The sequence below is a fragment of the Bos indicus x Bos taurus genome, chromosome 9, assembly GCF_003369695.1.
Source record: "Bos indicus x Bos taurus breed Angus x Brahman F1 hybrid chromosome 9, Bos_hybrid_MaternalHap_v2.0, whole genome shotgun sequence".
Lineage (NCBI taxonomy): Eukaryota > Metazoa > Chordata > Mammalia > Artiodactyla > Bovidae > Bos > Bos indicus x Bos taurus.
The window spans coordinates 28,567,439-28,837,620 of NC_040084.1; the positions used below are offsets into that span (position 1 = coordinate 28,567,439).

General features: G+C 39.7%; 3 protein-coding genes, 2 long non-coding RNA genes and 1 pseudogene across 8 annotated transcripts; 3 read left to right on the forward strand and 3 right to left on the reverse strand.

Moving 5' to 3' along the window:
* Positions 1-2,249: 2,249 nt before the first annotated feature.
* On the reverse strand, positions 2,250-21,942 carry SMPDL3A (sphingomyelin phosphodiesterase acid like 3A). 2 transcript variants are annotated; one of them, XM_027551089.1, is made up of 8 exons: positions 19,483-21,942; positions 13,588-13,801; positions 12,551-12,695; positions 7,682-7,778; positions 6,810-6,979; positions 6,033-6,213; positions 4,294-4,418; positions 2,250-3,110 (listed from the first exon to the last, which is right to left on the reverse strand). In XM_027551089.1, exons 1-8 carry the CDS (start codon positions 19,583-19,585, stop codon positions 2,793-2,795), a joined length of 1,353 nt encoding a protein of 450 aa, XP_027406890.1. In that variant the 5' UTR covers positions 19,586-21,942; the 3' UTR covers positions 2,250-2,792. The 2 variants fall into 2 exon arrangements, with proteins under 2 accessions (XP_027406890.1, XP_027406891.1); XM_027551090.1 differs by having other exon boundaries at positions 19,771-19,845.
* A 2,826-nt stretch (positions 21,943-24,768) lies between these two features.
* FABP7 (fatty acid binding protein 7) lies at positions 24,769-28,834 on the reverse strand. The gene is made up of 4 exons (XM_027551091.1): positions 28,388-28,834; positions 27,757-27,929; positions 27,010-27,111; positions 24,769-25,140 (listed from the first exon to the last, which is right to left on the reverse strand). Exons 1-4 carry the CDS (start codon positions 28,458-28,460, stop codon positions 25,090-25,092), a joined length of 399 nt encoding a protein of 132 aa, XP_027406892.1. The 5' UTR covers positions 28,461-28,834; the 3' UTR covers positions 24,769-25,089.
* Positions 28,835-31,380: 2,546 nt separating this feature from the next.
* On the forward strand, positions 31,381-46,601 carry LOC113898169. The gene is made up of 3 exons (XR_003512552.1): positions 31,381-31,656; positions 44,075-44,190; positions 46,436-46,601. It is a non-coding gene; the product is annotated as an uncharacterized LOC113898169 (long non-coding RNA).
* A 24,199-nt stretch (positions 46,602-70,800) lies between these two features.
* Positions 70,801-191,261, reverse strand: PKIB (cAMP-dependent protein kinase inhibitor beta). Of its 3 annotated transcripts, XM_027551092.1 has the most exons (5): positions 191,123-191,250; positions 163,584-163,682; positions 119,464-119,533; positions 80,204-80,383; positions 70,801-72,045 (listed from the first exon to the last, which is right to left on the reverse strand). In XM_027551092.1, the coding sequence occupies exons 4-5, from the start codon at positions 80,373-80,375 to the stop codon at positions 71,978-71,980; spliced, it is 240 nt and encodes a 79-aa protein (XP_027406893.1). In that variant the 5' UTR covers positions 80,376-80,383; positions 119,464-119,533; positions 163,584-163,682; positions 191,123-191,250; the 3' UTR covers positions 70,801-71,977. The 3 variants fall into 3 exon arrangements, with proteins under 3 accessions (XP_027406893.1, XP_027406894.1, XP_027406895.1); XM_027551093.1 differs by lacking the exon at positions 119,464-119,533 and having other exon boundaries at positions 191,123-191,261; XM_027551094.1 differs by lacking the exon at positions 163,584-163,682 and having other exon boundaries at positions 191,123-191,202.
* A 9,165-nt stretch (positions 191,262-200,426) lies between these two features.
* Positions 200,427-203,488, forward strand: LOC113898170 (annotated as a pseudogene).
* A 49,947-nt stretch (positions 203,489-253,435) lies between these two features.
* LOC113898173 lies at positions 253,436-261,959 on the forward strand. Its single transcript, XR_003512553.1, has 3 exons — positions 253,436-253,906; positions 260,779-260,839; positions 261,310-261,959. It is a non-coding gene; the product is annotated as an uncharacterized LOC113898173 (long non-coding RNA).
* The last annotated feature ends 8,223 nt before the right edge of the window (positions 261,960-270,182 follow it).

Below are 270,182 nucleotides of genomic sequence, written 5' to 3' on the forward strand. Positions count from 1 at the left end.
GGAAAACAACAGAATGGGAAAGACTAGAGATCTCTTCAAGAAAATTAGAGATACCAAGGGAACATTTCATGCAAAGATGGGCTCGATAAAGGACAGAAATGGTATGGACCTAACAGAAGCAGAAGATATCAAGAAGAGGTGGCAAGAATACACAGAAGAACTGTACAGAAAGATCTTCACGACCCAGATAATCACGATGGTGTGATCAATGACCTAGAGCCAGACATCCTGGAATGTGAAGTCAAGTGGGTCTTAGAAAGCATCACTACGAACAAAGCTAGTAGAGGTGATGGAATTCCAGTGGAGCTATTTCAAATCCTGAAAGATGATGCTGTGGAAGTGCTGCACTCAATATGCCAACAGATTTGGAAAACTCAGCAGTGGCCACGGGACTGGAAAAGGTCAGTTTTCATTCCAATCGCAAAGAAAGGCAATGCCAAAGAATGCTCAAGCTACCACACAATTGCACTCATCTCACACGCTAGTAAAGTAATGCTCAAAATTCTCCAAGCCAGGCTTCAAGAGTACGTGAACCATGAACTTCCAGATGTTCAAGCTGGATTTTGAAAAGGCAGGAACCGGAGATCAAATTGCCAACATCTGTTGGATCATCAAAAAAGCAAGAGAGTTCCAGAAAAACATCTATTTCTTCTTTATTGACTATGCCAAAGCCTTTGACTGTGTGGATCACAATAAACTGTGGAAAATTCTTCAAGAGATGGGAATACCAGACCACCTGACTTGCCTCTTGAGAAACCTGTATGCAGGTCAGGAAGCAACAGTTAGAACTGGACATAGAACAACAGACTGGTTCCAAATAGGAAAAGGAGTACGTCAAGGCTGTATATTGTCACCATGCTTATTTAACTTACATGCAGAGTACATCATGAGAAACACTGGGCTGGAAGAAGCACAAGCTGGAATCAAGATTGCCAGGAGAAATATCAATAACCTCAGATGTGCAGATGACACCACCCTTATGGCAGAAATCGAAGAACTAAAGAGCCTCTTGATGAAAGTGAAAGAGGAGAGTGAAAAAGTTGGCTTAACACTCAGCATTCAGAAAACTAAGATCATGGCATCTGGTCCCATCACTTCATGGCAATTAGATGGGGAAACAATGGAAACAGTGGCAGACTTTATTTTTTGGGGCTCCAAAATCACTGCAGATGGTGATTGTAGCCATGAAATTAAAAGATGCTGACTCCTTGGAAGGAAAGTTATGACCAACCTAGACAGCATATTAAAAAGCAGAGACATTACTTTGCCAACAAAGGTCCGTCTAGTCAAAAGTTATGGTTTTTCCAGTAGTCATGTATTGATGTGAGAGTTGGACAATAAAGAAGGCTGAGTGCTGAAGAATTGATGCTTTTGAATTGTGGTGTTGGAAAAGACTCTTGAGAGTCCCTTGGACTGCAAGATCAAACCAGTCCATCCTAAAGGAAATCAGTCCTGAATAGTCATCAGAAGGACTGATGCTTAACCTGAAACTCCAATACTTTGGTTACCTGATGTGAAGAACTGACTCATTGGAAAAGACCCTGATGCTGGGAAGGACTGAAGGCAGGAGGAGAAGGGAATGAAAGAGGATGAGATGGTTGGATGACATCACTGACTCAATAGATATGAGTTTGAGTAAACTCCAGGAGTTGATGATGGACAGGGAGGCCTGGCGTGCAGCAGTCCATGCTATCACAGAGTCTGACATGACTGAGCAACTGAACTGAACTGAAGAAAAATATAGAGCGAACATCAACATAGCCACTGATTGAATTAGGAAATAAAACTTTCCCAATGCATTTAAGTCCTCTTATATATCTCTCCCCAATCAACTTTCCCATTCATTAACCTCCAACATTCTTGTATTTGATTTACCAACGTACCTCTTTTGGGGGGATCTGTTACATATATCTCCAAGCAATCTATACTATTAATATCTCTGCCCTTTTTAAAGTTTGATAAAATATTCTGTTTAGCCATTCTCCTGCGACATTCTCTTCCTTAAAACCTAGCAGTACTAAAAAGGGCTCTCCTTCACTCACAGAGTGAAGACAGGTAATGAAGTCCTGTCCTGTGATGTCTCATAGAATCAGAGACAGCTCTAATGTGAACTTGGTGTTTTCTCAAGAGCACAGACAATGCAAAAACAGGGTTAACCTCATGATACTTAAAACAGTTTGAACCTGAGTTTACACATGAAGTTTCCAAGAGAGTGAATTAAAAACTGAAAATGACCATGTTAAAAATAATTCATTCTTCTTAAGGAAAAATAATTTGTTTTATTGTATAAATGACAATTTCAACAAGAGTATAAATTAGGTACAATTATGTAAACTGGAAGATAGGGTGCGTGCGTGTTCAGTTGTATCCCACTCTTTCGAACCCCATGGACTGTAGCCCACCAAGCTCCTCTGTCCATGGAATTTTCAAGCAAGAATACTGGAGCAGGTTGCCATTTCCTACTCCAGGAGAACTTCCTGACCCAAGGATTGAACCTGCATTTCCTGAGTCTCCTGCCTTGGCATTGGCAGACAGGTTCTTTACCACTGAGCCACCTAGGAAGTCCTGGAAGATAGGGTGTTTACATTCAAACATCATTCTAGTGATGGGCAATTTAAATACATTCGATATAATAAAAATTGAGAGTGCTACATTTTTGCATCATAAAAAAGCAAAGACAGGAATTATTCCTGTCCACTCAGTAACTCACAAAGATTTGCATAACAGTTTCCACAAACTGATCTCAGAAGCAGAGCATCGTTTCATTATCAAAGAGAACAAACTGTGAAATATTACAATCTGTGCTTCATATGATATTGTCTGAAGCAATCTGTATAAGAAATAACATCAAGATTCATAATTGCACAAATCTGAAAGATCTTACATTTTCCCTGACAAATTACACTGCTGTCGTAACTCACAAAGAAGTATTTGTAGTATTTTATGAACTGTTTACTCTCTTGGATTGCAAATTGTTTAGCTAACTTATACAAACTTTTTGGCTGCAAATCTTGAATGTCATAGGCCTGGGTCAGGTTATACTCCAGCTTCCAATTGGATTCTCCCTTTAGATTAGCATCTGTCAGGTTCAAGTAATACTGCAGCATATCCTATAGTTAAAAAATAGTTAAAAAGAGTAATAAAGCCTGGTTCATATTTTGGCATATAACATACTGCATAGCAAGTAGAGTTCTTATTAGCATTTATGTTATCTTCTTAATTTTAAAGTGTAGTCAATTTAAAAACTGAGAATCGTTTTTAAGGAAAAAGAGTCCCAATAGAAAAATCTATATTGTTTTGTTCATGTAAAATAGAATGAAAGAATATAATAGAAAATAATCCAATAGAAAATAATCCAACTATACAGAAAGATATACAGAATAAAAAGCCTTCAGTTTATACACCTCAGAAGTAACCACTGCTAACAACTGTCTATAAATCAGTTATATGCAGCAGGTGGCTTGTACAAGCCCACAAATGCTGTCAAATTTTCAGGAAACTCCAAGCTAGTTTATATCATTACCGCAGCTTGAAATTGGCCATTTGGGGAGTATTTATGCCATGGAAATTGGCAAACACTACAAAACAAAGCACCTTCCACCCCCCAGTGAGCCAGCTATTAAACGTTTACCAGCACTCCAGTGTATGCGTGCTGTTCCAGACTGTATGTACAAAAGAAATACAGGTATTTGATTTCTTTTTAGTATCTTTTTCATTTTTTCATAAAATGAAATCACACTATACAAACTATTTTGCACTTTAAAAAATGACATAGTGTTATAGCAGGTACATCTTTCTATGTCAGTGTATACACATACACATGAGTTTCAGATCTAAGAACAGGCAACTAATAGCTGTAAAACATTTCTTTTGGACTATTCTTATCAGTCAATTGTTGTATTATCTTTCTTAATTTAAAGTTGATGGATTAAAACCAGATTTCTCCTGCACTATTGTTTTTTGTAAAAACATGCTCCAGGGAATAATAGAACTGTTGCTTACTAAATTTACCTAGAAGAAAAATGCAGTTCCATCAGTAGAGACTTTACCTGAGAAATTCTTTTCAAATTACATATTTGTTGAAAGGTACAGTATTCATAAACTAAATGCCTAGCCTTTTGAAGGTGAATTGATATAAAGCTGACATTCAAAACACAAAAAAAGAAGACATCTTGAGATTTCAACATAAAGTACAACTTACAGTAGCTGTGTTGAAAACATTCAACTAAACTGATGAAAACTACATAGACATGCAAAACTATGAAGTCAATTCTAAAAGTTACACCAACTTACCAATAATTTATAATCACGAGGATCATACTGAAATAGTCTGACACCAGGATTGTTGGTCAGTCTCTCTAAAACACTTCTCACTGGAGTAACAGCAGGAGCCACAAACAAAGAATTTACTGGCTTTCCTAGACAAAACATATGTACATAAATGTATGTGTTTTTAACAATTGAGCTTAATAATATTAAAAAGTTTCAGATTAAACAGTCAAATAATGCATGATGCTTGATGGATCCTGATTTAAAACAACAGTAAAGAGACACTTTTGAGAAAACAGGGAAAGTTTTATTAGGAAGGAGATTAAAAGAATTATTGTTGGTTCTGTTAGTTAAGTTAATGGAATTATGATTATGTTGTTATCCAAATATTTTACCAATGTGTGATTCATGTAGTGTTGAAATACATTTAATGTTTGACATTTACTTTCAAATACCTCAAAAAAAAAAGAATCATGGGTAAAACAAATCTTGATAGATATTTGAATATCTCTGCTTTTATATATATTTGAAATTTTTCATGATAAAAAATCCAACTTATTACAAATATACACACATGAAAAATACAAGGCTAGTTTTTTTGTACTCCACCTATGACAATATTCCAATAATTACATAATAAGAATTTGATTAAAGTGTCACCATGTTTTATGTCTATTATAGGACTAAATTTCTTTCTGAGTAAAAAAGCTATCAAAGGCTGAAAAATGGTCATTTTTTACCAAGTCCAGTCATCCTAGATGAAAAAGGCAAAACATTTCAAAAATGTTCTCCAATTACTGAAATATATATATATATATATATTGATTTTTATCCTGGCTGACTACTAAAAAATCAAAACTTTTATTTTGTTAACTCTCAGTTTTCTGCCTTCATTCAGAAGTTATCTTTAAGAATAGATAATCATTGTCTTATTTAACGCAAGTGCTCCTTCTGTTTTTTTTCTTTTAATGCTGAGTAGATGACCATGTTGGTAAGCACTTTAAAGTTAAGAGCTTAATATATTTTACTTTAAACCACAGTAAACTGTGCTTTGCTCTTTAAATTCTAAGTAAAACTAGTCATAGCAAAAGAAACTCGAGGACTTCCCTGGTGGTCCAGCGGTTAAGAATCCATCCACCTACAGATGCAGGGGACACAGGTTTGGTCCCTGGTCCAGGAAGAGTCCACATGCTGAGGGACAACTAAGCCTGTGTGCCATAACTACTGAAGCCCGCACACCCTAGGGCCTGTACTCCCCAGCAAGAGAAGCCACAGCAATGAGAAGCATGCACCCCACAACTAGAGAAGCCCGCACGCAGCAGCAAAGACCCAGCGCAGTCAAAAATAAATACATTTTTTTTAAAGTATGGCAAAACCCACCACAATATTATAATTAGCCTCCAATTAAAAATAAATGAATAAAAAAAAAGAAAGAAAGAATCTTGAGTCTCACAAGTAAAACAAAAACAGTGCTTCTCTAAGCTTTCAGACCTAAAAGAACATTGGAGTGAGCTGAAGGTTTCAGAGGCTTTTGGGTCAACAGCGATCAGATGGTGATGGCTTTGGGAAGTTAATAAGAAGTCCAGCAATTGGACTAGATATAGTCTTACACGCTATAGGACTATATATATACTCATTGAAGGTAAGTGAGAACAAGCTAGTGCTGGCAAGTAGATTTAATAAACTTTAAATTTATTGGATCAGTAAAAGTTAATATTCACTATTTTGTGTAGCAAATGGATACAAATAGAACATTCTATTACCTTTTTTATCTGAAAGAACCATAATACTATCTCTGTGAGTATGTCCATAAAATTGTCCTGCAATGATGTCACTGTATTTTCTAAAAATGTCTATCAATTTCTCATTATGGTATTTTCTCATTGCTGAGATGCCCCTTGCATAAGGCAGATACCCCACTGGAACATGAGCTATGATGTACACCTGGGGAGAGAAACACAAAGAGGACTGATGGGATTCTTTCTGCACATTTATCATAACAAAAAGACATTTAGATACCCAAGATTGAAAGTACACTAATTAAACTTTAGAAAACAAATACACCATCTCTCCTACTCATTTATCAAAAAAGGAGAAATTATGAAACTATTAATGGTCTTAAATTTATACTTGTCTATTTAAACTGCATGGTTTATGATATAATAGTCTTCCCAGGTGGCGCTAGTGGTAAAGAACCCGCCTACCAATGCAGGAGACATGAGAGACGTGGGTTTGATCCCTGGGTTGGGAAGATCCCCTGGACATTATGATATTAGGTAACTGTGACCATGCTGCAGTCCATGGGATCGAAAAGAGAAGGACATGACTGAGCGACTGAACTGAACTGAACTGAACTGATCAAGCCTTAGAGCAAAATAAAACAAAACTGGCATCAACAAAAGAGCAAATCATGAACTGTTTCATGCAAGAACATCTTTAAATTTTAATACTTTTATTAATACCTGACCTCTTGCAAGTGTAATAAATTCACAAGTATAACCGTCTGTTTATCCCCAGTGATGTTGGTCTATGGCATCTACCTTCTCTTTATTTTGCTGAGAGATGTTCAGTGTATTTTCTAGCCATTCAAATTGATTTGCTGGATCAGTCTGATTTAGGGTCACGGAATTTGGGCCATAGTATAAGTTTGTGTTGAGACTGATGATCCGAAGTTTCGGATTATTTGAAACTTTCTGTGTATAAAAGCCACCTATAAAAACAAATTTTAAACATATTCTATTACTAAAATAATACACAGATACATAGACACTGTGAAAGCAAAAATCTTAATTAAGGTTTACAATCCTTTCAGGAAGGTTATACTTATTTCTCATTGCCTCGTTTGCACTTAAATAGGCTTATCATCGGATAAGAATCAGATTTAACAAACACTGAAAACCTTCTCTGTGTCAATTCCAGAGCTGCCACTTCCACATACTGAGGTCACAACAGTTGTATTTAACATTCTTATGAAAAGATAACTAGGCAATGAGGTACTGATTTTTATCAAGGAACGATTAACAAATCAACTTCTACCTTTGTATATTTGGGGAATTAAGATAAGAGATACAATGAAATCTAAAATCTAAAGAATGAGAACACTGAAGATACAATAGCAGATAAATCAAAGCTGCTAGACTCTCAGGTGAGATGGGGCTTAAATGCATAGCTGTGAACCAGTGAGCCAGTGACAGAACACTGCTGTCATGGCGCTTTCAGAGTTAGTGGACCTTGGCCCACTCACCATCCATGCCTCTCCTTGGCTTTCAAACATGGTAAGGCCTCTCGGAAAACTGGGCACAGAGACTCTTCAGAATTGGCACACCCAAGCAAACACTAAACATCTAAGTCCAAACGATATTAACTGGACAAAAACAGAGACAAAATAAGGCTGAGTAAATCTTTCACTTACCTTTCCTTAAAGTAGTAATAGCGTCTTCAGTCAGCCATGGTTTCCAGAGGTTTGCTACTGCATTGTACACTTTGCTGTTGACTACAGGCAGTTGATCCTGGCCACAAACAATATAATCCAACATTGAAACTCTGAAGATACATGGATGAATTAATTTAAACATGACTTGAGAGATTACTACCATAGGAGGCATCTGGAGATGCTGGAATACTAGATATACTTAATTTTTCAAGGAATTTATGGCTTTGTTGGGGAGATGGAGAACAAAATGCAAGCAGCCATCTATAAGACAGTATGCTAGGAACCATTGCAAGGATCTTGTGAGTGGAGAAACAAGAATAATCAAGGCTGCCCTAGAGAGTCAGCAGGGAGAGTGAGAAGAGCATTTGAACCAGACCTTGAAGAATGATTTCATCAAGTTGATAGGAAAGGGAATCAAAGTAAAAACAATGGCCCAGACACCAACATGGTGCCGTATACAGAAAAAAGCCCTTGTTTTGGCATAACTGAAGTACAAAATGGATGTGGGAGTGTGCTCATTAGACACTGAAGGCTACTTTGCCCCTGAAAATTTAAGTTCTGGTGTAGCATTCCTAGGAAGTGGAGAAAACGTCATGATTTCAGAATTAAACAAAGTCCTCTGAAATGTTAACACTAGTATAAAGCATTTTAACTTCTTGAAAGAAGACTTATAACCACATGTTTTTGATTTGAAGTCTCTTTATGTCAACCCTGAATATTCATTGGAAAGACTGATGCTGAAGCCGAAGTTCTAATACTTTGGCCACCTGATGCAAAGAGCCGACTCACTGGAAAAGACCCTGATGCTGGGAAAGACTGAAGCCAAAAGGAGAAGAGGGTGGCAGAGGATGAGATAGATAGCATCACCGACTCAATGGAATGAATTTGAGCTAACTCTGGGAGATAGTGAAGGACAGGGAAGCCTGGCGTGCTGCAGTCCATGGGGTCGCAAAGAGACACGACTCACTGACTAAACAACAACTCTTCATGTTAGCCTAAATCATATCATTTTGATTTTCTAAATATTATATGTATAATATATTAGACAGTATTTTTATCATCCTACTTTATCATATCATTATTAAAGAACCCTTATGGTGACATAAGCTCTAGACAAGAAAAATAAAGCTTCAAGAAAATAGATACTGAATAAAAACTCAGAAATCATTTGTGAAATTGAGTGATTATTTCTATTTTCTTTTCAAAAAATTATACTAAAAAACTGAAGCCATTTTCTTCACTTTCTTCATTTCCCTCTGTATATTGGTGACCCAGACCTATTTCTTCAAGGAGTTTCACTGACATCATTAATTAAAATGCTTTACCTTTTTAAAAATGACATTCAAGTCACATTAGTTCCTAATACATATGCCTAATACTGAACTGAATACATGATTAAAATATAACTATATTCAGGGAAAGTTGTAAGCAAATGACTTCTTTTAACTGAAGGTAAGTATTCAAAGTATATTTTCAGTTTGTGTCAGAGATCGGAGTGATCTGTCTGAAAGCTACACAGTGGCTTTGCCCAATCTAAATCCTAATCAAACATTGGTAAGCATCATCATCATAAAAAAACCTAACATTTTAGCCATTTGTTTACTTCAGGATGGATGCCAAGATACTGGTATAGTCATGTAGAGTCAAAATTATATAAACATTACCCTAGACTTTTCTCTCTACTTTAAACATGAGAAATATGAGCAACAGAGTTACGTGATTTATTCAGGGAGAGCTTGTCAGTTCCAGTTCAGTTCAGTCGCTCAGTTGTGTCCGACTCTTTGTGACCCCATGAATCGCAGCACACCAGGCCTCCCTGTCCATCACCAACTCCTGGAGTTCACTCAGACTCACGTCCATCAAGTCAGTGATGCCATCCAGCCATCTCATCCTCTGTCGTGCCCTTCTCCTCCTGCCCCCAATCCCTGCCAGCATCAGAGTCTTTTCCAATGAGTCAACTCTTCACATGACGTGGCCAAAGTACTGGACTTTCAGCTTTAGCATCATTCCTTCCAAAGAAATCCAAGGGCTGATCTCCTTTAGAATGGACTGGTTGGATCTCCTTGCAGTCCAAGGGACTCTCAAGAGTCTTCTCCAACACCACAGTTCAAAACCATCAATTCTTCGGTGCTGAGCTTTCTTCACAGCCCAACTCTCACATCCATACATGACCACTGGAAAAACCATAGCCTTGGCTAGATGGACCTTTGTTGGCAAAGTAATGTCTCTGCTTTTGAATATGCTATCTAGGTTGGTCATAACTTTCCTTCCAAGGAGTAAGCATCAGTTCCAGAGCTAGATATAAATTCCACATCTTTCTACCATCACTTTTATATCCAATTATCCATTGCACAATGGGAAGTGGTACCATCCACAGTTAGGCGGCACCAGCTTTGCCAGTGTAGGAGTATATAAGGATGCTGGTCTGGGCTGCTTCCTTGAGTAGTAATGGGAAGAAATCCTTGGGCTGTCCATATGAATATCTACTTCTGACATAATGGGTGGGAACTTGTGTCTGTATGTTTATGTAGCTATGTTTATATACACGTTGATGGGAGAAATAACACATCCAATTTATTTATTACTAATATTCACCAGAATTTTATCTCAGATATGAGTAGCCTCTAGGTGAATTTGTTGTGGGGCTTTCATGTTACATTTGACATTCCTGAAACTGGGATGGAAGGAAAGATGGCAAAATAGTAGAAAGAAGATTTTCAGATACAAGATCACAAGCCAGAAAGAGGAAAAAATTAGCTGTTTAAGGTAAAAGGCTGCCCAATTTATCCTAGTTATACGTGTAATAGGATATATTTTAGACTTCGATAGTACCTATATCTTTGAATTATTATATGATTTGGCTTCACAAAAAGAAGGCAAAGAAAAAAGTAAAATGAAACCAATCCTCAGAGGAGTTAGGAAACACGTGTCCCGTGTCCCTGCTTCATGCTACCACCACTCCACTGACTGAGGGCTTATAATGTGCCAGGTAGGAAACTATGCCCTTTCCACCGAGCATCACTCAGATCAGATCAGATCAGATCAGTCAGTCGTGTCCGACTCTTTGCGACCCCAGGAATCGCAGCACACCAGGCCTCCCTGTCCATCACCAACTCCCGGAGTTCACTGAGACTCACATCCATTGAGTCAGTGATGCCATCCAGCCATCTCATCCTCTGTCGTCCCCTTCTCCTCTTGTCCTCAATCCCTCCCAGCATCAGAGTGTTTTCCAATGAGTCAACTCTTCGCATGAGCATCACTAATTCTCCCCAAAACTTTGCAAGGTTAAGTATTACTGCTCTTGTTTACAAATGATCAGGGATAATTACATGCATTACTCAAGTTGCTCAGCTATTAGAAGCAGGACAGGTTTTTAAATTCTAATGAATGTGACACTAAACCCCACAGGTTTCCATTACAGCAGTCTGTCTGTCACCTAAAGCTTATAAAAACAATGTGTGTAACCTCTGGTTCCTGGAGACTGTCCACCTCCAGCCCTCTGCTCTGTGTGGTCTCATGTTTCAACAGTAACAAAAGCTGATCACTATGTTAAGAGGCTGACTGTCACCAAGACTCACATATTATTCATCTCAAGACTAGAGGCCAGACCCAGGAAGTCACTTAAACTTAAGCTTGTCCTAAAGTGCAACTTTCAAAGTCACAGTATTTAGATTAATTAACTAATATAATCAAGACCCTTATTAAGCAGTCTTTTGACATGAGATGGAAAAGATATTCTAAACACAGAGCAAACGCAGACAAAGAAAGGCATGAAAGTAAACACCATGTTCAGGAAATGCTGATACGTTAGTCTGGCAAGAGCAAAGGACCTGTGAAAGGATGTTTGTTCAGCTGAACACAAAAGATACAGGATGTGGGCTCTGCCACTGAGTGACTGAGCAGTTAAAGGAGCACAGTTCTGGGCCTCAGTTTCCTCATTTATAAACTGAAGAGTTAATCTAGACCAAGGGTCAGCAAACTGTTTCTATACGGGGTCATATAATCAATATGGTAACTATTCTCTGCTGTCACAGTACACAATCAACCACAGGTAAAACAGAAAGAACAGCCATGACTCTATTCCAATAAAACTTTTATTTACAAAATCAACTGTCAGGCCATATCCTGACCACAGGCCCTGGTTTGTCAAGCCCTGCAATAATCTCTAAGATCTCTTGAATCTGAACAAATGTAAGATTCTACACTGCTACAGCAGATCCCTGTTACTGGAACTGCTATCCGACTGTTATGCACAGGCAGTTTAATAAAACAGCCACTCTAATAAAGGTTGAAGCCTAAGTTGTATCAGACATTAAAAATATTCTGAACATACTCTCTGCCTTGAATTATATTTTGAACATGGACTTCCCTTCCCTTCTTCCCTTCCCATAGAAGGGAAGATAATTCTCTATGCTTTGTTTTTAATCACAATCCAGCTTAGATCAGAGCATGAGTAGCTTAGTATGTCTAATAGAAATTCTAAAGTATGTAAACATTTGTCAATATTAACCTTTTTATGCTAGCCTGAACATGAAAATTAAAATGAACAAAATAATTAAAAAAAAAAAACTGAGGAAGAATAAGAAGGAAATCACAAATTAATAACCCATCAACTAATAATCTGCTTCCAAAACCCCACTATGGACATAACTTTTTTGAACTATTAAGAGTCAGTTTTAAGTCCCCAAACCATGTGTCTTGCCATCCTTGATGGTTAGTGTTAAGAGCACACTCTACTTCCACAAGCCCTGATCCCATGCTCTGTTATCAACCAGTTAGTTGCAAAACTTTGACACTACTGATGGGGAAAATCCTTCAAGCATTTCCAGAAGTTGTGGTCAAATTTACCTGTGGCCAGTAGTCATGATTACCCAATGCAGGGAAAACCTGGAGATTTGGAAAGAGACGCTGGATAGTGGTCGTGATATTAGCAATCACATTTATGACTTTGTCTGTTGAGAGTTCAAGCACTGGAACATGAGGTGGGCTATCCCTGCAAAGAAGACAGAATCATAGAAAACAAAATCGTCTTCTATAAAAAGTCACTAGACTCTTGTGTAAAGCTTTGCTGAAGTGTCATTGTCGAAGTCAACCATAAATCAACAGATGATAAAGAGCTGATAAACTACTCTGCACTTACTTTTGTTCCACTGAGAACCCTAAAGAAAAAGAAAACCTATGAAATACAAAAGATAAACTGAAAATGTCAGCCTATTTCATTGCCTGACTGAAGATTTATAAGAGGCAAAAATGCTTAGTAATTAAAAGCACAGACTCCAGCTGTGCTTATAGCTTATAGCTTATAGCTGTGAGCACTTGGACAAGCTACTTAGATGCTCAGGGCCTTAATGTCCTTATCTGTAAAATGGGAAGAATAATAACAATTTCTATTGCGGAGATTGAACGAATTACAACGTATAAGTTAAAATAAGGCCATGATCATTATTGCGGGTACAGGAAATACAGAACTCTTCACTCTGTCGTGATGAATAGAATTAGTTAACTACACCACCAGAAGATGATGTTTGTAAAATCGCTATCACAGGTTAATTCCCATTGCTGACTTTTGTTTTTTGATTATTTAACCAAGACTTATTATCACATTAATAAACATCTCAAGATAATGACACAAAAAGCTATTTATAAACTCATCTCTTAGTTAATATGGACATATTTCTAGAGGATATATTCTAAACAAATAAAACTGGGATTTTGAAAGTTTTTCTTATGCCTAATAATGCTGACTTATTTGATCTAGTATTTGTTAAGCACCAATAATTCTTAACATGTAAATTAAGTTTCTGATGAAATTCAACATCTTAATGAAGCTTAGGACACTGTAGATATATACTCAGTAACTATATGATATTTATGTAATCACTCACCCTGTCCATATCATAAAAGATACTTTTTGTCCTGAATTTTTAATAAAATCAAGTGCTGAAAAAATGAGACGATATGGAGAATCACACATTACATCTCCAAAAGGACCAGGATCTGAGGCTTCTGCACCTTTGGAGGAAGCGCACACTTTCGTGTGGTCACCTGTGATGTGGTAAGTAGGATCTAAGTGGAAGTCCGTCACGTGCCAAAACTGTCCTGTTGATGAGAAAACAAGTGGTGTTAAACCTACTTCTCTTTTGGAATTGCCATACAAATATTTACAGTAAGACGAAACAGGAGTTCCATTCTGTGTTAGAGGAAAGCCTTAGCAATTTAAATATCCATGTGCTGAGTAGCTCAGTAGTCCTGTCCAACTTTTTGTGAACCCAGGGACTGTAGCCCTCCTGGCTCATCTGTCCATGACATTTCCCAGGAAAGAATACTGGAATGGATTTACACTTCCTTCTCCAGAGGATCTTCCCACCCCAGGGATCAAACCCACGTCACTTGCATCTCCTACATTGGCAGGTGGATTCTTTACTGCTAGTGCCACCGGGGAAGCCCAAATATCCATATGCCCTGAAATTAAGCACAGTCTTTCCCTGTGAGAAATACTGACTCTAAAGATAGTACGAAGATTTTACCAGAATTCACTACTTGCACACAACAAAATTGATGAAATCAGTGACAGCGTGACTACTTAACAATGACCTGATAACAAACATAAGTTTTCATAGTGATATACATGGAAACCCCTTTCTGGGAAGTCCATAATAATCCCATATATTGTATCTTAATATGCTTATTAAGGAAGAAGCTTAATATGCTTAAGGAAGAAGCATATCTTCTTCCTTATAGAACTTAATGTTTTAGAAATTATTTTCTTCTTGTAGAAAAATGGACATAAAAATATGATGTGTTTTGTTAGGGTTACACAGTGAAGAGATTGCAGATGTTTGTATGTATGTTAGTCGTTCAGTCACGTCTGACTCTTTGCCACCGCATGGACTGTAGCCAGCCAGGCTCCTGTGTTCATGGAATTCTCCAGGCAAGAATATGGAAATGGGTAGCCATTGCCTTCTCTAGGGGATCTTCCCAACCCACGTATCCGCATCACAGGCAGATTCTTTACTGTCTGAGCCACGAGGAAAGAGATTTCAGAACTTATAACTAAAAAATCTTGCTCCTAATTTCGTGTAAAACCTTGCCTCTCAACATTAATGGAAAATGAGTCTTTAGCTTTCAGCCAAAAATAGCCATTGCTAGAGGTTCTCAAAAGCTATTTAATAGAGGAACATCTTCTATTATACACAGTCTAAAATGTTAATAATAACATTAAGGGAAGCATTTGTTAAAGAAGATGCTTCCATTTGGGTTTTCAGGGAGAAGCCCAGGAACCATTTGATAGCACCCTTGCTTGGAAATCATCTTGACAAAGATTCTTTCATTGAAGGAAACACTAGTACTAATAAGCATAGTAGCAGCCCTCTTTATTAAGTATTCACCATATGCCAGACATTGTGGAAACAACTGAAATATACTACGCAATTTCATTCTCAAAACTACTTCTTAAGCAGGAATCCCTGTTCCTATTTTAGAGTTGAGAAATTAATAATGGGTCAATTATAACATTTGCTCTAGTATATACAGCTTTAGAAACAGGAGAGCCAAAATCTGAACCCCCATTTTGAAAGGCTCTCAAGTTTGCCCTCAAGTTTGATTTACATATATCTTCATGAGACTTTTTCACGCTTTGAATTTTGAGCTTAATCTGCTAATGACTAATTTACAATAGGAAACACATCAGAAGTGACAGAGTAGCAACATACCACACCAAAAGCATGGAAAAAATGAGCAGAATACAAAGTTTTATCTATACAAATAATAAAAAGCTAAGTTTGCACCTGAGAAAATACTTGAATAAAACCCAAAGCTGGATAATAAAGTAGAAAATTGAAAGCAGTTGATTTAAGGTGGAAAAGGCATATTATATATATTTGGGATGTTGTTTCTCCACGATGTTGTTACAATAGCACATTTTAAGCCCATAGCTAAGAAGTGGTAGATAAAAAAATCCAGAACAAAGTAGTCCTCAAATAGTCTTCATGGTCAATTACTTGGTATTCAGTCCTCATTTGAAAACTTTTGCCATGAATAATTTATTTTATTCCATAATGCAGAAAGTACTCCAACTTTTTCCCAGCTTGGACCTACTTTACTCAGCACGTAAAGTGGATTGGCAGATAACTCAGAATTATCCTGGAGACAGCTCTTTCTTGGGGTATAAATATACACTGCATCTCAGTTTTATGTAAATATGTATATTATTCAAAGAATGTTAAGGTGTGTAGTGAACTTACAAGCAGAAAAGCATAGTGTTATGGTTAAGAATGGGGGCTCCACAGACTTCCCTGGCAGTCCAGTGGTTAAGACTATGTGCTCCCAAAGCTGGGGACATGGGTTCAAGTCCTGGTTAGGGAACAAAAGTCCCACATGCCCCGCCACATAGCAAAATAAATAAATAATTTTAAAAATAAAAATTAAAAATGAATAGGGGCTCCAGAGTTAGACTGCCTGACTTCAAACCCAAGCTCTTCTTCCCAATCTAGTTGTATGATCTTGGCCTGTTTCATCTGTAAAATGGAAATAATATTATTGTCTACTGAATAAGAGTTAAGTGACTTAGTAGAAATAAAGGCCTGGTACTTGGTAAGCTCAGCATTAGTTATATTATTCTTCATTTGTAATGTCAAGTTTGCATTTGACACTGAATTTCCTCATTTCCAAGTAGTGGAAATGTATTGAGTGCTTACTTTAATACTGTTTCTTATGCTTTGCATGTATTTACTGACCACTATTTTCATTTTACAGATAAGTCCAAATCACATACGTCATATGCAACAGAACTAAGACAGCAATTCCAGAAATCTGATTCCAGAGTTGATACTGTTCTGAACAACTGCACACAGTGCCTCAGCGTGTTAGTTCACATGCAAAAGTCCTTTCAGAATAACAGTCCTTCCACCTCACTTGCCTCATGCAAAATAGGTAACACACCTACAGGAAATACTGCGTCAAGTAAGGGACAGGAAATTACTAATATATTACATTTTTCTAAACAAAACTTTTGTAAAACAAAGCTGGAAACACATTGAAGACACTCGTCTGATGTAACCTGTTACGTGGATTTATACATCCCCAGCATCTAGAAAATGTCTGATCTATGGTAGGTTCCCAATAAACATTCTTTAATTTAGGCACAGGAAGATTCAGGATTTCCTCAAGATCACATGGTGACTCGGTAATGAAAGCTGAAATGCAACCAGTCTCTCCAGATTTTCAGTCTAGCACTCTTTCCACTACCATTGCACTGCTGAACATGTCAGTAGGGGGTAATTATTTAGATACACTGAAGGGTGTCTTTAAGGAGAAGCCAAGAACGGAGCCCTGATAGGTTCTTAACCCGGGATTTATCAATAATAAACATCTAGAGACCTCACCTCCTGCCTCTAATGAAATGTATACAAAATCCTGTTTGTGTGTGTGTGTCCAAGGCTATAGACCTGGCCTGTGGCAGAGCCCACACTTCAACCCAGATTCTCTGGTTCACAGTCCAACATGCTTTTCACTACTCAATTATCACATCTTGTTTGGCAAATAGGGAAATCTCATGTGTCTCAGTGGTAAAGAATCCACCTGCAATGCAGGTGACACAGGTTCGATTCCTGGGTCAGGAAGATCCCTGGAGAAGGAAATAGCAACCCATTCCAGTATTCTTGCCTGAAAAATCCCCTGGACAGAGAGGAGCCTGGCGGACTACACACAGTCCATGAGGTCTCAAAGAGTCAAACATGGCTTAGTGACTAAATCTTTTAGAAGATTCTCACAAATGTATATTGGGTGTTTGAACCCTGTCCCCCCTCTCCCCGTCTCTTCCTCAGGCAACAACTCTGAGTAGCTTCCTTACAGAAACAAGGAGCTGTGGAGATTCACCAGACCACAGAAATCTGTCATGGAGGCCTTCAGCAACCAGACCCTTAAAACCAAAAGGTGAATTTGCCAAGGGCTGGCCTCCTGCAATCTAGGACATTTTATCTCAGAATCCTAAACAGCCACATAATTGAAGAAAGACAGCTTTAATGAAAGCAGAAATCAGCATACATAAGTATTTGGGGACAATTTTTTGTTACGACCGACAGTTGGGAAACCAGACTGACAGTTCTAGCTTTCAAATGAGTCATGAGCAGCTGAGTCATGAGGACTTGGCTCTTGGACAAATAGGCGTGTGAGAAAGTAAAGTGATAAAGATAAGCAGTCTCAGCAGTCAGCACTGCGCTGTTTCAGAGACAGCTATGCCCAAACCACAAAACATAAAAATAACTCCACCTTGCCCATTTCCCCCTCCTCTAGATAACAGAGCCACCACCAGCACTTGTGTGCGGAGTCTGTGTCCAACTCTTTGTGACCCTATGAATTGCAGCCCATAGGATTCTCCAGGCAAGAATACTGGTGTGGGTTGCCATGCTCTCCTCCAGGGGATCTTCCCAACCCAAGGTTGAACTCATGTCTCCTACACTGGAAAGCTGTTTTTTTTTTTTTTTTTTTTTTTTTTTTTACCACTGAGTCCCCTGGGAAGCCCAGATAACTGAGCAATTCTATTTGAAAATGAGTCAGGGAGGTGGGGATATCCTGACACTGAAGGCTCATATGGCATCATAACATCTCCCATCCAACGTTTATCTATTCAGGACCAGTGGTTCTCAAACTCCAGCATCTACCAGAATCAGCTGAAGGGTTTGTTACACGGATGGTTGGGGTTTCGGATTTAGTAAGACTTCAGTTCAGTTCAGTCTCTCAGTCGTGTCCGACTCTTTGCGACCCCATGAATCGCAGCACGCCAGGCCTCCCTGTCCATCACCAACTCCCGGAGTTTACTCAAACTCATGTCCATCGAGTCGGTGATGCCATCCAGCTATCCCATCCTCTGTCGTCCCCTTCTCCTCCTGCCCCCAATCCCTCCCAGCATCAGGGTCTTTTCCAATGAGTCAACTCTTTGCATGAGGTGGCCAAAGTATTGGAGTTTCAGCTTTAGCATCAGTCCTTCCAATGAACACCCAGGACTGATCTCCTTTAGAATGAACTGGTTGGATCTCCTTGCAGTCCAAGGGACTTGGGGGTGACTAAAAACTTGCACTTTTAACCCGTTTAGGTGATGCTGGGGCTCTTGGTCCCAGACTTCACTTTGAGAATCACTTCCGTCCAGGTAGGCGTTGGGAATGAATAAAACTGACTCTGCCCTCAGAGAACCCAAGGGCGTCCAGGTAAAGTGAAATGAAGGCCCCGAGCGTTCTAACGTAGCCTAACGAGTAGGGAGCGCGGTGCCTGCGGCCGTGCTGTGGTTGGTGAAGTAGGACGAAAAGGTCACCAAACTTGGCGAGCAAGATGGAATAAACTCCGAGTCGCACTGAAATGTACACTGCTGAGCGATTGAAACCCGGCAGCTCCCCCGCCCTACAAGGGCAGATTCGGGGCCCCTGGGAATGCGGGACATCCAGCCCCCAGCTTCTTTTTTCCCTCGAGACACCCAATGTTTCCTTCCTTTTGCCCGGGAGCAAAACACATATGGAGACACAAAGTGAAAACAACTGCACGAGAAGAGCAGCGCCCCTGCAGTGCCCCCACTGTTGTCAGCCAGTCCCGATCTCCCCGCCGAGCCGAGCGGCACTCTGGTGCCTCCGTCACCTCGCCCTCCCCGCGTCCCGCAACGGGGCCACAGTCCCGGATCCCGGGCCCTTGGCGCAGGCGCCCCGCTGCCCACTCGCTGTGCTCGCTTCGCGCATGCGCTGTGGCCGCGGCTCTCGGGCAGCTCCAGGGACGGAAAGGATACAACGACTCACCCACCGCGGGACCAGTGCCAGCGGGAGCCAGAGGCAGTCCGAGGCCGGGGCGGCAGTGCCAGGCGGCTAGCAGGCAACAGACAAGCGCCCCCAGCCGCGCCATCGCGAGTTGCAGCCACGGATCTGGGAGACTCTTGCTGTAAGCAGACTCCCCTGGACCGTGGGACCTGGGGAATCCGGGAGGAGGTAGAAGACCTCTGCGGTTGTTAACGCCCAGCGGTCACGTGCTAGATTCCTATTCCTCAACGAGTACGTTCTCTTGACCTTCAGCAGCTGTCTGGCGATTACCTGGTTTATTGTTGTTTCTAAATCGGCGACAGGTCCCGGAAGGAATGTGCTTGAGGCAACCCCGCGCAGATTGGGTCCCCTAAGTGCCACTTAACCCTAAGTGTATGGGTCTCCTCCTCAGAAGTGATGCAGAGAACCTCCAAGTGTCTTGATTTGAGCCAGGTCAGCAGAGATTTCGAATACAGTGGATCTGAGTGTGGTCCCTGGAACAGCAGCCTCAGCACTATCTGGGAAGTTGAGTTAGAAGTGAAAATTTCCCAATAGACTTGCCCCAAAGCTGTTGAGCCACAAACAGGACCTGAAGCCTAGTCCTTTGTGTGTCCAAGTCCTCCACAAGATGCTAAAGTTGTGGTGACGTTTGAGAACCACTACTCAGAAACACTGCACTTCCCAGGGGCACTAGTGGTAAAGAACTCGCCTGCCAATGCAGGAGATAAAGGAGAGGTCAGTTTGATCCCTGGGTGGAAAAGATCCCTTGGAGGAAGGCATGGCAACTTACTCCAGTATTCTTGCCTGGAGAATCCCATGGACAGAAAAGCCTGGCAGGCTAGGGTCCACGGGGTCCCGAAATACCAGACACGACTTGAGTGACTTAGCACTCACACTAGGTTTCAGTTTTTGTTTATCTGGGGTTTTTCTTTGCTTGCTTGGTTATTTTTGCAGTTGAGTTAGAGCAGTGTCTCAGAACTGTGTTGTATGCATTCCAGAGATAATGGAAATATTTATGGAAATCTATATATGGAAATCATATATACAACTGGTGGGTTTTATTCTTCAAGGAATTTTTGAAGATAATCTGACAAAGGAGCCAAGATTCCCAATCTTCCTTGGGTTCTGTGTTCCTTGTGATATCACTTATGAGGATTCTGATCCCTTCAAGATAAAGGAGCATATAATTTAAATTTATAGGATATGGAATTCCTTTGAAGAAGAAAAAAACCTTCCAGAATTACTAACCTCATAAAAAATGTTACCAAGTGTATTTGTTTCCCAACAGAGAAATTCTTATTTTGTATGCTGTGTAATTTAATGGGAAAGTGTCTCATAAAAAAGGCTTTGAAATGGGAATCAAGGTGCCTCCATTTTCTGTTTCGTGTCTTGCCAGGGAACTTCCCAGGTGGCAGAGTTGGTAAAGAATTCTCCTCCCAGTGCAGGAGATGCAGGTTTGATCCCTAGGTCGGGAAGATCCCCTGGAAAAGGAAATGCAACGCACTCCAGTATTCTTGCCTGGGAAATCCCATGGACAGAGGAGCCTGGTGGGCTACAGTCCACAGGCTGGCAAAGAGGCAGACAGGACTGAGCTATTGAGCATACAGGCATGTCCTGCCAGGGCTGTTCAAGTTCTGCCATGGCTTTAGGATGATTCAAAAGCCTTTGGACAACCAAAATGCTTTCTAATTGTGGAAAAAATGGTCCTTGGAAAACAACCTTAAGGACAGTAAAAATAACTTGCATGTTTCTAGGACAAACATTTTGAAAGACAGAAAAAAACTTTTAAAATTCATAAAAATAGAGATTCTCACTTTTTCTTTTGCCAGTTTTCTTGTGTGTGTGTGTGTTTATGAGAAAAGAATTGAATTTTTATTTCACATCACATGCAAAGTTCCGAAAAAGATCAAGAGAGAAAAATAAAACTTAAAACATGAGCATATCTTTAACTTACAGGCTAAAAAAGAATTTCTTACATTAAAAGCACATCAAGGGGCTTCCCTGGTGGTCCAGGGGCTGAGACCTCACACTCCTAATGCAAGGTGCCCAGGTTCAAACCCTGGTCAGGGAACTGTATCCCACATGCCGTCTTTTACTGATGTTCAGTCAGTTTTACTGAAAGTAAACTGATTGTGAAATAATTCTTCAGTCAGTAAGCATGAAATATGGCATACACATTTTGAAACTTAAGCAATGCTTCCATTTTTAAAAGGTGCTATGTTAAAAAAAAAAAAAGGTACTATATTGAGTTAATGGGTAGAAACATTATCTTCCCTTCAACTCTCTCCCCTCTGTTTTGTTTTCCTTTATACCTTGTCTCTAAGGCGCACAAAGCTACAATGCCTTAACATCTCTGGGTGTATAGCTCACGCCTCACATGTATTTGTAGGTCCCCATGTTCTAAAGGTCTGTCTAGTCAAAGCTATGGTTTTTCCAGTAGTCATGTATGGGTGTGAGAGTTGGACTATAAAGAAAACTAAGCGCAGAAGAATTGATGCTTTTGAACTGTGGTGTTGGAGAAGACTCTTGAGAGTTGCTTGGACAGCAAGGAGATCCAACCAGTCCATCCTAAAGGAAATCAGTCCTGAATATTCATTGGAAGGACTGATGCTGAAGATGAAACTCCAATACTTTGGCAAGGTATTGATGCAAATACCTGATGCAAAGAACTGATTCATTTGAAAAGACCCTGATGCTGAAAGGATTGAAGGCAGGAGGAGAAGGGAAAGACAGAGGATGAGATGGTTGGATGGCATCACCGATTCAATGGACATGAGTTTGAGTAAACTCTGGGAGTTGGTGATGGACAGGGAGGCCTGGCATGCTGCAGTCCATGGGGTCACATAGAGTCTGACGTGACTAAGCAACTGAACTGAACTGAACTGATGTTCTCATGTGGGGCTTCCCTGGTGACTCAGATGGTAAAGAATCTGCCTGCAGTGCAAGAGACCCAGGTCAATCCCTAGGTCAGGAAGACCCCCTGGAGAAGTTGGCAACCCACTCCAGTATTCTTGCCTGAAGAATTCCATGAACAGAGGAGCCTGGCAGTCTACAGTCCATGGGGTCACAAAAGAGTTGAGTACAACTGAAGTGAGTAACACTTTCATTTTCACATTCTGGTGTAGGTATAATTTGTTGTGAGGGTGTATAGGTTAATACACTAGGTGTATTAACCCAGTGTAGCTTTGCTTCCCATCAGGCCATCCCAAAACCTTCCCCTTCTTCAGAGAGTTGTTATGGAAATGAATGCCGGGATGTTATTTGACCTAATTCTCTGGAGAAGGAAATGGCAACCCACTCCAGTAGTCTTGCCTGGAAAATCCCGTGGACAGAGGAGCCTGGCAGGCTACAGTCCCTGGAGTTGCAAAGAGTTGGACATAACTGAGCAACTAAACAACAACAATAATGAGGTGAAACTAAATCCCTATTCTTGCCCTTTTCTTGTGTCTTGAAGAATGGAGAGGCCAGAAGCCATGCTTCTATTAGAGCATAAGCTGAACACCAAGAGAAAGCTGTATTCATCCAGATGCAGAAGTGAAGGTGTTCAGAGCAATTGGAGCAAATGCCCTCTCTGTTCCATGCTTTCAAAGACAAAGCTTACTAGTTTTAGTAATGATAATCTGGGCCAATCTTATCTTGACATTCAGTAATAATTGCACATTCACATGTTAAATTCTACAGCTGCACTTTAGATTTTACTACTCTTTCTTATAGTAATTATAGTAAAGTAATAAAATAGCCAGGTTATAGTATCATTGTGTAAGTTAAAGAAAGTTTCCTCATACTTATATCTGAAAGTTCACTGGACCTTGAATTAACTTGTAGAACCTTACTGAACATATTGCTTTGATTAAAAATGAATACTGAATGTTCTGAAAAACACTTACATTTTTTTCGGCTTCACCCCCTACCCTTCACAGAGGCTAACAGAAGAAAGTTTTCCTAAGAAGTGATTCAGGGAAAATAAAAATCTTACATTTTGTTTCAGAAGAAAATTTAGCTGAATATTAATTTTTAAGAGGAATATTATTATTTTCAGTATTATTCACTAGTTAGATGGCACTAGTGGTTAAAAAAACAAAACAAAACAAAAAAAACCCTGCCTGCCAGTGCAGGAGACAAAAGAGAGCCAGGTTCAATCCTTGGGTTGTGAAGATCCCCTGGAGAAGGGCATGGCAACCCACTCTAGTATTTTTTGCCTGGAGAATCCTATGGACAGAGGAACCTGACAGGCTACAGTTCATGGGGTCACAAAGAGTCAGACACGACTGAAGCAATTTAGCATTCACAAGAGAACGTGGACACATTAATCTAATCTTCAGTTTCCTCATCGGTAAAGTAAAGGTAGTACCTTCTTACCTGCTTCACACTGTGGGTTTGAGAAAATGTACAAAAATCATCTTGTAAACAATAAACTACAAAATAACATTTGTAGTTTACAAATGCAAATCTTAACCAGTCATAAACAGGTATTTACTTTCCTTTGGTCAACTCAATTCCACCAACCTCCCCCACCTCCCTGCTTCCCTACTACCACACACACACACAAAGGAATTCAGATGCCCTTTGCACACTCCATTTTATCCATTATAGCACTTCTCAACTTAGTTCAGCTCAATGTACTTGCCTGGAGACACATCTTTATGGTCTGGGATAAAATTCATTGCCTGTTTCTATTTACCTTTCAATAAGAAACTTGAATTACATGACATTTTGATTATATGAGACTTTGATTATATTTACTTTTTAATAAGGCATTTTCATGTATATCAGCTTGCTTCTTCAGACTACCTGTTTTTAGTATCAAGAGGTCATTTGTGCAGCTTAGCTTACCATAACAAATCTCCTTTGGATCCTAGCCAAACTGTCTATGGAAGTTCCAACCCAAACATTTTGTACATTTCCCTAGGCTTCTGATCTTTTTTTTCAATTGGAGGCTAATTATTTTACAATGTTGTGTTGGTTTCTGCTGTACAACAACTGCAATCAGTCATAACTATATATATATTTCCTGTCCCTCTTGAGCCTCCCTCCCACCCTCTCCTACCCCACCCTTTTGGGCCAGCACAGAGTACCAGGCTGAGCTCCCTGTGTCATATAGCCACTTCCCACTAGCTATCTACTTTACATGTTGCTTATATTTTAAATTAGTATTTTAAGCAAAGTGCTAACTTCCCCAGCCTAATGTTATACCAGAAGAAAAAAAAAAAAGGCTATTTTACTTAAAACTTTCTAATATACAACTCCCAGCCAGATTAGTGAGTGATATTAAAAACAGCAACACATTTCTCACGGGTGTAAGATTTTTTTATTCCAATTTGATTTGCATTCCAATGGAAATTATAGTACGTATTCCTTTCTTGATTTTAAAAACAGTAGCTTAAAAACTTAATGTGAATTATAAAATGTGATAAATTTGCATATCAAAGATGGCTTTGATTGCTTGCAGCAACAAGTTTTTAAAACAAGGTTTAAAGTCATCATTTTCCACCTCCACACCAAGATAACCTTCTAATTAGTGATCAGCCGCACTGTAATAGCAGTTTAACACTGAGACTTGAGTAAACAGAAATATTGTAGAGCTTCTCCAGCCCCAGGTCAGGATGTTTTCTATGCCTTCTCATAATGGCGAACAGCAACCACATCGCCAAAAGTAAGAGTCTGAAAGATTCCAAAGATAACCAAATCTTCTTACACAGGTACATCAGTGGTTGTACCTACTGATTATCATATTAGTTTAAATATTATCATATTATTATCTTAAAGATTGTCATATATATGATTTAAGTATTATACAAAAGAATAATGGCATTTACAAACATTAAACGTTGTATGCTCAGTCATGTCCAACTCTTTGCAACTCTATGGACTGTAGCCCACCAGGCTCCTCTGTCCATGGGATTTTCCCAGGCAAGAGTACTGGAGTGAGTTGCCATTTCCTCCTCCAGGGGATCTTTTCAATCCAAGAATCAAACCCACGTCTCCTGCATCTCCTACGTTACAGGCAGAATACCTACTGCTGAGCCACTGGGGAAGCCCTAAATGTTGTATAAAAACATTTTCATTTTTCTTCTACATCTTCATTTTCTAAAAAGAAACCCTTATATTTATTGAGTGAGTGACATGTATACATAGTTCATATCTCTGAAAGAAATATGAAAAAAAAACTTAGATTAACTATCTAGATTCAGGTCAAAAGAATTCCTTTTGCCTTAAATTATCAGGGTAATTGGAGCATTTTAGCTCTTTCTTTTAAAAGTGCATAAAATTTATAGTAGGTTCTCATAATAGTTTACAATTCATGACCTAGATAAATTTTGAAGTTTTTAGACAAATGGTATTTGCAATGACTTGGTCCAAACGCAGGAAAAGGCAAACGTCCAAATGTTCTCACTGCTTTGACTGTCGTGCTTTAGGCTGTGTGAACCTTGGTGGTAATGTAGCTATAATGTGCACCGTGGGCTCTTGTGTCAAATCCAACTCGAAGAATTGCTATAAATCCTCTTTACAAAATGTAGTGTTTTTTAGTGTTCATCATTTTCATGGAGTCCTATGATTTTCGAGAGGATACCATGCCCTTGTCACCCATTACTTTCATTTCCTTTTTTCAACTCAGTCATGCCTGATCACAGTCATACATACCAAAGCTGAACTATCTACTTTTTTGTATTCAGGAAAAAAATAAAGAAAAAAAGCATAAAGGAGAACTGGAGAACTTCCAGTTGAATCTTTTATAAATGAATCGCTCTATCTCTCTCTCTTTTTGGTGATGATGATCACTGCAGAAAAATGTGGCCAAATATTTGTCAACGTGAAAGGAAAACTGTCCCTCTGCTCCCCACTTCCACCCAGGAAAGAAATGTGAATATGTAAGTCCTCTATCTGAACCTAGAACAGCTGGTAGTCAAGGGAAGGAGAAGAAAACTAGTCAATAGTCTTAAGTAACAAAAACGAAAAACCCATCCTGCTATTATCTCAGAAGGAATATGTAAAGCAACTCCCATCCAAGAAAAAAATCCAAAATGATGTATTGACTTCTTCAATGTCATCTATTACTCAACTCACCCAAAAAAGTGTCTAGGGTGCTAGATGAGGATAAAACATTTTCCCCAGTTTATGATGCTACTCCACTATTAGATACATTATTTTTCAACTATTTTCTATTTTATAATTTTTACAAGACTATCTAGTATTGAATAGACATGTTTTAAAGGCATCTTATAAAATTAAAAAGGGCTGAAGGGAAGCAATATCAAAATAGTTCTCTCTGAGGGGGCAGTAGAAGGGAATTTTATATTTTTGTTACATTTTCCTGTTATATTCTAAATTATCTGTCCTGAACTTGTAAAACTTTTATAAGCTAAAATATAAAAATTTCACATGATTAAATACCCTTGCTAGTGACTTAATGTTATTAAAAAAAGGAAAGATGGGAGAAAAGGAGGGAAGGAGGGACAAGGAAGGAGATGGGAAATTTGAGGGGCGGTGGGGGTAGGAGGAGAAGCCGGAATCGGGAATTGCTCTACTTACCATGATCATTTTGCCGTCCTTAATCTCTCTTACAAAATTTGTTTCTTTGCCATCCCATTTCTGTACATGAACAAGTTTGTCTCCATCCAGGCTAACAACAGACTGAGACCACCAACAAAATGCAGAACATAGCAATAGGTACAGATCAGATTTCTGATATGGAAGTCAAACAAATTGATTTTTCAAAGAGTAATAGTTGAATGAATAGTGATCAATTATCACAATAGTACCATTTCCTCTGTTGCTTCCAGGGTTAAAACTCTGAGAAAACTCTAAGAAATCATAATTCGATTGAAATGTGTTCATTTAGATGCAAAAATTATCAGGCACATAAATTATCAGAAATAAAAATCCTAAACTAGTGCTTTCTGAAGAATCATCCTACTCCTTTAAACAGGGTCTTAGAATGAAGTAAACTATTGATGAAGCCAACTTGAGGCAAAAGAGAGATTAAACAAAGTACAATCTTTCTTTTAAATGAACACGATGAAATACTTTCTGAAATACAGATTTGATGCAAAATGAGAGAAAGACGTGGTAAAGAAACAGATTGGAGCTTTGAGCTATGGTAGTTGCCCATTATTCAGAACATAAGCTATGGGACACTAGAATGCAAAATTAACCCTGGGTCTTTCTCTCTGAAGTGAAATACTGAGAACATTTTCCACTTCCCATCATCTAGGGAAAAAAAAAAAACAGTTATTCTCTCCTCTCCTCCCCACCCCAGAGGAAGGAGCGGCTCCTTACCTTACAGTTTCTGTCGTCTGCAGTGGTTTCATCAAACTCTTCTCCCAGATGGAAACTAATCTCTGTGTTCTTGAATGTGCTTTGAGTCCTGATCACCACTCTGTCCCCCTCCTGACTGATGATCACTGTTGGCTTAGTCACATTGCCCACCTGCCTAGTGGCAAAGCCCACACCTAAAATAGCAAAAAGAAGCAATACAGTTGGTGGCAACTTCCAAAATAGCTCATGAAGTAGGAATCCACTTTCCTATTCTGGAATCCAGGTCGTAAAGTGTAAGTCTCATTAAAGTACGTTTAGCCCATCAGTTATGCTAGACGACTACTGAGCCTTTGTCATATGTGGATTGCCAATTTGGAAGCATAAATAATAGGATGCTGGAAAAAAAAAAGCTGAAAAGGCACAGAAACTTCACATTCTTCACAGAATACTTGGCCCTAGGCAAGAAAGCGGACAAATGCCAGATTTAAAAAGCCCTTCCGTGGAAAATGGTTTTTTAAAATCAGCACAGCACGTGATTATGACAATGGGATCTGCTTTTGTCTCTTGCTAATCGGATGGGTGAAAAAAGGAATCTGCGAGTATCTGAAGCTGCAAGTTTAAGAAGAGATCAGCACATCTTAGTTTTACCTACCAAGCGCCTTCATGTACTCATCAAAGTTCTGACTCTCCGTCAGCTTCCAGGTAGCACAGAAAGCCTCCACCATCCTTGCTCTTTCCCCGTTTGCTTCGGAAGCAGATAAAAGCGGCGGATAAGGGTATCTCCGGATGTCAGGGCCACTGCAATTCCAAAGACCCCTTTGCCCCTCACCGCAGCTCCTGCCTTTTATTTAGAAAAGAGGCTGGCAGAAAGCCAAGGATTTGAATTGCAAACACATCCCAAACACATCCCTCCGGCGTCCCTCTTTCCCGGAGGTTGTTGAAGGGGCAGGGGATGGGAAGGGAGAGGGGCGGGAGGCTCGGGAGGTTCCAATCCTCTTTGTGATTGGCTCAGGCCACTGGGTTAGCGGAGTAGGTCGCGTTCCTCTCAGTCCTCGCAGCGCAGCCCTTCTTCAGCCTGAGAAATCTCTGCAAAGGTTCAATGAGGCTGGAGGCAGGGAGTGGAAAATGAGAGGGTCTTTCAGATTCAGCTTGAAAACTTGGCAAAGGCCATTTCAGGCTGTGAGAAAAGAAAAAAAAAAAAGCACAATAGGACATTCAGATTGATTTCCGTTCATGGCAAAGCTGGTTACAAATGAGGACCCCCCACCCCCACCCCCACTTCAAGAAAACCACTGAAATGCCAAACTTTTCAAAAGAAGATGAATAGTGTCTTTTATTTTTCTCTCATATTAATAGGAAGAGCAAAACACGAGCTAGAATATGCCAAGCCAGGGAAAGACGAGAAGGAGGAGACATAAATGCCTCTCCTAGACTGTGCTGCTGAAAGACTCCTCCAGCGGAGTACTAATGGGACCCTGATTTTGGCCTCTTCCCAACATGAACTGAGTGAATTTAAAGATCCCGTTTTTCTTTCTAAGGAGATGAGAACCAGACTGAGATGGAAAAGGGACCTAAGGGAGAGTATGGTTAGGATTCACTAATGAGCTATAGAAATAAAGCAGAACCCACTCTTTCCCGCACTCCTTCACATAAACTGGACAGAAGTTCATCCAATAAGATTTTGAATGACCTGCACGCTAGAACCTTTTGATTTCCCGAGGTCACATCTACATCTGTTTGCTGGTTGTGTTAGCAGTAGAGTGAGGGGAAGAATTAGAGCAGCAGTGGGAATCAGAAGAGTCTGGCTTTGGTACGGGAGTCCAGGGGCTTCCCTGATAGCTCAGCTGGTAAGGAATCCGCCTGCAATGCAGGAGACCCCGGTTCGATCCCTGGGTTGGGAAGATCTCCTGGAGAAGGGATAGGCCACCCACTCTAGCATTCTTCGGCTTCTCTTGTGGCTCAGCTGGGAAAGAATCCGCCCGCAATGCAGGAGACTCCATCCCCGGGTTGGGAAGATCCCCTGGAGTAAGGGAAAGGCTACCCACTCCAGTATTCTGGCCTGGAGAATTTCATGGACTGTACAGTCCATGGGGTCTCAAAGAGTCGGACACAACTGAGCATCTTTCACTTTCATTTTCTGGAGCTCAAACCTTCCAGTCAATGACTATCTATAGTCCCCTAAACTTGCCATGGGCACTAGACAGGACTTGCTGTTGTGCTGACAGGAACCTGAAGTTACCAGAGGCTACAGTAAAAAGTCTGAAAATCTGAAATGAAATAAGCCCAGAGGGAGCAAAGCTTGCAATAACATCAGACACATCTGACATCATTTCAGCCTTTTTAAACCAACTCCCTGAAGATAGCCCCACCTAGGAAATGTTCATACATTCTTTTTTTTTTTTCTAAATCTAAGCCACTAATTTATCCATTTACACAAACCATCTTTATGGTAGAAGTTCTCAAACCAATTTATTTTGTTACATCAAAATGCTCTTCTATGTTCCACTTAATAAAACATATTTAAGCTGGTGGAATAGTTAATTATTATCCTAAAATGTAATAGATCATTTCTTTTTCATAGTCCAGAAATATAAGATCAAGATTGTTGAGAGAAGGGACCAGGTCTAAGACATACTCATCATTGCTCCTTACTGATTGTGATGCTGAAATATTTGTTTACCTAATTTATGTCTTCCATTCTTTAGATAAGTAGCTTTTGATATACTTATTCTAACTTAAAGCGTATATTTCTGTAATGCAATTTTTCTACACCTTATATAAAACATGAAAGTCCAGCAACTTAGAGATAAATTTTTTGGAATAATGTATTAATTTAGTAATAAGCAGAAGAGAATATTGCTATGCAGATGTTTATAACAAAAATTTTAGGAAAAGCCACTTGACTATTTTGTAATTTCCTAACCTAAACTGACACATTTAATCTTACTATTTTTAATTGTTCAAGATACCATAGATTTACAACCAAGAATAATTGCTTTCAAATAATAGGTAACTTGCTCTGTTTATTGAGGATTTTATTAAAAGAGATAGTAAAAGAATAGAGAAAAGATTGTGTTCTGCTAAGGAGGATTCAAGTATTAATAATAGATTGTTTTTCAATTTTTCTAAACCTAGGAGTAATTTATGATCCTGCTATGGCTTTTATATTATAAGTACATCCACAGATTTAAACAAGGAAAGAATCTGACAGAATGACCCTTCTCTCAGGACTATTACCATTATATAGTTAATATGGACTCTAAAGAATCTATTTATAAAGACTATTTTTAATAGTGAAATAAAAGAAACAAAGAAAGTTGCTTTGGGAGATCTTGACAAAATCTCCACATGAGGCTGAATCTCCAGGCACCTGCTTTATGAAATTTTTTCTTTCTTAAGGTAACAGAAGGTTTTAATAAAATTTTAACACTGTTCTTGAGCCAAGTAAGCCAGCCAAGGTCTCGGAACTATTTCCTATAAAATATCCAAGTATCTTCACCAAAAGAGATTAAATAACATTCAAAGTGCTTGCCTGAGTTTCTTTTCTTTTTTTTTTTTTAATATAAATGTATTTATTTTAACTGGAGGCTAATTACTTTACAATATTGTAGTGGTTTTGAGTTTCTTTTTGTTACCAAATAACACAAAAGAAAATGCTAATAGATTATCTTTCTAGTTGGACATGATATGTGGTTACACCATGAAGGCACTATTTATTGACCCACAGTTAATGAATGACTCGTGATAGCCAATATCCTCAGCCAACACCTTTTGCTGCAACTGTGGTCTGTCTAGTGCACCACGGTCTCTCCCCTCAAGCAACCAACCAGCAAAACCAACTCTAGGCTTCAGAAATGGTTAAGACTCCGACCTTCAAGCCGGAGTGAACGCGATATGGATGATGGAATTCAACAGGAGGAGGTGTGTAGAAAAAGACCTGTGACTTGTCTGTGCCTTGTTGTTGTGAAATTTTTATATTGTTATGTTTTTTAAAATGTGGACTAGACCAGAGAGGAGATACACCTGCAGGTGTGGCACAATCTTGAAAAGAAGTGCTGTTTCATCCTCTTCTACTGAAGTGTGGAAACCTAATAAAGACAAGCTTTGTTTACCTCCCTTTGTCCTAGTATTCCACTCTCCATATTTTCTTGGGCATAAAATGCAGAAGTCCTTTACCTGCTTCTAGATCTAACAAAGAGACTTGGGAGAGAAATTTGTTCCAAGTTAGTTTAGGAAAGAGTTATGGACCTTCCCTCTCTTCAGGCTGTCTATATTGCCACAACTCTGCTGAGAAAATGCTCCTCTCAAGTCCCCTGGTTACTTTCCAACTGTCTTTTAGAGGTTAACTCAAATATTCACTCTGAGAAGACGATCAGAACCCCAATTATGTCACCTATGGTTTTGTTTATATCTTTTTAAATGTGTCATAAATGTAATTAAATGCTTGTGTAGCTAATTGTTGAATATCATTCTCTCTCATTAGAACATGAGTTCCCTGGAGCATCTATTTTAGCATCTATGTCTTTTATTATCCATTGTGCTCTATCCTTATCTTCTGTTACAGTATCAAGTTCATAGTGTTTGTTCTACAATGTTAAAGGTACGAACAAATATAGAGTGTGGACATAGAGAATCAGAGAACTTCAAAAAATAAGAATGAAAGCAATTGTATAAATGGTCTTTTCCAAGTTTCTATTCAAACTTTTCCTCTCTTTGCAACCTATATAATCCTTCCTGTCCTGTATGATGGGCTTCCCTGGTGGCTCAGATGGTAAAGAATCTGCCTGTAATGCAGGAGACCCAGGTTTGATCCCTGGGTCAGGAAGATCCCCTGGAGAAGGGAGTGGCAATCCAGGATATAGTCCTGTTTGATAAGGATACCTAAAAACTCTTCCTCATACTGTCCATGGAATTCTCCAAGCAAGAATACTGGGTTGCTATTTCCTTCTCCAGAGGACCATGTTTTGTCAGAACTCTTCTCTATCACCCATTCATCTTGAGTGACTCTGCAGTCATGGATCATAGCTTCATTGAGTTATGCAAGCTATTTCACCACAAGACTGCAATTCGTAAAGAGATCCAGTAGTCATATACGAAGGTGAGAGCTGGACCATAAAGAAGGCTGAGCACTGAAGAATTGATGCTTTTGAACTGTGGTGCTGGAGAAGACTCTTGAGAGTCCCTTGTACTGCAAGGAAATGAAACCAGTCAAAGAAAATCAACTCTGAATATTTGCTGGAAGGACTGTTTCTGAAGCCGAAGCTCCAATACTTTGGCCACCTGATGTGGAGAGCTGACCCACTGAAAAAGACTCTGATGCTGAGAAAGATTGAAGGCAAAAGCAGAGTATGAGATGGTTAGATAGACTGAGCTGAGCTTTGAGTAATACTCCCAGAACACACCACTGCATCATAGAAACTGGCCTCCTAAGGAAAGGGTTTTCTCTACTAAAATCAGAAGTCTGGGGAATCAGGAAGCTGCTTCCCCACCTGCTGGTGGGAGAAATCTCTCGCCTTAGCTGTCATTCAGGAACAGAGGAGCATCTCCCAGAAACAGTGATTCCAGAGGCATGTCACATGGGCCAGATCTCAGGAGCAAAGTAGATGTCTGGGGTGCATTTTCTCTCAGTTAAATCTGAGTTTTGAATTCAAGTCTTACCCAAGCATGCACGCTAGGCAGGGCTGAATGGAGAACTCCATGGACAGAGGAGTCTGGTGGGCTACAGTCCATGGGGTCACAAAGAGTCAGACACGACTGACTAATCACAGGCATACATACCAGAGAGGAGATTGGGAAATGTTGTTTTGCTCTCTGCTGCCTCCGCAGAGCAGAGAAAACCACAGAAGGCAGTGGGATCAAAGGTCAACCTATCCACAAACTAGAGATAACTGGATATGCTTTTAAAATGTTTGTTTAAAAAGTTAAGTTTAGGGTTATAAAGAAAAGATAGAGATCCTGCTGCTGCTGCTGCTGCTGCTAAGTCACGTCAGTCGTGTCCGACTCTGTGTGACTCCATAGACGGCAGCCCACCAGGCTCCTCAGTCCCTAGGATTCTCCAGGCAAGAGTACTGGAGTGGGTCGCCAGTGCCTTCTCCGATAGAGATCCTAGATGGCTGGAAATATCTTAAAGTAGGTAATCATTAGAGTCACTTGGAGAGACTGATAATAATGCAGACTCTAAAGTCACCCAGGGGCTTCCCTGATAGCTCAGTTGGTAAAGAATCCACCTGCAATGCAGCAGATCCCAGTTCAATTCTTGGGTGGAGAAGATCCCCTGGAGAAGGGATAGGCTACCCACTCCAGTATTCTTGGGTTTCCCTTGTGGCTCAGCTGGTAAAGAATCTACCTGTAATTCAGGAGACCTGGGAACCCTGGGTTGGGAAGATCCTTGGAGAAGGGAGAGGCTACCCACTCCAGTATTCTGGCCTGGAAAATTCCATGGACTACTTATACATGGGATCACAAAGAGTCGGACATGACTGAGCAACTTTCATTTCACTTTCACCTTCGAAGTTATCCAGAGAGATTTTTAAATAGGTAGTCTGGGATAATGCTGAACTTTGTACTGAAAAACAAAATTTTAAGTTGAAATTCTGCATATGCTAATTACATTTAATGCCTTATAAAATAAATAGTATAGTCTGTCAGAATCACATTAATTTGGATTCTCATACTTCTTCAATGCAAAATACAAGAAAAGACTAAGGGAACAGTGATACTATTATTGCCCTATCATTTCAGAAATGGTGTGTAACTTATACCAAGGATAGCTTCACATTTAAAATTATGTGTATTACACAATACACTTATACCATGGTATAAATCAATTATATCTCAAACTGGAAAGAAAAATATTTTTAAATAAAAAATAATGTGCCATGAGATACCAGCAAGGAAGAAACATGATCCAACTATCCTAAGAATGAAACATTAATTAAACCAATGCTAACAAGTAAAATTCTGTGTAGTAATGGAGAATATAATCTATCAGAGTGCAAATTATCAAGATTTATAAAATTAAGCCACTCAATTAATTTAAATGGAGACACTTCTGAAGACACTGAGAAGTCTTGTTGCAGAAAGTATCTGGTCTACCTGGGCCTCTTGTGAATAAGATATTTTCATGCTTGTTTTCTAGAAGAAAAGGAATCCTTGAATAATATGTTCCATCTAAAATTTAAGTCTCTGCAACATGTAATTTTCAAGACAATTTATTGGAACAGCTCTTGATATAGTTTGATCAGTAACATCATTAAAAATTATAAATGGGCCATTGAGATTCATGGTATTTTTTACCCAATAACTAATTGGAAAGCATAGGAATATTAGGTTTGTGCAAAAGTAATTTGCATTGTTGAACTTTTCTGTTTGATGTTGGAATACATTCTTAAATAAACGTGGTTTTTTAAACATCACTTTTATGCATATTTCTTGCTTTTTTTTTTTGCTAATGACATTACTTGCTACTTATTTTATATTTATTTTAGGCTAGGTAAGTGATGTTAGACAAAGAGCAAATTCAAGCAATTTTCTTAATTGAGTTCAAAATGGGTCGTAAAGCAGTGGAGACAACTCACAACATCAACAACACACTTGGCCCAGGAACTACTAACAAGCATACAATGCAGTGGTAGTTCAAGAAGTTTTGCAGAGACAAGCGCCTTGAAGATGAGGAGCACAGTGGCCGGCTATCGGAAGTTGACAGCGAACAACTGAGAGGATCATCGAAACTGATCATCTTACAACTATAGGAGAAATTACCCAAGAACTCAACATCGTCCATTCTATAGTCATTTGGCATTTGAAGCAAATTGGAAAGATGAAAAATTTGGATAAGTGGTGCCTCATGAACTAAATGCAAATCAAAAAAGCCATCTTGTTGGCTTTTCTTGTCACTTCTTATTCTATGCAACAACAACAAAACCATTTCTCAATCGGATTGTGACTTGTGATGAAAAGTGGATTTTATATGACAACCAGCAATGGCCAGCTCAGTGGTTGGAATGAGAAGGAGTTCCAAAGCACTTCTCAGAGTCAAACTTGCACTCAAAAAAGGTCATGGTCACTGTTTGGTGGTCTGCTGCCAGTCTGGTCCACTACAGCTTTCTGAAAACTGGTAAAACCGTTACATCTGAGAGGTGTACTCAGCAAATTGATGAGATGCCCTGAAAACTGCCAGTATTGCAGAAATGCAACTGCAGGTTGCATTAGTCAACAGAAAGGGCCCAGTTCTCCATGACAATGCCTGACCACGCATTGCAGAACCAACGCTCCAAAAGCTGAACAAACTGAGCTATGAAATTTTGCCTCATCTACCATATTTACCTGACCTCTTGCCACCAAACTACCACTTCTTCAAGCATCTCAACAACTTTTTGCAGGGAAAGCTCTTCCACAACTAGCCAGAAGCAGAAAATGCTTTCCAAAAGTTTGTTGAATCCCAAAGCACAAATTTTTATGCGGCAAGAACAAACAAACTTATTTCTTATTGGTAAACATGTGTTGATTGTAATGGTTCCTAATTTGATTAATAAAGATGTCTTTGAGCCTAGTCATAATGATTTAAAATTCACGGTCTGAAGCTGCATTTACTTTTCCTCAACCTAGTCTAAACATTATCTTTGAATGTTAGTGATATAAAATTAAAATAAAATAGGATATTAATTAATTTATTGCTTATTTCCAAAACAACTTGTTAAAACCATTATTATGATTACATTATTTTTGTTAAGTCATAGGAATGACTTAACAAATGCTAGCACCCATTGATTTATTGAAGAGTAAGCCTACATTTGAAATTGTTAAGAAAATGCCAGAATGTCACAAATTTTCTGCTCCTCATATTAATTTACCATTTGGAAATAGCTAATATCCTGCGGTGGAGATAGTAATATTAATACATAGCATAATATTGTTTGAAGAGAATTTCTAGAATATTGAGAGATATAGTGAATGATCAAAGTGAAAATAATAGACATAAAGAGAAGGAGAATACACCCTAATTATAGATATTACTAATAAAGACATCTAAACAATTGGGTTTCCCTGTGGTTCAGCTGGTAAAGAATCCTCCTGCAATGCAGGAGACCTGGGTTCCATCTCTGGATTGGGAAGATCCCCTTGAGAAGGGAAATGCTACCCACTCCAGTATTCTGGCCTGGAGAATTCCATGGGCTGTCCATGGGATTGCTAAGAGTCAGATACGACTGAGTGACTTTCACTTCCCAAACAATTGGAATCAGATATGTAATGAACTAAATGACAATTGAGAAAAACTTTCTGTATGCTAAAAAATCATGCATGTTCAGTTGCTCAGTCGTGTCTGACTCTTTGCGACGCCTTGGACCGTAGCCCGCCAGGCTCCCTCTGTCCATGGGATTTTTCAGGCAAGAGTACTGGAATGGGTTTCCACTTCCTGCACCAGGAAGTCTCCCTAACCCAGGGTTCAAACCCGTGTAGTTAAAAAATAGGTACCAATATATAGATCAAAATGCCTCATTATTTGACATAATTAGTGAAAGTAGAACACAAGCTCTCTAATTCTAGCAATATTTTTGAATCAAATATAATTCAAATAAGAATACATAAATATAAGGGGAAATCCAATATTCAATCAGATATTCATAAATCATTAGAAGAAATATGGCTGACCATAGTTTTTCATTGGAGCCTTTAGAAACCAAATAAATATAGAGCTGCTGCTGCTAAGTCGCTTCAGTCGTGTCCTACTCTGTGCGACCCCATAGATGGCAGCCAACCAGGCTCCTGCGTCCCTGGGATTCTCCAGGCAAGAACACTGGAGTGGGTTGCCATTTCCTGCTCCAATGCGTGAAAGTGAAAAGTGAAAGTCAAGTTGCTTGGTCATGTCAGACTCTTTGCGACCCCATGGACTGCAGCCCACCAGGCTCCTCCGCCCATGGGATTTTCCAGGCAAGAGTACTGGAGTGGGGTTGATACAGAAACTTTTTTTAAGTGGTGGCTCAATTTTTTTCATCATATTGTGAACATAGAAGAGATTTTCTCTTTGAAAATTAGTAAGCACTCATTTTCATTATACCATCCTCATGTGCTACTTGTCTGTAGGAAGAGAATATATTAGACATTGGATTTGAGAACTCAATTTACTCTACACTTAAATTTCTCCTGCAAAGCCATAAAATCTGATTGCATATATCAGTCATGATAGCCTAGCTGACTTGTGTCTGCCGAGAGACAAGATCAAGGTCTGCTGTCAAACTGTTTCCAAATCCCCATCATCAGAGTCTGGTTTCTGAATAATAACCAGCACTTTTCTGTTTTGTTGGTGAAAGCTAGTTGATGTACAGTATTATGTTAGTTTCTGGCGTGCCACATAGTGATTTGGCACTCACATAAATTATGAAATGATCACACAATAACTTCAAACAAAACGTTATTTTTGATCCATAAAAAGTTACTAAAATAATATCCTTATGCTGTGTATTACATCCTCATGGCTTCTCTTTTTTATAAGTGGAGATTTTTACCTCTTAATCCACTTCACCTGTTTCTCCCCTCCCACTACCCTCTGGCAACCACTGTTTGTTCTCCGTACCAACAAGTCTGTTTTCACATCGTTTTGTCAGCTGGTTTGTTTTGTATTTTAGATTCCACATATAAGTGAGATCACATGGTGTCTGCCTTTGTCTGACTTATTTACCATAATGTCTTCTAGATCCATCTGTCTTGTCACAATGGCAAGGTTTCATTTTTTATGACTAATATTCCAACCCATAGGAAAGATACATACACACACACACACACACACACACACACACACACACACACACGCACACGTCCCTTCCTTGAGGCTGAGGATCCTGAATGTTGAAAGAGACAATGTGTTCAGTTTAAGAAACTATGTTCAAAATTGCATTGTTTTGACTTAAAAATCAAGGGAAGGCATGCAATTTTTATCAAAAAGGAGATAGGTCATAAAATACTGAAGTAATTCTTCAGTTTGGGATCTTCAGCATCCTTCAGGAGAGAATAATCCTTCTGTCTCTTTAAACATCTTTTCAAAATGTTAACAGGTCAGAATTGAGTTAAAATTTATAAATTTTTCAGAAAGGATTGAATCACAGTTACATGCAGTCTTTCCATTTAGAAACCATAGGTTTTAGCTCCATTTATTAAAAACTGTGGTACTTCTTTCAGCAATGTGTTTGTCTTCCATGTATAAGTTTACACTCCCAGTCTCTTCAAGATAGTCTTTGGCTGTAAAAATAATTAAAAACAAAATGAAGCAAAACTCCATAACCTAGGGATTGTCACCTTTAATCTTATATCTGTTCACAACCAGCATTTAGATAAATTAATAAAATAATCTTCTGCTGCCCTACATGAAAAACCTATTAAGAGAAGATTTTCTTGTTTTGACTACTGTCTAGGTTCAAAACACAGGATTTCTTATACTAGCTATCTATATATCTATCCTTAGGTAAATTATGTAACCCCTTTAACATTTGTATCTTTGTCTGGAAATGATGCTGTTATACTGGGTCATCAATTTAGGTTTCTTCTTTCTCTAATGCCCTAGAATTCTTCAGTACTTCTACATTATGTTAGTCCATTTTCAAGTTCAGCTTTATGGAAACTCTATCTGAGAAGTTAAGAGAACTTTGACCTACTTATGTTATCAGTCACCTTGTAGGAGCCTCATATGTCATATCTTATGCACTCACCCAGATGCACCCAGTCAGTATTTAGCAACACCCAGAGGCATTCAGGATTCTAATTCAGAGAAAATAAAACAATTCTATTGATGCAAAATTTTTTAAAAGTCTTTATTGAATTTGTTACAATACTGCCTCTGTTTTATGTTTTGGCTTTTTGTTCAAGAGGTATGTGGGATCTTGGCCCCCTGACCAGGGATCAAACCCACACCCCGTACATTGAAAGGCGAAGTCTCAACCACTGGACCACTAGGGAAGTCCCTGATGTAAAAATTTGAGATTAAAAACATAATCTTTTTAGGAAGATGGAGTTGGGGAAAAGAGAAAGAACTAAATAGCTATGTTTGAATTTGTCAAGTAAACAATTCTAAGTTTAACCTGGAAATCTCATAAAATTCTCTTCAACATGAGTTTTACTAAAAATTTGATTGTTTACTTAATGAGGAGCTGTATACTAGTCATTGGCAAAAGCTTTCATTTTAAATTGTTGTAGTGATACATGTCGGAGAGGGCAATGGCACCCCACTCCAGTACTCTTGCCTGGAAAATCGCATGGATGGAGGAGCCTGGTGGGCTGCAGTCCATGGGGTTGCTAAGAGTTGGACACGACTGAGCGACTTCACTTTCACTTTTCACTTTCATGCATTGGAGAAGGAAATGGCAACCCACTCCAGTGTTCTTGCCTGGAGAATCCCAGGGACGGGGGAGCCTGATGGGCTGCCGTCTATGGGTCGCACAGAGTCGGACACGACTGAAGCGACTTAGCAGCAGCAGCAGCAGTGATACATGTGCTGTTTTCTTTCAGGTATTTATGGCTGATAAAATAGCCCTAGTCAACATAAAAGGAAATGCTCAGCAAAGACTCGTTTTAATTGTACAAATCAATTTTGAAACAAGGAGTACATTGCAGAAGCCACACTTACAGATTTATCTCTCAAATTTTTTCATTTTTTCATTTCTAGCATTTTGTAGCTTTATTATATCCATTTTGGTCAGTATAGCAATATACTTCAATCAGTTCAGTTCAGTCACTCAGTCGTGTACAACCCTTTGCAACTCCATGGACGGCAGCACACCAGACTTCCTTGTCCATCACCAACTCCCGGAGCTTACTCAAACTCATGTCCATCGAATCGGTGATGCCATCCAACCATCTCATCCTCTGTCATCCCCTTCTCCTCCTGTCTTCAATCTTTTGCAGTATCAGGGTCTTTTCCAATAAGTCAATTCTTTGGATCAGATGGCCAAAGCATCAGAGTTTCAGCTTCAGCATCAGTCCTTCCAATGAATATTCAGGACTGATCTCCTTTAGGATGGACTGGTTGGATCTCCTTGCAGGCCAAGCGACTCTCAAGAGTCTTCTCCAACACCACAGTTCAAAAGCACCAATTCTTCAGTGCTCAGCTTTCTTTATAGTCCACTTCCCACAATCATAGGTGACTACTGGAAAAACCATAGCTTTGACTAGACAGACCTTTGTTAGCAAAGCAATGTCTCATTTTAATATGCTGTCTAGGTTTCTCATAGCTTTTCTTCCAAGGAGCAAGCTTCTTTTAATTTCATGGCTGCAGTCACCATCTGCAGTGATTTTGGAGCCCAAGAAACAAAAGTTTGTCACTGTTTCCATTGTTTCCCCATCTGTTTGCCATGAAGTGATGGGACTTGATGCCATGATCATAGTTTTCTGAATGTTGAGTTTTAAGCCAGCTTTTCACTCTCCTCTTTCACTTTCCTCAAGAGGCCCTTTTGTTCCTCCTCACTTTCTGCCATAAGGGTGGTATCATCTGCGTATCTGAAGTTACTGATATTTCTCCCGGCAATCTTGATCCCAGTTTGTGCTTCATCCAGTCTGGCATTTTGCATGATATACTCTGCATAAAAGTTAAATAAGCAGGGTGACAATATACAGCCTTGACATACTCCTTTCCTAATTTGGAACCAGTGTATTGTTCCATATCCAATTCTAACCATTGCTTCTTGACTTGCATACAGATTTTTCAGGAGGCAAGTAAGGTGGTCTGGTATTCCCATCTCTTTAAGAATTTTCCACAGTTTATTGTGATCCACATAAAGGCTTTGGTGTAATCAATAAAACAGAAGTAGATGTTTTTCTGGAACTCTTTTTCTTTTTTGATGATCCAGTGGATGTTGGCAATCTGATCTCTGGTTCCTCTGCCTTTTCTAAATCCAGCTTGAACATCAGGAAGTTTACGGTTCACGTATTGTTGAAGCCTGGCTTGGAGAATTTTGAGCATTACTTTACTAGCATGTGAGATGAGTGCAATTGCGCGGTAGTTTGAGCATTCTTTGGCATTGCCTTTTTTTGGGACTGGAATGAAAACTGACCTTTTCCAGTCCTGTGGCCACTGCTGAGTTTTCCAAATTTGCTGGCATATTGAGTGCAGCATCATCTTTTAGGATTTGAAATAGATCAACTGGACTCCCATCACCTCCACTATCTTTGTTCATAGTGATACTACAATAAAGTAATTTTATTTAATTTAAACAACCAGACAAAGAAGCCCAGAACAAAGAAACTTGCTAGGAATAAAGAGGGACATTTTATAAACAAGAAAAAGCAATTACTCAACTACTGTTTCTTGCAAAAAGGCATAAGTGAACATTTTAGAGAAAGAAAAATATTCTCCATGTTGATTGGTTTGTTGGATACTTGGATGTGTATGTTTATCAAAACTATCGAACCATACACTTCAAATGGACACATTTGCTGCATGTAAACTATAGGTCATGAGTGCATGCTTAGCCACTAAGTTGTGTCTGACTTTTTGTGACCCCATGGACTGTAACCCACCAGCCTCCTCTGTCCATGGGATTTTCCAGGCAAGAATACTGGAGTGGGTTGTCATTTCCTTCTCCAGGGGATATTCCTGACCCAGGGATTGAATCTGCATCTCCTGCATTGGCAGGTGGATTCTTTACCATTGAGTCATCTGGGAATAAAATTAAAAGAGAAAAAAAACAACATTTGCCAAATGAACCATAAGTAGTCTAGAGTTGTATTATAGCATAGTGATTTAGGATATTTGCTCTTTGGCCAGACTGCTAGGGGCTAAATACTGCCTCTACTCCTTACCATATGTAAAATTAAAGGGAACTTTTCTGCACCTCAGTTCATCTTTAAAACTCTCATTGTCATAGTTAAATCATGGTTGTGAGGATTAAATGAGTGAATACAAATTAAATGCTTAGAATAGTGTCACACTGAGAACTCAATAGCTATTGCCGGATGTGTATCCTTTGCTTAACCTGATTAACAGTAGATGCTTCTGACAATTTATAACATGACTTTAATATATCAAAAGGAGATAGCTAAAAGGAGGAGGAGAAGAAATTAGTAATAGCACTTTATTGCAAATCAGTTTTTAAACTAGGAATTAATTAGAATTGGTTTGCTTGTCTAGATTTTTAGTTTGAGCAGTGACAAATGCCTTTCTGTAATTGATTTGCATAGTTGGCATACACCCTGCGGGGAAAGAAGGCAGCCAAATACAATTGAGAATTGTTGCCAAGAACGCTTGTAACTTGATTTGGAAATTCTTAGGAGGAACCTCTGGGCTTTCTTTACACACAGGAGGTACTTAATGAGTACATTTGAATAAATTAATGAATGAGAGAGCGTGGGACTCGTTTTGAGTTTGTGACACTAGTGATCCTGCTTTATAACTCTTCAAAAGAAAAACTCAAGAAGAGAACAAAATATATGTTGGTCACAAAGGGCCTTGTTTCTTTAAGAAATTTCTTGAAGTACTGTGTAGCTCTACTATTTCCACTATAAGATTTAGAAGTAGCCCTGCTAATTGCTGTCCTAATGAGCAATGATCTCTAAATAATTTTTATCTTGCATCTCATCGATAAAATGTTTATCCACCTCATATTTGTGCATTTATTTATTCATAACTTATATACATTTAACTACCATGGTAACATAGCATGCATAACTCATATAAAATATAAACTGAAGAGAATGAGATGAAGACAAAATAAATAATATTTTTATATATGATATTGCTAATTGTAAATGACTCCATATTACTGTTAACTACTATTTCAAGGCCAAATATACACTTAGGTTTGAGTATTACTTTCAATAATAATGGCCATAAATGCACATTTCAAGTGGTCTTCTTGTAATTGTGAACTTTCTTTTCATTTTTTGTTAAAACTGTTTATATGCTCCCAGTTTATACCCTAGAATGTGACTGATAAGAACTTCCACTAGGAGTCAGGAAACACATACCAGCACTCACTTTTTGCTGTTAAATTGTATGCTGTTAGCATTGTTTTAAATCTTCATTTTCTTAGACATATTTTCAATCTTTTTGCCTCATTTCATAATGCTTAGTTTAAATAAAACTGGATAACATGATTTATGAATTCTCTTGGTTGGGTCCATGTACAATACAGTATATCATGGAACTGAAATGGGATGAAAAATGAGGGACTCGCTGTCAAGCAGTCTTCCTCGGGACGTGGCATGACAAGTGACTGATACGTGCCTCAGTAAAGGACTAATGCCAATCTATCTATCTATTCATATATGTCTAGTAAAGATTAATTTAGATCTAATTTTACATAAAATTAAATACGAATGAGGGCATTAATATTTTCTTCTGGCTCCTTTATAGATCACCTTGCTGACTCACTGGGATTCCTGTAGCCTCCTTGAGCAACCTGTCCGGAAAGAAGAGAAACCTCAGGGGTACTGGGTATGAATTTGCAGCCCAGACCTGTATGTAATAATGTATGTCTTTGTTCTTCTGTAACTGAACTTGACTAATAACTTACTTCCCATTTTGACCTAAAAGAAGAAAACTTTATGTGCTCACTTTTTTGCAAACTTAGTAAAATTTGTGATTATTGAGACATTTTAGATTTTTCTCCAGATCAGTTCAAAGATCCCCTCCTCCTTCTCCATGAAGTTTCATCTAAGATCCAAAGACAGATGAAAGGACAAAGCGCCAGGGCCCAGGAAGGAAGTGGCTGTCATGATGGTACCACAGGACCCAGTCCTCAGTCATCTTCTTTGGACAATGGTGACACTCACCCTGCTGAGATTTCCTGTCCTGTCTCACATGAGAGAAAGGGCAGCATCAAGAAAGATTACAAGATTCTGACTGGAGCAACTTATTGAATTGTAATTCCATTTAGTGCATTTTAAAAATCTAGGGGAAAAGTGGTTTATAAGGGGTAAATCAGCATTTCTCATTGGAAATGATAAGTGTAAGATGTCTATTATGTATCCAAGGCAGATACCAAGCAGACTTTTGAATATGGCATTCTAGAGCTCAGAAGAGAGATTTTTCCAATAAAATGTACATTTTGGAGCCACCAAAAGCACATAATTGATCTTTAAAGTCATGGGACTGGATTAGGTCATCAAACTCTTAAGTTTCAAGGAGTGAATGTGGACAGCACAGAGAAGCAATTCAATGACTGAGCCTTAAGGACTTTCTGTTAATAAATCAGGAAAAGTAGAAGATTCCAGACAAGGAAGCTTAAAACAAAGTGGCTAGTGAGGTGGGAGGCAAACAAGGATAGTTTTATGTATCAGAAGGCAAAGGAAGAAGAATTTCAAGGGGAGTGACTGATTAATTTTGTCAAATATAAATGAGAAATTGGGAGAGATGAAGACAGAGCTGATCTTCAGATTGGGTCACATGGAGGCCATTGATATTTCTGATAGGAGTGATGAGAATGGGTTCCAGAAAAGCTAAGAGAAGAACTGGAAGAGTGAGTATAGAGAAGCCTTTTGAAAAGTTTTTCAAGAAGAACTCATAATTTGGGGAAGTGGCTGGAAGTTTATGTCAAGTCATGCAAACTTTATTTTCTGACTGCACCAAGCAGCATGCAGGATCTTAATTCCCAGACCAGGGAATAAACCTGTATTCCCTGCAGTGGAAACATACAGAGTCCGACCACGGGACCACCAGGGAATTTCTCAGTTTTTTTGGATAATGACAGGTATTACAGCATGTTGGTATGCTAGTGTTACTGGAGGAGGGCATGGCAACCCACTCCAGTATTCTTGCCTGGAGAATCCCCATGGACAGAGGAGCCTGGCGGGCTGCAGTCCATGGGGTCGCAAGGAGTCCGACAGGACTGAAGCGGCTGACACACATGCACGCTAATGAAAATAGTGCAGTACATAGGGAATGATGACCAGAGAGGCTTGTACATCAGGGACAGTAAGGCTATACTAATGATTGTCCCTTGAGGCAGTCAGTGGCTACCCTCATTACAGCCTTCACGGAGAAGGTGCCATTACCTGTGATAGTCAAACGTGGGAGTGGCGGGGAGCAGCAGTGGTCTCGAGGCTCTGCAGCCTGCCAGAGAGCCTGCCAGGGGCAAAGTCAAAGTTTGACATTGTACAAAGCACAAAACTTTGTACAAAGTGACATTACACACCAAAGTGCAATAGGGTAATATATTTTGTACTGTTTAGCCATGGTGTTTTTCACCCTGGTCATGCTCTTTTATCCCATTATTCTTTCCAACCAGACTTCGAGGCACCTCTTATTACCACTGAAGAACAGGGAAGGAGACAGGCGAAAAGCAAGTTTTGAAAGCTAACACTTTTGAGTTGAAAGAGTCTGACCTTATGAATTATTTGAAGTTCTCGTGTAAAACTAAGAAAAAGGGTATACTTTCAAGAGATAAATCCGTGAGGAGGTAGAAGGGTCTGAGAACTACAGGGCAGTGAAGGAGTTGCCTTAAGAGTAGCGATATTTCTTCCAATGAAACGAAGTGCAAGGCGGGATGGTCAGCATGTGGGCGCTGGACGCAGAAAACTTGTAGATCTGATTTGAGAAAAAGAGGAAATACTGGCCTGGTAGTCTTCTATGAAATACAATACATTCATCAGCCGAGAAGTTTAAATGAGATGAAATTATCTAGAATTGACAGATTAGGTAAAAATCACTTTGTGGAACTTCTATTTGAAACCAAATTTGACTATAAAAAATAAAATTGCATTTCTTATGCAACAGGGTCTTGTGGAATAAAATGCTACCTACTATAGAAGAAGCCTGTCTATAATAAATGCAAATCACCACGGAACCATATCATCTTGAGGTGACAGATGGGAGAGAACTGGCAGACTCCGAAGTCAACGCCAATTTCAGATAAACTGCTGGACAGTGATGCAACTGAGTGTGAGCAGACTACTGAATGCTTTGCATTTTCTGGGTAGATGCAGGAGAAGCTATATCAGGAAGGAAACAGATGTCAACAGAGCCTTCTAAACTGCCACAGAGATTCAATTCTCTGAATCCCTGGAGAACACCTAGGAAGGAGTGAAAATTTTAGTTAGAGCCCATTCTTTAGGCTCTGAATTTCTTTTCAAAGCTGTGTACAAACACCTAGCAAGTCACCTTGCAGAGCTGTCATCAAGTAGCAGCCAGGCCACAGATCGTACTTTGGAAGAAGGCTTTAGACTCTCTGGTAAAATCAGAGACAACCACTTATTCCTGTAGAGAGATTATTTCAGATAGCTGTTAAACGTGACATCTGAAGAAAGCGTTTTTCTCTTTCTTTGCCTTTGTGAAAATAGCATTTTGTTCTTAGCCAAGACCCCTAAAAAGAGACCATGGCTAAAACAACAGGGACCGTGCAGGCTTAGGTGGACTCAACAAATATAGAGAGGCCCCTGACTCTGTGCAGCCAAAGTTTAGCCTATGTTTTCTCGAACTGTTGATGGCAAAAGACTAGGCCATCACCATGAGGGGGGAATAGATATGGCTAGGGCTTTGTTTGTTGTCGGTAAACTCTAAGAGCCATGAAGTTTGGTCTGTTGGGCAAAACTATTCCAATTCATGCCTTCTGTCCTGGCATAATTGTTAATAGTGTGCCCTTTCAAAGGTGTCAGAAGCTTAGACAAAGGATACAAGGCACCAGGTCTCTAAGCAAAGCCAACTCTTTACCTTTTATGCAAGAGCTTTCACCAGAGCTTATTCTATGTGTGTGTGTGTATATATACATATATATATATATATATATTTGGCTATGCCATGGCCTCCCTGATAGCTCAGTTGGTAAAGAATCTGCCTGCATTACAGGAGACCCTGGTTCAATTCCTGGGTCAGGAAGATCCCCTGGAGAAGGGATAGGCTACCCACTCCAGTATTCTTGGGCTTCCTTTGTGGCTCAGCTGGTTAAGAATCCACCTGCAATGCAGGAGACCTGGGTTCGATCCCTGGGTTGGGAAGATCCCCTGGAGAAGGAAAAGGCTACCCACTCCAGTATTCAGGCCTGGAGAATTCCATGGACTATATAGGCCATGGGGTCGCAAAGAGTCGGACAAGCCTGAGCAACTTTCATATCTTCATTGCAGCTTGTGGAATCTTTTTTTGTGGCATGCAAACTCTTAGTTGCCGCATGTGCAATCTAGTTCCCTGACCAGGGGTCGAACCTGTGCTCCCTGCATTGGGAGGGGGCAGTGTTAGCCACTGGACCATCAACGAAGTCCCCGGAGCTTATTTTTGAAGAACAGCTTCAACCTGTATTATGGCCAATGTCCCCGGAGAAGAGCAAGAAAGGATGGCAGAAGTTTAGGCCAGCACTTGAAAGAGGAAAAGTCCTTTAAAATGCCTGACAATTCTACTCAAGGGTGTTGCCTGTGATTCTCACTTACTTAGGCTTAACCCTGGAGTTAGGGGAGGAAATGTCGCCCAGAGAAGCACAGGCTGTATTGTGTGATGAAGAAGTTACTGTTCTTGTGAAATAGATTCTCTATAGGAAACTGGTCCTCGCTCTTTTGGAGACTGCCAGCAAGGACAATCGTACCTCCAGGAAAAGTCAGGTTTTTCCCAGAACACAAAGACTTATACAGACAAGATATATTTTGCAATGTAAATCATTGATTCTTTGTTTTTGGTCCTTAGCCTTCTAGAATCACATTATTAAATTACTTTGCTAGTCAGCTAAGCCTCTGGGGAGGAGCTGTGCCCACAGAGAAAAGGAGGGGGAGGATATCAGGGTGGCAAACTGGGGAGGGGCAGTGGATTTTCAGATACAGAAGTCAGAACATTTGGGTACAGGGACCCAAGGGCATTACAACGGGTCTCGAGGAAAGCCTGATGAAATAAGAGCCAGCCCTCCAGCTCAGATCTCAGAAGGTCCAAAGGAAGTTAAGACTACCTGGGCTGGGGAAAAGGATGGGAGAAGAGAAAGAAGGAAGATGATCAGGAAATACCTGGGCTGGGGAAAAGGCTGGGAGAAGAGAAAGAAGGAAGACGAGCAGGAAACCAGAGAGCTTGGGAGCTTGCGAGTCCCTGCTAAGGCCCAGAGTCCTCCACCGCCTTTCTTTCCCGAGCTGAGTTCTGAGATGGAACACAGGACAGAAATCTTCGACTATATGGTTGGAGGGACCTGAGAGATGAAGAGTCTGTGCCTTGATTCTTAGATGGAGTGAGAGGAGGCAGAAGCTTTGTTGAGTTCCCTTCTTACCTTCCAGCATCCCTGAGCATTAAATAAAAGTGGCCGTTTGCATTATCTAACACATGTCTGATACAGAACCTTCCTGAGCTAAATGTGCTGAAAAGAGGTGCAAAAAAATAGCTAAGTGTGAAGGGAAACCAGAAAAGCCTGTAGACAGGATGGGGCAGTAACCTGAGTAACTTTAAAGGAACAAGACTTCTCAGCAAAGATGCCAGCAAGCAAGCACAGATGGTGAAAACCAAGGACAAAATGCATGGCCACCTCCCTTGTCCCCTATGACCCGTCACCACTTGGGATCAACAGCAAGGATGAGGGCAGAGGTAGTAATAATAGTAGCAAGCTATTATTATTATAGTTTTCTATTGTATTAATAGTTATTTTTACTATAGGGCTTTCTATAGGCCAAGCACTATTTGATGTAGTTTACCTATATTAACACATCTACATGAAGTAGGTAGCCATTCCCTTCTCCCGGGGATCTTCCCAACCCAGGAATTGAACCCAGCTCTCCTGCATTGCAGGCAGATTCTTTACCGACTGAGCTACCAGAGAGGCCCCAGCTTACATATATTAACGTATTTAATTCTCACAACAACCCTATGATGTAGGTGCTGCTATAAAACCTGTTTTACAGACACACAGAGTTTAAGAATAAAAATCCTGAATTAATTTAGATTAAGTAGAAATTACTGACATCAGTTTCATGATCTCTTCTAGTCTATGATCAAAGAAAATATTTAAGGACATATATATTCATGTGCGTTTATGTGTGTATAAATATAACTAAATTTTCACACCAAGAGTTTTAAAAATATTTTTATTGGTTTATTTGGCTGTGCCAGGCCTTTGTTTCTGTGTGTGGAATCTTCTAGTAATAGCATGCAAGTTCTTAGACGTGACATGCAGGATCTAGCTTCCCTATCAGAGATCGAACCCAGGGTCCCTGCGTCGGGAGTTCAGTCTTAGCCACTGGACCAGCAGAGACGTCCCCACACAAAGATTTAAACTCACTACATGGATGCCCAGTGTGAACTTTTAATGAGATGATGTGTATAACAGATAACTGAGCAACAAAGTAACAGCATATTTAGCACTAAAACGCAGAAAAACTCAGAGTAATTTAAGCAATCCTGAAGGACAGGAAAAACTCCACAGCATAAACCTAGTCTTTCAACTTCTCCTCATTATCTCATTTATCAGCTACCTCCTGACTTCATGTTTCTCTTTTCATGGGCCTTCTGTCATTCCAATGCTGCTCTTAACAACACCTTAAATTCTTTTTATGACATCCAGGTTTAGACCAAGTTTCTTGTCTTCTCTGTCCATCCTGACTTTAACATTACTGGATCCCAGAGGAAGAGGAAAGATGGAGGCTCCCATGCACTAAATATAGGTCCTGTCTCCCTGCCTTGACAGATACATCTTCACAATGACTCCCTGCCCTGACAAGTATACCTTCATAATCCAAAGACATATGTTACTATATGAGTTCATAAGGATGAAAATTAGCAAAATAATGAAGACAAAAGAATTTTTGTTACTGCACATCTGATTGCACTGTTAATGAGCTATCTCAATGGATGGATGACTAATAATGAAAAGCAAAATTCATAAATTATACAATTATTCAAAATGAATTGTCTTATCTTCATTTAAACAAAATAACTGTATTGCAATTAACAAGATTTTTCACTTATTTTATGTTCTATTGGCAGCAGTTATTCTAGATGATTAAAAGACAGTGTGTACTTATATTCAAAGTGTACAAAGATAGAATATACTTTTTTAAAAGTAAAGCAAAATTACATAAAAACAAGGTCCTACTGTATAGCAAAGGGAAGTATATTCAATAGTCTATGAAAAATTACCATGGAAAATAATATGAAAAAGAATTTACATGTGTAACTGAATCACTTTGCTGTATAGCAGAAATTAAGACAATATGATAAGTTGACTATACTTCAATAAAATTTAAAAAAAAATTTTTTTAAGATACCACCATGTTTCTGTAGATTCCAGTAGTTCTAACACCCTAATTTCATAGAACTCTATTGGATTGCAAACATATCCAAGGCAAAAAAAAAAAAGGAAATTAAAATCAATGCAAAAAAATAAAATTAAAAGTATTTCTATGTTTTCAAAGAACTTTCCTTCTGAAACATCCAATATAACCTATTAAAATTATAAAGCAAATAAAATTTAAAATTAATGAATATTAAACTTATTAAAATTAATGAATACTAATATCATTTGGACTTCCCATTTGGTGCTAGTGGTAAAGAACTTGCTTGCCAATGCAGGAGATGTAAGAGACCCAGGTTCCATCCCTGGATTGGGAAGCTCTCCCCTGGAGAAGGAAATGGCAACCCATTCCAATATTCTTGGCCTGGAGACTCCCATGGACAGCTGGTGGGCTATAGTCCATAGGGTCGCATAGAGTCAGACACAAGTGAAGTGACTTAACATGCATGCATGCAATTTTATTTAATTATTAAAATTTATATAATTCTCATGATATATGTTAATACATTTAAAACCACTCATAATTCTAGCATTCAAGTTTTATCTAGTTGAACTGGTTTCGCAATTTGCATGACATCTACAAGTAATATAAATCACTTAATACTCTAAAATGTTCCTCTGCCATCATGTGCAACTGCTGTGAATGCTATAATTGATGATTAATACTGAAAACTCAAATTGAAATATGAAAAGAAGCAAGAATCAAAATGTCTGGTATTATGGAAAATTGTAATTCAAGACTCCACTGCATTCTTATTGCTTGTGAGAAAGGATGCAAGTTAATTATGTCTTTTATCTTAGCTCAGTGATTTTCCTGCTTTAATCTTCACTGTACTCAAACCATTATTTGACCATAACAAGGAAATAGCCCACAAACATTCATGGCAATTAAGCATAGTTGACTTTAGTTTCAAGATTATGGGCTAGAAGAAAGGATGTATAAGGAGGTTGTATGATGTTAGTCATGTGAGCTAATATTGAAGGTTACAAGTCATGTTACTCCATGAGAGGAAATATGTAGGGTGACAAGTCATACTACCCCATCTGGGAGCACCAGATCCCCAGAAACAGAGATGTATTTCTTTTCCCTAACTAACACAAAAATGTTCACACATACACAGATGTAGAGAAAAAATTAACCATCATTTACCTTCGACTTTATCACCATGGTTATATGTTCTTTAACAAATGTGAGCAGTATCATAAATTATTTTTAAAATTTAAGAAAATAAGGTATTTGCCTTTTTGTTGATTTGCTCCCCAGTGTAGGTACCAAATTATTCTTCAGTTGAATTTTGCAGAGTTCAGATGGGGCTGACCCTCTCTTCCTTGCCACAGTGGAGAAAACAAGAGTCAGTCATGGCCAGTCCAAGTACCCTCTCTCTATAGCTAAAAGGTTCAGTATGGAACATGTCTCAGGTCGGATGGACCAAAGTATCCCAGAAATTATTCACTGGACCTGTTGAGAAACAGCAGTCTCTTTCCCCTGAGGAATGTTTAAGCTAGGAGTCAGGAGTGTGGGATCATCAATGGCCATCTTACCAGTCACATGTCTGGTCCTAGAATGGAAAATCAGTCAGCCAAAAGCAAGTAACACCTAAAGAGAGGGTCAGAGCCCTTTGACTTGCTTGAGCTCCTAGCTACAACTGAGAATAAACCAAACACACACAGAGAGCCAGAAGTGTAGTCAGAGCCCAACAGCATTACTGAAGGCTCTGGACCCACATTTTAACAGGTTGGCTACACTTCTGGACTCACAGTTATATGAATCAATAAGTTATTTTTGCTTAAATTCAGACTGTCTGCATCTTGCAGACACTGATGAATACTTTGTTAATCTTAATCTTAATCCTTCGTTAATCTTATTAAATCACAGTTAAGATGATTAAGTATGGGTCATATAACAGGTGAGTCTAGATACTACCTAGACACGGCAAACAGCAGGTGGAGGAGGTCTGTCCTCAGGGGTGGTATGAGTGATGCAAATCGCAACATCATAAAAAGTGTGCATGACAGACACTCTCCCAGCTAGTTAGTAGTAGTGAGTTACCTGTGAAGCAAAGGTTAATTGGTTTAGTATCCTCAAATAATAGACATTTAAGAGTTCATTAGAGGTTTGAAAATAGTGAAGGTACAAGGGATGAATGACATCGCATGACATGAAGAAGAAAGTCACCATTTCACTTTTTTCTTTTTGGCTGTACTACAGGTTTGTAGATCTTAGTTCCTCAGCCAGGGATTGAACTCATGCCCCCACACTACAAGCAGAGAGTCCTAACCACTTAACCATCAGGGAATTTCCAAAAGTCACCATTTCAGAACCTATATCTCTGCTGCCAGCACCTTCTTATTGGTTCACACTTTCCAGAGAACTCAAAATCCTGAACTTGTGAGACAAGTAGCAGTATTCCAATTATCTTATTTTAAGAAATATAGTAGATATTTAAAGAAATAGCAATCTTCATGAAAAATAATCTTTATGAAAAATTAAAAAATGGAATACTTGGGAAAATCCATTTTAATTTACCAATCTCTGTGAGCATTAGCCCATATATAAGAAATATTACAATTGATTAAGATTTTGATTAAGTATTTTATTTTAATTATTAGGTATTTTAATTTAAATATTAATTAAATTTAATTAAGTATTAAAATTGATATAAGATTGAATACAGCTTTTTTCCTTTAAATTTTGAAATGTGCTTGACTACAAACAAACAAATTTAGAATAATGCATCATTAAATTTTAAAATCTTGATAATCATTGCCTAACCAATGACATAATACCAACAATAAAGTTGATTTAGTTCATTACTGAAGAGAAACTGAAAAATAGTAATGTGATTACATTAAAATGTCTTTTGACAGTATATTAGACATCAAGATTTAAGTCTTTTCACTGCTTTAAAGGAAATAAGGATTTCTAGAAGAAAAAGGGGGCTTCCCAGGTGGCGCTAGTGGTAAAGAATCCACCTGCCAATGCAGGAGACATGAGGCTTGGGTTCAATACCTGGGTGGGGAAAATCCCCTGGAGAAGGAAATGGCAACCCATTCCAGTATTCTTGCCTGGAGAATCCCATGGACAGAGGAGCCTGGCGGGCTACAGTCCACGGGGTCGCAAAGTCGGACATGACCGAGAGACTGAGAACACAAGACTTACTGATAATTAAAATGTGTGGCTATCCTGCTCAACTAAAACAAAATGACCTTTAAAAAGTATATATACACAAACATAGGCACTGTGTTCAAATGTTATAAAATATGCAGAGATGTTATATATATAATCTGATTTTCCCTCTCATTTTCTGTTTTCTACCTGGATCCAGGAAAACAAATACCATTAAAGCAAAAAGCTACCATGATTTTCTTGGCTTTCTCTCCCTCATTTCTATTTTAGAAAAATCTTGACTTTGATCCAAGGCTTCCCTGCTAGCTCAGATGGTAGAGAATCTGCCTGCAATGTGGGAGACCCAGGCTCAATCCCTGGGTCAGGAAGATCCCCTGGAGGAGGACATGACAACCTACTCCAGTATCCTTGCCTGGAGAATCCCATGGACAGAGGAGCCTGGTGTGCTACACTCCATGGGGGCACAGACGGTCAGACACAACTAAACGACTACTTTCACTTTCACTTTCATTTGATCCAACTAGGTGACCAAAGTTTGAGTATTACATCTGCTTTGTTTCTAGTCCTGCTGTGAACTTCTTAGATTTACTTTTTTCCATGCTACACGAAAGTAAGGAGGAATAAATAATTGACAAAATGAATTCTGAGGAGGAAATCCAGACATTTGCCAAAAGCAATAGGTAATTTTTTTTTTTTGCTTTATGCTAAACTTTTCCAATTTGTTGTCTATAAGCATAAATATTTATGACAAACCTAGACAGCATTTTAAAAAGCAGAGACATTACTTTGCTGACAAAGATCCATCTAGTCAAATCTATGGTTTTTCCAGTAGTCATGTATGCATGTTGGACCATAAAGAAAGCTGAGCACGAAAGAATTGATGCTTTTGAACTGTGGTGTCGGAGAAGACTGCAAGGATATCAAACCAATCAATCCTAAAGAAAATCAGTCCTAAATATTCATTGGAAGGATTGATGCTAAAGCTCCAACACTTTGGCCACCTGATGCAAAGAGCTGACTCATTGGAAGAGACCCTGATGCTGGGAAAGATTGAAGGCAAGAGGAGAAGGGGACAACAGACGGTGAGATGGTTGGATGGCATCACCAACTCGATGGACATCAATTTGAGCAAGCTCTGGGAGTTGGTGACAGATAGGGAAGCCTGGTGTGCTGCAGTCCATGGGTCACAAAGAGTCGGACATGACTGAGCGACTGAACTGAACTGAAGCATAAATATTTATGATTTAGAATTCATTCTATCCCATACAATAGGTTGTGATTTTGGAAGTTTCCCTTATAGATAACTTGTATTCATGTGAAGGAAAAAGATGACACAACCAAGTTGTATTTCCAAACAATAACAAAAATTCTTACACTCTTGAGTCCTGTTTTTGTTAAGCAAAAAGAGATGGCCTGAGTCATCATGAAAGACAATCCCTATCACTCCTTTTGCCCCCGTCCCTTCCCACAGTACTCCACACACACACACACACACACACACACACACACACCACATATACACACACCCCACACATATACAAAACCAAGTATTCAGCCCCCAAAATACATGAGGACAGCTTTGCAGAAAGGGGTTTACATTATATAACAATGCAATATTAATATTTTCTGGAAAATAGGGTAAGCTATAGGAAAGACAAATTCACACAGGAGCAGTAAAGCACTGTGTAATGTTTGCTCTTTATGCCAGTGATAGTAGAAGCTGCAGGTTAATGGAAGATGAAACATGGCTTCGCAATGTGATTTATTTTAATCGCTAGACTAGAAGTCTTCAAGTGCACCAAGCTCTTTACATGGAAAAATGCTTTTCAGCAGCATACTTGGCAAACTGTAAAGATGACCTCACATGGCCACATGGGCTCTGCGCTGCTTCCTAATTTACTTTTTGCACGGTTTGTTACTTGATGTCACACATACTAATGTGCCGTCCTGGACTAATCTGTTTTCTCAAATATTTCACCATGCCTGTGTTTTGATCTCACTGCTCTTCTATTATCTTCCAAAATTGTTGAAATCAACCATTTCTGTCTGGAGAAAAGCATAATATAGAAAAGATGGTGCTCATGACTAAAACGCCTGAAATGTGTTTGCTTTCCATTTGATACGGGTAGAGCCAAAAGACTCTAAATTCACTATGTCCTTCAATAATTACTCAGTAGAGAGAGAACCATTCTTAAGTCTCCTAGGCAACCATGTGGTGAACAATCTGCAGTAACATATCTTTTCTAATTTTCTATTTTTCTAGAGCTGCTTAGTTTGTTCCCCTTATTTTCCAATATCCATTTCTCCTCACATTTCTCTTTATTCATTATTTTTAGTATTTCTTCTCCTCTGGCTTTTCTCTTATCTCTTTTCTTCTATTAATTAGCTAACTTTCTCTCCCTTAGGAAAGAGTTCAAAACAAATACTTGCCTTTAAAGTCGGCCTATTAACTAAATACCATCTGGTTACTGTTTTGTTCCTCTTTAGAAAATCCACATAGGCCTTTCGTGAAGCTAGAAATTCTACTCACTTTTGCTGCCAGAGCATGGCTGTCTCCCCAACTAATTAAAATGCAGACTTAGTAACATAGACAACAGTGATTCAGACTCTAATTTCCACATCCGCCTGCTTTCTCTGAAGACTGAGGGCATTTGAAATGAAATTTCTTAATACCGAAAAAACAAAGAGAAAGGGGAAAGAGGAGAAATTGCTTTTTCTGTTAGCAAGTTACCAGCTAAGATAAATTAGATATGCAAGAAACGCATCACCAGCACTGGGAGGGGAGGTGTGAAGGCTGAAATGGCCTTGCTATGGACTGAACTTTCTTGCAGCATCTAGATTTGTTCTCTGACATGGAGTTTTTTGGACCAAGTTGGCTAGTTTGGGTTAGTTGTCACCCATTTCCCGTTTGGCTTCCCAGGTGGCTCAGTGGTAAAGAATCTGCCTGCGATGCAGGAGACGTGAGTTCCATCCCTGGTGGGGAAGATCCCCTGGAGGAAGGCGTGGCAACCCACTCCAGTATTCTTGCCTGAAAAATTCCATGCACAGAGGAGCCTAGGGGTCTACAGTCCATGGAGTTGCAAAAGAATGGGACACAATTTAGTGACTAAACAACAACAAAGTAACTATTTTTCCTGGGCCTACAACCTCTGATGGAATAATTTGCCCTCCTCACACCCCTCCCCACACCATCTCCTGGCCAAACACCTAAGCATCCATTCTGCAGGGAAGCAGGCATTCTCACAAGAAGAAGGGGATCATTCATTTAATTACCAGTAGGGGCTTCCCTTGGAGAAGGTAATGGCACCCCACTCCAGTACTCTTGCCTGGAAAATCCCATGGACGGAGGAGCCTGGTAGGCTGCAGTCCATGGGGTCGCTAAGAGTCAGACACCACTGAGCGACTTCACTTTCACTTTTCACTTTCATGCATTGGAGAAGGAAATGGCAACCCACTCCAGTGTTCTTGCCTGGAGAATCCCAGGGACAGGGGAGCCTGGTGAGCTGCCGTCTATGGGATCACACAGAGTTGGACACGACTGAATCGACTTAGCAGCAGCAGGGGCTTCCCTGGTGGCTCAGCAGTAAAGAATCCATCTGCAATGCAGGAGACACAGGTTCAATCCCTGGGTGGGGAAGATCCCTTGGAGAAGGAAATGGCAACCCACTCCTGGATTCTTGCCTGGGAAATGCCATGGACAGAGGAGCCTTGTGGGCTATGTCCAAGGTGTGGCAAAAGAGTCGGACAGGACTTAGCAACTAAACAAGTCTTTAATGTATATTCCGTGTTAGCTGTTTTTGCAGTATCTTTCCCTCTGCACCCCTTACACCATCACTGAGTGGGAAACTTTGTGTCCAGTGAAAGCACTCCAGAGGCATCGAAAAGCTCTGTGTTAAGCCTCTTACCTCAGCAGGTTCCTTGTCAAGACATTTGACTAGCATCTTCTTTGTGTACCCAACTTTCCCACACAACATAAAGCAGGATTTGTGGAGGAAGCTCCCCCTATTTCCCTCCCTGCCCTTGGAAGACCAGGAATAATCACTTGGTTAACTCTCATTCGGTTTTCATGAGACCCACTTTTCTCCTAAGTGGAGGGGGAAGTTGTTAAGTGATAAAAGATATCTCGAATTAAATCAAGAATGAAACCACACATTCATATACCATTTACCGCCAGAAGCTTTTCAAAGTCACGACTGAAAACAATGCTTTTAACTCAAAAAAAAAAAAGGTCCATTTTTAATCTAAGATTGTAGAGAACTGAGAACTGGTTTTAATTTTATTGTAATGAATAAAGCATTTGTGCATAGCTATCGTAGATTTCAAAAAGAAAGAAATCCAGTCAACCCTGTTAGACAGAAAGAATTTTTTTGTTGTATAAAAGAAAAAGCTGTGACTTTTTTATTCCTAAGAAGCGCATTCTTAAAATATATTAGAGCACCCTCTTTTGGTATCTAAGAGCATTTGTTGTTCAGTGGCTTAGTTGTGTCCGATTCTTTGGGACCCCATGGACTGCAGCAGGCCAGGCTTCGCTGTCCTTCACTATCTCCCAGAGTTTGCCCAAATTCATGTCCCTTGAGTCGGTGATGCCATCCAACTATCTCATCCTCTGTCCTCCCGTTCTCCTCCTGCCTCCAATCTAAACAATCAGACATTAGCACACTTATGATTTCCAATCTAAATTCTCAGGAAAAAATCGTGCTTAAAATACTGTGGGTTTTGCTTGCTGCTGTTGTTTTGTTTTTGCAATATTCCTGACCAATGTAAGTAGCAGAATTGGTAAAAACAAAACAACAAACCGGAAACCTGATTAAATCGGACTTTTAAAAAAAAGTGAGAAATGTGATGCTGGCTCCACCTAGTGTCGATTTTGAGTAATTTCCCAAAATGAAAATCAGTTCAGGTCAGGTCAGGCTTCCCTGGTAGCTTAGCGGTTAAAGCGTCTGCCTTCAATGCGGGAGAAGCAGGTTCGATCCCTGGGTTGGGAAGATCCCCTGGAGAAGGAAATGGCAACCCACTCCACTATTCTTGCCTGGAAAATCCCATGGACGGAGGATCCTGGTGGGCTACAGTCCACGGGATCGCAAAGAGTCGGACACAACTGAGCGAGTTCACTTTCACCTTCATGTCCATGGAGTCAGCGATGCCATCCAACCATCTCATCCTCTGCCATCCCCTTCTCCTCCTGCCTTCAATCTTTCCCAGCATCAGGAACTTTTCAAATGAGTCAGTTCTTCCCATCAGGTGGCCAAAGTATTGGAGTTTCAGCTTCAGCATCAGTCCTTCCAATAAGTATTCATTCAGGACTGATTTCCTTTAGGATTGACAGGTTGGATCTCCTTGCAGTCCAACCGACTCTCAAGGGTCTTCTCCAACACCACAGTTCAAAGGCATTAATTCTTTCTTTATAGTCCAACTCTCACATCCATACATGACTACTGGAAAAACCATAGATTTGACTAGATGGATCTTTGTCAGCAAAGTAATGTCTCTGCTTTCTAATATGCTGTCTAGGTTGGTCATAACTTTTCTTCCAAGGAGCAAGAGTCTTTTAATTTCATGGCTGCAGTCACCATTGCAGTGATTTTGGAGCCCCCCAAAATAAAGTCTGCCACTGTTTCCATTGTTTCCCATCTATTTGCCATGAAGTGTTGGGACAAGATGCCATGATCTTCGTTTTCTGAATGTTGAGTTTAAAGCCAACCTTTTTACTCTCCTCTTTCACTTTCATCAAGAGGCTCTTTAGTTCTTCGCTTTCTGCCCTAAAGGTGGTGTCATCTACATATCTGAGGTTATTGATATTTCCCCCGGCAATTGTGACTCCAGCTTGTGCTTCATCCAGCCCAGCATTTCTCATGATGTACTCTGCATAAAAGTTAAATAAACAGGGTGATAATATACAGCCTTGACGTACTCCATTTCCTATTTGGAACCAGTCTGTTGTTTCATGTTCAGTTCTAACTGTTGCTTCCTGACCTGCATACAAATTCCTCAAGAGGCAGGTCAGGTGGTCTGGTATTCCCATCTCTCGAAGAATTTTCCACAGGTTATTGTGATCCACACAGTCAAAGGTTTTGGCATAGTCAATAAAGCAAAAATAGATGTTTTTCTGAAACTGTCTTGCTTTTCGATGATACAACGGATGTTGGCAATTTGATCTCTGGTTCCTCTGTCTTTTCTAAATCCAGTTTGAACATCTGGAAGTTCACGGTTCACATATGTTAAAGCCTGGCTTGGAGAATTTTGACGTTACTTTACTAGTGTGTGAGATGATTGCAATTCTGCAGTAGTTTGAGCGTTCTTCGGCATTGCCTTTCTTTGAGATTGGAATGAAAACCGACCTTTTCCAGTCCTGTGAACACTGCTGAGTTTTCCAAATTTGCTGGCATATTGAATGCAGCACTTTCACAGCATCATCTTTTACGATTTGAAATAGCTCAACTGGAATTCCATCACCTCCACTAGCTTTGTTCATAGTGATGCTTCCTAAGGCCCACTTGACTTTGCATTCCAGGATGTCTGGCTCCAGGTTGTTGATCACACCATTGTGATTATCTGGGTCTTGAAGATCTTTTTTTTATAGTTCTTCTGTGTGTTCTTACCACCTCTTCTGCTTCTTTAGGTCTTCTTCTGCTTCTGTCAGGTCCCTACCATTTCTGTCCTTTATCGAGCCCATCTTTGCATGAACTGTTCCCTTGGTATCTCTAATTTTCTTGAAGAGATCTCTAGTGTTTCCCATTCTGTTGTTTCCCTCTATTTCTTTGTACTGATCACTGAGGAAGGCTTTCTTATCTCTCCTTGCTACTCTTTGGAACTCTGCATTCAAATGGGTATATCTTTCCTTTTCTCTTTTGCTTTTCACTTCTCTTCTTTTCACAGCTATTTGTAAGGCCTCCTCAGACAGCCATTTTGCTTTTTTGCATTTCTTTTCCATGGGGATAGTCTTGATCCATCTCCTGTACAATGTCACGAATCTCCATCCAGAGTACATCAGGCACACTTGTCTATCAGATCTAGTCCCTTCAATCTATTTCTCACTTCCACTGTATAATCATAAGGGATTGGATTTAGGTCATACCTAAATGGTCTAGTGGTTTTCCCTACTTTCTTCAATTTAAGTCTGAATTTGGCAAAAAGGAGTTCATGATCTGAGCCCCAGTCAGCTCACAGTCTTCTTTTTGCTGACTGTTAAAATTCTTCAAGCCAGGCTTCAGCAATATGTGAACCGTGAACTTCCTGATGTTCAAGCTGGTTTTAGAAAAGGCAGAGGAACCAGAGATCAAATTGCCAACATCTGCTGGATCATCAAAAAAGCAAGAGAGTTCCAGAAACACATCTATTTCTGCTTTATTGACTATGCCAAAGCCTTTGACTGTGTGGATCACAATAAACTGTGGAAAATTCTGAAAGAGATAGGAATACCAGACCACCTGACCTGCCTCTTGAGAAACCTGTATGCAGGTCAGGAAACAACAGTTAGAACTGGACATGGAACAACAGACTGGTTCCAAATAGGAAAAAGAGTACGTCAAGGCTGTATATTATCACCCTGTTTATTTAACTTATATGCAGAGTACATCATGAGAAACGCTGGACTGGAAGAAGCACAAGCTGGAATCAAGATTGCAGGGAGAAATATCAATCACCTCAGATACGCAGATGACACCACCCTTATGGCAGAAAGTGAAGAGGAACTCAAAAGCCTCTTGATGAAGGTGAAAGAGGAGAGTGAAAAAGTTGGCTGAAAGCTCAACATTCAGAAAACGAAGATCATGGCATCCGGTCCCATGACTTCATGGGAAATAGATGGGGAAACCGTGGAAACAGTGTCAAACTTTATTTTCTGGGCTCCAAAATCACTGCAGATGGTGACTGCAGCCATGAAATTAAAAGACTCTTACTCCTTGGAAGGAAAGTTATGACCAACCTAGATAGCATATTCAAAAGCAGAGACATTACTTTGCCAACAAAGGTTCGTGTAGTCAAGGCTATGGTTTTTCCTGTGGTCATGTATGGATGTGAGAGTTGGACTGTGAAGAAGGCTGAGCGCTGAAGAATTGATGCTTTTGAACTGTGATGTTGAAGAAGACTCTTGAGAGTCCCTTGGACTGCAAGGAGATCCAACCAGTCCATTCTAAAGGAGATCAGCCCTTGGATTTCTTTGGAAGGAATGATGCTAAAGCTGAAACTCCAATACTTTGGCCACCTCATGCAAAGAGTTGACTCATTGGAAAAGACTCTGATGCTGGGAGGGATTAGGGGCAGGAGGAGAAGGGGACGACAGAGGATGAGATGGCTGGATGGCATCACTGACTCGATGGACATGAGTCTGTGTGAACTCCGGGAGTTGGTGATGGACAGGGAGGCCTAGTGTGCTGCGATTCGTGGGATCACAAAGAGTCGGACACGACTGAGGGACTGATCTGATCTGATAGAGCTTCTCCATTTTGGGCTGAAAAGAATATAATCAATCTGATTTCGGTGTTGACCATCTGGTGGTGTCCATGTTTAGAGTCTTCTCTTGTGTTGTTGGAAGAGGGTGTTTGCTATGACCAGTGAGTTCTCTTGGCAAAACTCTATTAGCCTTTGCCCTGCTTCATTCTGTACTCCAAGGCCAAATTTGCCTGTTACTCCAGGTGTTTCTTGACATTCTTGTCCCCTGTAATGAAAAGGACATTTTTTGGGGTGTTAGTTCTAGAAGGTCTTGTAGGTCTTCATAGAACTGTTCAGCTTCTTCAGCATTAGTGGTCGGGGCATAGACTTGGATTACTGTGATGAATGGTTTGCCTTGGAGAAGAACAGAGATCATTCTGTCATTTTAGAGATTCCATCCAAGTACTTCATTTCGGGCTCTTTTGTTGACTAGGATGGCTACTCCATTTCTTCTCAGGAATTCTTGCCCACAGTAGTAGATATAATGGTCATCTGAGTTAAATTCACCTACTTGAGTCCATTTTAGTTCGCTGATTCCTAGAATGTCGACGTTCACTCTTGCCATCTCCTGTTTGACCACTTCCAATTTGCCTTGATTCGTGGACCTGACATTCCAGGTTCCTATGCAATATTGCTCTTTACAGCATCGAACCTTGCTTCTATCACCAGTCACATCCACAGCTAGGTATTGTTTTTGCTTTGGCTCCATCCCTTCATTCTTTCTGGAGTTATTTCTCCGCTGATCTCCAGTAGCATATTGGGCACCTACTGACCTGGGGAGTTCCTCTTTCAGTATCCTATCATTTTGCCGTTTCATACTATTCATGGGGTTCTCAAGGCAAGAATACTGAAGTGGTTTGCCATTCCCTTCTCCAGTGGACCACATGCTGTCAGACCTCTCCACCATGACCCACCCATTTTGGGTTGCCCCACACGGCATGACTTAGTTTCATTGAGTTAGACAAGGCTGTGGTCCGTGTGATTAGATTGACTAGTTTTCTGTGATTATGGTTTCAGTGTGTGGGCCCTCTGATGCCCTCTCGCAACACCTACCATCTTACTTGGGTTTCTCTTACCTTGGGCGTGGGGTATCTCTTCACGGCTTCTCCAGCAAAGCAGAGCCGCTGCTCCTTACCTTGGCCAAGGGGTATCTATCTCCTCACCGCCGCCCCTCTGACCTTGAACATGGAGTAGCTCCTCTAGGCCCTCCTGCACCCGCACAGCCACTGCTCCTTGGATGTGGGGTTGCTCCTCCCAGCTGCCACCCTGGCCTCGGGCGTGGGGTAGCTCCTCTCCGCAACTTCTGCGCCATCGCAGCCTGGCACTCTTGGCCACCGCCCCTGACCTGGGACATGGGGTAGCTCCTATCAGAGCGCTTATGCCATGGGGCCAAACTATGGTGGAGGTAATGGAGATAACGGTGACCTCCTTCAAAAGATCCCAAGCACGCACTGCTACATTCAGTGCCCCCCAACCCTGCAGCAGGCCACTGCCGACCCACACCTCCACCAGAGACTCCTGGACACTCACAGGCAAGTCTGGGTCAGTCTCTTGTGGGGTCACGGCTCCTTTCTCCTGTGTCCTGTTTGCACAAGGTTCTGTTGGTGCCATCCAGTAGTCTATTTCCCAGTCCTGTGTAATGGTGGGTTAGTGGCAACCTCCTCCAAGAGCACTTACGCCATACCCAAGTCTGCAGCACCCAGAGCCCCTGCCCCTGTGGCAGTCCACCGCTGACCCGTACCTCCACAGGAGATGCTCAGACACAGTTCTGTCTCTGTCTCTGTGGGGTCCCTGGGTTCTGGTTGTGCACAAGGTTTGTTTGAGCCCTCTGAGATCTCTGGGGGGGAAGGGGGTTTGATTCTAACCATGAATTCGCTGCTCCTACCGTCTTGCTTGGGCTTCTCCTTTGCCCTTGGGCGTGGGGTAGCTCCTCTTGGCCGCTCCAGCGCCATGCCTCTCAGACCTCTCAGGGTCTCATATAAGGTTAATGGGAAAATAAACGCAGACTTTGCCCTCTAGCAGGTCCCCAGCATCCAGTTCAGAGCAGGCTACAGCAGTGGCTCCCAACTGGGCTGCGATTGGGTCAGGCATCGGACATTTATTTAATTCTCTGGGTCAATGTGCAGCTGGAGGTGAGAAGCTCTGAAATCCTAGGGAGAAGATGCCGGGGTGGGGGGCACGGGGAAGGCTGACCTCACTAGTAGAATAATGAGGCTCTAAGAAGAGGTTTGAAACTGCCAGTCTGGCACAGGCTCTCTTGTGGGTGGGCTTCCCTTGTGGCTCAGTTCGTGAAGAATCTGCCTGCAATGTGGGAGACCTGGGTTTGATCCCTAGGTTGGGGAGATACCCTGGAAAAGGGAGAGACTACCCACTCCAGTATTCTGGCCTGGAGAATTCCATGGACTCTATAGTAGTAAAACGAAAACAGTAGTGGAAAATTATTTACCTAAGGCGTACAGTCAACTCAGGCTAAATTTAAGACAAAATTCTGAAATCAAACCCACATTTATTGCCTGATATCCCTCTGTGTTTTTCTACTGCTCTTGACAGTATTATAATATCAAGGAAAGATTTAAAAAGTAAACCCCTTCTACAAATAGAAAACCAATTTAGGTGAAACTTTTATTACAGACCAGGAATTTTGAATATCTAATATACCTAAAGCACTGTGAGAGCCTTCACAGAGCTGCTGAAGTCAATTCCATACACTCTGAGTTGGTGCAAAAGCTTTTTCCTAGCTTGTTGCTCTGAGAATGGTTGCCCAGACCTCTGTAGCCATCCCCACCCCCATCCAGCACATCAGGCGCTTCTCTGCATTCAGTGCTGCCGAACATCATTCAGACTCTGAACTACACCTGCATGGAGCCAGGGAGATCATTTCATTTGCCTTTGTGGCCCTATTTTTAAGATATTTATATATCCTGCCATGTTATTTTTGTGTGTCCCACAGAATGTGAGTATGCCCTTTCCGTAACTGTGACCAGACCCAGGACAAACCTGAAATGAGTAGAGTGTGGGCGTGGTGCCTCTTGTTTTCAGTTTAGCTTTATCCCCTTCGCTTCACTTCTGGGCACTACTTCCCACCCCACAGAGCCACAGGCTCCTCACCAATTTTCCGTTCCTTCAGGGTCACAAAAGTTAATGGCAAATTAAATGGCAAGTGAGTTTGCCCTATCTTTCCTGGAATAAGGTAAAATATACATTAATGAAGGAGTGAATGAATGAATAAATGGAAAACAAATAAAATTGTTCCTATGCCCATGTACAACTTTTCAGTTTTCTTAGGAATCCTGAGTGGAATTCAGACCAATCTTTTTTTTTTTGGGGGGGGGGTGTGGGGAGGATAATTGCTTTACAATGTTGTGGTCATTTCTGCCATTCAACAACATGAATCAGTCATAATTATATATGGCCCTCTTGAGTCTCCCTCCTGCCTCTCATGCCACCCCTCTAGGTCTTCACAGAGCCCCAGGCTGGGCTCCTTGTGTTATAAAGCAGCTCCTCACTATTATCTATTTTATTTTACCCACGCTAGTGTATATGTCAATGCTACTTTCTCAGTTGGTCCTACCCTGTCCTTCCCCTGCTGTGTCAAGTCCATTTTCTATGTTTGCATCTTCCCTGTAGATAGGTTCATCAGTACTATTTTTTTCTAGATTCCATTTATATGTTACTACACAATGTTTTTCTCTTTCTGACTTTACTTTGTACAACAAGCTCTGTATAACAGGTTCATCCACTTCACTACAACTGACTCAAACTCATTCCTTTTATGGCTGAGTAATATTCCATTGTATATATGTACCAACATCTAGGTTGCCTCCATATCCTGGCTATTGTAAATAGTGTTTCAATGAATACTGGAGTAAAGACCATATATGACAAACCCAGAACAAACATTTTTCTCAATGGTGAAAAACTGAAAGCATTTTCCTCTAAGATCAGGAACAAGACAAGGGTGCCCAATCTTAACCACTATAATTCAATATAGTTTTGGTAGTCTTGGTCACAGCAATCAGAGAAGAAAAGGAAATAAAAGGAATCCAGATTGGAAAAGAAGTAAAACTCCCACTGTTTGCAGATGACATGATACTATACACAGATAACCCTAAAGATACCACCAGAAAACTGCTAGAGTTAATCAATGAAATTAGAAAAGTTGAAGGATATAAAATTAAAACACAGAAATCCCTTGCATTCCTATACACTAACAATGAACACTTATTTAACTTATATGCAGAGTAGATGATGTGAAATGCTGGGCTGGATGAAGCAAAAGCTGGAATCAAGATTGCCAGGAAAAACACCAACAACCTCAGATATGCATATGACACCACCCTATGGCAGAAAGCGAAGAGGAACTAAAGAGCCTCTTGATGAAGGTGAAAGAGCAGAATAAAAAAGTTGGCTTAAACATTGAAAAAACTCAACATTCAAAAAACTAAGATCATGGCATCTGGTCCCAAACTCTGGGAGAGAGTAAAAGACAGGGAAGCCTGGCATCCTGCAGTCCATAAGGTCACAAAGAATCAGACATGACTGAGTGACTGAATAACAACAATGAGAAATCAGAAAGAGAAATTAAGGAAATAATCCCAACCATCAGTGCAACAAAAAGAATAAGATACCTAGGAATAAGCCTACCTAAACCATGGGTCACAAAGAGTTGGACACAACTTTAGCAACTGAACAATAACAACAGGGACCAAGGACTTGTATGCAGAAAACTTTAAGTCACTGATGAAAGAGATCAAAGATGGCACAAACAGATGGAGAGATACCCCATGTTCTTGGATTAGAAGAATCAATACTGTGAAAATGACTCTACGGCCCAAATCAATCGACAGATTCTTTGCGATCCCTATCAAACTATCAATGACATTTTCCACAAATTTAATGAAACTTGTGTACGCGATGGTTTGAGGCAAAGGGGCCATTGAGAGCAGTATAGGAAAAGCATATGCTGGTCCTGAGAGCCCTATCCAACAAGGTCACAGTTGTCATTTTCTTACTTGAGTGAATTCCTGAAGGCCCTCTTGAATCCATTTTCTTCATCTGAATATGAGAAACATCATGAACCATTTTTGTATGACCATTATTATGAAGCTTCAAAAGGGTCGGCAAGGGTGCTTAGTAATCACCAGTCACTCAAAGGATGGCCATAATGATAATTTTTCCTATCACCGTGTGTTCAACGAGAAATCTGTTCTAGGCTTTTAACAGTAACAATACATTCTCTAGCTCTTTGTTTGAGTCAAAGCTTCCATTTTTAATAAGCTGCGGATTTTGATGTTCTGTGAGTTATCATTAGTAAGTCTGGAAAAAAAATGGAGTGCATTCTAGTTATCAGTCCTAGGTTTAGCTAACGAGGTACTGCTGGTGGACAGAAAAGAGAGTGAAGGATTAGCAGAAAAATCTACTTTGGTAAACAACAAAGAAAGAACCAATAAGACCTAGGGCATTTACCTTGAAGTCTCCATCACCCTTTATGCTCATGCAATTAATAACAGCAATTAAGAATAAGCTTTGGTATGTGTCAGGCATTTTCCTTAGCAGTTTACCACTTAAATCTCATAATAATTTGCCATTTTATACAGTTAGGAAGTTGAAAGACAGAGAGGAAAATAACTAAAGTCATGAGCACACGTGGAAGAGCTGTAATTTGAACTAGAGGTGTCAGATTCCACAGATGAGGCAACGAGCCAGTGTGCGTCAGTAATTCTTCTCTCCTCTCTCTCCATCATCTACCCAAGCCACCACAGCTAGTAACACTGAAAGTTAATGCTGTGTTGCCTTTCGCAAATAAGATACCTCCCCTTGTAGTCACTCTCATTCTGAGAAGGTTCAAACCTTTCCAGTCCAGATCACACACACACACGCACAAAATCTCTGGGCACATGACGCAGAATGGTTTTTGTTCTTTCTCCTCCTATGTACAGAGTCAAGTTTCCAGATAGTCTCTTTCTAGCTTTATTATCCCCTTTTGTCTTGGTTTCTCTGACAGTATTAATTAAGACTTTATACAGTTATTGACTAGAGCAAGTGGCTTGTAAAGAGACAATAGCAAAAATGAGCACGGAGACTTTCTTGAATGAGCCCCAACTAGGGGCTTTGTTTAAAGTGACTTTGCTATGACAAAATACTATAGCCTCCCAGAAATAGTTTGATTTTTTTTTTAAAGTTGGTTGGTAAATTCAATTTTGTCTTTAAATTACCACTGACCTCTCATTCTTCTTTATCTGGATTCCTTCTCAGCCAAAAAACCCTTTCATTGGCAAATATTCAACAAGCTTGATACCTCATCTAAGATAAAATATTATATGCATAAAATGAGAGATTTGTATGTGTTTTGTAATGAAAAAGTGATTTAGGACATACGTGACTAAGAATATGTGTCATTACTAATAACAATGAGGAGGGACATGGCTTCATTTCTGTCTTCTAAATGAGAAAAAAATATCTTCTAAATGAGAGATAAATACTCTGACTCAAGATCTGTTCCTTTTTCTCTTGTACATTTTCATGGAACACTTACTCATTTAAATACTGACTCAAAACTCTGTTTTGTGTCAGTAACTGTCATAAAACACTAGGGAGGTGACTCATTGTTAAAGGGTAATACTCATCACTTGTCAATGGTTCATTAGCATGACTGAATAGGCACTAATGTGGTAATTATCATGAATTGTCAATTTCCATCAGAGTGTCTTCTCCCAGTTCTAAGATTGAGAATGCTTGTGAAATCATAGGGGAAAGCAGAGGATAGCCAAGTTAACAAATCCACCTCCAATACCGGAAAATAATGGCAAAAACATCTAGAATAAAAATGATGATGGTGATAGCTAATATTTGCTGCTGGTGCTGCTGCTGCTAAGTCACTTCAGTCATGTCTGACTCTGTGCGACCCCATAAACGGCAGCCACCAGGCTCCCCCGTCCCTGGGATTCTCCAGGCAAGAACACTGGAGTGGGTTGCCATTTCCTTCTCCTATGCATGAAAGTGAAAAGTGAAAGTGAAGTCGCTCAGTTGTGTGCAACCGTCAGTGACCCCATGGACTGCAGCCTACCAGGCTCCTCCTGCCATGGGATTCTCCAGGCAAGAGTACTGGAGTGGGTTGCCAGTGCCTTCTCTGAACTAATATGTATTGAATAATTATTCTTTGCCAGGCATTAGCCAAGTGCCCCACATACTTTATTGCTTCCATTCACCCTATAAGGGGCTTCCCAGGTGGTGCTAGTGGTAAAGAATCTGCCTGCCAATGCAGGAGATATAGGAGACACAGATTCCATCCCTGGGTTGGGATGATGCCCTGGAGAAGGAAATGGCACTCCAGTATTCTTGCCTGAAAAATCACATGGATAGAGGAGCCTGGGAGGCTGCAGTCCACAGGGTCACAAAGAGTTGGACATGACTGAAGCAACTTAGCATATATCATATATATATATATATATATATATATATATATATATATATATAGCATCCTATAAATTATATACTATTACTAATGCCATTCCAAGAAGATAAAACTTAGAGACATGATGTAAATCATGCCCAAGATCATATAGCTAGAACTCAAACCCGGGTCATCCGAATCCAAAATCCACGCACTTGACAGTTTTATTTTTCAACTTCAGTGCTACTGACACTTGTGGTCAGATAATTCTTTGCTGTGAGGGTCTGCCCTGTAGGACTGAGCAGTTTAGCAGCATCCCTGGTTCTGCCCACTAGATGCCAGCAGCACATTCTCTCCCTGCCCCTTCCCCTACAAGCAGAAGCCAGAAACACTCCAGATGTTACCAAAGGTACTCAGAAGGCCAAACTGTCACTCCCCCAACTTGAAAACTCCACCCTAACCCCCGTTTGTGTGCAGGGCTTAGTCACACAGCCATGTCCAACTCTTCAAGACCCCATGGATTCTAGCCCACCAGGCTCCTCTGTCCATGGGATTTCCCAGGCAAGAATAGTAGAGCGCATTGCCACTTCCTTCTCCAAATTCCTCTTTATACTGACAATATAATATCATGTCATTAAATAACTTCCAGAAACCTAATTTTTACAGCTCTAAAACATTTTATTGAATGTAAAATTAGCACTACATCTAAGAGATTACTTTTGATTATTTTTTAAAGAAAAATGTATGTTTAAGAACTTAAAACAACCAGATTCTTTGAAATCTACCCCTTTGTTGTATTCTCAGATTTAAAGATGAACTTTGTCAATGAAATGAGAAGTGGGAGGTGTTTTATATTGCAGACTATTCACTTCCCTCATTAAAATGTCACCATATTCCATCTGTTACACTGTAGGAGATAAAATGAAGAAGACTTGGGTCGGTAATAAGTTTCTTTAATAGTGAAAGAGTTTATTTGATTACTGTATACAGACATGGCCTAAGTCAACAATCAAATAAAATACTGCATGCAGATAGATCTGAAAATAAAAATAAATCCATTAGTCAGATTTTCTCTAAAAATTCAGAATTCTATGATTCTCCTAAAATATCTAATAAATCAAAATTTACTAAAGCTTTGGTTTTGGTTTCATTCCTCTTAAAATATATAATTAAATATATATTAAAAGCAAGTATTTTGCGATTTCTGCCTGTACGATTCACTAAACACTTAAGTGCTTATTATTATGTCAGCTAGTTTAGGAAAGATATAAAAATTAAGGTCGGCATTCCTGAGGAAATTATTTAAGAAACAAGTCATATACACAAAAGCCCTGAAAATAAGAAAATACAGTACAAAGCAACTAGTAAAGTGTTCTGTGTAATTCACATTAAAGAAAAATATACACACACACATATGCGCACTGAAATTAAGGAAGATAGTGAGATTCATTTAATAGGCATATTTCATATAAACTATTCATCACAGATTTTCCATTTTAAGAGTCCACATGAAAAATCACAGTATGCTTAGACTAGAAGCAAAATACATCAGACAAAAATTTTCTAGAGATGTTTGAGCTGTCAAACTTCTACTATTTTTCCAAATCTGTTTAAGGTTTGGGGGGGAAAGGTTCATTTTTGGATAAAAACATACTTTTATCTATCCTTCTTTGAATAATCCATCACTTTTCTCACCAAAATACACAATTTCTTACAAACCCCATACAGTTTTAAATTAATAGTGTTTGGTTTATATTTACCAAGAAATGATTTTCCTGTTACCATAAAAATGGAATTTAAAATATATCTGGCTTAAGAAATCCAAAAGAGAACAGTGGATTTAGCTAGGTTTATAGATAAAAGATATGTATTTAAATGATCATACATCCTTAACCTCTCTCTTGGGTGCAGTTTGGAAGTAATCTGCCTTTTAATAACCTACATTGGACATCATGGTTGTAATCCAAGTGAGTAGCATCACAACAAAATTATCCAATACACACACGTTGCTTAGGGCTGCAATGTTACCATAGTTACTACCAGATCAAACATCTCAGGAAAGCAGGGCCACTAAGTCTCTGACTGTGCAGAAACTCAGCACTTTTGATAGGTAATGAGCCTTCATTTTCCTTCATCTTTGGGCTTTTCCAATTGATCTTGTGCTGTTTCTTCATCTTTCTTTTTCACATCTGAAAAACAGATAAATTTTCATCACACAGAGAATATATTGAAATCTACTTTGTACTATATTGGGGAAAAAAACAGTCAGTTTTTCCTTTATGCATCCTAGTCATTTTCTACTTGATTAGGACATACTTCTTTGCCGTCCATGTAGACGTAGAGAATACACAAAGAAAAGATGTATGGGTCTGCCTCCTAGTTACTTTTCTCTCTTATTCTCCAGAATATTATGTGCCAGGCAACCTTCAAAGGTATTATTACAATCTCCATTTATAGACCATTCTCTTGAAGCATAAGCAGGTTAAGTGACTTGCCTAAAGTCACTGAGCTAGTGAGTGACAAAGCCACAGTTGGGATGCAGACTGATCTTGCCCTTCCCCATCTCCTGATGCTGGATCACACTCTCTCAGCTTCCTCATACTTTCCACCTCCTCTGCTGCCAAGAGTTAATCTCATTTTCTTTTCTACTTCACAGGGAAAAAAAAAAAAATCAAAACCATCAGATCAGACAAGCTCAACTTTCTGCCACCAAACCTGTAAAATTACCCCTGCAGTCTAGATGTTTTCCTTTTACCCATACGACCATGGAAGACGTGGTCCTCAGGACTGGCTATGGCTGTTAGAGCCCTGTGCAAATTGAAAATACAGCACTGGGCGCAGAAGAGCCAAGAGGAGCTACTCCACGTTCAAGGTCAGGAGGGGTGGCTGTGAGGAGATAACCCTCGTCCAAGGTAAGGAGCAACAGCTGCGCTTTGCTGGAGCAGCCATGAAGAGATACTCCAAAGTAAGAGAAACCCAAGTAAGACGGTATGGGTTGCAAGAGGCATCAGAGGGCAGACACACAAACCATATTCACAGAAAACTAGTCAATCTAATCACACAGACCACAGCCTTGTCTAGCTCAGTGAAACTAAGCCATGCCATGTGGGGCCACCCAAGAGAGGTGGGTCATGGTGGAGAGGTCTGACATAATGTGGTTCACTGGAGAAGGGAATGCAAACCACTTCAGTATTCTTGCCTTGAGAACCCCATGAATAGTATGAAACGGCAAAATGATAGGATACTGAAAGAGGAACTCCCCAGGTCGGTAGGTGCCCAATATGCTATTGGAGATCAGTGGAGAAATAACTCCAGAAAGAATGAAGGGATGGAGTCAAAGCAAAAACAATACCTAGTTGTGGATGTGACTGGTGATAAGAAGCAAGGTCCAATGCTGTAAAGAGCAATGTTGCATAGGAACCTGGAATGTTAGGTCCATGAATCAAGGCAAATTGGAAGTGGTCAAACAGGAGATGGCAAGAGTGAACATCGACATTCTAGGAATCAGCGAACTAAAATGGACTGGAATGGGTGAATTTAACTCAGATGACCATTATATCAACTACTTTGGGCAGGAATCCCTTAGAAGAAATAGAGTAGCCATCATGGCCAACAAGAGAGTCCAAAATGCAAAACTTGGATGCAATCTCAAAAACGACAGAATGATCTCTGTTCATTTCCAAGGCAAACCATTCAGTATCACAGTAATCCAAGTCTATGCCCCAACCAGTAATGCTGCAGAAGCTGAAGTTGAATGGGTCTAGGAAGATCTCCAAGACCTTTTAGAACTAACACCCAAAAAAGATGTCCTTTTCACTATAGGGGATAGGAATTCAAAAGTAGGAAGTCAAGAAACACCTAGGGTAACAGGCAAATTTGGCCTTGGAATATGGAATGAAGCAGGGCAAAGGCTAATAGAGTTTTGCCAAGAGAACACACTGGTCATAGCAAACACCCTCTTCCAACAACACAAGAAAAGTCTCTACACATGGACATCACCAGATGGTCAACACTGAAATCAGATTGATTATATTCTTTGCAGCCAAAGATGGAGAAGCTCTATACAGGTAGCAAAAATAAGACCGGGAGATGACTGTGGCTTAGATCATGAACTCCTTATTGCCAAATTCAGACTTAAATTGAAGAAAGTAGGGAAAACCACTAGACCATTCAGGTATGACCTAAATCAAATTCCTTATGATTATACAGTGGAAGTGAGAAATAGATTTAAGGGACTAGATCTGATAGACAGAGTGCCTGATGAACTATGGAATGAGGTTCGTGACACTGTACACGAGACAGGGATCAAGACCATCCCCATGGAAAAGAAATGCAAAAAAGCAAAATGGTTGTCTGGGGAGGCCTTACAAACAGCTGTGAAAAGAAGAGAAGTGAAAAGCAAAGGAGAAAAGGAAAAATATACCCATTTGAATGCAGATTTCCAAAGAGTAGCAAGGAGAGATAAGAAAGCCTTCCTGAGCGATCAATGCAAAAAAATAGAGGAAAACAACAGAATGGGAAAGACTAGAGGTCTCTTCAAGAAAATTAGAGATACCAAGGGAACAGTTCATGCAAAGATGGGCTCAATAAAGGACAGAAATGGTAGGGACCTAACAGAAGCAGAAGATATTAAGAAGAGGTGGCAAGAATACACAGAAGAACTGTACAAAAAAGATCTTCACGACCCAGATAATCACGATGGTGTGATCACTCACCTAGAGCCAGACATCCTGGAATGTGAAGTCAAGTGGGCCTTAGAAAGCATCACTATGAACAAAGCTAGTGGAGGTGATGGAATTCCGGTGGAGCTATTTCAAATCCTGAAAGATGATGCTGTGAAAGTGCTGCACTCAATATGCCAGCAAATTTGGAAAACTCAGCAGTGGCCACAGGACTGGAAAAGGTCAGTTTTCATTCCAATACCAAATAAAGGCAATTCCAAAGAATGCTCAAACTACCGCACAATTGCACTCATCTCACACGTGAGTAAAGTAATGCTCAAAATTCTCCAAGCCAGGCTTCAGCAATATGTGAACCATGAACTTCCAGATGTTCAAGCTGGTTTTAGAAAAGGCAGAGGAACCAGAGATCAAATTGCCAACATCTGCTGGATCATCGAAAAAGCAACAGAGTTCCAGAAAATCATCTATTTCTGCTTTACTGACTATGCCAAAGCCTTTGACTGTGTGGGTCACAATAAACTGTGGAAAATTCTGAAAGAGATGGGAATACCAGACCACCTGATCTGCCTCTTGAGAAATCTGTATGCAGGTCAGGAAGCAACAGTTAGAACTGGACATGGAACAAGAGACTGGTTGCAAATAGGAAAAGGAGTATGTCAAGGCTGTATACTGTCACCCTGCTTATTTAACTTCTATGCAGAGTACATCATGAGAAACGCTGGACTGGAAGAAGCACAAGATGGAATCAAGATTGCAGGGAGAAATATTAATCACCTCAGATATGCAGATGACACCACCCTTATGGCAGAAAGTGAAGAGGAACTCAAAAGCCTCTTGATGAAAGTGAAAGAGGAGAGTGAAAAAGTTGGCTTAAAGCTCAACATTCAGAGAACGAAGATCATGGCATCTGGTCCCATCACTTCATGGGAAATAGATGTGGAAACAGTGGAAACAGTGTCAGACTTTATTTTTCTGGGCTCCAAAATCACTGCAGATGGTGATTGCAGCCATGAAATTAAAAGACGCTTACTCCTTGGAAGAAAAGTTATGACCAACCTAGATAGCATATTCAAAAGCAGAGACATTACTTTGCCAACAAAGGTCCGTCTAGTCAAGGCTATGGTTTTTCCAGTGGTCATGTATGGATGTGAGAGTTGGACTGTGAAGAAAGCAGAGCACCAAAGAATTGATGCTTTTGAACTGTGGTGTTGGAGAAGACTCTTGAGAGTCCCTTGGACTGGAAGGAGATCCGACCGGTCCATTCTAAAGATCAGCCCTGGGATTTCTTTGGAAGGAATGATGCTAAAGCTGAAACTCCAGTACTTTGGCCACCTCATGCGAAGAGTTGACTCATTGGAAAAGACTCTGATGCTGGGAGGGATTGGGGGCAGGAGGAGAAGGGGACGACAGAGGATGAGATGGCTGGATGGTATCACTGACTCGATGGATATGAGTTTGGGTGAACTCCGGGAGTTGGTGATGGACAGGGATGCCTGGCGTGCTGCGATTCATGGGGTCGCAAAGAGTCGGACACGACTGAGTGACTGAGCTGAACTGAACTATTCAAAACATATGAAAAGATTTCAAGATGACAACTATAGAACAAAACCAAGGGTATGCCTCCCCTGAGCCCAGAGAGGGCCCTGAGCAGCTGCCAGGCCAGCTCACCCTTGGAGCCGGTGCTGCTTCCACTGATCAGGTCTACTTTCTTCATAATCCAGGATCCTATCTATTTGTGCCTCAACAGCACTCTTGTGATCATCTCTAAGCTCCTCATTTCATCTGACTTTCACTCTTTCTCCTGGCTCCTTCATTTCCTCAAGTCACTGCGATCTTCAAACTGACAATGGCCTCCACTTACTGTTTTTTTTTTTTTTTTTACCCTTCAAAATATATCTTTGGCTGTCATCATTTTAAAATAAGACTACTGTTTCTACTACTTCTCCTAAATGGGTCCTATCAAAATCATCAGGGGCATCTTTGAAATGAAAAAGGAAATGGCAACCCACTCCAGTATTCTTGCCTGGAGAATCCCAGGGACAGAGTAGACTGGTGGGCTGCCGTGTATGGGGTCACACAGAGTTGGGCACGACTGAAGCGGCTTAGCAGCAGCAGCAGACTATTCTGTTCTCCAAACTACATTTATCAAATATTTATTAAGCACATGCTACTTCCCTGGTGGCTCAGATGGTAAAGAATCCACCTGCAAAGCAGGAGACCCAGGTTCAATCAATGGGTTGGGAAGATCCCCTGGAAAAGGGAATGGGTTACCCACTCTAGTATTCTGGCCTGGAGAATTTCACGGACAGAGGAGCCAGGCAGGCTACAGTCCATGGGGTCACAGTCAGACATGACTGAGTAATGAACACATGTACCAAGCAGTGAAGAAAAAACTACATTCCAACCTCAAGGAAATCTTCATGAGAAATATGGACAATAACTAAAATGAGTAAAATGTGTGGCATGTGGAAGTTTACAAGAGCTACCGAGGAAATTAAAGAACAGAAATCGTCAAGAAGTCTTGGGGGCTGGGTTGGCTGGGAATGTCTCACTGAGAAGGGGCCGTGTGAGTCCAGACCTGAGGAGGTGAGGAAGTTAGCTAGGTGGGTAGCAGGGAGAAGAGCATTCCAAGCAGAGAAAACATCAAGGTCAAAGGCAGAAATGTGCTGGAAAGAACTGCCATGGGGACTGTGCAGAGAAAGGACAGAAAATGGGGTCACAGGGATAACAAGAGACTAGACCTCTGAGGGAGAAAATGGCAGATTTCTGAACCAATTTTGAAAGTACAGCTGACAGCACTTGGATGTCTCATAGGCATCTCAATGGAGGAAGCAGAAATCACTCCTCTAACCCTTAAAACTGCTTTTCTTCCATGTTGGCTCTTCTCAGTATATGGCATCACCATCTACCCTGTTGCTCCAGGAATTATCCTCTATTTCTCTTCTTCATTACTCGTAGTTATTTCTACCACATCAGTTCATCATCAAGTCCTATGAATTGTGCCTATAAAACATATCCCAAACCCACCCAATTCCATCCATCTTCACAACATATTCAAAGCCATCATCTTTCACTAGATTTCTGCAACTGTTCCATGGGTAAATGCTTAACAAACCCTTTCTCCTTCTCTAAGGGCAAATTTTACTTGAGATTAATTTTCTAGCTCTGTTACCCTGGAAACCAGATTATGTTGGAATGTCAGCATGGTTAGTAAGTGTATGGTAGAAATGACCCAAATGGTAAAATACACCTGTACTTAGAGAAACTATATGCTAACTGGTAGGGAACCATAGTACTGGGATTCCATAAAGGTCATGACTCTTGTAACTGAGCTTGTCTCTTGCAGTGTCCATGGACTTAACTGCAAAGTATTAACTCTCTGGGACATGAGGCTTCTAACCCACCATTGCTCCCATTGGTGCAGATCTTGTCACCTTGCACCTGAGTTCTCAGTGAGTGTTGGGGTAGGGATTCATAGAGACTAGCCCCCATGACTCCTTATATGGACTTCTGCAAGGACCCACAAAGAAGGAGATGATGTCATGTGGCTCTTCTGGCCCACTGGGTTTCTAAACCTGTATACTTTTGAGCAGACTGGCACCAAATGTGGTCTTATGAGTCTGAATGCTTAATTTGGCCCCCAAAGATTTCCTAATGGGGAGTGCACTTCCTAACTCCACTATATCTGTTATTTCTCTCCTACAATCCATTCTTCACGTAACAAAGTGGATATTCAAATATTCAACCATGAATATCATCTCCCTCACATTTAGAAGAAAATCCTCTTTACTCACCCAGGTTTCTAAAGCCCTAAGAGAGGTATTCCTTGCTTACTCTCCAATGTCATCTCTACTCTCCCTTCTCACCTGCTGTCCTCCAGTTGCAGGGGCCAGATTTAATGCTTCTTGACATGTCCATCTCATTCCACTCTAAGAGCTTTTACAAGCTGATCCTCCTGCAAAGAATGTCCTTCCCTCTTACTTTCCTGCCAGGATAGGGTAGAAGTACGGAGCCTTCCAGCTCTCTCTTGCCTTACTGCCACTAGAAATAAACATCTACACACAAACTGGAGTCCACTATGAAGTCTAAAATGGCGTACAGTATTGTTATATTAATTTTCACAGAACTAAACTCAACATTCAGAAAATGAAGATCATGGCATCTGGCCCCATTACTTCATGGGAAATAGATGGGGAAACAGTGTCAGACTTTATTTTTTTGGGCTCCAAAATCACTGCAGATGGTGATTGCAGCCATGAGATTAAAAAACGCTTACTCCTTGGAAGAAAAGTTATGACCAACCTAGATAGCATATTCAAAAGCAGAGACACTACTTTGCCAACAAAGGTCTGTCTAGTCAAGGCTATGGTTTTTCCAGTGGTCATGTATGGACATGAGAAGTTGGACTGTGAAGAAGGCTGAGTGCCGAAGAATTGATGCTTTTGAACTGTGGTGTTGGAGAAGACTCTTGAGAATCCCTTGGACTGCAAGGAGATCCAACCAGTCCATTCTGAAGGAGATCAGCCCTGGGGTTTCTTTGGAAGGAATGATGCTAAAGCTGAAACTCCAGTACTTTGGCCACCTCATGCAAAGAGTTGACTCATTGGAAAAGACTCTGATGCTGGGAGGGATTGGGGGCAAGAGGAGAAGGGGATGACAGAGGATGAGATGGCTGGATGGCATCACTGACTTGATGGACGTGAGTCTAAGTGAACTCCGGGAGTTGGTGATGGACAGGGAGGCCTGGCATGCTGCGATTCATGGGGTCGCAAAGAGTCTGACATGACTGAGCGACTGAACTGAACTGAACTGAACCTCTAGAAGCTTTAAGAACTGTGTATAAGCAATGGGGTGACAGACTCAAGATTTTCCTACAGGGGTTTGATAGTTCTTGCTTTTTCTGAATCCAACTTTTCTACTGGTTAGAGAAAGATCCGGAGAAGGCAATGGCACCCCACTCCAGTACTGGAAAATCCCATGGACGGAGAAGCCTGATAGGCTTCAGTCCATGGGGTCGCTAGGAGTTGGACATGACTGAATGACTTCACTTTCACTTTTCACTTTCATGCATTGGAGAAGGAAATGGCAACCCACTCCAGTGTTCTTGCCTGGAGAATCCCAGGGACGGGGGAGCCTGGTAGGCTGCCGTCTATGGGGTCGCACAGAGTCGGACACGACTGAAGCGATTTAGCAGCAGCAGCAGCAGAGAAAGATCAACCTTTATACGAACACCCACCTTAAAGTTCTTATCTCTAATTGAAAATAAATGTATTCTTAGATATGATAAATAGAAGAGCTTGTAGAATACCACGATGGAGCAGAAGCTTCCATGGTGACTTGCCAACAGATGGCAGAAGGAAAATTATTCGAGAGCACCTCAAAAAATTTTGAAAGAAAGGATTATAATTGTCTACCTTTGTATTCCCAAACACTAGCACTGTGCATAACTATACATATTTAATGAAGAAATAAATGTTCAGTTTCCACATTTACACCAGGAGATTAAAGAGAGAAGTCCACTTTGTGAAACACTGAAAAGATCTACTTAGCTTAAAGCTGAGAGATCTTAGTAAACAAGTTTAACTCGTTAAAAGGGAGACTGTTCCCGAGGAAATGATGAGGAAGAGATAACTACCACTGACTCTAAGAGGATTTTGAGTGTTACCTTCCTTCACGGATAGGGCTTCCAGTTTGACGGGCAACTCCTCCAAGGTCCCGCCTGCAGCCGTTGAACCCTGGATGTCTGGGACAGCATTTCGGCGACCTGCCCGTGCTGATGACGCAAAATTGTTGACCACAGGCTCCACATCCGTCATTTTGGGTGAATCTGTCCTCATAGTAACATCTACAAATAGAAGGTGCACATGAAGACGAAGATGAGCCTATTCCAAGATCCACGTTCACACTAATGGTTAAAAGGCATGGCTACATCAACAACACAGAAGCCTTGAGAATCGGATCACTGACTGCACCCTGCATCAAGGTCCTGGGGCTTCTATCTGCACGTTTGTACAATCACTGAATGGAACAGGAAGGCCTCAGAGGGAGCCAGATGGCTATAAATAACTGCGGAGCCCAAAGGAGCCACTTGGATGCTTTAGCGTGCAGTAATCTCTTGCCTTTTGTTCTGCTTTTCTATGGATGGATCAGCCAAATGAGGGCTTGGAAGGAAATGCAAACCGCTTTGTTTGGCCACTCCCATGGAGACTCTGCCTGCCAGTATTTGCTTGTGGTGCTTGTTCAGGCTGAAACCAAATCACTATAATTTGTAAGGACCAAACAAAACACACTCTGTTCTTTCTCTTTAGAAATAAATTGAACTTTATCTCAAAGCCTTTTTACCCCAGTGGCAGCTGTTTGTCTATCTGCTCTAGCGTCAGGCACAATTTTCGACAGTCTCATGTTTGTGTTTGGGAGGGTAGAACCTGTGTTACCTTTTCTTGCCTTCAAGTGGACATGGCAATTACTAGTACCTTCCTAAGCATCTTTTATCTTCCTAGCAAATGCCTCTACGAAAGAATTCTCAAGAGACCATTCCCTACAGAGGGACGGAGGTGGCAGACATTGCTTATTCTAAAACGAGCCCTCTCTTTCATATGTTTTCTAATGAAAACTTTCCTAAGGCATCAACAATGAATAGTATCTCAAAAGCAGCAGCTGCAGCAGGAATTTTCTCTTTTTTTGAGAACCCATTAAATGCTAGGCTCTCAGCTGGGCCTTGAGAGTACACAGAAATGATTTTGTCTCCATTTTTAGGGGACTTGCACACTCCAAGGGGAGAAGAAAGGATATACAAGCTAGGATAGATAACATCCTAACACAGAATGGGCAGAGTATCAACCAAAGGATGAAGAAACTCATCTGTGGCACCTAATGGCCGAAATAGATGAACCTTGACCTACATGAAGCAAATCAAACCTTTCACTGTAGTTAGAAGGGAGTCTTTTCCAATCAGTTAACTGCAATTCAGAATTTGGTAAACATGAAGTGAAGAGTCATAAATTATGGTGCGTTTGATATCATAAACACACTTTTTTTGGTTCACAGCACCCCAAAAAGACACACGGAGTTTCATGTGGGCCCAGATGTTCTCATCTCTAAAGGAATCATGGTAAAGCTGAGAACAATGCTAGATTTTCAGACATTATTTTGGACTTCTGAATGTTGGGTGTTTGCCAATTGTCTGGCATTGACAACATCAAGTAACTGGACTATTAGTCAAAGAGAACACTCCATGCTAGACTCACAAAATGATATTGGTTAATTGAATTAATTTCTCTGAGTTGCAGTTCCTCACCTATATAATGAGCCTGACTGATTCAAAGGATTCTAGTGAAGAACAAATGAGATGAAGAACATGGAAATTCTTTCTAACTATAAAACCATATTCTGATTATTGGCATCATTATTCATCTCTCACTAAGTTTGATTTATACCACCACCTCTTATGTATCCCCTTTAGTCCTAACAAGAAACATCATCTTATTGAAAGACCTCTTGAGTTTTAAAAGAAGGAAACCAGAATTTATTCAATACTGCACAAACATGTTCACCTGTATTATCTCAGATAAACCTCCCAATAACCCAATGAAGTAGTGAGGAATAACTCTCACTATATGAGTGTGGAAGCTGGGGCTCAGAAAAGTGACTTATTTTAAGTTGAACAACTGCTAACCTAGCACACAAGGTTGCAAATTCAATTTCGGTTCATCCTGAAAGCAAGATGACATGGATTACTACAAAACTATCCTTCTAAACTCTGGTGATATACACAGACAGCCATACAACAGCCAATTTCGAATCTGCCCTTCATTACTTTTCAAATAGAAAAAATTATATACAGTTGACCCTTGAATGACACAGGTTTAAACTGCACAAGACCATTTATATGTGGATTTTTTTCAATTAATATGTTCTACAGTGCTACACAATCCATGGTTGGTTGAATCCTGGGGTGGAGAACTGCTGATGCAGAGAGTCGACTGTAACATTATACACAGGTTTTCAGATGAATGGCGGTCGGTGCCCCTAACCTCCATGTTGTTTAAAGGTCAACTCTATATACATTTGTGTTGAAAGAGAAAGAGATTCCCTGTTTTTGCATAGGTATTCCTTTCTGGCTTGAACTTTTGGTTATCCATGTGCCCCCACCCCACCCTTATGATAGACAAATTTCAATTAGAGATCACTTCCTACAGCTTTCGAGGAACACTTGACATTATTTAGGGAACAGACCCCATGTGCAGGCCCCCATTCTGTCCTCAGCCAATTAACATCACATGAGAAGCCATGGCCACAATCAACTGTTTATTTCTAGGAAGCATCTTCATGCTAAGTTTGGAAGAGAAGCTCCATGAATACCTTGATTCTTACTGTCCTGACAGTCCAAAATCTTAATACTAAAGATAACAATAGATATAAGAATATTAAGATATACTTTTTAAAATACTTAAATGTTATATATTTTATGATTAGTAAGATGGGATATGTCAAAGGAGTCTTGAATTAGAATTTGCATATTGAAAGAAAACTTCCAAAAGGTGGCCTGATGGATGGGTCATCAACATGAAAGAAAAAAATTCTGAGCTCCAAGATTTTTCGTTGCTATTGACTCCTATTTTGAAAGTTTTTGCTTTTGCCTCTATACTATTATTTCTACATAGGCTTTCTAAATTTGCCCTTTTTTGTTGATTGGTGTTAGAAAACAAGACCATCACAAAACTAAGTTTGTCAATGTTATACTCATTAACTACCATTTTAAGATCAAAACAAAACTGGATATGCAGAAGCTCAAACAACAGGTTACTTTACTGCAGAACTTTCCTTGGTCCATTTCTGAACTCTCACTGGGCACCATCTTCCTTTCAGAGCCTGTGACTGATGCTGAGTGACCAGGACGTTAGGCTCCACCACAAGACAATCCCAGCCCCACAGGCTTCCTATAGTGAAGTCATCTGATTTCGGTGACTTAGAGAGCACTGGGAAGAGCGTCTGAATACACAAGGTGATTCTTAACTGGGCTCTTTTAATTCCCTGGTAAGTTTGTTGCAGCCTTAGAAATAATCTGAAAGTACATCAAGAAAAGAAGGATTGAATAAATCATATCTATTATATTACTGGATATTATATGGCTCTCACAAAGAATGTGTAAGATCCAGTCAGATGTACTTATGGAGATATGTTCCTAATACAATGTGAAATAAAACAAGCTTAAATAGCAGTATTGACAGCATGGAGTGAAAGGGGAAAAAAAGTAATGAATATAATGTCATTTGAACTTAAAAAAAGAAGAAAAGTTCTAGTTAGGAATTTAAGAGAGAACAAGGAGAATATTAACCACTTTTGGTATCTCCTTACGTATTTTAACCTGTAATAAAGTATTAAAATTAAATAATATGTAAAGGAATTGAAACACATTCACCTGGAAAAATTATGAAATACACAGATACTCTAACATACCAAGGCTCTAAATGTAATACTTTGACAATTTTACCCAAAATAGTGTATCTTCAAGTGAAAGACTCTCCCTACCCCAGTTAGTCATCTTACATGTCTGTTGTTACTATCCTATGCAATACCAATTGCATATGCAATCAATGTATATATACACACGTTTTATATATATATATATATATGCGTGTGTGTGTGTGTGTGTGTGTGTGTGTGTACAGGGTGCGATCAATCACATCAGATCAGATCAGTCGCTCAGTCGTGTCCGACTCTTTGCGACCCCATGAATCGCAGCACGCCAGACATCCCTGTCCATCACCACTCCCGGAGTTCACTCAGACCCACGTCCATCGAGTCAGTGATGCCATCCAGCCATCTCATCCTCTGTCGTCCCCTTCTCCTCCTGCCCCCGATCCCTCCCAGCCTCAGAGTCTTTTCCAATGAGTCAACTCTTCTCATGAGGTGGCCAAAGTACTGGAGTTTCAGCTTTAGCATCATTCCTTCCAAAGAACACCCAGGACTGATCTCCTTTAGAATGGACTGGTTGGATCTCCTTGCAGTCCAAGGGACTCTCAAGAGTCTTCTCCAACACGACAGTTCAAAAGCATCAATTCTTCAGTGCTCAGCCTTCTTCACAGTCCAACTCTCACATCCATACATGACCACAGGAAAAACCATAGCTTTGACTAGACGGACCTTTGTTGGCAAAGTAATGTCTCTGCTTTTGAATATGCTATCTAGGTTGGTCATAACTTTCCTTCCAAGGAGTAAGTGTCTTTTAATTTCATGGCTGCAGTCACCATCTGTAGTGATTTTGGAGCCCAGAAAAATAAAGTCGGACACTGTTTCCACTGTTTCCCCATCTATTTCCCATGAAGTGATGGGACCGGATGCCATGATCTTCGTTTTCGGAATGTTGAGCTTTAAGCCAACTTTTTCACTCTCCTCTTTCACTTTCATCAAGAGGCTTTTGAGTTCCTCTTCACTTTCTGCCATAAGGGTGGTGTCATCTGCATATCTGAGGTGATTGATATTTCTCTCGGCAATCTTGATTCCAGCTTGTGTTTCTTCCAGGCCAGTGTTTCTCATGATGTACTCTGCATATAAGTTAAATAAACAGAGTGACAATATACAGCCTTGACGAACTCCTTGTCCTATTTGGAACCAGTCTGTTGTTCCATGTCCAGTTCTAACTGTTGCTTCCTGACCTGCATACAAATTTCTCAAGAGGCAGATCAGGTGGTCTGGTATTCCCATCTCTTTCAGAATTTTCCACAGTTTATTGTGACCCACACAGTCGAAGGCTTTGGCATAGTCAATAAAGCAGAAATAGATGTTTTTCTGGAACTCTCTTGCTTTTTCCATGATCCAGCGGATGTTGGCAATTTGATCTCTGGTTCCTCTGCCTTTTCTAAAACCAGCTTGAACATCAGGAAGTTCACGGTTCACATATTGCTGAAGCCTGGCTTGGAGAATTTTGAGCATTACTTTACTAGCGTGTGAGATGAGTGCAATTGTGCAGTAGTTTGAGCATTCTTTGGCATTGCCTTTCTTTGGGATTGGAATGAAAACTGACCTTTTCCAGTCCCGTGGCCACTGCTGAATTTTGCACATTTGCTGACATATTGAGTGTAGCACTTTCACAGCATCATCTTTCAGGATTTGAAATAGCTCCACCGGAATTCCATCACCTCCACTAGCTTTGTTCGTAGTGATGCTTTCTAAGGCCCACTTGACTTCACATTCCAGGATATCTGGCTCTAGGTCAGTGATCACACCATCGTGATTATCTGGGTCGTGAAGATCTTTTTTGTACAGTTCTTCTGTGTATTCTTGCCATCTCTTCTTAATATCTTCTGCTTCTGTTAGGTCCATACCATTTCTGTCCTTTACCGAGCTCATCTTTGCATGAAATGTTCCTTTGGTATCTCTGATTTTCTTGAAGAGATCCCTAGTCTTTCCCATTCTGTTGTTTTCCTCTATTTCTTTGCATTGATCACTGAAGAAGGCTTTCTTATCTCTTCTTGCTGTTCTTTGGAACTCTGCATTCAGATGTTTATATCTTTCCTTTTCTCCTTTGCTTTTCGCTTCTCTTCTTTTCACAGCTATTTGTAAGGCCTCCCCAGACAGCCATTTTGCTTATACATATGTATCTATACAGGGCTTTCCAGGTGGTGCTGTGGTAAAGAATCCACCTACCAATGCAGGAGATGCAGGTTTGATCCCTGGGTCAGGAAGATCCCCTGGAGGAGGAAATGGCAACCCATAAACAGTGTCCTTGCCTGAGAAATCCCATGAATAGAGGAGCCTGGCAACTACAGTCCATAGGGTTGCAAAGAGTTGGACACGACTTAGCAACTGAGCATACATATATTTATACTCACATATACAAAGTAGAGAGAATTGCTCTCTTCAGTGCTTTGTGACGTTTAAAAAATATATAACCCACAGAAAGATGAGGAAACACTACTGAGAAAAACAAGAGATTAACTTCCAGGTTCTTTTAATTTGCTGGGCTTAAAGCTAATTGTGTTTACACTTGCTAACCAAGGCAGCTGACTCACTAGCAACTCTTCCGCTTTTTCTTCTACAAAATTAGCAGTGGAACCTGTATGAGTTCTGCTTTGTCAACTGTGGCTGTTCACAGGAGCTGAAACCATTTGAATGTTGGGAGGTTTCACAGAAGTCCTTGCACAGCCCACCACAAGATAATGCGATTTATAAACTCCTGGGACACAATTTCTTCTCCATTGAAAATACACAATTTCCCAGATGCCTTAACAAAAGACCATTACACAAGCACATATACACAGGTCAGGATCTTTGCAATCTCCAAAATATGAAAACGCAACACACCACACAGCTGAAGAAGACAAAGACAGCCAAGCTTATAAATGGAACACTGGAAAAAAAAAAAAAACATATGTATTTATATATAAACCACTAGTCAGCTCCCAGTGAGCTCAAAATTGCCTGCTAAGGGTATGTTGCTGCTGCTGCTGCTAAGTCGCTTCAGTCGTGTCCGACTCTGTGCAACCCCATCGATGGCAGCCCACCAGGCTCCCCCGTCCCTGGGATTCTCCAGGCAAGAACACTGGAGTGGGTTGCCTTTTCTTTCTCCAATGCAGGAAAGTGAAAAGTGAAAGGGAAGTCGCTCAGTCCTGTCCAACTCTTAGCGACCCCATGGACTGCAGCCCACCAGGCTCCTTCGTCCATGGGATTTAGTATGTTATAAACATAGTGTAAATAAGTAGAAGTTTTTGCAATCTCTTTCCCTTTCAACATATGTGGTCCATTTTCTTAGCTCGCATTCATTCTTTTCTCAAGCTTCATTATTTGAAGCCAAGGCCACAAGGAGGTGGATAGCTTTTTTTTTTTTTTCTAATTTCTGCATCCATATCAGTCACCTCATCTCTTACAGTGAAACCACTGCTCATTCTGCATGTAGGACTTGGAATAAACTCCTCAACCACTAAATCAGTTCTCTGGAAGTATGAATCAGACTATCTGAAAAAACACTTAAACAGAGGAAGAACATGTATTTTGGAAAGCCGGTGCTTTTCTGGCCAAAAGACAGAAAGGGGAACACACACACACACACACACACACACACACACACACAGTGGTCTCAGCTAATAACCAAATCCCTCATGTCTCTTTCTCCTGCTTTCTATGTCTTAATACCTTATGCTAAATATTTTTTGGTTTGATTTTCTGTCTTGGAACATACTAATCTCTTCCAAACAAGGTAAAAGAACAATAACAATTGCCTCTTAATGTGGACCGATGAACACAGACAATTATTCATCCAGTCAACATTTAGCAAGCTCTTACTATATCATAAGTGCCAGTCCCTGCGCTAGGTTCACAGGATATAAAGAGGAACCCATAGTTTGGTGAGATCAAACACATTCTGACCTTTTCAGTTTACTTCTTGATTTTAAATCTTATTCTTTGGAAATTAAGTAAAAGTATCTGCCTCTAAAAAGTCCTTTAATATGTGCTGCTGTGCTGTGCTTCGTTGCTCAGTCATGTCTGACTCTCTGAAACCCCATGGGCTGTAGCCCTCCAGGCTCCTCTGTCCACGGGGATTCTCCAGGCAAGAATACTGGAGCGGGTTGCCATGCCCTTCTCCAGGAGATCTTTTCAACCCAGGGATTGAACCCAGGTCTCCAGCATGGCAGGCAGATTCTTTACCAGCTAAGCTACCAGGGAAGCCCAAACTTTAACATATCTCCTATTAAGCTAAATATCAAGACCATCTGAGGCTGAACAGAGCTTACATGGAATGTATACATGTATAAAACTTATATTTTTAACTTAGAGACCTTTCTGTCTTTGTAATTCCTCCACATATGGCATTTCCATGTCTCCAGTACATGGGAAAGGGAATTCTATCTTTTGTCTACTGACACACACATTTTTCCCCTCGTGCTTAGGTTCTTCCCAATGATAAGAACAGACTCTTCAGTATATATATTTGTAGGTGTGTGCTTAGCCGCTCAGTTGTGTCCAACTCTTTGTGACCCCATGGGCTGTAGCCCGCCAGGCTCCTCTGTCCATTTGGACTCTCCAGGCAAGAATACTGGGGTGGGTTGCCATGCCCTTCTCCAGGAGATCTTCTCAACCCAGGGATCAAACCCAGGTCTCCCGCATTGCAGGCAGATTCTTTACCATCTGAGCCACCAGGAAAGATTATATTTGTAAGTACATAGAAGCTATTCTTATCACAGAAAATTTTTGACAGCTTAAACCTACAGAATTCAAAATGCACAAACTCATTTCCCCATAATCTTGCAAGTAAAGTAGTAAACAAAACTGAGTATCTTTCCTGCATAATGACGCTTGCTATACTAAGCTAGGGCCACTTAGGATAATAATATAGACTGATGTGGATACAGGTAGAAAAGAGTAACTGCAACAAACCATGGAACTCCCTTGAGCGTGGGGGTCACAGTTAATATGGGATTTGCCACGATAAGTGAGGAGGAATTCCCCTGCCTCACCTGGAGACCTGGAAAAGTTACATGGCAGGCAGCTCCCCTATGTGCACGGAGGAGGAGTGTTTAACTCCAAAAGAGAAAAGAGGACCAGACTTCACAGGGAAAAGTCTCTGAGAAGAGCCCCAGAGACAGAGCAAGGAAGTTCCAGCAAGAGGCTGCCCTCAAACCATCCACTTCGCATCCTGACCCTTTCCAACTGCACTTGGACACAAAATGTTCTTAGATTTCAAAAGGGGCACAAAGACTCTCCAAACTCACAGAAGCCCAATTTTGCACTAGTGAGAAAATCATACAATTTTGAGATACATATGGTTTGTCTACACCCTTCCTGTCTCAGAGTGAACACAGTGGCCTGAGAAGTCGGTTCCCCTTTTAATGAGACAGTGGTTTTTAAATGTCAAGTGACTTTTGATGACGTCAGTAGAAAGGAGAGAAAAGGAAGTTGGCTCTGACCAATGTGGTCACAGTACAGATGGCTTTCTATCCCTCTGCCTGGTACATGGACTGCAACACAGATGCCCAATAAATTCACTAAATGTTGAATTAATAGCTGACACCTATACATTATGAGTAGGCAAACACAGTCAGTGAAGGTGTTTTTAATTATTAATACTATTAATAAAAGCTGAAAGTTCAATTATGAAATATTACAATGAAATTTGTTGTATTAACATTAAAATAGCTTTGGAGGTAGGCTGTGGACTATGGCAAATACAATGCCTTGCAGGTAAAAGTAATGCTGTTTGTCAAATGCAGAGTAGCAGCTAATGCACACACTCTTACAGAAGCACCCTCATCCAGGGCATCTGAGAGTTATACTCTTCAGATATCAACCTTCTAGAAAAGATCCATATACATTAAACTATGAACAGCCTTGCAGGACCATTCAACCCTGTCTGAAACATCTGTAAGACATCTGTTCTATATCAAAAGATCCTTGATATTTGTTCATATTTCATCCTTTCCAAAACATCCATGGAGACATTTACATGGTCTGTATGAAAGGTCCATATTTGGTCATGTCCAAAACCCTTTGGCATCCACCAAATATGCTCACAGATGCTTCCCAGGTGGCAAAGTGGTAAAGAATCCTCCTGCTAATACAGGAGACCTGGTGTCAATCCCTGGGTCAGGAAGATCCCCTGGAGAAGGAAATGGCAACTCACTCCAATATTCTTGCCTGGAGAATCCCATGGACAGAGAAGCCTGGTAGGCTACAGTCTATAGGGGTCACAAAGAGTCGGACATGACTGAGCACACACAGAAATTTTAAAGACCTTTAGAGGTGGACCAAATGTCTCATGGAGTTTTGGACAGGACCAAATGTCTGCTAACCATGAACAGACTTGTCAACAAAGTCAGTTACATCCAAGCCATCAGCTTTCCCTTGTACAAACGTGAAATCCTCTAATACCTTAAAAGATCAAATTCTATAGTTTTAACTTACCCAGCTAATTCTCCTTTACCGTTTTCATTCTCAACAAGAGGAAAAATAAAGCCCTTTTATCTTCTGCATTTATTTTCTTTGCCTATGATTACTATCAAGAGTGAAACAGTGATGATGAAAAAGAGGCCTATAATGACTCTTCCAATTTAAAGGTAATTTAAAGTAATAACTTAAGCATGGACACTTTCAACTGCATACTTTTATTTCAGAAAACTTCATAACATATATGTATATGCTTATTTGTCTTCCAAAGGAAAAATGCATTGTGATACAGAAAAATAGAACTCTTTTTACAAAAATGCATACATACTAACGCATATCATAGCTATCAAAGTAATTATTTTCAGAAGCTACATATTTATTCCACCTCCAAAAATATTTTTGTGACTTCATAAGTGCAACTCATTTTATATTCATAGAAAATGTAATGTAATATAGTATTTAAAATACATTATGTTTTATACTTTTAAACCATTAATATCAAGTGCATGCCCCATTTGTTCATCCATTTCTTTCACTGCACTTCAGGTTCTTTTCAAGCCTCCTTAAGTAGTTTAGATCTGCATAGATTCAGAAGAAAACTACTGTACATGAAGGTTTCAAAGCGGAGTTGTGAGCAGTGACAGCATTACTGAATGGCATTAGTACATCCTTGGAATGAGTGCCCTTAAATTAGCTCTCACGATTGTTAAGAAGTCCATATGGTGCAATGAAATGTCTGTTCACCTGAAAGTGAACAACCCTGATGCTGAATCCTGCTCTGCCTTCCAACAGACTTGTGACTTCCAACAAGGCTTCCCAGTGAATTAAGGCTCCACATTTATCTGAAGTAGGATTAAAAGTATCCAGTCTACCACCTTGAACCAAACTAATGCATATAAATGATAAACATGCCTAGTTAACAACTACCCAAATGGAATTTGTTTAGAAATCAGTCATATTAATTTATAGGCACTATAATAGATTATCATTATGAACATCAATTACCCTGTTAAACCATGGTGTGGATGTGGCTCTAGAGACAGTGTCTGATGTTGTGAGTTATAAAGACAAAAAGGAATTGACTCTGAGATACTGCCAGAAACTTGGTGTTTAAAAAAAAGAAAGAGCATTAAAAAAAAAAAAGTTATTTACAATCTCCCTTTCTCCATCTTTATTGTCCATCTCAGCCACACACACACACATACATACACACACACCTTAAAGTTGGCTACGTTTCTGCCACATCTATACCACATTAAGCCACCTGGTCAGGGAAAGTCATATCTCCCTTATTCTGTTCATTAAGACAGTTTCTCCCAGAAGGTGAACTCTCCATACACTTGAAGCAAAAAACCCTGTTTAAGTGTTTCCTTAACAGGTAATATAGGATTGAAATTCTCAATTTCTTCATGATTTCTGAAAAAGAATTCTTCACCTGAGTAATAACTTAATGACATAATATGGTAAGGAAAAAAGGATCACAGATCATATATGAGAGGGGTCTGCCTTCGCTGAGAGACTTGTCCTGACCACACCATTCAGTGGCATCTCCTCCCTGGAGCTCCTAAGCTTCCCTGCCTTGCTCTCCTTTCCCTGTGTCCTTAGTAGCTTCCAATGTATATTACCATTCATTAGGACTGTACTTGTTGTTTACTGTCTCCCTCTACTCGGATGTAAGCTCTACAAAGGCAGAGGTTTTTGTCGATTTTTTTCACTAATAAGTACACTAAAACTATGCCTGGCACTTAGTAGGTACTCCATAAAATGTGTTTATCGAGTGAAACAATTATCTTTCCACTTTTCTTTTTCAAAATGAATTATTTTCTTTTTGTATATGAAAATAATGAATGTTCATTATAGGGGGAAAATGACAATTTTGAAAAGCATCAAAGAGAGGAAATATATCGCCTTATATCCCAACTATGACAGCACTGTTAAAATTCTGGTGACTATCCTGCCAGAATTTTTTCATTGCCCATGTACACAAGCATACCATATACATATCTTATATGTATTTCAAAGAGAGATTATATTTATTTTGTACCATGTTGCTTCTATAGCTTAGAACTACAATCTTATCCAGGCCAAAATAATTCTAAATTTTTAACAAAAGTTTTGAAAAAAGAAAAATTCCTAGTAAGCTAAAATTTCAGAGTGTATACCAACTATGTAAAATATGCATAGCTGAAAGTCAAATACAATAGGAAAAGTGAGAATTAATGACAAATAATTCACAAACTTTTCCTAATGAAATTGAATAAATAATGTTAATAGATAGGCACCAAAGGAACATTTCATGCAAAGATGGGCTCGATAAAGGACAGAAATGGTATGGACCTAACAGAAGCAGAAGATATTAAGAAGAGATGGCAAGAATACACAGAAGAACTGTACAAAAAAGATCTTCACGACCCAGATAATCACGATGCTGTGATCACTGACCTAGAGCCAGACATCCTGGAATGTGAAGTCAAGTGGGCCTTAGGAAGCATCACTACGAACAAAGCTAGTGGAGGTGATGGAATTCCAGTGGAGCTATTCCAAATCCTGAAAGATGATGCTGGGAAAGTGCTGCACTCAATATGCCAGCAAATTTGGAAAACTCAGCAGTGGCCACAGGACTGGAAAAGGTCAGTTTTCATTCCAATCCCAAAGAAGGCAATGCCAAAGAATGCTCAAACTACCACACAATTGCACTCATCTCACACGCTAGTAAAGTAATGCTCAAAATTCTCCAAACCAGGCTTCAGCAATATGTGAACCGTGAACTTCCAGATGTTCAAGCTGGTTTTAGAAAAGGCAGAGGAACCAGAGATCAAATTGCCAACATCCGCTGGGTCATGGAAAAAGCAAGAGAGTTCCAGAAAAACATCTATTTCTGCTTTATTGACTACGCCAAAGCCTTTGACTGTGTGGGTCACAATAAACTGTGGAAAATTCTGAAAGAGATGGGAATACCAGACCACCTGATCTGCCTCTTGAGAAATTTGTATGCAGGTCAGGAAGCAACAGTTAGAACTGGACATGGAACAACAGACTGGTTCCAAATAGGAAAAGGAGTTCGTCAAGGCTGTATATTGTCACCCTGTTTATTTAACTTCTATGCAGAGTACATCATGAGAAACACTGGCCTGGAAGAAGCACAAGCTGGAATCAAGATTGCTGGGAGAAATATCAATAACCTCAGATATGCAGATGACACCACCCTTATGGCAGAAAGTGAAGAGGAACTCAAAAGCCTCTTGATGAAAGTGAAAGAGGAGAGTGAAAAAGTTGGCTTAAAGCTCAACATTCAGAAAATGAAGATCATGGCATCTGGTCCCATCACTTCATGGGAAATAGATGGGGAAACAGTGGAAACGGTGTCAGACTTTATTTTTCTGGGCTCCAAAATCACTACAGATGGTGAATGCAGCCATGAAATTACAAGACGCTTACTCCTTGGAAGGAAAGTTATGACCAACCTAGATAGCATATTCAAAAGCAGAGACATTACTTTGCCAACAAAGGTTCGTCTGGTCAAGGCTGTGGTTTTTCCTGTGGTCATGAATGGATGTGAGAGTTGGACTGTGAAGAAGGCTGAGCGCTGAAGAATTGATGCTTTTGAACTGTGGTGTTGGAGAAGACTCTTCAGAGTCCCTTGGACTGCAAGGAGATCCAACCAGTCCATTCTGAAGGAGATCAGCCCTGGGATTTCTTTGGAAGGAATGATGCTGAAGCTGAAAGTCCAGTACTTTGGCCACCTCATGCGAAGGGTTGACTCATTGGAAAAGACTCTGATACTGGGAGGGATTGGGGGCAAGAGGAGAAGGGGACGACAGAGGATGAGATGGCTGGATGGCATCACTGACTTGATGGACTTGAGTCTGAGTGAACTCCAGGAGTTGGTGATGGACAGGGAGGCCTGGTGTGCTGCGATTCATGGGGTTGCAAAGAGTCGGACACGACTGAGTGACTGATCTGATCTGATCTGAAGAGACTTTAAGTGTACAACTTTAAAAGTTCCAGTATGATTTTTTTCTTCTATTTCCTCAAGTCAAAGAAAAATTCTCTGGGACATCTCTTACTGTCTTTTTGAATGAGTTTAATTTTCATCCTTCTTCTTCCTTCCAACTGAGAAAAGCAAGGAAATGATTGAACCTTTTCAAGTTCTGATTTGTTCTCTCTGAGTTCTCTTCAGTATTTTATTTTTCTTTACAGGAAAAGAAATCACTGTAGTTTCATCAAGCCCAATATTCAGTCAAGATCACAGTGAGAAAAACTTTAAAATTGTTTTGAGAATTTTTCTGGGTCATATAGGCAAAAGAAATTCCCCATAAAATAGCAAGTACTTCAGAGAGAAAAATCATACCACTGAAATATTTTTTCATCAAATTATGTATATTCATATCAACCTACAATTAATAGAAGGAAAATTATTTATATGAATGCATTTAGGTTTTACAAAGAACTTTTTAAAAATAAAAAATTTTGTTATTTTTGTTATATAAGCTCAACACAAAAAAAGTCCTCATGAAAAAACTGTACTAAAATATATTCAACTGACATAACAAAAACGTCCAAAACCTATACATAAATGTGTATATATATATATATATATATATATACATACAAATTAATTTGAAAACATATGCACAGAAAAACATGGCAAGGGAAATACGCCAAAATTTTAGCAGTAGGTTCTTTCCTAGTAGTATTATTATAAATGTTTTATATTTTTTCTTTGAACTTTGTGTTTTCCAAATTTTCTGTAATGAAGATTTTCATAATATGAAAAATGGCATAAGCATATGTGGAGTACACACGCTTTCAAAGCCTTTTAATGAGAATAAGCTCATGCAGTTCTGTGCTGTGGGGAAGTCATCACTGTCTTCATTGTAAAGGAGAGGAACCTGAGCATCACGGAAGTAAAATAGTTTAGCCAAACCACTTGCAAGCAACCAGCTAGCAAGTGACAGAAGCAAGACCAGAACTCATTTTGTCTGATACCTCATCCCTTGCTCCTTCTATTACATCTCACCAAATATTTGTTGAACAAAGCCTCAGTCTTCATTCAACAAACTGTTAATATGCATCTAATATCTCCTAAACTCAGTGCAGAATTCTGGGTAAATAGTGCCAAGTAAGACTAAAGACTGTGATAATCACAGTGGGGATACACAAAAGCAGCATAATACAAGGTTCTCACTCTAGAAGAAAGAGTCTGTGACCTAATGTACAAACAAAAATCATGCATATTAAAAGAATGGGCTTCCCTGGTGGCTCAGTGGTAAAGAACCCACATGCCAATGCAGGAGACAGGGGATCGATTCCTGGGTCAGGAAGATCCCCTGGAGAAGGAAATGGCAACCCACTCCAGTATTCTTGCCTGGAAAATTCCATGGACAGAGGAACCTGGCAGGCTTCAATCCATGAGTTCACAACAGAGTCAGGAGACAACTTAGAGCCTAAACAACAACAATATTAAAAGAAATGTAAAAATAGAAGTCAATGTGTGATATATTTAAATAAGTGGTATAAATGGAAAATACTATAACAAATTTAGAAATGTTATTGAATTTGTGGGGCAATTAAGAAAGACTTCACAGAAGCCATAGAACACATACTGGGCCTTAATATTTAGGAAGATAGAAAGAAAATAAAAAGGTTTTACCAAGCCAAAGAAATAACTTTAGCTAAATCATGAAGGTGGGAGTGTAGACGGCAAGTTACAAATAAAGGAAAAGGAAACACTGGCTATAATAGAGTATTATGCCACAAAGATTTGGGAAAACAAGTTGGACCATGGTCAAAACTAGAACCCAAGTTGCGATGAATTTCATTATAAAGGAGACTGCATTTATTCCTGTGAGCCCTAGGGAACCATGAAAACTTTCAAGTCACATAATAAAGATGTGTGCAAGGTGCAATGTCTGAAAATTGAGACTGATGTGAAGGAGATTAGAAGGTTATTAAAAAGAAACATTTGTAAGGAAACCCACAATAGGAAGAATAAGTTTAAAAAAAGTGTTGCAAATCCAACAAACCAAGAATAGCTTCATATCTTAAAAGAAAAAAAGACAGCACTATCAGTCCTGAAGATTCATTACAAGGTTTGAAAACTCTTTCAGACATGAAAATTCATTATAGAGTATGAGTTATTAAAATAATGTAATATTCTTCAAGGACAGACAAATAGAAAAATATACTAAAATAGATTCCAGAAATAGACACATATACATATGGTCCCTAGATTTGTGACAAAGGATATAACTACTAATGTGGTCTCTATTAACTACTGTAAGGACTTAAACTATTGCTGATGATCTTGGAGGATTCACAGAAAGATACCATCAATATCTAGGTTTCTGTCAATCATGGAAAAAATGATTTTTAAAATAATATATGACTATATACAAATACAGTAACATTCTAGGATTAGTAAATAAATGGCTTGAAGTTATAGTGTCTTCCTGCAAATGTTGTTGAAGGAACAGGGTATAATCTTCACTTGATTTCAATAATTATTAACAGTTTGCTATATTTAATCTCTTTCTCTAAGCATATATACATATACACACAGAATATTCGTTGCTTTCTAATAACCCAACACTTATATATCTAAATATTTTAGTACATATCTCTTAAGAATTACATTTCCTCTATATTGGTGGCTGAGACTGTAAGAATCTGCCTGCAATGCTGGAGACCCAGGTTCTGTCCCCAGGTTGAGAAGATTCCCTGAAGAAGAACATGGCAACCCACTCCAGTATTCTTGCCTGAAGAATTCCATGGACAGAGGAGCCTGGTGGGCTACAGTCCATGGGGTTTCAAAGAGTTGGACACAACAGAGTGACTAACACTTTCACTTCACTTCACTTTATATATCTATCAGTTCAGTTCAGTTCAGTCCCTCCAGTCATGTCCGACTCTTTGCAACCCCATGGACTGCAGCACGCCAGGCCTCTCTGTCTATCACCAACTCCTGGAGCTTACTCAAACTCATGTCCACTGAGTTGGTGATGCCATCCAACCATCTCATCCTCTGCCGTCCCCTTCTCCTCCTGCCCTCAGACTTTCCCAGCATCAGGGTCCTTTCCAGTGAGTCAGTTCTTCGCATCAGGTGGCCAGAGTATTGGAGCTTCAGCTTCAGCATCAGTCCTTCCCATGAATATTCAAGACTAATTTCCTTTAGGACGGACTGGTTTGATCTCCTTGCAGTCCAAGGGACTCTCAAGAGTCTTCTCCAACACCACAGTTCAAAAGCATCAATTAGTACTATTATATTTCCACAATGTTCTTTTTTGCACACTGCAATTATGACACACATGTGTGCTAAGTCACTTCAGTTGTGTCCAACTGAATTATGACATAAAGTCTCCCCTTTTTCCTGGATATAATCCCGCCTTTAGGAATTTCTGCATGGGGATAGCTACTGGTTTTAGCATGTCTGAAAAAAACCTAATTTATTTTCATTCTTGCAAGGTATGCCACTCTAGGTTGAAGCTGCCTTCTACAAGCACTTCACAATACTAGCCTACTTTATTACATTTTTGCTGTTAAGAATTTTTCTGATGGTCAATTTGAAATAGTCTACAGGGTACTGAGATATTTGCTTAATCATTATTCTGGGTGTGCCTATGAGGTATTTCTGGATGAGATTAACATTTGAATCACCAGAATGAGCAAAGCAGATTGCCTGCCCCAATGTAATCTAATCTATTGAAGGCTTACTGGAACAAAAGGCTGAGTAAGAGAGAATATGCTCTTTGTGTCTGTATTCTGTTAAGGTATATATCCATGTCCCCCTACCTTCAGATTCAGACTTGACTGGAACTTAAACTATCAGCTCTCCTGCTTCTCAGGCCTTATCCTCAGAGCAGAACAACACTATCAGCTCCTGGGTCTCCAGCCTGCTGACTACAGGGGGTGGGATTTTTCAGTCTCCATAATAACATGAGTCTATTATAATAAATAGTCACAAATAACTTAAAGGGCTTCCCTCATAGATCAGTCAGTAGAGAATTTGCCTGCAATGGAGGAGACCCAGGTTCAATTCCTGGGTTGGGAAGATCCCTTGGAGAAGGAAATGGCAACCCACTCCAATATTCTTGCCTGGAGAATCCCATGGACAGAGGAGCCTGGCAGGCTACAGTTAATAGGGTTGTAAGAGTCAGACGTGACTTTAGCAACTAAACCACCACCATTATAATAAATAGATATATATTTACGTCTAATACATACATATATTAGGTCTTCATCTGTGCCTAATCTATTGTATAAGCTATATATCAAGTTTTAATTTCTAATTATTATATTTTTCATTTTATACAATGTGTTTTTCAACTCTGCTTTGTTGTATTATAGTGTCTTATTCCTTAGTCACAAATAATTTAAATATACTCACTTCTCTTCAAATATACTAAACATTTTTTTGATGCTATAAAAATAATTCCAATATCAGAATTCTTTATAGTCTGATTGTTGCTTATTGTTTATGTAGACTCTTTCTCATGGTGAATTTCCTTTCCTTGCATGTTTTACAATTTGGGATTGTGATCTCATGTCTTCTTTTTTTTTTTTTTAAAGCATTTTCCTTGAAATTACTCAGATCACAAGACCTGAGTTAAAGTATTTTTTTCTACATAGGCTCTGAATTTGCCGCCACTGGGTATCTGGGGCACTACCAAATTGGTTTGCTTTAAATTCTCAGCATGGAATTTTTCACATTATACAGACTGCTGCTGCTGCTAAGTCACTTCAGTCATGTCCAACTCTGTGCGACCCATAGATGGCAGCCCATGAGGCTCCCCTGTCCCTGGGATTCTCCAGGCAAGAACACTGGAGTGGGTTGCCATTTCTTTCTCCAATGCATGATGAAAAGACTACAGAGCTGCAAACCTGAGTGAGGTTCCACTTTTGGTTGTAAATGATGGAGATATCCTTTTTTCCCTTTGCCACCCGAGGCGAGGCCAAGACTGGCAGGTATTCTTCCTGCCTTCCTTTGAAGGTTAAGGGTTTTGATATTACCCTTTGAGCAGATTAAACCTTTATCTCAATCTGATTTCTCAACTTGAGTGGGTCCAAAGTTTCTTTCCTTTTCCCCAGATCACAGTTCTTTAGAATAGAAGCTGTGAATCACTAGGAAACCCAGGGAAGCCTCTGGGTACAGGATTAACCTGCCTCTAGACCTGTGATTTCTCATTCTTCTGGGTTCATGAAAGTATTCTCTTACTTGCCAATACAAACATTCACTTTTAAGTGAGACTTTTAAGACTTTCAAAAATATTTTATCCTACATTTTAGGGTGCTGCATCCTAAGATTTTCTTAAAGGACATTAAGCCTTCGAAAGTGTCAGTAAAGGGAGTTCTAAGTTTCATTAATTTTTGATTCCAATAATAGCAAGATATTCATTTCACTCAGTCATAAAAAAAATGTACAATAATACAACGGCATTCTTCTTTAACAGAACTTATTTTAACTTGCAGATCCCTATTCTTCCTTCATAGCAGAAAATAGTCTTGTGATTCAAAGTAAAATCATTACTTCCACATTAAAGTTTCTTCTCTCTGGTGTACATTTCCAACCAATTCACGATCATCCACAAGATTCATTTTTCCAGGAGATGTCAGGCCTAAAATTAAGCCTCAGTATTACAAGCTGACCTGTTATCTACAAAAACTAGAAGGGCTTCAAATGGCTGAATCATAAGTTTCCCTCCACACTTTGCTCCTGTGGATAATGCACCCTAGCTAAATAACCCAATCAGAGGCACCACGCACAGTTCCTGCTTATCCCTGAGTGGTGGTTTGTGGTTTCCTATCAGCCTACAGAATTATTCAAACAAGTCAATCACAGCCTCTTGTGAGAACCAGAAGGCACCACGCCCTCTTGTTACTATAAAGTCCGCCTCCCACACTCCTTGGTTTTTCACTCTGCTACTAAGTACTACTACTTAGTAAGTGCCCTTCTCCCTGGGCTGTGAATACATGTGACTAATCGTGTGCTGTTAAGTGTTGTGTGTTTAGCCATCCCCATATCCTCAAGACACTAATCTTTCCCTAATCAGAGACGTGAATAAGAGGCAATAAAATCCCTGCTGTCGACACAGAGAACAGACCTATGGACACAGGGGATAGGGGAGGAAGGAGAGGGTGGGACGTATGGAGAAAGTAACACAGGAACATATATATTACCATATGTAAAATAGATAGCCAATGGGAATTTGCTGTATGACCCAGAGAACTCAAACCAAGGCTATGTAACAACCTAGGGGTGGGATGGGGAGGGAGATGGGAAGGAGGTTTAAGAGGGAGGGGACATAGGTATATCTATGGCTGATTCATGTGATGTTTGGCAGAAAACAACACAATATTGTAAGGCAATTATCCTTCAATTAAAAAGAAATAAATTTAATTAAAAAAAAAAAAAAAACCCTCTGCTGTCATGAACCACACAACATACCCAACTGAGGACACCTAGTCATTTTTAATTATCTGTTCTCAGTCAACTTATCTGCTTCCATGATGCGATGCAGATGGCCTGAGATGGAACCAGCGGTTTCTGGCAGGTTTGAACTATGTCCTGTGTTGGCACTTGGCTGTGTTTGTCAGTCGCTGCTCTCTTTTGGCCCCTACATGCTCTGTCTCCTAGATGAGAACTGTTAGCTGCTATACCCAGCACAGACACGAATGAGTGACTGAACTGCAGTGAACTGGGCACAATGGTGCTGGCAGGTTTAGTCCGTCTTTGGCAGGTGGTCTCTGAGGCTCCCAGCTGTAAAGGCGTGAAACACAGGACCATAATCCGTTGGTTCTTCCGTCTTCTTTACCAAGGTCAGGCTAGGTCATTGAGTCTAGCCTGGTGACTGTCACTGGCTGCCTGGAGAAGCTATAACTGTGCACCTGTGAGACAGGCCCAGAGACAACCTTTTGTGAGGTTTGTGAAAAGAAAGGAGCCCGCCACCCGACACAGAATTAAGCATGGTATCCCAGTGATGCTGTTCGTCAAAGGGTAGTGACCTTGCTGGTTTCCTGTGCTGTCATGTCCCTTGCTGCAGTTGCTTGTGCTCTCCTGACCCCCAGGGTTATCGAGGTGTACGTGGTGGCTTGTGGCCCAGGGGCTGGTGAAATAAAAAAAGGGTGGGAGGGAGGAAGGAGCCCTTGGTACTCAACTGCTGTGCTTAGTTGCTCAGTGGTGTCTGACTCTTTGCAACTCCATAGGCTGCAACCCACCAGGCTCCTCTCTCCATGGGGATTCTCCAGGCAAGAATACTGGAGTGGGTTGCCATGTCCTCCTCCAGGGGATCCTCCCAACCCAGAGGTCGAACCCAAATGTCCCGCACTGCAGGTGGATTCTTTGCAGTCTGAGCCACCAGGGAAGCCCAAGAATACTGGAGTGGGTAGCCTATCCCTTCTCTAAGGGATCTTCCTGATCCAGGATTCGAACTCGGGATTTGCACTGCAGGCAGATTCCTTACCAGCTGAGCTACCAGGGAAGCCCCACTTAACTGCTCTCCTGAAGTAAAACCCATAGCCAATGCACCTAGGCTTTGCTTAGTACTGCTGCTTTCCAGAACACCAGAGAGCAGAGCTTGCAGTCAGGGGCCTTATGGCCTCCATCCAGGTCATGGATAAAATGACTCTACTTGATGTGGACCCTTACCCGAGGGATACTGACATTCCCTGGAGGAAGAGGCGCCCACTGATGAGGAAGGCCATTCGGCTCCTGAGTGTTTCCCCATAACCACCCAGAAGGTCTGTACCACCAGTGAATGTGCAGACACAAACTGAAAACTGCAACTTTACATAGCTAGAAAATCAAAATATTTCCAGGAAATTGGTACAAAGGAAAAGAGAAAAGAAAAACAAGACAGGAAGCCCACGTGCTAGGAAAGGGACCATAGCAGAGGATGGTTTGGATCCGTCATGCCTGGGTTGTAGGCCCAGCACACTTTTCCTGTACCACTCTGTTGCCTATGTCTTGCAACAAAGCTCCTGACTCTTGGGATTATAGGGGAACCCTTGTGGTATCAGAAAGAGGTTAATTCAAACCCAATCTAAGCCCAGGGTCTTAAAACCATATAAATCAACCATTTCAACTCTGGTATTACTAATTTGAAGGTCTCTGGAGGAAATAACTTAGAAATGTAATCAAGGTAGAGAGGATCATCCCTCACCCCCAAGTATATCCAGTGAGCAAAAACAATATAAAGATAAACAAAATAAGGAAAGAAAGAAACCTTGATACAAAAACAACCTAAAACAAAAGTCCACAATTTGACCCAGCTGAAAATTCAAAATTTACTGACTGAATTTACATAGCAAATGATGATAGTTCATTCATCATTCAAAGGCTCCTATGCCTTTCCAAATGGGCTTAAATTAACTCTAATATCTGCTGAAATTCACCAAGTGGCAAACCTTTATGGCTTTAACCAATACTAGGGCTAAAATTACAATTATACCTGAGAATCCCATTAATTTAAACATCTTATCTCCCATAATGGGGCATTTACTTAAGAGAGTCACTGAACGTAAAAGAGAGGACAAATAGGTATGCCTCACCTTAAACTTCAGAATTTTTTGTCTTGCTTAAATTCCCCATGGTTATAGCACTCATTGCTCTAAAATATCTCACGGGCATGGATATGGACACTGACCCAATGGAAAATAAATGAAAATCAAATTAAGGCTTTGACACTTATAAATTGGCTTGACAAAATAAGAACCCATGACTTCCCCCACACCTTCCCCAGTTAAAATAGTTAATAGGACTCAAGGTAATTTAAAACAAGGTCTATAGGGATTAAAATTTGTTGTATAAGAGGAACTGAGTGAAGGGTTGTTATCCCCACTGCTTCTCCATTTAACGGTCCTATTTGGCCTGTTCTTAAGTGTGGAACAGAAGAATGGTACCCCCCAAAGTGGATTGCTACACCAGTAAAACCATGGTCCCATCCCAATAAGGCCTCTATACCTAACAACTTGATTATTTAAGTTGCTGACTTCATCCAATCAGCAGCTGGTAAATATTTTGCTCCTATAAATTTGGCTAAGAGAATATGTTCTGTACAATGTCTAGTTCAATAGCCTCTCAGCCATGGTTTGCCTTTACCACTGAAGGAACACAATACACCATATATACCCATGCAATACTTCAGCATCCTTGCTTTGCACCCAGTCTCTACAGGCAAGATCTTAGCTATTCACCTTTCTCCAGGTATAACATAATATCAGTGACATCCTCCAAGGAGATTTGTTTGAGATGCTTACTAAGGACATACAAATGCTCACAAAAAGGGGATGAACATTTGTCCTATACACAGTGTAAGGCACTGCCACTGCCATTAAATTCCTGAAAGTTATTAGGTACATGGAAGGTTCCCAACCATAACCTCAAGTAGAGCTGCCTTCCCGTGGTTCCAACCTCAGGATATTTAGGGTCCATGCCTATTTAAACCACACTGTGTCCTTCTTGAGGTTATTTCAGTCACTACTACACCTCTCTGGGGGCCACGGAACTCCATGAAGCAGCCCTCAGCCCCATCTGCTGAAGCTTACCATTGCTTTTCTGTCTCTCTAAGGTTATAGAAGGTAAGAAACCTCTTTAAGATGCTCAGTTTCCCTGGGAATCAAGACCTAGTTCTTTCTACACTTGGATTTCCTAACCCCATTCAAATTTCTACTGCTTAATCTTCCTCTGGCTCAACTCAGGGCGTCCTGGGCACCACCCCGAGGAATGAGACAATGCTGAGAGCCTCCTCACATCTTGAACTCTTCTGCCAGACAGTCAATGATTCAATTCCCTCCCAGAAACAGGAACTCTTATGTCATCAAATGCCCTCTCCCATTCTAAGGTGTGTTCTCAGTTCTCTGGTCTCACACAACTCAAAAAAGATTTTTCTCCCCAAAAGTCAAATTATTTGCAAATAACAATTTGTTTTCATTTTTAAAAGCTAATAAAAAAGTTAGTGAACTTTTAATCTAGATAATACCACTCCTCAGGGAACAGTGTATATAGAAGGCATTAAAAGTAGTATAAAGAAGTAAAAAAAATCCTAGTTGATAATTAACATAATTATCATCCATATGCATTTAAAAGAGCTACTTTTAATAGAGTCTTTACTTAGCAAGGTAGAAAACTGCCTCATATACATTATTTTATTTAATCCTCATAACAAATGTCAGAGATACAGAGGGTGGGGATTATCTCAATGAGGTAACTGAACTTCTGTGAGAAGAGATTACAGTAGAATAGTAGGGCTTCCCAGGTGGCGCAAGTGGTCAAGAATTCGCCTGCCAATGCAGGAGACTCAGAAGATGTGGGTTCGATCCTGGGGTTGGCAAGATGCCCTGGAGAAGGAAATGGCAACCCACTCTAGTATTCTTGCCTGGGAAATTCCATGGACATTGAGAATACATGACAATAGAATAAAAGTAATTAGAGTAGTGAAGCTAGGAATCTAGAAGTCACATAAAACTCACCTACTATGCCACTTATCATACACATATTTTCTCTCCCAGAACAACATATTTTCCAGAATGTTAAACCAAACTCAAAGCAGTATTCAAGCAATTCATCTGATATAAAAACTTTAATTCAATTTTGAATCTTAAAAATGAAGATCATATGATTGAAATAATATGGATAAGTTTGAATAAAAATTGTTCTTCATACTTCTTATTAACTATTATATAATATACCTATTCAGTATAATTATATAATTTGTGAACACACACATTCAAATGCCCTTAAATCTTTCTATAGAATAAAATGGAAGCAAATTCCTATGGCACATGGTATGATTTTATCTTTAATTACTGTTATTTTTAGTTGCGTCACAACAATTAGCAGAATTCACTGAAAACAGAGGTCAGTATAAATGTTTCTTTAAATATTCCAAGATGTTTTGGTTTGATATTAGACTTTATTAATTTTTTTGCTGTACTTTGTCTTTGTTTTGGTTAAAATATGAAAATAAGTTTGTACTATGCAAAGACATTTTCTGATTACTAAGTAGAGAAGATCCCAAAGGATACAGCAAAGGAAACCTACTTCTAGATTCCCTAGGAGTAACTGACAGTTGACTGCACTGTATTCACCAGATCTTTTAGTCATTTTTATACAGCAAGACAGATAAAAATGCGTTTTACTATAGAATTCTGAACTCTCCCTTTGAAAGCTATAATTATGATTTGGTGACCTTCTCCAAGCTGTCCTAGCTATACACACATTGGCCCGAATATCCTTTTATTCAGTAATTACTAAATGATCAGGCACTTGCCTTATCCATCTGCTCTAACAGTGACCTCTTTGGAATTTTTTTTTCATGAGCTTTAGCTACTGCTTTTTATAGCCTTGCCAACATAATCATATTACATCCTGACACCAGGCAGTGTAAATTAATTCCTCTTCTTTGTTATGAGCCACTCCACAGAGAAGAACTAGATTTTTCACCTTAACACTTGATTAAATTGTGGGAAAAGAAGACCAAAAAAAAAGACACCAGGTCTCTGGGAAAACTATATCTCACCTACCCCAGCCTGGAGACTAACACAGTGAATTTAAAACAAATCAGCTCTTCTTAATATTTTTTTTAAAAAATCCTAATGAGGGAAAGCAGGAGAAATATAGAGGAAAGACCGTGGGTAAAAAGTCTATACCTAGAATTAATCTTATGCCAGATGAATTAGAGCAGTGTTTCCCAATTGCTCAGAAAACTCACATGGGAAGTTTGTTACCAATACAGACCCCCCAGTGGCCTCCTGAGAGCCTCAGATCCTGGGTGTTTGACACCATATGTATTGCAAATATCCTAGAAGATTCTTACTATTATTCAAGCCTGAGAACAACTGAACTGGAGTAACAGTTAGGTCAGAGTCTCCTCCATCTTTCTTTAATAATACACAGGAAAAAAAAAATCCATAAATGATGTTGCTTCAAAGTCTAACAGTATGTGTCACCCAAAAGAACAGACTGTTTACTGGTGGTTTTAGCAGAGTATACCAACACATATACATAGCCTTGGAGATCTACGTATCCAATTGCAGACCCTGTAAAATCATCTTGTAGTAAATTTAAAATTAAATTATAAAACTAACTTTGTCCAGACCTGCTCTATCAGGTGATGGCCCTGGTTATACAGGTCATCCTCTGGACTGGCTCTTTTATCTTTTACTCTGATAACCAACCCTAAAGTTAACCACTAAATCAGTTTAATATGGTTTTCAGTAAATGTTCTATGTTGGTGAATTGTTTTACCTTCGGAAGATCATACCTCCTGGTAGGCAGGAACAATAGGGTCTAAGTATGGACAGTGGATGGAGAAGGCAATGGCACCCCACTCCAGTACTCTTGCCTGGAAAATCCCATGGATGGAGGAACCTGGTGGGCTGCAGTCCATGGGGTCGCTAAGAGTCGGACACGACTGAGCGACTTCACTTTCACTTTTCACTTTCATGCGTTGGAGAAGGAAATGGCAACCCACTCCAGTGTTCTTGCCTGGAGAATCCCAGGGACGGGGGAGCCTGGTGGGCTGCCGTCTATGGGGTCGCACAGAGTCAGGCACGACTGAAGCGACTTAGCAGCAGCAGCAGCAGCAGCATGGTCGGTGGATAGTAAGTCTTCAATGAGTGCTTTTTGGGTGAACTTCTCATGGATCTGACCATGCAGTCCCCATCATATGCAGATCCTATCTGTGCAGATAGGATGCTCATGTTATAGAATTTGGTTAAAAAAAAAAAATCACTGTATTGGCATTTTAAGCATTGCTGCTTTAAACCCTATGCTGGCAGTGTTCCTGAGCCAAGCAAGACCTTTCAAGTCATCCTGTCACTCTGATCCATTTCACATCAGACTTTTACTGTTATCCTTTGAGATTTGATTAAAGATAATGATTAATTTTAGTATAGAAAAATTCCAATTCCACTGTAATTAAAATAACTGAAGAAAGTACTAAAGAGCTGACTTTTTCATATATTTCAGTTTGCAATAAACTGAAGAGAACTGTCATTACAGAAAATTCTCAAAGAGCCTCATTAGTAGGGAAAGGAAGCATGGATAGATATACAGGTACAATAAAAATAGCTGGAACAATTACTCACTAAAGCTTGTCGACCCTGGAGAGTCATTTTGAGAGGCCAGAAGATCCGAGATGTATTGACTAAGATATCTCTAAGTCACTCAAAGAGATTATAGAAACAATGAAATGGACTAAGAGAAAGGCAAGTTTGAAGATCTCATTTGATTCAACTCTGTAATTTGGGAGAGCATCACTTACAGACGTGCATCTCTTGAATAAAAAATATCAGAAGTAATCTTCTGAAATGTGATCAACACAAAACAGCTGTTTATAACAGGCAAATACTGAGAAAGAATGAGTGTGTGCTCAGTCACGTCTGACTCTGTGTGACCCCATGAACTGTAGCCCGCCAGGTTCCTCTGATCATGAGATTTTCCAGGCAAAATTACTGGATTGGGTTGTCATTTCCTTCTCCAGGGGATCTTCCTGACCCAGCGATAGAACTCACATCTCCTGGATCTCTTGCACTGGCAGGCAGATTCTTTACCACTGAGCCACCTGGGAAGCCCCAAGAAAGAAAGTAAAAGTGAAAGTCACTCAGTCAGGTCCGACTCTTTGCGAACTCATGGACTATATAGTCCATGGAATTCTCCAGGCCAGAATACTGGAGTGGGTAGCCTTTCCCTTCTCCAAGGATAGAGCCTTTCCCTTCTCCCTATCCCAACCCAGGGAGAGAACCCAGGTCTCCTGCCCTGCAGGCAGATTCTTTAACAGCTGAGCCACAAGGGAAGCCCAGGAATGCTGGAGTGGGTAGCCTATCCCTTCCTCAATGGATCTTCTAGACCGGGGAATCAAACCGGGGTCTCCTGTATTGCAGATGGATTCTTTACCAACTGAGCTATCAGGGAAGCCCAAAGCCCCAAGAATGAATACTTAAAGGCAGAGAGTAAGGGAGACACGGAATGAACATATTCTGGAGAACGATTTCATTACAACAGTAAGTCCAGCCTCTGGTCAACTGCAGATTCTCCCAGACCAAATGCTTTGCACCCTTCACCATCTTCCCTCATCAATTTCCTCTTGTTCTCCTCCCCAGGCCCTGCTTCTGCCATAGACCTTCCCATGCCCTCTTCGCTTTCATCCTACTCAAACTAGCGTTTGGAAAATATTTACTTAATTGATTCACAGGAATATGATCTGTGTGTGGTTCCCTACAAGGATAATGCCAGACAAAGTCTCAGACCAAAGAAGCAAATTGTTAATGGTGGCACTTCCACAAATGAGCTAATGGATAAGGAGTGGCATTTGGGAATGATGTGGAAAGATTTTTCTGAATTATCAGCATTTTACCTTCTGCCTGTTTTTGAGGTTGGTGGAGGTATTGGAGTCAAACCTGTGTTCTTGATACCACAGTTTGCATGACAGTGGCCAGATTCTTTAACCTCTTTGAAGCTTAGTTCCTCTAATCGATGCCATGCAATGTTTCTTCAATGGCTAAAGTATCCCCTTATTTTTCATTTGCAGTGTAGGCAGGAGAAACTAGATTCCTACAGTTTGATATCTAGTAATTGAGTAGCTTTCAGTTGTTACCTGTTTCACTCTTCTTACCTTACATGCTTAAGGCTACATAAATGCCCCATTCATTTATTATAAATAGCCAGGAACGAAAGGGGAAAGCAGTGGTTAAAGCATATTCTAATTCATTCATAAGTTTTTAAAAGCCAGTTTGTTTCAACTTTTAAGAACCTAGAACCTCTTATACAGAGTGAAGCAAGTCAGAAAGAGAAAAACAAATTACCGTATATTGACGTGCGTGTGTGGAAACTAGAGAGATGGCACTGATTAACCTAGACGCAGGGAAGGAATGGAGACTCAGATGCAGAGAGTGGGCTTGTGGGCACAGTGCGGGAAGGAGAGAGCGGGCGAATGGAGACAGCAGCACTGACATAAATACACTGTTGCTGCTGCTGCTAAGTGGGCCGACTTTGTGCGACTGTGCGACCCCATAGACGGCAGCCCACCAGGCTCCTCTGTCCACAGGATTCTCCAGGCAAGAGCACTGGAGTGGGTTGCCATTTCCTTCTCCAGTATATATGCTATCATGTGTAAAATAGATAGTTGGTGAGAAGCTGCTGTTATAACTCAGGGAGGAGTCCAGTCTGGCGCTCTGTGATGACCTACGGGGTGGGATGCGGGAGCGGAGGGAGGCTCAAGAGGGAGCTGATAACATGTCTCATTATGGCTGATTTGCGTTGCTGTGCAGCAGAAACCAATACAACATTGTAGAGCTATTTTCCTCCAATTAAAAAATAATTAAATACCTGTGGACAAGGTGTATTTGTTGCAACAACCTCAAAACTTGGAATTTTGTGAGCTAGATGGATAAATTTTACTAAAAACACTTCACTTGTACTGAAAAGTGTGAGCTTAAAGAAAAACCAAATCAGTATGTGTATGACAGCTCTTGTTTCATTTGAATGATGAGGACTCTGGTTCACGTTACTCTCGTGTCACCAGGCAACTGCCCCAGGTCTTGGAGATGTTGACTCAAATTCCAAGCTACCTACTCCACCTCAGAGTACTGAGGTTTCTGAAAACTTCAAAACCCTGCATGCTGGGCTCTGCAGGACAGTAACGATACATAATCACACATCAGAGGGTACAGAGAAGTGTTCTGGCATTTTCAGAAGCCTTTAACGCACATGTGAAAATGATGAAAACAATACATGTGTTCACAGGTTTGGGGATTTTTTGTTTGTTTGCTTGTTTGTTCTTTACCTATGTGTCTATGTCACTTCCCCCAGCAAAACCTCTCTGAAGCCTGCATAGAAAGCAGAAATACCTGTCTTCTATTAAGTTGAATAGTCTCCATATTTTAAAGCATTTAACTGCCAAGATTAAAATTCAAAACCAGTAAATTCTAAGTCAGAAGGCTTTCTGTAGTATGAAACACCATGTTTCCTTGATGTATTTTTCATTTAAGATAAGCTAACCCAGTCAAAGCAGAATGTTTTTGCTATTTTTCCCCCACAGGCATTTGTTCAACTGAGGCCATGCAGAATGGCCATTTTGGTGCTGTGTTCTATACATGACATAAAATGTTTTGAGCTTAAGAATGTTCTCATCCTTTTAATCCTTTCTATAACCTGACTCCAAATTTATCTGAGAAACATATGTTGAGTCACTCTCATCTCTATTTTTCATATCCACTGTAGTAATTCTAACTGTAAATAGAATTTTAAGTCTTCTCAAAACTGCATTTTTAAAATATTAGCTGCACTCTGGCAGTCTCTCCCTTTAGTTTATTCCAGTGGTAACTTCCATTTTTAAAATTAAAGGTGGTATGGAAACATATGATTCATTTCCTAATTTTATCACCATCTATAACAGGGGCAAGTGCCTAACTTCTCATAACACATTTTTAATGACCTGTGAAGTTCAGTAGCTGGGTGAAGATTAATAAGTGTTTTCTGCACTTAAAAATATATAGAAATATTTCAATAGGCCAATTTTAAAAACTGAAATGTAACATTCTGCACAAGACTCAAATGCCTATCTGTCCTTCACCCAGTCAAGTTTCTTTTTCCTATTTTACAATGTAATGGAATTGATAGAAAGTCAAATTAATCAATGCTATTAAAAACTGTCAAAAGAAACACAAACAATGACAATCTACAAGTAACTTTGAGATATCTGAGGATTTGGGGGCTAGAACTCTGGTCATTGGCAAATTAATAAATGAAAATTAAACAAACAAACAAAAAGCAACCTTGTATTCAAAGAGGAAGAAACCAGATTATTGGTATGATAGAGATCCTGTTAATTTCAGAATCAAGTCTAGATATCACATCACTGGACATCTGGGCCAGTACTTATCCCACAGTAATCATGGTTTCTAACGTTTTTCAACAATAAAAACTACTTTTAATATCAGACCACCAGTGGATATGGTGGTTGTAATTTGTAAGCAGAAAAGACCCAGCCTCTGAGGTATATGAGAGAGAGAGAGGCACCCCTTCTGTTACCCTAGTCTATGGGGGTCAGGACTTCATGTGCTTAGAGGAAAGTTTCTGATACTAAAGGCTATTAGGGAAACACGTCCATATCTTGACCTTCAGCCTTGCTTAGAAGTGATTCTTCTTCTTCTTCTTAGAAATGCGTTCTTCTAAAGCTTCATGAAAAGAAAAGCATTCACCCCTTTGATTGGAAAGTCCTCTTGCTTAGGAGTATATTGTTGGAGTGGAAGGAGGCTTATTTAAGTGAGAGTTCCACTTTGGAATGAAGAGATTCATATCCTTCCAGTTACTTACTGTTGTAACTTAAAAGTTGTATTCATTGGGGTATAAATGCCAAAAAATATCAAACATAAACTGATCTATGCATAGCGAGATTCTAGCCTAGATTCCAGAGAGGCAGAATAAGACTGAAGTAACCTTGCCTGCAGAACTTGGGCAGACACCTCAAACAAGGCAGTAGGCTGGACACTAAGGAGAGAGCCAGCCAGTAGGGGACCCCTGTGAATGGGCACAGTTAATGGACTCATGAATATCTAACTCCAGGTGTCCTTTTTCTGCATAATGATTCTCTCCTCTTACCCTCAAGTCTTTGGCAAAGTTTACTTCCCAGCTGGCACAGTTGGTAAAGATTCCACCTGCTGACACAAGAGACACAGTTCGAAACCTGGGTGGGGAAGATCCCCTGGAAAAGGAAATGGCAACCCACTCCAGTACTCTTGCCTGGAGACAACCATCTTAGTAATATCTCAGCTTTCGACAACAAAAGGAGTACCCTGAGGACAACCTAAGATGACACAGACTAGAAAGAGTTGCAGCAGCATCCAAAAGCTTCCAGAGACATCAGGAAACAGTGAAGAGGGAGACCAGAGCACCAGACCAGAAAAAGTGACTACTAGCACCCAAGACAGACTCACAGAATCTAAGGGTTCTCAGAAATGCTAGGTGTGGGGAAAACAAACAAACAAAAAAGACTGTAAATCCTGGAGTGTGGGAGCTACAAGTATGCTTACTGAGGCAAGATGACTCCTCAAGAACCTATATGTTTTAGGTATCTGTTGATTGAGAAAATATTTAACAGTTGGAAAGGTACTATGAAATAAATATTTTAAGGAAATAAACTCATTTTTGTAATAATAATCTATATACATTTGAAAATTGTAGTATATATGATTGGAGAAGGAAATGGCAACCCATTCCAGTATTCTTGCCTGGGAAATCCCATGGACAGAAGAGCATGGAGGGCTGCAGTCCATGGGGTCCCCAAAGAGTCAGACACTACTTAGCAACTGAACAACAAGTATATATGCTATGGGACGACAGTGTTTGTTTAGACACAGAGGTATGACTTTGTAGACCTTTCTACTAATTCTATAGAATTCTAAAGGACCAGAATCCCCATTCTTGGCAAACACTGCCCTGTGTCATAAATCATGGCTCTACAGGCCAGCACCCCTGTCTCCTTGTAACAACCATAACTTTAATCACTAACATGTCAGCTTTTCTCCACCTACTTTTAACTCCCCCCTTCTTCCATTTGGAATAATAAGGCTATTCGAGTTAAAAAAAAATTATTTAACACTTGTATAATCTAAGCCCCTCAGATAGCTCTGAAGAGATGGAAAAGCTAGATAACCATGATTGCCAATGTTGAGCAGACATTTCCAGGAGGTCTCAGAATATGAGCAGAATAAAATGTAACAATCTAATGAGAGATTCCTTCTCACAGTCCCATCATTTTTTCAGCCTGGACTCCTGGGAGCTTCTTCTGAGTACCTACAGCCCACCACCAGTTTCTGGCTGTGGGCTTTCACATTGATGACTTCCTTCCCAGGGCTTACCCAAGCCTCATTTGTTAGACTGTGATAGTCACATGCAGAGACTCATTCTTGAGGGGAAAAACATAAGCTATCACTTCTGAAAACACTAAATTATTTTCAGCAAGGCCAAGATGGAAAGTCTCCTTTAATTAGCAAGTGCAATAAAGATGTGACATTTAAAAACAAATTATAACACATTTCCAGCCTTCATTGGAACACTGAATGATGACATATTGTTCTTTTATAGTTGCCATTTCCAAGTTTTAATTGCCTTGGTTTAATTGGTTTAATCCAAAAAATTGTCAATTCGGTAATTACCCCTATGCTGTTGGAATTAGCTTCATTTATCGAGCAAAGGAAAACTGACTTCAGATAGGGGAAAGCAAATAAAATATAGTATCAGGGGAAATACTGCATCACTGAAGTATTAAAAAACAATATTGTATGTGACCCAAACTCAGTTTATTTTACAGGAATCCAAAATAGGTTCTTTTTCAATTCTGAACAGTAATATACCAATATAAAATCAAACATAAGTTAACTAATCCAGAATCATGTTCATTCACTTATAAATTTATTAATTCGCTTGAAAAATACCTACTGAGTGCCAATGATATGTGTGGCAAGAATTACAAAACTACCTCCATGGACTCTAATGGATGAGAAAAAAATAATCAACACAAATGTATGTATGAACACAAACTGTGGTAAATCTTAGATGAAAAATTATGAGGACCTGTGTGAGTGAATCAGGACCTGATGCACTAATAATATGAGCTGAAATATGGAGAAAAGAGCATCTGGTATGGAAGTAGAAAGAGAGTATTTCAAGCAGAAGAGAAGGGCATAGCACATTTCAGGAACTGAAATAAGGCCTGTGTGGCCCAAACGCAGAGAAGAAGGTAAGAAATATCAGGAGACAGAGTAGCTCACTTAACAGGGGCTACATCATTGCGGCATGTTAAGGATTCGGTCTACTCTTTCAGAAGTGCTGGGCAGCCACTGAAGTCTTTTAAGCAACAGTGTGGCAATCAAAGATGAACTTTAAAAAAGACCACTTTGGTTACAGAAAATGGAATAGATTGGAAAAGAAGAGTGGATTCTAGAGGTGAGTTTGGAGGCAGGTGCAGGTTTCCAAGTGAGAAATAATAAATCAGAAAGTAAAGTTTATGCCTTCAATTTAACAACCCAGAAAGTCTGAAGTTATTTGGGTTTCACGAGTGACCTATTTTCACAGAATTAAATGTGTCAGAGCTAAAAGGAAAACAGAGTGACAGAACAGAGGGTATGTGTGCTTTAGGATGAAACACACCCAGCTGAGCATCCTGGGCTGAACTTTTGCCTCTGTTCCTTATTAACAGGGACGTTATGTGAGGCGTTAAGCTCTCTGAGCCTTGGCTCCCACATCTTTTGAGTACACATAATAATACCTCCCACAGTTGAGAAGATTAAGTGGGACACTGTGTGTGATACTGTCAGCATGGAAGGCCAGTTAATGTTGAAAAGCCCAGGACACATCAGCGGGTCTCATCCCCTCCTGTTAGAGATATTCATCTTCCTTTTGAAGCTTCTTCCTCCTCCTGAGTTTTCTCTTTCAGTGAACAGCACCATAACCCACCCAGTTGTACAAGTCAGAAACCCAGCAGACACTCTTGTCCCTCACCTTCCATGATCATCAAGCCATACAAAGTCTATCCCCTAAATAGCTCTTGAACTGATGGGCCAACGGCTCTGCTCTGCCTCGTTCACTACCCCAGTTAAGGGTGCCAGCCTGTCTAGATTCGATGGATCTCTTCACTCATTATCCTGCCTCCATTCTGTTGCCCTCTAATCCATTATTTTCATACTGTTCATGGGTTCTCAAGGCAGGAATACTGAAGCGGTTTGCCATTCCCTTCTCCAGTGACATTACTTTGCCAACAAAGGTCCATCTAGTCAGGGCTATGGTTTTTCCAGTGGTCATGTATGGATGTGAGAGAGTTGGACTGTGAAGAAAGCTGAATGCCGAAGAATTGATGCTTTTGAACTGTGGTGTTGGAGAAGACTCTTGAGAGTCCCTTGGACTGCAAGGAGATCCAACCAGTCCATTCTAAAGGAGATCAGTCCTGAATGTTCATTGGAAGGACTTATGTTGAAGCTGAAACTCCAATACTTGGGCCACATGATACAAAGATCTGACTCATTTGAAAAGACCCTGATGCTGGGAGGCATTGGGGGCAGGAGGAGAAGAGGACGACAGAGGATGAGATGGTTGGATGGCATCACCAACTCAATGGATGTGAGTTTGAGTAAACTCCAGGAGTTGCTGATGGACAGGGAGGACTGGCGTGCTGCAGTCCATGGGGTCACAGAGTCGGACACGACTGAGCAACTGAACTGAACTGAGTCCATTCTTTACACTAGCCAAGCAAACATCACTATCTCAGCTCTCTGACTACTCCCCTTCAGCCAAGAAAATGTTGCCCAGTTCCTTAGCATGACTAGCCACACCCTCCCTGATCTATACTCTGCTTACTCCCCAGCCTGAGGTCTTGCCTCCCCTGACCTCAGGTAGGTATGTGAAAGGAATTGCTCCCCATCCAGGGCATATGACTCCCAGACACACTCCCTTCACCTTCACATTCAGGCCACTGGCTGGAGCATCTACTTCCAAAGTTTCTCTTGACTAGGTCAGCCTCTACTCAATACTGAGCTTCAGCTCAGGAAATACTTCAGGAGGCATTTTGGCTTCACTTGACTGCATCCCAAGTACATGGTGATGGTGGTTTAGTCACTAAGTTGTGTCCAACTCTTGCGATGCCATGGACTGTAGCTTGCCAGGCTGCTCTGTCCATGGGATTTTCCAGGCAAGAAAAACAGCCTATAACATGAATTTCATTACATGAATGAATTGAGCAAGCAGTCAAATGAAGTCTAAGGAGTCTCACTGGACTGGCCAAAGCCACAAAGGTTAGGCGTGATACCATGAGGAGAAGACCCAGGCCTTTGGCTACATGTTGCAGTGTTCCCTTCTCTCCATCATGCTGGCATTTGCCTTATTAATCTCAATTACATTTACTCTCTTCATTAACCCTTCAAAACATTCTCTTCACGTGTTTGCAGAATGTTATGCATTTATACCGAGGGTTATAGTTTTTGCCCTCAAAGCCGACCAATGTCCCCTCTTACGAAAAGGCTTCCTGGACTCCCCTAAAAAGTAGTAGCCATGGCTCCTGTGATGCTCTCGAGCACTCCTGCAGCATTTTTTATACTGCCTTCCCTCCTTGTGATCCTGTGAATTTTTCAGAAAATAGGACCATGCTGGATTAATTTGACATCTCTGATATCCAAGACTATTTTTGGGACACAGTAGTAGTACTTAATATTTGTTGACTGTAATGGCTTCCCTGGTGGCTCAGATGGTAAAGAATCTGCCTGCAGTGTGGGAGACCTGGGTTTGATCCCTGGGTTAGGAAGATCCCCTGGGGAAGGGAATGGCAACCTACTCCAGTATTCTTGCCTGGAGAATCCCATGGACAGAGGAGCCTGGAGGGCTACAGTCCATGGGGTCGCAAAGAGTGGGGCGTGACTGAGCGACTACCAAACACACACACACACACACACACAGAAAAGGGCTCTTCAGAGCTGAACAGTGTGTCCAAATAAGAGCAACTAAAGTGATGCCAAGGGAAAAAAATGATGCAAGAAGACAGACTACAATGATGATGGCTCTGTCATCTAGAGATTTGTTGGAGTTTGAAAAAAGGCACAGTTGGCTCTGCTAAGATGAAGAATCAAGAAGGCAATTGAGATGATGGTGTCACTGCTGGAACAGGCTGCCTCTCCTGGCAAGAACCTCAGTCTCCCAGTGACCTTCCTGCTTCTTTTTATTCAGGATGGAGAACTGGAGTCAGAAAAGAAAAAGCTCTCTTTCCGACAGCTGGACAGGTAAGTAGGAAAGCTCAGTCACAGAGTGCTTTCTACACTCTGGGAAGCCTACCTACAGTCAACGCTAGAAGAACTGGTTTCATAGGTGTCACAGGTTCCTGATGTGGCAGTCAGCTGATGTGATGGAAATGGAGCTGAGCTGGGGGTAGAAATCCAAGTGTTGATCCAAGACTTGCCCGTGGCCTTGGGCAAAGCTCTGGGCTTCATTTTTCTGCTCTGTGAGATGAGAGGTTTGAACTACATGGTTTCCTACAGTAGTTTCTCATGTAGAAATTCTTTAGCATAGGGAGTAAGCACTTGGATTTACTAATGCAGCTATAAAACCAAGAGGAAGAAGACTGTAAATGTGGGTAATGACTGCAAATGCAGACATCTAATCTCATCCTTTTCACTCCTGTCACTTGGTCTAGACTAGCTGAAGCACAGATCCATAATGATATTCCCTCATCCACACACAGCAAGCACAGCCAAAAGTTTTATGAATAAAAAATTAGAGATACAGTAAGGCTGCAAAGCAGCAGTTGGCAAATATCAAAATCAGTGTGGCAACTTTCGAAAAACAAGCTCTGATGCCCTGCACCAGATCTACCAAACCAGAATCTTTAAGATGGAACCCTGGGTATGTTTTTTTACAAGGCTCTCATGTGCCTTTGGTGATCAACTAATTTGGAGCTCATTTACAAAGGAAAAATAGTGTTTTTCAAAGGGTAGCCTGTAGATCATTTTCATGTAAATTATCTAAGATGCTTGGCAAAAAAAATCTAGGAAGATGGCCCCAAATCAGCATTTTAACAATTCTTTCAGTGATTTTACAAATAGCTTACATATGCTGACAAACGAAATAATCATACAGGCAAGACCTCAAAGTCTACTGAACAATATAGTGAAGACAGGAAGTTCTGACTGCGAGAGGTCCATTCATCATTATTACTTCTATCGTATTTCATCATCTCGTTTACTCCCATAAAAAACTGTGATACAAGCACTTTTATCCTCATTTTACTGACAAACTGAAGCAATAGAGAGTTCAGGTAATTTCTCCAAAACCATGAGATTCATAAATGGATACAGGAGAACTGAAAAATAATGCCACATAGCTAAAGAACAGCCTATACTGCTATAGAATTAAAGAGTTCAGCACAACCTTTTAATTAAATCATCTGCTGAGATCTTATCTGAGGAAGCAAGTTAGCAATATGCCTCAGTTCCTGTTGGCTGGCTTTATTACCTACATCACAAATGTCTACATCATTAAAAATAATCATAGATTAGCCAAGATGTAAGGACTAGTAGCTAATAAACAACAGTTTAAGGGATGCCCTCAAATCCTAAAATGATCCAAGGTAGTCATCACTTCTAGTCATCAACCTTTGAAACAAGTATTAGCTGATGAGAAGCACAGAAATATGCTGTGCAGGGTCTCGTCCACTTGGTGAGGAGCCCAGTCACCTCCAGATCTTAATTATCTGACTCTGCTTCATTAATCTATCTTTATACCATGGGCCCTAGACTGTATGCCTTTCAACATGCTAGAACAGGACTACATTAGACTCGAAATATCTTTCAGGGAATACAATATAAAATGCTATTACTACAAACACATTTTTTTAGGACAAAACTCTCTGCCCCCTTTGATTCATCTCAATTTGTCTAATAAAATATGTTTGTGAAAAGATGTGCTTGTCTTGATCTCTTGCTACACTGAAGTAGAAAGGATCTCCCAGATTCCCCATTCCTGCGTTGACAAGGACTTGGTATCGCACAACAGAAGGTATTTCATAAATATGATGAAACCAAATGGATCATAGCTATTATGAGCTCTAACTTTGATTTTTTAAAAACAATTCACTAAAATCATTAATGGAAAAGACAAAGTTGTCCAAAACCATACAATTTTTAACAGAATTCAAATCTTTCCCTTTCCTCTGTTTATATCCTACTCTTTCCCTCTTCCTTTCACATTGATGTTACAGCCTTTCTAAAATATGTGAACACACAGATACTTTCACAAAGGGGAAAAGTAATAAAAATGACATTAAGAAAGAGAAATTGCAAAAAATAACTAAACATTCAGTAGTTGTTGATAGATTTGTTGAAGGTTTTCTGACTGAGGATTTGTTTTCCTTAAGGATGACTTTTGTGTGTACTTTGCTCCCATTCAAATTTTGCATGCCAACTCAGATTGTATCACTATATCTTGTCAAATGTTTTACTGAAGGAGCCATTTCTTCCACAAAATCAGTATCTAATTTCCTAAGTAAAGAAGAAAAAAATACTTACAAATATCTGATTAAAATATGCTGCTATTTCTAAGACAGATGTAGGAAGAAACTCTGACAAACCCTTTTTCCTGTAAAAAAAAAAAAAAAAAAAAGACTATGAAAAACCAGATAAGGTGAAAATCCATTTAGATCATCAAATTTCAATCATTTTGAAAAATGATTAAAAAAAAAAAAGACTGAAAAACCAGATAAGGTGAAAATCCATTTAGATCATCAAATTTCAATCAGGACATAAAACTGGTAAACATCATGACTTGTTTGACTTTCTTGAGAAAAGCAGAATCTCCAATTCTACAACAAAATTTTCTATTAAAAGTCAAAAGGGTTCATTTCAAATAACAAGTGTTAGTACCTAGGATTGCCAGCTACAAAATGCAATTATACTACAACAGTGCAATGAGGGATTAATGCCAAGCTGAGAAAGTCATCATGTAGGCTCCCTCCGCTGTGCTCTACATCACTCTAGTCTATCTCTACTATTGAACCTATCACCTATATTGTTAATTTCTGATTAGTGCCTGCCTTCCCATCCCCCACCTCACACAAGTTTCTTAAAGCCTTTTGAGGGCACAGACTGTGATTCATTCACCTTGCCACATGGTAGGAGGGATGCAATAAATATCAGTTGAATGTCAAGGTCTGTGAGGTGCTTTTCAGACTCAGAGCTGCTTAAACGCATACTTATCACTGCGGAAGAATTTTAAAACCCACAGCAGACATCTTTCGATTGCATTCCTCTACTCAGCCTCCTATATGATTTTCTCTGTTCCTCTCACTGTGTATCTGAAACTGTTTTCCTTCAAATGAGTCCTATTTGTTCAGATGAGATAAAGGGGAACTGAGAAGAGGAAGAGAAAAATAAACGAACAAATGATCATATGGGAAGTAGTAACAAAGCAAAAATTTTACAAGCTTCAAAATTTATGTAATATAATGCAAATATGCACCCCAAAAGAGCAAGATTAAGAAAAATACTTTTGTAGTCCTAATTTTTCAAACATTTGTTTATGGCTCTCAGAAAAGATCTAGTAGAAACTTCAAATAGGAACCCAGTTTAAAATCAGGTAAAAAGCTTAACACTGTTATTCTTTAAAAAGCATAATACTGTTATGTCTTTAAATGTATATTTAATAAATCCCTATAATTTTACACTTTTTCCAGGATTAAATTTTGTTTTTATTTTATGAATTTCCACCTATCTCTTCCTATTTCACTAGAATCAAAAGAAAGAAAGACTGACAGTTTTTTCCCTCTTCACTTCTTTGCAGCTTATGCTATATTCAAATATATTCATGCAACGGACTTTAAAAATAATATCCATATGAATTTTTGATTCTTCACAGACATCAAAATTCAGATTTATGGGTGATATGCTAAACACAAATACACTAAAGATTAAGAGACTGAGAGACTCTCTACTTATCCTTTAAACTATCAATTATCAAAACTACCAACAAAAGAAAAGTAATTTCTGAAAAGGCTTTAAGAACAGTGGCATGCCTTTAACATCACCAACAAATTGTTTTGAGCACACATCTCCTATATATGAAAATTCATGTTTATAAATTATAAGTACCACTCTTCTAATGAAAAACATAATTTGTTATATTATCATTGACATGTATGTTAAATACATTAACAGAAATTTAAATCAAATAAGAATACTGTAAATATAACTTAAGTGTTCTACTAAGTTCTTCCTGAACTTCCAGGTTGGATGCAGAATTTAGAAGACCTTGCTACTATACAAGATCTAATTTCCTCTCCATTATCTCTCCTGTAACTACAGTTTAACTAGGGAAAACCTAGTTAAATATACATATATACATATAACTACTAAGAGATTCCCAAGGGAAAAAGGCCAGTGGTTTCAGCAAAGGTTATTACAAGCTCTTCAAGAGGAGCAAATCAAGATGTGGGTGGATCAGCAGAAATTCATCATATTAGTATACATGCACATGCAGGGGTGTGAATTAGCATAGATCTTGCAAATCAGCTAATTCAGTGATTTTCAAACTATTTTAAAATATTTCTTTCCCAAATGAACTCTTCAGCAGGTGGCCAATATGTTAAGACAGACACAAACAGAATGGCTCTGGCTAAAACAGCTTCAGTCTGTACCCACTCTGTCTTCTTCCACCTCAACTCTCCCTCCACAAATTTAGTTTGGAAATTACTTGACAACACTGCCATCTTAGAGATAAAGCTACCATGCTGAAGAGGGAACGAGTAGCTGTTATAAGACAATGAAATAGATAAAGCAGCTGAATGACTGACCCTGGACACTGGACTGTCTTCCTTGTAGATGTCCCTGCCTTGTTTTCATGGACTGGCTTCCCTGCACAACCCCAGCAGATCTCATTTGCAAATTTAATTTTTAAAGTATGATCTGGTAAGATTTAAGGTACTCTTTGCTTCTAGGATTTGATAAAATAATGAATACTTATCCTTTTCTTTTAAATCTATATGAACTTGAAAGTTTTCATGACTTGAGAATTCAGGCATGTCAGTATGCAAACTCTGCATAAAGAAGGATCCTGTTCACTTCAGATAGATCTAACACTGCACTTATACAGCTTGGCTTCATGTACCTCACCCTACCTAGCCCTGGACCTGATCTGACAATTTCTCCAAAAAAATGAAATACAAATATAAAGATGAGGCCTGCTTAGTTATATTAAATAAATGTCTGCCTCTATCATCGGAGAAGGCAATGGCACCCCACTCCAGTACTCTTGCCTGGAAACTCCCATGGACGGAGGAGCCTGGTGGGCTGCAGTCTATGGGGTCGCAAAGAGTCGAACACAACTGAGCAACTTCACTTTGACTTTTCACTTTCATGCATTGGAGAAGGAAATGGCAACCCACTCCAGTGTTCTTGCCTGGAGAATCCCAGGGACGGGGGAGCCTGGTGGGCTGCTGTCTATGGGGTCACACAGAGTCGGACATGACTGAAGCGACTTAGCAGCAGCAGCAGCAGCCTCTATCATACCGAGGATTGTAGGACTGAAGATGAAGTTGTTTGAGAACAAATAAGCAACTAGAGAACTCCATGAGGTAATACTTAGTCGATGGTTGCACTGAGCTGTTTTACAATTTCAATGAGCTACTAAATCCACTGATAGCTGCTTCAAGGGACATTAGTTTCTACTTTTGTTTTGTTTTTAAAGGCAAATCATAGTTCTAAAATGTATAAAGGCCTGAACATTCAAAATATCAGATGAGGGGATGGAAGGGAGGGAATATATGTATACATATAGCAAATTCACATTATTGTACAGCAGAAACTAACACAATATTATAAAGCAATTACACTCCAATTAAAATAATTTTATTAAATAAAAAAATGTATATATCAGGTGAACTTTATCTGCTTCCTAAAAAAAAAAACAAAAAAACTGACCACTTCAACTGCAAGACCCAGTTTTGAAAGGCTGTTTTCTGACGATGCAGTTAATCTCTCAAGCATTATAAAGATGAAATCAAACATCAAAAGATGAATCAATGTGACATGAGAGAGTATGGACATTCATGAGGATGTTTTCTATCCACAGAACTCAAATGAACTAGCTTAGGAAAACAAATGATTCTATATGCCTGACACAGAGTAAGCACTTGACACATGTTTACTGCATAAACAAAGAATGAATGAATGAATGAAAGTTGAAAACAGATCAGAAGCAGGTAGAATAAGGCCAGATTATCAAGAGTTCTGAAACAGACTTTATGCTATGGGCTACTAAACTGAGGTTTAACAACAAAAATGGCTCTTTAAAAGAAAAATGAGTGAGCTGATAGTAAGCAAACAGTAAATCCAGCTGTAAGACTCTAGAAGTAATCTTGGCGTTGGCAATAAAGGCCACCAAAGGGGGAGACAATAAAACTGGATTAAGGAAAGTGTAGCAGAGGCTTCTGCTTGGGTTCTCAATAGCTCTTCTGCTCTTCTTTAAAAAATACAAAGTTCAGCTGGGTACATAGCTAAGGACCCCATTACCAAGCCTCCCATGCTGGTAGATGCCACCATGTAACTGGATTTTGTCACTGAAACATGAGCTATGAGCGTAAGTGATGTATGCGTTTCTAGGTTATACCATAAAGAGAGGGGAGTGTGGCCCTTCCCTTCTCTTTTTCCTTATTTGAAAACTTGATAGTATCTGTATGGTGAGCCATCATTCACCACATGGACAAGGAAACCACCCTGGGCATGACAAAGCAACAAGATGTAAGTAGCCCGTATCCCTAACACGTCAAGCCATTACACCATGTCTGTACCATCTACCTGGGCTGTAATAAGACAGAACTAAACCTATACTACGTTTAAAGAAAGTGAAGTCGCTCAGTTGTGTCCGACTCTTTGCGACCCCATGGACTGTAGCCTACCAGGCTCCTCCATCCGTGGGATTTTCCAGGTGAGATTACTGGAGTGGGGGGCCATTTCCTTCTCCAGGGGATCTTCCCAACCCAGGGATAGAACCCAGGTCTCCCACATTGTAGGCAGACACTTTACCATCTGAGCCACACTATGTTTAATCCACTATTATTTCAGGACTTTATTATAACTGTCAAACCAATATTTTAACTAATTCAGATGAATAAAAAATATTTTGAAGTAGAAAAATCCACAGAATGTGGTGATAGGCCAAAGTGAATGAAGGAGGGCAACAAGTTGAAACAATTGCAAGGTTTTATGTTTAGGGAACCGGATCACAGAATCACTAACAAAATAACAGACGAGAAGGAGAGCTAGTAAGTTTAGATGCTGGCAATATTGCCAAGGGGACGGCAGAGTAAGTAACTGGAACTATGGGCCTGGCACTCAGACAAGAGGAGAAAATTAAAAACGGAAATTTCAGCAATTTTGTATCGTATATAGAGTTGAAAAGATGAGAACTGATAGAATCTCAGACTAAAGAGATCAGTGTGTGTGTCAATGAATAATAGTGTGTTCTCACAAGAGGCAGGAGGGAGAAGCAGTAAGCAGCAATTAATAAGAGAAGGGTAATCAAAACCACAATGAGGTACCATTTCACGCCAGTCAGAATGGCTGCAATCCAAAAGTCTACATGCAATAAATGCTGGAGAGGGTGTGGAGAAAAGGGAACCCTCTTACACTGTTGGTGGAAATGTAAACTAGTACAGCCACTATGGAGAACAGTGTGGAGAGTCCTCAAAAAACTGGAAACAGAACTGCCATATGACCCAGCAATCCTACTGCTGGGCATACACACTGAGGAAACCAGAAGTGAAAGAGACATGTGTACCCCAATGTTCGTCACAGCACTGTTTATAATAGTCAGGACCTGGAAGCAACCTACATGTCCATCAGCAGATGAATGGATAAGAAAGCTGTGGTACATATACACAATGGAGTATTACTCAGCCATTACAAAGAATACATTTGAATCAGTTCTAATGAGGTGGATGAAACTGGAGCCTATTATACAGAGTGAAGTAAGCCAGAAAGAAAAACACCAATACAGTATAATAACGCATATATATGGAAAAAGTGTGGTCAGAGCGGGCTAAGGCTGGAAGAGAGTCTGACACTAACAACAGTATAAAGCTAAGCACATGAGCTTTGGAGCCAGGCTGGCTCTAGAACATAACCATAACTGGGCCACTTTAATACAACTTTTCTTATGTATAATGTGAAAATTCTTTCTGGGGCTATTGGTAGTTCTCCTCCATTCTTCCATGGAGGAAGATAATAAAGCTGTTAATAAAGCTAGTGGATGCGATGGAATTCCAGTAGAACTATTCAAAACCCTAAAGGATGATGCCATCAAGGTGTTGCATTAAATATGTCAGCAAATCTGAAAGACCCAGTAGTGGCCACAGGACTGGAAAAGGTCAATCCTCATCCCAATTCCCAAGAAGAGTAGTACGAAAGAATGTCCTAACCATTAGAAAACTGCACTCATCTCCCACACTAGTAAGGTCAAGCTTAAAATCTTGCATGCTAAGCTTCAGCATTATGTGAACCAAGGACTTCCAGATGTCCAAGATGGTTCCAAGAGGAACCAGAGATCAAACTGCCTACATTTGCTGGATCATAGAGAAAGCTAGAGAATTCCAAAAAAACATCTACCTCTGTTTCATTGACTACACCAAAGCCTTTGACTGTGTGGATTATAATAAATACTGTGGAAAGTTGTTAAAGAGATGGGAATACCAGATCACCGTACCTGTCTCCTGAGAAACCTGTATGCAGGTCAAGAAGCAACAGTCAGAACACTGTATGGAACAACCGACTGGTTCAAGATTGAGAAAGGAGTATGGCAGGGCTGTCTGCTGTCACCCTGTTTGTCTAACTTATATGCTGAGCACATCATGAGAAATGCCGGGCTGGATGAGTTACAAGCTGGAATCAAGATAGGTGGGAGAAACATCAACAGCTTCAGATATGTGGATGATACCACTCTAATGGCAGAAAGCGAAGAAGAGCTAAATAGCCTCTTGATGAGGGTGAAGGAGGAGAGTTAAAGAGCTGGCTTAAAACTAAACATTAAAAAAACTAAGATCATGGCATTCAGCACCATTACTTTATGGCAAATAGAAGGGAAAAAAGTGGAAGTAGTGACAGATTTCCTCTTCTTGGGCTCTATAATCACTATGGTGGGTGACTGCAGTTATGAAATCAGAAGATGTTTGCTTCTTGGCAGGAAAGCTATGACAAACCTAGACAGTGTGTTGAAAAGCAGAAACATTGCTCTGCCGACAAAGGTCCATATAGTCAAGGCTAGGGTCTTCCCAGTGGTCATGTATGGTTGTGAGAGCTGGACCATAAAGAAGGCTGAGAGCTGAAGAATTGATATTTTTGAACTGTGGTGTTGGAGAAGACTCTTGAGAGTCCCTTGGACAGCAAGGAGATCAAAACCAGTTAATCTAAAGGGAAATCAACCCTCATTAAAAGGACTGATGCTAAAGCTGAAACTCTAGTGTTTTGGTCATCTGAAGCAAACAGCTGACTCACTGGAAAAGTCCATGATGCTGGGAAAGACTGAGGACAGAAGCAGAAGAGGGAGTCAGAGGATGAGATGGGTGGATGGCATCACTGATTCAATGGACATGAATTTCAGCAAACTTTGGGGGATGGTGAGAGACAGAGAGGCCTGGCGTGCTACAGTCTGTGAGGTCAGTCTGGGAGACAGAACAACAACAAATGTAAATATAGAACTTTTGCTCATAGAGTGTTCTGAAGATTAAGACAATGTCTTAGTATAAATACCTTAATAAACAATAGTCATTATTATTAGGATGTTCTTTGCAGCAAAGGAGAAAGTGCACTTTAGAAGGTTAATGAGTAGTACAAGATCACAAATCATTACTTTACTGGGGGCAAAGGAGTATAAACTCAGCTTCATCCAAAACCCAATTGTCAATTACCAACACAGAGCCAAAACAGAGCTGTGAAAATTTCAAACACACTTGGGTATTTTTTTCATTAATAAAATTGATTTATAGCCAACTTTTTTTTATCCCTTCCTTCTGACTTCCATTTCCTTTCAAAACGAACTCTGTATGAATTCCTGTGTGGTTTTGATCCCATTATTTCCTGGGCCAAAGGTTTCCCTCTTTAATCTACTTTGCCCTAATGTTCTCAATCATGGCTATTTCTTCTTCCTACCATCTAGGAAAAACACAGGTAGAAAAAAAATGTATTACAGAAATCTTATTCTAAGGCATATATCTTTATTAACTATTTGATAAGCTTCAAATTTAGGTGCTTCTACCTAAATAAAACACTGATTGTTAGTTTTAGATTTTAGAATAGCATGAAGAAAAAAATCTGAAGTAGCATTTTGAGATAAATTCATTCTTAACAGGTCTTTGGAAGAGTTATTCTTGGAAACTATCTCTAAGAATTATCTCTGAAGAGCAAACCAGCCAAGACTTCAAACTCAGTTCATCAGTAAAGAGGCTTAGGCTGAAATGTCCATCTCTGGTTTTCAAATTCCCCTTTACTAAGAGAGGCAGCCTAGCCTTGTTTCTCTTTCTCGTTGTTGTCATCACCATTTTGAGGATTTTTTTTTTAATCCAGGTATATAGGTCAACTAGAAAAACCCATTGCTTTTCTAATTCATAATCTGTCTAGAATTGGAGAGCCATTTAGAGCAGGCCATTGCATTAAACTGTACAGACCGCACTTCATGACTGCAGCCCAATACTCACAGTTGGATTTTAAAACGTTAACATCATTAAAGTACAAAAGTAGAATAAAGGAAAGTCTTAATACACTTTTCTACAAAGATGTATTCTTCCCTAGAGTGTTGCTTAGTAGACATACTAAATTCTTTACATTTAGTTCAGTTCAGTTCAGTTAAAAGGCAGAGGAACCAGAGATCAAATTGCCAACATCTGATGGATCACGGAAAAAGCAAGAGTGTTCCAGAAAAACATCTATTTCTGCTTTATTGACTATGCCAAAGCCTTTGACTGTGTGGGTCACAATAAACTGTGGAAAATTCTGAAAGAGATGGGAATACCAGACCACCTGACCTGCCTCTTGAGAAACCTATATGCAGGTCAGGAAGCAACAGTTAGAACTGGACATGGAACAACATACTGGTTCAAATAGGAAAAGGAGTATGTCAAGGCTGTATATTGTCACCCTGCTTATTTAACTTATATGCAGAGTACATCATGAGAAACACTGGGCTGGAAGAAGAACAAGCTGGAATCAAGATTGCCGGGAGAAATATCAATCACCTCAGATATGCAGATGACACCACCCTTATGGCAGAAAGTGAAGAAGAACTAAAAAGCCTCTTGATGAAAGTGAAAGAGGAGAATGAAAAAATTGGCTTAAAGCTCAACATTCAGAAAACGAAGATCGTGGCATCCAGTCCCATCACTTCATGGGAAATAGATGGGGAAACAGTGGAAACAGTGTCAGATTTTATTTTGGGGGGCTCCAAAATCACTGCAGATGGTGACTGCAGCCATGAAATTAAAAGACACTTACTCCTTGGAAGGAAAGTTATGACCAACCTAGATAGCATATTCAAAAGCAGAGACATTACTTTGCCAACAAAGGTCCGTCTAGTCAAGGCTATAGTTTTTCCAGTGGTCATGATGGATTTGAGAGTTGGACTGTGAAGAAAGCTGAGCGCCAGAGAATTGATGCTTTTGAACTGTGATGTTGGAGAAGACTCTTGAGAGTCCCATGGACTGCAAGGAGATCCAACCAGTCCATTCTAAAGGAGATCAGCCCTGGGATTTCTTTGGAGGGAATGATGTTGAAGCTGAAACTCCAACACTTTGGCCACCTCATGTGAAGAGTTGATTCATTGGAAAAGACTCTGATGCTGAGAGGGATTGGGGGCAGGAGGAGAAGGGGACGACAGAGGATGAGATGGCTGGATGGCATCGCGGACTCAATGGACGTGAGTTTGAGTGAACTCTGGGAGCTGGTGATGGACAGGGAGGCCTGGTGTGCTAAATATATTTATTATTTAAAAGATGAATTAACTTATTTAAATATGCTTCACTTTAAGACATTACATTAAAGGCAAGAAGATTATGGACAGAACAAAAAAAGAGACAAAACTCAACGAAGATATATTTAATGTCAAAGTTATCTCCTTCCTTCCCCTTCTTGGATTTTAGAATGACTACATGTCTCACACGGAGGCCAGTGACATTTACTACTAGCCGAATTTACACTTCCTCTATCAGCACCTTGTTCATGTCAGGATTTATCTGGCTCAGAGGAAAAAGGCAGCTGCAATGGTGACTCACTAAAATGGTGATTCACAATTCTCAGGGAAGCAGCTGCTGCTAAAAGCTGTGCTTCACACATCAATCATTTGCTGATTGTCACAGCTAGTTCAGGCACATTATCTGCTTGGCCCACTGATTGTGTGGTTGTTGATATGTGCATCGCATTGCAGTGTTCCTGTTGTCATACCATGCTGCACTAGTTGAAATAACATCATCCTGTGGACCTTCAAAAATGAGAAAATCCACATCATCATGAAAATACAACCATCTCACGAAGGAGCCGATGAAAAGAGCAGTCATTCTAAATGCTAAGAGACTAGCTGATTTTCAGTAGTACGAGTCTACCTACCTCTGCATTTCTCTGAGGTACTGACCTCAGTCAGTCACAGTCCAGCAGTATCCTAAGTGCCAGATTTGGGGTTATGGCTTGAGTGATGACCCCTCCTCCCCAAAGGAAATGTTGAAGTTCAAACCCCAGTACCTTAGACTGTGATCTTATTTGTAGATGTAACCAAGTTAAGATGAAGTCATACTGCTGTAGGGCAGACCCTTAATCCAATACAACCGATGACCTTAGAAAAAGAAGGAAGGAAAAGGGAGGTGGCAAGACAGGGATAAATTAGGAGCCTAGGATTAACATACACACACTTCTATGTATAAAATGGGGCTTTCCTGGTGGCTCAGATGGTAAAGAATCTGCCTGTAGTGCAGGAGACCTGGTTTTGATCCCTGGATCAGGGAAATCTCCTGGAGAAGGGAATGGCTACCCACTCCAGTATTCTTGCCTGGAGAATTCCATGGACAGAGGAGCCTGGTGGGCTATAGTCTATGGGATCACAAAGAGTCAGACATGACTGAGCAGCTAACATGTATAAAACAGATAACCAGAAAGGACCTACTGTATAGCACTGAGAACTCTACTCAGTATTTTGTAATAGCCTATATGGGAAAAGAATCTGAAACACACACACATATATATCTGAATTGCTATGCTATACACCTGAAACTTAAACAATCAGATCAGATCAGTCGCTCAGTTGTGTCTGACTCTTTGCAACCCCATGAATCACAGCACTCCAGGCCTCCCTGTCCATCACCAACTCCTGGAGTTCACTCAGACTCACGTCCATCGAGTCAGTGATGCCATCCAGCCATCTCATCCTCTGTCGTCCCCTTCTCCTCCTGCCCCCAATCCCTCTCAGCATCAGAGTCTTTTCCAATGAGTGTGAATCAACTACACTTCAGTTAAAAAAATTTTTTAATAGGGGGAAAATGTTAAGACATAGAGACACAGGAGGAATGTCATATGAAGATGGAGGCACAGACTAAAGTAATATATCTATAAGCCAAGGAATACCTGGGTCTGCCAGAGGCTGGAAGAAATCAGGAAAGATCTTCCCCTAGAGGCTTTGGAGGGAGCACAGTCCTGACAACACTGTGAAATGACAAATTACCAGTTTGTTGTATCGTGTTATGGCAGCCCTTTTCGGGCATCCATCTGGGGACAGTGAAAGAGTATCAGCAGCTCCTAGAGGGTATGGTATAAAGTGTGTTGACTTGGGAAACAACAGTGACTTTAACATATTTTTCAAGCCACATTTACTCAGACTTTTCTCAAATTAAAGCATCCCTAAGTTGTAGATAACTGAGCATAAACAACATCAGGATCAGACTAACAGATTAAAAAACATAATATTGGCTTGAGATGAACCAAATATCCCATAACAGCTTGCATGTCTAGTGCTTCCTGGTATCTCATGACCTTTTGGTATTAACAGATACAAAGCTGTCACCATCTTTACTCATGCCTAGAAGTTCCAACACATGCAAAAGAACGAACAGATGCATTAGAATCATTACAGAACCTGTTTCCATAATGTTTGCAAATCAAAAGAAGTGCATAAGAAATGTTTATAATCAAAATAAGGAAAACAAGAAATATGCTTAAGAGATTGAGCCATTAAACTAAACCTTCATAATCTTGCTTAAGCTTTTAGCTTATTGTTCAGTTGTGTACGACTCTGTGACCCCATGGACTGCAGCACACCAGGCCTTCCTGTCCTTCACTATCTCCCGGAGTTGGCCCAATTCATGTCCATTGAGTGGATGATGCTATCCAACCATCTCATCCTCTGTCCCACCCTTCTTCTCTAGCCCACAATCTTTCCCAGCATCAGGGTCTTTTCCAATCAATCAGCTTTTTGCTTCAGGTATTGGAGCTTCAGCTTAAGCATCAGTCCCTCCAATGAATATTCAGGACTGATTTCCTTTAGGATTAATGGTTTGATCTCCCTGCTGTCCAAAAGACTCTCAAGAATCTTCTTCAGTACCACAATTCGAAAGCATCAATTCTTTAGCACTCAACTTTCCTTATGGTCCAACTCTCACATCCGTACATGACTACTGGAAAAACTACAGCTTTGACTATACAGACTTTTGTTGATAAAGTGATGTCTCTGCTTTTTTAATATGCTGTCTAGGTTTGTCATAGTTTTTCTTCCAAGAAGCAAGCATCTTTTAATTTCATGGCTGCAGTCACCATCTGCAGTGATTTTGGAGCCCAAAAAAATAAAATCTATCACTGTTTCCACTTTTCCCTCATCTATTTTCCATGAAGTGATGGGACCACATACCAAGATCTTAGTTTTTATTTTGGAAGGTAGTAAAACATAGCAAACTAGACTCAGACACCTGTGAGTTATGCTACCTCCACTACTAACTAGTTCTGTTTCTGTAGGCAGGCTATATACCATCTCCAAACTTCAATTCAATCATTAGTAAATGAGCCTAATAATGTTACCAACTTTATAAAGAAACCATTCGGTAATTATCAGCAACTATTCCTAAGAGTCAGACACGACTGGGCGACTTCACTTTCACTTTTCACTTTCCTGCATTGGAGAAGGAAATGGCAACCCACTCCAGTGTTCTTGCCTGGAGAATCCCAGGGACGGGGGAGCCTGGTGGGCTGCCGTCTATGGGGTCACACAGAGTCGGACATGACTGAAGAGACTTAGCAGCCGCAGCAGCAGCATTCTTATTACCAAGGGCTTCCCAGGTGAAGAGGTAAAGGATCCACCTGCCAATGCAGGAGGAGCAAGAGACGCAGGTTCAATCCCTGCGTTGGGAAGATCCCCTAGAGGAGGAAATGGCAACCCACTTTAGTATTCTTGCCTGGAAATTTCATGGACAGAGGAGCCTGGCAGGCTATAGTCCATGGGGTCACAAAGAGTTGGATACAACTGAGCACACACATTCTTATTACTAATCTCAGTCTTAGCTAAATTTGCCACTTCACTCATGGAAGAGATATTCCTCCAGGCCTCTGCTTTCTGTTTTAAAACCAGAAAGAAACAAAGCCAGCTGCAAAATGGGTCAACTCTAAACAGTACCCATAATGCCATAGCCTCTCTTTCTACAACTAGACAGAAAGAGTAAATCCTTTGTAAATATTGTTGGTAAGAATCTTTCTAAAATGTGTTAATCCCTTTATCCCATTTGGTAAATAGAAGATACTGGACATGGCAGTATCTTTATACATCTTTCAGCCTCTTGCACTTTTTGAAGGTCCTTATTCAGAGTAGCAAATATTATTAGGATGATTTTTTATATAGTGCTTTAATATAGCAAAATAGTTTCTTGTAATTTACAAACCATGCTCATAATCCCCTTATGACATCATTTTATTTTTTTTGTTTCACTATGCTTTACTTCCATATGTGGAATTTCAGGTAGCTAAAAAGCCAGCCATCAAACCCTGTCTCATTCTTGTCAAACTAAAATAAATGTCAAAAATACAGAAATTGATATTTTCAAAACCTCTTTCAAACTGTTAAGTTTTTGAACCTAAGATAATTCAATGGGGGAACTGAATTTCTTTTCAGGAAATGGTGCCGGGACAACTAGATGCAAAAGAATGAAGTTGGATCCATACCTCATACCACACACGGATTAACTTAATGAAAGTCACTCAGTTGTGTCGACTCTGCGACCCCATGGACCGTCCATGGAATTTTCCAGGCCAGAATACTGGAGTGGGTAGCCTTTCCCTTCTCCAGGAGAGCTTCTCAACCCAGAGATCGAACCCAGATCTCCCGCGTTGCAGGAAGAATCTTTACCAGCTGAGCCACAAGGGAAGCCCTTGATTAACTTAAAATGGTCATAAATCTAAATATAAGAGCTAAAACTATAAAATTTTTTAGAAGAAAATAAGAGTAAGGCTTCATGACCTTGGTTCAGGCAACAGACACCAAACACACCAGTGACAAAACGAACACAATATTGCAAAGCAATTATCCTTCAATTAAAAATAAATATCCTTCAATTAAAATTAAAAATAAATTCCCTGGTGGCTCAGTTGGTAAAGAATTTGCCTGCAATGCAAGGGACCCAGGTTCTATCCCTGGATCTGGAAGAGCCCCTGGAGAAGGAAATGGCAACCCAACTCCAGTATTCTTGCCTGGGAAATCCCATGGACAGAGGAGCCTGGCGGGCTACAGTTCATGGGGTCCCAAGAGTCAGACACAACTTAATGACTAAACCACCACTGCTACTGCTAAGTCGCTTCAGTCGTGTCCGACTCTGTGTGACCCCATAGACGGCAGCCCACCAGGCTCCCCGTCCCTGGGATTCTCCAGGCAAGAACACTGGAGTGGGTTGCCATTCCTTCTCCAATGCATGAAAGTGAAAAGTGAAAGGGAAGTCGCTCAGTCGTGTCCAACTCTTAGCGACCCCATGGACTGCAGCCTACCGGGCTCCTCCGTACCATATATAAATTAAACTTCACCAAAATTTAAAACTTTTGTGCACCAAAAGACACCATCAAAAAGTGACAAGGTTACCCACAGAAGTGGAGAAACTATTTGTCAATCACATCTGATAAATGACTTGTATCTAAAGTATACAGGAATTATTAGAACTCAATCAATAAAAGATAACCCAATTTAGAAAATTGGCAATGGATATTAAAAGACATTTCTCCAAAGAAGGTATGCAAATGGGCAATAAGGACATGAAAAGATGCCTAACATCATTAGCTGCTAGAAGATGCAAATTAAAACCACATTGAAATACCACCTCACACCCACCAAGATGGCTATAATAAAAAAGATGGACAATGACAAGTGTTGACAAGGATGTGGAGAAACTGAAAGCCTCCTTCAGAATATAAATATAAATACAGAATATAAAATGGTGCAGCTTCATTGGAAAAAAGGTTGGCAATCCTTCAAATTATTAAACAGAGGTATGGTGGTGGCTCAGATGGTAAAGCGTCTGCCTGTAATGCAGGAGACCTGGGTTCGATCCCTGGGTCAGAAGATTCCCTGGAGAAGGAAACGGCAACCCACTCCAGCATTCTTGCCTGGAAAATCCCATGGTCAGAGTAGCCTGATAGGTAACAGTTCATGGGGTCGCAAAGAGTTGGACACCACTAGGAGACTTCACTTTTTCACTCTATGACCAGCTATTTTACTCCTAGGTATATATATACACCAATGAATAATGAAAGCACGTATCTACACAAAAACTTTCACAGGAATAATATTTTAACACTGCTTCATAACAGTGTCCTTCATAATAGCCACAAAGAGGAAACAAAGTGGGTGTTCATCAACTGAAGAGTGTTTAAACATAATGTAGTGTATCCTTACAACACTGTATTATTTGGCAATAAAAAGGAATGGAGTGCTGATGCATGCTACAACATGATGGACTTGGTAACATTACACTGAGCGAAAGAACACACATGTGTGGTTCTATTTATATAGAATATCCAGTACATACAAACTTACAGAGACTAAGTAATTAGTGGTTTCCAAGATCTGGGGGGTGGTTTGGGGGGAACTGGGGAGTCACAGCTAATGGTTTAAGGGTTTCTCTTGCAGTGATGAAAATGTGACCATGGTGATAGTGAATGAATATACTAGAAACCATTGTAATGTGTTCCTTAAATGGCAGACTTTTATGGTACATGAATTAGATGTCAATAAAGATTTTTTAAAGTAAATTTACTGCAAAACATTCTCAGAGGATGTTAATGTTCAGCGTGAATATGTGAAAGAGGACTAGTATACAATATGCCAACCATGATTATGTATAGAGCAATCTACTGATAACAGCATTTTGAAAAACACATTGATAACAGATCCCAACTTGAGCTTGTTTTCTCTTTTCTAAACGGAGAATGTAGGATTAGGAAACCACTTTGTTGCATTTTCCATATTTTGTATATGTTCTATATTTTGATCATTCTTCTAAAATAGTAAGAGATGTCTACATATGAATAGCCAACCTGCAAATATTAATGTTTCATATATAATGAATGGTAATAATATTGAATGCCAGAATATGTCAATCATTGAGATGTTCCCTTTTATTTATAACTCAGTTTCAGATCTCTTTTCTTGAAGAAGTCACAAATTTTTACATGAAAGCATGCTCCTTTTGGTCACTTATTAACTAACATACACAGTCATCCTTAGGACTATAAAACAGCACAGGAAGGTTGCCTCATCTTATTTTGACCAAGAATATCTGCCTAATGGAGGAGGAACTTTCTAGTGCAAGTAACCATGTGCTTATTTAATTCCAAGGTGTTCACGCCTTTTACACCTTCAGTGATTACCACTGTAAACATAAAGCAAGCTCTCTGGGCCATGAAGTCTAAGCAAGGAGGATGCCAGAAGAATGCTACAGTTTAGTTTCTAAGCCTACAGCAGAATACAGAGCTACAGAAAGCTACAAGTGGCAGACGCCTTCGAGAAGAACATATTTAACTCATTAACCTCAGTCCTCTAATTTCAGAACTGAGGTCCTGTACACTGAGGCCCTGACTGAGTTGTCTGGATGGAGAACAGAGAAAGAATGAGGACCCAGGTCTTCTGAATCTTCCCCAGTGTTCTTTTACGTCATGCTGACTCTCAATGCATAATGCACAATGGGCTTCTTTGCCCTTGACTATGCTTCAGCAGCAATGAAGACGCATACAAGTATGATAAACGCACCGTGTTTATCATGGGCTCTCTTAGGCATGTCAGAGTCCTCTGAGTTCTGCTGTGTTCAGAAAACACCTGCAAATGATGCTGTGCTCAGCCTTCTCATTCATCCAGAACTGTGCCTGACATTTCCAACTCATTTGTAAAGGCAAACTAAAGAAGATAATTAATTTTCATGATCTTTCAGGACATTTTAACGTCATCCAGCTCAGGATAAGTGTTTTCACTTTTTATTTTCTTTTGTGCAGATCTTTCTATTGTTGACTGTCATTCTCTATGCCCCTTTATATAAAAAGCTCTCATGTTTTATTTTTTTTCTTTGTGTCCTCTAAAGATAGCATGAGCACAAGTCTCTCAGCTAATAGATTTTCAAATTACTTCACTTTTGCATTTACAAATTTCCCCTTGCTACTTCATTAAATCAATGTTATTCACATAGACAACTTTACACCTAAAAAGTTTGAGACTGAGAGTTTATCTAATTAGACTTTTAAATTCTAGTTGAGAATGTCTCCTTTCAAACAGTGAGATTGATGCCATGAGTTTTAAGGATGTCAAAATAATATATTCTCCTTTATCAAGCTAAAACTTATTCAGTGATTGTGTGAAAATTAAATAAGTCCAATATATATAAATAAATCACATAACAGCAAAATGGTCTTGCAAAATTATTTCACACTTAGTTTAACTTATGGATAGATTCATCATTCACAATGTTTTTAAAAGCATAATTAAATTTTGCATGATCTCTGAAGAAAAAGCATGGTAAGGGTTGAATATCCCTGAGGCTAACAATTTTTGAAAATATGTACTAACTCTCTAGAAAATTTTACATTCATTCAAGTACTTTTTATGTATGTATTTAATGCCTCATTAATTTTGTTATGTAAATTAAGAGTAAATAAAATTCTAATAAGAAGTAGAGATCTTCAAACTTGATAAGCAAACAAATTATTTTAAAGTATTTAGAAACATCCATTTTCACATAAATTACATGAAAATAAAAAACATCTTTATTCACTTAAAAAGTCCATATGATTTCTATTTGGTAAAGTTAGTTTTTGTTCCTTAAGAAAAAAGGAACTTTTTAAAAGTTTTATTAAAGCTTTTATTAAAAATATTAAGTAATTCAAGCCTACTGTTAGGCTATAATTCTGCTGTATCTCATATTATATCCCCAGCGTCTAGAAGAAAGCCTGACAAATAGTCAAATAGTAAGTCAGTGTTTAATAAAAATTTGTCAAATGAATGCCACATAAATGAATAGCTGTCACTGTTAATATAAAATCTAACATTACCAAGGGATTCAAATGTGCCAGGAACTATGCTAAACTCTATTTTGTTGGTTTTCATTCTCAGTCTTATTCGAGAGGAACCTCTGTCATCTCCATTTTATAGATAAGACTAAGTTCAGAAAGGTTAAGTAAATACCCAAGGTTAAGACTGCAAATTTAGAAGGTTTAAGGATTTAAAACCCAGTTCTCCCTCACTGCAGAGCCTTGCGTTTAAATCCCTATTCTATAATAAGAACAATAATACTAGCAGTGATATAATAATAATAATAATAATGCTGAGCCATTCCTGTATACCACACATCGTTTTAAGCCTTCACATAGGTTAAAATTCATTTAATCTTTACAACAGTCTTATAAATAAGATAATACTATCCCCAGTTCACAGATAAGCACACAGAATGTGTTATTCTGGTTCCCCCTAAATTATGTCCAATAATTATGCTTGTTTTTATCATGGCCCTTTTTGAGTAATAAACCAAAGAAAAAAAGGTATAGTTATGGTCTTCCTCCAGAAGTTTGTCTCAAGTCTTGCTTTGGTGGGACCCTGACTAAGGCATAAACACATAATAAAAATATCTTCTTCTGAGAAACTGAAATGTGCTAGGCAACTAATCCATATTATTATCAGAGTCCTCCTAACATTCTCAAGACAGATATGATTATCCTCATTTCATTGATGACAAAACTGAGGCTGCTAGAGATTGCCCAAGCCACAAGCTATCTATTGCCCAAACACACTATCCAATGACTACTGGTACTTCTCATTGTCTGGAGATAAAGATTTTCCTGGAGCTTTGGCAAACTAGAACTACCCCATCCTTGAACACTCTGCCAAAGCAGCCTCTTCTCTACATGCCTTACCACTGTGACTTCAATGATACATCAAAGCAATAAAGACAGAAAGGCCACATATCGCTGGAAAGTGAAAGTAAAAGTCACTCAGTTGTGCCCAACTCTTTGTGACCCCATGGACTATACATTCCATAGAATTCTCCAGGTCAGAATACTGGAGTGGGTAGCCGTTCCCTTTTCCAGGGGATCTTCCCAATCCAGAGATCGAACCCAGGTCTCCCACACTACAGGCAGATCCTTTACCTGCTGAGCCACGAGGGAAGCCCCTATCACTGGGATTCTTCTCCATAGAGAACCCAGAATACTTTCTAAGTAACACATCCATTAATGGTTACCAGAATTCATTTTCACTCCTCCTTCTCACTGAATACAAACTCAGTAACATTAGTGCCTACAGCTTTGCATTTTTCATGTTGTATCACATGCAGTTAATCAAATTCACTTAAAGGAACACCTCATTATTTCTCACAACTTTTCTGAGAAAACAATACTGTCTTTGTTTTGTGGAGCAGTATAGAGGCAAAGGCACAATCAAAATGAATACTGAGAACTTCCCTATTGGAGAGACCATGTTTCCTCCTGACGCTTTGTCTTCAGTGACCCCTGGTTCAGATTTAAGGTAAGAAGATGCAGCAGCCAGTGACAGTCCTGAGTCAGGTCTACCCTCGCCAAGAACACGAAGCTCTCCCCTGGCCTTAATTTAGAAAGAGCTCTGCACAGAAAGGGTCCTTAGGAGAACTAAGGAAAAGTCAAGCTTGAATTCCAACCTGGTTAAAATTCCACAGTGATGCGCACATTACACCGTAACAAGAGCAGTAATTGCTAGCTTGAAAAGAAGGAAAAATGAGTGTATAAATGAATGAAGGCAATTTGTGGAAAGTTAAAAAATAGGCAACTGGTTTTATTGCCCTCCAAGGGATAGTATTTAAGTCATAATCTTAAATCAGTCAGCCACTGAGCCAATGCATTTCCTACTCCAATTCAGAGTAATGCATAACCAAAACTTTTATATATCATTACTTCTCTGAATGTTAATTCGAATCCAACTCATCACTTAGTAAGAACTATTCGATTATCATAATTATATATAACTAATCCAGTACCCATATGTGCAAGTGTTATCAAAGCATAATATAAATGACTTCACCCAAACCACTTCTGCAAATATATTTAGTATTTCCTACTCGTTACTCCAGAACTAGACAAGACCAATCTATTCCAAAAATAATTTAGACCTGAAAAAGATTAATAGTACATAATATTCCTAATTACTCCTAATAAACAAATGAAGGTTCTAGCTGGGTTTTTCCTTGAAATTTGAATGAAATCTTAGTAAATTTAATTTTAACATATATTTTAATCAACATAAAGAACTTAATTCAGAGATTCAAGACAATGGAAGAGATTTAGAATTTACGCATTTTTCTTTAAGGTGAGCAAACACACCACTGCGTATCTGATATGTGACAAAGCTCTTGTCTTTAGTTATGTCCCTTAATTGCTCTAGCAAGAGCTGCATGGTTCATGGTGAAGCTGGACTGAGTGAACTTTTAATGACTGTATGAGTAACTGAGATGTGGCTGAAAGCCAATGTTTAAATTGAATTACTTTCTAATCTTTCAAAGCTAAGAAACACACAGCTGAAAAAAGCACACAATAAATATCAATATAGTTTGCTGGAAACATCAGTGTAAGGAAGGTCCCAGAAGCTCTTCATTAACAAAGATGAAAAGGGAAGCAGATGAAGATACCCCCAAGCCACAGACAATCCAAATACCTCTGTAATCATGCTCTCACCAAATCCCCTCATTACCAATTCTACATAAATCCTCAAAACTAAACCTAAATTAACCCCTAAACATCATCTTAACGTCATTGGTATCAATAAAAAGTAATTAAGGGAACTAACATAAATCATGACACTAGAGATGAATAGCTGCTTTTTGGATGTAAATAATCACCAACATTTACTGCAAGCTGACTGCATAACCATTCTTAAGAAAACATGGAACTTCCTGAGCATTTTGGTGATGGTCATGAGAGATCCAAATAAACAGCTAAGAGCAGCAATTTTTTTTTAATAGTTTGATCTGCTAAACCCAAACCCCCAATCCATTCCTCCCCCTCCCACTTGACAACCACAAGCCTGTTCTCCAAGGTGGTGAGTCTGTTTCTGCTTCACAGATAAGTTCATCGGTGTCACATTTTCGATTCCACATAGAAGTGGTATCATATGGTATTTGTCTCTTTCTGACTCAAGTTCTGAATAAAGGGTAAAGCCAAGAGCAATTACTGAAAGTCTTCTGATGGTCATTCATCCAATGGCTATGTACTGAGCAGCGAGAAGCCAGTAGAGGGTAACGCGGTACACAGGAAAGACAAGATGCTAAAGCCAAAGGGGATATAGAACCCGTGGGTAATCAAACCCTTTAACTTACAGTTTTGATGAGGGTTCTGAAGGGGGAAAATAGGTTGTTAGCGAATAATTAGAACTCAAGGACGAGCTAAATTAGATGGAGAGATAGCCTCTCTATGGAGGTGAACCAGATGGAGCCGTACGTGGCAAACATACCAAGTGTGCCGCGGAGCAAACATGAGGGTCACTGGTGACCTTGTTGTCATGGATACAATGATTTACTTTTACTCCATGCCAGTTCTGCCTCTATACCCCCAGTACCACACCTACAAGTTAGGAATGCCCTTGTCTCCCATCCCCTCGACTCCCGGAGTCCCAATCCCTCCTTCAACCTCTTTGCCCCTTCACCCCACCCAGCTGGGTTTCTGCTGGCTGGCTGGATGTGTAAATGCGGAACTCTGTGGTTCCTGCTGCACTATGATGTCAGGGTCAGAGCAATGAGAACCAGCCAGCTGACACACACAGAAACACATCTCAGCAGTGATAAGTTTGGCTTAAAAAGTTTTTCTTGCACTGGACAAATTTATTTTTCTCAAATTTAAGTATATTGTATTTAAAATGTCTTTAAGTAAACATACTTTTAATTTATTTCCCTAAAACTGATTCTTTCCAATTATTTCTGCTTAAAGTCTTAGCCTGCCTAAAATAAAAATGAGATTTATACTACTGTTATTATTCTTTAAGAGTGTTTAAAGTTTGATGGTATCCTGTCTATTACACTAGATATTACATTAGATGATATCCTATTACAATAATATTACAACACAATATTCTCTTATGTAAAATATTTATAATTAAAAAGGTGAACCAACCCAAGCCATATTTTTCTTATACATGATACAAATAAATCCAAAGTATTAAGAATATATAAAAATTATTCTTCCCAATACTAATATCACAAGAGGGTTTGATATTAAAAAGAAATAAATAGATAGTGTAATGTATTCCAAAGGGTTGAGTAAATTAATACACAGAAAAAAATGTAAGCTGACATCTGACTTTAGAGTCTGTGGATAGAATATCAAAATGTGAGTTATATCCTTAAAATCTACAATCATTCAATGATGTCAGTTGGTATTCATGGTTCTCCTTAGCCTTGGTTCAAAATGTTGAACAAAGACTTTTAATAAATGCCTATTAATACAAAGAACATTCTAGAGGTAAATGGTAACTAGCATGGGTTTGTCCTTAGAATGTAAATTATGAAGCCACAGGTGAAGTATTAGAGGAAATAGAAGGAATGACAGCTCTCATCCCCACCCTAAGCACTATTTTCGTACATATTTTTATGTTCATGAAGTCACAGGAAGGGGAGACAGCAAGGAAAATACATCATTAAGTGCCTACCCTGTACCACACACTTTTCATGCACATGATCTTATTTCAACATAATGCTCTGAATCATATGCATTTTAGGAAGAAACCAAGGTTTAGAAAATGTTACTAACCTCTTAAGCTAGTAAGAATCCAAACCCTGGTCTGACTGACTCCAAAGCTCAACTTCTTTACATTACACCACACCGCTGGAGTAGAACATCAGGATGAGAGCTTGGGAAAGGCTGGGAGAGGAGACAGACGGAACTTGCTTGGCCTCAAGCACTAAGACTATCTGATCTAAACTCAGAGGTGACACTTTTGCTTACGATCAATGAAGACAGGGGAGAGGGAGGGAATTACTAAGCATTGTCAGGAAGACACTCCCACCCCAATTCATTTTTCCTTCCTTCAAATAATCCTTTCAAGTTGTATTAAATAGAATGCAGGGAGTTTAACACAAAGAAAAAAATATATGTTCTGGAATCAGATTCCTCCTCCTCCATTCTCCCCACCACTCCTGGTTTGAATATAAAGCACCGGATAAATTCCCTTAGAGGAAAAAAAGTGAACATCTTAGTCACTCAGTCATATCCAACTCTTTGTGACCTGGTGGAGTGTAGCCTGCCAGGCTCCTCTGTCTATGGGATTTTCCAGGCAAAAATACTGAGTGGGTTGCCATTTCCTTCTCCAGGGGATCTTCCTGACCCAGGGATCAAACCTGGGTCTCCTGCATTGCAGCTAAGACTCCTTATTGTCTGAGCCACCAGGGAAGCCCAAACTGCCCTAGAGGTTTCTCACAAAAATCTCTCTCACAGTCACAGCCTGCACCTGAAATCTAGTCAAAGTAATTAATATCTTGCCCCTTGGTCACTAGAGCATACATCAGAGAAGACGGCCCGATACACACCATTGTTCCAAGTAGACAACGAGCTTTGCCGAAGGCTGTACTCACCTGGAACAATCAATCCAGGAAGCTCTATCACTGTTTTCTGAGTAACAAAAAAATATTCACTCAGGAATTCACTCCTTTCCCTCAGTAGAGATAGCATTTTAGTTACCTGAGAACCTAACATTTTTTTTTAAGTATATTTTAAACAACATATTAAGAATGCTCAGCTCTCCAGGGACAAGCTTTCTGGAATTCTCAAATTCTAGAACTCTTAGCTAAATAAAACTAAATTCCAAACCTGTTAGCAAAATCAGTCCCTCAATAGGCAACAATAAATGAACACAATAGAAAAGACTACTGGTCAGGTCTCAAAGATCAAGGCTTATTCCCTCTATTATGGATGTTTTAACAGGGTGCTAATTCAAATGATTTTCTGGAGGGTGAGAAAATCTGTTGAGAAAAAGCCACTACAGCTCTTTTTGCAAAAAAAAAAAAAAAAAAAAAAAAGAATCACATCATGCTACTAAAGAGCATATTGTTGTAGCTACACTACTTCATTCTATTTTGGAGGATAAATAAATGACTAAGGAACAAACTACTATCTAGAACTTTTTCAAGATAAGAAGTTCTAGAGCCTGTGCTTGGTAATTAGCCATCTTCTCTACCTACACATTTTTTACATCTGCCTGTATGTGTGATGACTATGAGTCATCAGTAATAAAACTGGACTGGGACTTTCCTGGTGATCCAATGGTTAAGATTCTGAGCTCCCTGTGCAGGGGACTCAGGTTCTATCCCTGGCCAGGGAACTAGATCCTGCATTTGCAACTAAAGATCCTGCATGTTGCAACTATAACCTGGCACAGGCCACCCCCGCCCCCCCCCAAAAAAGAATAAAACTCGACTATTGGAATGGTCAGTTTTATGGGCCAGCTTGGTTAAAGTCCCCAGTTATTCAAGCAAACACTAATCTAGGTGGTGTTGTAGAGGAACATCTATAATCAACTGATTTAAGTAAAGGAGATTATCCTCAATTAATTTGGATGGGTCTGACCCAATCGGTGGAAAAGGACAGAACAGTGGTTTTCCTGGGGAAGAAGACATTCTATCTGTAGATTACAACTTCAGTTCCTGCCAGTTTCCAACCTGCCAACCTGACTTTTGAACTTGCCTAACCAGCTTCCAAAATCACATATATAATCACATGAACTCTCGCTTGGTTAGTTGCTACCAACTGTGCTGTAGAAAGGGGGAAGAAAAGGATGTAGTTAAGGCTTAAAATTTGCATGTATGTCTGCCCAGAAGGAACCCCTTATCTCCCCTAGCTGTAAGGTGGAGATTTCAAGCCCAGAATCTCAAGCTATAAATTGCTGAATTACAGCACAAATTGAATTCCTAACCTTGCAGATCATCTTTATTAAAGTGAGGGCACTGATTGGCAAGGAATAGAATCCTGAAAACTGAAATAGATACATCTGGGAAATCCCAATGAAGCAGAGGATTTCAGACCCCTAAATTCTACTGACTCATTCTCCAACAGAAGCCACCCTCTAGTCTGTGTGAGGTTAACCCCTGCTTTGATTGATGAACCTGTAAATAGTCTCTCCTGAGGCATCTGCCTTGCAAGACACTGCTAATTCTCCTCAGGACTTATCCCTGCACCTCTCTGCTTCTAGATTTATAAGTAGACTCATGTTCCAGAGGGCCTCAAAGTGTGAGGTACACAGTGTGACCACTATGGAAGTGTGTTATACACCAAAAGAAATGCATGGTTTTTCCAACTTATTCCCCACAGAGAAATCTGGGGAACACGTGCATAAAAGAATGGATATTAAGGGTGTTGGATAATTGCGGAAGGAATACAAAGTTGAATAAGAATGAATTCATTGATATAGTCTCTGTTTAGTGAGACTGTTTTAGCTCAAGGGGCTAGAAAGGGGTCTAGCATCTTGTTTGGTTGGTTGAAACATGGGCCAACATTACATGAAGTCAAAAGACCAGAACTGAATGCCTTGGTATACTGTAGAATAAATGTCAAATAGCTTTATCATGTAAAACCTGCTTACCTACCCCTGGAGGCCAAAGGACATGCCTTTAACTATGACTGTGAGAAATATATTTGTGAGAGGAGCCCCAGCATCCTTGGAAAACTCTGAGGTCACTCTTTCCTACAGGTCAGAAATTACAGTGGGAACTGCTGTCACTGAACTTGGATCTCTAAATACAATGGGGAAAAGTGGGTGGCAGGGCCTAGTGGCAGCATTGAATCACCAAAGACAGATGTGACTGCTCTAATGACAGAGCCAAAGCAGTAATCACAACAGTCCTGCAGAGACACTATAGTATTGGCTGGTTGATCCTGGTGTCCCCAGAAAATCAACAGATGGTAAGCTAATAAATTCCACTTGATCTGTGTAAGGATAAAATTTCTATGCCTAACGAACAGAGGTCTATCATGAATCATCAAAAGAGTTACAACCTCTCCATCAGTTTTCAGTTCCTAGGGGTTCTTGAATCCATTGAGTGAAGGGGAGATTAACTCCCCTTGAGCACTTGCTGTACTCCCAAACAATCACATTGTTGATCTTTCTCCCAGCCTTCTTTTATGAGCACCAGCAGCAGGCAGAGACGCTGCTTGGAGATCTGGCAGGCCCTGACAGGTGACTCATAATGCAAACCCTGAGGCTTTTGGAACAAAGCCCTATCTTCCTCTGCAGGTTATCTACTCTCTTTTTGAGAAACAGATTTTGGCTTGCTACTGGGCCTTTGTAGAAAATGAATGTTTAATCATGGTCCAGCAACTTACATGAGATCAGAGCCACCCTTCAGGAACTACATGAGCTGGTTTCTGTCTGATTCACCAAGCTGTAAAGCTGGGAGTGCATAGCAGCATGTCGATACCAACTGGAAGAGGTACATACGAGACTGGGCTCAAGCAGGCCCTGAAGACATGAGTAAATTACACAAAGAAGTGGTCCAAATGTCTATGGCCCCTACTCCTGCTACATCATCTATGCTTCACTGGTCTGTATCTATTGCCTCATGGGGAGTTCCCTAAAACTTGTTGACTGAGGAAGAGAAAACCTGGGCTTGGCTTACAAGTGGTTCATATGATATGTGGGCATCAAAAGTGACCACCTGTTGCACCACAGCTCCTTTCTAATACATTTCTGAAGAACCATGGTTGAAAGGAAGTCTTCTTAGAGAACAGAACTTTGGACAGTGCTGCTAGATGTTCATATTGTTTGGAAGGAGAAATGGCCAGAGGTATAAAACTATACTGGTTCATAGGCTGTGGCCAATGGTTTGACTGAACAGTCAGCAATTTGGAAAGAAAATGATGAGAAAATCGGTAGAAGGTAATCTGGGGAAAAGGTGTATCAACAGACCCCTCTGAATAGGCAAAGATGTGTCCCATGTGAATGTTCACCAAAGGGTGACCTCAGCAGATGAGGATTTTAATAATTAAACAGCCAAGAGGACCTATTATTCCATGGATCTGTGTCTCTTTTCCCAGCCATTACTGTCACTGCCCAAAGGGTTCATGAACAGTGACCATCAGGGCAGAGGGAAAAATTATACATGGGCTCAGCAACATGGAATTGAATTCACCAAGACTACCCTGGCTATAGCTACTGCTGAGTGCCTAAGCTTTCAGTAGCAAATATAACACTGAGTTCCCAACATGGCATCATTCCCTGGGATGATCAGCCAGCTATCTGGTGGCAGGTTTATGATACTGGACTTCTTCCATCATGGATGAGGGGGTGCTTTCTTCCTACTGCAACAGACACTCTGGATATAGAGCTGCTTTCCCTGCAAGCAATCCTTCTGCCAAAACTACCACGTGTGGATGTACAGAATGCCTTATCCACCATCATGGTATTCTACATGGCATTTTTGTTTCTGATCACACTTCACAGCAAATGAAGTCTGGCAATGCTCATTCACTGGTATTACAATTTTATCCATCATCCTGAAGCAGAAAGCATGACAGAACAGTGGAATGGCCTTTGAAGACTCAGTTACAGTGCTAGCAAGGTGGCAGTAGGTGCCAAGGCTCCAGGAAGAGATTATAAATACTATAAATCAGCATCCACTGGTGTGATACTGTCTCCCCTAGCCAGGATTCATGGGTCCAGGAATCAAGGGGTAGAAATGAGAGGGACTCCACTCAGTATTATCCCTAGTAATCTGCTAGCAAAACCTTGCTTCCCATCCCTGTAATCTGTTGTTTTGCTGGTCAAGAGGTCTTAGTTTCAAAGAGAAGAGTTCTTTCACCTGGAGACACAGCAACGATTCCACTGAACTGAGTAAAAGCTGCCACGGGTCACCTTGGGTTCCTCAGGTCTCTGAATCAACAGGTAAAGAAGGGAGTTTCTATATTGGCTGGAGTGATTGATCCTGATTATGAAGGGGCAGTTGGGCTGTGCTACACAATAGAGTAAGAAAGAGTATGTCTGTAATACAGGAGATCCCTCAGGGCATCTCTTGTTACTATCAAGTTCTGTGATTAAGGTCAAGAAAACCACAATTCAATTCACAAGCCAATGAAAAAACCATAAAACAATAATCAGTGGCTCAGACTCTTTAGGAATGAAGGTTTGGGTCACCTCTCCGGGCAAAGAACCAGAAGGGGCTGAGGTACCTGCTTGAGGGCAAAGGAAATAATGGAATATACGCATGGAGTAGTGGAAGAAAGGAGTTATACACACCAGCCAAGACCATGTGACCAGTTTCAGAAATAAGGACTGTTAAGTTACTCGTCTTCTTCATTTTTCTATTATTTATGTTTGTCTGTGTGTCTCAAATATTTGTTGTTTTCTTCCCTCTCAAGTGCTTGTCTTCTAATATAAGATATATTAATAACAGGTAACTTTATATCACAGTATTTAAGTTATGGTCTATAAGAAGAGTGAACCCCCAGGGACCTTGCCCCTCTCCTGGGGAAAGGGTTAGCACACTTTCAGTTATACACAGTATAGCTCATGTTAGGCATAAGTATGACTTTGTTGTTATTTATTTTGATATTAAGTATGATTTAAGGAAATGTGTCTGCATGTCAAATTGACAAGGAGTGAACTGTGATGATCAGTTTAGGCTGTGATCCCCAGTTACTCAATCAAACACTGAATGAGGTGTTCAGCTCAGTTCAGTCACTCAGTCGTATCCGACTCTTTGCAACCCCATGAATCGCAGCACGCTCGGCCTCCCTGTCCATCACCATCTCCTGGAGTTCACCCAGACTCACGTCCATCGAGTCAGTGATGTAATCCAGCCATCTCATCCTCTGTCATCCCCTTCTCCTCCTGCCCTCAATCCCTCCAGCATCAGAGTCTCTTCCAATGAGTCAACTCTTCACATGAGGTGGCCAAAGTACTGGAGTTTCAGCTTCAGCATCATTCCTTCCAAAGAAATCCCAGGGCTGACCTCCTTCAGAATGGACTGGTTGGATCTCCTTGCAGTCCAAGGGACTCTCAAGAGTCTTCTCCAACACCACAGTTCAAAAGCATCAATTCTTCAGCACTCAGCCTTCTTCACAGTCCAACTCTCAAATCCATACATGACCACTGGAAAAACAATAGCCTTGACTAGACGGACCTTTGTTGGCAAAGTAATGTCTCTGCTTTTGAATATGCTATCTAGGTTGGTCATAACTTTCCTTCCAAGGAGTAAGTGTCTGGGAGGGAATTTTGTAGATGTGATTAACATTTACAATCAATCAATTTAAGTAAAGGAGATCATTCTCAAGAATCTGGATAGGCCTGATTCAATCACTGGTTGGTGTTGGTTGAGTCTTGTCAGACTGTTGAGACCCCACGCACCGATTGTACCCTGCCAGGCTCCTCTGTCCATGGGATTCTCTAGGCAAGAATACTGGAGTGGGTTGCCATTTCCTTCTCCAGGGGATCTTCCCAACCCAGGAATTGAACCTGAGTCTTCTGCGTTGCAGGCAGGATTTTTTGACTGAGCTGTGAGGAAAGCCTGATCCAATCACTGGAGAGGTCTTCAGAACAGAACTACTTTCCCTGAGGAAGAAGCAACGCCACTTGTGCCATAAGCTTCTGCCCTGGAGTTTTCCAGCCTGCCCTTCCTGCCTTAAGATTTCAGGCAGCCTCCACAAATATTTAAGCCAATCTCTTGCAATAAGTCATACTGGTTCTGTTTATCTGGAGGAACTCCAATATAATTATGTTCAAATTATGAAGGCATGTAAGTGAGACATATTAAAATGATTTCCACTTAAAAAATTCCATTAAAAAAGGGAACCTTGTTATCCATTGTGATTCCCAAGGGTGTACCAGAAATACAGTGTTTCTATGAATATGGTAGAAATTAAGATATGTAACTAAAACCCTGTTATAAGTAACTTCCCCCAAAGACACTGAGAAAGTCAGAATTTTAAGCCAGATTTCATAACAACCAAGTTTATCCTGACCTTAATTACATAAATTATTTGATAAATAAATGCTTAGTTTCTCTAGACAATACTCAATATCACAAAGAAAGTTATAGAATCATGGATTTTCTTCGATTGAAAACACTACTTGGAGAAACAGTGATGAAGCTTTGGAATTTCATAATAACCAAGTGAATACTTTTTAAAAGTGGACATCAGCCTAAGATTTAACTGAAAACAAAAGGAACAGGAATGCTTGGATTATGTTTTATCTGAGGATTTTTTCCTTTAATCACAAATATGTCAGTAGGCGTAAAATCTAGATCAAAAGCACAAAGCTGTTAAAAGATAAGACACAGGTCAAGAATAAAAATTAAATTGTTCTCCCTGATTCCTTGGAGGTGGAGGTGTCCGTTTGATGCAGAGCATTCCCAAGTAATGTAAGAAGGTCTGAAATGACCCCCAGGGAAAAGGCCAGGTAACACTCCATGTCATTATAAGGAAATTAATTTCAGCAGCTTCCATGCCCTTTCCTCCTCCATTTCAAGCAAAGCTCAGCCAGAAACAACCGCTTGCTTGCTAATCCTCTCATTTTATACTCTTTTCTCTGAAAACTTCCCCCTTAGGATAAATCCAAGAAGAGTAGGAAATAACAACCCCTTTTGTATGCTGCACTTAAGCTCCATGTGAGCAGTTTCAACTGCAAGGAATTCATTCTGATTTGAAAGTTACTGCAAGCCTTATAAAAGAAAGAAAGAATGAAAACAGGTAAGGCAAATTGTCAGGGAATGTTTAACAGGAGGATTTCTATGTGCTGTTTCCCCTAAATTCTCTGTTCCTTATCAGTTCCTATTCTGAGAACGAGTAGAGCTGCATGCAGCTCTCAGGACTGAGATCATGAGAAACGGTATCTGCTTGGATTCCTTTCAGTAACTCCCTTCAGTGACTCTTTTCAGCGTCAGCGACCTTGTATGTATTAGACTACCCATATTGTGGCTATTGATAAAATTTCATCCTGTGTAATAGCTGAGTAATCATCTTAATAAAGATATATAAGCCTGCATTTGTGCTAATAAAATACCTTTGCTCCATCAGAGCTTGGGTCCCCGTGTCTTACTTTCTTTCTTCCTTTCTCTCTCTCTCTCCCTCCCTCCGGCTCTCTCTTTCACCTTTTTATCGTGGACTCCTGATCACCAGGTTCCGGTCCATTAAAGGACCCCAACAGCGAATTAAATCACAGGTGACTTCTAATTCATTAGCAATAAAGCACAATTGAGTAATTAACACATTTGTGTTTTTCATTTTTCGAAAGACAGTCACATGAATCTATACTAAGGACGATCAAAGGCAGCATCTAAAAAGACTGGCCCCATTCCCTACTCCAGCAACCCTTCAGACCATACAACCCTCAAAACTGAGGGGGTCACAAGGCCTCTTTCACCTGTTCACTTCAGTTGCTCAGTCCTGTCCGACTCTTTGCGACCCCATGAACTGCAGCATACCAGGCCTCCCTATCCATCACCAACTCCCAGAGTTCACCCAAACTCATGTGCATCGAGTCGGTGATGCCATCCAGCCATCTCATCCTCTGTTGTCCCCTTCTCCTCCCGCCCCCAATCCCTTCCAGCATCAGAGTCTCTTCCAATGAGTCAACTCTTTGCATGAGGTGGCCAAAGTATTGGAGTCTCAGCCTCAGCATCAGTCCTTCCAATGAATACCCAGGACTGATCTCCTTCAGAATGGACTGGTTGGATCTCCTTGCAGTCCAAGGGACTCTCAAGAGTCTTCTCCAGCACCACAGTTCAAAAGCATCAATTTTTCGGCACTCAGCTTTCTTCACAGTCCAACTCTCACATTCAGACACGACCACAGGAAAAACCATAGCCTTGATGAGACTGACCTTTCACCTGTGGCCCCACATAAAGGTCTCTGCTCTAATGCCCTGGCTGGTACCCTCCTCCCTCCAAATGGGCTTCAGCACTAGTCTAGCCAGTTTTCCCAGGGCCTCGATTTCATTCTCCAGCCCCAGCTCCAACCCTGGGGCCATACTGTGATCGGACCTCTCTGTTTATCTGCCTGGATATCTCCAGCTTGCAGACTCTGTGTCACCACAGCCCGCCCACCTGCTGGGACACCATCTGCCGCATCTTGCTGGTCAACCTGGACTCCGGCTCCCTGCCTGTCAGGACAGCCTCCTGTTGTTCTCATCATTCTCTCCAGAAGATAAAGCCACTTAGCATGGCTGGACTGTCTCCCATGGGCTAGAACGAGTTCCCATTTCAGTTCCCAGCAGGTGGGCGGGCTGTGGTGACACAGAGTCTGGAAGCAGGAGATATCCAGGCAGATAAACAGAGAGGTCCGATCACAGTATGGCCCCAGGGTTGGAGCTGGGGCTGGAGAATGAAATCGAGGCCCTGGGAAAACTGGCTAGACTAGACTGACATGCCTCTTTCACCACTGAGGCATGTCCTGTCTTTAAAAAACAAGCTAATTTGTCCTTCTACCACCACTCTTATTCTGACATTACACTGCTCTAAGAACTACAAAATATTTCAATTTTAACAAGTTTCAAGCTTAATTAAAAGAGACTGAGAACTGCTTAACAGAGTTATGGGTGTGTGATAAGCTTAGAAAGATAGAAGTCATGTACAAACCTGTACCAAGAAAACCTGATAAACAGTGGAATTTTTTCACTGACACTATAGGGGTGAAAAGAAATAGTCCAATTCAGTTTTTCAAACAGATTGCCATCCAATAGCACATTGAAAAAAATGGAAATTAAAAAACGAAATAAATTAACCTTTCAGAAGGTAAACAAAATGTCTACATAATACCAGCACAAGTTCCAAACCCAGTTATAGAGATTGTCTCAGTCAATACAGTTATGAAACACACAGATATTTTGGCTATATTTAAAAAATTAGTTTTACACATGCCCCTTAATTTAAAACAAACAACAAAAAAATCACTGCTGTTAGACCATATAGCCACTGATTTGCTTAGAAACAATATTTTCACCAGCATCAGCTTAATGAGGTATACTGAAAACAAAGGCAAGAAACAGAAACTTAATATAATCTTCAAACTAGAAACACTCTTGTAGAAATCAAACCCAATGAAGTCCAATCACAGTAAAGTTTTATTAAACAGTCATATAGACACTATTTTAAAGTGAAAGTTGCTCAGTTATATCCAACTCTTTGCGACCTCATGAACTATGTAGTCCATGGAATTCTCCAGGCCACATTACTGGAGTGGGTAGCCTTTCCCTTCTCCAGCGGATCTTCCCAACCCATGGATCCAACCTCGGTCTCCCGCATTGCAGGCAGATTCTTTACCAACTGAGCCACAAGGGAAGCCCAAGGATACTGGAGTGGGTAGCCTACTATTTTAAGTACTCTATAAATAGCCATTGATTTAATCTTTTTAATCACTATAAAAGAGGAACTATTATCAGTTCCATTTTGCAGATGAGAACCTAACCTTGACACAGAGAGATTAAGAAATTCAGCAGGTAACAAATGGCACAAGTGGGACTAAAATCTGGTAGCCAGTGATTTAATCCACTGCACTGTTCTGTTATCTCCAAATGACTTGCTAAGACTCATGCAGCTGGATGGTAGTAAAGTCAGGTCCAGAATGGAGATTTGACTTCCAATGTTCTCTTTCCACCAATGTTTCCAAGTCATTCAAATATTCCACTAGTCAGAAAGACTTTGAAATCTCATGTTTATCTGCCTGGATAATAATAATAAATTGTCACAAGCAAAACAGCTAAAGAAAAATTTTAAAGTGCTGCTGATATTACAACTTGATGTGATGTGATTAAGCTATGATAAACATTTAAATGGGCTTCTCTGGTGGCTCAGATGGTAAAGAATCCACCTGCAATGAGGCAGACCTGGGTTTGATCCTTGGGTTGGGAAGATCCCCTGGAGGAGGGCATGACAACCCACTCCAGTATTCTTGCTGAGAGAATCCCCATGGACAGAGGAGCCTGACAGGCTGCAGTCCATGGGGTTGCGAACAGTTAAACACAACTGATCACCTAAGCACAGCACAGCACATTCATTTAAATACATAAAACAGACTCTATGGATTAATATCATTTTCAGTGAAGGGGCTTGTTTTAAGTGGCCCCCTAGCAGTCAGCTCACAAAGTTGAGCCATGTTCTGTATGACATACAAATAGCATCTAAACACCAACCAAACAGGGCTTTCCTGATGGCTCAGGTGGCAAAGAATCTACCCACAGTGCAGTAGACCCGGGTTTGACCCCTGGGTCAGGAAGATCCCCTGGAGAAGGGAATGGCTACCCACTCCAGTATTCTTGCCTAGAGAATTCCATGGACAGAGGAGCCTGACAAACTACAGTCCATGGGGCTGCAAAGAGTTGGATACAACTATGCAACTAATACTTTCACTTTCACCAACCAAACTAAACCAAAGAGGATCCTTCACAGATAGTTAGGTGACGTGGATATAATGTCCCTTGAGGGACATTGTCCTTTTAGTTACCCTGAAGTGGCCAGGCCCACATATAGAACAATTATACACTGACAATTTTAATAATAACTACAGCTAAAATAGATGGGGAAACAGTGGAAACAGTGTCAGACTTTATTTTGGGGGGCTCCAAAATCATTCCAGATGGTGATTGCAGCCATGAAATTAAAAGACACTTACTCTTTGGAAGGAAAGTTATGACCAATCTAGATGGCATATTCAAAAGCAGAGACATTACTTTGACAACAAGGGTCCGTCTAGTCAAGTCTATGTTTTTCCAGTGGTCATGTATGGATGTGAGAGTTGGACTGTGAAGAAAGCTGAGTGCTGAAGAATTGATGCTTTTGAACTGTGGTGTTGGAGAAGACTCTTGAGAGTCCCTTGGACTGCAAGGAGATCCAACCAGTCCATTCTGAAGGAGATCAGTCCTGGGTGTTCTTTGGAAGGAATGATGCTAAAGCTGAAACTCCAATACTTTGGCCACCTCATGCGAAGAGTTGACTCATTGGAAAAGACTCTGATCCTGGGAGGGATTGGGGGCAGGAGGAGAGGATGAGATGGAGGATGAGATGGCTGGATGGCATCTCGGACTCGATGGACGTGAGTCTGAGTGAACTCCGGGAGTTGATGATGGACAGGGAGGCTGCAATTCATGGGGTCACAAAGAGTCGGACACGACTGAGCGACTGAACTGACTGAACTGACAGCTAAAATATTCATGATATCTTCCAGTGATTTAAAGATACAATATTTGAGACAAATACTAAAAATCAGTTCACGTGCAGCTTTTGGACAATGACATCATCTTTTCAAGAATTATATCCTTGACCTTTTAGGGCTGTGTTTTACAATGACGGTAAGCACTAGCACTATACTTCCCTACCAATGGATTTTTCTTTTTTATGACTACAATCTCTGTGCTATTTACAAAGTATGATTATATGCTAATATTAAATTAATCAAAAGTTTTTTGTTCTGAAGCATTTGTAAATTAGTATTTTACAGAGTGAATTTATTTGTAAAATAATCAAATTAACTTTAATTTTATTAAGAACATAATTAGATGAAATTTGACACTCTATACATGATAATTTTTCACTTTCAATGTATCATTTAACTTCTATAAAATGCTTTAGCAATTAGATATTATTGCCAGCAAGCAGTCAAGAAGACTGGTTTTATGTATCTTATAAATGTATAAAATATCTTGTAAAAACAAAACCAGATTTGAAATGAGTAAAACTTTAAAATATTTGCAAGCCTTTCAATCTTAGGAGTTATATTAGTTTAAAAGTTTAAGTAAAAATGAAATGATGAAATACTTATCCAAACTCTACGTAGGATAAATGATATAACTGCAAGACAACCTTCATATGAAGAATACCTGAGACTGGGCCTTAATTTCTGTTAAGAAAATTACAGACTTGAGTTGGAACTAAAATCCCCTATTAGTGAGTCAGTTTTTTGTCTCTTGTACAATCTTGGCACACCCAAACCTTGCTGAAACAGACACGTCATATTCATTACCTAGCCAGCTGTTAACAAGACAAGTATCGGGCAAAGGTAAGCAGACAACTAAATGGAACAGATGACTTCTGGTCACCAGCGAAAACTGATTTACCTGGCCACATTCCACTACCTAATGGGATAAATGGGACAAGGTATTTTATCCAGTGAAAAGAAGTGATAACTATGTTTGCCTGGGCAGGGAGAGAACAATCATAAGGGAAGAAAAGATGGATTAAAGCCAGACTTTAACACCCATTCTGAAGGCAAGATACCAGCAATTTCCTGATGAGCTAACTCTAAGAATTCATTATCTTACTTCTCTGCATTTTTATTAAACATCTAGTCCATGATGAAAAGAACAATGGACTGGAAAGCATTCCACGTTTTTCTTATCCCATGAAAGTGTTTGATTTGAGATTTGGGCTGGTATTTTGAGGACTAATCACTTAGCACTTGTGTTACCAGAAAGTCATTTCTCCTACCAAAGGCTTGATTCCCTTGTATGTAGGCTAATCCTCCATTGTGGTTTGTCTGGGAAAGTCCTAGTTTATTTACATTGTCCTGACTTCCCATCTGGGTTAGCTTCTGTCATTTTCAAAAAGTCCCAATATATATATAAAGACCATATATAAAGACATAAATTACAATGATGTTTTCTCTTAAATCTTCCAGCAATAACATCTTATCATCTATGGGCCAAATTTAGGAGTAAGGAAGGCCACTAAGGGTTAATATTAAATGTCTTATCAAAAAACACACTGCTATATTTAAAATGGATAACCAACAAGGACTTACTGTATAGCACACGGACTCTACAATGTTATGTGGCAGCCTGGATGAGAGGGGGGATTGGGGGAGAATGGATACATGTATACCTACTGGTGAGTCTCTTCGCTCTTCACCTGAAACTATCACAACATCCCTTGTTGATCGGCTATACCCCAATCCAAAATAAAAAGTTTAATAAAAATAAATAAATAAAATGGAAGATTACAAGCATAAAAAAAACCCCCACAAATTTCACCCAAGGGAACAGAACTAGAACTATATATAACTACGGATACCTCAATAACTCAGTGTTATGAAAAGTACTGTGGCATTATTTCTGTAAATTAAAAAAACACAAGCCAGGACTAAATATTGGAATGGTTGCATAAACTTGTGGGTAACAGTATAAAATGGATTGGAACAATATGCACTAATTCATAGATACTTCTGAAAGGAGACTTAATTGTACCATTTTATTTCATTAAAAAGGAAGACTTCAAGCAAATGTGTCAATTCTGAGAGGTGGGAGTTGATTTTATGCTTTGTTCTTCTCAGCATTGTTTAAATGTCTCAATATGTAAGTTATACTAATAAAACACAGAACATGAACTACCAAAACAGAGTCTAAGGGTTAAGTGCAAAATTGGTGGGCCTCACTCCTTAGAGTCCTTCATTGTACTGTCTTCAAGGGAATCCTTCCCATGTCAGTGTTCTCAACCATAGACCCAAGAATATTTTGTCTTCAGTGATGAGTCAATCCCAACACTCCATCCCCAGCCCCTCACCATTTCATACATGAATCCCTTGTACCACTCTCCTTCCTAGTGGTACCAAGCTTCTGGGACCATCTCAGGTACCAGAGGTAGCCCATTACAAAATTTCAGGCAGCCTTTCCTTTAATTCAATGTATCTTTCTCTGATTTCCATCCACTCAGCCTAGTTTTGCCTCCTCAATCATGCAAATGATCAGCCTCATATAACTGAAGAAAGTTAGCATGTCATACATGAGGACCTTTCTAGAGCACTAAACATCAATCATTCCTGATATGACGACCTTTGGGTCTCCTCACAGTCCTCTGGTCAGTTTTTCTCTGGATCTTTAGATCTCTAGATCCTGCAGTTCAAAAACCCTGGAGAACTGCAAAGTATCCTTAGCTCTGCATCCTCAGTGCTCACAAATGGCACAGAGTAAATGAGGCAAGTGCTCAATAAACACTGAATGAAAGAATGAGAAAACGAGTTTTGCAAACAACTAAGACTGCAGTGGCACCCCACTCCAGTACTGTTGCCTGAAAAATCCCACGGACGGAGGAGCCTGGTGGGCTGCAGTCCACGGGGTCGCTAAGAGTCGGACATGACTGAGAGAGTTCATTTTCACTTTTCACTTTCATGCACTGGAGAAGGAAATGGCAATCCACTCCAGTGTTCTTGCCTGGAGAATCCCAGGGACGGAGGAGCCTGGTTGGCTGCCGTCTATGGGGTCACACAGAGTTGGACACAACTGAAGTGACTTAGCAGCGAGCAGTAAATGGCCATTATTTTGATCACTAACAATTAGCGCTAAAGTGTCAAAGACCACTACCTTTCTTTGTATATATTCCCCTTTCTTTCCTTTACAAGGGTATCTGTTTGATTTCTTTGTTGGTGGTCTTATTTGTTTTGTTGCCCAGTTTTCCCATCAAAAGTCATTGCTCTCTGTTTTTTTTAAGTCTTCAAAATCGACAGTCTGGCTAGCATGAAAATTCTTAAGATTTATCTCTTTATCTTTAGGGTGTGCTTGTTTGATAGTGTTCCTCTTATTTAACACAAAATGGCTAAGCTTCTCTTTTGCTTTTATTATTTATAACAAGAAAACACTTTATACATTTCTTTCGGCTACTCCAAACTTTTTTTCTGAGGATGGTCAATAATAAATAAACTAAGTATAGGGATTTCCCTGGTGGTCTAGTGGTTAGGACTCTGCAGGGTGGCACAGATTTGATCCCTGGTCAGGGAACTAAGATCCCACAAGCCATGTGGTATGTACAAAAGAAAAAAACAAAGATAAACTAGGTGTACATCTGTGAACAAATAAAGATATATGCTTAAACCAGTATTTTGTTTGGCAGGGTTATTAGAGCTTATTTTTAGATTCAGGCATTTCCAGGTATGTCTCATAAGCCTCAGGATGGATCTGCAAAGGATATAACTTCCTGAGTACCTTAAAATCCTTATAGGGAGGACGTTGATGATGGCTGTTAGCCAACCCCCAATACCTCTAAGCTTCCTGAGAAAAAGTCACCTATTAACAATCCCACCCCTTTCGTCAGAGAGGGAAGAACCTCTTTAGAGTTGGTAGACAAAGCGAGCCAAAGAAACAAACTTGATCCAGGAATAATAGCTGCGTTAGGATAGAAGAGAAGGGTAAGGGAATGCAGAACAGTGGACAATTTGAACCTAGAAATGGAAAAGAACACCACGTATGGGAAGAGATGGGGTGGGGAGGGTCTTTCAGGTGAGGGGCCACCAGCAGAAAGGCATGGAACAGGAGGAATGACCTCAGGAGCAAAGAGCAGTGACCAGGGACACCCAGAGGGATTGAATGTGAACAGAAAGATGAGGAAGCTGATGTACCTGCCGTTTACTCTTCTCACAAGATATTTGGGACTTGTCTGTGTGCGTACTCGGTCATGTCTGACTCTTTCCAGCTGCATGGACTGTAGCCCGTCAGGCTCCTCTGCCCATGGAATTTTCCAGACAAGGATACTTGAAGTGTTAGTTGCTCAGTCATGTCCGACTCTTTGCAACCCCATGAATTGTAGCTCCTCTGCCCATGGAATTCTCTAGGCAAGAATACTGGAGTGGGTTGCCATTTCCTTCTCCAGGGGATCTTCACCGCCTAGGGATCAAACCTGGTTCTCCTGCATTTCAGGAAGACTTTACCATCTGAACCACCAGGGAAGCCCAAGAATACTTAAGTGGGTTACCATTTCCTACTCCAGAGGATCCTCCCAACCCAGGATCTTCCCACATCTCCTGTGTCTCCTGCATTGCAGATAGAATCTTTACCACTGAGCCACAGGAGTAGTCTGTTTGGAGACTGGAGTCTAGAAATTTTTCTAATAGGGCCCAGCACAGAAAATGACTGCTTTGTTTATGTTTGTGTGAATTGACTGTCAGTCCAGGCTGATATCACCTGGGATATTTAAAATAAATCAAAGCTTTCTTTTTCTTTTTTTCCTTGTTCATTGATCATAATACATTTTGTTTTCCCACTTGTCCTAAAGCCCCAGCATAGAAGGAACAAAGCTACTTTAGAGGGAGATAAAGAAACAACTTTTCTTGCACCATTCTCTACAATAAAACAGGAAATACTTCTCTCCATTTTATCCTTGTGTCACTCTATGCAATTATCCACAATTCAAGACAAAAAACTAGAATTGTTTCACTTTTATTAGAGATAAAGTGTTTTAATACATTGTAAAACTCCAGACATTACTCAATGATGTTGTAAATCACTTCTATTGAAATGAAATGCCCTGGCATATGTATGAATTATAGAACTGTCTAGCTGAAATTCCTTATTCTCTTGTATGCTACAATTCTAATTTAGCTGACCTTTTTAGGTGGAACAATCCTAACTTCCATGTCATGATTTGATTTCTAGAATTTCATCTTTGGAATTTGCTCCGTGCCTACAGCACAATAACAAATGAGCACTATTCCAGGATGGGCTTTGCTTTATGAAGCCTCAAAAGAGTAGTGCACTTGGGATATTGGTCAGCACTTGCTGATTTATTCATTCTATCCTGAAAAGAATTTTCAGATCCAGTGCTAGGCATGCTGTTTGAGTCCCCTTTCTGTTTGTATGTAAAAAGTTTTAATATGTCCCACAGTCAAGTCTATCAATCTCCAATTACGGTTTTTGCCTTTGATGTCATATTAGACCAGATTATGTTTGCCGATTTTTCAGTTACATCTCATTATGCTTCTTTTTCAGTTAAACTAATATTTATTTGCATTTCATACAAACAAAAGATTCATGGTTACAATTTTTGCTAACAATTCACTATTAGGATTCTGTTCTTGTAATAATCAATACTTTCTCTACCAACATGAAATGCAGTCTTCATTGTATGTTACCCTTGTATGCTTAAATCTGGAGAATTTTCAAGATGATTTAGCTTCTCCTAAGTCTTTATTTTAGTAAAAAGTAACATACTGAAATACTGTCTTAGTAACAGTAATTTTTTATGTTTTAATACTTGGAATTAGAAGTTCTTTTTCATTATTATTCTGTTTCAAAAATTTGCTTTTCCTAGTCTATTCATTCTTCCAGATGAATTTTAATAATCATTTTGCCAACTTGGCCCTAAAACTCTTTTTATGGTCCTATATGGAATAGCATTAATTTTATAAATTATTTTGGGGAAACTAGCCTCATTACAATATTTATTATTCTCATCCAGGAATATAATATCAATCTTCATTACTGCTAATCTTATTTTGCATTTCTCAATCAAATGCTATTTTCTTCATTTAAATCTTATACATTTCTATTATAGCTTACTCATAGATATATGATATTTCATTATTATTATTATAATGGCATTTTTCATATTTTATATTTGTAGCTATTATAGAAAAGTCAATTGATTTGTACATATTTATCCTCTGTATGTCCACTTACCTGAAGTTTCTTATTCTAACAGCTTTTCAATTAATTTTCTTGGGATTTTTAGTAAAAAAAAAGTATATATACACTCTTTTAAGAAAAAAAGATGTCATCTCTCTGCTAATAACTATGACCTTTGAGAGGCAGTATATCATATGATTTAAAATTAAAGACTCATGAGTTAAGCCACTTGAGTGCTTATTTAGCTACACAACTTATTAGCTGTGTGATCTTGGCCAAGTTACTTAGCATCTCTGGGTCTCAGCTTCCTAATTTGTAAAATGAGAATTACAGTAGTCAATATTCCCTAGAACTGTTATGAAAATTAAATGAGTTAATACTTGTAAATCATTTAGAACAGCTTCTAGCATATACAATAAGAATTTTTAAAATGTTAGCTATTTAAAAAAATTATTGTATTTATTAAAATCTATAGACGCTAATTAAATATAAGTGATGAAACAGGACATGTTGTAAGCATCTAATGTTTTTGTTTTTTCCTGCTTTTCACAATTTAAAAACAGCTCTCTATTCCTATGTTACTAAATTTTATAAATGTGTGTTCTTAAAAGAAATATAGTTACATTTTATCAAGTGTCATTTGGAATCAGGAAGTGAAAAAATCGTAGTTTTATCCTTTAGTCTATGACTATGAAATTACAATAAATTTCTCAATATTTAATCACTTGTACATTTCTAGAAGAAACATCATTTTGTTGTATTATTCTATTTTATTGATTTCTACATTACTATATTTAGTATTTCAGTGAATTTTTGTTATATTCTTTTTTGTAACACTTTTATTATTTTTCAAAAATTTTTTTTGTTAAATGCTCCTCACTAAATGAATCAGAAAAATGTTTCATCTCTTTTTTAGAGTTCATAGAATAAGGGATAAAGTGTTCCTTAAAAATGTATATTTTCAACCATCAACTATAAATACCTGATGGACACAAGATACTTTTTAGCTCATGCCAAATCTCCCTATCCAAGGTGGTCAAGGACACAGGCATAAGCATCAGACAAAAATCAGGCTCAAATCCTAACTTCACCACCCACTAGCCAAATGTGTACGCTTGGCAAAGTGCACTTTTTCACAAGGAATGACTATGCCTTCCTTACTTTCCCCACAGTCATTGTGAGGATTACATGCTGCTGCTGCGAAGTCGCTTCAGTCGTGTCCAACTCTGTGCGACCCCATAGACAGCAGCCCACCAGAATCTGCCGTCCCTGGGATTCTCCAGGCAAGAACACTGGAGTGGTTGCCATTTCCTTCTACATTGCATGAAAGTGAAAAGTGAGTTGCCATTTCCTTCTCCACTGCATGAAAGTGAAAAGTCAAAGTGAAGTTGCTTAGTCGTGTCCGACTCTTAGCAATCCTGTGGACTGCACCCCACCAGGCTCCTCTGTCCGTGGGATTTTCCAGGCAAGAGTACTGGAGTGGGGTGCCATTGCCTTCTCCAAGGATTACATGAGATTATGTTTATAAGCCTCTACCCACTCGACCCACAATGAAGACTCAATTATTTTACGTTAGTTTCAATTTTCCTTAAATACAAAATGAATGTATATAAATGTATTTGCTGTTTTATCTTAGTATAGAGATTCCAGTCGTTTATGTAGAAATATAAATGCTTTCTGATAAAAATTTTTGTCATATTAGTTCTACCTTTTATTAACAGTAGATTTCAATTTCCACTGACACAGACTTGAAAAGTTGACATAAAAGTACTAAAAATGCTCAGATGACACAAGAAAATGAATCCACTGCCATTGTTTAAATGAAATCACAGCAGGTTAATAGGAAAGCTGCATTGCTTTTTAGAAACCCAGGCAATGAGCCCAAAGCAAATGTAACGTCTTCCATTTTCCTGTTCCCTTGGAGCTCTGTTCTCATGGAATCCAAGAGTGGGAGGAGGCTTCCTGCAGTCTGAGACTTACTCCATGGTCTCTGGTCTGCCATCTTCACTGAAGCAGGGGAGCAAATTTCTAACTCCCAGTGGGAAAACACAGCACTGAGATGAGAGAGGCCATCAGCAGCACACAGAAAACGGTTTCTCAAAAAGTATTTGAGATTTATGTGTACCAGTTAATGTCATCGAAACTATTTCCTTCTATGTACTGATTATAAAGCTATTGCTATGGTCTCTAGGGAGATCAGTATTTGAAGAGTGGTAAATTTATAGGCTTCACAGGTGGCGCCGTGGTAAAGAATCTGCCTGCCAATGCAGGAGACGCAAGAGATGGGGGTTTGATCTCTGGGTCCTGGGTCTGGAAGGCCTTCTGGAGTAGAAAATGGCAACCCACTTCAATATTCTTGCCTGGAAAATTCCATGGAAAGAGGAACCTGGAGGGTTACAGTCCATGGGGTTGCAAAGAGTTGGATATGACTGAGCACACACACAAGTTTATAGGTAATATTATACATTTTCCTTCTGTTCTAAAGGATACAAATTTAAAACTTTATTTTGATGGGCTAGCTGCCTCTGTTAGGTACAGTTTAAATAAACACAGCTAAGAATGTAAATATCACACCAAGCTTAGTCTGTGTACTAATCGCTGGTCCCTGGCAGACACTGGATGGAAATGTGTAGCTCAAGTTCTCCACATGCATGCTATTAATTTGACATTAACAATAGATTCTATCAAGCTTCCATTTAACCATATTGATTTGTTTTCTAAAATACAGACCTCCCACTTTACTTTTCCTTTGCTTTCCTCTGGATATATAGCAACAAAGACATTTTCAGGGACACCCTCAATAGCAGGATTGATGGATCAAAAGCATACCCACCTCTATCTTTTCTGCCCCCTGTGTAGTCTCAATAACTTGATGGTTTCCAGCTCCCCCCAGATTTCTCTTGATTGAGTGCCTTTTCAGTATACCATGACCCTTGAAGGAAACAAAGGGGAAAAAAAGATGTATTAAGATAAACATCCTTTGTTTCTTGTCTGTTTTGGAAAAGAACAAATGGTTCCTTGGGCAATAACATCTAATTTAATGACAAAATGACACACAATTTAAAAAATAACGTTCATTGCTGTTTTTTCATTCCTCATCCTGACTTCTTTTATTCGTTTCTGACTTATAATAAGAGCAGGATAAATTCCCTTGAGTAAGCAGCTCAGCACTCTCTTATTATTTTGTTCCCTATTTTTAAATTTTTTTGTCATTATTATTTTGTCACCTATTCAAACCCCCCAGTTGTATTTGGATCAACTTTTTTTTGTGTTTTACCCCAAGACCATGTAATGTGAGCAGTCAGAGACATACCTACTAAATAGTAAAATCAACAATAGAGCAAAATACATTGCTTTCTTCAGCTTTTCAACTTTCCACTGAAATGAGTTTCACCAGCTGAGTGCCAGCCTTTCTCAGATGTGTGACTTTAAAAGCCATACCTCCCTGCAGTCATCTTCGAATTTCAATGCCAAGGAGCAAGGACATTGTTTTCCTCAATTACATAACACAGTGATTGGCATTCTGGAAGAGAAGATCCACCCAATAAAACCTGGCCCACACATAATGCCTCAGCATCAAAGGGTAACTTGAAATTTTGCTATGAATGGGCATCTGATACACTTGCACAGCTTCCTTGTTCCTATCCTTTTAGGTCTTTCTATATCAAAAGCCCCTGTTTAAAAACTAATAATGTAGAAAACAACTGAGTTATTTTCATTTCCATGGACATTTCTGACAGAGGTGGCCACTGCCAATCGCTGAGTAAACCAGGCTCCCTTTCACTCAGGTGGTCTACATACTTGAGCAGACACATGCCAAGTGCTTAGCTGTCCCAGATGACAGAGCCAAGTTTCATGTTATGGAGATCGTCTGTTCCTTCTTCTATAAAGCATGGAGCCAGAAACATCAATATGCCTATGCTTGTATGTGCTAACTTTACTAAGATCATTCAGAGTAGGAGCGTCCAGTACTGCTTGCTGTTTTCTTTCCTCATAAGCCACCAAATTGTCTACTCCAGGTTCATAATTGTCCTCAAACTCACTCTTCCTTTCAATTCCATTCCCACAGGCACCATCTAATCCCACTCTCCTCACCCACACCTGCCTCCACCTCAACGATTCTTACAGACATTACGTCTCTCACTAGTCTTCCCAGTTTGAGAAATGCTCCTCCCAGTCCATATTCCACAGACCACTCACACTGGGACAGTAACTGAATTTGTAATTTGTGTAAAACCTAGGAATTCTACATGGCAGTAATATTTTACCATGATGCTCAAATACAGTCTTTTTTTCCAAATACCAACAGCATCATGCTAGCCATCTTTCAAGTTCATTTGCAAATAATTTCACTACTTTTCTCTTGCCTTTCCTTCCCACATTTCCTCATAGCTTACAAGTAAGTCAGTAAAAGAAAATCCTCAAGGCTTGTAACATCGAGGCAGAAGTGCTCGTCAGTTCTAGCTCCAGCTCACCCCTGCATCAGATGCTGACTTTGGAGACTCATCTTTTTCCACAGGTAAATGACAGAGCCTTGTTTACCGAATGGGGATGAAAATATTTACCCTGCTTATCTCTCCAGGCTGTTCTGGGAATCAAGAAAGATCACAGACGATGAAACACAAATACACAATGTTATTTTATTACCCTCCCTGAAGTCCTGCGTAAGTAAAATATGTGTTTCTTATGTTTAACACCCGATTTGGTTTGGGATCCTAAAAAGGTAGCTGTGATCACACTCCCAAGTCTTACAGCTTCTTTTCGGGACTATGATGTTCTGAAGCATTTTGTTTTGGCTTCCAAAGGAAAAACAAAACACCAAAGGAATCATATTCTAATATATTTGCCTTCCGAAGACATACTGCAATTGAAAAGGGAAAGAAAAGGAACTCAAAACTATGAGAAATCTTAATTGGCTGAAACTGCCATTTAATAAACCCAACTGTCATTTGTGCCACAAATGTTAATACAATCTCTAAAATCCAGCTAAATCCTCCAGATATTACTGGACACTTTGCAACAAGAAATACCATCCCACTCCCCATCACTGCATTGTAGGTTTTTACTTGGAGAATGGAGAATGTGTACAATAGGATGTTTGTTCTGCTTCTAAAGAGGAAATAAAAATATCAACCTAAATATCACTTCATGTATAAGCAGTACTGTGGCCTCCATTTAGGGAGGTTTTACTTTAGACTTAAAAAAAAAAAAGGAACATATTTGAACTCATGCATCTAAACAAACCAACAAAAGTGTAGATATTAAATGCAGAAAGAACAGAACAGAATGATAGGAATAAAGTCCATGGCTGTGTTTTCTTAAAAACCAATGAGACGAATGTGAATCAGAGTTCACAAAGTTTAAATTTTTCTTTAAACTGCACATGTATAATCAAGTAAAGAAACACAACCTTCAATAACTACTTTATTATATAATTATTTTATTTGAAAACTATTGTCCCATATTAAGAAGGTAAGTTTGTTCACTCATTCACCCAGATATTCAAAACCCAGTATTTACTGATTAGACTTTCTAAGTGCATGCATGCTAAGTCACTTCAGTAATGTCCAACTTTTTGCAACCCTATGGACTGTAGCCCACCAGGCTCCTCTGTCCATGGGATTCTTCAGGCAAGAATACTCGAGTGGGTTGCCATTTCCTTCTCCAGGGGATTCTTCCTGAACCAGTGATCAAACCCATATCTCTGGGGTCTCCGGCACGGGCAGGTGGGTTCTCTACCACTAGACCTACCTGGAAAGCCCAGACTTTGTACAAGTTGTGATAAAATGTGCTGGTTTGAATGCCTTGGCCACATAGCTGCTGCTGCTGCTAATGCTGCTGCTAAATCGCGTCAGTCGTGTCCGACTTTGTGCAACCCCATGGACTGAAGCCTACCAGGCTCCGCCTTCCCTGGGATTCTCCAGGCAAGAATACTGGAGTGGGTTGCCATTTCCTTCTCCAATGCATGAAAGTAAAAAGTGAAAGTGAAGTTGCTCAGTCATGTCCGACTCTTAGCGAACCCATGGACTGCAGCCTACCAGGCTCCTCCTCCATGGGAGTTTCCAGGCAAGAGTACTGGAGTGGGGTGCCATTGCCTTCTCTGTGGCTACATAGAGCTAGCAACAAATAGCAAAAAAAATTGCACAAATAGGCCATATTAAAAACTTCCTGGTCCTTCTGCCCAGAATGCAGGTCATACCCCTGTGTTCTCACGAGTAGGCTCTAAGCTTCCTTAAAAGCCAACTCAAAGGTTGCTGCTTTGGTAAAGCTCTTTGGAACTGCTCAAGTTTCTTATGAGTCATCACCCCTGCCCCTAAATCACTTTGTTCATAACTCTCTGATGCACTTATCATGGTCGACTTCTCATGATGGCTCTGTGCATGTCTGTCTCTCTTAGCAGCCTGTGAACATCTTGAATGGCAATGTTTTATTCATCCATCTACAGCACTTAGTATTTTATCTCTAGCATTTTCAGATATGCCATATCATGGTCCTTTTACCTTTTTTAAGAGCTGAAATACACTTACATTTGCTAAGTCACTTCAGTCGAGTTTGACTTTTTACGACCCTGTGGACTGTAGCCTGTCAGGCTCCTCTGTCCATGGGACTCTCCAGCCAAGAAAACTGCAGTGGGTTGCCATGCCCTTCTCCAGGGGATGCTTCCCACCCAGGGATCAAAACCTCATCTCTTATGTCTCTTACATTGGCAGGTGGGTTCTGAACCACTAGCACCACCTGGTAAGCCCATTTATAAAAGGGATCACAACTAAATTAGCACTACAGTATTCTCTTCAAATTTCTTTCCATATTTTTAAGTTTCCCTCTTTTAACCCTTAGACTAGTATCTTCTATTTTTTTCTACTGTATATGCTTGATTTCTACAACTGCAATAGTTTTTAAACTACCCTACTAACCAGATCCTTGGCAACTACTACATTTTCAAAATTTTTAATAGCTATTGTATGTACATAAAATCACAAATAACCTGTTTTATCCATTCTGTCATTCATCAAATACTGTTATCTACCATGTGGTAAATCTTCCCTTGTAGCTCAGTCAATAAAGAATCTGCCTGCAATGCAGGAGACCTGGGTTCAATCCCTGGGTCGGGAGGATCTGCTGGAGAAGGAAATGGCAACCCACGCCAGTATTCTTGTCTGGAGAATCCCATGGACAGAGGAGCCTGGCGGGCTATAGTCCATGAGGTCTCAAGACCTGGACATTATTTAGCAACTAAACCATGTGGTAGATGCCACAGAGAAAACAAAGACCCTGTTTCAGGGGACTCAGGGTTACAGCGACAGCAGCTGATAAGAAATATACACAAATGACCAAAATCAAAAATTTACCTAATTTCTGTAAATCTATCTAATCTATCTAAAATCTATCTAATCTATCTCTAATCTATCTAAAATATTTAATTCAAAAATTTTTGACTGAAGCCTCAGTAGCTAAAGAATGAATTAAGAGAAACTGATGAAAATGACTAAGAATCAGAAATACATTCATGTTTCAGATTCAATTAGCACAGTTAAACATCCTGTTTCCTAAGGTTCAAATCAATATCACAACCATAGGCAAAGTAAAATCAGGTTTTCTAATTAAAAATATAATACCTAGACTGTAATATTGTTTTTACATAACAATTTGGCAAAGTTGAACAAGAATCTTTAAAATGCTGAGCAACTTTGGCCCCACAATCCCACTATCAAACTGCCTTGACCCTTCAGGTCTCTAGGATGACCCTCGTTTTGTTTGTGTTGCTGCTAGGAGAGGAGAAAAAAAGATTTCAACATTTCATAAATACCTGTTCTGTGTCATGAGTCTTGCTAGACACTTTGCATTTATTCCACTTTATCATCACAATTAACCTTTTTTTCCAAAAAAGAAAAACAGACTTTTTTTGAAGATGGTGATACCTCTCTAACGTCACACAGCTAATAAACCACAGAGACAGGGTTCATATTCAGCTCTGTCTGACTAGAAAGCCTGTAACTGATCTGCTATGCATCATTGCTGAAAATATACCTGGACTGTTGACCTAGCTTTTACATACAACTTTCCCCCTGTATTATTTTTCTCATGACTAAAAGGCAGTTCCTTGATGCTTCTTATCGCAAACCTCTAAGAAATATGACTTTTTTGGAGAAACCGTCACTTATTCATTTCCTCTATTTTTTAACCATTTCCTCTTCCTTCACATTTCACATATCAACTAAAATATATCTCATATTTCATCCTGAAGAGAAACAACCTCAGTGCAAAATGCCTACTGAATTTATTTTGTATATCCACTGAATTTGAATGGATATAAAAAAGTTTGATTTAAAAGGCTTCTGACTATGGACTATATAGGCTCAAACAGTAAATTAAACAAATTTAATTATGTAAAAGATTCCATAGTTTTCACTATTTTGCATTCTCTCATTATATCATTATAACCTAAAAACAGTTTGTTGTGAATATTGCTTCATGCTGCCCTCATGAAATAATACAGAGCTCAAAATATAGCATTATGATCGAGAAGCATTACGACTCTGAAGACAGACTTTCTGATTATGAGTCTTTTGTGTGCATATTTATCCTGGTTATTTGACCTTTCTGGGCAGGCCTAGACTTCTCCGCGTGTAAAACATCCATAATAATACTACCTTTCGCATACAGTTGTTGGGAAAGTTAAATGACATGCTTAATTTATATATAGGGGCTTTCCAGGTGGTGCTAGTGGCAAAGAACCCGCCTGACAACACAGGAAACCTAAGGGACATGGGTTCAATCCCTGGGTCAGGAGGATCCCCTGGAGAAGATTACCAAGACTACCCACTCCAGTATTCTTGCCTGGAGAATCCCACGGACAGAGGAGCCTGGCAGGCTACAGTCCATGGGGTCGCAAAGAGTCGGACACGACTGAAGCGACTTAACACTCATAGCACACGATCTATATGGATCAGTACCTGGCATATACTGGGCTGAATATGCTTTAGATTCATTAACACTCTTACATAACAAAGATAAATAGAATGCTTCTGTGAATGATACACATGATAAAAAGTAAAAAGTTCACTTTTACATGTTAAGTAGCTTTAAAAAGAAGGCATCTTAGAAAACATTTTAAACTTTCTATCACTATACACCACCTCAGTTGTACTCTAATTGAATGGCTTAGACACATTAGTGCACGGACATGTGTGCAAAACAAAAATCGGTGTGCACTTCTTGAGAGGAATTTTTAAGTTTTTAAGTACATTTTTCAAAAAGAATATAGGTCCCTTAAAGAGTACAGACTCTAATGCCAACAAACAAATCTCCTCCTCTGTACCCAAAGCCCTGCTTCCTAAAACCGTTACAGGCAAACAGTTACAGCACAAGGCCAGAAATACTGAATGAAAAAACAGGAAGAGAGAGGGAGATAAGAAAGGTTTACATCACTTCTCTCTAGCTGGTCAGTGTTAATTATTTCTCATGCCTCTACTTCACACTTTAGCCTTCCATGTAACTGTGTATTATTCCAATACACTGAAAGAGCTCAATTTTTGGCCTTTAATATATATTTCTGGATCTTCAGGAAAAGGTTTACTCAATACAGGCAATTTTAAGTCCTAAAATCAGAACTTCTCCTTCTTACAAGAATTAATTAGTTTCAGCTATCAACTCTCCTGAAGAGTCATTTATGGACAGTGTTAAATACTAAAAAATAAAGTCATATGTGGTCCTGGTGAAGTATCTTCTGACTTTTCTATACAAAGAGAAAATTCAAAGCAGTATCTCAAATAACAGTAGCAAGTCCTTGCGTTGATACTGAATCAAATACTTCACCATGCAGGCCCACTTGACTACACAGGAGTTAGCTTGCTGGTTTTTCTCAAATGTAAATATTTGCTTTGGCTAAATAACATTAATAGGGCAAGTTACATATTACATGAGGCATTAAAAAAAAAAATTACTTGCCATTGACCCAGAAAACAGACACTGCAACAAAGTCTGAAGGAGAAAGAAACTGGAATGAATGTATCTGAAAGAGAACTCTGGCTGTCACAGCTACCTGCCTTGCTCCAAGTTCATGTTTAATTAAACTTACATCAATAATTCCATAAACTGTTTGCATGTTCATACAACATGAGTTATCATCTTTGATTCTAAGGTCAAATACTTACTGCTAACAACCCTTGCGCCTCTGAGGGAGGCTTGGCCCCCTGCCAGACTGTACTGCTTTTTCCATGGGGACAGGCCCGCCTCTACTGTACTACTCCGTGGGAGATGAGACAACAGCAGCAGCCCCCTGGTTGCTCAGCAACAACCCCTTATGACTGCTCCTCTTGGACTGCTAGGCAACAGGGCTGAGTCTGACCCAGCTACTCCCAGCAGCACGCTGCCTCTCCAGAGGGCTGGGTTAGCAGGAGGCTAGGGGCCCTAAGTGACTAGTTATATAACCTAAACGCATTTCTCTGGATGCTCCCCAACTAAATAAAAATCAGAGCAGAGTTAGCTCCTACCCTGAAGGGTACCCTTGAACGTATCCTTAATTTAAACTCTATCCTTGAATCTTTAGAGAAGCTGACAGAAAACTAATGCATTAGAGCCCAAATCTGTGGCCAAAAAAAGCCTGTGGAAAAAAAGAAAAAAACCACACACATAAAGGAGGCCATTTCTCTTAAAATCACGTTCAAAAATATGACTTTCAAACCTTTTACAAAGGTTTACAAAATTTACAAAATTTCAAAAGATTTTACGATTTGCATGTTTTCTGTTAACAGCCCCACCCCCAAAATGGAGAAAACATATACTTTTACAGTAAGTTTATTCCTAAAATAGCTTAACACATAGCTCCAAGGATAGCAATTTCTAGGAAAGATCTTCATTCGTATCTACAGTTTAACCCACATTTATGTCTTCTTAGTTCTAAGCTCTTAACAAATCTAAACTAGACATTTTTCCATCTGTATCTGACCTACCTCTTAGGACAAAGGCAATGACTCAACCAACTGAAAATCCTGCCCACACATGGAAACATGAGTCTAGCCTCACTCCTATCTCCTCTACTGTCATTTAGAGCTCTGTTGTGGAAAAAGAGGTGTGTGCTCCAAGAGACATGGACTCACAGTCAGTGTTTGTTACTGCTCAGTCATTAAGTCCTGTGCCACTGACTCTTTGTGATCCTGTGAACTGCAGCAGGTTTGGCTTCCCTGTCCTTCACTATCTCCCAGAGTTTTCTCAAATTCATGTCCATTGAGTCCGTGATGCCATCTAACCATCTCATCCTCTGTCGTCCCCTTCTCCTTTTGCCTTCAATCTTTCCCAGCATCAGGGTCTTTTCCAATGAGTTGGCTCTTTACATCAGGTGGCCAAAGTATTGGAGCTTCAGCTTCAACATAAGTCTTTCCAATAAATATTCAAGGTTGATTTCCTTTAAGACTGATTAGTTTGATCTTCTTGCAGTCCAATGGACTCTTAAGAGTCTTCTCCAGCACCACAATTTGAAAGCATCAATTCTTTGGTGTTCAGCCTTCTTTATGATCCAACTCTGAAATCTGTACATGACTACTGGAAAAACCATAGCTCTGACTAGCAGACCTTTGTTGACAAAGTGGTGTCTCTGCTTTTTACACCCTGTCTAGTGTGCCAGTGGTAAAGAACTCACCTGCCAATGCAGGAGATGGAAGAGACACAGGTTCAATCCCTGGGTTGGGAAGATCCCCTGGAGAAGGGCATGGCAAACCACTCCAGTATCCTTGCATGGAGAATCCCATGGACAGAGGAGCCTGGGAGGCTACGAGTCCATAGCATCGCAAAGAGTCAGACACTACTGAAGTGACTTAGCATGCATTCAACTTTGTCACAGCTTTCCTTTCAAGGAGCAAGTGTCTTTTAATTTCATGGCTGCAGTTACCGTCTGCAGTGATTCTGGATCCCCAGAAAAGAAAATCTGTCACTGCTTCCACTTTTTCTCCTTCTTTTTGCCATGAAGCGATGGGTCCGGATCCCATGATCTTAGTTTTTTGAATATTGAGCTTCAAGCCAGTTTTTTCACTCTCCTGTTTCACTCTCATCAAGAGGTTCTTTAGCTTATCTTCACTTTCTGCCACTAAAGTGGTATCATCTGTATATCAGAGGTTGTTGATATTTCTCCTAGTAATCTTGATTCCAGCTTGTGATTCATCCAGCCCAGCATTTCACAAGATGTACTCTGCATATAAGTTAAATAAGCAGGGTGACATTATACAACCTTGACATTCTCCTTTCCCAATTTGGAACCATTGGTTGTTCCACGTCCGGTTCTAACCGTTGTTTCTTGACCTGCACACAGGTTTCTCAGGAGGCAGGTAAGGTGGTCTGGTATTCCCATCTCTTTAAGAATTGTCCAGTTTGTTGTGATCCACACAGCCAAAGGGTTTAGCATTAAGTCAATGAAGCAGAAATAGGTGTTTTTCTGGAATTCCCTTGCTTTCTATATGATCCAACAAATGTTGGCAATTTGATCTCTAGTTCCTCTGCCTTTTCTAAACCCAGCTTGTACATCTGGAAGTTCTCATTTCATATACTGCTACCCTAGCTTGAATGATTTTATCATAACCTTGCTAGCATGTGAAATGAGTGTGACCATATGGTAGTTTGAACATTCTTTGGCATTGACCTTCTTTGGGATTGGAATGAAAACTGACCTTTTCCAGTCCTGTGGCCACTGCTCAGTTTTCCAAATTTGCTGGCATATTGAGTGCAGCACTTTGACAGCATCATCTTTTAGGATTTTAAATAGCTCAGCTGGAATTCTATCACCTCCACTAGCTTTGTTCGTAGTGATGCTTCCTAAGGCCCACTTGACTTCACACTCCAGGATGTCTGGTTTTAGTGAAAGACTACACTATTGTGGTTATCTGGGTCATTAAGACCATTTTTATATAGTTCTTCTGTGTATTCTTGGCACCTCTTCTTAATCTCTTCTGCTTCTGTTAAGTGAGTACCATTTCTGTCCTTTATCATGTGCATCCTTGCATGAAATGTTCCCTTGATAGCTCCAATTTTCTTGAAGAGATCTCTAGTCTTTCCCATTCTCTTGTTTTCCTCTATTTCTTTGCATTGTTCACTTGAGAAGGCTTTCTATATCTCCTTATTATTCTCTGGAATTCTGCATTCAGTTGGGTATGTCTTTCCTTCTTCCTTGCCTTTTACTTCTCTTTTATCAGCTATTTGTAAAGCCTCCTCAGACACTCACTTTGCCTTGGTGCATTTCTTTTTCTTTGGGAAAATACAATTATACTGCTCCACTTATTCAAAACCTTCAGTCAAGTCCAGGCAATTTATCATGAAATGCAATGCGCTTGTGAATATACTTCCTTTTGAACTTCCAGCCATATCTGCAACTTCCAGTATATTGATTTAATTATAGTTCCCTAAATACATCACACATTTTAAGCCTCCTTCTTCCTAGGACACATTCCTCTTTGCCTGGCAAACTAGTGTTTTTCTTCCAATATCTTGAAATACCATCACCTCCTCTGAGAAACTGTCCCTGGCTTTAGAATTTCTTATAGTTGTCTCTGAGCATCTTCTCCTTGAGTCACACTGTTGCAGTGGCATTAGGCACACTGTTTCACAATAATTTACTTACTTAACATCAATCCCGTGTTCTTCGATAGCAAAGACCTTGTTCTGTTCAACTTGGTCTCCTTGGTGCCTGGGATATTCTTTAGCATTAAGGAGCTGTTTATACTACAGCTTTATTAGTAATTAGAGGATAAAACTCCTAGGTAAAATTGTAAAATACATGTGGATTGGGCATTTTTAACCTCTTAATTAACCAGGGATGAGTAATAAAAAATTTTGCCACAAAACAAAAACTTAGTCTCCTGACTTCTGAGTTGGTCCTCTAAATTATGATGAGTCACTAACGGCAAATAAGCAGATACTTCTGAAATGATCCAATCCATCCAGTAACATAGCTAAAATAATCAGATTTCCTGTGCCCCTTTTATTAAAATCATAATAACATGAAATTTAAGAGAGATATGTGGTCAGGTAACCAAAATCACCAAAAGGTGGTCTAGAGCTGGTCTCAGGGAGATAATTTCCTATTTAGATCAGCAACTCTTAAAGCAGTTTCTGCAGAAATCTCGGTGCAAGTAAAGTAGGAAAGAGAGTAGAGTAGTATCGGTCGCTCAGTTGTATCCGACTCCCTGCGACCCCATGGACTGTAGACCACCAGGCTCCTCAGTCCATGGGGATTCTCCAGGCAAGAATACTGGAGTGGGTTGCCACTTCCTTCTCCAAAACAGAGTAGAAAAGAAATAAAATTAGAGCTAAGTAAAAAGGCAAGAAAAAGCTATCCTAATTTTAAAACCTCCTAAATAATACTTCACAAAACAGCATTTAGTCAACATCTGCTTCCTGCAAAGCACTAATAAAAAAAAAAGGAACATGAGCAAACACAAAAACGAGCCCACAAGTGCAGCAGCCAAATGCAGCATTATGAAGCCACTCAACCTCTTACCTCACCACTCCAGAAGCTAAAGATGTAATTCTCCATTTTCAAATATAACAATGCTTTTCCTACGTTTTAAAGTTCACACATATGTTTACACAAGATACTACTAAATTTTGGATATTAGCAGTAATGTGATTGCCTAAATGAACTCATGCAACACAAATTCTAATTAATGGAAATCTGGATTTTTAGTTTATCTGTGTTAAGCTGAGAGGGAATTCTTAGTCTGTTACAAGCCTGTGGGTTCTAAAGACCTCTAAGTCTGTGTATCCTCAAAACTGCAGAAACTGCACCCTTGGAAATGCCAGAATGTACTCATAACCATATGATAAATTCTGTTTATGAAAGTATTACTTGACAGTATATACTTAAAGCACATTCAGATACTACAACAAAATAAATACATCATAAAGTAGAGTGCACAATGTATATTTAAGATGAATATGAAATGTCAAAGTCTGTACTTTTCTACAGAGCACTTTGAGTTATGCCTATAGATTTTGGGGAATTCTTTGGTGGAAAAGAGTAGGAAGCCTTACTCTTGGGGATTTCCTCCTAGATGCTGAGGAAAAGATTACTTTCATGTAAAAATATATATTATCACCTTGGCTCTAGCCTACCACGACCACTAAACTCAAAAAGTGCTGCCCTACTTAGAGATACCATTACTTTGTTTATTGCAACTTAACCTTTATAACTTTTTTTTTTTTTTTTAAGAAAAACTATTTCTCTCTCCAATAGTCCTGAATCTATCTGTGGGATAGTTCACAGAACCAATCTAAACTCCTATATATGTAAGACAGTCCTTCAACAAACATAATGGTCACAAGAAATGGAGATGTACTGGATGCCAGGAAATGTGCTGGGTATTTGACAATCATTAATCAAAAAATAAAACTACAGGCAAATCGTGCCATTTCTATGTTACAGAAATGAAGTAGAAGAAAAGGAGGAGAGGTGTGGAGGGGGAAGAGAGGAGGGTGGGAAAGGAAACAGGCTACAAAGCGGCTAGCGACTTTGCTGGAGTAAAATGGCTAGTTAGGGGCTGAGCTGAGATCTGACTCCAAAGCTTGTGCTTGTTTTTCTTTCTTGACACATTATGTTATACTATACGTTCACGCCCACCTTCCCAGGTGTTCATTTCTCCTAAAGAAATATCTCCATTTTATGACTATTCCTTCTATCACTTCTGCAATAACAGAACATCCTGATCAATGTGTGTGCACGTGTATTTATTTGTAAGAGTAATCTCCCCAGAAAAATTTGACCACAGTAGAATAGAGTTAGATCACCACTCCTTGCTCTGCTAAAGCTGCTATTAATACAACTTAAAAACATGCTACCTTTGTTGGACAATCACTTGACATTATATCAAAATGGCCATAAACCAAAATTCTTTCATATTGTTTTAACAGATCCTTCTATTAACCATTTCTTCTCTATCTCCCCTATCTTTTTTATAGCAACTTAACCTTTATAACATCTTTTTTTTTTTTTTTTAATTTTGAAGCAAAAATATTTCTGTCTCCAATAGCCCTAAATCTACCTGTGGGATAGCTCACAGGATCAGTCTAAACTCCTCCATATGTAAGACAGTCCTTCAAACAAACATAATGGTCACAAGTAATAGAGACATACTGGATGCCAGGAAATGTGCTAGGTATTTGACAATCATTCTTTTTAAAAATGTATACAACTCATATATTTACCTAGATACAAACAACCCATCAAACTAATTTTTTACTCATAGAGAACAGCACTGATTATATATATGACTCTCTAATAAGTGTTAGCCGCTCAGTCATGCCCGGCTCTTTGCAACCCCATAGACTGCAGCCCACCAGGCTTCTCTGTGCATGAGATTTTCCAGGCAAGGATACTGGAGTTGGTTGCCCTTTCCTTCTCCAGGGGATCTTCCCAACCCAGGGCTTGAACCTGGGTCTCCTGCACTGCAGGCAGATTCTTTATCGACTGAGCTACAAGGGCAGCCACAATTAACTAAAAAGTTAAGTTCAAAGTTTTCATCCCAGCATTTTTAAGACTCTTCACTATATCCCCAATGTACCTCTCCACCCGTATCTTCTTCCGCCCTCCAAAGTCCACATAGCTCTGTCTTGTTCTTTTCCGTATTTGTGCCTTTGTTCATGCTGGTCTCTCAATCAGGAATGTTTTGCCCAATCACTGAAGTTCTATCACGCCTTCAAGGACCATCCCAATTACTCCATTGTCTGTAAAGTCTTCCCGAGTAATTTCAAAGTTTATCTGTTTCTTTTTCGAAACACCACAGCACTTTTTGGTTCTTTCATAGCACCTATTACAATCTGCTTCACAGGAAAGGTCTGTATATTATTTTCTCTTATTTCACCCCACCAAACAGATAGAAACGTAAGCTTCTTAAAAAAGATGGCATCTCATTCTGTTTTGCAATATATCATTAAACATAGTAGCTGAATCCAGGAGGGTGCTTTTTTTTTAATATATAAATTTATTTATTTTAATTGGAAGCTAATTTCTTTACAATATTGTATTGGTTTTGCCATACGTCGACATGAATCTGCCACGGGTGTACACGTGTTCCCAATCCTGAACCCTCCTTCCACCTCCCTCCCCGTTCCATACCTCTGGGTTATCCCAGTGCACCAGCTCCAAGCACCCTGTATCATGCATCAAGCCTAGACAGGCGATTCGTTTCATATATGATATTATACATGTTTCACTGCCATTCTCCCAAATCATCCCACCCTCTCCCTCTCCCACAGAGTCCAAAAGACTGTTCTATACATCTGCGTCTCTTTTGCTGTCTCGCATACAGGGTTATTGTTACCATCTTTCTAAATTCCATATATATGCATTAGTATACTGTATTGGTGTTTTTATTTCTGGCTTACTTCACTCTGTATAATAGGCTCCAGTTTCATCCACCTCATTAGAACTGATTCAAATGTATTCTTTTTAATGGCTGAGTAATACTCCATTGTGTATATGTACCACTGCTTTCTTATCCATTCATCTGCTGATGGACATCTAAGTTTCTTCCATGTCCTGGCTATTATAAACAGTGCTGTGATGAACATTGGGGTGCACATGTCTCTTTCAATTCTGGTTTCCTCAGTGTGTATGCCCAGCAGTGGGATTGCTGGGTCATAAGGCAGTTCTATTTCCAGTTTTTTAAGGAACCTCCACACTGTTCTGCATAGTGGCTGTACTAATTTGCATTCCCACCAACAGTGTAAGAGGGTTCCCTTTTCTCCACACCCTCTCCAGCATTTATTGCTTGTAGACTTTTAGATCGCAGCCATTCTGACTGGCGTGAAATGGTACCTCATTGTGGTTTCGATTTGCATTTCTCTGATAATGACTGATGTTGAGCATCTTTTCATGTGTTTGGTAGCCATCTGTATGTCTCAGGAGGGTGCTTTTAAATAGATATTCATTTATTAGAGTTTAGTTAACTACTCATCTCAGAGATGCATGTACTGAGTTCTGAAATTCATTAAATAAAGAATATCTTAAGAATACTGAGATTATTAAAGAATAACTTAAATAAAGAATATCTATAACCATCCATCTATTGTTGGGGACATATAGCACTAAATTATGGAACCATAGACTATAGAATAATGCAGATACTTTTTTCACTGTATTGATCTCATGATGGAGAACTGAAATCATATTATTCATACTGGTGTAATCATGTTGATAAAAACTGAAATCTCAAGAGCCTTCTTCAGGGTCACATGACTAATTAAAAGCTGAGTTGGCCTTCCAACAAAGCTTTTTAATTTCTAGCTGAGTTATTTTTCTCTACTATTATTATCTAAATCATGTATCAATACATTTTCATAAATGTCTGCTGCAAAAAAATTAATCTAAGGGAGAAAGATTCTCTTCTTTCTTATAGGATATGATTTATCTTCAAATTATTATTTGTATGGGGAGAATTAAAAATAAAACTCACTAATGATGATTAAAGAGGATTATATTACACAAAATTTCTTTGCACAAATCTTACTTACTTTGCAACTTAACTATGAAGACTATAGTCAAGAATTAGGATATTTAAAAATATCACTGTTCAGTCAAAATAAATGTCATAGAGCCTATACACTAATAATGTTCATGATCTTTACTCACAAGCCCATCCTACAGATTTAATCAGAGCCTGTTTATGCCTCTGTTTTGTTTTAGCCATCTTGTTACCAGTTTAGAGGATAGTAAACATTTTGCTAAACATCCATTTCCCCTTTGAGCCTTTCCTCCTGTAGTCACTGCATGTAATTTGTTGTTTCCAAGAATGAAGTTGAGACCCAGACCTGACAAATCAGAGTTCAAATGCCCTGAGCCACAGGGACTGGCTCAGAAGTGGTGTGGGACACACAGGAGGCAGACAGAAGCCTGCCTTCACAGGCTTATGACATTTTTCCAACTCAGCAAAGGCATAAAGAGTGGGTTCATGATGGAAGTTAGTCCATCTTAGGACTGGTGCCAATGCTACTAGGTAAAGACACTTTTTTCTCTTTGAATTTAAACTTGAGAAATTAGGCCTGAAGCTGTCAATAGCAACACCAAGCAGAGCCTGAGAATGAAGCCAAGTTGAAGAAGACTAGAGCCAAGAAGCAGACGGAAATTGGGTCCTTACAAAATAATCTGAGCTCTAGATCAAGGTGAGACTGAAAGCTGGGTGACATAAATCTGATAAAATTCTCCCATTCTCCTTAAGCCAACTTGAAATGGATTTGCTATTATGAACAACTATAACATTCCTAGCTAATGCACTCTGGTGTTTTGACTTTCTCAACCCACTTTCTCAACCAATAACCTAGACTGAAAAGGTCATACAGAATGATAGTGAAGAGTAAGAGTTATTACATACTTCAGATGAAGTAACGGCTTATAGTTTAAAAGTGAAGATGAAGACTGCTAATATGTAAAAAAGAATACAAGGAATTTCAAAAATGTGGAGTCCCTAAGTCAAGGACTTGAGCATCAGTTCAGTTCAGTTCAGTCGCTCAGTCGTGTCTGACTCTTTGCGACCCCATGAATCGCAGCACGCCAGGCCTTCCTGTCCATCACCAACTCCCGGAGTTCACTCAAACTCATGTCCATTGAGTCGGTGATGCCATCCAGCCATCTCATCCTCTGTCGTCCCCTTCTCCTCCTGCCCCCAATCCCTTCCAGCATCAGAGTCTTTTCCAATGAGTCAACTCTTCGCATCAGGTGGCCAAAGTACTGGAGTTTCAGCTTCAGCATCAGTCCTTCCAATGAACACCCAGAGCTGATCTCCTTTAGAATGGACTGGTTGGATCTCCTTGCAGTCCAAGTGATTCTCAACAGTCTTTTCTAACACCACAGTTCAAAAGCATCAATTCTTTGGTGCTCAGCTTTCTTCACAGTCCAACTCTCACATCCATACATAACTACAGGAAAAACCATAGCCTTGACTAGACGGATCTTTGTTGGCAAAGTAATGTCTCTGCTTTTGAATATGCTATCTAGGTTGCATAGCATCCTGGAAAACCACTCAGTCCCAGGAAAACCAGAGTGGTGGCCATGCTATTTGGGAGTATAGAGATTCCTGCAATGATCTACATAAACCAGAAGACAGGTAAGTGGTCATTAAGTCACAAAGCACTCAAGGCAGGTGGTGCTGAGGCTTTGACGTTGCTGGAGCTGTAGAGGAAAGTGTGGTAAGCACACAGAATTCTCAGGCTCTCCATTGATTTGTGTTAATTGCAAACATGGAATTCACTGAGAAATATCTTACTCTAAGCCAGCAGAGCATGGAGAGTAAACAGATGGATAAAAATCGGCCATCCCAATGAAGCCAAAAGACAACTGTAGGTGTGACTTTGTCTGGTTGCTCAGTCATATCCAACTCTCTGTGACCCTATGGACTGAAGCCCTCCAGGCTTCTCTGTCCATGGGATTTTCCAGACAAGAATACTGGGGCGGGTTGCTATTTACTTCTCCAGAGGATTTTCCCAACCCAGGGATCGAACCCACATCTCTTATGTCTCCTGCATTGGCAGAAGGATTCTTTACCACTGTGCCACCTAGGAAGCCCCAGGTGTGACTCTTCAGATTTGTGTTCAAAAAAAAAAAAAAAATATATATATATATATATATATATATAGAGAGAGAGAGAGAGAGAGATAGGATGCTATGACAAGAAAATTTCTGAATTTGAGATTTTAGGAAGAAAAAAATTCATATGATAAGTCCAGGGTGTAACTATAGAAGGGGTTGGGTAAACACAAGTTTATTGCTTGAGTTGTGAAGGTCAAAAGCTGAAAAGTTGTGGTGTTGGGTACAGACATAAAGTCACCCAGACTGGGGACAGGAAATGGGTGGGACAAGATGACTGTTCACTAGTTGCTGGAGTGTTCAGTGAAGAATCAGTTTGAAGTGGTAAATAGTTCACAGGAATGAGCAATGGTGGTTGACAGTATAGCCAATTGGCTCGAAGGAACAGGAATGAGTAAAAGAGGGTAGAGAAATAACAGTCTAGACGCGGGAAGGTGTATGGACGGCATGTGACCCACTTCTCTACCCTAGGATTCATGAACTATGGAGCAATCAGCCATCTCCAATAGGAAGGACTCAGGGGGAAGTGGGAGAGTCAAGATTCAGGGCTAGAGCAAAAAGAGAGGTTGAGAGTTTATTGTGATTGAACAGGTGTTCCAGAGGGCATGACAGAACGGTTTTGTAGGAAGAATAAAAAGCAGAGATTAGGTCAGGGAAAGGCAGCACAAAGCATAATAAAGTTTCAAGGTAGAAGGGAGAAATGAATAGACAAATGATAAAAACAGAGATTTGAAGCATTGGAAAATTATGTTTCGCAAGGCTAACAAAATTACATGTTTCAAAACTGGTAACACAGACTACAGGAACCAGAGAATTTAGGAAGAGCTAGCAGCTATGATGGGAAACGTGAAATTCCTTTTCTTCCTGGGGTGAGGTTCTGAGTGACAGATGTGGATCAAGGCAGGTAAGGGAGGCAATGGAAGGGCCTGCAGTCATGTGTAGGAATGCTGGCCAGGAAGGCATGTGGGAAGAAAGTCTGTGGGACTTCAGGGTGAAGGACAGTTACCACAAAGGTGGACTCCAAGCAGGTGCAGGGGCATAGGATGTTATTTCAAATCAGTTACAGAACAAATAAGTTTGAGGCAAGATTAGTGATTAAACGTAACAACAATAAAATTACATTACCTACTTCACTCCTTACTAAAACAACTTCCAAAGGATTAAAACTTTTTAAAAAAGACATCAGAGGTACTATTAAAAATGTAGATGAATATGTTTAAAGTGGGAAAGTCCTCCTTATAAACTATGAGAGAAGAAATTGATAGCTTTCACATCTATAAAATTTAAGTATTTTGCAAAGCAAAGCACCCTATATAGTTAATTGCAAACAAAAGAAATTGATTTTAAAAACTGTTATTTAAAATGTAACAGACATACAAAGAGTTAATATCCTTATGAATTAAAAGTTATTGAAACAAACAAAAGAGAATTAAAATAAGTGAAGAACACAAAAAGCAATTCATACAAATAAATCCAAAATACCCAATAAACATACTGACTACCTAAAAATATTTAGCCACATTAGCAAAGAAATACAAATATGAACTATCTTTTCCTACTAAATTTCTAAATTAAAAATTTTTGAAACAGTACTAGTACTTTGGTAAAAATTTTCAGTATAAATGGCAACAGGCTTCCTGGAAAGATATTCTGCAAAATGTTTTAAAAAATGGTTAAAAAGTGACTATCCATTGATTTATCAACTCCATGTCTAGAAATTTATTACAAGAAATTAATAAGGTAGCTGTGTACAGTGTATAAAGATCACAAATACAGTTATCTACTATGGTATTATTTACAAAAACAAACTTGGAAACATTCTGCACATTTACCAATAGGGATTAGTTAAAAATTTAATAGATCAGTATGTAGCCATTAAAAAAGATGATTTATTACCTTGAAAAGATATAGTAAGATGATATATTAAGGGCATATATTACTTTTGTTTTTTAAGATATATATATAGGCAAAGAATTTTATAATTAACGGTGGAAATACAGGTGGATGTTATTTTCCTCTTAATTTTGAAAGTTTCTGATTTTCACTGGAGTGTATATTATCTCAAAAACACAACTGCAAAGCTTTAAAGTTTAAAACTTAGTGGTATTTTAAGTGGCAAACATTAACGGCCTAGAAAATAACATGTGGAATAAACCATTATAAGATAACAATGGAGAGCTGATAAAAAGGATGAGAATGAAAGGAAAAAAAAAATCGCTTGATTATACTTTCACATCTGTGATTCTTGGTGAAGAATTCACAGCAGTAAGAACAGACTGTCCTTGGGAAAACAGAATTCTACATTTGAACATTGCTAATATTTAAAGCCACACATTTTAAAGATGTGTGTTTTTCTTTTTGTCTTCTTTGTTTTGCTGCATAGGGTACAGCAAAATGAAAATGGGGCCGAACTGGGATATTCTGTTTCACACCTTTAAGAGCTGAAATTTTATCTAGCCAAAACCTGTCATGGGTCACTCTGCATAATCAGAAAACATGTTATTTTTTAAAATTATTCTTTCTATTCATTTTTATTCTGATAATAGTAATTTTAAGAAGAAAAAATAGGATAAAAACTGTATACCATTATCACATTAATAAAAAAAAAATCCTTACAAAGATACAAAGACTAGAAGACACTTAATACTAACGCAACTATGCGTGAATATTAGAACTGAAATTGTAAAGTCTTTAAGTGTTCTTAATAGTGTGATGGTTTTATGACAAAAATATCTGAAAGAAAAGAGTTAATAAAGTGAACCTTAAACAATCCTTTTGCAAGATAATTTGAAATGTCCTTATAACTTAAACTGCTGTCCTTAGGTACAATCATATTTCATTAATCCATATTTTAAGTGGATTACATTGAGACAAAACCCACAAAGTGAAGAACTTAACCAATTCAGTATTAAGACCAATAATAATTACTAATAGGTGATATGAAAAGTTTTCCAAAGTTTAGGCAAATTAAGATACTTTTTAAAAGAGTTGGTAAACATGAACATCTATGAGTTTAAAAAATGCTTTGTTTCCTCCCATTTTACAGTCACACCTGAAAAGTTTGTTTCCTTTCAAAGCATTCAAACCTAGAATCCAAACATGGACTCCTCAGAGTTGAAACAACTATGCTGGGTTTTACTTGAAGTTTAATATTCTTTGGCAAAAACCACAAACACCTCAGGGAGCTGACCCAGATCTACCATGTGAGGAAATTATCCTTCACTTTCCCTGAAAACATTCTTCTACCCTCCCTGAGGCAAACAGATAAAAACTATGACCTCCGCCCATGTTGTAGACTGGTTCCATTTTCACACTGTCAAACCCACGTGGCCAGAATGAATGGAAAACCTGAATGATCTTGTTTAGATCTCTACTTGGGTTGAAAGCAGAGGACTCTGACTATGTCAGGACACAGCAGATGCCCTGCCCAAGTTATCATATTGCTTATTGTGTAAGCATCTTTACAACTGATACTGAAGATGGGCACAGATCAAGTGGCCAGCAATCCAAAATGCAGTTATCAGCAAGGCTGGTTTCTTCTTGGGAACTCAGGAGAATCTATTCCATGCCTCTTTCCCAGCTTTTGGTGGTGGCCGGTAAGTCTAGGAATCTCTTGAAGTCGCATAGCTCTTATTTCTGCTTCCAGTGTCACATGTTTGCCTCTGAGTCTCTGCCTCTGTGTCTATTCTTATCAGGATACCAGTCATACTGGGTTAAGGGCACATCCTACTCCTGTATGACATCATATTAGGCCATGACAACTGCAATGGTCCTATTTCTAAATAAGGTCTCATTCCAGGAAGTACATGAATTATCAGACCTTATCCAACCCAGGAAACCCACCAACTGTGTCCTCATTCTTCTCCTGCCATTTTTGTAAATAGTGCTGGCCCTCAACCTCAAGCCAGGGTGCTGAAAAGCACCCTTCATTTCCACCTCCCCTTAACTTCATGTCCCAGTTATCATCAAGCCTAATCACTTTCCACTCCTAATATTTCTAGACTATGATACTCTTGTGTATCCCTAAATTCTTCATCGCTAATTCATGATTCACTCTCTAGCATCTCTTGCTTGGGCTATAACAGTCTGTCCAATATTCCTCAAATCCAATCTTCTCCGAGCTGCAAGAGTCTATATAGATAAATACATAGAGAGTCATGGCATGGTAGAAAGATGCAGAGTTGCTTTTTGTGTTTTTCTAAGTTTTCACTCCTGTAAACAGTTCTGCTTCTTTATTGCAATGAACACAATTATAACAGACATCCTTCTTCAGAGACACAGAGACTGAGAGCAGAGTGGTTTCTGTGCTAGACCTTGGCCTTTGTAACATCTTCTGACTTGATAGATTCTTTGCAAACTTTCAGAATGCAACAAAATCCATTATATCTGTAGTCTGGATTTTTATTAGACTCTATTAGATTTGGGAAATATAGACAAGAGGGTCTTATTCCAGTGTTCTGAGATTTAATATTATATCTGGCTCCAGAAGCCCCATGATAGAAGTACTTATTCTCATTTTTTAATAAACAAAAAAATATATGAATGTAACTACATGAGTTAAAGGTTATCCTTAATTACACACACACACACACTATACATAGTGATTTCAAGAACAGTATTTTCTTCTGAGACATATTAACCCAGCCCATAAAAATTAGTCTAGAAGTAAATCACTTAAGAGTCATTTAATATAAGCATGTTTGGGAAGACTGCTTAACTCTTTCTTATCTTTCACGAATTTATTCCCAAAACTAACATACTGAACCTCAGTTTCTTCCTTTCTTTCACCCGACAAGTGAAAACTTACAGTTACCCATGCTGATTTCTGGGGTTCCCTGGTAGCTCAGATGGTAAAGAACCTGCCTGCAATGCAGAAGACCAGGGTTCAGTTCCTGAGTGGGGAAGATTCTCTGGAGAAGAGAATGACCACCCACTCCAGTATTCTTGCCTGAAGAATTCCATTGACAGAGGAGCCTGGCAAGCTACAGTCGATGGGGTCTCAAACAGTCAGACACGACTGAGCGACTAACACACACACATGCTGATTTCCACATTCCCAAAGGCCATTCATTCCTTTTCATCAGCACAGCAAAATTTAGGGCTTAGGTGGAAATAGTAACTCTAAGGAGGGAGAATCCAAGATGTAGAGGAAGGCATTTAGCTCCATTTACACTGTCTATAAAAGCTTCTGCTGCTGCTACCCAAACAAGTGTTCAAGCCATGTTTGCTCCAGACTACTATAACTACTACTCCATAATCTTCAAGGGTCTCTATTCTGCTGGCCCACTTTTCAGTCTGAGAAATCCTATTCTAACTAATTCAAGATTCTAGGTAAGATTATTTCCTTCTATTTAGAAACATATACAAATCTGAACTGTTTTATTCTTAAATAGACAGCTCTGAACTTCCTTTCCAATAAGCACCCAACTCTTGGACACCATCATTTTTTAAGAATTGGAGTTATTAGAAAACATAAATCCACTCTGATTTAAAGTCACTTCAGTTGTGTCCAACTCTGTGTGACCCTATGGACTGTAGCCCATACGGCTCCTCTGTCCATGGGCTTCTTTAGGCAAGAACACTGGAGTGGACTGCCATGCCCTCCTCCAGGGGATCTTCCCAGGGATCAACCCATGTCACTTAAGGTCTCCAGCATTGGCAGGCGGGTTCTTTACCACCAATGTCACCTGGGAAGCCTGTATAAGTCCATACTGTGCTTTATACTTGGACAGATGCATAAAGCCGTTATTTGCCATTGAGCACAAGAATAAAAAAAATATATCCCACTTGAGTATGAAGTAGATTACCTATTTGATTTCTCAAAGTCAACTGTACTTCCAATAAAAAGATAAACAATAATAATAATCACTTTTGGTTTTTTGCCTATGTTCAAGTGTTCTCTTTATGTAATATCACTGATAATGACTTATAAAAAGTATATCAAGGCTCTTTGCTCAGTCACTCAGTCGTGTCCAACTTTGTGAGACCCCATGGGCTATAGCCCCCCAGGCTCCTCTGTCCATAGAATTTTCCAGACAAGAATACTGGAATGGGTTGCCATTTCCTACTCCAAGGGATCTTCCTGACCCAGGGATCAAACCTGCATCTCTTGCTTCTCCTACATTGGCAGGCAGATTCTTTATCACTGCACCACCTGGGAATAAAAATTACTGAAACCAACAAAATTCAAAAGAACATGCAGTTTTCCTTCTTTTTTAAAAATTTATTTATTTTTAATTGAAAGATAATTACTTTACATTATTGTGTATTACGGAGAAGGCAATGGCACCCCACTCCAATACTCTTGCCTGGAAAATCCCATGGATGGAGGAGCCTGGTAGGCTGCAGTCCATGGGGTCGCTAAGAGCTGGACATGACTGAGCGACTTCTTTCACTTTTCACTTTCATGCATTGGAGAAGGAAATGGCAACCCACTCCAGTATTCTTGCCTGGAGAATCCCAGGGATGGGGGAGCCTGGTGGGCTGCCGTCTATGGGGTCGCACAGAGTCGGACACAACTGAAGCGACTTAGCAGCAGCAATTGTGTATTAAAGTAATGAAAGATAAACGGGTATTTACCCATAAAAACTTTAAAAAGTGTAAGTCAATGAATAATACTGTGGGATGTCTGATCAAAGAAAGAAAAGCTAAGGGAGTGTATATTCGGTCATGCGAATAAAAAAGGCAAGAGGAGGAGGGGACAACAGAGGACAAGACGGTTGAATGGCATCACTGACTCAATGGAGACGAGTCTGAGCAAACTCCAGGAGACGGTGAAGGGCAGAGAAGGCTGGCATGCTTGCAGTCCATGGGGTCACATAAAGTTGGACACAACTGAGCAACTGAACAACAAAATAAAAAACCCTTGTGAACATTTAAAAACTGAAAAGAATAAAAAGAGCATGTACTAACCACAGGAATTTTAAAACGGGAAAACAGGAGCCCTGGATTTATCCCTAATACATGATTTTTGCACGTCAATCACTTAAACTTGGGCCTTAGATCTCTATACATATTAATAAAATGTTTAATTAGTATGTAAAAGAATTATGTGGCATCATAGTTATGGAAGCTTATTTTACTATATGATTTATAGGGTGCTTTTTTCTATTCAAAAAGGCATGATTTTTTTGGTAACTCAATTAAAAATCTTGTGTTGAAGGAAAGGAAAACCACTGACTTTACTATCAAGCAATTTAGGTTTGAGTTTCATCAACATCTTAAAATACAATTTTCAAATTGCTCAATTTCCCATCTTCACTGGAGACTGCAGGAAATTTAGTCTTAATTAAGCCTGATTTACCCTCATTTAGCATTAAAAGATACTGGGGGTGGGGACTGAATAGGCAGAGAACAGAGGACTTTTAGGGCAGTGAAAATACTCCTATGATATTACATGGATGGATGTCTGCATCTGCGTGCATGCTCAGTCGGCTTTGACTCTTGGCAACCCCATGGACTATAGCCCACAAGGCTATATATGTCATTATATATTTGTCCAAAGCCACAGAATGTACAACAACGAGAGTGAACTCTAAGGTAAACCAGGGAATTTCGGTGATTACGATGTGTCAGTGTAGGTTCATCCACTGTAACGAATGTACCACTGCCGTGTGTGATGTCCACAATGGAGGTGGTCATACATGTGTAGGCCAGAGGTTATTTAGGAAATCTCTGTACCTTCCACTCAATTTTTCTGTGAATATAAAACAGTTCCAATAAACCTCATCTTCAGAAATATGTTGTTTCTCAGAAATGTTACACCTTTTTTCAAATTTGCTTGCTGTATTTGAGCTCAAAATTTTTAAAGGAAGCAAAATGTTTCCTGTCCAACCTCCTGAATGGACAGACAAAATGTGGTGTGTTCATACAACAGAAAACTTCAGCAATAAAATGAGCGAAATGCTGATCCACATTACGACACATCTCAAAAACAGTATGTTAAGTGAAAAAAAGCCATAAACAAAAGATCACATATTTTATGATTCCATTGATATAAAATATTCAGAGAAGGCAAATCTATAGAGACTGAAGAAAGATTAGAAGTTGCCTGAACCTGAACAGAGATTAATCATAAGTGGGCATGAGGAATCTTATTGGGGTGATGAAAATGTTCTAAAACTGAATTATGGTGATGGTTTTACAACTTGGTAAAATTTCTTTAAAAATCATTGAAGGGGTAAATTTCTAAAAAATCTAGACTTCCAGTTTAAAATCGGCTAAAGAAGAGAGAAAATTCTTTAACAAAATTGAAATCTGACATTGTTTAAAATATCCTATATAAGGTATTCCATTAGTCTTTGATATTTTGTTGAAGAAAGTTGTGGTAAAGATAAAACTAAGAAGCTGATTACTAAAAACTTTTTGAAAACTTTTTTTCAATACATACTTTACTTCAAAATTAAAACATTTGAGTTTCCAAAACACTGTTTTAGAAAATGAACTTCCTTATAATAGTGTCAATAGAGGGGTACTGATCAGCACCTGATAAGTAGGGGGGAAAAAAGGTTTGCAAAATGCCAATCTAACAAATCATGATCCAGAACCCATATCACTTACAGAACTTTCTGTGAGCTTTATGACCATCAGATCTCATTTTAGTAGTCCCAATTCTGACCTTTTTGAATATTAAATCACAGAACGAATTTTGTGTGTGTGTAGCAATGTCAATAAGAAGAAAGGCATCTTATGAAGAGATAAAGTGGACAGATGGATCTTGAATCTATGTGTACACAGAGAAATCCAATACTCGGCGCAGTTCTAATCCATACTTTTTCAGTATTCAAACCACTAGTATGAGCGTTTTAGTTTTTAGTTTTTCCAGCTGAATATTTAAGTGGTCATTAGCACTGAATCTCCATTTTAGAGTCCTGCACAGACTCGGACTAAAACTTAACACCTGCAGGATTTTTTGTTTTGTTTTAGGTTTGTTCTTTTTCCCCAGTGTTTCCTATGTGCCCTACTTGTACCAAGCGCTCTTCCAAAGGAACCGTGTCCGTATGCGTTCCCTGGGATGAGCTCTACGAAGATGAAACTGACCGGTTCATCTGAGCCTCGCTCGGCAGGGACTTGCCAGTCTGGACAGCAAGTAAATCAGGGTCATCTCTCCCAGAGGGAACTATCAGGACTTTCCCCAACGAGCTGCTGCACGTCAGCAATTACGACCCACGCGCTCGTCTCCCGAACCCCTGCGACCACACTGCACTCCTCTCTCTCCCTGGCTGCCGGCCGGTGTCCCAGACTACGTGAAAATCCAACAGTTGCTGGGAACCCACGAGTTCACTCGATCTAATTATTCCCAGGTTTTACCAAAGAAAATGGATGGAGGCTGATGAGGTGAGGTGACTGGGCTAAAGACAGCTCGACGCGAGCCGAGCCGGCTAGAACACTCACTGCTGACCCCATGGCCGCGAGGGGCTGCCTGGGGCTGGAAACGCGCAGCCCAGGACAAACGACGTGGCACTGCTCGTGCGAGAGGCGAAGGCTTAGCAACTTACGAGACATCACCAACGTCCACCTTCAGGGCAGAATGGGCAAAAAGAAGTGATCAGATCTCCCTGGTTACCCCTGTTGACCTGAGCGCCCCCTTCCACTCTGCAAGGACCTCTGCGTGTTACATGATGTGGTCACTCTGGCCAAAGAGGCATCTGCTTGAATTCCCCCCCATGCTCGCGCGGACTGGCCAGAAAATAGGAAAGTTGCTCTTACCGCATCTTCGCTCGCTCAGTCTCCCCTGCCTCCCCAAGTCCTTTTCCCTCCGTCTTCTCTCCAGCCACCCCCACTCCACCTCCCCTTCACCACGTACATACCAGCCGCGCACAGAGGTGTCCGCAGAGCCTGGGCCGGGTCCCAGCGCTCAGGCTCGCCTGGCCTCTCGGTGGCCGCGAGCTGCAACGCTGACTCTAGCTCGCTGCCGCCTCTACCGTCCACGAGGATGCGACCGCGTCTGAGCTGCTGCGCTGGGGCGCAGGCTGGAGGTGGCGGCGACTGCTGGGGCGGAGAGAGCGGCCGCCGGGACCCGCCCCCGAGCGTGGAGCGCGACTCCCTCCCCTTAAACCCCCGCCCGCGACGCACCGGCCCGGGGTCCGGCTCCGGGCGTAACCCGGCCGCCAACCGGCTTGCTGGCCGGCGAGACGGTGGGTCTTACCTTCCGGCGTCCCGGGCAGTGTTGTTGTTTTTTTTTTCCCTGCGTGCGCCTTAACAGACAATTAATCATCGATGGTCATCACAGAACCCTCCTCGCCTACCACTCTCAGTTCCCCTGGGTGAGTGTTAAGGTTCTATTAAGATTTTACTTGCTGTGACTGAGGGAATTCGCTTTCCTCCCTTCTCCCTGTAGACCCTCCGAAGCATTTGTGGCCCGAAGTGACTGTCCTGAGGTTGCACTTTAATCGTGGCTGTTTGGATAAAGTGGCAATGTTCATGGTTTTCTTACCTGCACCCGAAATGTGGGTCTTCGTGTTTATTACCGCATCATTTTAGCAAATTGAGAAGTCATGTGCAATGTAGACAACTCTGGGGGAAAGAAAAGCAGAGATCAGTGTCTATCACGTTCCACTTTTAAGGTTCTCAAGAAAAATGAAGTCCTTCTAATAAGGTCTCATTATGAACTTTAGAAAGCGTAATAGATGAATGATGATACTGCTATTAAAATTAAGGTGCTTTTCCCTGCTTCTTTAAAAGGTGATTTCTCCTCACAGAAGTCCTGAGATCTCTGGTTCCCTGAAAGGCATTATTAGTGTCCAAAGTCGTCTTAACACCAACACATTCACTGATATTGTGAACCCGATCTTCCAACGCAAGCCCGTGATACCTACCACTTCACTACTGACTACTTCCAATATTTTCATAGGCAAAGGCTATGAGATAGAAAGATGTTTTCGTTAATGTACCTGCCGATAGTGCTACCCTCAGACTCTTTTAAGTATTTAATATTCCTACCCCAACATTGAGATAATAATCGTCTCTGTTTTCAAATAAACTGAGGCTCAGCAAGGTTAAATAATTTGAATAAAATGAATAGCTAGGAAGACTCCAATTTTGAGCCTAAGCCTTTCTTCCTTTAAGGTTGATTGACATTCTTTCAATTATACCCTGTTACTAAAACTTACAATTTTTCTAAATGCCGACATTGGTACATTTTGTTTTCTAAAAACATGGTTATTTGTATGGTCATACAAATAGTAATTAAAGAGATTGAGAGTTATTCATATCTTTAGTGTAATTTCAATTGTATAATAAAATATAATATTGTTATTTAAGGCAAATTTTTATTTTAGAGAGCCTATGATAGAGATGCTAAAATGTTTGAATTTATGAGTTACACTGCAATGGTTAGACTTTTTATGATTTTGCAACTGTACTCCTTATACTCACAAAATTTGTCTTGTAAAACCTGTTTTGGGGGGCAAGTTTGATCAAATCATTAGTCCTCGCTGACATGCCTTAAAGTTACATATTTGAAATCATCAGAACACTTGAATGTTTCCTCCATGAAAGCTGTATCTTCAGTAGCTGGAATAGTACCTGTACAAAACAGCTGCTTAATAAGCAGTTTTTATATAAATAAATAGAACCTCATTTTCTTCGATTAAAACAGAATAATGACGTAAGAAAACACTACTTGTAGATTGCTTTTGTCTTTTCATAGTAGATTGAAGATTTTTGATAGCTTCTCGTTTCTATTAGAAAAGTAAGGGAGATAATGGAGACAGATAAAGAGCCTGAAGGTTTCTAGTAGCTGCAGTTGGGAATAATGGAACCTGACTGTAAGTGAAAAAAAAAAACAAAACTTTTGAATTCAGGAATTCATGATAGCAGTAGTTCCATGCAATTGTGTGAATTTGTGTAAAATAGGTGACTGTAAATGCAGAGAGTTTAATTAATCCCCCTTTGGGGTTTTACCAGATGATTTGATGGAAAGGCAAGAAGAAAACTTAGATGCCATTTTTAAAAGAATGGTTAAAGCACAGAGCTATGAGGTTCACTTAGTAGTACATAGGAAGATAAAAAGGACATTGAAGGGGAGAGAAAAAGAGGCCAAAGAAGAACAAATCTCAATCAGAGAGAGAAAAAGAAGAAGTTGTAATCAGGAGGTGGGATAGATTTCTTGAATGTTTTAGTAGCAGAATAATGACAGAGTTGTGGAAGAGCTATGACTCGGATTAGCTCTTCTCCATAGAATGAAGATCAAGCAGTTGGAGATTAAGTTACTGAAGAGGCTGTCCATATGGACATTGAAGCCACCAACAGTGAAGCCACGGAGTAGAGAAGGAATGAGTCAGATACCAAAGGCTTCCGTGACTGTGGTGGAATGGTCAGGAACTGAGTGAATGACTGTGCAGAATTGGGACAGAAGGTACATATCCAGGGAACAAGAGCCTAAATGGACCAAGGGCTGGTGTGAGAGGTGGGGCAGGCTTCCAAAGCAGTACTGGGTATCTGTGGGGATGCCAGCGCTGCTTCTCATGGTCCCAGGGTGTGAGATAATGAGCGGTGTACATGCAAGGACGATCCAGGGGAAACTCTTCTCAGAAGAAAGCTGATTTTTACCTAAAGCAAGAAAATGGAGAAAGCGTTGTGTTAATAGGTTATGAAGGTGGAGAGAATTTTCAGTAGTGAACAAGAATTCCACACATTAAGGGAGGCTGGGCTTAGGAGACAGGACCAGCTTCCTGGCACTATAATCTGTGCAGTGGGACAGGGATCTACTTCTAAGAAAGCCCTGCACTAGTGTGAATGTTCTGATGTCCTGCCTTGAGATTCGTAATGATTTTTAAACAAGTGACCCCACATTTGCATTTTACATTGGTCCCCGCAAATTACGTAGCCAGTCCTATTTGGAAGAAGTGGAGAAATGGGAGTGTGGGTGAAGCAAGTAGTGCCAGCCTTCCAGGGGGTAAAGTATAGGAGAGATTAAAAGCAGGAGGTTGTGTTTTGAGGGGAGACCCAGGATGGTGGGAGAAGGGGGGTGTGGCTACAAGGTTTCAATAACATCTAGGTTCCCTCTCCTTAGGGCAGGCTAGCTGAGACCTGGGCGGGAGCGGCAGACGGCAGTCTCATCAACCTCCTCTAGGTCTATGTTGTGTATTAGTTTGCTAGAGTTTTTGCTAACGAATTACCACATTTTGTGACTTGAGCCAGCATAATCTTACTCTCTCACCATTCTGGAAACCAGAAGTTCAGAATCCAGTGGCTTTTGGTGGCTATAGGGAATCTTTGGCGTTCCCTGCTTTGTGACTGCATAACTCCAATCTTCGCCTCCGACTTCACAGATCCTCTGTGTTTCTTCCCTACTGTCTGTATTCTCCGCTCCTTACAAGGACACTTTTTGGATCAAGCTCCACTGGGTTAATCCAGGATGAGCTCATCTGGAGCTCCTTACCTTAATAACATCTTTAAAGAGCCATTTTCCAAGTAAGGTTACATTCACAGATAACCGAGGTTAGGACTTTGGCATACCCTTCCGGAGACCAGCATTCAGTCCACTACAGCGAGCTTGGCCGGGGCCATGGGAATAGCCGGGATGGATGACGCAGGCAGCTGATAGCTTTTCAGGTCTGTTTGGCAAACCAGGAAATTTATAATACAGTGAAGCTTACCAGTGTTTCTAAAGCTTTCCAGCCATGAAATTGAATACATACGAAATCCAGAGATTAGCCCTGCCCAGAGAGATTTTACATCCCTAGCCAGAGCTGTCTGTCCTTGGGGACAAATAGAGACAGAATGAGGAGTTGTGTACCTGGGATTGTGCCAAGCCTGCTTACAGGGAACTGATGAAATGAGATTCCCCACTCTTCTTCACAGTCTCCTTCCAGAGGAAATACGTGCTTCCCTGATACGAAAGGATAGCTTACCGGTTGACCACGTTTCATGCCTCCCCATAAATATGAGCTTCAGAAGGGCTGGAGGAGTGACCTGGTGCCTCTGTGGTGGAGACCTAGCTGGCCTGTCACGCCATGCCTTGTAGAGGACAATCTTGACCCTCAGAGGAGAGAAAGAAAGGTTGAGACTGTGTTACTGTGCTAACTATGCTGTTATTTATTCTCCTCCTCTCGCTGGCAGGAGCAGTTGAGCAGCCAGAGCCAAATGAAACGTGCTTTGAAAAGCATCACACTCACTGGGCTTTTCTCCCTTCTGCTCATGACAGAAGAGAAACCATAAATTCCATCCAGTGTTCTCTAAGTGTTGACCATGAGAGGGTCCCAGGTTGTGGCCGTGGGGCAGCAGCATGACTGCAGTAAGGTTCGGATCCTGTTGGAGGAATATCCCGCCACCTGGGAAGCCCAGAGGAGCGTCCCACTTTGGGCAGCCTCTAAGGAAGTCACCCTGAGATCAAGCATGAGTGGTGCACCGACTGGTGGCAGAAGGGGGTTGAGCCTGAGCTGCTCGCTGGTGTCCTGATCCTGTCGTGTGACAGAAATGATCCCACAGCCCTACATCCACCAAGGGAGAGGCTGGGCAATGTAAAGAATGGGGCACAGTCGACTTTTAGAAGATCAGAGGCTGAGTCTGAGCGGCAGAGGAATATTTACAAGTATTCCAAATTATCAGTGTACTCAGGCATCTCTTCTGTTCCTGGTCAGTGGGCTAGCGTTTCGTAGAGTAGCAGTGAATATGAAGAGAACGCTGAGAACAGAAGTCTTGGGTTCTAATCCCAGGTGGAAATGCCACTGATGGTGTGAAATACCAGTAAAGGCAGTTTTCTCTGAAAGGGAGGTATAGGTCTAAAGGATGGCCTTGCTCTTAAATTCTCTAAGTCTCTGAATTTGCTTCTTTATTAAATTCAAAGTTCTCAGCCCCAAGTTTAAAATACTTTACCCACCCTCCTCTATCTCACTTCAGTTCTTATTTTCAAGTCAATACAAATCCTGTTTTCCAGAAAAGCTAATCGACTTGCCACTCTGTGTGATTTCCACATCACAACATTCATAATTGGTTCAAGAGGATGTGGTTTCTTATTGTCTCTCTCTCTCTCTTTTTTTTTTTTTTACTATCTTCCACTCTTAAGCAATATCACTTAATTTCTTCAAACTCCTGTTCACAAATAATCTATTTATGGAGACCTATTGATAAATTTTTTTTACCCCTGATCAACTCATTCAGACATGCTGAATTGCTGTCTGAATTTCATAACCTTTCTTTCATGTGTTTGAGGAGTATGCTGCTGCTGCTGCTGCTAAGTCGCTTCAGTTGTGTCTGACTCTGTGCGACCCCATAGACGGCAGCCCACCAGGCTCCTCTGTCCATGGGATTTTCCAGGCAAGAGTACTGGAGTGGGGTGCCATTGTCTTCTCCATTTGAGGAGTATAGCAATTTTAAATTGAAATAAAATATTCTCTTTCATTTTTGTCAGGTCCTTAAAACCTTTTCATATGTACTAATCATCCTAGTTATACCATAAGTTTCTTAGCATGAGGCTTTTGTATTCTCTAAGAGTACTTTCTAATTTCTTCCAATAAATAATATAATTCTGATTGCTTTAGGATCAGTTTTAAAAATTGCTGGCTATTTGGCAATGGCGCAGTGTTAACAAGGTGCTTGGCCCAGGGTTCACATTCAGTAACTATTTTTGCAAGAATATATAGGTAAGTTCTCATCTTTCTTCTCAACCACAGTTACATAATTGTACACAAAACACCAGCCAGTCTCCCTCCTTTGTTCAATATAACACTTGGCAAAAGAATAAAAAGAAGCTAAAGAAATATGAAATTAACAAAGATATCTTTATGATTCAACAGTATGTGGTAATTTATTTGCCCAAATAAACTTAATTTATAACAACATATGTAAGAGATATGAAATATATATAAGAAGTATATAGTAAATACATTTTAATATACGTTTATATACATTGCTTCCATGTACAGATTTATAAGGGCTTCCCAGATGGTGCTAGAGATAAAGAAGTGAAGTTGCTCAGTCGTGTGCAACTCTTTGCGATCCCATGTACTGTAGCCTAGCAGGCTTCTCCATATGTGGCATTTTGCAGGCAAGAGAGTACTGGAGTGGGTTGCCATTTCCTTCTCCAGGGGATCTTCCCGACCTGGTGATGGAACCCAGGTCTCCCGTGTTGCAGGCAGACGGATGCTTTACCCTCTAAGCCATCAAGGAAGTTCCTGTGATAAAGAACCTGTTTGCTAATGCATGAGACATAAGAGACATGGGTTTGATCCGTGGGGCAGGAAGATTCCCCTGGAGAAGGGCATGGCAATCCACTCCAGTATTCTTGCCTGGAGAATCCCATGGACAGAGGAGTCTGGTGGGCTACAATTCATAGGGTTGCAAGGAGTTGGACACATGCACTTACAGATTCATAAGATCAGAGATGTGTGCTGTAAGATTAGATGATCATCATAATTTAAAAATTAACTCATAACTTCTAACATAAGGAATCTCAGTGTCTCTAAAATTTTCTCTTAGTATATTAGAAAATATATATTTTATCAGAACTCCAGTAACATTTTCATAACAACAGTGGAAACAGTGTCAGACTTTATTTTGGGGGGCTCCAAAATCACTGCAGATGGTGACTGCAGCCATGAAATTAAAAGACACTTACTCCTTGGAAGGAAAGTTATGATCAACCTAGATAGCATATTCAAAAGCAGAGACATTACTTTGCCAACAAAGGTCTGTCTAGTCAAGGCTGTGGTTTTTCCAGTAGTCATGTATAGATGTGATACTTGGACTGTGAAGAAAGCTGAGTGTGGAAGAATTGATGGTTTTGAACTGTGGTGTTGGAGAAGACTCTTGAGAGTCCCTTGGACTGCAAGGAGATCCAACCAGTCCATTCTGAAGGAGATCAGCCCTGGGATTTCTTTGGAAGGAATGATGCTAAAGCTGAAACTCCAGTCCTTTGGCCACCTCATGCGAAGAGCTAACTCATTGGAAAAGACTCTGATGCTGGGAGGGATTGGGGGCAGGAGGAAAAGGGGACAGAGGATGAGATGGCTGGATGGCATCACCCTCGATGGACATGAGTTTGGGTGAACTCCGGGAGTTGGTGATGGACAAGGAGGCCTGGCGTGCTGCGATTCATGGGGTCGCAAAGAGTCGGAAAAGACTGAGCGACTGAACTGAACTGAACTGAATTGTATTATTCATAGTAGATATTTATTGTGATCCTGGATTACTCAGTAACTATGAATAAATATAATTCATGCTAAGTTGTCTTATAAAATAAGTTGGTTCTTCTTTGATTTAGGGCAAACTCTAACATCACTGAGAATTTAGGGTGGGTGGAATCTTATATAAAAAGAAGCTTCTGAGGTATTCCTGGGGTATTTGAACTTGAAAACTAACCTCTTAGAAGTTTCCGTGAGAACTGAGAATTTAAACTTAACCCAATTGGGACACTTTTGGGGGGTAATTTTCCTTATACTGTTCAGGAGTTAGAAAAGCTGTAAAAATTAACAATAGCCCATAAATCTAAGGCCAATCCCAAGAAAAATATATATTCCTTAATTTAAAATATCTTAAGAGTTGAAATATAATCTTTGGCATTATCAGTTCACTGGGTTTCTTGAACTAGATGCTTTAGCCCTGATTCTGTTTATTAGATACAGTGCCAGATAAAATGTTAAAATAAGTAAAGCCTATCCCCTTTCTGCAACTTTCCTTCCTTTCCAGCCATTTGGTTCTCTTATGAGCCGTGAGTAGATTTTCTAACACCCTGACCCTCTCCATAACTTCTCGTACAGCACTCTTGGAGGTCAGCATTTGGGGAGTAGGGCAGAGTAACTGACATTGTGGAAGAGATTTTTAGGAAGATAATAATGTCTCTAGGTTAGATTTTAAGCACCATTCTGATGTCTAGGAGGGGACATCTTCCTCTAAAAATCAGGCTTTACCATTATCAACTAATGGATAGGCATAAGATGAATCCTTTTTTGCAGTTTTTATTAATAAAAAAGGAAGGGAGAGATTTGGAAAGAAAGGAGTGACTGCAATCAATCACCTTAAAGATGTATCAGATAAAACCCCTGCTTTTCTGCTTCCAGTCTACTTAATAAAGATTCCTTTCCTTAAGTAAAAAGGAAGACTTTGATATATAAATCTGGGTTGACAAATTTTTTTCCCCCAATAGTTTAAAGGAGTTACTGTGCTTTGTCCTATGTACAAAATAAGTCTCTTGCGCTATGTTTTTAAGATTTTCTCTTTACCAGTGATTTTAAGTAATTTTATTATGATGTCTATGGTATAGTTTCTTTCCTGTTTTGTGCACTTGAGCCCCATTGCGTGGGATGATTTGGGAGAATGGCATTGAAACATGTATAATATCATATGTGAAACGAGTTGCCAGTCCAGGTTCAATGCACGATACTGGATGCTTAGGGATGGTGCACTGGGACGACCCAGAGGGATGGTATAGGGAGGGAGGAGGGAGGAGGGTCCAGGATGGGGAACACGTGTATACCTGTGGCGGATTCATGTTGATATATGGCAAAACCAATACAATATTGTAAAGTTAAAAAATAAAATAAAAATTTTAAAAAAAGATAAAAAAGCCCCATTGCATTTCTTGGGTTGGAGACATTACATCCATTTCTTCAAATAGCCCTTCTTGAGGATTCCGGCTCATAAGCAGATTAACTCACATGCTCCGTCTGCTTAAAGTTGTCCCACAGATCATTGGTGTTCATTTGGTTTTGGGCTTTTTCCTCTCTGTGTTTGTTTGAATAATTCTGTTATTGTGTCTTCAAGCTCACTGATTTGTTTTGTTCTGTAGTGTTTAATTTGTTAATTCTATACAATGTCTGTTTCATCTCAGATATTAGATTTTTCATCTCGGTGTGATCTCAGTTTTTTCATGTCTTCCATGTCTCTACATAATATGCTCAATCCTTCCTGTACTTTCATAAGCACGTGGGATATAGCTACAATGCATTGTGTAACATCAGTTCAGTTCAGTTCAGTCTCTCAGTCGTGTCCGACTCTTTGCAACCCCATGAATTGCAGCACGCCAGGCCTCCCTGTCCATCACCATCTCCCTGAGTTCACTCAAACTCACATCCATCGAGTTGGTGGTGCCATCCAGCCATCTCATCCTCTGTCGCTCCCTTTTCCTCCTGCCCCCAATCCCTCCCAGCATCAGAGTAATTAATTCCCATCTGTCAGTTTTTGATTGTTTCTATTGATTGCTTTTTCTTTTCACCGTCAGTCATATGTCCATGCATCTGTGCATACCTGGTAATTTTTAACTGGATGCCAGATATTATGATTTTGCCTTATTGAATGGGTGATGGATATTTTTGTGTTCCTATTCATATTCTTGAACTTTAGTTAGGTTACTTGGAGAGTTTATCCTTTTGAGGCTTCCCATTAAGTTTTATGAGGTAGGATTAAAAAGAAACCATTAGACTAGGACTGTATTATGCTCCACTACTGAAGTAATAACTTTTGGGGTCTACCTAATGTCTGTTGAATTATGACAAAAACCCCATGCTTAGGAACACAAACTACTCTCAGCTCTGTGTGAGCGTTGGCAATTGGTCTTTGTACTTTGCAGTTGGTTCTTGTTTCCCTACATGAGTAAACTGATTTGTACCCAGCTGAAGACTTGAGGGGACATTCTGGAGATTTCAGGAGCTTTCTCTGTGAAGTTCTGTCTGCACAGACTTTGCCCTACAACTTCTAGGTGTCCTGGCTCCCTAGATGGTCAGTTCCATTTCCTCAGCTCCAAGAGATGACCAGACTCGGCATGAGTGCCCCTCCCTGCACCACCGCCTGGAGTCTCTCTGCAGACTGAGCTGAGGGAATCATAGTGCTTACCTTATCTGTTTCCTCTTTCTCAGGGATCACCATCCTTTGGTGCCTGTTATTCATTATCTGAAAAACCTTGTCCCGTGCACTTCATCTGCTCTTATAGTTGTTTCAGGAAGGAGAGTAAATGTGGTCCCTGTTAACTCCATCCAAACTAGACGCAGAAGTCCATTTAGTAATTTGTTTTTGCTTTTTAGCTTCAGTTGTTTTGTTTTTCACATAAATCCTTTTCCAAAAAGCATGTAGTAATAGTTCACTGCACACCATGCACTTTTAATAAATGTTCTGGATTGAATGAAATAAATCTTAAAGAGGAGCAGAAGCAAGATGACTAAGGGAACATCCTCGTTTGGGACATGTCGGAGTGAAACCACTGTGCTGCTGCTGTGGCTCTAAGACCTACCACCTTCGGAAGTCAACTTGTGGCAAATGTGGCTACCCTGCTAAGTGTAAGAGAAAGTGTAACCGGAGTGCTAAAGCTAAAAGACAGAATACCACTGGGACTGATTGAATGGGGCACCTAAAAATTGTATACCGCAGATTTAGGCATGGATTCCATGAAGGAACAACACCTAAACCCAAGAGGGCAGCTGTTGCAGCATCCAGTTCGTCTTAAGAATTTCAACGAATAAATGTGCAATAAATATTCTGGATTTTTAAATATTTAAAAAAAGAAAAAGGGGAAATTCTGTCCACCTACATTTTGCTCAGAGGAGGCTTTTCTGGAGAATTTAGTGGAGGAGGACACAATTCTGAGATAACCAGTTCTATTCTCTACTCTGTTCCTGATGACTTCTGTGGCCTTAACTTTTTATGCCAAAATTTTCATATAAAAGAGTAATGAATGTTGGCCTTCCTGTCTAAAATTAAGAAAAGTGTTTTTTTTGTGTGTGTGTTAAAGTCAAACAAGGATAGTCTTAATTAGGATTATATTGAAATTCTTTCTATAAAGCCTTTGAAGTACTTTTAACAAATTGTGAATGTTGTCTGTCTGTAAATTATTTATTATTAATAGAGGAACTGATTCCAAGTCATACTCCAGATATCACCTGATAGTCACCATTAATAGCAACACTGAGGCTATGTCTCAAGGGGAACAAATAAAAAATTATTTCTCAGGTAAACGGTAATATTATTCTCAGCTTTTACATTAACTTAATGATTTAATGGGTCCTTACTAATAAATGTTCCCATTTTTCCACAAGCATTTTGGCAGTTATTTATAAATTGCTTATACAAATATCTGCTTCATTTCAAAAGAAAATTAAAAACATATAAACTTACATTCAACTCTTTTCCAGCCCTTCCCCTGGTTCATGTCATGCCATCTAGGGCATCCAGATAAAATTAAATAGCACAGATACAGGAAAGAATTCTGTATATACCCCAAAATCAATGTGCACAAATCTGTAAACATGGTTGGCTTGATATATTAGAAGATTTAGATTCATTCCAGCAAACAAATTCAGTAAAGGGATGATTTATAGCCAAAAATATTATCCTGGCACTCTATACCTTTGCCATCAATACTTCGTGCCTGTGAAAGTTCATGAGAGAAAGTGACCTCCAAACATTCTTATATTTCAAATCCAAACATTCTTAGGTTTCAGATAAAAAATATTGACCTTGCATGACCTTAAATATCAGAATTATGTACCTCACTGTTGTGGTAGATTCCCAGAATTCATACCATCAGTGAACTTGTTAGACATGTAAGATCTCAGACCCCACCTTGACCTACTAAGTTACAATGTGCATTTAACAAAGAGTCCCAAGCCATTCCTAAACACATTAGATTTTAATAAGCACTTCTGTTTATCACCTTGCATCTTTAAGCTCAGTCGTTCAACCCGAGGTTTTACTGTAGATAAACTGCCCTTCTCTTGCTCTGAGACATCGTATCTTTTGTCATTGTACAACAATCTGAATCCTAGTGCTGAAGTGAATCTGACTTCTGTGATAACAAATGGAACTTATCTGTAAAGTTTCCGGTGAGTGAGTGAGGTTCTGTGGAAAGCCATTCTTTCCTGAGAATGTGTTTCAGATCTCTTGATTCTGAAATGTGAGACACTGTATATGACTATACAATATTAAAATTGTGACTCCTTCATGATTCTTTCAATGATTAGAATTTTCCAAAATTTACTTAAGCCCCTAACTTAAAATAGGTTTTTATTGTTCTGATGGAAAGGTTGGATATAGTTGTTCAAAACCCCAGTCATTATAGTAGAAATTTAGATGAAGAAAGGATGCCAGAAATTAGTTAGTTTTCCTGTTTTAGACCACCCCTTCTTGCTTTTAAGGGAAATAATTTGTGATAAAAATTTATGTTATTTATCCTTGGTTTAACTGATATCCTGTAAGCTTCCAAAGAGAATTTATTATTTGAGAAGACTTCTCTGTAAAATAAAGCTGCTGCTGCTGCTGCTGCTGCTAAGTCGCCTCAGTCGTGTCCGACTCTGTGCGACCCCATAGACAGCAGCCCAACAGGCTCCCCCGTCCCTGGGATTCTCCAGGCAAGAACACTGGAGTGGGTTGCCATTTCCTTCTCCAAAATAAAGCTAGATTTGTGTAAAAATGTGTGTGCTTAGTCGCTCAGTCATGTCGGACTCTTTGCAGTCCCATAGATTGTAGTCCACTAGGCTCCCTGTCTGTGGGATTCTCCAGGCAAGAATACTGGAGTGGGTAGCCATTCCCTTCTCCAGGAGATGTCCCCAACCCAGAGATCAAACCCAGGTCCCCTGCATTGCAGGTGGATTCTTTACCATCTGAGCCACCAGGGAAGCCCAAAAAATGTGTAAAGGGACTGAAATAAACATATCAACCACTTTACCGTGTTTACTGAGATTAAACATTAAATTTGGTTTTTCACCTCTTGGAAGTTAAAATAAAAAATTTAAATGAAACAAACTATAAAGCAGGTTAGCTTTTGCAACCCCGTGTATAGAATCCTGGTTGGGGATATTACAGTTGTGTCCAACTCTTGCGACCCCATGGACTATAGCCCGCCAGGTTCCTCTGTCCATGGAATTCTCCAGGCAAGAACACTGGAGTGGGTTGCCATTTCCTTCTCCAGGGGTATAGAATCCTTGTTGGGGATATTAATAACAATATAGTTCATTTTGCTTTTTAAAACCTTTATATAGATGATCAATTTTGAACCAAACTTTTATCTGAAAGGTTACATTTCTTCAGTTAAATGAAAGATGCTTAAATTTAGTTCAATGTCGTTCTATTGGATAAAGTCTAATAGTATGCGCTGAAGAACTGATGCTTTTGAACTGTGGTGTTGGAGAAGACTCTTGAGAGTCCCTTGGACTGCAAGGAGATCCAACCAGTCCATTCTGAAGGAGATCAGCCCTGGGATTTCTTTGGAAGGAATGATGCTAAAGCTGAAACTCCAGTCCTTTGGCCACCTCATGCGAAGAGTTGACTTGGAAAAGACTCTGATGCTGGGAGGGATTGGGGGCAGGAGGAGAAGGGGACGACAGAGGATGAGATGGCTGAATGGCATCACTGACTCGATGGACGTGAGTCTGAGTGAACTCCGGGAGTTGGTGATGGACAGGGAGGCCTGGCGTGCTGCAATTCATGGGGTCGCAAAGAGTCGGACACGACTGAGCGACTGAACTGAACTGAACTGACTGATCTACACCTCATTGGCTAAATCCCGAATAAATGAAACTGGTAGGAACAAAGGTAGGGTTTAATTTTTTACAACATAAAATTTTAAAACTTTGACTTCCTAATGTTTGATAAAGTTAGATCTACCTGGTCAAAACCTTCTGGTTATCATGAAATAACTGGTATTATGAGAGTAAAGTGCTTTTGCTCGATAAAAATATTTAGTTCTTCCCTAGATGAAGCCATTTTGAGAACCAATAGTTTTCTTGTACACTTACTTGTGTTGACTTACTTTATGACAGTGTTGGTATGAAGACTAGAGAAAGAATACAGAATTCTCGACTTGGATTTCAACTACCGTCTTGACAATTATTTTCAATACTTTTTAATTTACAGACAGTTACTTTACAAAGAATGCTGAAGAGACAGTTTTTGTTTCTAGTAAAAGAAGCAGGGGAAATCAGTCTATCAATGCAAAAAAGTAGAGTATATACGTCAATCCTAATCTCCCAATTTGTCCCATCCCCATCCCTGGCTGTGTCCACATGCTCATTCTCTACATCTGCATCTCTATTCCTGCCCTGGAACTAGGTTCATCTGTACCTTTTTTCTAGATTCCACATACATGCATTAGTATATGAGCCTTGTTTTACTCTTTCTGACTTATTTCACTCTGCATAACAGATTTTAGGTTCATCCTCATCTCTACAAATGGCACAGTTTTGTTCCTTTTATGGCTGAGTAATATTCCATTGTACATAGGTACCACATTTTCTTTATCCATTTATCCAATCCATTTTTTTTTATTAAAGTAAAGCTCCTGATAGATATAGCCATGAGGGGAAAGGGCAGTACTAAAGGAGGCACATAGCTATGGAATGGTTTACCACCAGCAGATCCTCTTCATGATTTTACCCACTTCAGTCTGTTTTCTCCCCCAGCCCTCGTCCACACTTCTCATCTGTGAGCAGAGGACAGCCCTTATGGCAGAACAGTGAGTGATCATCATGTCCCACTGTCACCTCAATGACACTTTCTGTCTCTCCCTTCATTTCTCCTTGGTCCAGCTAAACCAAGAAAAAGGTGTGATTGTTCTACTCTTACCCAAAGCCCAAAAGGCTAACCTTGAGGATTAAACTATCATATCTTTTGTGCCTGTCTTCATCCAGCTAACTAAAGAGCTAGATGATCTACACTTTGTTTTGTAGGACACTGATAAAAGGCTATCATTTTACTGTCTGCCTACATTTCTAAACTTCCATTGGAAAAGGAAAATGTAACTCTTCTCTAGCTTACTGAGCCCTGCTAAGCTAAGTGCTTCTGTATTCGTCACTCCACTAAAACAATCTGTGAGGTATGCAGTGTTACTGGCTTTAACAAAAGAGTAAATTGAGGTATAGATAGGTTAAATAAAACTTACCCAAGATCTTACAGTGATCTTGGGAGTGGAAGCAGCAGAATCAGGTTTCAAAACGTAGGTGTGACTAAGCACTAAGCCTATGATCTTAACCTCTACACTACATAAACTTCCCACAAACAAAGCTCACAAAGCATCACTGTGAATCACTTTGATGTAAGATATCTATTCATGAAGCTCTTTCTGAATAAGGCTTCATTTTAAGACATGTTTGCTAGTAGTAGGCTCAGAGCTCAGAAAGCTAAATATTTTAATTAGACACCACTTGTCTTTACCAATAACTTAACATTTTTATATACTTCACTGTTTCTTCTTAATTATTAATATATGTCTAAATACCCCCTCTTTTCTCCTGCTATTGATTTTTACACATTTCTTCTGATTTTCACTGATCTCAAAACATACATAATGATTAAGAGTAGAAACAACAAAAGATTTTTCAGAATAGTCAAAGCTTGGAAATTCTGATCTTTGTTTCAGAGAATAGTGAATATTTGAGGATCACTTACCTAGAGTTGAAAAAATTGGTTTCTTATTATTAACTATTTGTTGACAAAAGCATGCTCAGTGGCTCAGTGTAGCCATCTTCTTTCATTACGGCTCCTTTACTCTTTATAATTTTCTTTCCTATAATCATTAAATATCAATATCTTATTTATGTTATCTCTTTCATAGAACTCGAGCTGGCCTGGAATGACAACCGCTTCTGCATATTCTGTATTCTTTCTTAGCCCCTAGTGTAAAGGAATGTCAGAACAGAGGCACATTAAGGTTTTATTGGATAATACTGCTATTAAAAATCTTTTTTCACATTACATGAAAAAAACTCATGAATATATCCTGTGTTTTACAGATTTTAAGGACTTCCAAGGTGGCACTAGTGGTATAGAACCTGTTTGCCAATGCAGTGAAAGTAAGAGACGAGGGTTCAATCCCTGGAGGAGGGTATGGCAACCTACTGCAGTATTATTGCCTAGAGAATCTTATGGACAGAGGAGCCTAGTGGGCTATATTCCATAGGGTTGCAAAGAGTCAGACATGACTGAAGCAACCTAGCACACAAATTTTAAACTTGGAGATGAAATCAAGATAACGATTAAGCTGCCTTCTACTTTTAGTCTCATCTTCTCCATAGATAACTGTGTCTATCAAAAATTTAACATTTATTTCCCACCCTTTGTTAATGCTGTATGTCAAATGGATCCAGTATAGCTATACATATTATTTTTCATGTGTCTATGTGTTTTATATACTGTAGATATTCTTCAGCTTTCATTTTTTCTTGTACAACGTCTTAGAATTCTGTTGTTATAACCAAACATAGATATCAATACGTTGTCGTTCAGTCTCTAAGTCTTATCTGACTCTTTAAGACCCCACTGACTGTAGCCTGCCAAGCTCCTCTGTCCATAGGGTTTTCAGGCAAGAATACTAGAGTATATTACCATTTCCTTCTCTAGGGGATCTTCTCAGATCAGGGATCGAACCCACATCTCCTGCATTGGCAGGTAGATTCTTTACCCCTGAAACACCTGGAAGGCCCCAGACATAGGTATGGCTTGTTCTTTTTAACTGTCGCATAATATTTAATAAAATAAAAATATCAAGAGTCATTTAACCACTCACCATATAGAAAACATTTGACTTCTTTTCAGGATTTTATTATTATTAAGATAAATGAAATAAACATTTGCTTTTGTATATCTTATATACGTGTATCTTATATAAGTACTGAGTATATATATGCATATATATATGTATCTTATATACATACTGAGAAGTAGAATTTCTGGGTTATGGCATATGTCTTACTGTAAGAGATATTTCCATAGTAGGAAGTTATATTATGGTCAGTCTAGGTTCAGGTATAGAAGTAAGAACCTCCTCAATCCTGGGGTCAAAAGTTGTAAAGAGTCTATCAATTTAACAGCAGTTGTATTATTACAATGGAAAACATATTGAGAATCAAAGGAAATGGATACTGACTCCCCTCTGCATCTAATTATAATTATACAGCCTTTCCAGACTTCAATTTCCTCAACTACAGTGTTACAATGGGATAGGGCTAGATGATTTATTTCTTAGGAATGTTCCAGACCTACATGGCATTTTTCTGGTCTTCATTTATTCATTCATTCAGTAAGCATAAACAAGGCATATATAAGAATCTACAACGTTTCTGTAAGGACTTGGCAAGAAACAATATCAGGAAACAAGACAATGTGTAAACAGATAGGTATCATTCAAATAAATGTATCTAGCCCACAAAATGTGTGCTTTCCAAAAAAAATGATAGGAGAAAGAGTACAAAAGATAAATATGTATCATTTATTTGCTTTTTTGGTCCAGATTTTCCCCTAAGTACAAGTCCTCTCATCTGCTACAACTTCCAACAGTGTGTAGTTCATGTGCTGCGCTGTGGTTAGCTGCTCAGTCCTGTCCGACTCTTTGCAACCCCATGGACTGTAGCCCGCCAGGCTTCCCTGTCAAGGAGATTCTCCAGGCAAGAATACTGGAGTGGGTTGCCATGCCGTGCACCAAGGGATCTTCCCAACCCAGGGATCGAACCCAAGTCTTCCGAATTGCAGGCAGATTATTTACCGTCTGAGCCACTAGGGAAGCCGGTGTGTAGTTCATAAAGTGAAAGTGAAAGTGAAGTCGCTCAGTCGTGTCCAACTCTGTGTGAACCCATAGACAGCCTCCCACCGGGCTCCCCCGTCCCTGGGATTCTCCAGGCAAGAACACTGGAGTGGGTTGCCATTTCCTTCTCCAATGCATGAAAGTGAAAAGTGAATAAAGAAGGGGTCGAGAAGGAAAAAGTGTGGGAGAAGGCCTTCCTTGAGAAGAGAATTAATGAATTTAATACTTGTTAAAGACTAAAAAGAAAAATATAGCTGTTTAAATGCAGTTTTTAAAGATTCCTGTCTTTCAGCACTGAACCTGTACATCTCTTTATTTTAACTTTCTTTGAAGTTGTGGTAGCTTCAAAGGCAAAAGGACACAAAAAAGATGAGTCAAAACACAGACAGTGTAATTTGTAACATTGAATTATCAGCCCACTGGGAGGTCAGCTAGAAATCAATTACATAAAGTATAGTTATATTAAAATGACCTAGAGGTGTGGGATGGGGACAGTGAGCGGAAAGTTTAAGAGGGAGGGTATATATACATGTAGCCTGATGGCTGGTTCACTTCGTTCAGCAGAAACTGACACAACATTGTAAAGCAGTTACATTCCAATAACAATTAATAAAATTAAAAAATGAGGAAAAAATATGACGGTAACAAGACAGCATTTAATAATTTTTCACAAATAATGAGAAACCTAACCAGGACAGAATCATAAGTTCCTGTCAGTGCTCCATAGATCAATTTACTTTTAGTTCAGACAGTTTGAAACTTACCCACCCAAAGTGGAAAATTGAAACCCTCTCCAAGTAGGTGATTTCAAAGCATGATTTCACTCTCCCTTTGTCAATAACATCAATTTGATTAAGTGTAATTCATTTTAGAGGACGTTTATCACGCGCTAGGTTGGCGGTTTAGTCGCTAAGTCGTGTCCGACTCTTGCAACCCCATGAATTGTAGCCCACCAGGCTCCTCTGTCCGTGGGATTCTCCAGGCAAGAATACTGGAGTGGGTTGCCATTTCCTTCTTCAGGGGTCTTCCTAACCCAGGAATCTAACCCAGACCTCCTACATTGGAGGCAGATTCTTTACCAACTGAGTCATGAGGCATTCTAGTAAATGCTAGGGACATAAACATGGCAAACTTGATCCCTGCCAAAAAGAGTTTGCCTTCCATTGGAAATATTTCAAAGTTCTGAAATCTCAAAGCCAGAGTAATTTGAGTGTGCCACCTTTAATCAAAGAAAAACAAAGAGGGAGAGAGAAAAACGTTACTTACATATTTTGTGAGAACTTACCGTGATTGGTTCCAGGACACTCTACCACCAGCACCAACCTGCTTGAATACCAGAATCCAGAGATGCTCAATTCCCTTTTAGAAAACAGTGTTCCCACAGTAGCCAAGGTCCCGCTTCCACAGATTCAAGCAACCACATTGAGTTAATGTGCAGATGTGGAACCTAAGGATGAGGAAAGCAATTGTGCTTACATAATTTAATTTTACTTCTATCGACTTAACTTTCTTTAGCTGGGAGATAGGGAGAGAATTAATAATCTGTGGCCCTTTTCAGCTTTAACCTGACAACTGAGTCAGCCTTTAGGCTTCCAGTTGTTGTGTAGAAGAGTAGCAGATAAAGTAGCCAGTTCAGTGAAAGCCATGTCAAGTTAAAAAAGGAGTTCAATTATTCAGTAGACCATCTGCTGCTCTTTGTATATCTTAGCTCACTGTATTGGGTAAGTATGTTCCCACTGATCATAAAACTTTACAGGTAATGTATTTAATGGATTTTAATGTTCTAGACCTATGGTAAATTCACCAGATAACTCATACTTAATTTCAACCTTCCATTTTTTAAATCTTTTCTTATTAGACTGAAGCCACTTTTCTGACCATGAACAAATAATATGGTAACTGTAATTAACATTTTTTGGTTCTGTTAATTTTTAAAATTTTACATAAACCTCCATGGTATAAAGATTAATCATATCTAAGATAGGAGATATTTCTACTTAATAATTTTACATCTTTTTTCTAAATGTAGAATGTAGAAAAAATCCAGTAGATCTTTCATCAGTGTATCACAGGCCTCTAACTTGCTACTGGGCTATTTATTTATTGAATTCATTTATGCAAAACCAAAACACCTGGTTAGAATTCTATTCATGGTCAGTTAGTCTAAGATTAATTATAATTTCCAAATGATACAACTTTGTACTAACATATTTAACCTCTGGTTTGTAGATGTAAATTTTAACTAATGCATTTGATATCCCATGAGATGAGGGGAAAAATGATACTTATTTGAGGAAAAATGTAGCAATAAAATGAAGATACTGCCTTAAAATCTTGTACATGTAACCATTCTTACATTCTTCCCATTCTCGGTATATTTCCTTTCTGATTGGGTTCTAAACATTTTAATTAGGTTTTCTTTTATACTTACTGTCAGCCTATACTTCAAATAGCCACTCGCCTCACTCACAGTCATTAATGATGTATAAGCTCTTAAGGCTAAGATTAGATCCATTCAGCCTTAGTTCTATATATACTTTGTATGTTAAGTGGTTCTTCATACACCAGACTTACAAAGGATTCCTCTCAAATCATCTGTCTCCATCTCTTCCAAGTCTAGTGCTGTGCCCGGAAACATACACTCATCATCCAAAAGCTTAACTCTGTAGACATGTAAAGGCAGCACAGATAATTCAAAGCATAAATTTAATGTCTTACCAGGGCAGGAGTGGTGATACCAGAGCTTCTTAGATCACTTCCAACGGGACTGCCATCTGGTCTGTCATCTCTCAATCTTTTGAAGGATATTCTAACAAAAGAAATTCATGTGTGTTTAGTCACTTCAGTCATGTCCAACTCTTTGTACATGTAGCCCACCAGGCTCCTCTGTCCATGGGATCCTCCAGGCAAGAATACTGGAGTAGGTTTCCATGCCCTTCTCTAGGGGATCTTCCCAACCCAGAGATTGAACCTGAGTCTCTTAAATCTCCTGCATTTGCCAGCAAGTTCTTTATGCTTCCCTGGTGTCTCAGTGATAAAAGAATCTGCCTGTAGTGTGGGAGACCCAGGTTTGATTCCTGGATCAGGGAAGATCCCCTGGAGAAGGGCATGGCAACCCACTCCAGTATTTTTGCCTGGAGAATCCCCATGGACAGAGGAGCCTGGTGGGCTACAGCCCATGGGGTCGCAAAGAGTGACTAAGCACTCAAGAAAGGTTTTAACTTACTGACATTCCCCCTAGTGTCAGACTCAGTACACTCATAATTTCTAAGGAGAGGGCCAAGGGGCAGGGTAATAGTACCACTAGAAAATAGGTAAGGCCTTCCCTCATTCCTCTGTGACTTCCCAAATTAGACTCTCCCATACTGCAAAGACTGGAGAAAGCAGTGGCACCCCACTCCAGTACTCCTGCCTGGAAAATCCCATGGATGGAGGAGCCTGGTAGGCTGCAATCCATGGGGTCGCTGAGGGTCGGACACGACTGAGCGACTTCACTTTCACTTTACCCTTTCATGCATTGGAGAAGGAAATGGCAACCCACTCCAGTGTTCTTGCCTGGAGAATCCCAGGGACGGGGGAGCCTGGTGGGCTGCCGTCTATGGGGTCACACAGAGTCGGACACGACTGAAGTGACTTAGCAGCAGCAGCAGCAGCATACTGCAAAGACACTAGATATTAACCCTCTAGCTCTCCATCCAAATGAAACATTCAAGTCTTGTCCTAGTCAAAGTCTGATAAGCCTTAAGTGTTAGTCGCTCAGGTGTGTCTGACTCTGTGACCCCAAGGAATGTAGCCCACCAGGTTCCTCTGTTCATGCAATTCTCCAGGCAAGAATACTGGAGTGGGTAGACATTCCCTTCTCCAGGGGATCTTCCCTGACCCAGGGATCGAACCCAGGTCTTCTGCATTGCAGGCAGATTCTTTACCACTTCCTGAGCCATCAGGGGAGCCCAGGGACTTAGTAGTAGTGCTACAAGGAAAAAGTTTCAAAACTAGTAAAGCACTATTGTAAATATGGAGTTGTTTGGTGCCAAGAATTTGATTCTTAGGCAAAACTAATTAAAATTATCCTAAAACATATGATCACAAAAAGCTTCCATTCATAAGATAATGATAAGCCTTACAGTTATCTTTCCGCTCTGTTCTCCCTGGTTTCAGAGGAGCGTAAGGAACTGTTTACCTCTGAAGTCAAGAGACATAATTTAAATTTCAGTCCATGATTTTCTTCCTTCCAGTTTTATCACAATATAATTGACATACAGCTCTAACTTTAAGGTGTCCAGGGTGACGGTCTGACGTACATATATCATGGAATGATTACCATGATACGTTTAGGGTACCTCCGTCATCACATGCAGATACAAAAAAAAAAAAAGGAAACGATATTTTCTCTTCAGATGAGAATTCTCAGGGTTTGCTTCTTAACAAGTTTCATGTGTAAAATACAGTTATTGTGTTCTACATTATATCCCTAATTTTATAAACAGAAATCTGTATCTGTTGGTTACTTTCATCTAGTTCCTCTCTCGCCACCTAACACCTCTGGTAACTACAAACCTGATCTCTTATTCTTTGAGTTTGTTGGTTGGTTGGTATGCTTGTTTTTGAAGTATAAATGACCTACAGCACTCTGTTAGTTACTGGTACACAACATAGTGATTTGATATTTCTACACATTTCAAAGTCATCATCATGGTAAGTCTAGTTACCATCTGCCACATACAAAGATAGTGCATTATTATTATTGACTGTATTCCCCACCCTCTTCATCTCATACCTATGACTCATTTATTTTATAACTGGGATTCTTTACCTCTTAATCTCCCTCACCTATTTCTCTCATTCCTCCCCCCAAGATAATGAAAAAATGAATTTAATCTATGAAAATAAACTAATTCAGATGGATTATTATAATTGTTATTATTATCATCTTGATTAATGATGCTCATTACAGTTGCTAGAAGAAAACTAAAAAAACACCCCAGGATTATAACCAGAATGCATATATGTGTGTGAGTGTGTGTATATTTTTTTAAGTAAATGGTAGGCAGGGGTGTGGTGCTACAGTAGCACCCAAGGAAAAGCAGCAAAGATTCAGTGGAATAACTTGGTAAACAAATAAAAATGTTGAAGAGGTATTTTCAGAGAATCATTTGTGAAAAATTGTATTCTGCAAGGTAAATTCTGAGTGTCATTTTTAATGTTTCCTATTAGTTTACTACTTATTCATTATTCGGAGAAGGCAATGGCACCCCACTCCAGTACTCTTGCCTGGAAAATCCCAGGGACAGAGGAGCCTGGTGGGCTGCATGCAGTCCATGGGGTCACTAAGAGTCTGAGCGACTTCACTTTCACTTTTCCTTTTCATGCATTAGAGAAGGAAATGGCAACCCACTCCAGTGTTCTTGCCTGGAGAATCCCAGGGACAGGGAGCCTGGTGGGCTGCACAGAGTCAGACATGACTGAAGCGACTTAGCAGCAGCAGCAGCAGCATGTCATTATTGGAATACAAACCCTCAATTCTAGGAATAATTGAATATTACTATTAAGGAAGTAAGTCTTTCCATAGAATTGCTTTGGCATGCCTGTTTTACCATTTGCTGTCTGAATAATGTAGATGCTACTGATATTTCTGATTTCTGAAGTATATTTTTAAATAAAATTATGAGTGAATGAAAGTCACTCTGTCGTGTCTGACTCTGTGACCCAAGGGACTGTAGCCCACCCTCTGTCCATGGGATTTCCCAGGCAAGAATACTGAAGTGGGTTGCCATTCCCTTCTCTAGGGGATCTTCCCAACCCAGGAATCTAACTGGGGTCTCCTGCATTGCAGCCAGATTCTTTACCACCTGAGCTGCCAGGGAAGCCAAAATTATGAGAGACTCTTCTAATTTGTTCAAAATAATCCTCACCAAAGTTTATTTTGTTTGATTTCTAGTGTATTATGCAATGAAATCAAGCAGCCCTTGTAATCAGTCTGTTTGAGAGAAATGGCAAAGAGGAAAAGAATACATTCGTGATGTAAGTGCTTTTCTATTTTGATTGCTAAGACTATTATATATCTCATGTATCTTCATATTACATAGTATTAATCATTTTGTTTGATTTCTAATGTATTATGCAATGAAATCAAGCAGCCCTGGTAATCAGTCTGTTTGAGAGAAATGGCAAAGAGGAAAAGAATACATTCATGATGTAAGTGCTTTTCTATTTTGATTGCTAAGACTATTATATATCTCATGTATCTTCATATTACATAGTATTAATCAATACTCAGTAGATGATTATGAAATCAAAAATTATATCATACTCCACATCCACACCCACTGCCAACTCTGCATTCAGACAACTCTTGTCCACTGTGATAGCAGTCAAGTTTTTGTTCTAGATTTCTATGTATAGAAAGATGGTAATCATGAAAACATATCCTCATGGCTCAGTCAACAAATATTTACTCAGTAGTCAGAGACATCTGGCAAAATTAAAGATTTGCAATGCCCCTTGCCAACAAAAGAGATTAAGATTTAATAAGGAAGAAAATAGAAAAAAAAAAAGGCCATAAACATAAGTACACAAGGATAAATCATGGAATTATAAGAACAAGAACAAACACATTAAAAGAGGATTAAGTTTGTGTAAGAGAGAAGATGAATTTTTAAAAAATCTTTAATCTTGGCTCTTGACATTGTAAAGATCTGGTAATTGTTTTTCAACATTTATGTGGCAAGTTACTTAAATTTAGGCTTCCCTGATAGTTCAGTTGGTAAAGAATCTGCCTGCAATGAAGGAATGAAGGAAACCCCAGTTCGATTCCTGGGTCAGAAAGATCCACCAGAGAAGGGATAGGCTACCCACTCAGTATTCTTGGGCTTCCCTTGTGGCTCAGCTGGTAAAGAATCTGCCTGCAATGTGGGAGACCTAGGTTGGATCCCTGGGTTGGGAAGATTAAATTTAACCTGGTCTTGGCGTCCTGCATTCCAAATCTATTTAAAACTTTTAAATAGAGAGGCTATCTGACCACATAATTTGCATTACTTCTCCATTCAGGTTTTCGTGCTCAACATTGCCTGGTTTTGATAACAACCAATCATAAGAGGAAAGGAAAATCTTACATTGTAAAAGAAATGTTATAATAACAACAACTCTGAGATGACAGAGGGGGAGGAAATTCTCTAAACAGAGATCTGCATTTCCCAGGAGATCTTAAATTTTGATACCAAGAAACTGCTTCAGTCCTAAAAACTCTGTTCTATCTTCTATATAGAAAAATTGTGGTATGATTATAATGGTTCGATTCTTCCAAATCACAGTGTGATATGGTAGTTAAATTTTTATTTCCATAAAATTACTAGGGCTATTTAAGGATTGACTTGCTATCCTGGTTGTGTGATCTCTAAAGGTCCTTCCCTTTCAGGTACTCAGGGTATACCTAGAGCCTGTGACTGATGGAGGATCCTGGGCATTTGGCAGCTGTAATGCAAAATCAGTGCCATCCACTTGTGGTAACCAAGACAACAAGAATTGATGATAATGTTTGCTTCTCCATCAGTTTTGATTCACATGTTTTCTAGAGGGACTAAAAAAGCAGATTTACTACAGGTGGTGTCAGACAAGATATCGAGCACAATTCTGTAAAAGTAAATAAACCTTACTATTCTAGGTGTCCATTAATTTTTCATTTTGGAGGCTTACCAAAACAGATTCGATCAGAAAAAAGAAAGAAAATGTTGGTGTGCCAGGCACTGAGAAGATACTGGACCAAATGGTAGTCTCTGCTGCATATAGTGTATGATGCATGCAGACACGTTACAGGAAAATTCCAGTCTCAAATTTTGCAGCAACATGGAAAGCCGAATGCTCAGGGAGGCTTATCTAACGGTGTGAAGCTGGGCTCACCTTGCCTGGGCAAGCGATTCACTTCGTTAACAGGCTAATGAGGAAGATAATTAATTTTTCAAGAAGAAGAGAATGAGGGAAAGTGTTGTGTAGGAGAAATATATTTCTAATTCACTTACTGAGTAATATACCTATGGCTGTGGGCTTAATAATTACCTCCATTTAATAGAAGAGGTGAAAACAAATAACATCATTTCATGCCAAAGTCACTTTCCAGAACTCCCAGTTTCCCATCAAAATCAAACAAGTTTCAATTTCTAAAGATTTGTTTTCTGTAATCCACAATTTAATATAGAAGAAGTGTGTGTTTCTGTATTTAGACTCTGCTTGAACCGTTTCAGCACCTATAGAAGAATTTTCAAAGAAAATAATTTTAGTGCTTTGAGCTGCATTTATACAGAACCCTCTAATTTCAAATAGGGAACAACAGATTTTAAATCTTTAACATACTGCGCTGGTAAGACTGGTCAAGTATAAAATAGTTGTTAAATAATTTCAGTATAAATTCACTTAAAAATTTTTGTACATTAAAAATTAATATAATAAATGTGTTAATTTCACTGACCAGAAACACTTCAAACACCAATTTTTGATAATTTCATAACAAGGCTAACTGCATCTTCTGTCTGTATACCGTGTCTTTTCTTTGCACCTGAACTCTCTAAATGAGGAACATCTGCTAGTGTTTAATTCACATCATATGTTTGATGTGGTTACTTCTGTGAGAATAATTTAGATTTCATCACGTTGAACTATGGAGAGACTGCCACTTTATTTTCAGGAATAATACTTATCATTTCCAATCTGATCTTAATACATGGGGCCCAGAGAAAATATCAGAAAATAACTCTTTAATTTGTTGGATAATACTTTTCATCAGATAATAGAATACCTTAAATTTTAAAATTTGAATGAAAGAATCATAAAATACATCATATTTTGCTTTGTTACTAATTATTGATTAATACTTATTCAATTAAAATATTTACTGAGGGCTTAATCTGATGTGAAGAGTCTTAAAGATGAGTTGTACACAAATCCTTACTCTGGAAAAGGCTATAATCTAGTATAGTAAATACAAACACTTCACATATTATTCTAAGAAAAGATAAAAGAAATGGCATAAAACTATTATAAAGAGAATTCAAATGAGAAAACAACCCCAAGGAATTTGATGTACCAGAAAGCCCTTCAGAGAGGGATTTGAAGATGGGTCTTAAAGAATAGATTCGGGTGTGTGGTTTAGAGGAGGAAAGGAAGGATATTCCATGCAGAGAGAATACAAATGTAAAGGTGTGGAAATGGAAGAGCATAGGTTGTGTTAGTGCATCAGTGAAAAACCAGGTTGTAAGGAAGTAATTGGAAATAAAGCTTAGAAAGTAGGTTATAGGAAAACTGTGGGATCCTTGAACTCCTGACTATAAAGTCGTGAGGAGTCATGGAAAAGATTTGAGCAGGTAGAATGATGTGATCAGGTCTGGCCACCAGAAGATTACATCATCAATCATGTACATTGTGGGAACAGCTGGCAGGCTCTGAGAGCCCAGACGAAAAGTAACAGAGACCAAAATTAGACTAGTGACCTTGGAAATGGGAAAGAAGGAAAGATAGATTGGACAAAGGGAAACTGGGAAACTCAGGAAATATTTGAGTATCAGTTCAGTTGCTCAGTCATGTCCGACTCTTTGCAACCCCATGAATTGCAGCATGCCAGGCCTCCCTGTCCATCACCAACTCCTGGAGTTCACTGAGACTCACGTCCATCGAGTCGGTGATGCCATCCAGCCATCTCATCCTCTGTCGTCCCCTTCTCCTCCTGCCCCCAACCCCTACCAGCATCAGAGTCTTTTCCAATGAGTCAACTCCGCATGAGGTGGCCAAAGTACTGGAGTTTCAGCTTTAGCATCATTCCTTCCAAAGAACACCCAGGACCGATCTCCTTTAGAATGGACTGGTTGGATAGGAAATGGAAAAGACAAAGTAACCGTTTGGCACCTAGGTAACTAGAAAAATAGTGTAATAATTAATGGTTATAGGTAAGTCCAGAGCAAAATGGGTTTTTGGTAGGAAATTGATGAGTTCCATTTTGAACAAGTAGAATTCAGGATCCTAGAAAGATATCAAGGGAGTGAAGTCAAAAAAATATATCAGCTTTTTTTTTTTCCTTTTAATGTAAGTAGAAGCTTGAAGCATCGTACGTGATACTAACTCATCTTCGAAATCGTCTGAAGATGTCTTAGTTGACCCTTGATTTTATTCTATTCCATAGCTCCTCAGTTCATTTCATTCACCTTTGAAGTAGAAATCAATCTTCCTGGCTCTCATTGTCTCTCTCCATGTTTCCTTCTCACTCAATTTGTCACCCGTCACATTTCTCCTCTCCATCCTAAAATGGTGCACCTGCCCACTGAGTTTTACCCCTTCATCCTGAATTTTGCACAGAAATTATTTTCCCCCTAACTATGCTCTTTTCTGTTGCTTTCCAGTCAATGCATCTTGAGTAAATGATTGTCTTCCCCATTTAAAATGAGAAGAAACCACTCCATTTTTCCTCAGTACTGGTTTCTGTATTTTTATTTTTTCGTTGACATCTGACAGCAAATGGATGCTGTTTTCTGGAGAGAGTTTTTTTTTAATTTTTATTGCAATATAGTTGATTTACAATGTTGTGTTAGTTTCAGGTGTGCAGCAAAGTGATTCCGTTATACATACATCCACTCTTTTTTATATTCTTTTCCCATATAGGCCATTACAGAGTATCGATTAACGTTCCCTGTGCTATACAGGAGGTCCTTATTAGTTACCTGTTTTATATACAGTAGTGTGTATACGTCAATCCCAGTCTTCCAATGTATCCCTCAAATTCAGAAACTGATAAGTTTTATCACCTTTGTTCTGAAAATCTGTTTGAAAAACCATATAACTATAAACTCCTAGAGCAACACAAACATAAAATAAGTCCAAATTCAGGGTCCACAGTTAGGATCTTGTTGCTTTTTTGCTTTTTCTTTGACCTTTCTCGCTACCTTCCTCATTCCAGAAAAAAAGTGATCTTACCATATATTTTTATAGTTCACATAAGTCAGGGTTTAATCTCATTTTTCTAGATTTCCTAATTTGAAATATACTTGGGCTGAATGCCTTAAGCCAGGAATGGTTTCTGCCTGTATGCACTTGCAACACTTCTTTCAGTTCAGGTCACTTCAGTTCAGTCACTCAGTCGTGTCCCACTCTTTGCAACCCCATGGACTGCAGTACACCAGGCCTCCCTGTCCATCATCAACTCCTGGAGTTTACTTAAACTCATGTCCATTGAGTCGGTGATGCCATCCAGCCATCTCATCCTCTGTCGTCCCCTTCTCCTCCTGCCCCCAGTCCCTCCCAGTGTCAGGGTGCTTTCCAGTGAGTCAGTTCTTCACATCAGGTGGCCAGAGTACTGGAGTTTCAGCTTCAGATCAGTCCTTCTAATGAATATTCAGGACTGATTTCCTTTAAGATGGACTGGTTGGATCTCCTGGCAGTCCAAGAGACTCTCAAGAGTCTTCTCCAACACCACAGTTCAAAAGCATCAATCCTTTGGCACTCAGCTTTCTTCACAGTCCAACTCTCACGTCCATACATGACCACTAGAAAAACCATAGCTTTGACTAGACGGACCTTTGTTGGCAAAATAATATCTCTGCTTTTTAATATGCTGTCTAGGTTGGTCATAATTTTCTTCCAAGGAGCAAGTGTCTTTTAATTTCATGGCTGCAGTCACCATCTGCAGTGATTTTGGAGCCCCCAAAAATAAAGTCAGCCACTGTTTCCACTGTTTTCCCATCTGTATGCCACAAAGTGATGGAACCAGATGCCATGATCTTAGTTTCCTGAATGTTGAGTTTAAAGCCAACATTTTCACTCTCCTCTTTCACTTTCATCAAGAGGATCTTTAATTCTTCACTTTCTGCCATAAGGGTGGTATCATCTGCATATCTGAGGTTACTGATATCTCTGATTCCAGCTTGTGCTTCATCCAGCCCAGCATTTCACATGATGTGCTCTGCATCTAAGTTAAATAAACAGGGTGACAATATACAGCCTTGACTGACTCCTTTTCCTATTTGGAACCAGTCTGTTGTTCCATGTCCAGTTCTAACTGTTGCTTCTTGACCTGCATACTGATTTCTCAGGAGACAGGTCAGGTGGTCTGATATTCCCATTTATTGAGGAATTTTTCACAGTTTGTTGTGATCCACACAGTCCAAGGCTTTGGCATAGTCAATAAAACAAAAATACATGTTTTTTCTGGAACTCTCTTGCTTTTTCAATGATACAATGGATGTTGGCAATTTGATCTCTGGTTCCTCTGCCTTTTCTAAATCCAGCTTGAACATCTGGAAGTTCACGGTTCACGTACTGTTGAAACCTGGCTTGGAGAATTTTGAGCATTACTATGCTAGTGTGTGAGATGAGTGCAATTGTGCAGTAGTTTGAGCATTCTTTGGCATTGCCTTTCTTTGGGACTGGAATGAAAACTGACATTTTCCAGTCCTGTGGCCACTGCTGAGTTTTCCAAATTTGCTGGCATATTGAGTGCAGTACTTTCACAGCATCATCTTTCAGGATGTGAAATAGCTCCATTGGAATTCCATCACCTCCATTAGCTTTGTTCGTAGTGATGCTTCCTAAGTCACACTTGACTTCACATTCCAGAATGTCTGGCTCTAGGTGAGTGAACACACCATCATGATTATCTAGGTCATGAAGATTTTTTGTACAGTTCTTCAGTGTATTCTTGCCACCTCTTCTTAATATCTTCTGTTTCTGTTAGGTCCATAGCATTTCTGTCCATTTTTGTGCCCATTTTTGCATGAAATGTGTCCTTGGTGTCTCTAATTTTCTTGAAGAGATCTCTAGTCTTCCCATTCTGTTGTTTTCCTCTATTTCTTTGCATTGATCACTGAGGAAGGCTTTATCTCCTTGCTATTCTTTGGAACTCTGCATTCAAATGGGTATATCTTTCCTTTTCTCCTTTGCTTTTAGCTCTCTTCTTTTCATAGCTATTTGTAAGGCCTCCTCAGACAACCATTTTGCCTTTTTGCATTTTTTTTTTCTTGGGGATGGTCTTGATCACTGCCTCCTGTACAGTGTCATGAACCTCCGTCCATAGTTCTTCAGGCACTCTGTCAGATCTAATCCCTTGAATCTATTTGTCACTTCCACTGTATAGTCGTAAGAGATTTGATTTAGGTCACACCTGAATGGTCTAGTGGTTTTCCCTATTTTCTTCAATTTAAGTCTGACTTTGGCAATAAAGAGTTCATGATCTGAACCACAGTCAGTTCCTGGTCTTGTTTTTGCTGACTGTATAGAGCTTCTCCATCTTTGGCTGCAAAGAATATAAACAGTCTGATTTCAGTGTTGACCATCTGGTGCTGTCCATGTGTAAAGTCTTCTCTTGTGTTGTTGGAAGAGAGTGTTTGCTATGACCAGTGTGTTCTCTTGGAAAAACTCTATTAGCCTTTGCCCTGTTTCTTACATAACCCCATCAGTTCAGTTCAGTCGCTCAGTCACGTCCGACTCTTTGCAACCCCATGAATCGCAGCACGCCAGGCCTCCCTGTCCATCACCAACTCCCGGAGTTCACTCAGACTCACATCCATCGAGTCAGTGACGCCATCCAGCCATCTCATCCTCTGTCGTCCCCTTCTCCTCCTGCCCCCAATCCCTCCCAGCATCAGAGTCTTTTCCAGTGAGTCAACTCTTCATAGATAATGTTAAAATGTAATCACTGTGTGTTGGTCCCTCGAATTGTGAGGTCTTTGAAGAGGAACCACCCCATCTTAATTCTTATACGCCTCATGCCTGGCACAATACCTCACACATAAGTGGTCAGGCTAATGTTTATTGTATGAATACATGAATAAATGAATGTGCAAATCTAGAGGGAGACCTCATGGGCATCCAGGCCTTAATGCTTTAGAATGATGTTTAAAATGTCATTTCTGTTTCCCTGATTCTCTGTTCTCCTGGTAGTTTTCAGTGTGTTTAGTTACACATAAAGGCAAGAGAGAATTAATTTTAAAGTGTTTTGGTTACTATGTCAAAGCTTAAGAAAATCACATATGATATGTTAAATATAGCCTTTTAAATAAATGTTGTCAGTAATGTTTCTTTACTTATAATTTACTTGGAAAAGACTCTGATGCTGGGAGGGATTGGGGGCAGGAGGAGAAGGGGAGACAGAGGATGAGATGGCTGGATGGCATCACTGACTCGATGGATGTGAGTCTGAGTGAACTCCGGGAGTTGGTGATGGACAGGGAGGCCTGGTGTGCTGCAATTCTTGGGGTCGCAAAGAGTCGGACATGACTGAGTGACTGATCTGATCTGATCTGATAATGTAAACTATACACTTTACCATCATATTACCTTTGTGACATTTTATGATTATGAAACTATTATTTTTTTGTGGTAGAAGATCTGGAAAATAGCATAAAGCATAAAGAAGGAAAAAAAGTAATTCATGTCCATTGATGGATGAATGGATGAAGAAAGTATGATATAGATATAGATGATAGATGCATACATACACACAGTGGGATGTTATTCAGCCATTAAAAAAAAAGAAGAAGAAAACCCTGCCATTTACAATATGGACCAACCTTGAGGGCATTATGCTAAATGAAATCAGATAGACAAACACTATATGATCTCATTTATACATGGAATCTAAAAAAAAACTGAACTCTTAGAGTAGACTGGTGGTTGCCAGGGTCAGGAGGGTGAGAGAAATAGGTGCAGATGCTTAAAGAGCACAAAATTCCACTTATAAGATGAATATGGCCTGGGGATCTAATGTACAAGCATGGTGATTGTAGTTAACAATACTGTACTATATACTTAAAAATTGCTGAAAGAATTGATTTAAACATTCTCACCACACACACACACACACACACACACATGCGCACACACACAAATGGTAGCTCTATGGGGTGATGGCTTTGTTAACCAATCTGATTGTGGTAATCATTTTGCAATATATACCTGTATCAAATCATCATGTTATATACCTTAAACTTACATAGTATGTCAATTATGTCTGAATTAAAATGAAGGAAAAAAATGAATGTGTTATGAAGCCAGCTGCTATTGGTGAGGAGGTGACTGAAGCTTAATTTTGCAGATAATGGTGTAACACTCATGCTTCAAAGAGTATTTTTTCATCAGCTCCCATCAGTCATTATTTGATGGATGGTCCTCAAGTATGTTAATTCTCTAGCATTTCAGATATGTAACACACAATTGGACAGAAAGGCTCTTTGCATCCCCAAAATAGTCTTAAGTGTGTAGATACAGATGCCAGCAACTGGTGTTATTGAGTACATCAAAATGATCCAGTTAGAGGAAGCCGAGGAAGACCATTTTAGCATCTACTACAGCCAGTGAAATTTGTACTTCTATACATTTCCAGGTGCAATGTAATTTGCCACAAGTATTTTAGAAAGATGTTTGACTACCTATATGCCAAGAGCCTTAGAAATGTTGGTACTTAGGGGAACTCCATAATAATAATTAAGTGTATATTCATTATAGTATCACTTAGAATGTTAAAAAATAAATATTCTAAACATCCAACAATATAAAAATAGGAAAATTCTGTATGTCTGATCAATGAAGTTTTGCCATGACAGTGAGACATTACAAAGACTACATAGCTATATGAGAAAATGGTTTTTGAGGGAAGAAGGAAACAGGAAAAAGCAAGGTGGAAGATGAGATAAAATATTTCAAGATGATAATGTGTGATTGTGCTGGGGGAGTGGGCTTATGCAGTTATGTTAGTTTTATATGACAAATAACAGGTTTTTAAAGCAACATAAGCCTTCCTCTAAGGAGCCTCCAAAATATTTTAATAATAATATCAGCTTTTTTTGTATAACTTCTGAGCCTGTATAAGATCTCACCTTGTCATCATAGAAATCTTGTGAAGTAATTGAGATTACTGTCCTTATTTTACAGATGAGGAAACAAAATTTCAGAAAGAATCAAATGGCTGGAAAGTGACATTACTTGCAATTAGACTGTTTATTCTGACTCCTAGCCCAGTGCTCTTTCTGACAGCAGTGCATGTCTGCTGTGCTTGCTTGCCCAGCATCCCTTTTATAATAACTGAATTTCTCCTTTTGTTTTCAAGACCTTTTTCATCACTTCATCTTCAAGGGTGGGTGGTAGATCCCAGCCTGACTAGTCTGCGGTAACTGGTACAGGACTGGGCATATGACCCAAGTTAGGCCAATCAAAGTCAGTCCAGGAGTTTTGCTGGATATCTTGGAAAACAGACATCTCCTTCCATTGAGGGTATTAAACTGCTAGAAGACGGAAAGCCTGGAGTTGGCCATGGCCATACTTGTCAGCTCATGAAAGAGGCTACCTGAGAGTGAAGGAGAGACAAAAAAAAAACAGAGCTAGAAATTCAGAGAGAGATTTCCCATAACATTGTTGAAGCGCTTGGATATTCAGATTAGGCTGCCTCAAGCCACGTGTATCCTTGGCCTTTTTATGTTTGTGAATTGATTAATACCTTTTCCTTTGAATTATGATAACTAAGTGAGGTGGTTGTTATTTCAGCTAAAACTATGCTGGCTAATATGGAAGTCAGTTGTTAAGAACAAATTTTAAAATGTTAGGTTGGCCAAGTCAAGGTGAGCTACAGGGTGGTAACTGTTCCCCTTGTACTAGCTAGAACGTGCTCCATCTGTGCTGTGCAGTAGCAGAGCAGATGGTTAAAGTGCTACCTGTCATATCCCTGGACTCAGGTCATGTGCCTACTGAGGCTAGAACCTTAAGGAACTTGGTAGAAAAGTGTCAGGATGCTGGAATATAGTAGCAAGTTCTCAATATGTCAAGCTTGACTATTAAAAAGCCAAAAAAAAAAAAGAAGAAGAAGAAAAAAACACCACTTTGCTTTATGGGCACTTCAGACAATCCAAGACAGATGACATTCAAATAACCATGTGCTTTGAAAATTATAAAAGGCATATTCTCCACCCCAAGAAAAAGTTAGTGAATGGAAATCCAGGGAGGCTAACAACGTTGCAAATAAAAATAGTATCTAGAAGACACTGCAATAGGATTCTCTGGGTCATTCCCAAGAACCTTTCAACAGCTCCTCCTTGTCTAAGAGAAAAGTGTTAGGTGGGGCTTTCCTGGTGGCTCTGAAGGTAAAGAATCTGCCTACAATACAGGAGACCCAGGTTCAATTCTCGGGTTGGGAAGATCCCCTGGAGAAGAGAATGGCTACCCACTCCAGTATTCTTGCCTAGAGAATTTCATGGACAGAGAAGCCTGGTGGGCTACAGGCCACGGGGCCACTAAGAGTCACACATGACTGTGACTAACGCAACAGGATGTTTATAGGTGAAAATAGTAGAAACTCCAATCTGATTCTTTTAGTTAAAAGGCAGTAGAAAGCACTTTCCTTTTCATACCACCTAGAGATACATAGAGGATTAGATATAACTGATCCAAACCAGTTGTTCTGCACCATAATAAACCTTTAAACTGAGATATGGAAAATGGATAGAGCATTGAGACCTCGCGTAAGAAACTGTAGACCAGATTTCTCTTGAAACTTTGACTCAGCATGATCTCAGATTCCAATTATTAGCCTGGAGCATTGACCAAATGCAAATTAACTGGATGCTTATCAAGGTGTTAAGGAAGTTTTGCTTCCAGAGAAACCTCAAACCTGGCAAGCAAAGTCGTGAAAGTACTTAATCCCTAAACATTCCCTCCAAAACTTTACCAATACGAAGTACATTGGTAAAGGAGCACCAAAATAAAGGGCGGGGCGGTGGGGGGGAGTCAAATGTAGCCCCAAGGGAGTAATTGTCAAGTGAAATTCTCTGCAGACTCCTGACCTAGGGACTCACTGACCTTCCAAGGCAATAAATACTGCACTGGTCAAAAAGTTAGTTCAGGTTTTTCTGTATTTTACACAATTATCTACTTGCAATCCCTGATCAGTAGAATCAGTTTGTTTATTTTTCCCCCTCTTCTCATTCCCAAATGAGTATTTTATTACATTTGTCCTTTATTTACTCTACCGTTGTCTACTATGTTTGCTGCTAAGTCACTTCAGTCGTGTCCAACTCTGTGACCCCATAGACGGCAGCCCACCAGGCTCCCCCGTCCCTGGGATTCTCCAGGCAAGAACACTGGAGTGGGTTGCCATTTCCTTCTCCAGTGCATGAAAGTGAAAAGTGAAAGTGAAGTTGCTCAGTCATGTCTGACTCTTAGCGACCCCCTGGACCGCAGCCTACCAGGCTCCTCCGTCCTTGGGATTTTCCAGGCAGGAGTACTGGAGTGGGGTGCCATCGCCTTAGGTGGTTAAACAAATGTACCATTAGTCATAAACTGCTGTATCATGAGAAGCTAGATCTAAGACTGACAGAAAGATTGGCACAAAGCAAAGATCCAGACCTGGAAGTAATATGGTAACTGCACAACACATATTTGTACTTTTTAGACAGAAGCTGTGTGTGGTATTTGTTGTCTATGAAATAGTTGCCTTATGTGACATAGGAGCAATGTGTATATAAAAGGAAATGTTGAAATGTTTGAAGGTGTAGGTGTTTACTGGGCAACCACGTGTGACATAATGGAGATGTGTTGATTTTAGTTATCAAGCGTCCCTGGCCACAGAACCCTTGCTTTCCTTATGGACCCCTCCACACAGTGCATGGGGTTTAAATGGACAGGGTTTAAATGGGCTGCCCCAGGTCTAGGCGTATGCTCTCATTTGATCATTCAACACCAGAGTCCACAATTACTATTAAGAAATGGGCACATGACCCATGGTAGGTCAACCAAATTAGCCTGAAGGTTTTTGCTAAAAAAAAGTATTGGGAAAAGAGCACTCTTCTTCCGTTGGCACTGATGTTGTTAATAGAATATAAGCCTGGGACTTCCAATGCTCATTTTTGCTACCACTTAGAAAGCTTCTGAGAATGAAACGAGCCAAGAAAGCAGAGCTGAGAGGGGCAGAGAGAGACTCTTGATAAGGTGTGAGCAGCTAACTCAGCCATGCCCAAAGTCTATATATATTACATGTGCTTTTCAGTTATTTAAGCCATTACATTCCCTTTTCTGCTTCCATGAGTTCATAGGGATTAAGAAGCAAAAATGCTGATGGATGGATGCTTCTATTTCTGTTAATACCCTTTGAGTTCTAGCTGTGGGAGAAACAGCACCCTATTTTGGTCTCAGATGCAGATAGTATACCTAATCTAGGAGAAATTACTTCAGCCCTCAAGGGCGTTGCTGTCCAGCTGTTGCCACAGCTGAGTTTTCTCAAGATCGTTCCACCGTTCTGTCAGGCCAGCTGCTTCGGGGTGATAAGACAGCAGCCTGAGACCGGTGAATTCTCAGTCCACTGCTGCATTTCCTTTGTTGCAAACATAAGCTCATTGGTTGGAGGTGATGCTGTGTGGAACTCCACGATGCTGAATAAGGCATTCTGTATATCCACGGATAATGGTTTTGGCAGAAGCACTGCAGAGAGGGACAGCAAATCCATCTCCAGGAAAGTGTCTATTCTAGTGAACCTAAAGCACCATGATGGAAGTGGTTTGATGTAATCATCCTGCCAGTAGGTGGCTGGCAAAACTACCAGGGGAATAGTGCCATAGGAGTGTCTCAGATTTTGTCTGTTGGCAGGGCGGAGATACAGCAGTGGCCATGGCAGATCAGCCCACGTTACTGAGCCCATGCGAAGCCTCCATCCTTGCTTGCATGGCTGCATTCTGCGTTCATTTAGCAATGACAGCAGTAGCTGGGGATAGATTCTAGCTGACATCCACAGAATAGCAACTTTTCACATGATTATTACAATCCTCCTTTGCTCACTTTTTGGTGAGCATTAACACAGGTCACAAATATCTTAATATTCTCTATACCATCAGAGAGATCTGTTCACATATCTCTTCCTTACACTGTCTTGCTACCAATTTTCTGATTGGGTACCTCGAGAGTCTCTGACTATTTATCCAAACATTAAGCATTGCATACGGATCAGGAGATCAGAGTAGATACATGCCCCTGCCCATCTCTTCTTCCAGGCAGAAGTGAACAGCATTGTGCGCTGTTGCGAGTTCCACCCGTTGGAAGGATTTCTCCTCACTGTCCTTTAGGGATACCCCGGAGTGGAGTTGTAGTCCTGCAGCTTTCTCCACTGTAGAGCGATGCCAGTATCTTGTGCAAGATCACATGTAAACCAGACCATAAATTTTTCTCCTCTGGAGTCAGTTGGTCGTGGGGAGCTCCCCAAAAGACCTTAGGTACAAACTGAGATGGAGGAAGCAGCTTAGGCAGAAACATGGGCATGAGCATCTGTGATGGTTGCTCTGTGCTGAGCCTGATCTTGTATGACTACAGTCATGTGGTGATGAAATGCTACCCAATGACTTGGCTTCTTGTCAACACTTGGTTCATGGTAGGTAACTCTAGTGACTTAATAGTCCATGATCAAGCATTTAGGTACTGTGGCTTTTCAAAAGGAGGAGAGTTTTCTGCAGAGAAGACAAAGCTCTGTCACAAAATTATTAAAGCTGTGTGCTATGACTCACAGGGACCTGCCAAAGCTTTCATATAGCATCCCTATCTACCTCTGATTCTTCAAGAGCCGTCAGATCTGCTCTTACATAAAGCCCAAATTGGGGAGCAACTTGTTTGGCAGCCTGGACGTGATAGAGAGCCTTCTCTTCCTCTTATTCAAGGCAGCTTTTGGTAATTGATTAGAATAGAGAGTCCAAACGAGATACATGTTTATCTAAAAATCCAAAGAGACCCACAAGGTGTTTGCTTCTTTCTTCGTGTTGGATGAGGCAGGTGCAGCAGTCATTTTTCCTTCATCTTCTAAGGGATGTGTCAACATGCTCCAGACCACTAGACCTCTAGACGTTTCCCCTGAACCTTTGGGTGGGATTTCTGTACTATATATATCTGTATACTTCCAAGGTGGAACTATACATTCTCTTGCATGTTATGATGAGACCAGCCTGCTCAGAGTCGTGAATGACAGGGAAGCCTGAAGTGCGGCAGTCCAGAGGGTCGCAAAGAGTTGGATGTGACTTAGCAACTGAACAACAGCAGCAAGCCTCCTCTAAAGTATCATCGCTAATAAGGAAGAGTTAAATGATAGGGAACAGGATCTTTGAGCCAGTCATAAATTATTTTCTGAAAGAAAGCAGAACACTAAGATAAGAAATGAAACCAAAGGCTCGTCCTAATAGCAATATGAAAGAAACAGGGCCTGCAGGACAGAAAAGCACAAAATTAGGGCATGAAATTGTTCCTCCTCTCCCATCGAAGAGAGATGCCACATTCAGGACAAGTTCCAGATCCTTTTACTTCTTTATATTTTTCCCTTGCTTTTGGCACTGGGTGTCTCTTCTACTTTCAACCTAACTTCTGGGTTTTATCAATCATATCTCCAAAATCTATCACTTTTCTGCCTCTCTGCTGCCCGTGAGATAAAAAGCAAATGTGTGTGTGCTCAGTTGGTCAGTTGTGTCCAGCTCTTTGCAACCCCATGGACTGCAGCCTGCCAGGCTCCTCTGTCCATGGAATTTTCCAGGCAAGGATACTGGAGTGGGTTGCCATTCCCTTCTCCAGGGCATCTTCCCAACCCAGGGCTCAAACCCGAGTCTCCTGCATCTCCCTGCATTAGCAGGTGGATTCTTTACCACTGAGTTACCTGGGAAGCCAGAGAGCAAACAAATCATAGCCGAAGGTTCCTTCAGATACGACACTCAACTGTCCTTCCGGCCTTCTATGCAATCTACTCTTGTATTGGATTCCTCCTCTTGCCTAAAATATACTGTATGTTTTTACAACTTCCAGCCTTTGCATAAAATGGTCCCTCTCCTGGGAAAGACCTTCCTCCTCCTCTTCTCCTGGATTGCTCAGTCCATCCTCAAGACTCAACTACATTTCTTCTCCAGTTTCCCTGATTTCCCCAAACAAGCAGATCAGTCTCACCTCCAGGTTCCCCACAGCATTCGGCTTATAACTGTTAGAACGCTGACCACAAGAGATTGCTGTTTTTCTATCTATATATGCCCATCTCAGTGAATAGAACAAGGGAGGAGTGCAATAAACATTTGCTCAATAAATGAATGGATGGATTTATTACCTTTTGCTTTGCCCGGATCTTCCATTGTAGCCCCGGCTCTATTTACTTGCAGTTTGCTGATGATGTTATTTAAAATCTTTAAGGAAGAATTTATTTTTCCAAAACAGCTGTGTAAGTAATTACCTAAAGTCACTGACAGAACATTCCCTTGAATTGATTTGTTTAAAGGTCACTTAGAGAAGTACTGGATTTAGTGCTTAATTAGTTGATTTTCTTTGGCAGGGGTGTGTGGGGGGTGGCATATCCATGCATGAATCTCAATATAAGAAAGAGAAAGAATTGAACAATGAATTAAAGTACTGATCTTCTTTTCATAGTTTACTCTGTCAAAGTTATGCACTCATCCCAGCTAGAATAGTGGACAGAGCTCATCATTAAAATCCTTATTTTTCAACATCCTGACTGTGTAACCGATGATAGACAAGCCCTATACTGCTCAGGTACCCTTTCACTGTAGAATGGAGATAGTAATTATTGCCCATGTACAGATTTCTTGAAAATGTCAGTTTTTTAAGTGCATACAAATGCTCATCAAATACAAACATTATGAGGATTTTGTGTGCCTAATAAACATATCAGTATATTCAGGTGAGGCATTCCAGGAACAACCTGGGTACTCTAAGCTTTTATTTAATATATCTTTTCCAACCTGCATTTCTGCTAAGTCACTTCAGTCGTGTCCGACTCTGTGAGACCCCATAGACGGCAGCCCAACAGGCTCCTCCATCCCTGGGATTCTCCAGGCAAGAACACTGGAGTGGGTTGCCATTTCCTTCTCCAATGCATGAAAGTGAAAAGTGAAAGTGAAGTCGTTGAGACGTGTCCCACTCTTTGTGACCCCATGGACCGCAGCCCAGCCAGGCTCCTCCGTCCATGGGATTTTCCAGGCAAGAGTACTGGAGTGGGGTGCCATTGCCTTCTCCTATGAAATGCTAGGGCTTCCCAAATAGCACCAGTGGTAAAGAACCTTCCTACCAATGCAGGAGACATTAGAGATGTTGGTTCAATCCCTAGGTCAGGAATATCCCCTGGAGGTGAGCATGGCAACTCACTCCAGTATTCTTGCCTGGAGAAGCCCATGGACAGAGGAGCCTGGTGGGCTACAGTCCACAAGGTTGCAAAGAGTGGGACACGACTGAAGTGACTTAGTATGTGCACACACACATGAAATGGTAATTTCTAAAATTTTTTGAGAACTAGAGATTCTGAATTATATCCGTTGACCTATAAATGTAAATGTCGACCAGAATACAGGAATACACTGACAATTGTTTTACCTAAATTAGAAGTGTCACTTTGCTTGAACTAAATTAGAAGCACCTGTGTCACTTTGATCAGAACGCGTGGGTTGTGAAGAGCTCCAAGTTCAAGCTGGTCCGACAGCTGCTTCAGTATGGGGGGTGCTGGCAGGGACGGGGCATAGGGGGGTGGTGCAGCTGGAATTGTGGAGACAGCAGAGGAAATAGGGCTACACATCAAGGGAGAAGCAACCTGCCATTTAATATTGTTCCCCCTCCTGAAATCTCACCTTCATTTTGCTTTATAGTCATCCTTCATTTCTCTATGGAAGAAACTGTAAATTAGGTTCCTTAAAAATTAAACACGTTCATTTATTTCACAAAGGTTAGTGAGTTCTTAATATGTGCAAAAGGGCAACGTGCTGGGTCTAGGGATAGAAAGAGAAAGGGTTCACTATAAACTCAGGAAGACAGACCTGTGAAGAGCTTGCACCCTAGGGGAGCAAGAGGTGAAAAAAACAACTAATTTCAAGAGAGAGAACGAGTCAAGAAAGGCTCTTTGAGATAGTTGCATTGAATAATTTTCAAAGATGAGGACACTCTGAGTTGAGGTATTTCTAGAGGGAGGGAACTGCACCCATTTATTGCCCAGGAGTATCAATTTTCCTTGTGAATTCTAAAAATAATAAAAATAATTCAGCATTCTTTAAAAATGTATTTGGAGGTGGAGAGCAGAGCACAGGACATTCAGGATAGCCAGGGGAGAAGAGCACTGCCCGCCACTTTCTTAACCAGTGGGGACACTCAGCCTCTTGCCAGCTTGCAGGCTCAAAGTGATTATAGCAGTCGGGCCGAGTCACTGTCATTTGCACAGGGATGGTTTAACATAAAGAACCACTAACTAATGGCATTGGAGCACCCAGGGTTAGCTAGGAAGAAGTAAAAACAACTGAAGAATATGGGAATCCCGGATAGAAGGAGCAGCCACGCCCTCTCAGGATGAGATGAGGATTAACCTACTTCCACCCCAAGGCTGAGATCCTGACCTTGCTGGAGAGGGCACAGAAGTGGCTCACTGGATGCAAAGAGGATGCTGTGATGTTGCGCTCGTGAAACTTACTAGAAATTTTCCTCCAGGGTGGCAGCCAAAACTATTCAAGGGCAGATGACTCGCTGGAGGCACTTGTAAAACTGCCAAGGGCTGTAGGCACTGAGGAAGCTGCTGGCTCCTGGATTCGGCCGCCCGACGAGATCCGCCGAGCTGGGCACGGCAGAAGCTGCCAGCACTGAAGGAGCCTAGTGCTGCAAGGGTACCCATTTCCAGGCTGCAGGAGCCAGACAAGAGGAACACACTGGAACCAGGAAGAAAAGCCTGCGACCTGCGATATCTCTCTAGCACCCTCTAGTGGCAAAGCTTAGCTGCTGCTGCCCGCTAAGCGAAGTACTCCTTGGGCTTGCTCTGCATTCACAGAGCACGTAAAAAGGACCTATGGCTGATTCATGGTGATGTTTGGCAGAAACCAACACAGTTCTGTAAAGCAGTTATCCTTCAATTAAATTTTTTAAAATAAATAAGTAAATTTATTTTTAAAAGGGTGAATTCAGAGCAGAGAGGCAGCAGAAGAGAGAGCATACAGCATCAACACAATTTACATCAAGAATTCACAAAAGGCTTAGAACCTACAGAGAAGGCAGAGGCTGAAAATAAATGATTGGTGGAATGTTAAGTTCTTTGATCCATAGGTTCTTTCCATCAGTCTCTGCAGTGGGGTGACTGCCCTCTCTCCACTCCAAAGAAAGACTTGAGTTTTATTCTTGAAGACAAGAGAGAAGATCTTTGAACTGGGATGTGCTATGCCTGGAACCATGTGAAAACCAAGCAAATGAAACGAATACAGACCTAGGGAATGTTGAACCCCTTGTGTTTCTCCTTCCTAGTTCCCAGAGGCTGGCTCAATGTTGGCAGCTTTTTAGTTCTCACCTTTAAAATGAGAAGACAAGATTAATGAAACATCAGAAGAAGCCTCTAACATGAAAAATAGAGACAAAAATAATACTTGAAATGAAGACCTTAGAAAGGAGAAGAAAGTTCAGTTATTCTCAAATAGGAAAAAATTGCAAGACTTTCTTGCAGTACAAAGGAACATTTGGTGGGAAAAAAGAGAATATGATAAAAAAACATGATGACAAAGATGAAAAATTCAATAGTAATGATGAAAGATAATGTCAAGGAAACTATTCAGAAACCAGAGTACAGAGAGATGGCAAATAAAAGATAAGAAATGAAGAAGATGGTTCAGTAGGTACAATATTTGAATCATAGACATTTCCAAAAGAGAAATCAAATGAAACAGGGAATCATCATAAAATCCCGTAATAAGGTAATAAAAATGATAAAATAAAATAATTTAAGAATAAAATAAATAACAAGAAAATATTTTAAGGATATTTTTCATAAAATAAATAAGAAAACTTCCTAGAATAAGTTTTCAAATTAAAAGGGCTTACTAAGTGACAGATAAAAAAATGAAAAATTAAGCCCAACTAAGTGAAATTTCAGGTAAACAGAGAAAGCTTTTAGATAGAAAAAGAAAAAGACAATAAGTATTCCATGAAAAATAAGGAACCAAATGTGATATGTCAGCAGCAACACCTTTTTCTTAAAGAGTGTGGAGCAGCACTTTCAGTATTATAAAGAAGAAAATCTTTCAGTGTAGAAATCAATGCCTGCTTACTGTGTTACAGTGAAATATATTTTTAGATGTACGAATTCTCAAATATTGTATTTTCCTTGCACCCATTCTCAGGAGATAATTAGAGGTTGTACTCCAATGAAACAAGGGAGTAAGCTAGAAAGAAGAGAAGGGGGTTATCAAGAAAACAGGATCCCCAATTAGAAGAAAAACAAGGGCATTCTTATCATGATGACAGGCAAAGGAAGTTTCTGGACAAGTGCTTAGCAGTATCCCTAGAGAGCAGTCAGTTCAAACAGAAAATGATTGGAGATCTCCAGATGAATCATTCCATAACAAGATACTTGGAAATGAGAGATTACCTGAGAAGACTGATCTTGGGGGAAATGGTTCCGAAAGCCTACTGTGAAAAATTAGCAAAATTGAATAAAACCAACCTAATGAATTATGGTTATGACCAGTGTCAAAAAAATAGAAGTTTAAAAGAAAGTGTAATTTTAGTAAATTCCTAAAGTGCTCAGCTATAAATATGATTTACATAGTCATAGAATGTAAGCAATTAGTTAAACCTAGATGAGCTGGAGGAGATGAAGATTTCAGGAGGTAAATGCTCAGCCATCATACTGGAAAGTCAACTGATAATGTGTAAAAGTGAATAATCAAAAATAGGATGATATGCATATTATTGAGAAATATGAAGAAGGAAGCTCTAAAGTAATTAAAAGGGATTGCCTCTGGGAAAAATTGCAGAAGAGATTGACAGAAAACTATTGTATTTTGTTATATATGTTTCATGTATAAGTTATGTATATATATATTACCTTTTAAAAATAAACTTAATGTGAAAAGTAATAAAAGAATATATTAGCTAAAGTATTTTCATATTCACATGCACTGAACAAATGTGTGTTAAGGATTCCCTATGTGCCTGGCTCAGTGTTCTAAGCTAGAAATTGAAATAAAACAGGGCTCCTACCCTGAAGGACCTCACACTGTTGGAAAATGACTGAAGGATTATGAGAGAAACATAAAACAAATAAAGCAGAGAACATTGCCGTTAAGTGCTAGTTAAGTATGTGTTGTTTGAGCATTCTTTGGCATTGCCTTTCTTTGGGATTGGAACGAAAACTGACCTTTTCCAGTCCTGTGGCCACTGCTGAGTTTTCCAAATTTGCTGGCATATTGAGTGCAGCACTTTCACAGCATCATCTTTCAGGATTTGGAATAGCTCAACTGGAATTCCATCACCTCCACTAGCTTTGTTCGTAGTGATGCTTTCTAAGGCCCACTTCACTTAACATTCCAGGATGTCTGGCTCTAGGTCAGTGATCACACCATCATGATTATCTAGGTCGTGAAGATCTTTTTTGTACAGTTCTTCAGTGTATTCTTGCCATCTCTTCTTAATATCTTCTGCTTCTGTTAGGTCCATACCATTTCTGTCCTTTATCGAGCTCATCTTCGCATGAAATGTTCCTTTGGTATCTCTGATTTTCTTGAAGAGATCCCTAGTCTTTCCCATTCTGTTGTTTTCCTCTATTTCTTCAAGCCAGGCTTCAGCAATATGTGAATCGTGAACTTCCTGATGTTCAAGCTGGTTTTAGAAAAGGCAGAGGAACCAGAGATCAAATTGCCAACATCCGCTGGATCATGGAAAAAGCAAGAGAGTTCCAGAAAAACATCTATTTCTGCTTTATTGACTATGCCAAAGCCTTTGACTGTGTGGATCACAATAAACTGTGAAAAATTCTGAAAGAGATGGGAATAGGAGACCACCTGATCTGCCTCTTGAGAAATTTGTATGCAGGTCAGGAAGCAACAGTTAGAACTGGACATGGAACAACAGACTGGTTCCAAATAGGAAAAGGAGTACGTCAAGGCTGTATATTGTCACCCTGCTTATTTAACTTATATGAAGAGTACATCATGAGAAACGCTGGACTGGAAGAAACACAAGCTGGAATCAAGATTGCCGGGAGAAATATCAATCACCTCAGATATGCAGATGACACCACCCTTATGGCAGAAAGTGCAGAGGAACTAAAAAGCCTCTTGATGAAAGTGAAAGAGGAGAGTGAAAAAGTTGGCTTAAAGCTCAACATTCAGAAAACGAAGATCATGGCATCCAGTCCCATCACTTCATGGGAAATAGATGGGGAAACAGTAGAAACAGTGTCAGACTTTATTTTGGGGGTTCCAAAATCACTACAGATGGTGACTGCAGCCATGAAATTAAAAGACGCTTACTCCTTGGAAGGAAAGTTATGACCAACCTAGATAGCATATTCAAAAGCAGAGACATTACTTTGCCAACAAGGCTATGGTTTTTCCTGTGGTCATGTATGGGTGTGAGAGTTAGACTGTGAAGAAGGCTGAGTGCTGAAGAATTGACACTTTTGAACTGTGGTGTTGGAGAAGACTCTTGAAAGTCCCTTGGACTGCAAGGAGATCCAACCAGTCCATTCTGAAGGAGATCAGCCCTGGGATTTCTTTGGAAGGAATGATGCTAAAGCTGAAACTCCAGTACTTTGGCCACCTCACGCGAAGAGTTGATTCATTGGAAAAGACTCTGATGCTGGGAGGGATTGGGGACAGGAGGAGAAGGGGACGACAGAGGATGAGATGGCTGGATGGCGTCACTGACTCGATGGACGTGAGTCTGAGTGAACTCCGGGAGTTGGTGATGGACAGGGAGGCCTGGCGTGCTGCGATTCATGGGGTCACAAAGAGTCGTACACGACTGAGTGACTGATCTGATCTGAAGTATGAGTTGTAGCATGTGTGTGTGCTAAGTTGCTTAAGTTGCGTCCGACTCTTTGCAACCCCATGGACTGCAGTCTCCCAGGCTCCTCCGTCCATGGGATTCTCCAGGCAAGAGTACTGGAGTGGATTGCCATGCCCTCCTCCAGGGGATCTTCCTGACCTAGGGATCCAGCCGACGTCTCTTATGTCCCCTGCATTGGCAGGCATGTTCTTTACCACTGCTGCTACTGCTGCTACTAAGTCGCATCAGTCGTGTCCGACTCTGTGTGACCCTATGGACAGCAGCCCACCAGTCTCCTCTGTCCCTGGAATTCTCTAGGCAAGAATACTGGGGTGGGTTGCCATTTCCTTCTCTGGGTCTTTACCACTAGTGCCACGAAATTCAACTATCTAAAAGACATGTAAGATAAAATGTTTCTTGAAAAGCAAATGTTTTTACAGTTTAAAAGAGGTTGCCATATTAGTTCATTAGTAATAATAGCACTTAATAGCTGCTTTTTTTTTTTAACTGCCTCTTAAGTGTACGATGTTCATACTGGGTCTTTTGCCTACATCCTTTGATTTCATCCTAGCTCTAATGAGGCAGATCTTATTAGCCTCATTTTACAGATGAGCTGAATCATAGTGACGTTAAGAATAGAAAAGCTTCACGGCTGTGCCAATAGCTGGCATGATTCAGACTCAAAGGGAGGGAATGAACTAGATTATCTTCTTGGCTTACTTCAGATACTGTGAATCCACAGTGTATTTCTTTCTGTAGGCTGCAGTCAGTAGAGTTGGAAAGTCGTGGCTGTATATTACCAGAACTCCACAATATTGAAATGGACCTGCATTCTAGAACCTGGAGAGGTCTTTGCAACAGAAGAGGTCTTTGTCCTGCAAAACATTCCTGTAAAAGTTTGATATTAACTCTTTATCTATACAGCTATATATATATAGCTATCAAAGAAAGTAGCTCTTCTTTCTTTTTGAGTAAACATCTTAAAATTTCCATATGAATAAATTCAAAGCAAAATAAAAATATGGTTAATTGTTCTTTTCTTTTGTAATTCCCCAAATGCTTTTATTGTTCATTGTACTTTTAATATATTCAGAATAATTTAATTTAAACTCTGGTTACTTAACTCTATTTGCCTGCCAATTTAATCATTGTGCACCTGCCATATTTGTCTCTCTATAGCCTAAAATAAAGAATAAAACTGATTAATAAATAAAATGCTTAACTCTATCTTGTATTCATTCTGTCACCCTATTATTGAAATACTGAATAGCGTCTACATGTGACCTGTATAACTATCAGAATACTGTATTCTAAATTAAAATTAAATGACAGATACTATCAATGTTTGATGTCCTTTCATCCTATTATGCTCTGTGTGTGGCTTTCCATCTTGATGTCAGATGACCATTCTGAAAAGAGTAGGATGAGATTTCATATTTGCTAGATTTCTTTTCTAGCAAATTGAAAACTGAGCAAATTTCATGCTTCAGAAATGCTCAAAGTCAAGACTGCAGCCGTTGAACATCTATAAACCATTGCATAAATTATGGCAGCTTTTAAAGTCCTCACCATAAAAGCCTCAATAAAAGTTATTTTCACATTCAGTACTCACTGTGAATTTATTTTTAGACCAGAAATTGAGTTGAGAGTTGTCTTTAAGCTACTATAATTCCCAGGTGTGTTTCCAATTAATTAGAGTCATGTCAAAACAGGTCTGTTGAATTTAAATTACCTTTGTTCTTCCTTTAAAACACTTTTCCAAATCTGGGAGAAAGAGATTCAATAAACTACCAGCAACAAGGTTCTGAAATATACATGGTAAATAAAACATTAAAGGTGCACACAGATGGATTTTATGGATTTAACTTTGATGTTCACTGGTCTAAAGCTGACCTGTATGCATAACAGGAAATGAAAAATAAGACAGGGTGGTAGTCACCATCTCTTCTTTCACTGCAGGTGGTCAGCACTTATTCTGAGCCCTCCTAATACATTTGCTGCTTCCTATGCCTGTGTTTGTGTGTCTCATTTCCGCTGCTACAACTTTTTTAAGAAAAGCTCCTTCTCTTGTTTATCTTTTTGTTCCCACTGTACCTAAGCTCTGAAGAAGGCAATGGCACCCCACTCCAGTACTCTTGCCTGGAAAATCCCATGGACAGAGGAGCCTGGTGGGCTACAGTCCATGGGGTCGCTAAGAGTCAGACACGACTGAGTGACTTCACTTTCACTTTTCACTTTCATGCATTGGAGAAGGAAATGGCAACCCACTCCAGTGTTCTTGCCTGGAGAATCCCAGGGACGGGGGAGCCTGGTGGGCTGCCGTCTATGGGGTCGCACAGAGTCGGACACAACTGACGTGGCTTAGCAGCAGCAGCAGCAGTACCTAAGCTCTGATCTTCCACACATTTAGCACTCAACACATTATTGCATTGGTGCTTTTAAAAAAAGAAAATCTGTCCATTAAACAATACATGAACAAAGTAAAGTTTAAAAACAAATCAAATGAATCACAGCTTCTTCATCAAAAAACGCCAGTGACAATATTTTTAAAATACTACCCCCTCCTTTTCTTTTTTCCTATATGTGGATGTTTTGTATAAGCCTGAAGTCTGTGTAATTAGTATGCAAAAGTTAGACATTATAACATGAACAGTTTCCATTCTATTTTTAAATCATAGTAAACAGTGAAATAGCTACGTAATATTTCATTAGAGAATTTTAAAACATAAAATGATTCATAATTCTTTTGTTATGAGGTAGAAATGTTGTTGCAAACTGAGCCCCGGCATTTTTGAAAAGCTGTGCATCATTTTGACGATAGAAATGTGGCCAATGATCTGGTGAGACTACATCTCGAGGGGTAGGTTTTAGGATGTACTGTATACAACTAAGGGAACTCTGAGTTGGGCTTCCCCCGTGGCTCAGTGGTAAAGAATCCACCTCTACGCAGAAGCTGTAAGAAATGCAAGTTCAATCCCTGGGTCGGGAAGATCCCCTGGAGAAGGGCATGGCAACCTAGTCCAGCTCAATAGTTGTGGCACATGGGCTTGGTTGCTCCAAGGCGTATGGGATCTTCCCGGATCTCCTGCATTGGCAGGGGGATTCTTTACCACTGAGCCACCAGGGAAGCCCCATATTGCTATTTGTATGAAATTCACCAGATATGATTTTCAAGTATTCCAAATATTCCATCATTCTCTTTTAACCAATTTAACATTTGAGTTTCTATGGTCTTAGCTTTCTCCCCTCCAGAGTTAATTGTAACAATAGGGTGCTCCCAGGAGGTCCTTGGGAGAAGGCAATGGCACCCCACTCCAGTACTCTTGCCTCTAAAATCCCATGGATGGAGGAGCCTGGTGGGCTGCAGTCCATGGGGTCGCGAAGAGTCGGACACGACTGAGCGACTTCCCTTTCACTTTTCACTTTCATGCATTGGAGAAGGAAATGGCAACCCACTCCAGTGTTCTTGCCTGGAGAATCCCAGGGACGGGGGAGCCTGGTGGGCTGCCGTCTATGGGGTCACACAGAGTCGGACACGACTGAAGTGACTTAGCAGCAGCAGCAGCAGCAGCAGGAGGTCCTTGGCATTTTAAGCAGACTGATTTCAAGTTATCCCAGACAGTGCTTGTTGATTCTCACCCAGCTCTCTGCACCTCATTCCACTACCTGTGTTCTCTGTTACTCCAGTATTCTTGCCTGGAGAATCCCATGGGGATCCCATGGTGGGCTACAGTCCATGGGGTCACAAAGAGTCGGACACGACTGAAGCGATTCAGCACACACACACGCTACAACTCATACACTACATCCAGCACTTAACGGCACTGTTCTCTACTGTATTTTTTTCATGTTTCTCTCATAATCCTTCAGTCATCTTCCAACAGTGTGAGGTCCTTCAGGGTAGGAACCCTGTTTTATTCCCATTCCCAGCTCAGAGCACTGAGCCAGGCACACAGTGAATTCTTAACACACATTTGTTCAATGAATATGAAAATACTTTAGCTAATATATTCTTTTTATTACTTTTCACATTAATTTAATTTTTAAAAGGCAATATATACACATAATTTGTATGTGAAACATAATATGACAAAATACAGTCGTTTTCTGTCAATCTCTTCTGCAATTTTTCCCAGAGGCAATCATTTTAAATTACTTTAGAGTTGGACAAGCAAGCAAGTATTCAACTAAGGGAACTCTGGGTTACCCACAGCTCTGAAGTGTGAGGTTCCCGTGGTTCGTCAGGCATTGTTGGCAGTTCTATTATCCTGCTTTTCTATCTTTATCACCCAGAAAACCAGCCTTCTCCAAAAGCAGAAGCTTGTCACAGCTTCTGGCAGCAGAAGACCTACACTGCCTCCTTGCTTTTCTAGTAGACACCAAGTCACATCATATTTATACTGAAGATCAGCATACTTCCATTAAAGAGAAATTAACCTTTAAGAAAAGACCCCTGTTACTGGGACTTCACCACCTGTAGATGAAACCCCTTGACTCTGTCCATGGGTTCTCAGGGCAGGCACTCTCTCCAGGCTCTACTTCTTACCCACACATCTTAACCCCAGTAACTCTCTGCTGTCCTGGATGCCAGCCTCTGCTCTGTGCTATATATTCAGCTCTCTGCTTGTTCTTTTTGAAGGTAACAGTCTATTCAGATACTTTTTTATTTGGAAAAGGATGGAAACCTCCACCCAAGTTCTGCAATGGACACTGCATTTTCTGGTGTGCTTCATTCCAAAATCCAGCCCCAGATCTCAAAACTCCTTTCCAGGCTAGAGCCCTAGAACACCTTCTTGTGCAGGGGAAAAGATCAGACACTGATTATTTGGGAGATAACGGTCACATTCTTTAGTGCATATTAGGACTTAGTGAATATTTGTCTACTATTTAGGCATTTCCTAGAAGTACTGGGAAAGAAAAACATTTTTAAAATTCTGTAATGCAAATCACTTTGGGGGTTGAATAACTCCTGGGAGTGAGCATGAGGGAAGCTTCACGATACTGGAAATATTCTATAACTTAATTTAGGTGGTCATTAGGACCAGCCCACTAGGTAAAATTCCAAGAGTTGTAGACTTGTTGCTTTTCTATTTCTGTCAACTTCTCCCTTTATGTCTGTTAACATTTGCCTTATACACTGAGGTGCTCCTATATTGGGTGCGTATATTTACAACTGTATGTCTTCTTGAACTGATCTCTTGATCATCATGGAATGTCCTTTGTCTCTTGTAGCAGTCCTTATCTTAAAGTCTATTTGTCTGATACATGTATCGCTACTCAGCTTTCTTCTGATTTCCATTTGCATGGTATACCTTTTTCCATCCCTTCACTTTCAGTCTGTATGTGTCTCTAGATCTGAAATGGGTCTCTTGTAGACACCATATATATGGGTTTACTTGTGTATCCAGCCTGCAATGCAGGAGACCCTGGTTCAATTCTTGGGTCAGGAAGTTCCCCTGGAGAAGGGATAGGCTACCCACCCCAGTATTCTGGGGCTTTCCTGGTGGCTCAGATGGTAAAGAATCTGCCTGCAATATGGGAAACCTGGGTTATAGGATAAACCAGGAGAGAACCTCCCCTACTCCAATATTCAGTAGGGATCGCTTCCTTCCGCTGTTCCCTGTCTCCTCTCCCTAACTTCATTCCTTGGCTACTCCCATTCTCATCTGATGGAGCCGTTCTCTTTGACTCATTTGATGGAACCTCTTCTCCTGCTTTCTGATATTGTCCTGTGTTATTTGGTTCTAAATTTTTCATATTCCCTCAGTATCAGTCATCTTGGATCTTGCTAAAAGCTAGATCTGACTGATCAGTGATAGAGCTGCAAAACAGAACACACAGCAGCTGGGCTAGCCTGTGGCCTCCCCACTAATAGAGGGGTCTGGGACACAGGAAAACTGGATAAGGAGTACAAACAGGAAGGATGCCAGGCCTGAGGTCTGCAAGCAGAGTAATCAGAATTGGGAATTCAGGCAAGGCTTATAGGAACAGTTACCTATTAAATATTAAAAAGGAAAAAGAGAACTTATTCATAATCCAAGAGTCGATGTTAGAAGAAGGCACAAAGCAAGTTGAAAGTCGAAGGCGAGAACTTGAGCAAGTGATAGAGCATCAGCGATCAGAATTATGAAACATGAATGTGCAAGAGGGAGAGGGAACTGAAAGTCAACTTGATTCATCTGAGAGCTCCTATAATCCTGAAGTGCTGATGAGTGCAGATACCACCACAATTTTAAAGAGGTTAAGATATACCCTGAAAAGTGTCTGCAGTGCAAATCTTTATATGTTATTTATTGGAATATAATTGATTTACAATATAGTGTTAGTTTCTGCTGAACAACATCACGAATCAGCCCTACGTATACATACATCCCCTTTTGAGCCTCCCTCCCACCCAATCCCCCATCCCACTCCCCTAGATCATCACAGAGCACCAAACTGAGCTCCCTGTGCTGTACAGCAGCTTCCCACTAGCCATCTTTATGTATTTTTAAACCAATACATTTTATTTACTAATGTGCTATAAAAGGTTTGTTGTTCAGTGAATAAAATATACAATTAGGGCTATAGCAAAACATGAGAGAAATATGAAGAACATTATATACCACAGCAAGAAAAATTTGAGTGATAATTTAAAGCCAGAAATTTAGACAGTGTGTTAAAAAGCAGAGACATCACTTTGCCAACAAAGGTCTGTATAGTCAAAGCTATGACTTTTCCTGTAGTCATGTACAGGTGTGAGAATTGGACCATAAAGAAGGCTGAGCACCAAAGAATTAATACTTTTGAATTGTAGTGCTGGAGAAGACTCTTGAGAGTCCCTTGGACAACAAGGAGATCAAACCAGTCCATCCTAGAGGAAATCAACACTGAATATTCCCTGGAAGGACTGATATTAAACCTAAAGCTCCAATACTTTGGCCACCTGATGGGAAGAGCCAACTCACTGAAAAAAACCTTGATGCTGGGAAAGATTGAAGGCAAACTAAGGAGGCAGCAGAGGATGAGATGGTTAGCATCACCAACTCAATGGACATGAATGTGAGCAAACTCCGGGAGATAGTGAAGGACAGGAAAGCCTGGCGTTCTGCAGTCCATGGGGTCGCAGAGTCAGACATGACTTAGCTGCTGAACAACAGCAAAAAAAAAAAGAAAACAGCCAGAAAATATAGCACAGCTTGTGAAAATGTGCTAAACTATTTTTAAAGCTATGGGAAGTATCTCTGAGCATCCAGGTGTCTCTAACAAACATGATAAAACTAGACCAAAAAATGCATTAAGAGAAGCTGTCATTGTCTTTTGAGGATTCTTAAATGAAGGGCAGCACCCTTTGAGCAACTCCACTCAACTGCTGGACACTGATCCCTTAATGGCATGGATGTTACTTGAACTATATAGTTTCAAAAAAGGTGGGGAGGAATGCTTCATTAAATTTGTGTTTATTCTAGGTTATCAAAGCCCATACTCCTTAAGATAAGGTGAACTTTATAGTAAAATGAACTACTATATCAAAAGGAAAATGCATTTAATTGATGGTAAGGATTCTAAAATAGGGAAAAACCCAGATTATTAAAAAATCTTAAAAGCCGTAATCACTAAGATCAAAAACTTGACACTCATTGACCTCAGAAAGGAGACTCATTACTTTAGAGTCTACCACAAAAGATAATAAATATATGCCCCACCTACTGAACCAGGAATTGGAAAAAAAAAAAAAGCTTATGAATATATTCCTTGTTAGCATCTTTCCAAAGAATATGGATAGTTATCTGTTTTAACCTCTAGACGATATTCCAGGAACTGCCATTAAAGTCATTGGAATCAACTCATTGTCATTGTCAGGAACTACAATGTAATTGCATATGTTTGGTTAAATATAATAGACAAGTCTTTGAGTTTTGTTTTGTTACGTATTTTTCATCTTCCCAAGCTCTTCTTGTAGCTCCTAAATTTGGTTGGTATTGGACTCCCCACTTTCTCTGGGTAACGTCCTACCTTGACCCTAGCTTGGAGAATGAGTGGCTAAAAAATCACAGTGCCTCGCCTTCATGATGTAAGAGATGGTTATGTGACCAAGACTTGACAGGCATGGTTGTCCACTGCCCCGGCCACAGGAAGTAGCAGAGGATGGGCAGAGCTACAGCTAGGTATTCAGTCTGCCCTCTAATAGCCCCAAATCAGCAAGTCCTGTCTTTTGGGGAGGTACTTAGTGGAATGATATGTACTCCTTGTGAAGGAACCTTGTGGTACTGGAATAGAAGTAAACTACAAACATAGACAAGTGATGCAAAAAAGAAAATCCTGAAGACCTCATTTAGATTCCTGGATTCAGTCTCCCTGAAACACAGAATAAATTTTTTATTTCCTTAAGTCAATTTGAATTGTGTTTTAAGAAACAGAAACATTTATGTAAATTATTAACATCAAATACCAACTATCCAAAATAATGGTAACATTTGAATAAATTTACAAGTAATATGTAAGCCTTTGGCAAGGCATAATTTTTACTTCCTCTGTGACTTTTAAATCTTTATAGGAATTGCTACATGAAAATTTCAGAGACTAACTACCCTTGCCTGATTCTTTCAAGGAGTGTATGTAGTTAGTTATGAAAAATTACTGAAAAGTGATTTTTGAGAGAAAAGAACCCAGAATACATAATTCATGAGCTGCTGAATTCATCTCCAAAAAATATGGAACTTACTGTATTTAGCATACAAAGAAAATTTCCCTGTATCTAAGAAAATTAGATCTTGACTTATTTATAGCAATAAACAATATCTAGGATTCCATGCATGTGATAGGAGATAAATTCTTAACTCTGTACCAATCAACAATTCTAGAGACAAACCTAGACAGAATTTTTTTTTTTTTTTTGGTGAACTCCCAGCTGAAGAGTGTAGAAATTTATTACTAGCAATGTGCAAAAAGAATCAAAGAAAATTGTTTCTTGTGCTAACTGTGCACAAGTACTTATACCGTAAATAAATGATACTGCAAATAAAAACTTATCTATAGTGGTTTTGATTTGCATTTCTCTGATAATGAGTGATGTTGAGCATCTTTTCACGTGTTTGTTAGACATCTGTCTGTCTTCTTTAGAGAAATGTCTATTTAGCTCTTTGGCCCATTTTTTGATTGGGTCATTTATTTTTCTGGAGTTGAGCTGTAGGAGTTGCTTGTATATTTTTGAGATTAGTTGTTTGTCAGTTGTTTCATTTGCTATTATTTTCTCCCATTCTGAAGGCTGTCTTTTCACCTTGCTAATAGTTTCCTTTGATGTGCAGAAGCTTTTAAGGTTAATTAGGTCCCATTTGTTTATTTTTGCTTTTATTTCCAATATTCTGGGAGGTGGGTCATAGAGGATCCTGCTGTGATGTATGTCAGAGAGTGTTTTGCCTAATAGTTTCTGGTCTTACGTTTAGATCTCAGCCATTAAAAAGAATACATTTGAATCAGTTCTAATGAGGTGGATGAAACTGAAGCCTATTATACAGAGTGAAGTTAGCCAGAAGGAAAAACACCAATACAGTATACTAACACATATATATGGAATTTAGAAAGATGGTAACAATAACCCTGTGTACGAGACAGCAAAAGAGACAGTGATGTATAGAACAGTCTTATGGACTCTGTAGGAGAGGGAGAGGGTGGGAAGATTTGAGAGAATGGCATTGAAACATGTAAAATATCATGTATGAAATGAGATGCCAGTCCAGGTTCGATGCACGATACTGGATGCTTGGGGCTAGAGCACTGGGACGACCCAGAGGGATGGTATGGGGAGGGAGGAGGGAGGAGGGTTCAGGATGGGGAACACATGTATACCTGTGGTGGATTCATTTTGATATTTGGCAAAACTAATACAATTATGTAAAGTTTAAAAATTAAATAAAATTAAAAAAAATAATAAATAAAAGTTTCTATAAGAAACATTTGAAGATGGAAAAAAAAAACTTATCTATAGAAAAAGGTTGAAATAGAGGAACAATCTTCTGTTCCCTTCCTCAGTATTACAATTCATTTTTATTATTAATAATCATTGAGCACCTAGTATGTGCTCCTGCTCCTGCTGCTGCTGCTAAGTTGCTTCAGTCGTGTCCGACTCTGTGCGCACCCACCGATGGCAGCCCACCAGACTCCCTCGTCCCTGGGATTCTCCAGGCAAGAACACTGGAGTGGGTTGCCATTTCCTTCTCCAATGCATGAAAGTGAACAGTGAAAGTGAAGTCGCTCAGTCGGGTCCGACTCTTAGCGACCCCCTGGACTACAGCCTACCAGGCTCCTCTGTCCATGGGATTTTCCAGGCAAGAGTACTGGAGTGGGGTGCCACTGCCTTCTCCGTAGTATGTGCTAGATACTGAATATAAAAACGGACATGACGTAGCCTCTGCTACCGAGGAATTCAAAGCCTGTTGAGAATTCTCTTCCATGCGGCCACCAGGGGCTACTCTCTAGTTGCAGTACGCAGGCTTCTCATTGCAGTGACTTATGCTGCAGAGCACAGGTTCAGTAGTTGTGGCACACGGGCTTAGTTCCTCCACAGCATGTGGAATCTCCCCAGACCAAGGATTGAACCCGTGTCCCCTGGCAGGCGGATTCTTAACCACTGGACCACTAGGGGAGTCCCAGCCCATGATCTTTCGTGAGTGGCTTATCTCATTTAGGAGTCTCTGACGTTACCTCTAGTGCACAGCTCTGGTGGCCCTCTGCTGCCCCCTCTTGGTTCTACACAACATTTTCTCAGGAACTGGAAAAAATGGCTTTAAAGCCTCTGAATAAAAGTTTCAAATGCTTCAGAAATACCTGTGTAAACAAAGCACACTTGGTGGGTCTTCGCTTCCAGTGATGTAATAAAATGACAAAGGATTTTCAGGACTCATAATCCTCACATACAGCAAAAGGAAATTTGACAACTGTAAGAACAAAATACTTTTACCAAGTAGTTCTCAGCTCAAAGCTTAACTTCAGCTCAAAGTTTTCTAGATTAAAAATAGTTAAGGTATACACAGTGTACATTTTCCCAATAATAATTTCTGAGTCATGAACAGCTTTGAAATCAGATGAAGACTAGAGTCCAGAAGAACGCATGCTCAGAATATATCCACCAGGATTCTGTAACATGAACCAATTTCAAGGAAAGACTGGTTGCCTCAGCTGTGGGAGATGCTATCTTAAGCTGACCTTCAGCTGTCAAGCCCTGCAGGAAGCCTTGGCCTTCCTGTCCCCATTCCCCTTCTAGAGCCCCATGCCAACAACTGATCGATGCCAGGATATAAATGTCTGGTCATGTTAGTCCCACTCAGTCACGTCTAAAGGGTCAGTCTCCATCCAAATCTCTCCTAAGGAGTCAGCTGAGGCTGCAGTTGGGCCTCTGCCCGTTCTCGTTTCCTTCTCCTCCTTCCTGCAGGTGTTGATCCCAAGACATAACATCCTCATGCTAAACCTCAGGTCAGAGTCTTCTTGGGGAACCCAGCATGTGACAAGTATGAACATGACTGCATAACGTATTTCCCCTCTTCTCGTGGGAATTATTCAAAACGTACAAGAAGCTTTTATAAGTTCACACACTATTTTTGGAGAACTTGGAAACATGTTTAACTTCCATACTCCATTTTATTTCAAGATAAAATTTGACTCTGTATAGACTAAAACTACTACTTGGAACTGAGATTCTAAGTCAAAGATAAATATTACAGACTCAACAATTGATTTTTAAAAGAAATAGCTGTTCTACTTTCTTAGACAAAACAATTGGCTTTATATAAAAGCTATTATATTTTTTGGTTGGCAAAATAATGCACACACAACTCTCTCAAGCATTATAATGCCTGCTTTTTATGAAGCCAACATTCTGACTTTAAATACAAAAGAAAGGTCAAGCTGTGAAAGTCAAGAGAATTTATGACATTGTTCCCTAATGAGTGCCTACAGAAAAGGGTATTACTGAGGAAGTAATGAAAAGCTCTTAAAGAATCAAAAATCAATCTGTATGCAACTAACATTGGCTGCAGGCATTTTTGCAAGTGGGAGTAAATGCACTAGAAAATTTTTATACTTATTTGTACGTAAATACCAATTTGAAAATTGTGCGTTTTGGGAGCAACAACTGACACACAAGGTGAGCCTATAATGATGGAGTTATTTGCAATCACACTATAGGTGACGTGTTTTACTTTTTATTTACTTACATTCACAATTATGCTCGATCTATTCAGTTCAGTTTTGGGTTTTTTTTTTTTTTTTTTTAACCTCTGTCTTCAACAACTTGAAAGCATCTCATGATTTCAATCATCTCATGAAAGTATGATTAAGCAACCATACTTTCTTCAAGACTTGCTTCCTTCACCACATCTCTTTAGTTCCAATTTTCTGAGTCAAGACTGATACCTTCTGAAATAGAGGATGGTTTGAATGCTGTGAACCTTTAAATTGGCTTAATATTTCTAAAAGCTGAGAGGAAAAATTTTTAAATTCTTCACGGCTACAAGGATTTTCTTAGTTAAAATTCATGGGATCTCACATCCCCGGCTTTCTAAATGTTACAATTTGTAGCAACTCAAATTTCTGGCTTTCTCAAATAAATTTTAAAATAAATGATAGCTTCAAGTTTTGTTTCCAAGACAGTCACTTGTTCTACTCATTTATGTACAGAGAGGTCATATGTTTTCAGGCCCCATTCATTAGACAAGTTTTGTTGAGATATTTTATTATAATGTGCCAACACTTACTACTCTTTATATCACTGAGGATAAACAAAATAGAAAATGAAATTTTGATTTGTGAGCTGGAATTGAATTTAATACTGGTTTTTTCATTGTAGGGGAGCAAAACTTGCCACCCTCAAATATCTCTTGCGCTTTCAGAGTATTTCTAGCTAGAAATTATCAGGGTCCCAAAGACTCAGGAAGAAACTTTGCCCTTCCCCCTGACTGTCTAAAGAATTTAGGTAGAGGGCCAGTTAGGCGAATAGAGTTATCACCTGAGATGTCTGCAATGAATGTGGACTAGGAGTGGTGGGGGGAAACATCGAGATCAGAGGCGACTCTAGGTCCCAGTTTCTGGGTGGAACAGCAAACATGTGTTTGCCAAATATTTGCTTTGTCATCTCCAAGTGAATTGCCTTCCTCCCCTTTGAAGTCCCAAACCACCTCCCCTAACATCCTCCTTTGTCTTTCACTGAAGATGGTATTTAAGGTGAGGGTTTCAATCATTTGGCAAGTCACCTAGTTTTTCTAGGTTTCTCCCACGTGTACATGTCATTAAAATTTTGTTTGATTTTTCTCCAGTTAATCTGTCTCATGTTAATTTAATTATTAGATCAGCCCCAAAAACCTTGGAGGGTAGAGAAAAATTTCTTCCTTCTCAAGAACATTAAAGCCCTTCTATTTTTACTGGAATTTGGGGGGATGGGATAGGAAGTGGGAAGAAAACTCTTACTACATTTTCTCAAATAGATAATGTCATGATTACTTTTCTTTAAATTTGTTAACATTATAATATTTAATAATAGCTCTTTATTTAGCACTGTCAACATACTTGCTTGATTTGTTTTCACAGAAAATAATAATCAATCCAGGGAAAAAATAAACATGATTTCCAGATATTGATGTCTTAGATTATTTCCAAGAAAATAATTTTGAAAAACATCAGAAACGTTTAGACTCCTATTTTCATCTCAGGATTAAGAAAAGTCAAAAGGGGACCCTAATTAAGTTCTTAGTGTCATCAAATCCACCTTCACTTATTTCCCCCTGTCTTCAAATTCACTCTTAAATTCACTCATTTGTATTTATTGAATGTATATTATATGTAGAGGCATGACGAGTAATATCAGAGCATATAAAAAATAATGTATAACTTTATGTAATTTATACTATAGTAGACCATTCAAGCGGGGAAACAGAACTAAAAGGAATAGTCAAGTTAATTTCATTAGCTTTGTAATTCAATAATTAGTTCAACAAACATTTACTTAAGCATACCTACTATGTAAAGGGCATGTTTTCATTTTGCAAATACAGTAAACTGCATAGGTATTGTGTGATTAAATGCTGGGTATAACGTTTGGGTTTCCTTACCACTAGAGCCATGGCTTCCCAGGTGGCACTAGTGTTAAAGAACCCGCCTGCCAATGCAGGAGGTGCCAGAGACATGCATTCCATCCCTGGGTGGAGAAAATCCCCTGGAGGAGGGCATGGCAACCCGCTCCAGTATTCTTGCCTGGAGAATCCCGTGAACAGAGGAGCCTGGTGGGCTATAGTCCATAGGGTTGCAAAGAGTTGGACGCAGCTGAAGCGACTTAGTATGCACGCACATCATGTTTGGGACATGGTGACGACTACTCATTACTTAAATAGGCTGAATAATGGACCCTCCAAAGAAGGTCACATTCTAATTTCCAGAAACTATGAGTATGGTACCTAACAAGGCAAAGGGAATTTTCTAGGTATGATTAAGTTTATAATCTGGAAATAGGAAATTAGCCTAGATTATGCAGCTGGGCGCAATGTAGTCACAAGAATTTTTATAAAATAAAGGAAGTGGCAGAAGAGTCAGAGACATAATTATGACAACACAGCAGCATTAGAAGTGCTGAGAGGTTGTACGTCAAGGGATATGGACAACCTCCAGAGGTTAGAAAAGGCAAGGGAATAGATTCATTCCAGAAAGAATACAGCCCTACCACCATCTTGATTTTAGCTCAGTGAGAACTATTTTGGACTTCTGACCTTAAAAATATAAGATAACAAATTTGTGTTATTGCCTTTACACCAATAAGTTTGTGGTAATTTGTCACAGCAAAATAATACAGAACTTTCTTGAGCATTTATGGTGTGCCACTACACATGTTAGATGTATTATATCATTTAATCTCCATAAGAGCCCTATAAAGTAAATATTAATACTATAATTTTCTGTCTCTCACAAATAAGGGAACCAAGGAAAAATTATTTAAGCAGTTTGCTCAAGAGGCTGAATTCTTTTTTTGACATTTTATTTCTTTTTAATTGAAGGATAATTGCTTTACAATATTGTGTTGGTTTCTGTCATACGTCAACATGAATCGGCCAAAGGTATACATATTTCCCCTCCCTTTTGAACCTCCCTCCAATCTCCCACCCCATCCTGCCCCTCTGTGTATGTGAAAATTGCTCAGTCATGTCCGACTCTTTGCAACCCCATGGACTCTACAGTCCATGGAATTCTCCAGGCCAGAATACTGGAGTGGGTAGCTGTTTCGTTCTCCAGGGAATCTTCCCAACCTAGGGATTGAACCCAGGTCTCCCGCACTGCAGGGAGATTCTTTACCAGCTGAGTCACCAGGGAAGCGTATCCCACCCCTCTAGGTTTTTAAAGGCCCGGTTTAAACTCCCTGAGTCACACAGCAAATTCCCACCAGCGACCTATTCTGCATATGGTAATGTGTATGTCTCTATGCTGCTCTCTCCATGTGTCCTGCCCTCTTCTTCCCCATCTGTGTCTGCAAGTCTGTCCTCTGAGTCTGCATCTCCATTGCTGCCCTGCAAATAGACTCATCAATACCATCTTTCTAAATTCCATATGTGTGTGTTAGTATATGATATTTGTTTTTCTCTTTCTAACTTACTACACTCCGTATAGTAGGTTCTAGGTTCATCCACCTCATTAGAACGGACTCAAATGCATTCCTTTTTATGGCTGAGTAGTATTCCATTGTATATGTACCACAGCTTCTTTATCCATTCATCTGCTGATGGATATGTAGGTTGTTCCCATGTCGTAGCTGTTGTAAGTAGTGCTGCAGTGAACAGTGGGGCACATGTACCTTTTTCAATTATGGTTTTCTCGGGATATATGCCCACCAGTGGAATTGTTAGGTCATGTGGTAGTTTTATTCCTGGTTTAAGGAATCTCTATACTTTCCTTCATAGTGGCTGTATCAGTTTACATTCCCACCAGCAGTGCAAGAGGATTCCCTTTTCTCTACAGCCTCTTAATCATAATTAGATTTCCTCATGATCAAGCAAAGTAATGTATATACATGAAGCAGGATACCAACCTATTAGCAATTTTATTATTGAAGTGTTTTGCCACATGCTCATAGTTTCCTTGGATTTTACTTTTACCTTGATGAAAATTCTGGAAGTGTACAATACTACAGATTTGAGTGATTGCTTGAATTTCATGATAAACATAGTGGCTTCTGTGTATTCTTGATGGCTATATTCCATTTCTAATATTTTCCATTTATTTCACTGTAGGAATTTGATGAAATATCTGCCACTGTCTCTGTCTCTCTCAGAAATGGACTGAGACCTCCAACTACCACCGTACTGAAATGATAGTTGAACAGCTTAAGGTAGACTGGTTTACTTAAACAAGGCTACTTGAGGTCAGTAGAGCATGTATTGTTTATAAATAACATAGAAGTTATTGGAGAAGTATAATAAAGGTATCAGTTTTATGTCACAGAAGCCTTAACTATTTCTTTATTAAAAACTCAATCTTCCTCTATGAGTAAAATATAGAAAAATATTCCATACATATATATTGGTAGACTTCTGTGAGAGTTGGTCCATAAAAAAGGTTGAGCACTGAGGAAATGATGCTTTCAAATTATGGGGCTGGAGAAAACTCTTGAGAGTTCCTTGGGCTGCAAGGAGATCAAATCAGTCAATTCTAAAGGAAATCAACCCTGAATATTCAATGGAAGGACTGTTGCTGAAGCTGAAGCTCCAATACTTTGGCCACCCGATGCAAGGAGCCAATTCATTGGAAAACACTCTGGTGCTGGGAAAGATTGAAGGCAAAAGAAGATGGGAGCAGAGAATGAGATGGCTAGATAGCATCACCGACTCAATGGACATGGATTTGAACAAACTCTGGGAGATATGGAGGACAGAGGAGCCTGGCATGCTGCATCCATGGGGACACAAATCGTCAGACACGTCTTAGTGACTGAACAGCAACAACAACAATACTTATTCAGACATTACATAAAACACGTTTATCTTCTATTTTCACACATGGATGAAGATTAAAAAATGGCAACTTTAAACATATTAGAACTTCTTATTTTATAAGTAATTATTATGCAACATAATTTTGATTATTTCTATCAGTAAGTATATATGTAATTAGTTTTATTATATCTTTTATTTCCTTGAACAATAAAATGTGTTCTTTTATATTTACTTTTTACAGTAAATGAAGTGCAGTCTTCAGTCTATGTAGTACTACCTTTTTCTCAAAACAAAGCAAAAAAATTATTTTAAAGAAATATCATATGATACTCTTTTTTATGTGCCAGCTTTTGTTTTCAAAAGGTTTATGGAACAGTTGAACAACCAAACTCAATAGACTGTTGTTCATGCACAACTGAGGAAAATATACATCAAATTTATATTGCTGAATGTGAGAGATACATTTCCCAAGGGGTTAAAAGTGAAACACTACCATTAAGATACATGATTCTGTATTATATGAAAGTATATTTGCCTTTATGGTTTTACTAAAAAGCTGACTTTTCCAGGTATTTATTAAAGAAAGAATAATAGAATGTCTTTCTTATATTACAGAATGAGACTTGTCAACTAAGATTCATTGCAATAATTGTCACTGATGAGGATGTAAAACACAGAAATAGCACTCAGTTCAGTTCAGTCGGTCAGTTGTGTCCAACTCTGCAACCCCATGGACCGCAGGATGCCAGACCTCTCTGTCCATTACTAACTCCTGGAGTCTACCCAAACTCATGTCCGTTGAGTCGGTGTTGCCATCCAACCACCTCATCCTCTGTTGTCCCCTTCTCCTCCTGCCCTCAATCTTTCCTAGCATCAGGATCTTTTCAAATGAGTCAGCTCTTCACATCAGCTGGCCAAAGTATTGGAGTTTCAACTTCAACATCAGTCCTTACAATGAACACCCAGGACTGATTTCCTTTAGGATGGACTGGTTGGATCTCCTTGCAGTCCAAGGGACTCTCAGGAGTCTTCTCCAACAAAACAGTTCAAAAGCATCAATTCTTCAGTGCTCAGCTTTCTTTATAGTCCAACCCTCATATCCATACATGACTACTGGACAAACCATAGCCTTGACAGATGGACCTTTGTTGGCAAAGTCATGTCTCTGCTTTTTAGTATGCTGTCTAGGTTGATAATAACTTTCTTTCCAAGGAGTAAGAGTCTTTTAATTTCATGGCCGCAGTCACCATCTGCAGTGATCTTGGAGCCCAAAAAATAGTCTGCCACTGTTTCCCCATCTATTTGTCGTCAAGTGATGGGACCAGATGCCATGATCTTCGTCTTCTGAATGTTGATCTTTAAGGCAACTTTTTCACTCTCCTCTTTCACTTTTATCAAGAGGCTCTTTAGTTCTTCTTCACTTTCTGCCATAAGGGTGGTATCATCTGCATATCTGAAGTTACTGATATTTCTCCCAGCAATCTTGATTCCAGCTTGTGCTTCATCCAGCCCAGCATTTCTCATGATGTACTCTGCATTGAAGTTAAATAAGCAGGGTGACAGTATACAGCCTTGACGTACTCCTTTCCTGATCTGGAACCAGCCTGTTGTTCAATGTCTAGTTCTAACTATTGATTCCTGACCTGCATACAGATTTCTCAAGAGGCAGGTCAGGTGGCCTGGTATTCCCATCTTTTTCAGAATTTTCCACAGTTTATTGTGATCCACACAGTCAAAGGCTTTGGCATGGTCAATAAAGCAGAAATAGATGTTTTTCTGGAACTCTCTTGCTTTTTCCATGATCCAGCGGATGTTGGCAATTTGATCTCTGGTTCCTCTGCCTTTTCAAAATCCAGCTTGAACATAAGGAAGTTCATGGTTCACATATTGCTGAAGCCTGGCTTGGAGAATTTTGAGCATTACTTTACTAGCGTGTGAGATGAATGCAATTGTGTGGTGGTTTAAGCATTCTTTGGCATTGCCTTTCTTTGGGATTGGAATGCAAACTGACCTTTTCCAGTCCTGTGGCCACTGCCGAGTTTTCCTAATTTGGTGGCATATTGAGTGCAGCACTTTCACAGCATCATCTTTTAGGATTTGATATACCTCAACTGGAATTCTATCACCTCCACTAGCTTTGTTCGTAGTGATGCTTCCTAAGTCCCACTTGACTTCACATTCCAGGATGTCTGGCTCTAGGTCAGTGATCACACCATCGTGATTATCTAGGTTGTGAAGATCTTTTCTGTACAGTTCTGTGTATTCTTGCCACCTCTTCTTGATATCTTCTGCTTCTGTTAGGTCCATACCATTTCTGTCCTTTATTGAGCCCATCTTTGCATGAAATGTTCCCTTGGTATCTTTAATTTTCTTGAAGAGATCTCTAGTCTTTCCCATTCTATTGTTTTCCTCTTTTTCTTTGCACTGATCACTGAGGAAGACTTTCTTATCTCTCCTTGCTATCCTTTGGAACTCTGCATTCAGATGTTTTTATCTTTCCTTTTCTCCTTTGCTTTTCGCTTCTGTTCTGTTCACAGCTATTTGTAAGGCCTCCTCAGACAGCCATTTTGCTTTTTTGCATTTCTTTTTCTTGGGTGTGATCTTGATCCCTGTCTCCTGTACAATGTCACAAACCTCTGTCCATAGTTCATCAGGCACTCTATTTATCAGATCTATTCCTTAAATCTATTTCTCACTTACATTGTATAGTTGTAAGGGATTTGATTTAGGTCATACATGAATGGTCTAGTGGTGTTCACCACTTTCTTCTATTTATGTCTGAATTTGGCAATAAGGAGTTGATGATCTGAGCCACAGTCAGCTCCCGGTCTTCTTTGTGCTGACTGTATAGAGCTTCTCCATCTTTGGCTGCAAAGAATATAATCAGTCTGATTTCGGTGTTGGCCATCTGGTGATGTCCATGTGCAGAGACTTCTCTTGTGTTGTTGGAAGAGGGTGTTTGCTATGACCAGTGCATTCTCTTGGCAAAACTCTATTAGCCTTTGCCCTGCTTCATTCTGTACTCCAAGGCCAAATTTGCCTATTTTTCCAGGTGTTTCTTGACTTCCTACTTTTAAATTCCAGTCCCCTATAATGAAAAGGACATCTTTTTTGGGTGTTAGTTCTAAAAGGTCTTGTAAATAATGCATTTACTTATTTATTCAATTACCTTTATTTGATTGCCTATCAAAGGGTTTCTAGCCTGATGATACAAAAATTCTGAGACATAGTCACTGTCTTCAAGAAGTTTAGAATGGTCTGGGAGGTTAATAAAATACCACAGACAAACAATGCAATGGGGTAAAGGCACTCATCATATTGAATATTAGGAATCAGTCAAGCAAAGATAGGAAGGCTGTCAGGGAAATTTCACACAGGAGATGCACCTAAAGTGAGTTTTAGAGGATGAATTGGTACCAGCTAGATACAGGCATTTATGGGAATGGTGCTGGGAACATATACATGAGCAAAGACAAGAAGATAAGGAAGTCCATGGCATCCTGGTTCAACTCCAAACAGCATGAAGTGATTGAAACATAAAATGAAGTGCAAGTTACAGTGTTGGGCTTCCAGTTGCAAGACAGAAATAGAAGTTGACATTTCCCCCATTTTATTCCTGTAAGTCATCCAAACAGAATGAGTAGAAAGAAAAAATTATATAATCTCATTTTTAGCCAATCAAAGAAGAGTTAAATCCTAGATGAAACTGGAGGAAAGGCTGACATAAATTATTAGAAATGAAATGAGTGCATTTCCCTTGCTTTTTCTATGGCAATGCCTTTAACTGTGTGAATCACAACAAACTGTGGACAATTCTTAAAGAGATGGGAATATCAGACCACCTTATCTGTCTCCTGAGAAACCTGTATGCAGGACAAGAAGCAACAGTTAGACCTGGAAATGGAACAATGGGCTGGTTCAAAATTGAGAAAGCAGTTCATCAAGGCTGTATATTGTCACCCTGTTTATTTAACTTATACACAGAGTACATCATGCAAAACGCCAGGGTGGATGAGTTACAAGCTGGAATCAAGACTGCAGGGAGAAATAACAATAATCTCAGATATGTAGATGATACCACCCTAGTGGTAGAAAGTGAAGAGGAACTACAGAACCTCTTGATGAGGATGAAAGAAGAGAGTAAAAAAGCAGGCTTAAAAGTCAACATTCAAAAAACTAAGATCATGGCATCCAGATCCCTCACTTCATGACAAATAGATGGGGAAAAACTGGAAACAGTGACAGATTTCATTTTCTTGGTCTCTGGAATCACTGTGGACAGTGACTGTAGTAACAAAATTAAAAGCTTGTTCCTTGGAAGAAAAGCTATGACAAGCCTAGAAAGCACATTAAAAAAGCAGAGACATCACTTTGCTGACAAAGATCCATATGGTCAAAGATACGATTTTTCCAGTAGTCATGTATGGATGTGAGAGTTGAGCCATAAAGAAGGCTGAGCACTGAAGAATTGATGCTACTGAATTGTGGTGCTGGAGAAAACTCTTGAGAGTCCCTTGGACTGCAAGGAGATCAAACAATCATAAAGAAAATCAACCTTGAATATTCATTGGAAGGATTGATGCTGAAGGTGAAACTCCAGTACTTTGGCCACCAGATGCAAAGAGCCGATTCATTGGAAAAGACCCTAATGCTGGGAAAGATTGAGGGCAGGAGAAGGGAGTGACAGAGGATGGGATGGTTGGATGGCGTCATCGACACAATGGATTTAGTTTGAGCAAACTCTGGGAGACAGTGGAAAACAGGGGAACCTGGCATGCTGCAGTCCATGGGGTCACATAGATCAGACATAATTTAGCGACTGAACAACACAAGAGTACATTTATGAGGAAAGCAAGAGGGTTTGCTTGGTTGTAGGTTCCCAAAAGAACCAGCAAAATCTACTTCTCAATGAGAGAGAGCGCACTTGGAGAATTTATGTTTTCACCTAAATTCTTTATTTACAATTGTTAAAACTATTAGTAGGCAACTACAATTAGTAGGTTACAATGCTTTTTTTGGACCTAATTTGGGTTCAAAAAGCAGAGGTAGAATTAACTGAAGTATTCATTTAGGAAGGAAGAAATCTATCGTAGCAGAAGAAAGAGAAAATATTAAAAAATAGAAACTTAGGTGGAGTGGTAAGAAAGGGGAACAATTTCCCTGGCTAAGGAAAAATGAAATAAAAATGACATCTCCCCTTACCTGCCAAAAAAAAATTACTAGGTCAAAACAAAACTTTCAGATAGATAGAACATGGTCCTGGATATTTCTCCACATGAATGTCCTTTAATTACCAAGTCTAAGAGAAAACTCATCATTTAAAGATGAGAAATTTAAATAGTATGAGAATAGGATCTATAGAAGATATTATAAAGAATAATGAGGAAAGAAATAAGAAAAGCAAGTGTCAGATGATGATCAGGGACCAGAAAAAACAATATGGTGGAGCAAATAAAAATAGTTAGTCATGACCTTAAACAAGCAAATCAACTCCTATGAAGCATTAGAATAAGTGAAAATAAACTTAAGAACCTAGTGAAGAGATAAGGAAACAGTGGGAAAAGAAGAATTGTGAATTAGCAGAGTTCAGACGCTAAGTGAAAGAAACCGAACAAAATAAAATAGAAATACAGTTGACCCTTGGACAACACAGGTTTGAACTGTGCAGGTTGAATTATATGCAGATACTTTTCAACGGTAAATATAGAGTACTACATATTCCATCAACAGAAATTCTATGAATGTGGAGGAACAGCACATATGGAAGACCAACTATAAGTTTTGCACAAATTAACCCTTGCATTGTTCAAGGGTCAACTGAAAAGAGTTCAAAAGGATACAAAAGAAGATAATATGTATGAAAGATAGGCAAAAGAGAGCCAGTATGTAAATAATTGATGTTTCAATAAAAAAATAATTAAAATAATTAAAGATACAATTCAAGACAATTTTCCTCTTTAAAAAAGCTTTAAATTTATTCAAGAAAGTGTTCCCTATACTTCAGGGAAACTTGACTCAGAGTGTTCAATACAAAGACATATCCTAGTAGAGTCACTGGACTCGAAATAGGTAAGATTGGCAGCTAATTTGGAAGTGAAGCTAGCGTTTAAGCTCTAGCAGCCTTACTTCAGGTTTAAGCATGTCTTTAAAACATTTTCCTCAACTGTCATTCAATCTAAGGTTTTTCTGTATGAAGATCCAATCTTTTAGATTCCATTTGTAAGAGGTACTTAGAGTATAATTTTCATGTTTTATTAATACTGTGTTAACTGATTCTGTTAATGTTTCTCTCTTACCAAAGGCTACCATTTGAAACTGCTATCTGATCATATGCCTGATGAAAGCATACCATAGAGAAAGGAGTAAGTACCCTGTAATATACAGCTGGATGAGTACTGCTGGGAAAGGTAAATGCATACAGCATTTATAGTAAGGGTACTGGCAGAGAAACTAGGTGGAGAGAGCTCTGATCTCAGCCCAATAGCCCCTTAAAGGATTACCCTCTAGATCAGCCCCTTAGATGATCCCAAGAAAGACTGAACTCTACTACACGGTATAAGTAAGACAGGCCAATTGAGGCAAGAAATTCTCTTTGAGAGATGTCAATGGAAGATGGCTTCTGGTTGACTCATATACTTAGCTTCCTCTGACACCAGATCTTTAAAGTAGATAGGGCTGTTTCTGGAGAAAGAAAGATCTATGAGCAATATGGCAGAGCTGGTGGAAGCGAGGTCAAGCTATACCAGAAACAAGTTTGGGAAAGTTTGAAGGAAACAATAGAACAAACAACACAGCTCAATGCTACCAATAGCTAAACCTTGGATTTTTGCAGGTAATGCAGGATGGGTTCCATATACGAAGACCTTGATACTAGGAAATTCGAGGATACTTTATGAAGAAATTAAGACCTTACCAGTGAGTTACTTGGTTGGGTACAACTTGGCAGGAAAGTGCTGAAGGGTGTTCACACTTCTAATCATTTCTGAAGTTAAAGCTAATCTTCGAGAGAGTAAAGACTATGAGGAAATAACGTACCCAAAGTCCTTGATCATTCAGCATAAAGAGAACAAGAAGAGGTCAGCTTTTTAATCAACTATACTCCAATATAAAATAAAAAGTTAAGAAAAAGATCAGCTTTATATAAGAATTTGCAAAAGTATTACATGGGGTAACAGAGAACACAGGTAGTGGAGTGAGGTGCAGAGAGCTGGGGTGAGAATCAACAAGCGCTGTCTGGGATAACTTGAAATCAAGCTGCTTAAAATGTCAAGGACCTCCTGGGAGCACCCTATGGTTACAATTAACTCTGGAGGGGAGAAAGCTAAGGCCATAGAAAGTCAGATGTTAAGTTGGTCAAAACAGAATTATGGAATATTTGGAATACTTGAAAATCAAATATGGTGAATTTCATACAAATAAAATAGCAATCTTCCAGATGTTCAACCTGGATTTAGAAAAGGTAGAGGAACCAGAGATCAAATTGCCAACATCTGTTGGATCACAGAAAAAGCAAGAGAGTTCCAGAGAAACATCTACTTCTGCTTTATTGACTAAAAGCCTTTGACTATGTGGATCAAAACAAACTGTGGAAAATTGTTAAAGAGATGGGAATACCAGACCACCTGCCCTGCCTCTTGAGAAATCTGTATGCAGGTCAAGAAGCAACAGTTAGAACTGGACTTGGAACAACGGACTGGTTCCAAATCGGTAAAGGAGTACATCAAGACTATGTATTGTTACCTTGCTTATTTAACTTATATGCAGAGTACATCATGAGAAATGTTGGGCTGGATGAAGCACAAGCTGGAATCAAGATTGCTGGGAGAAATATCAATAACCTCAGATATGCAGATGACACCACCTTTATGACAGAAAGCAAAGAACTAAAGAGCCTCTTGATGAAAGTGAAAGAGGAGAGTGAAAAAGTTGGCTTAAAACTCAACATTCAGAAAACTAAGATCATGGCATCTGGTCCCATCACTTAGTGGCAAATAGATGGGGAAACAGTGGAAACAGTGACAGACTTTATTTTTGGGGGCTCCAAAATCACTGTAGATGGTGACTGTAACCATGAAATTCAAAAACACTTGCTCCTTGGAAGGAAAGCTATGACCAACCTAGACAGCATATTAAAAAGCAGAGACATTACTTTGCCAACAAAGGTCCATCTAGTCAAAGCAATGGTTTTTCCAGTAGTCATCTATGGATGTGAGAGTTGGACTGTAAGGAAAGCTGAGTGCCGAAGAATTGATGCTTTTGAAATGTTGGGTTGGAGAAGACATTGAGAGTCCCTTGGACTGTAAGGAGATCCAACCAGTCTATCCTAAAGGAAATCAGTCCTGAATATTCATTGGAAGGACTGATGTTGAAGCTGAAACTCCAATACTTTGGCCACCTCATGCGAAGAACTGAGTCACTGGAAAAGACCCTGATGCTGGGGAAGATTGAAGGCAGGAGGAAAAGGGGATGACAGAGGATGAGATGGTTGAATGGCATGACTGACTCGACGGACATGAGTTTGCCTAAGCTCCAGGAGTTGGTGGTGGACAGGGAGGCCTGTCCATGGAGGCCTGTGCTGCAGCCCATGGGGTCACAAAGAGTCGGACACGACTGAGTGACTGAACTGAAAATAGCAATATTAGGTCTTTCCAGTGGCTCAGTGGTAAAGAATCCCCCTGTCAATGCAGGAGACTTGGTTTTGATCCAGGAAGATCCAGGAAGATCCCATATACCTTGTAGCAACTAAGCCCATGTGTCACAACTATTGAGCTTGCACCCTAGAGCCTTGCGCCGCAAATACTGAAGTCTGAGCGACTTAGAGCCTTTGCACACAGAGAAGCCACCACAGTGAGAAGCCTGTGCACCACAGGCTACTAGAGGGCTGCCCCTGCTCTCCACAACTAGAGAAAAGCTCTCGCAGCAACGAAGAGCCAGCATCAAAAATAAGATAAATAAAATTATAAAAAAAAAAAGAGAGAATTGCTAAGGAAACATTCTCCCTGGAGGAGGAAATGGCAACCCACTCTGGTATTTTTGCCTGGAAAATTTCATGGACAGAGGAGCTTAGCTGGCTATAGTGCAGTGGATTGCAAAGAGTCAGACATGACTGAAGTGACTTAGCACACACAGCTCAGGGAAACACTCCATGCAAAACAATTAAAAAAAAGATTAGCAGTATGATAGCCAAAATACTTGAAAGAATTTAACATTTACCCTTCTTTCTAACAGATTTGATTTTTATACAAAATATCAGTTAGATGAAACAGATTCAACACCTGAAGTAAATACAGAAGCTTAAAACCACTTTATCTTGAAATATCTAAATAATTCATGCAAAGAAAAGTATGTTGGTTTGTTTGTTTAGCTTCGACTGGATCACCTGAATAACTGCCTCAGTTTTCTCTCTCAGCTTTAGATATGCAGTGTCCAGTAGAGGAGCTAGTGAACTTGTTACGTGGCTGATTTGAATTGAGATGTGCGGTAAGGGTATGTTATAAATCAGATTTAGAAGACTTATGAAAAATAATATAAAACATATTATTAATAGTTTTTCTTTTAATGTCATGTTGAAATGGTAATATTTTGGATATATTGAAAGTGAAAGTGTTAGTTGCTCAGTCGTGTCCAACTCTTTGTGACCCCATGGACTGTAGCCCACCAGGCTCTTCTGTCCATGGGATTCTCCCAGCAAGGATACTTGAGTGGCTGGACAGTTCCTTCTCCAGGTGATCCTCCCAACCCCAGAATTGAACCTGGGTCTCCTGCATTGCAGGCGGATTCTTTTACCCTCTGAGCCACCAGGGAAGCCCAGTCTATTGGGTTGAACTAAATTAATTTTATCTGTGTTTTTTCTTTTTAATGTGGCTATTAGAAAATTTTAAATTATAGATGTGCCTTATATTCCTATTGCAAAGCACTGATTTGGACATTACCTTAATAATATATTTAATACAGATTCAAAAATCTGATAAATGCTTAAACAGAAATAGTTAGCTTTTTTGTATAGCATAGTAAGTTACATTTTTGGTACATGAATGCTTGATTTTAATATTTTAATATATTTTCATTATATGTAACATTATATTTGATCAACTTCTATGTGATATCAGTAAATCTTAAACATATTTCGGCTAAGGGTTCTTGAGATGGTGAATGTTTTAGAAGTGCCATTAGCATTTCATCAAGGAATCATTCCCAATGTTTATAAAACAACATTTTAAACATTAGAAACATTTCATTCTCTACCTACTTCATTATTTTGATGGAGAATATTTGCTCTTTGTCTTTAAATGTACATATGTTCTATTTGAAATAAATATTATATTTGTGTAGTCATCTGCTTCACTGGTTTAAATATATCTGACTTTCTGTGAAAATTACTGGCTTAGATTTGGGGAAGGAAAAAAAAAAGAAAATCTGTGTGGAAAGAAAATTGTTCATTTATATTTTTTAGTAGTAAGTTAATAATATAGGGGAGTGTGCCTTTAATATTATTATTACTATTATCATTTTAAATATCAAAATCACTAATAAAACCATATCTTTAATCAGGATATAGTCTCTTACAATTCTAAGTTTATGCTGACCCCTATTGGTTATTATGTCCTAATCTATTTCTGGCTTATTTTTATAGAACATATGGTAAAATATTTAAACCTGTTTACATTTAGAATTACAAGCATAAAATACTTTATAAGCCTTTCCTCTCCTTCTAGATGTAAAATTTTACTCATCCTTTAAGACAATTTATTTCAAGTGCCCAAGGTGTTTTAGCCATCAATAGTTTCAGTGTTGGTCTACTGAGGACAGGGGAACTAAACAGCATAATCCATAATTTACAGTGAAATATAACCCGATTATTTTCCTTTAAAAATCTATTTTCACAGTGTTCCATAGCTATAGCCCATTAAGAAATTATCTTTAAAGTTTATGCAGAAATATGTACAAAGGCAGGAAAACCTTGGGACCAAAGGTAAGTCTGACTTCAGTTAACCTTGGCAGAGGGACACTAATTCCAGGTTAAACTGGGAACTTTTAAAGTGATGTGCAAGATACCATACTATTTCCTTATGGGTATAGATGAGGAATTACAGGAGAGGGTAGAAGGCTATAGAGTGCTGGTTTCTGGATGTGGGCATCTCCAGCAACAAGTAGTGGGGGAAGACTTATCTGTGGATGACACTAAAAAATATAGAGTGGACCGTGGCAGCAGCAACCAGCCAAGATAACAGTGGAAATTGTCCTTTAGGTCATTCCTGATAATCTGCAACTGGAACTCTGTACATTGCATATGCTTCCTAAAATTGCCAGTCCCTGAATGAGATACTAAACCAATTTCTTCACAGTCTATGTTTTGCAGAGATAATAAGAAAGGGAAAATCTCAACCTCTTAAGAGTTTCAACAGTGCTAATTTTCAGGGATCAAGAACTGCAGCAGCCCAGGAGTTGGTGCAGGGTAGTTCCCAAAGGTACAATGCCAGGAAACCCAGAATGTCAGTTCCATGTCGTTGTAATAATGAACCCCCAAGAAAGAGTAGTGTGTAACTATAAGGCATCTGTAACTAATTTTTAAAAAGATCTGTCATTATTCACCAGGTGGCACTGGTGGTAAAGAACCCACCCGCCAATGCAGGAAACTTAAGAGATATGGGTTTGATCCCTCAGTTGGGAAGATCCCCTGGAGGAGGGCATGGTAACCCACTCCAGTATTCTTGCCTGGGAAATCCATGGACAGAGGAGTCTGGCAGGCTATAATCCACAGGGTTGTAAAGAGTCAGACATCACTGAAGTGACTTAGCACGCAGGCACATCATTATTTACACTTATTCTGGAGAAAAAAAATCAGTCATGGACTATGCCCTATGAATTTAATCTGAAGCATGGCCTAGTCTTGTTTTTCTTAAACTTGTATTTTAACATAATCTCAGAATTAGGGATAATAAAAATGGTCTCCTTACATATCAGATAGTAAATTTCCAGAATGTTAAAGAGCAAAGATGTATTTTGATCCTATTCTGACTTGAAACTAGGCATAGATTGCCAAAGAAAACATAAAACTAAGTATTTTCCTTTATACTGAAGATATTGTTTTATTCCCATGAAGGTACATTCTGAAAGCAAAGTTATTGCTTGGGTAGATATTCTCATAATACTTAATGACTGATAGTCAGTAGGTCTAGATTTCAGAGTAACTTACTTATTTGGTTACATTAGGGTAAATTTTGTGCCCAGTTCATCCTGGGTATTACATTGGCCTAAGTTGATTTTTATTAATGTATTATTGAGACTTTTACTATTACCAGGATAACCTTGGTAACCCTGTTCTCCATTTTTCTCAGGTTAGAATTATCACAATCATCCTCTACTTGGGAGCTTTGATTCTTTGTTCATCCATATATGACAATGAACCCAGAATGTTTCCTGAGGAAAACCTTAACCCTGACTGTCGTATTCCAGAATTCTCTCAGCCCACTTCTTGTCCATGTTTGTTCTGACCTGTGTCTTGTTCTTACTCCTGAATTTCCCCAGGAGACTATTAATTTTCAATTCCATTTGTTTTAATGCCAAAATTTATATCTTGTCCTTAATTGGCAACATAGAGCCTGCTCACATTCTTGGCAAAGAATATAACCTTGAGCTCTCTAGCGCTCAGAAAGATCTAGTCTTTTGATCTAATGATCAAAAAGCTCAATTATGGAAAATTATATTTTAGGAGGATGGCCAGGAGTCTAGGCAGTCCATCCTTCATGAGAGATATTAACACATGTTTCATGGGGGGGAAAAAAGGTTTTTAAAAGTCAAATAAGCTTCCAGTGTTAACGTGCAACATTAATCACAAGAATATAGTGAGCAGTACCACCCAAACTTACTTGAAATCTTTCTGAGGGTGGCTACCTATTACCATCTCAAAAAATTATTATTCTAATATTTTTGAAAACTGCCCATTAGAGGTATTTTAAATTCGACTCCTGAATCAGGTCACACCATTAGAGAACTAAGCAATTAGCATCTTTTAAAACTCCTATTTATGTGTGCTTTGGCATTATGACTTTGACGTGCTATAAAAAGTTGCCTGGGGAAACTGCTCCTCCTGAATTGCTGGTTTGTATTTAAAACATGTATTGGATTGTGTTTGAATACAAATCTTAAAAAGCCATCTTTTTAACTCTCACCGTCGGCAAGTGGAAAATCCCATGGACGGCGGAGCCTGGGAGACTGCAGTCCATGGGGTCGCTAAGAGTTGGACACAACTGAGTGACTTCCCTTTCACTTTTCACTTGCATGCATTGGAGAAGGAAATGGCAATCCACTCCAGTGTTCTTGCCTGGAGAATCCAAGGGACGGGGGAGCCTGGTGGGCTTCCGTCTATGGGGGTCGCACAGAGTCAGATACCACTGAAGCGACTTAGCATATATATAGCATACAGTCAGCAAGTAGACAATTTGTTAATTATTTACCTTATAATAATAATTATAACTATTATTTTATAGCTAATAATTATTTACCTTACAATAATAATTATAATTATTTTATAGTTAATAATTATTTACCTTATTATTGATTTACAACCAATGGATATATTGTTCCTTCAGTTCAGTTCAGTTCAGTTGCTCAGTCGTGTCCGACTCTTTGCGACCCCATGAATTGCAGCACGCCAGGCCTCCCTATCCATCACCAATTCCCAGAGTTCACTCAGATTCATGTCCATCGAGTCGGTGATGCCATCCAGCCATCTCATCCTCTGTCGTCCCCTTCTCCTCCTGCCCCCAATCTCTCCTAGAATCAGAGTCTTTTCCAATAAGTCAGCTCTTCCCATGAGATGGCCAAAGTATTGGAGTTTCACCTTCAGCATCAGTCCTTCCAATGAACACCCAGGACTCATCTCCCTTAGGATGAACTGGTTGGATCTCCTTGCAGTCCAATGGACTCTCAAGAGTCTTCTCCAACACCACAGTTCAAAATCATCAATTCTTCGGTGCTCAGCTTTCTTCACAGTCCAACTCTCACATCCATACATGACCACTGGAAAAACTATAGCCTTGACTAGACGGACCTTTGTTGGCAAAGTAACATCTCTGCTTTTGAATATGCTATCTAGGTTGGTCATAACTTTCCTTCCAAGGAGTAAGTGTCTTTTAATTTCATGGCTGCAGTCACCATCTGCAGTGATTTTTGGAGCCCCCCAAAATAAAATCTGACACTGTTTCCACTGTTTCTCCATCTATTTCCCATGAAATGATGGGACCAGATGCCATGATCTGTTTTCTGAATGTTGAGCTTTAAGCCAACTTTTTCACTCTCCTCTTTCACTTTCATCAAGAGGCTTTTTAGTTCCTCTTCACTTAGAGGGTATCAAAATAATTAGGAGTAGGGATAATTCTCACAGTAAGTGGGGGTTAATAATACTAACAAATCAGTCTCACACAGTTTAATCTTACATAATAAAATACTGTCCAATCTAGAATGCAAATAATATCTCATTGAGAAACTCTCTAACCACTAAGAAACTTATAATCAAATTCATTACACACCCAACTTTAATGGGGTCCACGGGGTTGCAAAGAGCCGGACACAGTTAAGCGATTGAACAACCACCACCAGCACTCTTACGACTACTGAGACTATATAATTTATCATCCGAACTTTAAAACATGACTAAAATATGTAGAGAAAAGAAAAGGATCAAGAACAGCCAAACAAGTATGAAGAATAAAGTATAGAAAACTTCCAGATATCAAGATTTTAAAGCAACCATAATTAAAACTATTTATTAGAGAGACAACTATAATTAAATCCATGTGTCAGTAAACTATGTATTGACAACCCAATCCATAAAGTTCAGAAATATGGGTATGGGAATTGATGTATGACAGCAATGGTATTACACATGAGAGAGAAAGGATTATTATTCTCTTATTTATACTAGGACAATTGGTTATCTATAAGAAAAACTTGAATACAGTTGGACTTGGTGGTATGTTGGCACTAGATCAAACCACTCCTGAATGGTCAGGGATTTCACAAATGTCTTCTTAAAACACTGATAGATGGGAATTGCCATAGTGGGAGTATTTATACTAGAAATCTGCAAATGCTATGTATCAGGACTATTTTTCCCCCAGAGAGCCAGTTTACCATCACATCATTGATTGGACTTTACATCCTACCATACACAAAAATCAGTTCTTTACGTGGATTAAAAACCTAAGCATATAAGAGCAAAACTTCAAAACTAGAAGAAAATATACGGAGGAAAATGTTTTTAAAATCTTGATACTCCTGAGGAGTTCTAAACAACAAAATCCTGTAACTTTAGGATCAAGTTAAATTTGACTATAAGAAATTTTAAAACATGTTAAGTGAAGTGAAGTGAAGTCGCTCAGTCGTGTCTGACTCTTCGTGACCCCATGGACTGCAGCCCACCAGGCTCCTCCACCCATGGGATTTTCTAGGCAGGAGTACTGGAGTGGGGTGCCATTTCCTTCTCCAATGCATCAAAGTGAAAAGTGAAAGTGAAGTTGCTCAGTCGTGTCCGACTCTTCGATACCCCATGGACTAAAGCCCACCAGGCTCCTCCGTCCGTGGGATTTTCCAGGCTAGAGCACTGGAGTGGGGTGCCATTGCCTTCTCCGTTAAAACATGTTAAGGTGTCATCAAAAAGTGTTACTCACTCAGTCGTGTTCGACTCTTTGAAACTCCATGGAC

What these genes read in the sequence shown, in the direction of transcription:
- SMPDL3A (XM_027551089.1), bottom strand. Translation starts at nt 19,585, where the DNA reads ATGGCGCGGCTGGGGGCGCTTGTCTGTTGCCTGCTAGCCGCCTGGCAC. An exon ending in TATTACTACTTTAAGGAAAG is followed by an intron (nt 6,980 to 7,681) that starts GTAAGTGAAAGA and finishes TTGTTTTTATAG; the next exon opens with GTGGCTTTTATACACAGAAA. An exon ending in GGTTCTTTCAGATAAAAAAG is followed by an intron (nt 4,419 to 6,032) that starts GTAATAGAATGT and finishes TGTTTTGTCTAG; the next exon opens with GAAAGCCAGTAAATTCTTTG.
- FABP7 (XM_027551091.1), bottom strand. Translation starts at nt 28,460, where the DNA reads ATGGTGGAGGCTTTCTGTGCTACCTGGAAGCTGACGGAGAGTCAGAAC. An exon ending in CAGACGACAGAAACTGTAAG is followed by an intron (nt 27,112 to 27,756) that starts GTAAGGAGCCGC and finishes TGGTGGTCTCAG; the next exon opens with TCTGTTGTTAGCCTGGATGG. An exon ending in AGGACGGCAAAATGATCATG is followed by an intron (nt 25,141 to 27,009) that starts GTAAGTAGAGCA and finishes GGAATCTTTCAG; the next exon opens with ACTCTTACTTTTGGCGATGT.
- PKIB (XM_027551093.1), bottom strand. Translation starts at nt 80,375, where the DNA reads ATGAGGACAGATTCACCCAAAATGACGGATGTGGAGCCTGTGGTCAAC. An exon ending in AGCCCTATCCGTGAAGGAAG is followed by an intron (nt 72,046 to 80,203) that starts GTAACACTCAAA and finishes TCTGTTTTTCAG; the next exon opens with ATGTGAAAAAGAAAGATGAA.